The 243,793-nt window shown below is 35.5% G+C and overlaps 1 protein-coding gene across 16 annotated transcripts; it reads left to right on the top strand.

Annotated features, from left to right (window-relative positions):
• Positions 1-26,413: 26,413 nt before the first annotated feature.
• On the top strand, positions 26,414-237,604 carry BLTP1 (bridge-like lipid transfer protein family member 1). 16 transcript variants are annotated; one of them, XM_015450796.3, is made up of 88 exons: positions 26,414-26,615; positions 28,058-28,144; positions 43,418-43,539; positions 46,150-46,266; positions 47,687-47,765; positions 48,945-49,009; positions 59,071-59,257; positions 60,455-60,536; positions 60,940-61,133; positions 63,028-63,107; positions 65,256-65,406; positions 69,583-69,739; positions 70,144-70,222; positions 72,305-72,396; positions 73,968-74,085; positions 82,367-82,522; positions 82,798-82,895; positions 84,409-84,587; positions 85,073-85,179; positions 86,133-86,341; positions 95,447-95,674; positions 96,427-96,564; positions 100,613-100,792; positions 102,804-102,932; positions 105,517-105,636; positions 106,339-106,619; positions 111,332-111,582; positions 114,149-114,407; positions 115,560-116,397; positions 119,352-119,422; positions 120,196-120,369; positions 121,347-121,467; positions 122,476-122,622; positions 123,008-123,135; positions 123,481-123,680; positions 126,134-126,331; positions 127,008-127,219; positions 130,813-130,964; positions 131,421-131,571; positions 131,742-131,894; positions 133,895-134,135; positions 135,349-135,491; positions 139,752-139,971; positions 140,378-140,536; positions 141,179-141,354; positions 143,382-143,557; positions 147,290-147,996; positions 148,432-148,677; positions 150,645-150,738; positions 152,279-152,329; positions 156,079-156,285; positions 157,824-158,062; positions 163,087-163,331; positions 165,561-165,666; positions 177,648-177,745; positions 181,126-181,311; positions 182,195-182,363; positions 184,266-184,477; positions 185,578-185,776; positions 189,915-189,974; positions 191,876-192,102; positions 192,758-192,958; positions 193,142-193,272; positions 194,558-194,681; positions 200,832-200,941; positions 201,633-201,723; positions 202,260-202,322; positions 204,472-204,725; positions 207,674-207,889; positions 208,996-209,176; positions 209,704-209,905; positions 211,447-211,608; positions 212,137-212,276; positions 214,508-214,709; positions 218,674-218,874; positions 219,635-219,814; positions 221,887-222,024; positions 222,777-223,034; positions 223,806-223,956; positions 224,386-224,543; positions 224,720-224,912; positions 225,127-225,344; positions 228,151-228,402; positions 229,039-229,242; positions 230,951-231,145; positions 231,775-231,909; positions 234,541-234,706; positions 236,883-237,604. In XM_015450796.3, the coding sequence occupies exons 3-88, from the start codon at positions 43,443-43,445 to the stop codon at positions 237,097-237,099; spliced, it is 15,282 nt and encodes a 5,093-aa protein (XP_015306282.3). In that variant the 5' UTR covers positions 26,414-26,615; positions 28,058-28,144; positions 43,418-43,442; the 3' UTR covers positions 237,100-237,604. The 16 variants fall into 16 exon arrangements, with proteins under 16 accessions (XP_015306282.3, XP_045248779.2, XP_015306283.3 ...); XM_045392844.2 differs by having other exon boundaries at positions 209,704-209,800; XM_015450797.3 differs by having other exon boundaries at positions 100,616-100,792.
• The last annotated feature ends 6,189 nt before the right edge of the window (positions 237,605-243,793 follow it).

Here is a 243,793-nt window from a genome sequence, read left to right on the forward strand (position 1 = left end):
GTCTCTATCTCTTTCAGTTCTGCTCTGATCTTAGTTATTTCTTCCTTCTGCTAGCTTTTGAATGTGTTTGCCCTTGCTCCTCTAGTTCTTTTAATTGTGATGTTAGAGTGTCAATTTTAGATCTTTCCTGCTTTCTCTTGTGGGCATTTAGTGCTATGAATTTTCCTCTACACACTGCTTTAAATGTGTCCCAGAGATTCTGGTATGTTGTATCTTTGTTCTCATTGGTTTCAAAGAACTTCTTTATTTCTGCCTTCATTTCGTTATGTACCCAGTAGTCATTCAGGAGCAGGTTGTTCAGTTCCATGTAGTTGAGTGGTTTTGATTGAGTTTCTTAGTCCTGAGTTCTAGTGATTGCACTATGGTCTGAGAGACAGTTTGTTATAATTTCTGTTCTTGTACATTTGCTGAGGAGTGCTTTACTTCCAATTATGTGGTCAATTTTGGAATAAGTGTGATGTGGTGCTGAGAAGAATGTGTATTCTGTTGATTTGGGGTGGAGAGTTCTGTAGATGTCTATTAGGTCCACTTGGTGCAGAGTTCAGTTCAATTCCTGGATATCCTTGTTAACTTTCTGTCTCGTTGATCTGTCTAATGTTGACAGTGGGGTGTTGAAGTCTCCCATTATTATTGTATGGGAGTCTAAGTCTCTTTGTAAGTCTCTAAGGACTTGATTTATGAATCTGGGTGCTCCTGTATTGGGTGCATACATATTTAGGACAGTTAGCTCTTCCTGTTGAATTGATCCCTTCACCATTATGTAATGGCCTTCTTTGTCTCTTTTGATCTTTGATGGTTTAAAATCTGTTTTATCAGAGACTAGGATTGCAACCACTGCTTTTTTTTGTTCTCCATTTGCTTGATAGATCTTCCTCCATCCCTTTATTTTGAGCCTATGTGTGTCTCTGTGTGCGAGATGGGTCTCCTGAATACAGCAAACTGATGGGTCTTGACTCTTTATCCAATTTGCCAGTCTGTGTCTTTTAATTGGACCATTTAGTCCATTTACATTTAAGGTTAATGTTGTTATGTGTGAACTTGATCCTGTCATTGTGATATTAGCTGGTTATTTTGCTCGTTAGTTGATGCAGTTTCTTCCTAGCATTGATGGTCTTTACATTTTGACATGTTTTTGCAATGGCTTGTACCTGTTGTTCCTTTCCATGTTTAGTGCTTCCTTCAGGATCTCTTGTAGGGCAGGCCTGGTGGTGACAACATCTCTAAGCATTTGCTTGTCTGTAAAGGATTTTATTTCTCCTTCACTTATGAAACTTAGTTTGGCTGGATATGAAATTCTGGTCTGAAAATTCTTTTCTTTAAGAATGTTGAATATTGGCCCCCCCTCTCTTGTGGCTTGGAGAGTTTTTGCCGAGAGATCTGCTGTTAGTCTGATGGGCTTCCCTTTGTGTGTAACCCGCCCTTTCTCTGTGGATGCCCTTAACATTTTTTCTTTCATTTCAACTTTGGTGAATCTGACAATTATGTGTCTTGGAGATGCTCTTCTCAAGGAGTATCTTTGTAGCGTTCTCTGTATTTCCTGAATGTGAATGTTGGCCTGCCTTACTAGGTTGGGGAAGTTCTCCTGGATGATATCCTGCAGAGTGTTTTCCAACTTGGTTCCATTTTCCCCCTCACATTCTGGCACATCAGTCAGATGTAGATTTGGTCTTTCCACATAATCCCATATTTCTTGGAGGCTTTGTTCATTTCTTTTTCCTTTTTTTCTCTAGACTCTCTTCTCGCTTCATTTCATTCATTTGATCTTCAATCATTGATACTCTTTCTTCCAGTTGATCGAGTCGGTTACTGAAGCTTGTGCATTTGTCACGTATTTCTTGCGTCATGGTTTTTATCTCTGTCAATTCGTTTATGGCCGTCTCTGCATTGATTATTCTAGTTATCCATTCTTCCATTCTTTTTTCAAGATTTTTAGTTTCTTTGCACTGGGTTCGTAGTTCCTCCTTTAGCTCTGAGAAGTTTGATCAACTGAAGCCTTTTCCTCTCAACTGGTCATTCTCCATCCAGCTTTGATCCGTTTCTGGTGATGAGCTGCGTTCCTTTGGAGGGGGAGATACCCTCTGATTTTTTGAATTTCCAGATTTTCTGCCCTGTTTTTTCCCCATCTTTTTGTTTTTATCTGCCTTTGGTATTTGATGCTGGTGACGTACTGATGGGGTTTTGGTGTGGGTGTCCTTTCTGTTTGTTAGTTTTCCTTCTAACAGTCAGGACCCTCAGCTGTAGGTCTGTTGGAGATTGCTTGAGGTCCACTCCAGACCCTGTTTGCCTGGGTATCAGCAGCAGAGGCTGCAGAAGATAGAATATTGCTGAACAGCGAGTGCTGTTGTCTGATTCTTGCTCTGGAAGCTTCGTCTCAGGTTTGTACCCCCCCATGTGAGGTGTGGGATGTCGGTCTGCCCCTTGCGGGGGATGTCTCCCAGTTAGGCTACTCAGGGGTCAGGGACCCACTTGAGCAGGCAGTCTGTCCATTCTCAGATCTCAACCTCTGTGCTGGGAGATCCACTGCTCTCTTCAAAGCTGTCAGACAGCTGTCAGACTCCACCCAGAGGTGGAGTCTACAGAGACAGGCAGGCCTCCTTGAGCTGCGGTGGGCTCCACCCAGTTTGAACTTCCTGGAGGCTTTATTTACCTACTTAAGCCTCAGCAATGGTGGGCACCCCTCCCCCATCCTTGCTGCTGCCTTGCAGTTAGATCTCAGACTGCTGTGCTAGCAATGAGGGAGGCTCCATTGGCGTGAGACCCTCCGGGCCAGGTATGGGATATAATCTCCTGGTGTGCTGTTTGCTAAGACCCTTGGTAAAGCACAATATTAGGGTGGGAGTTACCCGATTTTCCAGGTGTTGTGTGTCTCAGTTTCCCTTGGCTAGGAAAAGGGATTCCCTTCCCCCTTGTGTTTCCCAGGTGAGGTGATGCCTTGTCCTGCTTCAGCTCTTGCTGGTCAGACTGCCCCTGCTGACCAGCACCAATTGTCCAGCACTCCCCAGTGAGACGAACCCGGTACCTCAGTTGAAAATGCAGAAATCACCCGTCTTCTGTGTCGCTCACGCTGGGAGCTGGAGGCTGGAGCTGTTCCTATTCGGCCATCTTGCTCCCCCCCAAAAAAATACTTTCTTTCTTTTTTTGTACATAACTCATAGTTCTATCTGTAGAGCCACCAGAAGATCTAGGATCAACTTTTCTTAAAGTTGTATAGCAAGGTCCTTCTTTTATGAGCCCTGAAAAGAAACTGAAACGTGACGTGAATTGGACATTGGAAATAAATTATTGAAAACCTAGCATTTCCTAAGCAGTTATAGCTATGGGATTAAGTGCTGAAAACACCTAGAACTTTCCCAGACGGGAAAGACAATATGATACGTTCACAATCTAATTCACTTTCCCCCTGTTTCTACATTTCTTCATCATCAATGTTTCTCTCTGAACAAGTCAAGGTGGCATCAACAACACAAATGTCTGTCTTTGGCTGCTTTGGGAGCAGTCATGTACATCACTATTGGGGCTTTCCATCTGAGGAGATTCACTCTTTTTAAGGAAAATGAAAAACTCTTTACAGTCCAGCAACTATCTCATTCGTTTTCTATGCTTTTCCTTGGGTGAAATATTGTTACATATTTTCACATTGACTCTGGTAATTCCAATTATATTCCTTTAATGTTGTTATCCATAATAGTTTTCTCTACCACTGCAGAGAAAAAGAGATTTATCATCAAGTCTTCAAGATATACAGGGCAAATACCAATAGCTCAGCATTCCTTGTCCTTGATGAATTTCATCCCAAGTTTTAGCTGGACCTTGAGATGGTTTCCCTAATATTTCCATTTGTACCTGGGATGAGAATTGATGCTTACTTCCCTTCACTGAAATGAGAGAATATATTGATAGGTCATTTATATTTTCATAGTTACTTTATTATTTTCATTTTTATTTTTAATTGATAACAATTGTACATATATATGGGGTACATGTGACATCTTGATACATAGATATAATATGTAAAGATCAAATAAGCGTATTTAGGATATCCATCACCTCAAACATTAATCATTTTTTTGTGTTGGGAACATTTCAAATATTTTCTTCTAGTTATTTTGAAATATACAATAAATTATTGTTCACTACACTTACTCTACTGTATGTATGTTTGTACCCATTAACCAACTTCTCTTCCTCCCCACCCCCCACCCTCTCCACCTCCCTCCACCCTCCCCACCTCCCTCCACCCTCCCCAGTTTCTAGTAACCATCATTCGACTCTCTATCTCCATGAGATCAATTTTTTCAAGACAGGTTTTTTTATGTGCCGTTTGCAGGTTTGTAACATCACATCCTCTTCCTGTTTTTCTCTTTCCATTTTAACATTCTTTGCACTTCCTCACCTTTAACTTCTCCATCACTTCGTTTTCAGTGAGAGACAAGACAGCTTTGTGAGACACATTTTTCCAAAGCGTTTACTATGGTAGGCTTTGCAATCATTCTAGATGTTTGAAATGCTAGTGAAGGTATCAGTATAAGAGTAATAAAACCCTATGTTGTCTTCAAGGATAAGCCACAATTGGGCAGTAATAGATTTTGAAAACAAGGTTTCCTCCAGTTGTTCTCAGGATCCAAAAAAATATCATGATTGTTGTCTCACATTTATGTATATTAATTAATGTTTTAGCAAAACACTTTGTTGCTGTCTAGAGATGTCTGACTTTTTAAAAATGTATTTTTATTCCATTCAGAAAAAACATACAAAATGCTACTCAGAATGGCACAAAATATAAAAGTTATGAATTGTTTATTTCTGGAATTTTCCATTTAATATTTTCAGACTGGTTGACCACAAGTAACTGAAATTGCAGAAGCCAAAACCGTGCATAAGAAAGGACTACTATTTTCTCTTACCATATCAATTATTATTTTAAAATGTTTTAGTGGTTACCCTAACGTTTCCATTAGAGGTCTTAAAAACATCATGAAAAATGAGTATTTTTAAAAAACCTTGCATGGATTTAAAAAATTGTTTGCATTGAGATAAGCTTGTTAAAACATTTCTAAACAGGATCTATCTTGAGGCACAAAGATGGGTAAAACATCAGTTTGAAAAGAGCCCCCATCAAAACAATACAAATTTGTTAAAATTGAAGCAAAAAAAACCATCAAATTTAAGCTTGGGTGGAAAAATGGTGAAATCATTGATGCTTTACAAAAAGTTTATGGGGATAATGCTCCAAAGCAATCAACAGTTTACAGATGGATAACTCATTTTAAGAAGGGATGAGACAATGTTGAAGAGAAGCCCATAGCAGCAGGGCAACCACATCAATTTGCAAGGGAAAAATTCATCTTGTTTGTGGCCTAATTGAAGAGGACTAATGATTAACACTACCCAATAACAGTGGTTCAGTTTACACAATTCTGACTAAAAAGTTAAAGTTGAGCAAACCGTATACTCAACTGGTGCCAAAACCATTGATCCCAGATGAACTGCAGACAAGAGCAGAGCTTTGGATGGAAATTTTAAACAAGTGCTGTTGAAGCCCTGAAGCATTTCTTCAATGAATCATAACAGAAAATGAGACGTGGCTTACCAGTACAATTTTGAAGACAAAGCAGTGGCTATGTGGAGGAGGAGTGGTCAAAGCAAAGCAAAAGTAGGCCAGTCAAGAGCAAAGATTATGGTAACAGTTTTTTGAGGATGCTCAAGGCATTTTGCTTGTTGACTTTCTGGAAGGCCAAAAAGTAATAATATATGCTTATTATAAGAAAGTTTTGAGAACATTAGCCAAAACTTTAGCAGAAAAATGCCCAGGAAAACTTCACCAGAGAATTCTCTACCACAACAATGCTTCTTATTATTCCCATAGTCAAACAAGGGCAATTTTGTGAGTGTTTTGATGGGAAATCGTTAGGCATTCACTTTGCCATCTTAATTTGGCTCCTTCTGACTTCTTTTTGTTTCCTGATCTCAAAAAAACCTTTAAAGAGCACCCATTTTTCTTTATTATTAAAGTTTTTACATTATTAAATGTAAAAAGACTGCATTGACTTGGTTAAATTCCCAGGACCCTCAGTTCTTTAGGGATGGACTAAATGGCTGGTATATTGCTTACAAAAGTGTCAAACTTGACAGAGCTTACGTTAAGAAATAAAGCTTTTATTTTTATTTTTATCTATTAATTTCATTTTTCCATGAACTTTGTCTCCTCATATAATTTAAACTATTCTAAATCTACCTTTAAATAATGCTATACCACTTCACACATAGTACAGATACCTTATTACAATATTTTTAATTATTCTGTCTCATCCTTTATGACAATGTTAACCTAAAAGGAAAAAACTGAGGTAAAATTAATATAAATAGGGAGTTTATTTGGACCAAATTTTAGGACTGCAACCTGGGAGCATAGATTCAAGTTGCCCTGAATATACGCTCCAGTTAGTGGTAATTACAAGTGGTTTCTAAAGAAAAAGAAGAGGCAATTCTGAGCTACTTACCAAGAATTTTACATTAAAATAACATAAGCGATTGATTGATTGATTGATCGGCTATATGTTGCTCTTTTGTATTACAAATTCCAGAAATTTCCAGAAGCTAATGGGAAAAGCAGCTCATCAAGAACAAAATGACTATAAACAATTGCCTTCAGGCATAGGTGTGTGAGGTTAGGTAACTGAAGTCCCATTAGTCTCTCTGGGCCTGATAAAGTTTGCACACCTAGCATAACTAAGACTGCTCTGAGCTATTTTTCTTTTCTCAACATTACTGACATTCTTTTCGTTTATCTTATGCTGTAATCACCCAGTACAACTATTACCATCGTTGCTTTAAACAAAGTTATTCTTTAGATCAATTAAGAATAAGAAAAACACCATGACAAACACAAGCTTAATTCCCCCAAAAGAAAAATATAATTTATTTTACCTTATTTTTTCTCTAATGCTCTTTGTTTCTTTAGGTAAATCCAAGTTTCTGACTGATACAGTTTTGCTTTTTAAATAATTTCTTTTACTATTTCTTTTAGGGTATGTCTGCTGGTAATGAATTCTCACGTTTTGTTTGAGAAAAAATATATATATTTACTTCTGAACTTTAATTTCTTTTGGATATAGAATTCTACATTTATGAGATTTTTCTTTTAATGATTTAAGTATTTCATTCCACTCTTTTCTTGTTTGCATGATTTCTGATGGGAAGCCTATTGTTATTCTTATCCTGTTACCTCTAAAAGCAACGTGGGTTTTTTCCTCGGGCATTTTTCAAGATTTTCTCCTTGTCTTTGATTTTCTGTAACTTGAGTATCACAAACCTAAATGTAGTTTTTTCGGTATTTTTCCTGCTTGGTGTTCTCTGAACTTACTGGACCTGTGGTTTGGTGTCTGTTATTGATTTTGAAAGATTCTCAGCCATTATAAATGCTGAGAGCTACCAGTCTTCTTTTAACTGTTCTCCACTAAGATAACATCCTTAAGCATGGATGTTAGTCCCTTCAGGCAGACCTGCAAAGTTCTTTGTCTTTATGGTCCGCCTTACCCGCTGGGCAGAACTCCTGCAGCACTGCACTAAAGCTCTAGGCTTCCTCCCCTCTCTACTTCTAGTGACCACCCACTGCAGGGGAGACGGAACAGGTCTGGTGTTCTCAGCTTGTTCTTACTAGTGCAGAATCTTCTGCCTACTAGCCAGTCAGGGTGGAGGTAAATTGGAGCCCTAGTATCTTCAGCCTGCCATACCGGGGGTAGGGTTTTCGTCCTTGAGAGGAGGCTGTTTGGGAAGAGAGACCTTGTCTGTTATTCCTGCCTGAAATAGAGCTTCCATAACACAGGGCTTCGTGGGGGTAGGAGAAACATCAGCTACCTGCCCATCACTGATCACCATAGCCTTAAACTAGGAGCAGGGGAAGTGTGAGGTAGATGGGGTAGTAGGAAAGGGGAGAGGAATCCCATTCTTTTTGGTACAGATACCTGAAGTAGAGCTTCCATCATGTGGAGCTGATGGGGTCCATAATGGAGTAGTCTGTGCTTAAATGTCCCAGCCTTTCACTTTTCTTATCCAATATTTAGTAAATTCTCTTGAATAAAAGTTTTTTCTTTTACTGTATGTCCTTAGCACAATTCCAGAGATGGGAATTATTAATTTTTTATCACTTTCATTAGTTAAATTGTTGTTTTGCTGGGGAGAGGTCCTACTGAGCTCCTTAATTCATCACTCTAAAAGTCCTTCCCCAAACATTTTTAACAGGTGCAGGACTTTGGTATGGTGAATTGAAAAGTGGAAGAAACACAGTAAATAATTAGTCTTCACCATCTGCCAGGAGCCAGAGAAAAATGCTTTCCCATTTCTTCCCCAGATAGGTCTGGAGACACATTTCTTATAATGTGCAGTCAGGGAACCAGTCATACATAGAGGCAGCCAACTTCTGCAAGTGCTCTGCTTCTTTCCTGGCTTTTCTTCTCCTTGATTTCCTGGTCAAGCACTTGCCCTTAAGCATATGCCTTAGGTTCTGTTTTCTGGGGAACTCAAAATAAACCATATGCCGTGCCTTTAATTATACTCCTTGCTTTATAAATAACTTATAATTTTGACTATCATATTGGATTATAAGTAGTGAAAACGAGCATGAAATTTATTATTGGGTTTATAGCTTATTGTGAAAATGAAAAATATTATATTTGATTTTAATATTGATTGTCTTACTGTTAGTATGCTTTCTTACAGTTTGTTTTTCAGTGATATTATTCATCAGAATGCATATTAGCACTTTCATTTGAATCGAAAATTAGCATTAAGCCTTTCTTTTAACAGAAAGTAAATCTGTTTTGGCTAACTGATAACTACAAAGCCTGACTTTGCTAATTAGTTTTAATGTAGACATTTTCCATAAATAAGCTTATTCTGCAGCTCTACAGTTTGTCAAAAACATTTAAAACTTTTCTTGTTGGGGGTGGGGACAGGGTCTCATTAATTAATGTCACCTAGACTGGAGTGCAGTCTGCTGCAACCTCTGTCTCCTGGGCTCGAGCAATCCTCCTGCCTTAGTCTCCCAAGTAGCTGGGACTACAGGTGCACAGCCACTATCCCCGGATAATATTTTGTAGTTTTTTGTAGAGACGGGGTTTCACCATGTTGACCAGGCTAACATTTTAATCAAACATATAATATGAAAAAAAAATGCTGAAATTAGCAATACAGTTGTTTCTTGAACAATACAGGTTTGTGGGCGTTTTCTGTTTGGGCTTTTTTTGTGCTATTAATTTTATTTATTTCTGCAATCATTGTACCCAGTCAACAATGCCAAGCAATTGCATTTTTTTAAAAAACCTCAGAACGGTTTCAACATTCTTGTCTTTCTCATCAGTCTCAATATGCTTCCTATTTTGATACGTATGCAATGAGTGCACATTTCTTTTTAAACAAAATTCCAATGAGTCCAGCAAACAAATACATTACTATTTTAAAAATACATTGGTTAGTCTGGGCACAGTGGCTCATGCCGGTAATCCCAGCAGTTTGGGAGGCCAAGGCGGGCGGCTCACGAGGTCAGGAGATGGAGACCATCCTGGCTAACACGGTGAAACCCCGTCTCTACTAAAAATACAAAAAAAAAAAAACCAACCAAACAAAAAAAACCCCAAAAAACTAGCCGGGCGTGGTGGCGGGCGCCTGTAGTCCCAGCTACTCGGGAGGGTGAGGCAGGAGAATGGCGTGAACCCGGGAGGCGGAGCTTGCAGTGAGCCGAGATCACACCACTGCACTCCAGCCTGGGCAACAAAGCGATACTCCGTCTCAAAAAAAAAAAAAACAAAAAAAACTTTGGTTGGGAAAGTAATAATACAATGATCATGAGTTGCTGGCTTATGAAACGTTTACTTTCTCAGAAATATGGACCACTCACCTGTACTTCCCCCCCACACTTTAACTAGTTCTCAAAGACTGCTTGTTATGAAATTTGATATGAAATAAGCTGAGAGCTTTTAATCCAGTTTTGCAAGTTTAGAAAATCTAGTATAAAGAAGACCTGGTAGCTTGAATGACACAAGTTTGAATGGTGTGGGTTCACTTATGTGAGAATTTTCTTCTGCCTCTTCCATTCTCTTGTCTTCAAGTCCAGTAGGCTGGGGAGGAGGAGGAAGAAGAGCAAGACAAACTCCTCTTCTTCCACCCCTTCCTCACCCTACTGGACTTGAAGACAATGAGGATAAAGACCTTTATAATGATCCACTTCCACTTAATGAATAGTAAATATATTTTTTCTCCCTTATGATTTTCTTAATAACATTTTCTTTCCCCTAGATTACTTTATTGTAAAAATATAGTATATAATACATATAACATAAAAATATATGTTAATTGACTGTTTATGTTATCAGTAAGGCTTCTAGTCAACAGTTAGGCTATTAGTAGGTAAGTTTTGGGGGAGTCAAAAGTTATACATGGATTTTCGACTGTATGCAGTCAGCACCCCTAACCCCTGTGTTGTTCAAGGGCCAGCTGTATTTCAAGTTTCCCAACTCTTTTTAAGTACGATGGGTTAAACAAGGTACTTCTAAGTGAAAAAAATAATAAATATAATTACTAGGCTGGCACGGTGGCTCATACCTGCAATCCTAGCACTTTGGGAGGCTGAGGTGGGTAATTGCTTGATTTTAGGAGTTTGAGACCAGGCTGGGCAACATAGCAAAACCCCATTCTCTACAAAAATACAAAAAATGACTGGGCATGGTCTCATGCACCTGTAGATAGTCCTAGCTACTGAGGAAGCTGAGGCAGGAGAATCATCTGAGCCTGGGGTTTGAAGCTGCAGTGAGCTGTGATCATGTCACTGCACTCCAGTCTGGGTGACAGAGTGAGACCCTGTCTCAAAAAAAGAAAAAACAAAAGACAAACAAAAACAAAAATACCCCACAAACAAACAAAACTCCCCAAAATCAAAAGCTTAATTATTATCATTTGTGAAGTTTTAGTAAATTCATTTTCAATTAAATAACTAATAACTAGGCAATAATCATTTGCAACCAAAAATTCTGATTGATTTCTTTTCTTTCTTTTTTTTTTTGAGACAGTCTCACTTTGTTGCCCAGGCTGGAATGCAGTGGCACAATCTTGGCTCACTTCAGACTCTGTCTCCTGGGTTCAAGCGACTGTCCTGCCTCAGCCTCCTGAATAGCTGGGATTACAGGCATGCGCCACCAAACCTAACTTTTATATATATACATATATATATATACACACACACACACATATATATATATATATTTTTTTTTTTTTAGTAGAGACAGGCTAGAAACATTAGTTTGACCATGTTGGCCGGACTGGTCTTGAACTCCTGACCTCAAGCGATCCATGCACCTTGGCCTCCCAAAGTGCTGGGATTACAGGCATGAGCCATTGCGCCTGGCCTGGTTGTGACTGGTTTCTAATTCTTAGTGTTACAGGGGCCTAATCAAAAAATGTTTGATAATGAGACATAATATTTTTGGCATGTAACTCTGAAAGGGTTTAGAGAATTAAGTAATATAATATTAGGTCCTATGCCAGACCTTGAATCAGAATCTGTATTTTAAAAGGATCTCTAGGTGATCTGTATGCACATCAAAGTGTAAGGAGCACTGGTGTACATGATCTCAAATGAATAATTTAGACAATGCAGTGATAGTCAAGGTGTTTAGTTTTGCTTAGAAAAAGTCGCCATTTGCTAGATTTGAGGCTTAAAATTAAAAAGTGATATGTAGCTAGTACAAAGCCTCAAAAACACCCAAGTTCTTTGCCTACCTTCTCCTCAACCTTATCTACCTGTCCCAGTTCCTTCTGTGCTCTGGCCAAATAGATCTGTCAATTCCTTGTGCATGACAAGTTTTGCTTCCTCGGGGCTTCTACATGTGCTGTTCCTGGAATGCTACTTCCCTCCCTCTTCACACAACCAAATTATTCTAATATTTCTCTCTCTTTTAAAAAATATATATTTCAGCTTTTATTTTAGGTTTGGGGGTGCAAATGCAGGTTTTTTACGTGAGTATATTGCGTGATGCTGAGGTTTGGGGTATGAATGACCCTGTCACCCAGGTCGTAAGCATAATACCTAATAGTAGTTTTTCAGCCTTTGCCCCTTCTCTTTCCCTCTCCAGCCTCTAGTAATGCCCAGTGTCTATTGTAACCATCTTCGTTTCCATTGGTACTCAATGTTTAGCTCCTACCTACAAGTGAGAACATACAGCATTTAGTTTTCTGTTGCTGCATTAATTTGCTTAGGATAATGGCCTCCAGCTGTATCCATGTTGCTTTACAGGATATAATTTCATTCTTTATTGTGGCTGCATAGTATTCCATGGTGTATATGTGCCACATTTTCTTTATGTAATCCACCATTGAAGAGCTCCTGGGTAGATTCCATGTCATTGCTATTGTGAATAGTGCTGTGCTGAATATATGTGTGTGTATCTTCTTGGTGGAATGCTTTCTTTTCCTCTGGTATACATCCAGTAATGAGATTGTTGGGCAAATGGTAATTCTGTTTTAAATTCTTAGAAATCTCCAACTGCTTTCCATAGTGGATGAACTAATTTACATTCCCACCAACAGTGTAGTAGGGTCTCCTTTTCTCCACATCCTTGCCAGTATTCATTATTGCCTGGATTTTTAATAAAAGGCATTTTAACTGGAGTGGATATCTCATTGTAGTTTTGATTTGCATTTCTTTGATGATCAATGATGTTGAGCACCTTTTCATACACCTGCTTGCCATTTGATATGGTTTGGCTGTGTCCACCCCCAAATCTCATCTTCAAATGTAACTCCCCAAATTCCCACAGTTGTGGGAGGAAACTGGTGGGAAGTGATTGAATTATGGGGGCAGGTCTCTCCTGCATGGTTCTTGTGATAGTGAGTCTCACAAGATCTGATGGTTTTAAAAATGGAAGTTTCCCTGCACAGCTCTCTTTTGCCCACTGACATTCATGTAAGATGTGACTTGCTCCTCCTTGTCTTCCATCATGATTGTGAGGTCTTCTCAGCCAGGAGGAACTGTAAATTCATTAAGTCCTTTTTTCTGTATAAATTACCCAGTCTTGGGTATATCTTTATTAGCAGCATGAAAATGAACTAATACACCATTTGTATGTTTTCTTTTGAGAAATGTTTACTCAGATCTTTTCCCCAATTTTTAATTGGATTATTAGATGTTTTTTCCTATAGATTTGTTTGAGCTCCTTATATATTCTGGTTATTAATCCCTTGTCAGATGGGTAGTTTGCAAATATTTTCTCCCATTCTGTGGGTTGTTGCTTCACTTTGTTGATAGTTTCCTTTGCTGTGCAGGAGTTTTTTAATTTGATGTGGTTCCATTTGTCGATTTTTGCTTTGGTTGCCTAGGCTTGTGGGGTATTACTGAAGAAATCTTTGCCCAGACCAGTGTCCTGTAGAGTTTCCCTAATGTTTTCTTTTACTAGTTTCATAGTTTAAAGTTGTAGATTTAAGTCTTTAATCCATTTTGACTTGATTGTATATGGCGAGAGATAAGGGTCCAGTTTCATTGTTCTATATATGAATGTGAATATGAATATTTCCCAGCACCATTTATTGAAAAGACTGTTCTTTCTCCAGTGTATGTTCTTGGCACCTTTGTCAAAAATGAGCTCACTGTAGACTTATGGATTTGTTTCTAGGTTCTCAATTATGTTCCATTGGTCTATGTGTCTGTTTTTATGCCAGTACCATGCTGTTTTTGTTACTATAGCTCTGTAGTATGCTTAAAATCAGGTAGTGTGATTCTATCAGGTTTTTTTTTTTTTTTTTTCTTTCCAGAATGGCTTGGCTATTCTGGGTTTTTTCTGTTTTCATATAAATTTTAGGATTTTTTTTTATTTCTGTGAAGACTGTCATTGGTATTTTGATAGGGATTGCATTGAATCTGTAGATTGCATTGGGCAGTATAGACATTTTAACCGTATTGATTCTTCTCATCCATGAACATGGAGTATCTTTTCATTTTTAAATGTCTTCAATTACATGCAACAATGTTTTATAGTTTTCATTGCAGAGATCCTTCACTTCTTTGATTAAAGTTTATTCCTAGGTATCTTATTTTATTTGTAGCTATTGTAAATGGGACCATTTTCTTGATTGCTTTTTTCAGATTGTTCACTTTTGGCATATAGAAATGCTACTGATTTTTGTATGTTAATTTTGTATCCTATGTCTTTACAGAATTTATGAGTTCTAAAAGTTGTTTTTGTGGAGTCTTCAGTTTTTTCCAAATAAAATATTATATCATTTGCAAACAAGGATAATTTTACTTCTTCCTTTCCAATTTGGATGTACGTTGTTTCTTTCTTTTGTCTGACTGCTCTAGTTAGAATATCAAGTAATGTATGTTGTATAACAGTGGTGTAAGTGTGCATCCTTGTCTTGTTCCAGGTCTTAGATGAAAGGTTTTCAGTTTTTCACCATTCAGTATAATACTAGCTGTGGATTTGTTGTATATGGCTTTTATTATGTTGAGGTATGTTCCTTCTATACCTAGTTTTTGAGGGTTTTTATCATGAAGGGATATTGAACTTTATCAAATGCTTTTTTAGCATCACTTGAAATGATCACATCGTTTTTGTCTTTCACTGTGTTGGTATGATGTATCACATTGATTAGTTTGTGTATGTTGCAACATCCTTGAATTCCTGGGGTAAAAGCCACACGGTCAATGTGTTGCTAAATTTGATTTGCTAGCATTTTCTTGAGGATTTTCTTATGAATATTCATCAGGGCTATGGGCCTTTAGTTTTCTTTATTTGACATATCTTTGTTTGGTTTTGTTATCATGGTAGTAGTAGCCCAGTAGAATGAGTTTGGAAGTACTTTCTCCTCCTCCATTTTTCAGAATAGTTTGAGTAGGATTGGTATTAGTTTTGTTTTTGTTTTTGTTGTTGTTGTTGTTGTTGAGATGGAATCTTGCTTTGTCCTCCAGGCTAAAGTGCAGTGTTTCGATCTTGGCTCACTGCAACCTCCGCCTCCTGGGTTCAAGGAATTCTCTGCCTCAGCCTCCCAAGTAGCTGGGATTATAGGCACCTGCCACTACGCCCTGCTAATTTATTTTGTATTTTTAGTAAAGATGGGGTTTTATTATCTTGGCCAGGCTGGTCTTGAACTCCTGACCTTGTGATTCACCTGTCTTGGCCTCCCAAAGTTTTGAGATTACAGGCTTGAGCCACCACATCTGGCTGGTATTAGTTCTTTTTTTTAGTGTTTGGTAAAACTCAGTAGGGAAGCCATTGGCTCCTGGGCCTTTCTTTACTGGGAGACTATTATGGTTTAAATCTCATTACCTGTTATTGATCTGTTCAGGTTTTGGATTTTGTCATGGTCCAATTTTGGTAGGTTGTATTTGTCTAGGAATTTATCCATTTCTCCTAGTTTTCCAGTTTACTGGCATGTAGTTGTTCATAGTAGTGTCTAATGATCATTTAAATTTCTGTGGTATCATTGTAATATCTCCTTTTTCATCTCTGATTTTATTTATTTAAGTTTTAGCTCTTTTTTTCTTAGTCTGGCTAAAAGTTTGTGAATTTTGTTTATCTTTTCAAAAAAACAGCTTTTAATTTCACTGATTTTTATTTTTATTTTTTTATTTTTCAGACAGTGTCTTGCTCTGTTGCCCAGGCTGGAGTGCAGTGGCGGGATCTCGGCTCACTGCAACCTCCGTCTCCCGGGTTCAAGCTGTTCTCTGCCTCAACCTCCTGAGTAGCTGAGATTACAGGCACCTGCCACCGTGCCCGGCTAAATTATTTTTTTGTATTTTTAGTAGAGATGGGGTTTCACCATCTTGGCCAGGCTGGTCTTGAACCTCGTGATCCACCCACCTTGGCCCCCCCAAAATGCTGGGATTACAGGCGTGAGCCACTGCACCCGGCCTTCACTGATCTTTTTATTTTTTCTCATTTCAATTTTCTTTATCTCTGTTTGGATCTTTGTTATTTCTTTCCTTCTACTAATTTTGGGTTTAGTTTGCTCTTGTTTGTCTAGTTCTTTAAGATGAACTCTCAGGTTATTTATTTCAAGTTTTTCTGTTTTTTTTAATGTAGGCATTTATTACTATAAACTTTCCTCTTAGTATTGCTTTCTTCATATCCCAAAGGTTGTGTTATGTTGTGTTTTCCCTTTCATTTGTTTCAAAACGTTTTGAATTTCCTTCTTTATTTCTTTATTGACCCACTGGTCATTCAGGAGCATAGTGCTTAACTCCTATGTTTTTGTATAGTTTCCAATGTTTCTCTTGTTATTGATTTCTAGTTTTATTCCATTGTGGTCAAAGAAGATACTTGACATGATTTCAATTTTTAAAATGTTTTAAGACTTGTTTAGTGGCCTAACATGTGAGCTATCCTTGAGAAGGATCCATGTGCTGAGAAGAATATGTATTCTGTAGCCATCGGCTGAAATGTTCTATAAATACCTGTTAGATTCATTTAGTTGAGAGCGCACATTATGTCTGATGTTTCTTTGTTGATTTTCTGTCTGGAAGACCTGTCCAGTGCTGAAAATGGGCTGTTGAAGTCTCCAGCTATTATTGCACTGGGGTCTTTCTCTTTAGCTTTGAAAGTATTTGCTTTATATATCTAGGTGCTCCAGTGTTGGGTGCATATGTATTTAGTTGTTATGTTCTCTTGCTGAATTGACTCCTTTGTCATTTATAATGACCTTATCTCTGACACAAAATCTATTTTATCTGACATAAGTATAGATCATTTCAGTTGTTTTTTTGGTTTCCATTTGCATGAAATATCTCTTTGCATCCCTTTATTTTCAGTCTATGTGTGCCTTTATTAATGAAGTGTGTTTCTCGCAGGAAATAGATCATTGGATGTTGTTTTTTAAAAATCCATCCAGCCACCCTATGTCTTTTGGCTGGAGAGTTTAGTTAATTTACATTCAGTATTATTATTGATAAGTCAGGACTCACTCCTGCCATTTTAAACAATTGGTTTCCTGGTGGTTTTGTCGTCTTCCTTCCTGTCTTATTTTTTGTGAAGGTGATTTTTTCTTGTTGTATGTTTTAATTTCTTCCTTTTTATTTTTTACGTATCTATTGTAGGTTTTTTGATTCGAGGTTACAATGAGGCTTGAAAATGACATCTTATAACCCATTATTTGAAACTGATGGCAAGTTAGCCCTGATTGCAAAAACAGACTAACAAAGAAGCAAAGAAAAAACTAATACTAATTCTACAATTTTAGTTCATCCCTCCTGCTTTTTAACTTTTTGTTGTTACTATTTATATCTTATTATACTATCTATGTCTCGAAAAGTGTTTAAAGTTACTATTTTTACTAAGTTCTTTTAGCCTTTCTTTTAGTATACAAGTAGTTTACACATCACTATTACAGTGTAATAATATGTTTATCTGTGTACTTACTATTACCAGTGAGTTTTGTACCTTAAGATGATTTCTTATTGCTTGTTAATGTCCATTTCTTTCAGACTGAAGAACTCTGTTTAGCATTTCTTGTAGGACAGGTCTGGTGTTCATTAATCCCCTCAGTTTTCGCTTGTCTGGGAAAGTCTTTATTTCTCCTTCATGTTTGAAAGATATTTTTGCTGGATACGCTATTCCAGGATAAAATATTTTTTTTCCTTTAGTACTTTAAATACATCATGCCACTCTCTTCTTGCCTGTATGGTTCCACTGAGATGTCTGCTGCCAGATGTATTGGAGCTTCTTTTATGTAATTGTTGCCTTTTCTCCTTCTGCTTTTAGGGTTCTTTCTTTATGCTTGACCTTTAGAAGTTTGATTATTAAATGCCTCGAGATAGTCTTAGTTGGGTTAAGTCTGCTTAGTGTTTTATAACCTTCTTTAATTTGAATATTGGTATCTTTCTCTAGGTTTGGTAAGTTTTCTGTTATAATGCCTTTGAATAAACTTTCTACCTCCTCCTTGAGGCCGATAACTCTTGTATTTGCCCGTTTGAGGCAATTTTCTAATATCTTAAAGTCATGCTTCATTCTTTATTTATTTATTTTTTTGTCTTCTCTGACTGTGTTTTTACAAATAGCCTGTTTCATGCCCACTAATTCTTTCTTCTGCTTGATTAATTTGGCTATTAAGAGATGCTGAGGCATTCTTCACTATGTCAGTTGAATTTTTCAGTTCCAGAATTTCTGCTTGATTCTTTTTCATTATTTCAATCTTTTTGTTAAATTTATCTGATAGGAGTCTGAATTCCTTCTCTGTGTTATCTTGAATTTCTTTGAGTTTCCTCGAAATAGCTATTTTGAATTCTCTGTCTGAAAGTTCACATATCTCTTTTTCTCCTGGATTGGTGCTCTATCTAATTTGGTGAAGTCATGTTTTCCAGGATGGTCTTGAGGCTTGTGCATGTTAATTGCTGTCTGGGCATTGAAGACTTAGGTATTTACTGTAGTTTTTGCAGTCTGGGCTTGTTTGTTTACATCCTTCTTGGGAAGCATTCCAGGTATTTTAAAGGACTTGGGTGTTGTCATCTAAGTTTTTGGTCACTACAGCTGTATGTGTACCAGGGGCCACACCAAGCCCACTATTGCTATGACTCTTGCAGACTCATAGAGGTACCACCTTAGATAAGATCTCAGAAGATTCTCTGGATTACCAGACAGAAACTCTTGTTCTCCTCCGTCACTTCTCCCACTTACCACCAAAAATGGAGTCTCTCTGTGCGTGTTGAGATACTTGGGATTAGGAGACAGGTGATACAGGTACTCCGGTGACCACTATACTAGAACAGTGCAGGGTCAGACCTGAAGCCCACATAGCACTGGGTGTTACTCAAGGCCAACGGCAAACACTGCCTGGCTACTGCCAATGTTCACTCAAGCTTCAAAAGCTCTTCAGTCAGCAGTTAGCCAATGTAGCCATGCTTGTGTTCTTCCCTTCAGGGCAGCAAGCTCCCCTCTGGTCCAGGGAAAGTTCCGAAATGTCATCTTGAGCCAGGCTCTAGAGTCAGGAACCTTAGGAAGCTACTTGGTGCTCTATTCTACTGCAGATGAGCTGGCACTCAAGACACAAGACAAAGCCCTTCCCACTTTTTTCTCCCTTTCCTTATCCAGAAGAAGACTCTTCTCATGGCTACCACTACCCCAGGCCCATGACAAGTACTACCTGGCTACCTCTGATATTGACTAAAGACCCAAGAACTCTTCAGTCAGTTTATGGTGAATGCTGCCATGGGTCTCTCCTTTCAGGGCAGCAGGCTCCCTTCCGGTCCAGGGCAGGTCCAGAAGTGCTGCTCAGGAGCCAAAGCCTGGAACTGGGGACTACAGGAGGCTGCCTGGTGCTCTACCCCACTGTGGCCAACCTGGTACCTGAACTACAAAACAAAGTTCCCTTTATTCTTCCCCCTCCTTTCCTCAAGGAGGTGTCTCTCCCCATGTCCACCACAGCTGGGAATGTACTGGGTCACACTAAAGCCAGCATGTCTCTGAGTCTCACCCAAGACCCTCAGTGAGTACTATCTTATTATTACTGATGTTTATTCAAGACCGAAGAACTCTTTAGCCAGCAGGTGATGAATCCTGCCAGGACTGGGTCCTTCCTTCAAGACAGCAGGTTTCCTTCTGGCTCAGGGTGTATCTATTATGCCACCAGGGGCCTACAGCCTAGAATGGGGACTTCAAGACTGCCTGTGCCATATTCTACTGTGGCTGAACTGGTATCCAAGTTGCAAGACAAAGTCCTCTTTACTTTCTCCTGTCCTCTCCTCAAGTGGAAGGAAAGAAAATCTCCTGGAGCTGCAAGCTGCACTGCCTGGGATTGGGGAAGGTTGACACAAACACTCTCTTGGCCTCCTCAGTTGTTGTCTCAGTAGGATGCATGTCCAAGTCCACTGGCTCAGAGTGTAGCACAGCACCAGGACTTGCCCAGTAATTGCTGTCCCTCTGGCCTAGACTGCCTATTAAGTTTATTTAGGACTCCAGAGCACTTTAGCCAGTGGTGGAGAGGCTTGCTGGAACTCAGATTCTGGCCGCTGGGATGGACAATTCAACTCTGGCTAGGGCTGGTCTAAATGCTCAGCTGGACATCAGCTGATTTCTGCCCTGTGTTGCTTTCCACTGTGATAGGGTAGCACTGAATTCCAAAGTGAAGTCCCACAATCACTGTGCTCTCTTTTCCCAAGTATACAGATCCTCTTTCCAGGAGATGGGGGAGGGGTAGTTTCATCAATTCAAGACTGTCTTTTCTACCGTCTTCAGTGTTCTTTCCTTAATACGATGTTAAAATCAGATACTGTGATCACTCACCTGATGTTTGTTTTTTATGAAGGTGCTTTCTTGTGTGAACAGTTCTGGTGTTCCTGAGTGGGGAACGATCACTGGAGGATTTTATTCAGCCTTCTTACCACACTCCTCTTCCACTCAATGTGTACTAACAGTAGCAGTTGTTATAATGATTATTTCACTCAGCAAATACGAATATGCAGTGTTAGTCAAAAATGTAATGTCCTTTAAATATAACAGATGTTGAATTATTGCACCATATTTTAAGTTGAGAGGTATAGGCAGTAACTGCAAGCACTAGATAATGGCAACTTTACTTTTTTTTTTTTTTTTTTTTTTTGAGACAGAGTCTCACTCTGTTGCCCATGCTGAAGTGCAGTGGTGCGATCTCAGCTTACTACAAGCTCTGCCTCCCAGGTTCACGGCATTCTCCTGCCTCAGCCTCCCGAGTACCTGGGACTACAGATGCCTGCCACCATGCCCGGCTAATTTTTTTTTTGTATTTTTTTTTGGTAGAGATGGGGTTTCACCATGTTGGCCAGGATGGTCTTGATCTCCTGACCTCGTGATCTGCCTGCCTTTTCCTCCCAAAGTGCTGGGATTACAGGTATGAGCCACCACGCCCGACTGATAACTTTACTTTTAAAGTATGGTTCATTTAATGGAAATTCAAATAAAGTATGTGGTAGTTCACATTCAAATGCAAGGTGGGAACTTTATTGGTTTTTAAACATTCTTTAACAAGTTTATTTTAATATAATGTTAAATTATTTGAAGCTAATTGTTTCTTCCTTTCTTTATTTAATAACCATTTATTGAATGTTTACCTTATGCAAGACTCATTGCCAGGCCTAAATACAAAGATCTGTAAGACATAATTCCTTCCTCAGATAATTTACAGTCTAGTATGAAAAAAAGGTATTTTGAAACAGAAAAATTGGAAATCATTGTGATACACACTTTATTGATAACATAATGGTAGTGCATAGTTGGCACTAGCTGTGATTCTGGAGGTAGAGTGCATGACTAAGGCCTACAGTGAGCAATCTTATCTCAGTTCTCACTACCACTGCAATTGGATTGAGAATAAGCATGAGACTCAAAAGCAGTCAATGAATCAGAAGTCAGTGTGACGAGATCCTTGATCTTTCTTGCTGGATCAAAAAAACAGAAAACAAAAAACAAAAAAAACCCCAAAACACCCAGGAAGAGTATAAGACTGGAGTTCTGCCAGCATCTTGCTGCCACCGAAGCATGAGATTGAAGCCAGCATAGCAACCGGCTTTGCTGACAGTCCTTCTTTCAAGAGGAGATTACGACACATAGTGAGATAGGAAGGATGTGACTGCACAGAGAAAGGACGATGTGAAGACACAAGAAGAAGATGGATATCTGCAAACCAAGGAGACAGGCCTCAGGAGAAACTGAACCTCCTGACACCTTGTTCTCGGACTTTCAGCTCCCAGAACTATGAGAAAATAAATTTCTGTTGTTTAAGCCATCTGATCTGTGGTGTTTTGTTATGACAACCCTAGTAAGCTAAAAGAAGTGTCAATTCATATTAGGTGTAGAGAAAGAAAGTATACATTGAAGGGAGAGCCAAAGAAAAAGATAGTTAATGTCATCAAACTATGTCATTTTACTTTAGAATCAGTAATATATGCACACATTACAAAATGTCATATATTTTAATAAATAGCTACTATTTTTATTTACTGCATGTTTGAAACACATTTTCTTTTACTCTAGTATAGAACATTTTCATGGTGAAAATATCAATGTAAATAGAAAGCAGCTGAATCATGGCTAAGTTGGTGGCTACTTTTGTATTTTGAAAGCAATCTATTTTATCTCTAAATAATCCTTTTATTGTGTCTGAAATTATGCAGTTAGAAATTTATTACATTTGATCTCTTTAACTTGAAGATTTTTATCTTCATTGATTCACTTTTAGGGCTTTATATAAAAGTGAAATTTAGGCTGGGCATGGTGGCTAACGCCTGTAATCTCAGCACTTTGGGAGGCTGAGACAGGCGGATCACCTCAGGTCAGGAGTTCAAGACCAGCCTGGCCAACATGGTGAAACCCCATCTCTACTAAAAATACAAAAAAAAATTAGCTGGGTGTGGTGGCAGTCACCTGCAATCCAAGCTACTAGGGGGGCTGAGGCAGGAGAATTGCTTGAACCCGGGAGACGGAAGTTGCAGTGAGCCGAGATCGTGCCATTGCACTCCAGCCTCGGGGACAAGAGCGAGACTTCGTCTTAAAAAAAAAAAAAAAAAAAAGTGAAATTTATAGGGGCAGAAAGAGGTATGTATGGAGGATAACTTCAGGGAGGCCATGAGAGCCTTATTTAATTTGACTCAGAAGCTGACCTTTGTGTGTAAACCTCTGAAAGGAAAATAAGAGGACCAAGGGAGAAAAGAGAGAGCTCAAATAGATAAACTTCACCTTTTCACCTTGGGCCCACCTTAAAAATATAGTGTTCTATGGGGAAAGGATTCCCCATTCAATAAATGGTGCTGGGAGAATTATGCAGAAGATTGAAACTGGTCCCTTTCCTTATGCCATATACAAAAATTAACTCAAGATGGACTAAAGACTTAAATGTAAAACCCGAAACTATACAAATCCTGGAAGACAACCAAAGCAATACCATTCAGGAAACAGGTACAGGCAAAGATTTCATGAAGAAGATGCCAAAAGCAATTGCAATGAAAGCAAAAGTTGACAATTGGGAGCTAATTAAACTAACGAGCTTGTGCAGAGCAAATGAAACTATCAACAGAGTAAATAGACAACCTACAGAATGGGAGAAAATTTTTGTAAACTATGCATCTGACAAATGTCTAATATCCAGCCTTTATAAAGAACTTAAATTTATAAGAAAAGAGCAACCCCATTAGAAAGTGGGCAAAGGACATGAACAGACACTTCTCAAAAGAAGAAATACATGCAACCAACAATGATATGAGAAAGCTCAACGTCACTGATCACTAGAGAAATGCAAATCAAAACCACAAATGCAAATCAAAATCACATCACTCAAAATGGCTATTACTAAAAAGTAAAAAAAAAAAAAATAACAGGTGCTGGTGAGGTTGCAGAGAAAAAGGAACATTTATACATTGTTGGTGGGAGTGTAAATTAGTCCAACTATTGTGGAAGACAGTGTGGCAATTCCTCAAAGACCTAGAGACAGAAATACCATTTGACCGAGCAATCCCATTACTGGGTATATAACCAAAGGAATATAAATCATTCTATTATAAAGACACATGCATATGTATCTTCATTTACAGCATTATTCACAATAGCAAAGACATGGAATCTACCTAAACACCTATTAATGATAGACTGGATAAAGAAAACGTGGTACATATATACGACGTAATACTATACAGCCATAAAAAGAATTAGATCATGTCCTTTGCAGGGACATGGATAGAGCTGGAGGCCATTATCCTTAGCAAACTAACGCAGGAACAGAAAATCAAACACCGCATGTTCTCACTTATAAGTGGGAACTAAATGAAGAGAACACATGGACAAACAGAAGGGAAAAACACACACTGGCGGCTATGGGAGGGTGAAGGTGGATGAGGGAGAGGATCAAGAAAACTAACTAATAGGTACTAGGCTTAATACCTGGGTGATAAAATGATCTATACAACAAACCCCCATGACACCACAAGTTTACCTACGTAACAAGCCTGTACATACACCCTTGAACTTGAATAGAAGTTTAAAAAATAGAGCTTTTCAGTGGCCAAAATTTCCTATGTTGTTTTCCTTTTTAAAAAATCACTAGACCACACAAACAAACCTGTACAAAATTGTTTATAGTAGCTTTATTTGTAATAGCCTCAAACTGAAAACAACAAAATATTCCCCAATGGGTGAATGATTAGACTGTGGAACATCCATATATTGGAATACTACTCAGCAATCAAAAGATCACACTTATTGATATAGATGACAATTTGGATAGAGTTCAAGGGAATTATGTAGAGTGAAAAAACCCTGTCCCTAAAGGTTACACACTGTACCCTTTCATTTATATAACATCCTCAAAATGATAAAATTACAAAGATGGAAGACAGATTAGTGGTTGCCAAGAGTTAGAGTTGTTATATGGGGAGGGAGGCAGGTACATCTATAAAGGGGTAGTAAGAGGGAGATCTTTGTGGTGAGGTCTGTATTGTTTATAGTGATAGTTACATGGAATTACACACGATAAAATGAAACAGAGCTATATACAGACAATGTACCAATGTCAGATTCCTGGTTTTCTTACTGTACTATAATTACCACAAGATGTTACCATGGGGGAAATTGGGTGAAGGGTACATGAGACCACTCTGTATTATCTTTGCAACTTCCTGTGAATCTATAATTATTTCAAATAGAAAGTAAGATATAAAAAATCATTTGAGGGCTTTCATCATTAGAGAAATTCTTACTGGATTCAATGGAGGCAGTTTCTTTGGGATCCTTACTTTAATGACATGCTAGAGAAAAATGAAAAGTAGGTGAGAGACTGGAGAAGGCAGTAAGCCTTGCCGTGCAAATTTAGTGAGCCATATGAAATGTCAGAGAGCATATTGATTTTCACAAGACTAAAGGCCTTTAGAATAGAGGCTTGTAAAATAAATAATTCATTTATACAATGTCACCTAATGCATAGCTGTAGTTACAGGGTGACTCTTGATCATAGGGATGGAAAGGAAGTAGAGGCAGAAACTTTCAGATTCCCACAGTCCCCTCACATGGTTACAGAAAGGCCATAGTGAACTTCCTTCTCTCCTCTCCCCTCAGCTACAGTGCAACTTAGTTTCAGTTTAGTTTTTGATCTGGGGAACTTGAACCATCTCTAGGTAATTTCTAGTCCAGAGAACTTGTACTTGCACAATGTCCTTCTTGGGCAAAGTCCGAAGTTTGGCTGTAGCAAATTTGAATCCTTGTGGGGGTTCCCTTATTAGAGAACAAAGATTAAGAATGACTAGAAATCTTCCAGATGTTGAAAAAGACAATTGAAATTAATTTCTTCGTAGAGGGGCAGAAATAAACTCTAAAGAGTTAATTTACATAAGGCCAGTGTCCAGGTAGCAGGAGGAAGTAACTAACACAGTGCACGCTTTTCTTCTTTTGGTTTTCATCCAGTCCTTCCATAAACCACTTCTGTCTGGGCCTCTATTTCCTTATATGCAATAACAGCTAATTGTGGTATCTCCTGTGTTTTCTGGCATTATCTTAAATTTGGTTTCATATCTGTTCCTTTTGAAGTGAGAGTGGAACTGCCACGTGGAAATACTAAGGTTGTAGTAAGTACCTCAGCAACGGAAGGAAGTCAGAACTAGAGATTTAGACATTTAGAACTTGAGTGGCAGTATACAGTAATACTTTGGAGCCACATTTCTTGGGTCCAAACCCTGGTTCTCTAGCAAGTTATTTAACCTGCGTCTTAGTTTTTCATTTTGTGAAATGGAGATAAATGGGGATGAGAATAGTCTTACAGGATTTTGGGAGGATTAGTCAATAAGCCCTGCTGAACACTGTTTACTATTGCTAGTATACTAGTGTTTTCCACTTTTCTCTCCCTGATAGTTTGTACATAACAGGTGCGCAGATAAATATCGGCGACATGCCTCTAATTCCAAGAAATCGTTTGCCTTGGTTGACCCGCTAAATAATATTAAGAGCCTTTCTCTTTAAGAGAGCAGCAAATTACTTTTCATTAATATCATCAACATAATATTAGTCTTAGTTGAGAGATTCAGCGTGGCAGCATTTCACACAATCGAGCTTCCTTATTGATCATGTCATAAAAGCATTTCTATTTCGTAAGGACTCAGTTCACGTCATACACCCATCTGATGCTCCTTTTTCGTTAGTCTCCTTCTCCTAAGTGGGCTTATCTGTCTCCTGGTATCAGGAAGGCACTAACTTTTCCTTTGGATTGTTAGGGTAGCAAAGTGACTTTCAAATTCAGCGTTCTGGCTCCGTCTGCAGCCTGGGGAGGAGAAAATGGGGCGGGACGCCTTCGGATTCCTGGGCAGGGCTTGAGTGGCGTACCTCGAGGCGCCGGCGACGCTGGCGTGTGACGTTACTGTCTGACGCAGGCGCAGTGCCGCCCGGCCTCGGTTGGGTCCCCTCCCCTCCTCCTCCGCCCCCTTGGGTGTCGGTGGCTGCGGCCAGGGTCTGGACCGGGGCGGCGGGCCCGGGCGGCGGGGCTAGAGGGTGTGGGCACCGGCAGAGCTTCGTAGGCTGCATCCGGCTCGTTGCTGCTGCCGCCGCCGCCCCTGCTGCCGCCCAAGGCCCTCGGCGTTCCGGGCAGAGAGGCCAGAGGGATTTGGGGCTGCAGTGGCACACGCCCAGGTGAGGGGATGGGCCGGGCCAGGCGGGGTTGAGGTCGTCAGCCCGTTTTTCCAGTGTCTCTGGAACTCGATCAACCTGGTTGGAGTCCGAGAGCTTTGGCTTCGTCGTGGCTGCCTGCTGCGGCGGCCACTCTGTCATATTCCTTTGCCATCATTACCTGCAGGGCTGGCACCTATAGACCGGGGGTTGGAGGTCAGTGAGAAAGTCTGGAAGGGCCATGACAGTCGGATGGCTGGGGACTTTGATTCAGGAGCGGTTCCTGCGGGTGATGGTAAGGTGCTCCACTTGCTGGTGTGTGGACTCGGCGGGAAGGACCAGGACCGTGCACCCGCAGGCTCGGACTTCAGCCTTGCCAGCTGCACTGGGTTGTGGTAGACCCCATGCTGCTTAATATAGGGTCGGTTGACCGAGGGTGGGGAAACCTTGGAACAACCCCCGCTTTCTTCTCCAGGATTGATGTGTTTTGTATTCTGAATTGGTGCTTGATGCACTGCACTCTGGAAGAGTACGTTTCAGCAGAATTTCCTATTGGTCAAAGGAAGGTGAAGAGAAGTTGATTTTCCTTCCGGAGAGTATTTGTTGTTGTCATTTTTTTACCTTCCTCTTGGCCTTAGTGTTGACGTTTGTTAAAGGTAAAAGTTCATGTAAATTTCCTCTTTAAGGAAATCATGGACTTTATAACAGTCTAAGCGCCTGTAAGTTTCAACCAGTTTAGTGGTTGCTGCTTTCACCCTGTGCATAGCAATGAACTTGTTTTATTCCAAGTTAAATATACAATGTATAAAAATAGATGAATACCCAGAATACTTTGTTTTGTAACTCTTGAGTGGTACATATAATTATGTGCATATATTATCACATTTAATCATAACAATCCTATAATGTAAAGTCTACTATTCCCATTTTCTAGATGAAAGAACAGAATAGACCTACAAAGTAACATGTTCAAAGTCAGAGCTGTGTCTGAAACCAGGTAATCTGACTCGTTTGCAGTCCCTTAGTCAGTATGCCATACCAACTCCCAAGCACCCTGTGATTTTGCAGGATTTTCATTTGATAAAAAGTATGCCAGGAAGGACATTATGGCACTGTTTCTGCCAGCAAGGACCCAACAGTTTGAGAGAAACTTTTTCAATGTCACATTTTGAGTATGTTTTAAACATAGGATTTGATCTCTAGGACCTTGGATTACCAAACTCATGCTCTTAAGTACAGTGGTTTTGGGACCTTTGGAAGGCTTTAATTTGGAAGTTGTAGTCTTATTTTATACTTAGGCGTATTTCTTGTTTGGAAACTTTAAACAAGGAAACGTAATATTGGACTAAAAGAGTTTCCTCCTGTTTGTGCATGATTAAGTAACCAAATCATATAATCCGAAATAGTTATGCTGCCCATAAAGCCAGAATACCTTGTATAATTGGTTAAAATGCCATTCTTTCCAGGTTTAAGATGAAACGCTGCAGAAAGGCCTTCTGAAGAAAAGGAGAAGGAAAAACAGAACGTTGCAAACTCTGGAAATAAAAACGTGGGTAAGTATTTTTGGCTAAGTTTTAAAAAGGTCAAATTTTCAGTTAAAGCTCAGAGAAAAATCTTCTGACTTTCTTTTTTTTTTTTTCTTTTTGAGACGGAGTCTCGCTCTCTCTTTCGCCCAGGCTGGAGTGCAGTGGCGCCATCTCGGCTCACTGCAAGCTCCGCCTGCCGGGTTCACGCCATTCTTCTGCCTCAGCCTCCCAAGTAGCTAGGTCTTCTGACTTTCTTTTTCAGTTGTGGTTTAATCTGCCTATATTGCTGGGGAATGGGGGTGGGGTGGTGGTGATATGTAATGTAATCTGTTAATCATTTTACTTGACTTTTGAGCTATTGATACCTGATTGACAATTAACTCATGTGCTTAACCTGTGCATTGGCAGGAGAAAGCAAGGAAATCCTTTGCTTAACAGGTGTCAAAATTCTGTTCTCTCTTTTGCCTGCTCTTTAATCTGCCTATGTTTGTAAAGTGTTTTTAATAAGAAATTGAGAAAATGAAGAAAAGTAGTTGACTTTTGGTTTGTTTTTCATAGAATATTGTGTATGGCTGAACTCAAGTTTTTTTTTTATGAGTTCTACAGAGAATAATAGAAGACATGATCAAAGATGATTAAGAAGCATTGTAATTCATTTCATAACTAGCTATTGAGTATCATATGTCAGACATCCAGGCTTCCGGTAATAGAGTAATGGTCTTCATGGCCCTGGAGAGCACTACAGTAGTGCATTTTCTCTTAGAAGGTAACATTTTTGTGAACTGATATATTTTCTTTATTTGATAAGCAAGTATGTTTTTGGTTTATGTAGAAGACTAGGAGGTGAGCATTACTCATATAGTAAGTGTATTTATAATAAAAAATTTCGTATTATTTTAGTTGGTAAAGCAGGATTCTGTATGAGTGCTGCCTTAATGTACAGTGGGAAACTAGGGGTTTTTTTTTGTTTTTTTGTTTTTTGTTTTTTTTTTTGAGACACAATTTCACTCTGCCTCCCAGGCTGGAGTGCAGTGGTGCAATCTCTTCTCACTGCAACCTGTGCCTCCTGGGTTCAAGTAATTCTCATGCCTCAAGCTCCTGAGTAGCTGGGATTACAGGCATATGCCACAACGCCTGGCCAATTTTTGTATTTTTAGTAGAGACCGGGTTACACCATGTTGGCCAGGCTTGTCTCGAATTCTGATCTCAAGTGATCCACCCGCCTCGGCTTCCCTAAGTGGTGGGATTACAGGTGTAAGCCACTGTGCCTGGTGAAACTAGGATTTTTGTAGACTTTATTTTAGCATACTGTATTTCATGTTAAAGATAGTGACAGAATTTTAAATTTTTATGGGAACTTAGCAAAATTAATATTTTAATTTGAGAAAAATTTGAGCAGCTTATATAGAAGATACATGGTCAGATAGGGAACTGTTTAGGTGATGAATTGGAGGGAGGTGAGCTTTGAAAACTGGTGACCAGTTAGAGGCTATTATAATTATCCAGGTGGGAAATGAGAACTACAGTGCAAATTGGAATTAAGAAATGGAGATGGATTTAATAGATGTAAAGGAGGTAGATGGATAGGATTTAGTGGGCTTGAGGGAAAATGAAGTCAGGGTAATTTCTAGCCACCATCATCTTTATGCATATATTAATGTTTAATAAATACTTTTGGGATGCTTAGAATGAATTCTCTGGTTTGGGAAGCTGAGTAGATTCTGGGGCCCTTTACTGAGGTAGGACGTATAGGAAGAGCAGTAGATTGGGGAACATGATTGGAGATGAGTTCAGTTTGATCCATTAAATCTGAGGCATCTGTGACTTCTAAGAAATGTCATTAGGCAGTTGTATATATGGATCTGAGTTAAGCAGAATACCCAGCTTGAGATGTAAATTTTGGAGTCAAAATTTAAAGTTAGTTAAAAGCAATGGCAATGGATGAAATCACTCATGGGAAAATGTAGAGTGAAAATAGAAGAGAAATGAGGATGGAGAACAACAGCATTTAAGGGTGAGGCTGAAGAAAAATACGCCTCAAAGGAGTGGGCAGGGAAGTAAGATTGGGCAAGAGAGTCACAAAAGTCAGTGGAAGAACCAAGTTTAGAGAAAAGGAATGAATATTAGACATCTATAGACATCAAATAAGGTGAGGACAACTAAAGTATCCATTGGACATATCACTTAAGAAATTGTTGATGACCCGAGCAAGAGCAGTTTTACAAGTAAAGCTAATTCACACTGGGTAAGGGATATGGATGTTGAAATAGCTAATGTCATTTACTATTTCAGAAAGTTTAGTTGTAAATGGAGTAGAGGAGATAGCTAAAGCTATGAGTTTGAGAGAAGGTTTGTTTTTTAAGATATAAGGGATATAAGCACATGTTTATTTGCTGAAGATAAAGAGTCATCAGAAAGAAAATTGGAAGATAGAGGAATGAGGCAAAATAATTGGTGAAGCAGAGTCCCTGAACGAACTGGAAAGGATGTAATACAAGGGTTCAGGTCAAGGGTACTTTAGATAGACTTCTTACTGAGACAGGAAGGAAGGGAAGGAAGGAGGTGATGATGATTATGTATACAGATAAATTTGTAGGAGGCAGGGTAAAGGGTTACTCTACAAAGTTTATGCAGGAGACTCTGACTTATGGTAGAAAGAGGAAAGAGTTCACTCTTGTTATTGGTAGCCTTCTTGGTGTGGCATTGCTGACTCCTGATCTTTTAGTAGGGAGGAGGAGGAGGAGAGTGAAGTGGTTTAGCTTAAGATGACATATATGAATCATCAGGTTAGAGATACCTTGAAGATCTCTTGCAAAATTACCCTTCTCATACTTTGTATTAGTATCTATGGCTAAATAACAAATTGTCCCAGAACTTAGGGGTTTAAACTGATAAACATTTATTATCTCAATTTCTGTGGATCAAAAATTTGGGAATTAACTAAACTGGGTGCTTCTGGCTCAGGGTCTTTGAGGAGGATGCAGCAAAGATGTAGGCTGGGACTTTAGTTATCCAGGGTAGTGGTCCTCAACCTTTTTGGCACTAGGGACCAGTTTCATAGAAGACAACTTTTCCATGCACCCGATGGGTGGGGTTGATGGGGGGATGGTTTCAGGATGAAGCTGTTCCACCTCAGATCATCAGGCATTAGATTCTCTTAAGGAGTGCACAACCTAAATCCCTCACAGGTGCAGTTCACAGCTGGGTTTGCGCCCCTATGAGGATAATGCCACCCGCTGATCTGACAGGAGGTAGAGCTCAGGTGGTAATCCTCACTCACCTCCGGCTGTGTGGTCTAGTTGCTACCAGGCCACAGACCAGTAGCAGTCTGTGGCTTGAGGGTTGGAGACCCCTGATCTAGGGGCTCAACTGGGGCTGGAGGGTTTAATTCCATGATGGCTCACTAGTTTAGCTGCTGGATGGAGACCAACAGCTTTTTTTGTCATAGTCACATAAAAGTTCAATTTCAATTATAGTGATTTTCTTCGTTCACAGGAATTGGCTATTATGTGGATCCATTTGGCTCTCTCCCTAGCAACATTCTAATTGAAAAAATATTTTCTTTGAACTTGATATGATGAGAGTGTTGGTAAACACATGTGACCATTTTCCCCGTCCCTGTCTCCCAAGTCCCTGTTTTTTTGGGTGGGTAGTTTGAGTATATATCAGGTGAGGGTTCCTGACCCAAGTGGTTTAAGACTGGAAGATATAAGAAAAGCCTAAATGCTACATAGGAAAAAAGAAATAGTTTTATTTCAAAAAATCCTTTAGAATTTTTCTTTGTTGATGCTAGGATTTTAGTGTTATTTTGTGTTTTAGAATATTTTAAATAAACATGGAAGTGAGAAATTGAATTGTTGATTAAAAGAAACTTACAGAATATGTTTGTCAGCCAATATGAAAAAAGCATAAATGAAGCCCTATAACTAATTAATTTATGGTATGGGGACTACCCCTTTCATTCATGGTAATTTCTATTGATCTCTTTGTATCGCTCACCATATTAAGGAGTATGTTGAAGGTAGTAATTACCACTAAAGTATTACTATTAAAAGTAGATAATATTTAAAAGTCATGATTTCTTCTAGATTTAGAGAGATTGTAGTTAGCTGTCTCTACCCTCTTAGTTGATACGTTTTCTACAGCTTTTTTTTTTTTTTTTTTTTTTTTGAGACGGAGTCTTGCTCTGTAGCCCGGGCTGGAGTGCAGTGGCCAGATCTCAGCTCACTGCAAGCTCCGCCTCCCGGGTTTACGCCATTCTCCTGCCTCAGCCTCCGGAGTAGCTGGGACTACAGGCGCCCGCCACCTCGCCCGGCTAGTTTTTTGTATTTTTAGTAGAGACGGGGTTTCACCGTGTTAGCCAGGATGGTCTCGATCTCCTGACCTCGTGATCCGCCCGTCTCGGCCTCCCAAAGTGCTGGGATTACAGGCTTGAGCCACCGCGCCCGGCCTTTCTACAGCTTTTTAAGTTTTTGAGGCCGGGCACAGTGGCTCACGCCTGTAATCCCAGCACTTTGGGAGGCTGAGGCGGGTGGATTACAGGGTCAAGAGATCGAGACCATCCTGGCTAACACAGTGAAACCCTGTCTCTACTAAAAATATGAAAACAAAATTAGCCAGGTGTGGTGGTGGGCACCTGTAGTCCCAGCTACTCGGGAGGCTGAGGCAGGAGAATGGCGTGAACCCGGGAGGAGGGGCTTGCAGTGAGCCGAGATTGTGCCACTGTACTCCAGACTAGGTGACACAGCGAGACTGTTTCAAAAAAAAAAAGTTTTTGAAAAAAATTTTTTGATAAGTATTTAGGTGAACTAGCATAAATTTCTGACTATGGAGGTGAGGTTTGGTAAAATACAGCATTTTTAGTTGGACGATATGACTTCTTAGATGTTCAGAGTTCTTCCATGTATAAACATGAAGAATCATTTTTGTAGCATAGATTATGATATTAAAAATTATGTTTGTTTCGTTATAGTGTTTGGATCATCAGTTGCCATACCTGAATATTTCTTTTGCCTGGTATTTGAATTTCTTCTAAGAATCATGCTAACTAGTACTTGTGGAACTATGTTATTAATATTGGTACTTTCTTGATTGTTATTTGTGGCAACTAATTTCTTTTGGTTATAAATATAAATCCTGTTATTAAATGTTTTTCGGCTGGGCACAGTGGCTCATGCCTGTAATCCTAGCACTTTGGGAGGCTGAGGCAGGTGGATCACCAGGTCAGGAGATCAAGACCATCCTGGCTAACACAGTGAAACCCTGTCTCTACTAAAAATACAAAAAATTAGCCGGACATGGTGGTGGGTGCCTGTGGTCCCAGCTACTCAGGAGGCTGAGGCGGGAGAATTGCTTGGACCCGGGAGGCGGAGGTTGCAGTGAGCCAGATCGTGCCACTGCACTCCAGCCTAGGTGACAGAGAGAGACTCTGTCTCAAAAAAAAAAAAAAAAATTATTTTTTACTTATTGTAAGGAATGAAATGCATTTTAATCGTTTACTGCCATGCACTTTATTGTTTTTTAGCTTTCACTTTTTTTGTTGAATTAATTTTTTTCTTTAAGAATATTAATAAAAGTAGCTTAGCTACTACTGCTATAATGTTTTTTGTCAAGTGCTGTGCAATGAATTTTATGTTTGCTTTATGTTTTTAATACCTTCAGCATCTCTTCAAGGAAGAGATGACCATCCTACTATTTGGAAACAGGCTCAAAGAGATTCAGTAGCTTGCTCACAGCTAACAAAAGTATAAAAGGGATGAAGCCAGCTTTCCATTTCAAACCTGGTTTTAAAGCCTACTCTATTTCTAAGATACCAGACAATTTCTATCATTTCTGATTGAATGTTATTTTACCACATAATTCTATTGGGCTTCAGAACTAGTTAACAGGTGAAATTGTGTTGTGTATAGAATCCTGGGACTGAAAAGGACCTGGAGTGACCCTTCCTAGGTAGTAAGGATTATACCTAATCTATTTTACCTAAGAGAATAATTGTGTATTTTGTCTGCATTTGAATAAACAGAATAGGACATTATATAATTTTGATTTATGTGCACAAAGATGCTGACCCTGGCCAGAATTGTTAAGGAGGCTAAGTTTGCATTTGTTGCCCATCTCGTTTTGAAGATTTTCCCCATCTTTAGGAATCTTAGGCTTTTTGGGATATTCATACGTCCTGCTTCTGAATGAGAAAAGTACTCTAATGAATCAATTTACACTAATGCCACATGGTAATCATGAATGGTAGATATTATTGAAATCCCATTAAGATATCTTTGCATTCGTAAAAGTATTGGTTAGCATTCTATCTAAATGGATGGTGTAATTTTAGGCCTTGTATCATGATGGGAGCAATTTTTAAGCAGAGAGGGCCCTACAAATCACTGTACATGTAATGGGTAATGCCAACCTTTTTATACATTCCAATACTATCTTAAATGTATAAAGTTTACATAATTATTTTAAGTGAGATATTCAATTGCCGTAGACACATATTTTGTATACTTTATCTGTGTAGCATCATAGAGTTGGAAGGAACTTGACAAAGTCATTAGTTCCAGGCCATCTACCTGAGGCTTGGTTAGTGCTTTGATCATTTTTGTCACTTTAGAAATAGTTTACATGAATTAAACACTCCTTGAAACTTTAGTTTGAATAAAAATGTTGTATGATCTGACTTGTATTTTACTTTTGTTTTGGGATCTCCTTAGGCCATGGGAAAGATAAACAATCTATTCAGGCAGATCTTTTGTTTTGGTATTTACTGAGCTATTTGGATCAATGACTTGGTGTTTTAATTGTTAAGAAGGAGATAAATGTCTTTAAACTTGGTAACCCTACACAAATTATCTGAAGATGATTTGTTACATATGTGCAGAAACCAAACAGTTAAAAGTTTTCAAGTTAAGCGTTTGCTCTGCAACGTTTAATATTGATCAGTAAATGTAGAAAGCAGTATAGAAATGTGATTGTACAGAGTACAGAATTCACAGAATTTCTTGTATACGGTAATGGTGCTGTGTGCTAACAGGTACTTAATCTTGGTGATGAAGAGAGTGTATGTTGGTGGAGTTCAAAGGAGAGCTCTAAAGTTGGTTTATTTTACAACCCTTAAAAAACTATGATTAAATCCAGAAGACTTTAATATAATGGTCTGAAGATTCGTGAATAGCTTAGGTCCAAAGATTGTGATTTCATTGTTGCATGAGGGATTTGGGTATGATTAAAATTTTTCTTTTCATTTTTGTTGTATTTGGAATTGGGTTGTTAAAATATTGAATATTCTGTTTCTTTACTTTTTTTTGGCAGGCCGCTTGTAGGGGGTGGGCAAGAAATACTGTATTGAGATCTCTTCTTAGCTCTAGCAAATGAGAACCAGTTTTTCTTTTTTCTTTTCTTTTTTTTTGAGAAAGGGTCTTGCTGTGTCACCCAGGCTGTCATGCAGTGGCGCAATCATAGCTCACTGTAGCCTTGACCTTCCAGGCTTAAGTGTCCTTCCCATCTCAGCCTCTCCAGTAGGTGGAACTACAGGTGCTTGCCACCACACCCAGCTAGTTTTTATATTTTTTTGTAGAGACAGGGTTTCGCCATGTTACCCAGGCTGGTCTCCTGGGCTCAAGTGATCCACCCATTTCAGCCTCCCAAAGTGCTGGGATTACACGTGTAAGCCACAACACCCAACCAGTGAACCAAATTTTCTTGAGGGTATAAAAGATCATTTAGGAGTGTCTTTGGCCCTGAATACATTGGAAATACTTGCCTGTCTTTGACAATAGCTCATAATGATGTATTTTTTATAACGATGCATTTATTTCATTCATTTATGAAGCAAATATTTATTGAAAGACTGCTCAATGCCAGGAACTTTGTTGAGTATTGGATACCCAAATGAGTAGGGCAAGCTCATCCTTAAGGAGCAGCTATTAGTGGGGGAGATACATTTCTAAACTGATAATTACAATACAGTGTGATAAGTACTAAGAGACAGGTAGTCATTCAGGCAGCATTTATTTAGAATTTTCTATATCGTTAGACATTCTACTAAAGATTATGAATATTCTAAATCTTACACTTAATACTCAGAATTTCTGAGTTGTGTGGTAGACTTTTTAAGCCCAATAAATATTTATTGAATGGATAAGCAAAAACATATAAAAAAAAGGTTATATTACACTTCCTGTGTTGCTCCAAATAATTAAAATCAAATATACTTTGCCATGACAGTGCCAGGATAAGCTGTGGCTCTTCACAGCTAGGTCTTCTCAAGTGGTAAGTAATGTTGTATGGACATATTCAAGCTTAAGCCTGATAAAGGAAACCTTATTTCACACAGTTCTGTTCAACTTATGGGATATTTGTTTTAGAGGAGCCATGAAGCCGTGGAAGGGGATTAACCAGTGCACTGAGCTTTCTTGAGGATCTGTGGGCAGGTTCACAGATGGGAATTGGTCAAATTGTAATCAACCAGTTCTTTCCAACTCTCCTTCTTTGTGTTAATCAACTCTTGCTGAGATGGGGTGGAATTGGGGGATTTGGGTCAAGCTGTGGTGACGAAAGTTCTCGCATCCTTAATTCCTTTCAGCTGTCACCCTACGGTCATCCTTCTGCTAGCTGTTATTCCACAAATTAAATGTTAAGAAAAATAGAAGGGGAAAAGGGACAGTAGAAGGTAATGGGGTTATAACAACAACAACAACAAAAAACTGGGAGTAATAAGAAGAAAAAGGACGAAATAAAAATGTTTTTAAATAAATATGAACTTGACTCATACTTTAAAAATATGTGGAAGCAATCAGAGTCTGTCATTTTTTCTCTACAGAATCTCTTTGCATTTGGGTTCATTCTTTCATCTGTTCTTCCTGTTCTGATAAATGTTCCTCTTTCTGTCAAAAGCTAGTTCCTGCACATATGTATGCTCTGGATTGAGATTTTAAAAATCTTATATATTAACTATTGTGTGCTTTCAATCATTGGGTTTCATGGTTTCTTCTAAAGCACACAGTCATGTTTCTTGTAAAGAAAATTGTCCTTAGATTTGATAGGCCTAGTTATAAATAATAAAAACACAGTGCCTTGTTTTGGGTTTCCCCAGAAACAAACCTGGGATAAAGATTCAAGGGAATATAGTTTATTGGGAAATGATCATAGGAAACACTGGTAGGAGTGGGGAAGGAAGAAAAGAAAGGGATAGAAGTGGATAAAGGGCATTATTCTGGCAGTTACCACTGTGGGCACCTGGAGCTCACGTTGGGGATTCTCAGACATCAAATAAACTACCCTTGGAGTTGTCCCAAACCAAGAGCAAGGACAATTTGAGTGTTACATCCACCAACTTCCTAGCCATAATTGACGTTAACCCTCTGGCATTTCTAGTTTGTCCCTGGAGTGCAAGCTGAATGTGTCCTTGCAGTCAGAAAGCAGCCCTCAGCAGGGTGTCACAGGTGTTCAGAATGAGCAGGTTTCCTGTGTAGAGGTGAGTGCCAGCAGTATATGGGCAAGACACCAATAGCATTGGCCGCCAATAGCAAACATTTGTACAATTCAGTATCTATGATGTACCAGAAATTCTAAATGCTTTACATATATCAACTTACCAATTTTCACACCGTAACTCTATAAGATAGGTACTGTTGGTGTCCTCACTTTACACATGAGGAAACAGAGTACAGAAAGGTTAGGTATTTTGCCCACAATCACACAGCTATAATTTCAGAACTGACATTTGAACCCAAGTGAAGCATGGCATAGAGTCTATGCTTTTAATCCATATAGTGATCTGCTTCTGGAACAATACAGTCTGAAGCAGCATCTTTTGATTCTACTGTTGTTCCATAATAACTGCCTTCTCTTTCTCACTTTCTCTCATCTCTTTTGTTTTATTTAGTGTTCTGTATCCACTTCCTTATTTGTAGCTGTCTCCTCCCCTCCCTGCAATTCTAGAACATTGTAGGCATTCCTCTTTTCATTTTACACTCAAGGCTATCATATCAAATAATTCTTGCTAAGGTATTAACTGATATTTCTGAGTTTACGTGAAGGCCTCTGAGTTTGATATTGCTTAGTGAGTATCTGCATTTTAATTACAGAATACAAATATTTAAGAACCATAGAAAGATGTGATTATAGAGTTACAGATGACTAGATTAGAATTTTGGGATTGGGAGACACCTATACCTTGGCCACGGTTTAAGGAGAGGCCAAGAAATGTATGCTTAGGCAAAAAAAAGCTGTTTTCCCAACTACAGCATCCTGTCCTCCAACCATCACTTTGTCTTTTTCTTTTTAAATTATGGAAATATTACATGCCAGTTGTAAAACAAACAATATGTGAGTGCCCAAAATAAAGTGAAAGTCTGGTTTTGCTGCTGCTTCTCCTTCCCCCAGAATCTCTTTCCACTGATTAGATTAGATTCAAGCTATATGCATCTTTGGCAGGAATATCACAGAAGTGAGACTGTGTTCTTCTATTAAGAGGCTCACAGTTTTGACTTATCCTATTGCTGCTGGTATTTACATTGATCACTTAACTTGCCTTTCTCCAAGTTCCTCTTTTCCCCTTTGTCATTAATAAGTATTTTTTTTGGGGGTGGGGGAAGAGTTATTTTGATGTGACTATATTGTTAGCCATCAACATTTGATTATATTGCTATGGACTCAGATACCTGTTTTTTTTTGTTTGTTTTTGAGACAAAGTCTCGCTTTGTCACCCAGGCTGGAGTGCAGTGGCGCGATCTCGGCTCACTGCAAGCTCTGCTTCCCGGGTTCACGCCATTCTCCTGCCTCAGCCTCCAGAGTAGCTGGGACTACAGGCTCCTGCCACCATGCCTGGCTAATTTTTTGTATTTTTAGTAGAGACAGGGTTTCACCATGTTAGCCAGGATGGTCTCGATCTCCTGACCTCATGATCTGCCAACCTTGGCCTCCCAGAGTGCTGGGATTACAGGCGTGAGCCACCACGCCCTGCCTCAGATACCTGTTTTATTAAATGGGTAGTAATCCATTACTATCATTTATTTTTATGTTAGTCTGTCCCAGGTTTTTCCAGTGGGAGCCTCTTTAAGCTGGCTTCTGTGTCCTTTTGACATGTTCGTATCATTCTTTGGGTACTTCTTTCCTTTCTGGAAAACAAGGCTTATCTTTACTTTCTGTCCCTTAGTTGTGGAGTCAGCCACTTTTGCAAGGGACCCTGTTTCCTCTTAGTAGAAAATGGCTTTTTCGAAACAAAGTTTTCTGCTCCTTTTTATTGAGGTGGTGTTGCTCTCAGGACCTGTTAGTGAACACATGCATGCACATATACAGTACAGTACATAAATACATTTACAGCTATATTTATTTCTGTATCCATTTATGTTGAAAGCCATAGCTCCAGTTCTTATCTACCATTTTAGGTTTTATTCTAATTTTCTTCCTTTATATATCTCCAACAGTGAGACATTGTAATAATGGTTCCCATTATCCTTAATATATTTATTTACTTCATCTCCCAGGTGTGTCCTCCTTATCCTATTTCTGGTCCAACATACTTTTCAGCTTGTTCTCCTGCATGGAAACCCTACTTAGCTATTTTGGATCTGTGACCTTTCTTTTGGGCTCTGACACCCTATGCCCGGCAGCCTTCCTGAGTAGATGCTTTTTTCCCTCTGCTCAGGCTCTCACTCCTCTCAGCCTCTGAAACCTTAAGCTGGGTGCTTCTCCTGTGCCGCCTCCTGCCCCTGCTGGCCATGGATGTTCTTCTCCTTCCACTCAGGCTCCAGCATCCTATGCCTGACTTCTTCCCTACAAGTGTATGCTCCTCATCTCACTCTGTTTTTGACACCCTTAGGTGCTGCCACTACTCCACAAGCCTGTCCATCATGCCATTGGATACTTAATTTATTCATATCAGGCTCTGACATCCTGCTCTAGGCCGCTGAGACTCCTGTCTCTCTCTTCCCCATGTGCAGATGCATGCTTTACTCTGCTTCACCTTGCAACTTTTAGATTGAACTGTCACGAAGGGTAGAGGAAGAGGAAACAACCAATTTGTATTTTGTTCCACCATTTGCTCCATGAAGATTTTGCAATAGATTACCATATCCATCTCCAGTCTCTCACTATTAAGGAATTGGCGATACACTACTTCATGTGGCTGAACATATAACAACATTTTCGTTTGGATTCTGTGTCTAGTGTTGCCTTACTTTCTTTATACCGGAATATCTACTTCTTACTTTAGGGGCCTTATTCAATCTTAGCCTTTATTTCTATACTTGCTCAAAATATGTTCTTTTAAATATTTAGCCTTTATGTGTTGATTTATCTTAAAGGCTTTGCATTAATCTAATATTCAGGAAATATTGATTGAAACTTGTTTGATACTGTGGGGTTTCTGTCTTTACAGCCTAAACAACCTCTTTCCACATTCTTTTTGACTGTGGTTTGTTACAGTGGTGGGTCATGATTATTTTAGATGAGGTCTTTTTGGTGGATAGATCATTTCCCCTTGGATTTGAATAGAAACAGATTTCCTTTTTATATGGAGACCTAAATGCTGGGACATATCTCTCATGGAACTTTCCCTTAGAGTCTTTTCCTCCTTAGTGCTGGCTAGCAATCTGTAGAATGGTAAAAATAAGTATGAAATAGATACATATGTTGTTTTTTGATATGTAAACCATTATGTGATATGTGAATATTGGTTTTAGATTTTTTAAGATAGTTTTTTTTTCAAAGTATTTGCTTCCTTTTAAAAGTTTAAAAAAAAAAATAGAGGGAAGAAAGAGAAAGCTCATGTTGTAAAGTTAGCCCCCAAATTTTAAGGTTCTGATTGACAGGGATTTTTCAAAGCTTTGAAAAATACAAGAACATTTTTTATGCAGTTTCTACATTGTAGGAAAAAAAGGATTATTGTAAACTGAAAACATTTTCTTAATCTTCTCTAGCTCTTTTGCCTTTAGGTTTTCATATCACTATTAATAATAAACCTTCTGTTATTGAGTTCTTTATTATTTTCTTAAGAGATGTTTAATTTGCCTTTGTAAATTATATGATTTAATCAATATAGAAATATGATTCATAATGTGTTGTAGATTGTGTCTGGCAATGTCGTCTCATCCAATTCTTATTTATTTATTTATTTCAGAAGGGGTCTCCCTCTCTCAACTGGGCTGGAGTGCAGTAGCATGATCATAACTCACTATAACCTTGAACTCCTAGGCTCAAGCAATCCTCTTGCCCCAGTGCCCTGAGTAGCTGGGACTACAGGTGCACACCACCATGCATGGCTAGTTTTTTATTTTTATTTTTTTGGCAGAGATGGGGTCTCACTCTGTTACCCAGGCTGGATTCCAACTTCTGGTCTCAAGAGTTCTTCCCACCTTTGCCTCCCAAAGCACTGGGATTATAGGTTCCTGGCCTCATCCAATTTTTTTTTTTTTGAGACAGAGTCTGGCTCTGTCGCCCAGGCTGGAGTGCAGTGGCCGGATCTCAGCTCACTGCAAGCTCCGCCTCCCGGGTTTACGCCATTCTCCTGCCTCAGCCTCCGGAGTAGCTGGGACTACAGGCGCCCGCCACCTCGCCCGGCTAGTTTTTTGTATTTTTTCGTAGAGACGGGGTTTCACCGTGTTAGCCAAGATGGTCTCGATCTCCTGACTTCGTGATCCACCCGTCTCGGCCTCCCAAAGTGCTGGGATTACAGGCTTGAGCCACCGCGCCCGGCCCATAGCTATTTTTTAAAAGCATTAAATGAAATACTACATACAAAGCACTTAGTTCCTGGTACATAGTAAGTGTTTAGTTAAATTTTCTTCCGTTTCCTCAGTTGTAAAATGGGAATACCCATAATATCTATCTCAGGGGTTCTTGTGAGAATTAAATTAGTTACTATATGTAACGTACATATAGTAAGCACTCAGCAAATGTTCATAACATTTACAGGCTTGAGCCCCCGCGCCCGGTCCCTCATCCAATTTTTAAACTTGTTTTGTGATGTCCAAAGATAAGAGTTGTGGTGAATAAACAGAAAACGGTTTAGAAAGTTAAGTCAGATGTACAAAATTTCAATTAGAAAGTTATCCTTCCATATTCTTTACTGCAGAAAAAATTTGCTATTTTTGTAGTTATCTGTAAAAATCTCCTCTGCTGTTTAGTCTTAGAGTAGTATTAACTGTGTAGGTCTCTTTGTGATTAAGTCTAGCTTTTTTGCTCTTTCTGATTTATTATGAGATAATTTTGTTATCAGTAGGTTGGGTTAGTCATATGTTACTACGGTATTATGAAGGAATATTTTCTTGTTTCTTGGATCATAAAATATGAACTTTTTCCTTTTTATTGTTGGTACATCTCAATATTCATATTCATTCTACTACTGTGTGTGCATATATACAATACACCCATATCTATATACATATGTATATGCACACGTATGTTTATGCATACAAATATTTGTCAGAAGTTGGGTCACAGTTCTACAGTGAATTTTTCTTTATCTTAAGCATCTGATAGCAGGAGGTCTTTTTACTGTTCTGACTACCTAGAGTGAATCTGAACTAGGAAGCTTGTTTCCCCATGGAATAATGGGGAATACATAGAGGTGATGGAGGGTAAGAGGGATTTATCTGACTTAATATACAAATATGACAATATTAAGTGGTGGCTTTGGGACAAGTCTGGATGAATTTGTTTAATGTAGATGGCTAGTACTTCTGATTGTTGAGATGCTTTTGATTAAAGAATAATCACGCCGGGTGCGGTGGCTCACGCCTGTAATCCTAGCACTTTGGGAGGCTGAGGTGGGTGGATCACCTAAGGTCAGGAGTTCAAGACCAGCCTGACCAACATGGAGAAACCCCGTCTCTACTAAAAATACAAAATTAGCCGGGCATGGTGACGCATGCCTGTAATCCCCCCAGCTACTCAGGAGGCTGAGGCAGGAGAATTGCTTGAACCTGGGAGGCAGAGGTTGCGGTGAGCCGAGATGGCGCTATTGCGCTCCAGCCTGGGCAACAAGAGCAAAACTCCATCTCAAAAAAAAAGAATAATCACATTCCTCTTATTTTGAGCCAGAGTATAGTAATTGAACCTTAGTCAGTGCTTACATTTAGAATGATGAAATCAGGACATTACAGATATGATCCATTCTCTTACATTTTAGTAGAAATGTTGGCATTTTTGTTGTATTTTTGTATTCTCATCATTGAAAGAAACAGAAAGGTGATTTAATCAACTTTATTAAATTCACCCTTTTTTCCCCTTCATGATTTCTGTTGCAATTTTATAAGCCTCTGATTGTAAATTTAACCTTTGACCTCTTTTGGCCTTTAGATGTTGTTCTGGAAAAACTTTAGTAATGGATCAAAGGAAGAATGAGAGTATTGTCCCTAGTATCACTCAGTTAGAAGATTTTCTTACAGAACACAATTCCAATGTTGTTTGGCTCCTTGTTGGTGAGTGGAATATTTTTCTTCTACTTTATTGTGTTTTAAGTATGGATTAACAGCTGCCAGATTTTAAACAGTGGTTGACTGAAGTTGGAACACTAACACTACCATTTATTTATTTTTAGGAAGGAAGATTGTTATTTATATTTCTTGAACATTTGCTCTGGAAACTGGTCTGAAATGCTCTACTTTTTCTTAGGCTGCCTTCTCATCTGACTTAGGGGAAGTGGAAAAAGAAGAAAAACATTGCACTTAGCTTATCTTTCCGGTTTCAGGTCACCTTCCCTACTTCTCGACTCAACACGCACACAAACACTTTTGTTTTGTTACAGAAATAATAAATCCTCAAATATAATTTTACTGTAAAAATAATTCTATTTTTATAGTAAAAGAATTATATGCTAATCTTTTAATCTCTTTCCTCACTCCTTATGCACTTTTCAGTGAGATCTGCTATTAATTTTTTTTGTATAATCTAGAAGTTTTCTAGGTATATACAAATAACTCTAAATAGCAGAGAGAGAAAGGAAATATGACTGACTGAATGAATGAATATGAATGAATGAGAGGGACAAATACAAAAATAATACCAGGGAAGGGTGAAATTATTGTAGACTGTGTCTGCTCTGGAAGTTTTCATGGGAGAATGGTATTTGACTTTAATTTTGGCATAAGAATTGGAAACAGAGGAAATTAGAAAGGGTAAGAGAGGAAAGGAAGGGTAATGATAATTTGTTGAACATCATCTGTGTGCTAGATACCAGGTTGTACATATGTTGTTTCACTTAATGCTCAGAGTATAAAGGTAGGTTTTTGTTCTTTTCCTTTTAATTCCCTGTTGGGGAATTGAGGCCCTTAAAGATTAAGTAATTTATAAGGGTTACACAGGTGTTTTTTTTATTTTATTTTATTTATTTTTTATTTTTTATTTTTTCCTGAAGGGCTGCTTATGCTTCTTTCATGACACCCAAGGGTGTGGGTAAGAATATGTATGAATAGAGGTGAAGTGTCTGTTCCCTTTCCTGTCACCTCGAATTTTTCAGACTTTTTTCTGTTCTAAACACTTCCTTTCTTTGAGAAAAGAACAACAATAGTAACAAGCAGAAAAACATTGAGCAATTGTTTAATCCCTCTGTTTTACTATGAGGGTAGGGGGGCATGATATAATGAAAAGACTACAATTCATTGGAAACAACTAGTTGAAAAGAACCTCAGTGAATAGATCTGAGTGAAAGAAAAAGGAAGTTTATATAATATCACTTTGTTTCTTACTGCCAGCGAGCAGGGAATAATCGACTTTGCATCAGGAGTTTGCAATAAAAAAATGTTGATCCAAGTGATGCTTGAAGTGGTAGAAAGATTAGGAAGACTGTTTTTTAAATGCAGGCCATCTGCTTTACCTCAATTCTGACTATTGTTCTTATTGCATTTTTTTCATTTAATAAACAGTTATTTATTGGAAAAAAAAAAGAAAAGACTATAATTCCTGGCTTGTTTAATACTAAAAGCATATTTTCTCAGCAAATGCCTGTTGCCATTCTGAAGGGCTCATATAACAACCTACAGTTGACACAATGATTTATAGTAAAAATTTATACAAAATGACTTTAAACTTCAGATATAATGGCATATCATCAAAATAACTTTTCAAAATATTTTTTCTAGAATTTTTTTTTTTTAAATGGTAAATCATAGCACTTACTACATCAAAGCTATTACCATCAGTCTAAGCTGCCCTGGGAATTGTATTTTATGTTGATTCTCAGTGATTGCTTTATCTATAATACATAATTGTTTAAAAGTTAAGGACTTAATATGATGTTAATAAAGGGTTATACAGGTTAAGTTGCTTTATATAACTTTCTCATAATTTAGAAGTAATACTTTTGAAAAGGATAAGTAAGAGCAAATTTATTATCAAAACAATGTTTTCCTGTGTTTTGCCTTTTGTATATTCATGAACTAGATTTTTTGAGAATATGAATTTTACAAGTAACTATATACTTTCATTGAAAAAAATAAATTTAGAATATCATTTACTATAGCATATTCAATGACATTCATCATAACTTACTGTCTTACTCATTACAGCAAAATATCTAGTTACAGGTGGCCTATTTAATATGGCTTTATACTAAATTCCAATGTCTTTTACTTAAAGCATACCTTTAAAAAGCAGAAGGTTTTTTTAAAGCAGAGATTTTAAAAATCATTACTTTTCTTCCTTTACAAGTAGCTATAGCTTGTTTCAGGAAATAACTTGGGAATGAACTTGTGTATGAGATGAGTTTTTGGCCCAATAAAGGTGAATTTGTTTCAGAATATTCAGAAACATGAATTTTCTTCTCCCAGAACATCTTTACATAATGTTTAATAACTAAAACAGTACGAAGAAGTGATAAAGTAAACAGAAAGGAAAGCAGGCATACTTGAAACATTGCTTTAATGGATCCGATTGGAATTTATGCTTTTCTGGATAATGAATGATAAAGAGGAAGAAAGCTGGACAAAGTATAATCAACCTCTGGTTTTAAAATTCCAAGTATTAAATTGTAAGAGGACACATTACCATGTAGAAGTAAATCCGATTATTTCTGATTTTTTTCCTCCCAACAGCTACCATTTTGTCCTGTGGATGGATTATTTACCTCACGTATTATAATTCCCGGAATGTTGGTCTTATTTTAACACTAGTTCTTAACAGATTATACAAGCATGGCTATATCCATATTGGTAAGTTTGAGTTAACACTGACTTTTTTTCTTCCTTATAATCTTGAGATGTTGTCTTACCATTTTCTGTTGCTATAACTGAATACCTGAGACTAGGTCATTTATAAAGAGAAGCAATTTATTTCTTATAGTTCTGGAGGCTGGGAAGTCCAAAGTTGAGGGGCTGTCTCTGATGAGGACCTTCTTGCCAGTGGGGACTCTGCAGAGTCTTGAGGTGGCACAGAGTGTTACATGGTGAGGGGACTGAGCTTGCTTGCTCAGGTCTCTTTTTCCTCTTGTGAAGCCACTGATGCCCCAACATCATGGCCTCCTTTAATCCTGAGTACTTCCCAAAGCTCTCATGTCTCAAATACTGTAGTCAGATTTCCCACCCGTCTAACACGTCATTGAGAATTAAGTTTCAACATGACTTTTAGAGTGAACAAACATTCAAACCATAGCAGATGTGTATTATAAATTTATATTTCATGAACAGATAGTAGCATTAGAAGTTTACCTTTGTTTCATGATTGTTAAAATAATCTAACTGGAATTTCTCTCACACAGCACTCCGTGACTTCATGATAATATCCACTTGGTTGTGTCCTTTACTCCATTATTTATTACTTCTTCAAGTGTTTCTATAGTAACTTTTTGACTTTTTTTTTTAACTTATAAAAGATGCTCATTAAAAGAATTTGAAAAACTTGGATATGTATAAAATATGGAAATAGAAATTTCTTGAGAGTCCACCGTTAAAAGAAAGTTTTTAATGTTCAATGTAGTTTTGGTTGTTTTTAAAGTAACCCATACTTTAAAAATATGTAAGTTAGAATCATCTTGTGTGTTTCATTTTATGGCCTGCTTTATTAATTCAATTTTTGACTACTTAAAAGTAGGAAATTTACAGGTAGATAGGAGGAGGGTGTATTAGGAAGCTACGTGCTTTGAAAGCCCGAAACCAATGGGAGAAAGGGGTGGGGAGAGATGACTGGAGAGAACCATGCTAACCTGCCTTACTGAGTACCTCTTAGCCGACATAAAACTTCTTTCAAACATAAATTGTCTTCCATTAATTTGAGGCAATGGCTGGTTCCTGCAGTCACTCAAGTTACTAAAGAAAAATGGTGCATTAGTCACTACTTTGGGTTTATTTAATGGCTGTGCATAATTAAGGGAATTGTCCATATGAGGCAGTGACTTAAACTAATATCCTCTTCTGATTATTTAGTAGCTTACTTCATAGTGATGATATGTATGGCACTTTTTGTTTTATTGGGGAAAGAATGATGGAAAATCAGTAAGGCTGTAAGGGTATCAGGAAGGAAATGAGAAGAGATGCTTATTGAATAAATTGAGTGCTAATGTTATTTTAAACTTTAAGGCCCCTAATGTCTGTTAAAACAGTTGCATTAACTGCTGTTTTTTCTTTCCTGTGATAGGTTCCTTCTCTTTCTCTGTTCTTTCTGGAAAAGTCATGGTTCGTGAAATCTATTACATTACAGAAGACATGTCTATTAGGTAACAAAATTAAAACATTAAAAAGGACCCATGTTAAACATACTTTAAAAATATTGTTAAAATGTTTTATGATATTTTATTTAATGTGACTTGCTTCTTCAAATAAAACTAAATCAAATTTTTTTCCAGTAAATCATACTTGGTAAATTGATGTTTTAAAATATTTTGTCAGTGGATTAATTTAGCAGAATATAAAAATAGCAGTTTATAGAAATGAATACTTTCATTTCTAGATGAGAAAGTGAACCTTCAAATTGCCTGATCATTTTATATCATAGAGTTCATAGTAGTCATTTGTTATATACAGCAAGGTTTAGAGATGTTGGTAGCTGTCATCCATTAGCTCCTTATTAGAGATAATACGTTTGTAGAATTGTTTCGCATTTGTTAGAAACTAATTTTATTTGAAGAAGGAAACACAAATATGAATATAATAAGGATATGATTGAAATGTTCCTTCTTCTTTAAGTCTTGAAAGAAAAGCCTACTCTGTTTTTGTGATTTTCTTAAAATTTGTGACTTAGGTAGAGTTCAAAAGTTTTGAATTAATTGAGAGGTGCTAGAGTTTGGTGATGCTCACACCTCACTTAGAACTATAGGAGACTTCTATGCTAGTCTACAATTATTTCCAAATCAAAAGTGAAAAATGAAAAGCTAAGAGACTGTAAGTCCATCCCTTTGGGGCATGATAGGTTATTTTTGAGAAATGAAGGAACATCCTTAAAAGTTTCCCTTTTATGTGCTAACATCCCTCTTTCAAGATTTGGCTTATTGTTATATAATTCTTTTCCCTCTCTCTTGTAGACCTAGGTATCTAATTTTTTTATTTAAAAAAATATCATTTGAAAAGGAAAACATTTCTGTTAGCACTTCATTTTCCTGTGACCATTAGAAGAATATTATATTTCAAAACATGTTGTATATGATAAATATATACAATTTTTATTTGTCAAAAATCTTTAGCTATGCAAAGTCTTTTCCTTTTTTAACTAGAAGATCATGAAACATACTTTATAAGTCTTTGTTCACGAAAAGATGTGTGTTTACGTATGCCAATGTTCTTTAGAGGATTTCCTGTATTTCCTTATTCATTATCAATTGCCTGCCTTTTGGAATAACTAAGAAATGAATTAAGTACATTATTACTTAAATTCTAATTTTGTAATTTCCCTTTCTTAGAATTCAAGATGGATTTATCATTTTTCGGTGGTGGAAAATGTATAACCCAAAACAGAAGCAACATGGTGAGTTTTCCTTTTTTTGTGTGTTTAAAATGTTCAATCATATAATCAGGATTTTATGAAAACTAATTAAAATTAGATATGACCAGTTAGAAAAGTTTCATTTTTAGGCTGGGTGTGGTGGCTCATATCTGTAATCCCAGCACTTTGGGAGGCTGAGGCGGGTGGATCACCTGAGGTCAGGAGTTCGAGACCAGCCTGGCCAACATGATGAAACCCCGTCTCTACTAAAAATATAAAAAATTAGCTGGGTGTGGTGGCGTGCACCTGTAATCCCAGCTATTCAGGAGGCTGAGACAGGAGAATTGCTCGAACCCAGGAGGCGGATGTTGCAGTGAGCCAAGATCATGCCACTGCACTCCAACCTGGGCAACAAGAGCGAACCTCGTCTCCAAAAAAAAAAAAAAAAAGAAAAAAGTTTAATTTTTAAAAATGAGTAAATGAGTGAAGAGAATTATTATTAACTTTTAGTAGCATTAGCTGTGATTTAAATGAGAGGTATATACTCTTCAGTAAGGTGTCACATTTTACCAAAATTAATAATTTGAATTATTTGCAAAAATATATATAAAATACAAAATACTCCAAACAAAGGTAAATTTTAAAACAACAAATTAAAAGTACACTACCACTCATATTTTAAAAATAAACCAAGGAGAATGAATCAGCAACATTCACTTTCACTTCAGAGTATCTTTCACATAGTAATACTTTTATGAGTAATTTACTTGTTAAACAATTTTTCAGGTAAATACTTTTACTTCTACTCCAGTGTAGGATTTTTCTCTTATTACTTCTTAGGATAATTGAGAAAAAAATGATAAAGGCCTAATCCTTCAAAAAACAAATATTTAGAAGATGTAATTTTCCTAATATTTTACCATAGTTCTTTGGCCCATGTTCCCTCCTATTTCCTCAGATTTATCACATGACTAACAGCTAAAATAATCCCTAAACTGTTATATCAAGCACTTCATCACCTTTACTTGCTGTAGTTTAAATCCTGAAATAAACGGACTAGGAAACACACTAGTATTTTAATGTGTATGAAGTATTCCGGCACTTGATAGTAACAAACCCAGTTTTAAACACATTAAACTCTGTCATTTGCTAGTGGGAAACCTTTCCTCAGTAATCATCCTTGATCTCTCCTCAGGCCGCTAGGGTCAAATATCTAGCAGCTTACTCAGCATCTCTAATTTTATGTGTGACAGGTTTCTTACTCTTGAAATATCCAACCAAACACCTGATCTTCCCACCCAAACCTACCCCACAGTATTTTCCATCTTATCAACAGCAACTCTATCTTTTCTACTGCTCAGGCCAAAAATTTTGACTGCTGTCTTTTGTGTCCCAGAGGTCATCATCAAATCCTGTCAGCTTTCCTTTCATCCTACATCCAGAATCCAACTACTTCTCCCCACACTGGCCCAAGCCACCATCATCATCTACCTGTTTTATCACATAATCTCCTAACTAGTCTTCCTGCTTCGGTGCACTTGTTCCTCAACCTGCTGTTAAGACACTGGCCAGATCTTTTAAAAATGTAAGATCATTTTATTTCTCTCTCTTCCCAAATTTTCCCGTGGCTTCCCATCTCACTCAGAACAACACCGAGGTCTTGTAAGTGACCAGTAGAATCCTACATACTTCCTCTACATAGCCCATAAAATCCTGTGTTCCTATAAATATTCTATAAAATTCCTTCTACCTCCTGACCATCTTATCTTCCACCCCACTCCAAATAAACTGGCCTGTTGGTGTTGGTGATGAAACTGCAGCAGAGCTACCATGAAATGTTGGCCTCTGGATATTCACAGTATTCATTCCCTTATTTGCTTGGTGGTTCTGTTTATCTATCAATGAAGCTTTTCCTGAGTACTTTTGTAAAGCAGCGCCCTCCCCCACAAACTAGCACTCTCTGTTCCACTAACCTTGCTTTTATTTTCTTCAATGCTGTATTTTCCTCGTGTACTCCTTGATGCTATATATATATATTTATTTGCTTATTAATGGAGTCTACCTGACTTGAATGAAGCAAGCTCTGTAAGGGGTGGGACTTGTTTTATTCTCTATTGTATACTTGGTGTCTAGAAAAATGCTTAGTACGTGGAAGAACTCATTTGTATAAAAGAGTAACAGAGAATCTTTCTACCAGTCATACTTCTAAGTAAAACAAAACATTGAGAAACATACCTTATAGAATGCTTGAAAACCTAACATGTGGAGGCATAATAAATCTAAAATAGCATATGTTTCTAATCCCAGATAGACCCATACAAGTAGAAAGTAATTCTTATGAGATTCTTCAAGGTTATAAACAACCCAATCAGAATTTACCAGGAAACTCTTTTAAATTATTTGTTTTCAAATTTACATAAGCAATAGTTTACTAATATACCTGAATACAAATGTCCTGATTAATAGGCATATGCTTTAAAGGCTAGTTGATGAGCTGCAGAAGCAGCAGTGGGGGAGATTAAGAGCCTGGACCTGCCCCTAATTGGATCAGCAGTGATGAATAAACAAATGGTGACTGTATGAAAATAAAAACAGGATTACTCTCAAATCCATCTCTAACTTGCTGGGCATGTACAACAGATTCTGTCCTTTCAATATAACAGCTATGATATGATATGCCTTCATTAATTGGAGACACCAAGGCATAAAGAGGAAGGTATTAATTTCTGAATGTATGTTGACAACACTGATAAACACTAAATACTGAATACTAAAATATTGTAAGATCCCCCTCAACATTCCTTATCCTATTTTTCAGCTTTTATTCTCCCATTATTATCTCATTATTATTTTATTATTTATTTTCACCTCTGCAAGCAGAATGTATCCTTCGGCATTAGTGAAGAATTTTTCCTATGTTCACTGCCCTATCTCTGGTGCCTAAAACAGTGACTAGTACATAGAAGATGTTGAATAAACAATTGTTAAATTATTAAATAAAAATAATAAATAGGTTTAAAAATTTTAAGTAAGATTGAACAAAATGCCTAAATCACTCTTTTCCTTCCAAAAATCACCTTAGAAAAGTATTGAACAAATAGCAAGTCTGTAATCATTTAAAAAGCACCTTCTGAGGCAAGGCATGTTGGCTCATGCCTGTAATCCCAGTGCTTTGGGAGGCTGAAGTGGGAGGATCGCTTGAGCCAGGAGTTTGATACCAGCTTATACAATATAGCAAGACCATGTCTCTACAAAAATTTTTAAAAATGAGCTGGGTGTGGTGGTATATGCCAGTAGGCTTAGCTACCTGGCCTGAGATGGGAACATGCCTCAGGCTAAGTTACAGTAAGCTATGATCACACCACTGCACTCCAACCTGGGTGGCAGAGGAAGACCTTTTCTCTAAAAAATAAATAAATAAATAAATAAAAGTGCCACTTAGTCTTATATTTTAAAAGAGAAACATTTAGCTCAGTTCACATCCCACCTTTGTTTGTTATCTTGTTTCAATTTAGTTCACCTGCATTAATAATATTCCAGCCAAAGACCTGTATGATTAAACAGTAAATCAGATCTCCAAGCTTGGGTTGATCTCCATGCTTACATGGTCTGTATTTTCTTCATGGCTTCTGTCCAGGATCTTTTTTGTTAATATTCCTAGCCTTCTGCCATCCTTAGGAGTATTTTATGTGGCAACACTCCTTTCATCCTCTGTACCTGCACCGCAGTATTACACACTTAGATACAAAGAGACAGGTTGCCTAAAAGCATACCCATAGAACAGAAACACGGGGAAAAGGACACATATAGAGGCATATATGTGTACACAGAAAAGGCATGCACATATAGGTACACTTATGTACAGATAAACATTTTCAAAGATGAGTACATACATGCATACACACTCACACAGCCATACATGCATGCGCACAAGTGCTAGTACACTGACTGTATTCCCTTCACAGAGATAAATGCGCACACAGTGGCTACATGCAAGGTATCCTCCCTGCCCCCCACATACAGACTGAGTACCATTCCAGATCAACGGAGGCATATCCCCAACAGGGAGCATGTCGCCTCACAAACAAGTATCCCTCCAAAAGACAGGCACTTCTTCCAAAAGCATCCATCTCTCATATACACGTGCACGTAGACACACACACACACACACACACACACACACACACACGCACACACACAGCTTCTTTAAAAAAAAGTAATACATTGAGAATGGCTGCGTTGGATTCTTCAGGAACTGGACAAAGGAGGTAAATAAATAGTAGAAAGGATATAGGATGTGATCTCTGTAACATCATTTACTAATATTGTGACTTAAGGCAAGAATTTTGACCACTCTGAGCCTCATTTTTTTTTAACTGTAAAATGAGGACACCTCTACTTACCTCTAGAATTGCTGTACAAAATACATACTAGTTTTTTTCTCTTTGAAGGTCAAATTCTTCCTAGTCATGTAAATTATATATGTTTTCAAGTTACTCTTTTAAGATAATCTTTCATTTCAGAATGTGATATAATGTTCAGAATAATAATAAAGGCCCAGCTCAGCTCTATTGCACTCTTGCTGTGTTCCAGGTACTGTTCTAGGCACTCTATGCACATAATTTTATTTAATCCTCACAACAACCCTAGCGATTGGAGCCCAGGATTATACAACCAGCAAGAAGTAGATTGGAACCCAGATACTAAACTCTTCACAAAATAAAAGTAAAAGTAAATGCATGTTGTAGAACTGCTTAAGTCTTCTGAACAAACAGCTGATTGAGACTCCTTGTTTTCCAAAGAGAAATTAGAAAGAAGATACGTATTTAATTATGTAATTGGGACACATGCTATTTGTAGTAAAAAAGGCAAGGTGCAGAAGTGCTGCCAAGGCCTTATAATTCTTAGAATCAATACAAAGACAAAACAGTCTACTGACCTTTTAAAAACTGCTCAGGGTTTCCTATTTATGTAATTTATTTAACAAACAAGGTTTAGATGTAACCAGTTTTAAATTACACTAATCGATTATAGTAGGCTAAAACCTCTAAGTAATAAAATAACAGAAAGGGACACGCTTTACCATCATTTTTTCACTTCTTGACATAAGAATTTCTTGTGGTTAAGAAGAAAGCATGACTATTTATTCAGATCCATACTCATTTAAACATTATATCATTGCCTGTTAAGAAGCAACTGGTTTTACAGTTTATTTTCCAAAAGACAGTCTTTATCCAAAAAAAAAAAAAAGAGTTTTGATGGATATAATTGGTCTTTAGCTGACAATCATATATATAGCAGATCACTAATTTTATAACCTAGGGAATATTTACAAACATCCTGTGGTAAACAAATTAGATGTGTTCTTTTTTTTTTTTTTAAAGAGCTGTACTGGACAACTGATAGATCTAAATGTGCTCCTAGCATAGAATTTGGGCACTTGAACACTCCTCCTTTTTCCTAATAGAGAAATTCAAAAACAGTAATAAAAATCTTGGTCCTACCTACAGACAGACTTTGGTCCATATCCTTGGAAGGCTGAATGCACATCTGTCTATTCAGGCATATGCCCCAGTTAGGCTTCTAATTTTTCCACCAAGAAACATCAACTTCCATCTTGGTTAACTGTCAAAGCATATGGATCTGCCCTTAATTGGCAAGAAATACTGACTATAAGGTCTTGTTAGTAGACATAATCTGTTTTAATATTATATATAATGATTGTGTAATCTACTAATCTTGTTAGACTTTATCAAAAGCTTAGTTTGCAGCCTACTCATTCCTCTATCTACTATAGTCTAAATTCTGTCCCTGAGTAATGTTAGACCAATAATGTACTTAAACTAAATTATTTATTCCTGCATTACTATTTGACATTATGTCTTTACTTTTGAAGGGTATGACAGTGAGCATGTTGTTAAGAATGTCATCCTTCATACTAGAGAATTTCCTTTAAAAAAGCACAGGGAAGAAAACTTAATTGACTCTTCACCAATGTTGTGCTCTGCTTGATGAGAATTAAATGCCATACTGTAGGTAAACATTTGAGCAAATTATTAGTAATTGCAAAAGTAATAATTGATAACATCTACCAACCTCTAACATCACTGTAAAATAGAGGTGTGGAATCTTTTTTTCTATTGAAAATCATTGGCACACAAAAAATTTTAAAAAGAACACTCAAGCCAAAAACAATTTAAATATTCTTAAATGTTAAGAAGAATACAGAATATCCAAAAATTATAATATTTCTGCTCTAGATTATGGGCAATTACAGACAGCATACAGAGAGACAGCAATATGCTAATATCTAAAGAGTGACAAAAAGAATTCAAGACTTTGACAGAAATTATGGGGGAAAGTCAGTCAAGGGAAGGCCAGTATTTAAGCTATTTCTATTAACCTGAGGTGTATGAATCTGAAGTAGTGACTACATTTTGCTATGTCCTTTCAAAGAAGCTGAGTTTATGGCACTCCCCTGCCCTCTCCTGAGTTTATTGACTGTGCCTGCCAGGTGTTCAGCGTCCTCCATACGCAGTTTCCAAATCATCCCCTATTACCCCGTTACCTTAAATTTACCACCAAATTGAATTTCTAAACACACCCATTTTCTAACCTCAGTGCCATTAGTCTAATCAGTTATTCCATCTGAGTTCGCGTCCCCTCCACATCTGTCTGACATAATCCTACTCACTCATCATCATGCATGCTCCTTGAGGAATAAGGCATTCACAAGAGCCCTCCATCTACCATTCTGCTTCCTGACAAACGGGCAGAACTCTGTTGTCAAACCATGACCCTGTTGGGCCCATACCAAATGGTCTATATCAAAGTTAGAAGTTCTCAGTATTTTTCCTCCATTCATATTCACTGCTTCCTTTCTCCTTTAATTGTAATTGTTCATATGCATCTGCTCCACCAAATCGATTCAAGTAGCACTCGTTTCCCTCTTTCTTTTTTTAAATCCCCCTCCCATCTTAACACAATAATTAATAAAGTGAATGCCATATAAATACCTGTTAAAGATTTTTATCAAAAACACCTCTTTCATGAAAGACACTTGGGTCAGTTATTCTTGATTTCATACTTGTATTCTGGTGAGGAGCAAGTCATTTTAAGGAGATGTAATATTTCATGATCAAATGAAGTAACTACTTTTCTCAAAAAGAAAAAAAGCTGGGTTGGGTACAGTAGCTCACACTGGTAATCCCAGCACTTTGGAAGGCCTAGGTGAGAGGATTGCTCGAGCCCAGAAGTTTGAGACTAACCTGGGTAGCATAGTGAAACCCTGTTTCTACAAAAAATACAAAAATTAGCCAGACATGGTGACCCGTGCCTGTGGTCCCAGGTACTTGGGAGGCTGAGGTGGGAGGATCGCTTGAGCCATGGAGGTTGAGGCTGCAGTGAGCCATGATTTCATCACTGCACACCATGCTGGGGGACAGAGCGAGACCCTGTCTAGAATCAGAGAACTTCTAAAATCAGAAAATTCTAAAGTGGTCAGTGTCATTAGGCTTAGCTTTAAACTGTCAGTTGCCTCTGGATACTGCAGGTGTCTTCATCCATTCCACAAGCTGCATTCAATATTTATGGTAAGAATTTCCAAGGACTTCTTTGGGCCCCAGTTGACAAGGCTGTTTTATAATACAAGGAGCACTGGACTGGAAGTTAGCAGACCTAGGTTTTTGCTCTGACTCTACAAGTTACAATCACAGGAATTTCTCTTTTTTAATCAGCAAAATGAGAGGTTTTGAAAGTATTAGTTATTTCCAAGTCGATGAGGGGTTTTGAGATCAATTGTTTCCAAGTTTTGTTCTTTGGAACAAAATTCTAGGGTTAATAGCTTGGGATATTAGTTCAAATAGACCGCTTTCTCTACTTTCCAACCTCACTGTCCCCCTACAGCTTTATTTATTCACACAAATATTATAAACACTGAAAATAATTGAGAATAAAATATATAGTGCAAATATACAAAGAGATACATTTTTCTTTCAAAATCATAAACCAGCTATATAAACAAAAAAATTTTTGTTTCAGCTCCACTGTAATCTTGTTAGAAATATGGCTTATGTTAACTAAATATGTTTTTAAAAAAGAAAAATTTAGACAAAAGAGCAAATCATCTAACAAATAGACTGCAAGATTAATAGAAGTGTGACATGCAGGGGAAAATATGCACCTAAAGTAAATCTCTCTAAGGAATAAACTAGACAGACTTTACAAATGAAATCAAAGGCAGAAATATTGGGCCTGCTGAAAGTAAAGTGAATGTGTCAAAGCCAAGACTGAAAAGAACGTGGCTCTTAGGAATAATTTTAGTCATCTCTGTAGTATAAGTAAGATATCTTCACTTAAATGCCACCTAAAATTATTCTTTAGATAGTTGATAGCAGTTGCTAAGAAAAAAAGTTTGTAGGGCCAGGCGCGGTGGCTCACGCCTGTAATCCCAGCACTTTGGGAGGGTGAGGCGGGCAGATCACCTGATGTCAGGAGCTGGAGACCAGCCTGGACAACATGGTGAAACCCTGTCTCTACTGAAAATACAAAAATTAGCCAGGCATGATGGTAGGTGTCTGTAATCCCAGCTCCTTGGGAGGCTGAGGTGGGAGAATTGCTGGAACTTGGGAGGCGGAGGTTGCAGTGAGCGGAGATTGTGCTATTGTACTCCAGCCTGGGCAACAGAGGGAGACTGTGTCTCAAAAAAAAAAAAAAAAAAAAAAAAAATTCGTAGCAGTTGCTAAGAAAAAAGGAAAAATGCTGGTTTAACAACTGGTACTATACAATCACAGTCTAGAGACTCATTAACATACTGCCTTTCTAAACCACACACGAGAAACTGCAAAATGCCCATTTCAAACTCTCTCAGAATACCTTATTGTATGACAAAACTTAGCCTTTGTTCAAACTTATCTAATGAACAACTGCTCTAGCTGTTGGAATACTTTTTCCAGACACGAAATCTTCCCCTAATATTCTGATTTCGTTGTTTCTACAGACTCCAAATACTAGCCCATTTACGCCAGTCTCATCAGGGAGGAGTACATCATATAGTATAGAAGTGGGGAAAGGCTATGTGGGGCAAGGGAATGATAGCAAAATGATAGAAGACTAAATACTAGTGAAGTAATAGTGAAATCTAAAGTAATTTTGGCTGGCTCAAACTTGTAAGTTTAAACCTATTTTCCTGTAGGAATAAAGTTATAAATGACAGTAGATTACTAGGTGAAAAGAAAGGATTTTTCAACCAAGTGATGATAAAATTAGAGTTTTGTAAACTTCATAGTTTTAAAAAACATCTGTTATAAAGTGGAAAACAATTAAATATCCATAAATGTTTGAATTTGTTTAATAGAGATAAAAATGGATAAAGGTTATAAAAAAGAGGTACCAGAAAAAAAAGGTAGTTCTTTCATTTGGTAACAAAAGAAAGCATTGATTGTGGTACCTTTCTTCTGTGGCACTCTTTGGTTGACATGTGATGCATTGTTTTAGATTATTTCCTGAGTAGAAACAAGTGCCTCATCCATCACTTTAAATGGATTCCTTAATTACTATTGCTATTTCTACTTAATGTAATTATGTCTTTTATTTAAGAGAAGATTGAAGTTCACAGTTCATAAAACCTATGTTTTAGTGTTATGTGTGTTTAAAGAAATAAGTATTTATGAAAAATTGTAGTTTCTGTGATGCAAAAGTTCAAATACCAATATGATACTTAAATAAAGCATCATACTTTAAATATTTTACTGCATGTATTTTGGTATAAAATTATGGCTATATTAGGATAAAAGTGTACTTTTACTCTTTAAATGATACTTTACTATTCTTAGCATAAAAATCTTTAATTTTTTTCAGTGTGTAACTGGAATCTAGAAATTAAAGTTGTTTTTAGAATGCTAAATTAAAATATAACAGAAACATCAACTTTTTTCTTTTTTTGTCCAGTGTTTTGTATTTATTTTATTAGTATGCCTCTCTGTATCGTAGAATTCTATTTTAAAATAAATTAAATTACTTTAGCTGTGTAAAAATGTTTGCATAAAAACTTTGAAGTTCTTGAAAAGTTGACTAAAAATTTTTTTTGTAATTGGTGTCTTTAGATCCAAAGGCAGAAACCAGGTTATACATCACAGTCAATGACTTTGAATTTCATGTCTATAATCGTTCGGATCTTTATGGACGCCTTCAAGAGTTGTTTGGTTTGGAGCCAACAATAATTCCACCCAAGAAAGAAGATGATAAAACACGGGAAAATGGAAGGACAAGAACCCAATCGAAAATTGAAAGGTTCAGTGTCATACTTGAATTTTATTAATCTCTAGCATTAAACATTTGTCTTTATTGGAATATCATTGAGGCTGTGCACCTAGACAGAGCCCAATGTTGTTTTGCAAATTAAAACTTTTAGTAACATAAATAATTATATAATTATTTGAGAAATTGTGATAATATAGAATATTTAATCTAAAAAAGTCCTGTTCTATTCCCCTGTGCACGAATCCTACTTTTCTCTATATTAATAACTACCGTTATGAATTTAGTTTTTATCCTTTTGAATGTATGTACATAAATGTATACATACATATTTAAGGTGCATGTACAAATACATGATTTTGTTCTGTGTGTTTCTAAACATATATGTTTAGAATATGTGCCTCATATAGTGTGTATTGTTCTGTAATTTGCTTTTTATGCAGCAGTTTGTCTGTAAGCTTGTTCCACATCTGTATATGTAGGTCTGCTTTTAAAAATACATATCTGTGTATGTAGGTCTACCTACAAAATTATTCTAGAACAGGATCAGCAAACTTAGACCTATAGCACAAGTCTAGCCTACTGCCTGTTTTGTATATAGAGTTTTATTGGGACATAGCCACGCATATTTATTTATATATTATCTATCTATTTAGTGAATTGCTGTGAAATTTTCATTTCTTAAAATTTGTATACTTCGTATAGGGCCAGTTTTCTTACTCTTGGCTTATCATTTTCATTTCATTAAGGGAGAATTAATTTGGCACAAGGCATTTGGGCAAGGGAAGGAAGAGGAGTAACTGGATCGTTTTCAGAAGTGCTTAAAACAGTAGACAAACATCAAAGTAACTTGTACCTTAATCATTTATGTTTTAGTGACAACTTTGGCTGTCTTAAAAAATGTCATTTGGTAACATAATGGGCAAAATGGTAGATGTAATGATAGCATATCATCCCTTATTGTTTTGTCATTAAAGCTTGTTATTCTAAAAACAGTTTTATTATTATAGCTTATCCATCTAAAAGTTGATATGATCGAGTGCTCCAGTAGACAGCTTTAGGACTATTAGTATTCCTTCAGATGATCATTGTTCTGTTTACTGAAGTAGTCATTAGATATATTTGGAAAAGTAAACTGATATTGTGAGGTATGGTATTGTGAGGAAGCGAACTATGTCTTCGGGTATTTAAGTTTTTCTTATTCATGTCAGTTGTATTTTTTCTTGTTAGAGTTAAAGTAAAAACAGAATCCCAAGACCCCACATCTTCATGGAGATCACTTATTCCAGTCATAAAGGTCAATGTGAGCACAGTAAGTAAATTCTGCTACAATTACTGTTTCATGGGGTAATAACGTACAACTTTTAATTTTTGCAAATATGATTTTAATGTAAGAAAATTAAATAATTTTGTGGAGTTTCTTTTAGTTCTCATTTCTGTAAAGTATAAGTGAAATAATTATTTTAACCTTGATACTGTTTTCTGACAAATTTGTGTTTAAATTTCTTTAAGTATTTAAATATTCTTTTAAGTACTGGTTTAAATTGACCAGTGGAATAATTTAAATAGCACATAGTCCTAAAGTGGAATCATTAAGCTGTTGTTTGAAAATGTTTGTTATTAGTTTAGCTAAAGAAAGAAATATGGCCAGAATAGCATGATGTAATATCTCTTATCGGTTTTTTTTTTTGTTTTTTTTGTTTTTTTTTTTTAAGGGACGTTTGGCCTTTGGAAATCACTACCAGCCACAAACTCTGTGCATCAACTTTGATGATGCTTTCTTAACTTATACTACAAAACCACCTTCAAGTCATCTTGACCAATTCATGCATATTGTGAAAGGAAAGCTTGAAAATGTTCGAGTCATGCTTGTTCCTAGTCCAAGATATGTTGGTCTTCAAAATGATGAGTAAGAAAATCTTATAAAAATAATAAAAAACTTCTTATAGCTAATACAGATACAGCTAGAAACTTGAACATCCTTTTAATTTTTTTGCTACAAGTTGTACAAAAATTAGGTACATTTCTCTATTAAAGCAGTTAACAGCGTAGTCCTTCTTTATGGGATAAATGGATATACTATCCAGTGATAAACTCTAATTTTAAATATTTTTCTGCATGATTATAACTATAATTTTTTTATCCGTTTTTCTTTCTAATTGTATTTTGGAAACTTGTTTTGTGCAATTAGCTCCTGTTTGTATGTTAGGAGAGACACATTACAGGTAGGTTTTTGTTTCTAGAAGATATGACTAAAGAGTAAATTGAACAGATTCATTACAGTGGAATACCATTTTGAGTTAGTGAAAGTTGAAAATTGAATTGAAATTACTCTTGGAAAATTTGGTGAAGTTAAGATGGTATAGTTTTGCGACCCACTTGACATTTCTTTAAGTTCCAAACTGTCAGTTTTCCATCTAGCTTTCCAGATTTTTTTTTCCTTCAGTGAAGTAGTTGCTTGTATTTATAAGACTCATTATAGGAATGATGTACACTGGACTCACTCAGTGTGGTGGAATGCTGAGTGAGAGAATGATGGGCTCTTGTGGTTTTTGTGTGTAAAGGATACTCTGTGGTTGAATTTATGTAATTTAAGTGTTCATATGGAGAGTTTTTAGTACAGTGTCTCAGCTTTTATCTTTGTGTGTAGGCACTTTATGAGGTTATATGTGAAACATGATTATTCCTTTTTAGTTCTAACTCTTGACTGGCCTGGTATTCGATTTTCCAGGATTTGGCTAGAATGATAGAAAGAGGGTTTTTCCTTTTTGAGTGTCATAGTGACTGGGTCTACCTGGCCTCCCTCTTCAAGATCATGGACTTGGTTAAGAATCTTCTGGAATGTGGACTGTGCACACAAATGTGTATGAGTGCACAGGATTTTTTTGAAAAATTATAGAGAGTAAGATGAAAAAGTGTCTTGTTATTAATAATTTGTATAAAAAATTTTTAAATTATATTTTTCACTTGTTAAAACTAAGTGTGGAGATTACATGATGATATTAAACATTAACCTTTGTGATTTAATACATATTTAGAAAAAAATTGCTGAGTTTTTGCATTTAATGTTATCTAATGATTGAGAAGTTAATTTTGATATGCAAGAAGATATGTGATGTATGTATGACAAAAAGAAAAGTTGTTTAATCAAAGCAAACAGAGATTAATGGTTTCTGGGAAATTATTGATGGTAGAAAAACATTCATTCCAGAGTTAGAGTTCACAGTGTTCGCTCTAGATTTATTTCAAGTTGATTAAATATTCATGGAAATAGGTAATATGAAGATAAAAATGACAACTTTTGTCTTATTTGATGTTCTTGAATGATTATAGTTTAATGTACAGCTAGATAAAATGGTACTTATTATTTAGCTATTAATATAAAATGGTCAAATTTTAATTTTGTTGTAAATGCAGAATATGATCATTTTATTCCAGTGATCATTCCATTGTATTTAAACTTTGTTTTAAATCGATTTCTCTCATTCAAAACTGAAAATGAAAAATATAAAACCAAAGTTTTTCTTTTTAAAACTAAATTTTTTTTCTTCTTGAACTAATTTACTGATAAATTTTTAGTATCATTTTATTATTGAGTCTAATAAAGAATAGAACTATGGAACAATTTCTTAGGGTGATTGTTCATGGGAAAGATGTTTTTCTTTCTTTTCAGGATGCCACTTGTTATATACTTTTTAGTTTTTTTCTTTTTCTTTTCACCTATTGCCAGCATTAACTAGGATACTGAACATTTTATATTCTGGAGATTTGTTTAGTTTGCTTTCCCCTCCAACTTCTTATAGACCACCGAGATTAATGGGAGAAGGTTTTGTGGTGATGCAGTCAAATGATGTTGACATCTACTACTACATGGATGAGCCAGGTATTGTTGTTGTTGTTGCTGTTTTTTTAAAGTGACCGAGTCTCACTCTGTCACACAGGCTGGAATGCAGTGGCGTAATCATAGTCCATTTTACCCTTGACCTTCCAGGCTCAAGCAATCCTCCTACCTCAGCCTCCTGAGTTGCTAAGATGACAGGAATAATGCCACTGTGTTTGACTAATTTTTAAAGTTTTTATAGAGATGGTATTTTGCTCTACTGCCCAGGCTGATCTCAAATTCCTGACCTCAAGTGATCCTCCTGCCTCATTCTCCCAAAGTGCTGGGATTATAGGCACGAGCCCATGGTGCCTGGCCTGTTTTTTTTTAAAGTATGTTTCATAGCTACAATTATGTTTGTTCTATGAAATGCTGATATCTAGTAATATTTTAAATCTTCTTGCTTAGGCAACAGGAAATGGTAAATGTAGATATGAGTGAAAATATCTGAAAAATATCTGTGTCATTTCTCAAAACTTGAACATTAGTTTAGTATTGTAGATTAAAAGAGAACATTATTTTTTTCAAATTCAGATTTCATAGATAAACCTCAAAAATTGAGAATGCAGATGATCATGAGTGAAAACCTTTAAAGAATGTAGCAATAGTTAAGGTAGTTCATCTTAGCTTAGAAGCTTAGTATATTAGATTCGAGACTTAAAGTTTGAGGATTGAAATCCATCTAGTTAAAATTCTTGACGGGTGGCTTCCATTTTATAAAAGTATCTAAACATTGGATTTTAAGCTCTTTTTTCATACTTCTGCTCTTTTTATACCTTTCAGAGTATAAAAGTATTTAAGGTCAAAGTATTTTGAAAGTAAAACTAAGATGTTATTTGCCCTTTCACCATTTTGACATTTGTGCTAATGGTGCAGAGCAATGGTGGGTAAAATTGTTGTTGCTTTAACACTAAGCAAGGAAGTGGTTCCTAATTATACTAGTAGTCATTGTGTTTTTCAGCTGCCACACATTTGTGGTAAAACGAAATGTCAATATCGCATAAAAATTTCCTTGATAAAGCAGTAGAAATTATTTATTTTGTCAAATGTTGACCTTTGAGTAAAGTGTTTTTAATATTTGGTGTGAGAAAATGGGAAGTACACATAAAGTGCTTGTGCTGCATACCAAAATATTCTGGTGTCTTGAGGAAAAGCACTTGTATGATTAAGTCGCAAGCTGCACTAATTGCGTTTTTTTCATGGAGTGCCAGTTTTATTTGAAAGAGTAGTTAGAGACAAACTGTAATTTGAGCTTTCTTGTGAAAAACTTTGGAAAATTTGAGTCTGCTGTTATGAGCTTGACAGCATCCCAATAGTTAACAGCTTTTATGATGAGACCACCAAGATATAGCAAGGGTGATGTTTTTAAATGTTTAATAATGGAATTGGTCAACATTTGGAAAAAATCTACATTGCTCAGTGAACCTGTATTTCCCAAATGACCAGTGCATGATGTTATAAAAGTCATGCATAGATAAATGTATTCGAAGTGCAAGATAGACCAGTAGATTTTAACATAACAGGGTATGAAAAGTTTAGTGATATGGCTTCAGATTCCACATTGCAATTAACCTTTAAGAAATTTCCATTTGTTGAATTTTGGGGTACCATCAAAGAAGAGTATTAAAAATTGCCTGAAAAAGCTATTAAAATACTCCTCCCTTTTCTATCTACATATCTTTATGAGGCCAGATCTTTTCCAAATCCTTCAGTAACAGATTGAATGCCGAAACAGCTATGATAATCCACCTGTTTCTATTAAGCTAGACATTAGAGACTTGCCAGAAAAAAACCCCTCTAATACTTCTCACTAAATTATTTGGTTTTAGAAAATATAGTTATTCTTCATTAAAAATGAGATTAAAATTTCATTTAATTTTTATATTTATATTACATGTTATATTTAATTACATTAAATATGTCAACATGAGTTTATTTTTAAAATATTTTAAAAAATTGCTGACTTTTAATTTTGAACATAGTAGTTCTTGATAGACATAATACAATATGAGAACAACCTCTTTTAGGTTCTCAATAAATTTTGAGTGTAAAGGTTTCCTGAGACCAAAAATGTTGGAACTGCTGATGTAAGGAAACTTTTTAATGGCCATTTTAAATAACTGCCTTTATATTGTATGTTCTGGAATACAGGACTTGTTCCAGAAGAAACAGAAGAAAATATTGAAGGAGAAATGAGCAGTGAAGATTGCAAACTACAAGACTTGCCTCCATGTTGGGGACTGGATATAGTTTGTGGTAAAGGAACAGATTTTAATTATGGACCATGGGCCGATAGGCAGAGGTACTTGAGTATATTATATTTCTAATAAGTCTTTTAGATATATTGAGATGCATATAATTTGAAATAAAATCTAGCTTAAAATTTTTATAAACTGTTTTATTACAGCAGAAGAAGATATCACTAAACATTTTGATCCAAATAATAACTTGCTTGTGGCTTTTCCACAAGCAAGTTCATTCCAAAAGTGGAGCTGATTGATTGGAAAGATGGTGAATGAAGAGTGTATTTGTTGGTTCATTTGTTTTTTCTTTTGGATTTAATCCACAATGATTTCTTTATTGATCCCCTACTATATGCCACATATTGTTGGGACTATGGGAATTCAGAAATAAAAGACATATGTCTTCCAGTTTTAGTGGGGAAGAAAGAACCAAAAGACTCATATTAGGTGCTATAATAAAGGTAAGTAAAGGGTCTTGATGAAGAACTTAGAAAAGTACTCTACTAGTTCGCTAGGGCTGCCTTAATAAAGCATCACAGATAATGTGGCTTAAGCAACAGAAATGTATTTTCTCACAATTCTAGAGTCTAAGAAGTCCTCCAACAAGATGGTGGCATGGTTGGTTCCTTCTGAGGGCTGTGAGGGAAGGATGTGTTCCAGGCCTGTCTCCTTGGCTTGTAGATTGCTGTTGTTTTCCAGTGTCTTCATGTGGTCTTTCCCTTGTGTACCTCTGTGTCCAGATCATACTGTCCAGTCATATTGGATTAGGACAGCATACCCTAATGACCTCATTTTAACTAAATTACCGTTATGAAGACCCCATCTCCAAATATAGTCACATTCTGAGGTACTGGGGGTTAGGACTTCAGCATATGAATTTTAGGGGTTAGGACTTCAACAAATGAATTTTTAGGTTACTTGGTATTCCTAGTATATAGTATATAATTTATATTAAAGATTAGGGTAGAGAAGAATTGAGGAAGGCTTTTGGTTGAGGTAACATGTAAATTAAGTTTTGAAAGATAATTGAGAGTTAGCCAGGGAAAGAAGAGGAGGGTGAATCATTGAGGCAAAGGAAGCGTTTTATAAATGCATGAGGATAGTGGAGAATTGTCCTGTAGTTATGGTCTATAGTGGTTAAGAAGTATGGATTTTATAATGTCATTTTATTTTAAAGTAGTTTTAATTTTTAATATATTGTGAACATTTTTCTACTTCTTGAAGAATTTTAAACAAAGAAGGGAATATTTACCATTAAGTATGAGGGAGCATCTAAGTTTTTATGTACAAAATTAGACATTCCTTAAAATTAGTTTAGTTTTTCTATTCATGAACTAGTGTTTTTGAATAGAGAAATACAAGCCAAGTCATTCACTTGAGCAGATATTGCAGGACCATTGATAATTAGTGAACGAGTACTGATACTAACTTGATGTATTGACTTTTTAAATGCTTTTTAAAAAAGTGCTATCTAGCTAGCATTATTAGAATTATTATATGTTTTGTCAAGTAGTATATTCTATTAATCTTGGTATCTGTAGTATGTAGGAATATCTGCCTCATTAAGTAGCTAACAATTATATGGTAAATGAATAAGCTCGTTATTTGAAAATTCTTGCATTATGCTAAAACAATACTTCATTAAATTCTGCATTAGGTCATTTGTTAAACTTGAAAGTAAATAGAGCATAAAATTTCAGGTTAGAAAGAAAATGCTTTTCACATTATTGAATTTAAATTTTCCTCTAATGGTAAAATTTTTCCTGTAAGTCATGTTATATTTGACATGCAGGAGTTGAAAATGAGAGATTTTACGTTTCATTAAGTAATAGAGCTACATCTGTTTATATTCAGAGATCTCAAGAAAAGTTTATTTTGTTTGGTTGGCGGAACAGTTATATATTGTTTGAGAAGAAAAAATGAAAATAATGCTTTAACATAGGGCCATGAAGTAGTTTTGCATTTTTTAGCACTTAAATAAAGTGTGATTCTTCTTAAACTGTGTTTAATTTCATTGTGTATTTTTCATAAGTTTTAGGGTATATTTACACAAAAACCCAAACTAAAGTGCAATCGAGAAATTACACTGAAGATAGAAATTTGCTTTAACCACTCCTTTCAGTAGATTTTTCCACTACCGGGAGAGAAGAGCAATGCATTTCTAATCTGGACTTTAAAAAACCACTCAGGTTTATTTAAAAAGAAAAAAAAATGTATTTTTCACATGTATTTAATTCACTAATGTGAGCAATATTTGTCTCCTCAATTACATGTTCAAAAGGTATTATGCAACCGTTTCCTCTTCTCCTTCTCTGTATTTGAGTTTCTGCACAAATATGAACTGTAATCAGCGATGAATAGTAAGGTCAGTTTTCTTAGTAGCCATCTATTAACATAAGACATACAGGAAGAAACCTCAGCTGTTTTGCTATTAGATAATTCTCTCAGCATTGTAAGGAGTTATTGACTTTTAAAATAGCATGGTTTTAGCCTAGAGATTTTATAATCATAAGATGATTTTAGTTTCTAGATTTTGATGTCAGTTCTACTATCTTTACATGATTGTCTGAATATTTAAGATATTACTCAGTTTTTACTTCATGTTTTATTTTTATGAATTTTCTTTTTTTTTTTTTTTTTTTGAGACGGAGTCTCGCTCTGTCACCCAGGCTGGAGTGCAGTGGCCGGATCTCAGCTCACTGCAAGCTCCGCCTCCCGGGTTTACGCCATTCTCCTGCCTCAGCCTCCCAAGTAGCTGGGACTGCAGGCGCCCGCCACCTCGCCCGGCTAGTTTTTTGTATTTTTTAGTAGAGACGGGGTTTCACCGGGTTAGCCAGGATGGTCTCGATCTCCTGATCTTGTGATCCGCCCGTCTTAGCCTCCCAAAGTGCTGGGATTACAGGCTTGAGCCACCGCGCCCGGCTAATGAATTTTCATGACAGTTGAAATACAAACTCTTTTAAAATGAAACTTAATCTTCAGATGATGATTATAATAATACAAACCTTCCTAACATTGTCTGGTCTTTTTTTTTTTTTTTTTTTAATTGCTTTCACTTAAAGTGCTTTCATTAGTATTTTCTGACTTGATCCTTATAACCCAGTGAGATTCATAGGACAGATGTAATGAACTCATTTTACTTGTGTGAAAATGGAGATGCAGAGAAGTTCAGTGATTTGGGTAAGATAGTGAAGCTAAAGCATGAAGTGCTGAGGTTCAAACCAGCCCTTCAGGTCTACTGCCTTTCTCATTATGTCCTGCTATCTACCCACTTTGTAGTCAATGATCCTCTGATGGATTCTCTATCCTTAATATTCTTAACTTTCTATATTTATGTATCTTACTCAAAACATTTGCAGAACTTTATTTTTCTTTCATATATTTTAACGATAGCAAGTTATAGTCTATGAGACTTATTGTACAGATTTTGTCTGGTTCATCTAATATTTCCCAGTCTTATTTATTCTAGGTGGCATTTTCTGTCACTGCTGACTCATCCCTTCCTGTTTTAAAGCCATAGACTGGCACCTTCTTTGAATGTATGAGTAACATTACACAATACTAATGTTAGCTCATGTAGAAGACTCTGAATTGAAAATTTCTTGAGCTCTTTCGTCTTTGTCAAATGATAAGGGGAGGCAAAAACATTAGCACTTTAGCCTCCAAATACCTATTTACCTTTTAGAAATCTGTTGCTCTTTAGCCTTTTAATTATATAATATTGATTTAAAGTGATTATGAAATTAATAGAAATAGCCACGTCTTCCATGTGCCATGCACTGCTAAGTCTTTTCCATGTATCTTACCATTTAAACCTCTGAACCTTTCTATGAGACAAGATATATTACCTCCTATGTTACAGAAGAGGAAGCAGCTCAAATTTTCTGGGGAAGATTGAGTAACTTGTCCAGGTTGGAATAATGATTTTAATTAAGCTATCCTCTGTCAGTTCTTTGTTTGCCATTTGGGCAATTTATATACTTGTAGAGAGTCTTTAATTTGTTACAGTACACTTGAATAGTGCAAATTTTCTCTTATATCTCATTTGATAATCATGTATCTATTGAGTAATCAAAGCTCATTGATCTCTGGAAGTGTTAAATATTGCAGAAGACAGTCTAATTGTTAAATGTGATAGCAATGATAATAAAAAATTAGAATATTGATTTTGGTCCTTTATCAGAGGTAATTTTGTTTGAATAACATGTCATTATTCTTTCTACCTCCTTATGTAGAGATTGTTTATGGAAGTTTTTCTTTCCACCTGATTATCAAGTCCTGAAAGTTTCTGAAATTGCACAGCCTGGGAGACCAAGACAGATCCTTGCTTTTGAATTACGAATGAATATTATTGCAGATGCTACAATTGATTTGCTGTTTACCAAAAATAGGGTAATTATTATAATACTATAGTAGAAAATAGTATTTAAAATTTTAACATTATTTTTCAGAGTTTTTTCCTGGTGACTAGTCCCATACTTGGATTAGCTTATATGAGCTGTTTTCCCTTCAAATAATTGTATGTATTTTACTTTCATCATAATTTTATTAAATGTCAAATAATGGGAAGAAATTAATAGTAATAGACTTTCATGCTATATTCTGGCTCATTTTCTCCTTTGTATCTGGCTAAATTGTTTAGTGTATTTTTGGTAAAAATTTGAACTTTTGTTCTTAGGAACTTTTAATACTTGTTTAACATATCAATAATTTCTTCTGTGGTAATAACTGAAAAGTAAAGATGGGAGAATAATTCTAATTAATGTTTTATATGAATTAATTTTTTCTTTTGGTAGGAAACAAATGCTGTACATGTAAATGTAGGAGCTGGCTCATATTTAGAAATTAATATTCCAATGACAGTTGAAGAAAATGGTAAGCTGCAACTGTTACTTTTCTTTTTTAAATAGAGAAATAATTACAAATAATAAAGTTTGTTAATCATTTTAGACTAACATTAATAAGGTTTTCTCAGTTTTTTATTACATTTTGATGTGCCTATAGTCATTCAAGGGAAATATTATGTAATTGAGCATTTAGAGAGAAGGGAAACATTTTCTAATCAAGTTCAGTCTTATAACGATATGCTTTTATTATAACCTATACATTTCTTTTGTAGGACTGAGCATAATTTACTTAATGCATAGTTTTCCAGTTAGACTGCTGCACTATGAGAGCAGGTGCTGTTTTTTTCCTTTAGTGTATTCTCAGGGCTGAACCCTGTACCTGACATTTGGGCAGTAATTGATTGGATGACTACAAGGCTTGGTTTTAGGTTATATTATTAGTAGATTTTGTCAGGGAGTAAGCTGGGTACTTCGAGTGGCATAACTTTAAAAAATCAGAACATTTCACGTTAAAAATATTAAAAGAGTGCCCTCACAACTTTAGTTTCATCTGAGTTTAGATGATCTAAGTTCATCATGCACTTGAAATATGGGCACTGACACAGTTAATAACATGAATAAGTACTTTTTGTTAAATTTATCAAATTGTTATAACTTCATTTTGCCTCCTTATTTCCATTTTCTTACTACATTTGTAATTGAGAGCAGTTAAGATGAAATTCTGCTTTATTTTCTTTCTTGAGAGTAAAGAGTAGCAACTTACCCACATTTAAAATCAATCATCATTAGTGTTTCTGTTTCTAAGTATAATTCATTTTTGTGTCATTCTTAGCTCTTGTTTCTTGGTTCTGTCACTTATATTCGTGTTGTAAGAGGAAAGCAGGCGGAGGGTTGACTACGTTCATTAGTTTATGTAAAGTGGTAGCATTCAGGCCTGCCTGCTTAGATAATCAATTGAAAAAGTGACTGTGAATGGCACAGTGTATATTTTTCCCATAACTTTGAGGCTATGTTAGTGAATAACTAACCCTTATCTAGTATTAAAAAAGCAATCTTACTAAGGTTTGAAGGAGATGCTTGAGATTCTCTAGGAGTGCTACTTCAGAGTGTGCAGTTGGAAAGAAGCATCTTTTAGAAAAGCCTTACTTACAGGTGTATGATGGGGTGTAAAGGCAGTTGAGAGTTGTACACAATTGATAATGTGCTTCTACCTTTTCACAACTGATGATACACATAGGAAATTGTATTTTTACTGTTTTGTGCAGTATTATACAAAATACTGGTATACTGGAGTAAAGGAATCACCTGAGGACTGAGGAGTCAATATCTTGAGCATATCTATTATAAATCTGTGGCAAGTACCACAGCATACTTGTTGTGGAAGTCGAGTTAAGGGTCTAAGGAAAGCCCAGTCAGGTTTTGGATATAGAGGTTATGTGGCTTTTAAGACGACTGGCAAAGGGAAAATGGACTTAGGTGTGTCAGGCAAGAACAATATATAACAAATAAATTTAAAACTTTTTAGAGATTCAGGTATTAAAAAAAGAAAAAAAGCACAGAGCAGAATGCAGGATGCATGTGGAATTAGCTGTATAATAGTGACCACAGAAGTTGTGTTCATAGGAAGAAATTTCTTTAAGAAAGGAAATATAATACTCTAAACCATTCAGCTTTTGTTGAGAATGGGCTATATTGCTGAGAAACTGTCATTACATGAGGGGAATAGCTGTTATTTAGTAACTGTCATTATATAAGGAGTAGTTGAAAATGATGAAAATATGTACCCTTGAGTCAATGGAAGAAAAAAGGAGTTGTGTTCTGTAACTAAAAACTGCTGTTTAAAGAATAGACTTGTAGTTTTGCAAACTACAAAGGAAAGCAAAATCAGAATAGATATATGAAGTTGGAACTTTGTTCCTTTAGAGTAGCCCATATGAGAAGGATCACCTATTAAGTTAGCAAGCTCCCTGTCACTGAGGTGTGTTTAGTGACTAACTACCATTTTTCAAGGATTCCTTCTTTGGGTGGTGGTAGGAGTTGGTTCCAGTCCAAAGATGTTTCATTTTGTAATTGTTTTCCTGGTTCTTAATCTTTATGTTTTTATTGTTAGGTTACACTCCTGCTATTAAAGGACAACTCTTACATGTGGATGCCACTACCAGCATGCAATATCGGACCCTTTTAGAAGCAGAAATGTTAGCAGTGAGTCTGTAGTACATGATGATATGCATACTTATATGAAAAACAATTGATTTTAATTTTCTTGTATAAAGTTTAATTAACCAGGAAATCATCAGATGGTCCATCTTCTAGTTCAAGAACAGCTAGATGCTCTTGACTCTGTCCTAGGGAAGAGGAGTAGATTAGTGCTATGGACTCCTGTTGACATCTCTTTGTTGCTCTGCTTCTAGTATGAGGGAGGTGAATAAAAGGCAACGATATATATGTTTTTGGCCTGAAAAATATGCGAAGTTGTTAGAATATTGTTTTTAAAGTACATTATGTGGCTGGACTAAATCTATTCTAAGTTCTAAGTAAGATAATTCTTTAATATATGTTTTCTAGCCCCACTGGATTTCTTTTTCAGGGCTTAAATAATGTAATTTATTGTGCCTTTTACTTGATAAAAGGTAAAAGGAAGAAAATCTTGTTGATACCCTGGATTGTTTCATATCAGAAAGAGAAACAATATGTAAATGCCCATGATTAAAATTGCTGATTGGGGACTCATTTATCAAGCAGATTTTTATTATTATTACTATCAGGGACAACAACACTAACAAAAGCCACTATGTAAAATGGTTAATATTCAGAGATTCTTTCATATAAGATGGTGCCATAAGGTTCTTAATTACTTGTCTTAAACATTTTGCATATGACATATGTAAATTATGAGAAAAATTCTGCAATTAACAGGAATATGTAAAATACCATAAATGTATCTTAAACTGGCATATTCAGTATTTTAATGAATTCTTCATCTATTGCTGATAAATAGTGCTGTGTGACAATGCTTTCCTAGGTAGGCAGCTTTTGCCTTTGCAGAAATGCCAAACTGGGCAGGGTACAGTGACTCATACCTGTAATCCCAGCACTTTGGGAGGCTGAGGCAGGTGGATCACTTGAGTACAGGAGTTGGAGACCAGCCTGGCCAATATGGCGAAACCCTGCCTCTACTAAAAATACAAAAATTAGCCAGGTGTGATGGCATGCATGCCTGTAATTCCAGCTACTTGGGAGGCTGAGGCACAAGAATTGCTTGAACCCAGGAGGTGGAGGTTGCAGTGAGGCGAGATTGTGCCACTGCACTCCAGCTTGGGCAATAGAGTGAGACTCTGTCTCAAAAAAAAAAAAAAAAAAAAAAAAAAAGAAATGCCAAGCTGCAGAAATACTGATATTGCTTCCTCTGACAGTAAGCATCGCACTCTATTTTCCTTCACACTGAACCTGTCACTTAACAGATGAGGCTTAAGAAGACATTAAGAATGTCGGTTGTTACCCTATTGGTTTATCTGGAGTGCAGTATCAACACTGTGGCCTGATTTGTTGTTTTGAAAGTTTTTTGACCACATCTTGGCTTAATATTTCAAGGAGCTAGATGTAGCCATGGATATTGGCCACAGCAATATTAAAGTCTCAAAGGGACCTTCTGTTCAGCTCAGTAGGAAAATAAGTTTTAGTTACTCACTAGTGTGTGTGACTTCATTTCTAATGCTGTTTACACAGTGTCACATTTTAAGCTCTAATACTTTTACCTAACATTTGTTTTGCAGTTCCACATCAATGCCAGCTACCCCCGAATATGGAACATGCCGCAGACATGGCAGTGTGAATTGGAGGTTTATAAAGCCACCTACCACTTCATCTTTGCACAGAAAAACTTCTTTACAGGTAATTTTCTAATAGATATAAATACAGTGAGATTTATCACAGTGAACTTGCTTACATTTGATAAGTTTTACTTTTAAATTACATAGGGAATGATGACATGATTCATATTTTCTTACTTTAACGTTTCCTTTTGGGCTGAAAATACCAAAGAGAGAATTTAAATACAGACATTTTGCATTCTTTTCTAACCTAAACAAGGAAAATATAAACCCCAAATTGAGCTTAGAAGGAAATGAAAGAACTTAATTTAGGCTGGGGCTTTGTATCAGTCTAGTTAGGGGGTAGGATGGGGATGATGAATCAATTTCTCTGTCTTCCCAAATTAGGCATCAGCATGGCTTCATTATTTTGTTTTAATAATTATAATACACAACAGTATATGCAAATAGCTAAATGTTATTTTTATACTTGGAGCCCTTATTTAATCTTTTCTGTTGGCATGGATAATTGAGTTGGTGCTATCACTAGTTGGAAGAAACATTCCTTCATTTCTTGCAGAATATTTTGATAGCTGTGCATATTTTGTGACTATAAGAACACATAGTGTTGGTCTATGAATAGCATAAATATTACTGCATTAAAATAAGGGGCATTTACTGAGTCTTCTTCTAAAAAGTTTAGCCCCATAGAGTTAGTCTGATTTGCCAGGGTCAGTGGCTATTCCACAGAAACCTAATCTTTGCTTGACTGCTTGCTACATTTATCCATCCATCCATCCATCCATCCATCCATCCATCCATCCATCCATCCATTTGTGCAACAGTCGTTTTATACAAGCATCTAGTCGATGCTGGGTACTATTAGATATTTGGAGGTGTACTGGTGTTTAAGGTATACATAGGTAGTCCTCTCCTGACAATACTACTGTATAATGTTGTGTAAATGACTTCACTGTTTAAGCTTCAGATTCCTTGTTTGTGAAATAAGGATAACAATTTCTACCCTAATTTTGCTATTACTAAAGTTTTGACCTTTTAAAATGCCTCTTTCTGCAATATGTTCAATCATAAGTCTTTTATATTTCTTTTCTGGTTTGACTGGGAGCCTTGGGGACTAGATAGACTGCTTCTGCTTTCCTGGAGTTACATACTTCTCCAAGGCTTGAACCAGTGTCCCATTAGTAGGAATTTTGACAGAGTCCCTGGCAAGTTAAGCTTTTGCTAGTGAAGCAGAGCATTGGATGAGCACTTCTCAGTTCAAATTTATGAAAAAAATTGCAGCTAAAACCTATGGTGTGTATTATGTGTCTGACTTTGTCCTAAGCAGTTTGCACATATTAAATTATTGAATCCTCACAATAACTTTCAGGGATCAATATTATTATTATTTTCCATACTTTATAGATGAGGAAAATGAGTTATAGAGAGGTAAAACATTATGTCCAGGGTCACACTTGGTTGAGCTCAAATTCTAACTCAATTAGTCTGGCTCAAGAATCTGTTATATTACTTATCTCTTTGACTAGCTTTTTCCTTCTCACTTAAGATTTGTATTTTTTAACTTTACTAATCTTTTAAAATAGATACCTATCATCAAGTATTTACTCCTTCACCTTACTTTTCTTCCAGACATTTCCCATCTTTAGACTCTTGCAGTGCTAAGAATAGCTGCAGTAGAAGTATAAATTCTTCATGATTTAAAAATATTATTTTGTAGTAGCACTTTCATTTACACTATTGTATTAGTTACACTGAAACAGCTAAGTACATATTTCCTAAATTGGAACTGATTTTCCTTAAATTATTTTCTTTCTCTAACTCTAATTTTTATGCTTTCTCTATTGAAATTCACTCTTTTGGTTATTTATTTTTTTATAAAGTTTATTTGGAGAAATTTTTAAAAACATAGATACAAAAGTAAACATAATCACCATTTTACAGATTTAACAACTGTTAACAGTTGATCATATTACTTCTATTGTTTTTAAAAGATATACCATAACAAATAACTGTAGAGTCCTTTTTAAACTTATTCTCTAAAAAGGATGACTACCAGAGAATAATATTAGTTTAGTATTAGAGTGAACCTACTTGGTCATAGTGTTTGGATTGCTTTCCCTATTGTTGGAATTCTATAGAAAAGAAATTATCTGTCTGATGTGAGGGAATGCCTAATATTCCTCAACAGCCACTTATTAGTACCACTTATTCTCATACCACTTATTAGTAAGATAAAATTGTTCTTAAGAGATTTCAATGTGAGACAAAGATAGCTTTATGATAAATATAATATAGAGCCTCAGAAATGAAAGCTATAAAACAAAAGCAGAAACTGAAGCCTCTTCTGGGAATAATGAAAATAACTTAGATTTACTCTGATAAGGAGGAGAAGAAAATAATATATTGGCATTGCAAAGCTCTAATACCAGTTGATTGATGTTTTATAGGGTGTTTGCCTGACAACTTGATGATAAAATGAGTTGTTGGTGGGTTTTTTTCAGAGTAACGTTTAGCTTGCCGTAACTTTTTAATTCATTGCACAAATGAGTAAGGCAGTCATCAGGAAAGTGCTTCCTTTATCTAATCAGATTATTTGATAAGACCATCTGGTAATGAGAAACAGATTTTGATTTAATAACAATGCATATTATAAAGTTGTTGAGGCTCCTAATAAAAATAGTTTGTCACCATAATTTTTAATATTTATCAGTAAAGATGTTACAGAAACTGGTAGGTAAACTATATTAAAAAATGATATGCTGAAATTTTAAATTAGTTATTAAAGAAAAAAACTAACAAGATTTGTTAGACTAATAGCTGTAACGTTTCACATGAGTTATTAAAGAAGAAAATAAGATTTGTTAAAATAGAATTTGGCTAATAACTTTATAAAATTATACTAGTTTCTTGAAATAAGTAGTAAACTGAATTTGTTTAGTTCAATTTTTGTTTATTTCACTAGCAATCGTATCTCAATCTTTCGACTAATAGAAGTATAAAGTAGATAAAATGCAACCAATATACATTGTAAGTCTCATACATGAATAATGATTCAAAACAAACATTAAACATCATCTCTGCCCTCACTTATGGGCATTTCTTGTTTTGTATTATTTGTCTCAAGTACATTGGTATGTGTACTAGACATAGACAAATGAAACAATACCAGACATTATGTATATTGAGTGCAAGTGTGAAATGCAAGTGTGAAATGTGAAGCTGACAAATGCATGTAAGACCTGAATACAGAGGAAACCACTGTCATCTGAAGGTAATCGGAGAAAGTAAGGAAAGACATTAAGGTCTGAAATGGTGTTTTTAAATGAATTCAGTAGTATTAACTAAGATCTGATAGTATTTTGCCATTTACAAAGCATGTTCACTTGTATTATCTTCACATAGCTCTAAAATAGGATAGCTGTTATCCCTGAGTTAACAATGAAGAACTTGAGGCATAGAAATGTTGAATGACTTGGTCAAACTTACGAGGCTAGGAAGTAGAAGACATTTAAGAACAATTTTCAGACTGAAGACCCTTTGCCTTCTCTATAGTATTATGCTGGCAATAAAGATGGTTAGTTTTTCCTTAGCAGAGAGGATATGAAAGATAGTATTTAGTTTGACCAAAAACGCTGAACTGTGAATGTTATGAGTGAGAAAGGTGAGAAAATCAGCTTGATGAATGATGAATATATATTGTAGAGTTGGTTATATCCAGAGATGATTTTTGGGCAACTCCCAAGTGTTAGATGCTGTGCTAAAGACTAAAGTTAGAAAGTAGGAATAGAGTCAGCCTAGTTTGGTAGGGTGGCACTTAGAAGTAAAAGATTTGAGGTAAGCATAAAGTATGTAAACTGTGATGAATCACTGTGATTGTTAAATAAAAATATATTTAAAGTAAATTTGATAAGTTGAATTTTCTGTTCTCTATTAATGGAACAGGTTAATAGCCATATGCCTTTTATTGTTGGTATAGTAAAACTCTGTATCTCATTAATATTAATTTGTAATTGTCATTTGACATTAAGTGTATTATTCTGCCATTTTAGTAAGACAAGAGTTTCTAATACATTTGTGCTACCTTCTGTATGTGGTAGCTAAAATTTAAATGGGTTCATATCATATTATATAAGATAAATTTACTCTGAGTTCATTATTGAATCTTTTTTCTGTTTAAATATCACCTTTAAAATACAAAGAAAACTACTTTAAATATTTCACAGTTTTACCTATAATTTTCCTTAGGATATCTTTAATAATAAATGCTACCATTTGTGGAGTGCTTACCCTGTGCCAGTTACTTTGTTAAAACTTCACATAAATCATCTGAATTCTCATCATAAGTCTGTGAGGTTGTTCTGATTTTATAGAGGAGAAAACTGACAATATTTAAGTCACTTTTTTCAAGATTACATAGCTGGTAAAATGATAAAGCCAGCATTTAAACCCAAGACTATCTAGTGTCAAAGTCTGTGCTATAATAATACTATTTCCAATTGTTTCCCTCTCTCTCTCTCTCTCTCTCTCTCTCTGTGTGTCACACACACACACACACACGTTCTAATTTTATATACATGGCACTGTGTTGTGTATTGTGAGTACACAAAGATGAGTTTGACACCTCTAGGAGGAGCCTTTTATTGAAAGACATTGCTGGGAGTGTACAATGCATGTAAAACATTCTGGAGGCCAGAAGATAAAGTTGTGCAAACTGGTATGGTAGATGGTAGATCAGTGCTAATGTCTTTAAAGAGCCTTTATTTATTGGGATTAAAAAAAATTACAGTACCAAAGGGTAAACAGACTAAGTATATGAACACAATTTTAATGAGGCCAGCATCATCTTGATACCAAAGCCTGGCAAAGATACAACAAAAAAAGAGAATTTTAGACCATTATCCCTGATGAACATCGATGCAAAAATCCTCAATAAAATACTGGCAAACTGAATCCACAGCACATCAAAAAGCTTATCCACCACGAGCAAGTCGGCTTCATCCCTGGGATGCAAGACTGGTTCAACATATGCAAATCAATAAATGTAATCCAGCATATAAACAGAACCAAAGACAAAAAACACATGATTATCTCAATATTTGCAGAAAAGGCCTTTGACAAAATTCAACAGCGCTTCATGCTAAAAACTGTCAATAAATTAGGTATTGATAGGACACATCTCAAAATAGTAAGAGCTATTTATGACAAACCCACAGCCAATATCATACTGAATGGGCAAAAACTGGAAGCATTCCCTTTGAAAATTGGCACAAGACAGGGATGCCCTCTCTCACCACTCCTGTTTAACATAGTGTTGGAAGTTCTGGCCAGGGCATTCAGGCAGGAGAAAGAAATAAAGGGTATTTAATTAGGAAAAGAGGAAGTCAAACTGTCCGTGTTTGCAGATGACATGATTGTATATTTAGAAAACCGCATCATCTCAACCCAAAGTCTCCTTAAGCTGATAAGCAACTTCCGCAGTCTCAGGATACAAAAATCAATGTGCAAAAATCACAAGCATTCCTATACACCAGTAACAGGCAAACAGAGAGCCAAATCATGAGTGAACTCCCATTCACAATTGCTTCAAAGAGAATAAAATACCTAGGAATCCAACTTACAAGGGATGTGAAGGAGCTCTTCAAGGAGAGAACTACAAACCACTACTCAACGAAATAAAAGAGGACACAAACAAATGGAAGAACATTCCATGTTCATGGATAGGAAGAATCAATATAGTGAAAATGGCCATACTGCCCAAGGTAATTTATAGATTCAGTGCCATCTCCATCAAGCTACCAATGACTTTCTTCACAGAATTGGAAGAAAACTACTTGAAAGTTCATATGGAACCAAAAAAGAGCCTGCATTGCCAAGGCAATCCTAAGCCAAAAGAACAAAGCTGGAGGCATCACACTACCTGACTTCAAACTGTACTACAAGGCTACAGTAACCAAAACAGCATGGTACTGGTACCAAAACAGAGATATAGACCACTGGAACAGAACAGAGCCCTCAGAAATAATACCACACATCTGCAACCATCTGATCTTTGACAAACCTGACAAAAACAAGAAATGGGGAAACGATTCCCTGTTTAGTAAATGGTGCTGGGAAAACTAGCTAGCCATATGTAGAAAGCTGAAACTGGATCCCTTCCTTACATCTTTTACAAAAATTAATTCAAGATGGATTAAAGACTTAAATATTAGACCTAAAACCATAAAAACCCTAGAAGAAAACCTAGGCAATAGCATTCGGGACATAGGCATGGGCAAGGACTTCATGTCTAAAACACCAAAAGCAATGGCAACAAAAACCAAAATTGACAAATGGGATCTAATTAAACTAAAGAGCTTCTGCACATCAAAAGAAACTACTATCAGAGTGAACAGGCAACCTGCAGAATGGGAGAAAAATTTTGTAATCTACCCATCTGACAAAGGGCTGATATCCAGAATCTACAAAGAACTTAAACACATTTACAAGAAAGAAACAACCCCATCAAAAAGTGGGCGAAGGATATTAACAAACAGTTCTCTAAAGAAGACATTTATGCACCCAACAGACACAAGAAAAAATGCTCATCATCCCTGACCATCAGAGAAATGCAAATCAAAACCACAATGAGATACCATCTCACACCAGTTAGAATGGCAATCACTAAAAGTTAGGAAACAACAGGTGCTGGAGAGGATGTGGAGAAACAGGAACACTTTTACACTGTTAGTGGAACTGTAAACTAGTTCAACCATTGTGGAAGACAGTGTGGTGATTCCTCAAGGATCTAGAACTAGAAATACCATTTGACCTAGCCATTCCATTACTGGGTATATACCCAAAGGATTGTAAGTCATGCTGCTATAAAGACACATGCACATGTGTGTTTATTGTGGCACTTTTCACGATAGCAAAGACTTGGAACCAACCCAAATGCCCATCAATGATAGACTGGATAAAGAAAATGTGGCACATATACACCATGGAATACTGTGCAGCCATAAAAAAGGATGAGTTCATGTCCTTTGTAGGGACATTGGTGAAGTTGGAAACCATCATTCTCAGCAAACTATCACAAGGACAGAAAACCAAACCCTGCATGTTCTCGCTCATAGGTGGGAACTGAACAATGAGAACACTTGGCCACAGGAAGGGGAACATCACACACTGGGGCCTGTGGTGGGGTGGGGCCAAGGGGGAGGGATAGCATTAGGAGATGTATCTAATGTAAATGACGAGTTAATGGGTGCAGCACACCAACGTGGCATGTGTATACATATGTAACAAGCCTCCACGTTGTGCACATGTACCCTAGAACTTAAAGTATAATAATAATAATAAAAGCAGTTTAAACATACAGTGAAATGGCAATGAACAAATATGAATGTAATTCTAAGAAAGTCAAGTCTATGTTTCCTTCACCCATTGTAGTCCTAAAGTCTAGAACAGAGCCTGACACACAGGAGACACTCAGTAGATATTTGTTTAATGAATAAAACAACATGAAAAAATGTTCAGCCATGCTTGTAGTTAAGAAGCTCAGTGAAAGCAAGATACCATTTTTCAGTTATTAAATGTCAAGTAAAACAAAACAAAAAACAGATAGATGATAGAAAGAGATAGAATGCAGGAGAAAGTTCAGTGAAATAGGTAGTCAAGCATACATTTCCGGTAGGAGTGTAAATGGACTCACTTCTCTTCTAATGCAATATATAGTAGTCTCGAAAAATATTCTTAAATTTTGACCCAGCAATTCCACTTCTAGAATCTTTACTGACAAGCAATCCTGAATATGTAAAATATTTTTTACAAAAATATATAGTACATGGTAATATATATAACACAAAAATTTGGAAAGAGTACAAATATCCAACTATAAAAAATGGTTAAGTAGGTCCTGACAAATCTTATTAATGAGCTATTATGCAAAATTTATGTAAACCTGTGAAATAACACAGAATAATATTTGAGTTCAGTGAAAGAAGCAACACATAAAAAATGTTCTTATAGGATAGTGTCAGTCTGTGTAGAAAAATAACTGGAAGAAAATGTATCCGCAATGTTGGCTATTTGGGTAGTGGAATATCAGGTGATTTTTTTTTTTTTAATTTTCTGAAATTCCTTAAAAATAGATATATTAATATATAAAATTTCTCTTATTTGGAACTATGACTGGTAAGTAAACATCTGTTCACTGTCAAATTATTTAAATACATCCTAATCACCTTTTAAATATTTCAATCAAAAGAAAAATTCATTTTTGACTGGTGTTAGAAAATCTGTGTTTTTCTTTTCTGAGTTTCAACTAAATTTACAATTTCTATTCACTACCCCAATAATTTTAGATTTAATTCAAGACTGGTCTAGTGATAGTCCTCCAGACATTTTTTCATTTGTTCCATATACGTGGAATTTTAAGATCATGTTTCATCAGTTTGAAATGATTTGGGCCGCTAATCAACACAATTGGATCGACTGTTCCACTAAACAACAGGAAAATGGTAAGACATTTAAAAAATTAGGTTAAGTATTTCTCTCATTAAGGAAAATACCAACTAAGAAAATTAGTATTGATTTGATAGTTTTAACAGATACTAGAAGTTGTTTCTCCCCATTATCTTTGTGAGACTCTCAGAGGACTGTTTCAGAGTTTGTATTGAAATAAAACTTAATTTTGTTTAGTTGTGCATTTTAGACAGTTTTATAATTGAAATTTTATGGACATTAACAGTAAATTTACTTTTTATTCTTATTTTTCTTTCTTTTTTTTTTGTAGTGTATCTGGCAGCCTGTGGAGAAACATTAAACATTGATTTTTCTTTGCCTTTTACGGACTTTGTTCCAGCTACGTGTAATACCAAGTTCTCTTTAAGAGTATGTATAGTTGAATGCATTATTATTCCACAAGGTGTATTAGTTAGTTTGATTTCCCAAAGCTTATCTTTACTCCCTCTACCCAGTCCATTGCCGCTTCAAGGTATTTTAGCTTTCCTCCAATGTCTACTACCTTTAGTGTCAGAGTTCCTGCTGTTTTCTTTTTGTAGTTAACTGCACCTAAGAAATTGGGCAATTAAAAATATCTTAAGTTGACTATTTTCTTAGAGTTCATTTCTGATATCTGTGGCTAATCTATATGTTAGCCTTTCTAGCTCTAATGTTTACTAATTCATATGAACTAATTTTATATTTCCCTTTATTTGATTCTTAATTGTAAACACGAATTCAAGCAGTAACCACAGTACCTTTCTTCCTTTTATCTGGATGCCTGTACTTCTAAGCTCAAAATTTTATGGAACATATAATTTTTTGGTATGGGCAACCAGTAGTACTTGTAGTATTAATAGTGGTTATACTGGTAAAATTAGCAACATAATAGAAACAGCTAACATCTGTTAAACATTTTCTGTGTACTACATAGACACTATTCCATGTGCTTTATGTAGTAACTCATTTAATTCTCAGAACAACCCCCTTGAGATTATTATTACCTGCATTTATACATTAGGAAAGTGAAGAACAGAGCTTTTGTAACTCATCATATACCTAGTGAGGTATTGGGCAATATAGCTTAGGGCTCCATTCTTTTAACCACTCTACCTTGCTGCCTGTTAAGAAACTAGTCATCAAGATGAACAAAGAATAGAAGACCTATAAGGAAAAAAGTAAAGCCAAGTGAAGATCCATTGATTTGCCAGTTCTGAATTATTGAAAGCCAGTTGAGGAAACAAGACTTACTAGAATCAAATGAGATAATACTATTTTAAAAATTAATAAAAATATAGAACATAGTACACCTGAGCTTATAAAAGTTTTTTTTAAAAGCTAAACTTCATAAAAAAAAAATCTGTGATTACCCATGGAAGACATTCTTTTCACTGTTTGGAAACTATACTGTTTCTTTCCCTGATTATTTTATTGTTTTTCAATACAAATTTAGTTTTAGTCAATGTAAAATCTTATTCCTTATTTACCTGACTGTTGAATGTAAAATCTGCCATTTCAAATTTGTTTATCTCACTTGTGTAATCCCAGCACTTTGGGAGCCTGAGGCAAGATGGTTGCTTGAGGCCAGGAGTTTGAGACTAGCCTTGGCAACACAGCAAGACCCTGTCTCTACAAAAAATAAAAAAATAAAAAAATAGCACATTCCTCTCATCTTAGCTACTTGGGAGGATCACTTGAGTGCAGGAGTTCAAGGCTTCACTCCAGCCTCAGTGACAGAGTGAGACCATTAAAACAAAAAATAATAATACAATAAAATAAAAATAAATAAAATTTATTTTCTTTCAAACTTATTTTGAAAATTGTTGTAGACAGTTTTGCCTATATTAACCAACATATTTATGCACTAATGTTATTACTTTGGCTTATTATAATTATTTTTTAGGGAGAAGATGTTGATCTTCATTTGTTTCTACCAGATTGCCACCCTAGTAAATATTCTTTATTTATGCTGGTAAGAAATTGCCACCCAAATAAGATGATTCATGATACTGGTATTCCTGCTGAGTGTCAAAGTGGTCAGAAAACAGTTAAACCAAAATGGCGCAACGTTACTCAGGAAAAGTGAGTACATAAAATTAGTGACACAGGCCAGGCACAGTGGCTCACGCCTGTAATCCCAGCACTTTGGGAGGCCGAGGTGGGTGGATCACCTGAGGTCAAGAGTTCAAGACCAACCTGGCCAACATGGTGAAACCTTGTCTCTACTAAATATACAAAAATTAGCTTGGCATCATGGTGTGTGCCTGTAGTTCTAGCTACCTGGGAGGCTGAGGTAGGGGAATCGCTTGAACCCGGGAGGCGGAGGTTGCAGTGAGCTAAGATTGTACCACTGCCCTCCAGCTTGGGCAACAGAAAGAGACCCCATCTCAAAAAATAAATTAATTAGTAAAACAAAATAAAATTAGTGACAAGTATTTTCTGCTTATATGTGGAGAAATTCTTCTTCTTTCAAAAAATAATAATAAAATTTGATTATCTGCAACTGATATCTGTACAATTAAAGGAATAAGTATCTGACTAGAAACTGTCTGTTTTACTCTTCAAAGGGCTGGTTGGGTTGAATGCTGGACTGTCCCAAGTGTCATGCTTACAATTGATTATACATGGCATCCAATTTATCCACAAAAAGCAGATGAACAGCTAAAACAATCATGTAAGTGTTTTTATATAATTTGTGCTTTTATACAGCTGCTATTATGATTGGTAGTCATGAAAAATAAAAAGCAAATAAATTGAAACACATCTATTCTTGTGACATAGTATAAATATAATCTTTTAAATATTTTAGATTAATTATATCTACTTTTTGAGCATTTACTATGTATCAAATAGTGAGCCAAGCAATTTTCTGGCTTCTATTATCTCATTTAATCCTTGTAACAACTCTGTGAGACAGATATTACCATTATTTTTATCTTAAAGGTGAGGAAATATGCTCAGAGAAGGTAAGTAATATTCTCAAAGTCTGCCAAGCTAGAAGCAGTAGAGCCTGAATGTGAAACAAGGTTTGTGTGAATCTGCATATTTAAGTGCATGATTTTGTGTAACGTTAGTTTCTTTAATGCATTTTGACAGTTCTCATATAGTTTATAGTTTCCTGAAGGTAATTTGCCTTATTACCTGGGTCCAAAAAATAATTAGAGCCAAATGATGATGTTTTCTTTGTATTTTTCCAGTGAGTTAAGTTTCAAAGGATAGTTTTCATAATTGTTTCATAGTGTCTTGATAATTTCACACTGTATTTAAATAGCTATTTATATGAAAAAATTTTGTAGTTTAGTGCCCAAGAATAGTTAAGGTCTCGATGTGACCCAAATTTATATTGCAGGGACTCAATAAGAATGTTGTTTATGTTAACAGCAAGTTTTCATTGATTTTCTGCAGGCTGATTTATGTATTTCTCTCATATTTCAATATTTATTCTTTACTTTCTTAATTATTGCTCTTTTAGGTCTGTTTTCATTATATGTACATAATGTAAGGATTAGTTGATGTCATGTTTGCAAAGTAAAAGTTTTTAGTGAATATTTCCTTGAAGATCTTCCAAGAGGTCTTTTTTCCCCCACTCCCCAAACATTAATCTTTTTTTCCCTTAATTTACTACAGTATCAGAAATGGAAGAGACAATGCTATCCGTATTAAGACCATCCCAGAAGGCATCAGACAGAGTTGTTTCTTCTCCCTCTACTTCTTCACGCCCACCTATTGATCCCTCAGAACTTCCACCTGATAAACTTCATGTAGAAATGGAACTTTCTCCAGATTCTCAAATAACTCTCTATGGACCTCTACTAAATGCCTTTTTGTGTATAAAGGTACGATTCTTAAAAACAACTTACATACTTTTAAATATAGACAAAGCAGTTAAAATTTAATTGAAAATTGAGACCATTTGAAATAGCCAGTTGGATTATTTAAAGTGTTGAGGATATACCAGATATGTTGACTGGACTTAGGGTGCTAGATTCAATTACAAAATTATTTATTAAAAATAGTACTCCTCAGTTCAGCATTCTTTTGTGCATTTTCTATGTTCTAGGAATGGTGCTAGTTGCTATGGATAAAGATGACATAGCATCTGTTCTCAGGGGTGTAAGCTAGAGGGATAGCTAGGATAGACAGATATATGGACAAATTTTAACACATTGTAAGTCATGTAGCAATAAAAGTACTACATATATCTGAGAATAATTGGTAATGGAAAACACTACTTCAAGTGAGTCCATTAAAAATAAGTGACAACGTTTTATGATAAATAATGAATAAATATTTGTTTGGTGCTTTATTTGAAAAACTGAAGCAAATATATGAAAATGCTTGTTTCAGAGTATATCAAACTTAGGTTCTAAATAAATGTGCACTAATTTTTAGAACAAAGAACAAATTGTGTTGACTCATTTTGGTATATTTTTTTCCACTGAAATTGTGTGATTGCACAGTATGACAGCACTTTAAAGTTGATCTCTGTAGAATGATTATGAAGAGAGGCTATTTTTGGATAAATATTTGAGGAGTTCATCAGTTTTCTGGAGATCACTCTTATTTTGATATTCAAATCATATGTTTTAAATGCCCCCAACAAATTATCAACAATTCTTGTTGATTTAATCTTTATGGTAACTACTATAATCCTTCCTGATCCTCACTTACCACCTTTGCCTGTGATTAGAGGAGTTATCCACATCACTTTCAACAACTTAAGAAATTTTGCTTTTTTTTTTTTTTTTTTTTTTAAGGCGGAGTCTCTCTCTGTCGCCCAGGCTGGAGGGCAGTGATACAATCTCGGCTCACCAAAAGCTCTGCTTCCCGGGTTCACACCATTCTCCTGCCTCAGCCTCCTGAGTAGCTGGGACTACAGGCGCCCGCCACTGTGCCCGGCTAATTTTTTGTATTTTTAGTAGAGACGGAGTTTCACCATGGTCTCGATCTCCTGACCTTATGATCCGCCCGCCTCGGCCTCCCAAAGTGCTGTGATTACCACCGCGCCCAGCTGAAATTTTGCATTTTTAAAGGATCTGGCAGATTCACTTTGAATATTCAATACCTAGCTGACAAGGAATCCTGTAATGTACAGCGATAAGAGTAATTAATTCTGGAGAGAGGGACTAGGATGTTCAGGGTTGGTCAGGAAAGTACGATGAAGGTTTGTTAGTAAAGGCTGTCTGCAGGAAGTGCTGGCTGAACTGGGTTTTGAAGGCATATAGCATCTCAATATTTAAGTTATTATATTGTCTTTACTAAAAACTACCATAAATCATCAGATGATGTAACTTAATATAAAAGATGCAAGGGAAAATGTGGTTAATATTTGTAGATACCTAAAGTTTCTGCTGATTACATACACACCTTTCTTCCTTCTTGTGACCATCATTTGACCTAAAATGTATGTCAGATATTTCTCCCAATATCTTACTTTCTTAGGATTGCATGTGAATAACTATAAAGGATTTGAAAGATAATTTTCAAGCTATAGTCTTCCTGAAGAGGCTGCATTATATTTTACTTAAATATAAGTAATGATTTAATTAGTAGGTGAAGGTAGTCATAGTGATACAATATCAGTTTTTGAATACTACTAGAGTGGTATTAACTTTCGTTTTTGCATTACTATGTACACATGGAACCTCAATTTGTTTTTATTAAAAAAACTGATAGTAATAAAAAAATAAGAGGACTCTTAACAAAACAGAATAGTGAAATAAATATATGCTTTCATTTTAGCTTGTTTATAGGTTCTACTCCACAGATGTAGCCATTGCTGATAGATATTGTTTTCATACAGAATTTGTGCATTAAAGGCTTTATAACAACTTTTTAGTAATTTCTAAAGTTTGTCTTGCCCTAAATATTGTGTTAGTATTTACATTTATCTAATTAGCTTAGAACTTGTATAAAATGTCTATTAAAGCAAATTGTAAAATTTTAAATTTTGACATGTTTACTAAATATATATCAAAGATGGCCGGGCGCGGTGGCTCAAGCCTGTAATCCCAGCACTTTGGGAGGCCGAGGCAGGCGGATCACGAGGTCAGGAGATCGAGACCATCCTGGCTAACACGGTGAAACCCCGTCTCTACTAAAAAATACAAAAAAACTAGCCAGGCGAGGTGGCAGGCGCCTGTAGTCCCAGCTATTCGGGAGGCTGAGGCAGGAGAATGGCGTAAACCCGGGAGGTGGAGCTTGCAGTGAGCTGAGATCCGGCCACTGCACTCCAGCCTGGGGGACAGAGCGAGACTCCGTCTCAAAAAAAACATAAAAATAAAAAAATAAAAAAATATCAAAGATATGACAGGCAAAAAATTTGTTTAGCCCAATTAACTCTGTGCTTCCTTTTATAAGGAATTTATGCAATTCTTTAAGTTTCTGGTTTTGTTTTGGTTTTTTAAGAGACAGGGTCTTGCTTTGTCACTCAGGCTGGAGTGCAGTGGCACAATCATAGCTGTTTGTAATCTGGAACCCCAGGGCTCAAGTGATCCTCCCGCCTCAGCCTCTTGTAGCTAGGTCTACAGGCAAGCACTACCACACCCATCTAACTTTTAAAAAATTATTTTTTGGAGAGACTGGGTCCTGCCATGTTGCCCAGGCTTGTCTCAAACTCTTTCCTGGCCTCAAGCAATCCTCCAGCCTTGGCCTCCCAAAGTGCTGGGATTATAGGTGTGAACCACCATGCCTGGTCTGTTTGTTTAACTATATAACGTGTATTTTACTTGGTATCGGTATTAGTACTTTGAAACTTTTTGGAAGTTGAAAAATATATATATTATTTTTATAACATATTCAAATTGATATATGAAATGTTCTTGTTCATGTATTTTCATGTATACATGAAAAAGAAAATGGAAATTTAAGGGAATGTAAAAATTCATGTAACCGAGATTGTCTTTTTTTAGTTATCAAAATTAAACATCAAGAAATTATAAAGAATAAACTAGGAAAAAAAAATCACTATGTTTGTTTGACTGTATATGAAAGACTGCTTTCCAAAATCCACGGAAGAAACTAGGCCTGGCATTATCATTATAAATAATTCTAAGAAGACTATGTCTACTGAATATGCATTAAAATTTATGAGGACATGTATGGAAATGGGAGGTCTTCTGCAGATGTAGACAATATAGTAATTGTGAGTGTCAGCCCAAAATCACTTCAGTCATATTAAAACGTTGTCATTTCTTCTGTTGTGGATATAAAGTTGGATAACCATACTACTTATATTACTTTCCTGATTTGACTTCTCTTAGTCTTATTTCATTTTTTTGTTAATGAAGGAAAATAAATCTTTTTATAATGATAACATGTCAGTGGTAGCAAATAACTGCATGAAAGGGTATATATGGCATATATGTTTTTCTGATTAAAAATAATTTTAGGCCAGGCACGGTGGCTCACGCCTGTAATCCCAGCACCTTGGGAGTCTGAGGTGGGCGGATCACGAGGTCAGGAGATTGAGACCATCCTGGCTAACAAGGTGAAACCTGTCTCTACTAAAAATACAAAAAATTAGCTGGGCGTGGTGGCGGACGCCTGTAGGCCCCAGCTACTTGGGAGGCTGAGGCAGGAGAATGGTGTGAAGCCGGGAGGTGGAGCTTACAGTGAGCTGAGATCGCGCCACTGCACTCCAGCCTGGGGATAGAGCAAGACTCCGTCTCAAAAAAAAAAAAAATAATAATAATAATTTTAATAATCTTGAACAGAAACCTATTAATTTTTCTTTTTTTAAAAAAGGGTAATTTTGGAAACAGTACTTGTGGACTTTTCCTACTGTTTCTCCGATTTTATTAGCTGCCATCTTTTCACCTATTGTTGTTATTTTTTTCTGTTTTGAGAAATGAGCATCGTTGGATAAGTATACATTTTTAACTAGGAAAAACATTGCAGTCTCTTACTTGAAGTAGGTGATAAGATACTCATATATCAAAACACCATTATGAAAAGAAAATTTTGGAGAATTCTTAAGTAAATTGAAATGTAGTTTATCATTCTTAAATTCAAACATGATGCAAATTTGACAAAAGAACACATTTTCTTGGTTCTATAAGCCAGTGGATTTTTTCTAGGGTTGTTTGGAATTTACTTTAAAGATAGTTTAATTTTGCATGCCATCTATTATAAAATGAAATTGAAAGTTTTATTTGTATTTGTAAATATTTGTGTACATTTATTAATCTTAAAGTACCATAAAAGTTTGCCATAATGTATCACCACCTACCTTACACTTTGATCAACCTTTTTGGTAACTTTTTTTTTCAGTAAATTCATTTTTTTTTTTTTGAGACAGGGTCTGACTTTGTCACCCAGGTAGTGGCATGGTCACGGTTCACGGCAGCCTCGACTTCCTGGGCTCAGGTGATTCTCTCAGCCTTCCAAGTAGCTGGGACCACATGCATGCGCCACCATACCTGGATAATTTTTGTATTTTTTGTGGAGACAGGGTTTCACCATGTTGCCCAGGCTGGTCTCGAACTCCTGGGTTCAAGTGATCTGCCCATCTGCACCTCCTAAAGTGCTGGGATTACAGGTGTGAGCCACTGCGCCTGGCCTTTCAGTTAATTCTTAAGAAATCAACTAATAGATTTGGAATTCATAAATTAAGAAAAACCCTTAAGTCACACACCCAGCATTAGACATTTAACATTAGACAAAGTTCTTAAGGGAGTTATAATTTTAAAAGTACATTTTGTTGATGATATTCAGTAACTACAAATGTATTAACTCCTGAAAGAATCCTAGTATTTTATAACTCCTTTAGAGCAAAGTCATTGACACATTTAACAAAAATTAGCAAATGTTCTCTGCTATGTTGGGCATTCAGTGTTCCCTAAGGAATTTGATATGAACTATTTCCATTTCAAAAGCAATGGAGATTGCTTTAGTAGCAAATTGAACATTAGACCCAAGGGAATCTTTTTTCTTTTTACTGTAATAATCTACAGAAATCTAAATTTTTTTCAAGATTTACAATTGTGAGAGATTACAAGGGAATTTTTTAAAAATAAGAGATCTGTTGGCTAGAATCATTAAAAATGAGTTAAAATGAGTGCTGGTACCTATTTTGTTTTGTTGGTACATGTTAGTATTCTGAAACCTAATAGTAGTTGAGTCCTTAGATCAGCTGTTTAGGGAGAAGGTGGGGCAGAGGTGTTTTTCTGGGGGCCATTTACACGTGAAAGTATCAAAGGAGTTTTTCCACTTTACACTTGACTCTGGACTCTGCCTACTGCAAACTTTCTGAACAGTCATCAGGACTGGGGTGGAATGTATATTTCATAAAGGCTTCTGGAGGGGAGAACTACTGCTCTGAACATCTTTAAGTTTTGTTTGTTTACTTTATTTCAATTGTTTTGGGGAACAGGTAGTTTTTGGTTACATGGATAAATTCTTTAGTGGTGATTTCTGAGATTTTGGTGCATCCATCACCTGAGCAGTGTACACTATACTCAATGTGTAGTCTTTTATCCCTCACCCCACCACCCGCCACATCCTTCCTCTCGAGTCTCCAAAATCTGTTACATCATTCTTATGCCTTTGCATCCTCACAGCTTAGCCCCCACTTATGAGTGCAAACATATGATATTTGGTTTTCTATTCATGAGTTACTTCATTTAGAATAATGGTCTCCAATTCCATCCAGGTTGCTGTGAATGCCATTCTTTCATTCCTTTTTATGACTGAGGAGTATTCCATGGTATATATGTGTGTATGTATGTGTGTGTATATATATACACATACCACATTTTCTTTATCCACTCGTTGGTTGCTGGGCATTAAGGTTGGTTCCATGTTTTTGAATTGTGAATTGTGCTTCTATGAACATGAGTGTGCAAGTGTCTTTTTCATATAATGACTTCTTTTCTTTTTGGTAAATAGCCAGTAGTGGGATTGCTGGATCGAATGGTAGTTCTACATTTAGTGCGAATCTCCATACTGTTTTCCATAGTGGTTGTACTATGTCACATTCCCACCAGCAGTGTAAAAGTGTTCCCTTTTCACCACATCCACACCAACATCTATTATTTTTGATTTTTAAATTATGGCCAGTCCTGCAGGATAAGGTGGTATCACGTTGTGGTTTTGATTGCATTTCCCTGATCATTAGTGATGTTGAACATTTTTCATGTGTTTATTGGCCATTTGTGTATCTTCTTTTGAGAAATATCTGTTCATGTCCTTTGCCCACTTTTAGATGGGATTATTTTTTTCCTTGCTGGTTTGAGTTCCCTGTAGATTCTGTATATTAGTCCTTGGTCAGATGCATAGTTTGTGAAGATTTTCTCCCACTCTGTGGGTTGTCTGTTTATTCTGCTGATTATTTCTTTTGCTGTGCAGAACCTTTTTAGTTTAATTAGGTCCCATTTGTTTATTTTTGTTTTCGTTGCATTTGCTTTTGGGTTCTTGGTGAAGAATTCTTTGCCTAAGCCAATGTCTAGAAGAGCCTTTCTGATGTTATCGTAGAATTTTTATGGTTTCAGGTCTTAGATTTAAGTCTTTGATCTATCTTGAGTTGATATTTCTATAAGGTGAGAGATGAGGATACAGTTTCATTCTTCCATGTGTGGCTTGCCAATTATCCCAGCACAATTTGTTGAATAGGTTTTTGTTTCTTATTTTGTTTATGTGATGTATCACATTTATTGATTTGTGTATAAACCATCCCTGCATCCCTGCTATGAAACCCACTTTTCTCACTTTCTGTTTTTGTATGCTTTGTTGATGATCAGTTGGCTGCAAGTATTTGGCTCTATTTTGGCTTTATTTTGGCTTCTCTATTCTGTTCCATTGGTCTGCGTGCCTGTTTTTATAATAGTACCTTGCTGTTTTGGTAACTGTAGCCTTCTAGTATATAGTTTAAAGTCAGGTAATGTGATGCCTCCAGATTTGTTCTTTTTGCTTAGTCTTGCTTTGGCTATGCAGGCTCTTTTTTGATTCCATATGAATTTTAGGATTGTTTTTTCTAGTGGTGTGAAGAATTACAGTAGTATTTTAATAGAAATTGCCATGAATTCATAGATTGCTTTTGGCAGTGTGGTCATTTTCACAATATTGATTCTACACAATTTGTTGAATAGGTTTTTGTTGTTAATTTTGTTTATGTGATATATCACGTTTGTTGACTCATGCCTACATCCATGGTGTGAAACCCACTTGATCATGGTGAATTATCTTTTTGATATGCTCTTAGATTCAGTTAGCTAGTATTTTGTTGAGGATTTTTGCATCTTTGTTCATCAGTGATATTGATCTTTAGTTTCCTTTTTTTAATGTCTTTTTCTGGTTTTGGTATTAGGGTGATACTGTCTTCATAGAACGATTTAGGGAGGATTCCCTCTTTATCTTTTGGAATAGTTTTGGTAGGATTGGTACCAATTCTTTTTTAAATGTCTGATAGAATTCAGCTGTGAGTCCATCTGGTGGTTCTGGCCTTTTTTTTGTTGTTGGCAATTTTTAAAAATCCCTTTTTCTCTCTCACTGTTTGTTATTGGTCTGTTCAGAGTTTCTGTTTCTTCCTGGTTTAATCTAGGAGGGTTTTATATTTCCAGGAATTTATCCATCTCCTCTAGATTTTCCAGTTTGTTCACGTAAAGGTATTCTTAGTAGCCTTGAATGACCTTTCGTGCTTCTGTGGTATCAGTTGTAATATCTCCATTTTTGTTTCTAATTGAGCTTATTTGGATCTTCTCTCTTCTCTTCTTGGTTAATCTCACGAATAGTTTATCAATTTTTTTTTATCTTGTGAAAGAACCAGCTTTTTGTTTTATCTCTTCAAGTTTTTAATGTTGATCGAACTTAATTAGACATTTATGTTATTTTTAAAAATTTAATGTTGGAATTTAAAGTATAACCCAGTGTTTTCTGTTATATTTGTGCATAAATTTGTCCGTGCTTCAGAATTGTATTATAAAGACAATTATTAAGATTTCAGGCAGGTTTCAAGTGGCATCTGTATTTAGGAGGTGGACGGCAATAGGGAATAGAGGAAAAAGCACTGGTTTTGTGAGCTGGTAGGTTTGGGATTTCGATATTAATCCCCCTACCAATTAACTGTATGACTTTAAGCCCTTTGACATTATTTCCTATGAAATGATATTATGTACTGATGTCCATAACTCTAGTCAGAAAATAACTTTGTCAATAATCAAAGTGCAGAATTTACCAAATTCCTGTCTTGGTTCTAATATTTAACAGATATGCTAACAATGTTAACAGGAATATTTAACAACTTTTGTTTACTACTGACAGATCGAAAGGCCAAAATTTAAATTTAGAATCAATGGGAAAAATAATTTAAATTCCAGCTAAATTTATATTTTCATGCAAAAGAAAACAATAGTTGAAACACTTCTGCATAAAAAACCAGGATGAACTATGTGAAAGGAATTTTTGATAATGTTGGTAACACATGCCTTTATCTCATCAATAACCAAGATTGGATATTTTTATTAAAGCTGTTGAAACATGCCCGATAAATAATTCCAACAGGAATATGTGAATTGTACTAGTTACCCAATCGAATTTAGCCAGACTGATTTTTAGTGAATTGCTTCCCCCAAAGGATGTCCTCGGGTATTGCCTGAGAACTCTGAGGAGCAGTGATTGAAAACTGTTTAACCATGCAAACCTTCAAAGGTCTCTGAGGACCTAAATTACAAGGTTTTGCTGTAATTGGGGCAATGTCATGAAGCTTTACTATAAAATAGGCTTCTGTAACTTTTTGTATTTTTTGCTACTGAATATTTATTTGCCAAGTGGCTATGTGTAAGCCTTAACATGTTTTCTTTTGTATTTTAAGACAATAGGGCTGATGCCTTTTTATTAAATATAATAGGTCAAGGAAATACATAATTTACAAATTTAGGCTCATAGGTGAAAATATATTTACATACTTCTTCTGACAGCAATTTGCATTTTCTTAATATTTATAGGAAAACTACTTTGGGGAAGATGACATGTATATGGATTTTGAAGAGGTTATCTCAAGTCCTGTTTTGTCACTGTCAACATCATCCAGCTCTGGGTGGACTGCTGTTGGAATGGAAAATGACAAAAAGGAAAATGAAGGTTCAGCCAAGTCAATTCATCCACTTGCCTTGCGTCCTTGGGATATTACTGTACTTGTTAATTTGTACAAAGTTCATGGGCGTCTTCCTGTTGTAAGTGTTTACACATCAAAGTAGTCTGGAATATATTATGACATCCACCTGTGTATAGATGTAAAGCATGCAACACACACTTAGAAAATCAGATTCAGAAACTTCTAAATTTATTATTTTACTGTTATAAAACTCATGTATTTTCTTCATAATATGATTACTTGATCATTGGTAATTTTATTTTCTATTTTTCTTCTAATTTAACTTTAGCTCCTTCTTTGCTGTTCTGTGTAACGTCAGGACATTGTGTCATACGTTGAGTTGTTGGGTTTATAATTAACCTGATGGGTATTCAAGGACTTTACGTTTTCTTAGCTTTTATCTCTAGACCCCAGACCAGTTTGGGGCCTTATGGTAGATCTGTTACAAAATGAAGTTTCTGGCTTGACCCTGGGGTTGAATTATGTAGTTTGGATCTAGCACACTGGGTCGCTCTAAGGACAACCCGTGGACCTATTCTTACTGACATGGAATGATATTAAATTGCCCCAAGAACCCTGGGACTTTGGAGCAGGGCCAGATGAGGTGTGTGTCTGTGTTGCAGTGGGGTTGGGGGGCGGGTGGCCCTCTGTTGCTTAGTGCAGCTAATGATCCTACTGAGGTACAGAATAGTTATTTTTGTCAGTAATCATAGTTTCTCTGTTTTGAAAAGCAAATTCTCTTAATCATGAGAGATGTAATTTTTATTTTTCTGTACTTCCTTACTTTTTGCCTTTTCTGCATTTCGACTATGCCATTTCATTTGACTGTAGCATGGAACTACTGATGGTCCTGAATGCCCTACAGCTTTCTTGGAAAGACTATGTTTTGAAATGAAAAAAGGATTTAGGGAGACCATGCTGCAACTTATCCTGTCACCCCTGAATGTGTTTGTCAGTGATAACTATCAGGTAAGGTGAAAATGAAATATGATAGAAACACAGAGATTTACTATTAATATTTATTGGGTTAAAACAATGTATTAGCTTCTGTGCATGGACTTTGTAGCTCTTTAAGTGAGAGACTTTTAAGTTAACTGTATTAAGAAGTTTTGTAAGTATGTTTTTGTGTATGAGAGTTGTTTCAAGAACCTCAATTTTCTTTTGCTGGTCCCTATTTCTGTGATTCCAATTATATTTTATACCTTTTGCTATTATAATAGAAATGGAAATAAATACTTTCTCAAATATTTATGGAAGGGAAAGATTAACTATATAAAATGTTGGTAGGTTCTGTTGAGTATCACAGCACAAATGTTAATATTTATTTTATATTTTAAATAATATTTTAAGTATTTAATATTTTAAAACGTGTGTATCTACACGGTCAATGACTTATTCATCTAACATAAGATACTTCGTTAATTCCTTCAAGATACCTCTGGGCTCTTTTAAAAGAGAACCAGTGAAATTCATCAAGTGAGAATTTGAGAATTTATTACATTTCTGGGTAGATTATAATTTTATTATTATTTTTTAAAAAGCCAAATGGCTTTCCGTGGGGCCTACCGCCGCTTTATATGCCCCGTCTTACTTTTAATCAAGTTGTGTGATTTAGAAATGTAAATGGAACGTAATATAAGAGAAAGTAAAATTATAAATGGGAAGATGAATCTGATACCCAGAAATCATCAGTGAATGATCATTTATTATGATTATATGTAGTAACTGATCATTTTATTTAAAATAGCATATCTCCTTTTCATTCTTTTGCCATCACTGACTATATTTTTCTTCATGGAATTTTAATTTAATTTTTCATACATATATTTGACATATATGAGATCATATTAGCTAAAACTTAATATGTGCTAGACATTGTTTTTGTTTTGCCACAGAATGAGTGTTTCCAGTTTTAAACTTTTATTTTGAAGTAATTATAGATTCACAGGAAGTTGCAAAGATCAGAGAGATCCTGTGTGTACTCTTTACCCAGTTTTTTTCCATGATAAAATTATTTTACATAATTATAGTATCAAAACAAGGAAACTGACGTTGATACACTGTGTGTGCATAGTTCTAGGTTATCTTATCATGTGTAGATTCATGTAACCACCACCAAAATGAAGATACAGAACTATTCTATCATCACAAAGATCTCACATAACACTATTTTAACTTGCCATATTAACCTTAAAAAAAAACTCTTGTCCTCCTCTCTATAATTAGTGGGTCACTAGAATCGGTTGTTTTTTATTCTGGGAGGCAGGTGTGTGGAGAGGAAGCCCATCTCCCTTTTTCAGTCTATTAAGGAAATTAATAAAGGGAAAAGGGAAAGTCTTCTATGGATGAGTTCTGAGAATCGTAGATGACTATCCCTGGTTTTTTATAAGTACCTGGTAACACTTCAACTTTTAATCACTGTACTTTTAAAAGACTTTTCCAGACGTAGAAAACATTTTATTGAGCTGATTATGAATGTTCACATTAATTCTTATTATAGAGGTATGGCAAACTTGTAGAGAGACTGAATTATAAAGTATGACTTATTTGGGGATTAGAGAAGGAGTTCATGGAGTAGAGATATCAAGGTGGAAGTAGAAGCACTAGTGATAATTCATTTCCTAGATGGTTGACAACTTACCCCAAAGACAAAGATACCATATATATCCTCTTAGAATTTGCTTGTCTACTTACCTTGTTTACGTTCTATAGTGTTGACACAACTATTCCTAAGAATTTTTTTCTTCATCTGTCATTACACTATCTAATGTTCTTTCACAGTGAGAGGGTTCACACTTTGTCTACTTCCAAGGCTCAAATCTGGGTTGCCCACTTGTAGTTTATCCTGGGTAGCAACAGTCTTAAGGCTTCAAGATGAAGGATCTAAGGTGACTGGTGGACTACTGTGTCCCATTATGAAACTATGCACTTTTAACTTTGTGGTCATCTTATGTATTAGTTTCATAGGGCTGCCATAACAAAGTATCCTACACTAGGTGACATAAAAGAACAGAAATGTATTCTCTCACAGTTCTGGAGGTTCAAAGTCCTCTTGGCAGGGTCACATTCTGTCTGAGCTGTAGGGAAAGACCCTTCCTTGCCTCTTCTTAGGCTTTGGTGAGTTGCCAGTAATCCCTGGTATTCCTCGGCTTGTAGATGAATCACTCAAATTTCTGCCTCCATCTCGACTGGCTGCCACTCTCTCTCTGTGCCTGTGTGTCTCACTTTTTCTCCTCTTACAGGGATACCAGTATATTGGATTAGGGCCCACCCTCAGTGTAAACTTAGCATAACCTAATTATATCTGCAAAAATCCTGTTTTCAAAAAAGATCATATTCATAGGTTTCAGGGCTTCAGACTTGAACATATATTTTTGAGGGACGCCATTCAACCCACACATGATGCAAACTGCAATAAAATTTAGAATATAATGTTTATTGGTGTATCATGTAGGCTGTACCTTAGGAAAGCCCAAGATCCACATGTAATTTTGAGATTAAAAAATTTCATACAAGTTTTATACTGAGAATTATTGAGTCTCAGTGTCAGAAGATAACTTTCTTGACCACCTTCCCCAGTTCTCTCAGTAAAAAAGGTAAGGAAATTAATGCCTGGAAAAGTCAGGTGATTTTATATAAAGTCACATAGCTTGGATGAAAATTAAATGAAAAATTGGATCAGAAGAGCTTCTAGAGTGATTATTGTAGTCACAATTTGAATTTTTTTTAAAAAAGCTTCTTATGAATTAGAGTTAGCCCCTATCCTTAAAAAAATTTTTTTTAAGACTGTTTCCCAACATATATTGAAAGCAAGGAACACTAACCCTGTGAGGTAGCCTAGACATACATGAAGAGGACTACCATAATAAAACTAGGTTGGGAAATAATCTGTGAACTGCCTCAGTGTATCTTGCTATATTGAAGACTCTGTGAACACTTCCTGTGAAGAAATCTGTCTAGTCAGCAGCATCTACTTTTTGTGGTCACTGTTAGGTGCAGTGATACTTGGTGCATAAGACAGAAATGGTCATTAATGAACCTGGGGGAGAACGTAAATATTGTGAACATTAAAATTAAGATAAATAATTTCAAGAGTAAAAAGTGCCACAAGGTGAGGTAGGCAGTGCTCTGGTAGCATTTAATGGTCTGGAGGCAAGAACAGGATCAGATTCATATGTTTAGAAGATCTCTGTGACTACTGATAGAGTATGGAGCAGAGAGATGTAAAAAGTTAATACCTTGAAAAGGTCCTGGCAAGAGGTGATGCTGTGTGGACCAGGATGAGAGCACTGAAGATGAAAAAAAGTCAATGCATTTGTGAGAGACTGGGAGGTAGATTTAAGAAATTGGTGACTGATCAGTAGGGCGTTTCCAGACTTATTTGATTCTTTATTCTTAATGTGTGGAACTAGTGTTCCATGAAATAATCTGTTTTATGACATATCCTTTATTTCTCTGAATATGTTAGAAATTTTCTCTTTGAAATACATGCGGCTTTTTAGTAGTGAGTATGAAATTATTCTCTGTAAGATAAAACTATCCTTGTATTTACATAGTCCTCAGAATCTGTATGGAAGTTTTCTTTTCACCACCATTCTTCATTGTTTGGTCTTAACAGTCCATGTTCTTCAATGTTATCTTCCTTTTAAAAAATATTTTAATCTAACGATTCTTGGATTTCCTACAAAAGATTGGTCTCTTGTATTCCCTGTCAGAGTACTACTGTAGTTTCTTGTTATTCATAAAGGCAGTTGCCAATCAGAGATCTGTCTACTTTTTAGGACTCAGCTATCTTGCTTTTTATAATAGTTGGGCTCTCATAGATATTGTTCATTAAAGATGCTTAACTCAGACTACCTCTGTGGGTACAAGGTTGTGTTAGGAGCTTGTGGATTCTGAAGCCTTATAGATGGCATGATTTTATTGTTCATCTCTGCAGGGGGTGTCGGGGGAAACAACTGGAATTTATAATATGATTTTCTTATACGTTTTACAGTCTCATCATTATTGTTTTCAGCAGCGACCCCCTGTGGATGAAGTACTCAGGGAAGGTCACATCAATTTGTCAGGTCTCCAGCTGAGAGCACACGCTATGTTCTCAGCAGAAGGTCTTCCTTTGGGAAGTGATTCCTTAGAATACGCGTGGTTAATTGATGTGCAGGCTGGAAGTCTTACAGCTAAGGTCACAGCACCACAGGTATGGTTTTCAGAGTACTACCTCCTGACTTATTTTCTTTTTCCTTTCTTTATCCACCTTCTCAAGAATAACTTGTATGCCTGTTTGAATGTTCATTGCATTTCCACTGATGGCATTCTGATGGGAGTCATTCTTGCCATTCAGAATTTTAGTTATAGGTGAGTCAGAGACAAGTTTCACTTTTCTGAGCCACATATAATTTGTTGGGTGTAATGTATGTAGTTCTATGTAATGTTTCCAAGAATTTGAGACTTTCTTTGGGAAAAACTCAGGATGAGTACTGTTCTAGAAGTCAATTTAATATATTATTAAAATTATGTTACTTGGCCCTCCATTGTTGGAAAAAATCTTATTTTTCTACTATATGGAGTAATTTTTTAAGAACTTTGTTTTCTTACATATTTCTTAAGTAGGATTTGAAAGTAGCTCTTATGATGCTAAGGATTAGGTAATAAGGTTCTTTGCTCGTCATGTCCCAAAGCAAGGTTACATCATTTGTAGCTGCTGTTAGTGATGTTTATAATAGTTTCAAAAAATAAAAGTGAATTTACTGGTAAGTAAATCTGGTCTAGAATTCTAGATGTGATCCTTTTGGATAAATTCTCTCCCACCACCCCTTTCACTTAATCCTTAGAAGGCACAAAAGCCTTAATAATTATTTGTTTCTAATTGGCCACTGAAGTTTAGTTGAATTGCCATATTATTTTAACATTTCACCTGAGTCATATATTTATTATAATATGAATGTTCATCTTGATATTTCAAAAGACGAATTTGATAGGAATGTTACATACTCAATTTTGATAAAAAGTTATAGAATGGGTATAAAACATATAATTTAGAGGTATGTAGTAGCAACAAGAAAGTGATGAAGAACCTAGATGCCCTGTATACCTGGAAGAAATCGTCAGAGGGTAGCAAAAATTAATATTCTAGAAATGGTGGGAAAATGAATGGAATTGAAAAGGGATATTTTGGAGTTGTACGTCATCTCAATATAATATTAGAATGTATAATGATATTTATAAAAATATGTGAAAAGAAATGCATAATGGAATGTATAAAAATGGATGAAAAGCAATCGTCATTGCTCACTGGCCTTGTAACTGTCCTCTCCTTATTATCTCCCATTTCGCATCCCTAAATATACAAGTGAAAACTGAAGCATATTCCAAAGCAGCTTGTTCCCTAAGAAGGGAATAAAGCCGTGCTGGTACAATTCCTTTGTTCTAAGGACTGCTAGAATCTTACATGTTTATAAATTGCGTTTATAAGGTGAAACATTTCTCTTTCTTTTGCATAAAATCTCAGCATCACTGTTTGCTGCACAGTTCATGAATCTGTAGGCACTTTTATGTTTATTCTATTCTCTGTATGTTTTAAAAGTAAAATTTATATTTTCCAAGTGTTTAAATTATGTACTTATTTGGGGGAATAATGCCATGTATATCTATCTCTCAATGTTAACAGCTCTAATCAATTATAAAATAAAGTTTTTTTTTTTTAAAAACTGAAGATTTGAAGAATTATATGCTTCCTTAAGCTTCTATTTACATAAACAAAAGTGCTTTAATCTTCAAAATACCTGGTTTTTAAAAATTGTAGCTCAATGTGATATTTAGATACTTTCTCACATAAAAGTTTGGTTTATGATTAGAGAATTTTAGGTGCTTTTCTATGTAGGCATTTCAGTTAGCTATGTAACAGGAAAGATATATAACCTTGAATAAAAGGATTTGCTTTAAAAGTTGCTGAAGTGAAATTTTTCAGTTGAAATGAGTTTTCATTTTGGCAATGCATTTTGTCATTCATAAAGGAAAAGTAATATAAGCATATAAATGATATTAAAGGTAGCAAAAATCATTGGCTAACAAGTTGCTTATTTAGCAGAAGTTTTAAGATAGTGTTTGGGTTCTTCCAAGCCGTGTTAACAATCTTCAGAAGCTTTTAAACTCTGAACACTTATTTAGAATGCTAACAGTGTTGTCAACTTGTCACTGATTATCTGTAGCTGGCATGCCTCTTGGAGTGGGGACAGACATTTGTTTTTCATGTGGTATGTCGGGAGTATGAACTGGAAAGACCAAAATCAGTAATAATATGTCAGCATGGAATTGATCGTCGGTTCTGTGAGTCCAAGGTATGTTAACAAATATGTTAGCAATATTATAAACGTTTATGAATTTTTAAAAATGGAATATTGAGATATCAGCTTCAAGTCAAATACATGTAGCCTTGAAGCAAACTGCAGTTTTTTCAGTTAATAAAATTATTTTTAAAATTCTTGGCCATTTTAACTATCTAAAATATGAGATGATTATTAAAACATACAAATTAAAAAATAAACTGAATTATAAAAATTATATTTTGCTTACATTTTTGCTGTTAACATTCATGTCATATTGCATTATTGGGATGTGGCTATATATTTATGTAGAATATTTAGAAATTGAAACAAGGAGAAGGTTGAATTCTTCACATGACATGGTTTGCAGACCACTCTGGACATGCCACTTCTCCCATAATGTAATAGCAAGGTTGGTCATTTGCCAAGTTTCCTGACACCACATGTTATGCTCTTTTCACAACATTGTGCCACCTTCATTAAGGGTCATTACAATATCTTCACAAGGATTGCAAAAAGTAGATAGTAATCCCTAAAACCGCGTGCAGTGGCAATGAAATGCATAGTATTATTGTGCAATAAATACTCTCTCTTATGAATTTGGGGAGGGAGGCATTTTCTCCCCCTGATTTTGGAAGCGTGGTTATTTCAGAAAATCTGGAAAGCATGGCTGTTTCAAAAAAGAAAAATAACTTACCTTGGTTCCACAACACAGTGGTTAACAGCTTAGTTTTTCTTTCTAGTTCTTTCCCATATGTGTCTTTCTTTTTTTGTTCTTCTGCTATACAAATTATATTTGTTTGGTGTTATATTACTGTGAATTGAAAGTAGTTCATCCTACTTTTCTGTCCAAAAAAATCTGTAATGCATGCTTATATATTGACATTGAAGGAAACAGCTATATTTGGTGATTAAATTTATTTTTTTTCTTACTATAAACACATTGCCAGGCTCCACAGAATTGGTTCCTTAGTCATAGGTCAGGCAGGCAGCTTTTTATGGATAATACAAATATACCTTTAGGTGCCTCCCCCTCCTTTTTCTTTTCTTTCTTTTTTTTTTTTTTTTTTAACTTAAAGTGTTTACGTTGCATTAAATTTTTTTTTTTTTTTTGAGACAGAGTCTTGCTCTGCCGCCCAGGCTGGAGTGCAGTGGTGCCATCTCGGCTCACTGCAAGCTCCGCCTCCTGGGTTCACGCCATTCTCCTGCCTCAGCCTCCCAAGTAGCCGGGACTACAGGCACCTACCACCACACTTGGCTAATTTTGTATATTTTTAGTAGAGATGGGGTTTCACCCTGTTAGCCAGGATAGTCTCGATCTCCTGACCTCGTGATCTGCCCCTCTCGACCTCCCACAGTGCTGGGATTACAGGCGTGAGCCACCGCGCCCGGCCCTAAAATGTTTAAAAATAAGTTTAATTGAGGCATAATTTACATACAGTAAATTCATCCTTTTAAAGTTGTACAGTTTGTCCCAGCACTTTGGGAGGCCGAGACGGGCGGATCACGAGGTCAGGAGATCGAGACCATCCTGGCTAACACGGTGAACCCCGTCTCTACTAAAAAATACAAAAAACTAGCCGGGCGACGTGGCGGGCGCCTGTAGTCCCAGCTGCTCGGGAGGCTGAGGCAGGAGAATGGCGGGAACCCGGGAGGCGGAGCTTGCAGTGAGCTGAGATCCGGCCACTGCACTCCAGCCTGGGCGGCAGAGCGAGACTCCGTCTCAAAAAAAAAAAAATAAATAAAGTGTACAGTTTGAGCTTTGACAAATGCTGTATATACCTGTGTAACTATTATCACCAGTGAAGATATAGAACATTTCTATCACCTTAGAAAATTCCTTTGTGTGTCTTTGCAGTCAGCCCCTACCTCAGGCAACTACTGATCTTGATTCTGCCACTTTAGTTTGTTTAGGTCTATTTTTGTCCAGAGGAAATATATCCTTATAGAGTATTGACTACACTGTCAGACACCTGTTTCTAGTTCTGGCTCTGCCACTAATGAGCATTTTCATGCTGTTGGGCCAATAATTTACTCAGGGCTGCCATCTCCTCAAGAAGTTTATTGATATAGGTGATACATACATTTTCTTCTAACCTAAACATCATAAAAATCTGTGTTTTAGGTGTAAAATAAAATTAATGTGGATTATCTTAGATACCATAATATTTACAGCGAATATATTTGTGTATGTGTGTGTGTGAAAATACATCTGTGTGTATGGAGTACCTGTAAGAAAACCTTACAACTCTAAACTCATACAATTCTTGTAAACCTGTGACACTGTTTACTTATCACTTTACTCTGCTTATCCTCTCTGAGTTTCAGTAAGAAGTTGTATATGTATTGTCCGTTAGACTTGCTACTTGCCTCTTCTGAATGAAAATGGTGCATGCTTACTTATTGTTTTCTAATGTATAGTTTTCTAATTTATAACACTTTAACTGCTGATTTCATTTATTGTAAAAGAATGAAATTAGATTTTTTAAAAATACATCAATAACTAGATTTTTTTGTGTTTACTTAAAGAAGACGACTTAACTGTCAAAATTATAAGTTGATGGTGATGATTAAGATGTACAATCCTTTTTTATTTTAGTTGAGTTGTATTCCTGGGCCTTGTCCAACTTCAGATGATTTGAAATATACTATGACTCGTTTAGCAGTAGATGGAGCCGATATTTATATTGTTGAGCATGGTTGTGCTACAAATATAAAGGTAAGTGTTTTGCTCAGCCAGTGTAGTGCTTTTTCCTTTTTACTAAACCAAACCTCTATTTCTTGAACTAAAACACACACTTATAGTTTGTCATCTCACAGACTGCCACATAATTTTAGGAGAAAGCGTTCTAATTTTTACTCCTCCATGTTCTCTTCCAGTATTTTTTTTTTTTTAAGGCATACTTTCACCAGTTATTTACTCTTAACTGAGTTATTATAACATTGTTTTATGGCAGGGATATAAAATAGTAGGTTGCTTTTATATCGGGGATGTAAACTGGTAGTGCTTTTAAATGATGTGATTTTTGAATGTCTTTAGGATTCATACATTTATATTTTCTGCCTGGCTCCTGAAAACATTTGTTTCCCACTCTTTTATGGATTGTAGTTTAAAATCAAGCCTTGTTAAGTTTCTATGATTTCATCATTTACTTCTTTTGTTCGCCTGTGGACTTCTGCTTTTTTCCTTTTATCCTCTTTTTAAAAAATTGCCTATTTTTGTTTTTATTTTGTTTAACTTTTTCTGTTCCCTTCTTGTCCCTTTCCCATTTTTTTCCTTTTTTATTTCTTTTTCCTGTATTTTCTCCTTCCATTTATGTTTTACTCTATTTGAAATGATCACCTATTCAGTAGTTTTGGCTAAGCTACTTAAAAATACAGAAATTACACTTTTGTTTCGTTTTCTTCATTCAATTTTTAGATGGGTGCAATTCGAGTTGCAAACTGTAATCTCCACAATCAATCAGTTGGGGAAGGAATCAGTGCTGCAATTCAGGATTTTCAAGTGAGACAGTACATTGAGCAATTAAATAATTGTAGAATTGGACTTCAGCCTGCAGTGCTACGGAGGGCCTATTGGCTTGAAGCTGGGTCAGCCAATTTAGGACTTATTACTGTTGATATTGCTTTGGCTGCTGACCATCATTCTAAACATGAGGCACAAAGACATTTCTTAGAAACTCATGATGCCAGAACTAAGAGGTAAGTGAAAATTTTAAGAATGGCAGTAGTCTCCTGTTCAGATGAAAATAACTAGATAATTATAGAGGAAATTCTACTGAGAGAATAGACTAAGAATATTTTAAATAAAGACCTAATATAATTGTGCTGCTGCACCTCAATGAATATATAAGGACCTAATATCTAAGTAAATATATATCTTGTCTCTGGTGATGGTATAGTTGTTGGAAGTAACATTATTTTCTGATGTGTTTCTAAGTCTATACCATGTATGCCAACAGTGAAACAAGTTTAAGTTACGGTCCCCAAATAACATTTTGTAAAGCACTACATTTTCTCTCTTACCACAGCTCTCCACTTTCAAGTCATCATTAATTCCTAGAAATCACAGTACTACTACCGTCTACTGTATAAAACTCCTTTTATGGGCCTTCAGAACTGCAAGGAAGATTAAGAGTACTCAGGCCTATTTCCTTGGTCCTTAGGAAATTATTATATATGATTTTAAAAGTTGCCAGCGCCTCTTACTGAATCACTTCCATTTAAAATGACAGTATGACTTTTTCCATCCCCATCTTCCCCATTGTATATTTAATATATGCTAATTCTAAAAATATAGGAAACTATTAAGAAACAAAAGAAAATAATGATCATAACCCTACCACATGAAATTTTATCTCCAGGATTTTGCTGTATTTTTTTAATGCTTGAAATCATCCTGTATATACAGTTTAAAATTCTGCATGTTTGTATTAAACTTATATCCCAAGCATCTGGCCACATGATTAAACATTTTATAAAGATCCTTTTTAAAAAATGATAATACATTACCAAAAAGACACAACATGTTTTATTTAGCCATTGCCCTTATATTAAATATTTAGATTGTTTCTAAATTTTCCATTACAAATGATAGAGGAACATTTTTGCACATAAAATATTTTCCCATGCTTTCTGGCTGTTTCCTTTAGATAATTTCCTGGAAGGGAGGATGAATGAGTTGAAAACTAAGACTTTTCATATGCATTCCCAAATTACTTGCCAGAAATTATTTCAGTTTATATCCCCAATGGCTTTTTAGCTAGTCCCTGTCACCCTGCACCATTACTACCTTTTGAGCATTTTCTGATAAGTGAAAGATGGCATCTCTTTATTTTGCATTTATACATTTCTGAAATTAATACTTTAAAAACCACATTTGTTAGCTGTTTCGATTTCTTCACTTGTGAATTGAATGTTTATATTCTGTGTACACTTATTTACTGGGGTCTTGGTGGTTTTCAATTTTTAAGAGCTCTTTATAGATGATCACCCTTTTTGTGATCTCTGTTGCTAGCATTTTACAGTTTTATCTTTTAATTTTGTTTTTATTTTCATATATGACTTTAATTTTATACATTCAGATATATCAGTTACTAATTTGAGAAAGCCATTCTTTTCCTAGTAATCAATAGCATCTGTTATTATTTTTTTCTTTTCCTTTTTCTGGTTAACATATAAAACTCGAATCCCTCTGGATTTTATATGGGGTACATGTGTATATTATTTTAGGTAAGGAGATAAATCACTTTTTCTGCAAATACCTATTCAAATACAGAGGGAAAAATTTACACCTAATACATATTCATTTCTCTGTTTCACAAAATGTTTATTGTCATCTGTTAACTTTCCCAGAAGAACTTGAGAACCATTTTTCTGGTTAAAAAAAATCTGTTGAGATTTTTATTGATATTACATTAATTTTTTAAATTAATTGAGGAAGATTTGACATATATCTGAGTATGAAAGCTCATATATGAAGAATATTGTGTAAAATAAATTGGATTTCTTTGTTATTTATTGCTCAGGAAGCCACTTAGTGTGAAACAAATGCCTGTTTTTGATTAGGTTAGGTGGTAGAGCAAGGTGGTAATGGAACTGAGGAGGTTGCTTCAGGTGACTCAAGTTGCTCCAAGTAGCTCATTTAGGTTGGTTACAGTGCTGTAGTTTGTCAAAAATTGTGAAGAGTCTGGGGTTTTTATCTTTCTTACAAGGTAACAAGTTAGCTGTTACAATTTCATGGATGCTGGCAAAATACACAAAACTTCTGATCAGAGACTATATTACAGCAAAAGTGGTAGCCAGTCACGTGTTGGCGGGTTGGTTCCCTGTACCCACCAAGTAGAGTTGTCAGATAAAATACAGGATGCCCAGTTAAATTTCACTTTAAGGTAAACAACAAAACACATTTTAGTGTAAGTTTGCCCCACATATTGCATAGAACAAACTTATTTTTGTTTGTATTTTATTCGCTAAATCTAGCAACTCTGTCCCTGAGTCCTAGAGGGGATAACGTAGTCCCAGCTACTCGGGAGGCTGAGGCGGGAGAATCTCTGGAACCCAGGAGACAGAGGTTGCAGTGAGCCAAGATTGCACCACTGTGCTCCAGCTTGGGAGACAGAGCAAGATTCAGTCTCGGGAGGAAAAAAAAAAAAAGGCCCATCATGATGAATATGTGCATAAAGTAGATTACGTTGAAGAAGAGGAACAGTGAACTTGGGGAGTCTTACTATTTTTATAGTAAGTGGAAGCAAGCCTACTCTTTCCAGAGAGAAGGATTACCTCAACCCTCAAGGCTGCTTGCTCCAAACACAACCCTGTGAAATACGCTGGACAGAGTTTGCATTCATGGCATCCCCAGCAGGAACATACAGGGATTCCTAGGATTCATGACGATTTGCTCTCCCCACATGGTAACTCATTGACTTGCAGCTTTGGCTGCCTTTGTGCATGTTGGATTCCCAGGAGTTTTAGAGAAAAGTATATTCATTTCTGATATTACTGGAAAAGCTACTGGATACATAGACAATTAGTTCCGTTAGATTAATGTTTTTTAAAAATATGGCTCCCAAACCACTAGCATCAACATCTCCTTGGAACTTATTACAAATATACATAATCAGGCCTTCCCAGACCTCAATCAGAAACTCTGGAGGTGAAGCCCAGCCACTCTATAGTTCAACAAGCCATTCAGTTGATTCTAATACAAGCTAACGTTTGACAACTAGTGCATTGGATTATGCAAAGATAGGAAAGGAGAGCTAATGTTTATTGTGTAACTTCTGTAGTCCAGATTTTGCATCAGGTGCTTTACATGTGTTACGCTATTTTATCCTCACAATGATCTTATTAGATGTATCATACCATCATTTTGCAGATGAGGAAACAGGCTTAGAGATGTTGACTTGTCTGAAGTTCTAGGGTTAGTAAGTGGCACAGCTAGAATTTCAAGTCAGGTTTAGAGGACCCAAAGTCATGCATTCTACCAAGCTTTTGCTGTGGAAATGAAGTAAAAAACTGTCTATTATGTGTATAAGTTCTTTTATTTTGATGGTGTTTTAAGATATCTTTGCTGCTTGACTTAATACTTTAAAATACAGAAGTGATTTGAAATGAGTAACATCTGACCAAAGTAACCTTAAGCTGTCCCTCATCTTAAGGCCTACTCATACATTTTTCCTTCTGTCTTCTCTAGATAGATGTTCCACTTCTGAGTTGTTTCATCTCATCTTTAATGTCTCAAATGTTACTTTTTAAAAGATTCTCCCTATTTTCTTTGTTACAACATCGTGTATACCTCATAGCACTTGATACAATTTATTATTTGCTGTTATTTCCTTGTTGTTTATCTTTGCTTCTGTATTGTAAACTTCATATGGATAAGACCATCTCAGTGTTGCTTAGCATGACACTAGGCACTTAATAGATATGTTCAAGAAATATAAGTTAATGAATGTAAAATGAAGGTGATGATACCTATTCTGTCTCCCTGTGCGGGTCTTGAGAATCCAAGGAGACAATACATGTAAAAATGCTTAGAAAAATAGACTGTAAACGTGAGAGGATTTTATTAAAGTAAAAAAAAGGAATAAAGATATATCTCACAGATTTCTATTACATAATTTTTTTTTTTTTTTTTTTTGAGACGAGTCTTGCTCTGTCACCCAGGCTGGAGTGCAGTGGCGCGATCTCGGCTCACTGCAAGCTCCGCTTCCCGGGTTCTCGCCATTCTCCTGCCTCAGCCCTATTTTTTAAGAAAGGAGGGGAGTTAATAAATACTGACAGATCTGTGAGTCACTTATACAGAACCCGAAGTTTACATACATTTTTAATACTTTATTTGGAGTCCTTATTAGAAAGGAGTAGACCTGGATATTATTTTTCTCTAAAATATGGAGTAGTTCATTATTTTAATTTTATTGAGAAATAATGTCTTCGTTGCTCCATATTTATAATTTTTTAGTGTTTTAAATTTGCATTGTGAAATAGGCTCTGAGATGCTAAAGGTAATGAGCTATCAAGCATAATCTATACTAATGGTTTTTTTGGATTAATGTCTTAAAATTTTAGTTTTTTTGAGAATGTTTACTACATTGTAAAACTGGACTTAAATGTCTGATTTTTATATTTGCTGTTTTTTAATGCTTTGGGCTTTTTAATGTATGCCATATCTCTATTATTATTGATTCTGGTAATTTCCATCTCACTTGCTCTGGTAAGACTATATGTTTTTAGAAAGGCAAATGATTAAAAAACACACACACACACACACAGAGTAGTAATAAACCTTTGTGTTTACTTTGTCATTTAAAAATATTTACAATTAACTTTAATTATCTATCAAAAAGTTTTTCATTTCTTAATGATTTGTTTTTTATGTTGTTGTTTTTTCTTTTCTTTTGGGTTCTGTTTAGGTTGTGGTTTTTGTGGCCAGATGATATCCTGAAGAATAAGAAGTGTAGAAACAAATGTGGTTGTCTTGGTGGCTGCAGATTCTTTGGTGGCACGGTAACTGGCCTAGATTTCTTCAAACTTGAAGAGTTGACACCTTCCAGTAGCTCTGCATTTTCAAGCACAAGTGCAGAGTCTGATATGTATTATGGACAGTCTCTGCTACAGCCTGGAGAATGGATAATTACTAAAGAAATTCCCAAAATTATAGATGGTAATAAAATGTTTCGTCACTTGTGCTAGTTGTTTATTTTCTTCATCACTATGCCATTCTGAGAGAAATTCAGTGTTAACTCTGTTCAACTCAATTTATTTTGTGTAATGTTATGAGTAGGGTTTAGTATAATCCACCTTTGTTTTGCACATGACTTAACTAAAGCCAGATAAAAGTAGTGATTGTTTCAGAGTTACACAGGGCAGAAGTAGGTCTGCTATTCAGATCTTCTGTTGTTGACGTGGGTGACTTTCCTCATGGAGTTTATTCTAAATATTTCCTTACATATTGTTATTTTCCTGTAACACAGCATCCAGATAAATACTTAGGAATAGCTGTGCTTCAAGGTAACAGTTGTTTTACCAGCTTGCTTTTATACGAAAACTTTTGAATAGTAATATTTATACTATTGGCCCCCATGTTACCAATTATTTTTGCAAAATAGTTTCCTTATCAGTAAAATTAAACATGTCAAGAAAAGAACTCTGGTCTTAGAATCTTTAGCATAACTCTGCAAATACATCAGTTTGGTATGAGCAGTGAAGAGTGACTTTAAGTGTATTATATTTAGATTTACCTAGAGTCTTTTCTCCAGAGACTTCAGAAACAGATTTTCCTCTGGATTTTTTTAGTTGTGTATTCCTGTGATTCAGTGCAATATTTACTGCTTAAGTTGCCATGCTGTGAAGATGTTAAAAGCAGAAAAGTCTTGATACTTCATGAATATTTAGCCATTTCCCCTTAATTAATTTAAAAATATTAATTTACCTCTGCCTTTTATCAGTAGACAAAAAAAGATAGGAAAGAGTTTACCTTTAAGAGTTTATCAGATTGCTTTCCCATGTATAGAAGCTCTTAGAGGAAACAAACAGGTGGACTACATATGCTAAATTCCTGTTTAAATGATTTTTTACTGAGTAGTATATGTGTGAACAAGTTATTTTAAGGTACTTTGGTAGGTTTGCTAGCATGAGAGCAGATTATCTTATAAAATCAGCAAATACCAAAACTTCCTGGCATTTAAGTGATAAGATAGATTGTAATAATTTAGCTGTCTTATATAACTTTTTTATGTTTGAATAATGTTCATTTTTAAAGGTTTACACTGGCATTTTCTCATTTAATCCCTAAGCTACCATGTAAAGTGGATATTATCCTTGTTTCATAGTAAGGAAACTGAGGCCTATCACTGAGACTGAGTTGCATGAAGTGATACAGCCAGGTATGGCCGAGAGAAAACTAGAATCAGGGCCTTTGAAGCCACCTTGTTGTTCTCTCTACTGTGCTATAACTGGCGTTAATTATAAAGATTGCTTGATTTTCAAAGATTAACCATCACAAACTCAAGAAAGAATATTTGCAGGGAATTTATACATGATGTGAAAGGAGGAAAATAGTAAATTCTCTTCCTAACATTGAAAAAAGTAAAATTCTAATAATGTATAATAGGAAGCGTCTGTATCTCTTGGTGATTCTCAGTGAACACTGTGTTCCTGTATCACTTAGAAGTGAATCAAGACCATTTTTTCTTTTGACTTTCATTGCTCTGTTTTACATTTGTGGTACTAGAAGTAAATATAATATTTTAGGTTTACAACTCTTACCCCTTGAATGCCGCTAGAACCGCATCCTCTTCACAGAGGTGTTTTCTCCATTAGTGGGTTTACTTTTTTTGGCTAAAACTGGGATGGTAGGAGGAGAGGGGAGGTTGAGCAAGATTTATTTTTTTGGATCTAGGCAGCTATAGAATTCTCTTTTTATTTCCCCCAGCCCCTCAATTTATGTAACACATCACAGAGCTCTTTATGAAACTCTGAAACAGTGGTGCTTCACTCTGATCCTAAAGTCGTTATTTATTCACAAAATCATGTATTGAGTGCCTTCTGTGTATGAGGCATTGTTCTAGGCACTGGAGGTACATCAGTGAATGAAAAATGATACAGTCCCTGTCAACATTGAACTTTTAGAGCAAAAGGGGGGAAATGCTTAAAATAAGTAAATCCAAGTAGAAGATATGTGGTGTTCTTTGTACTGTTCTTGAAAGTTTTGTGTAAGTTTGAAATTTTTCCAATAAAAGATTTAAAAAGAAAAATTCACTGTTTATGGGCCTGGGAGCTATACTTATGTAGATATATTTCTAAAATGTTTAACAAATTGCTATATGAAATTAGTCACTCGTTATTTTTACATGCCTGTAATCCCAGCACTTTGGGAGCCTGAGGAGGGCAGATCACGAGGTCAAGAGATCAAGACCATCCTGGCCAACATGGTGAAACCCTTTCTCTACTAAAAATTCAAAAATTAGCTGGGTGTGGTGGTACACACCTGTAGTCCCAGCTACTCAGGAGGCTGAGGCAGGAGAATCTCTTGAACTCGGGAGGCAGAGGTTGCAGTGAGCCAAGATTGTGCCACTGCACTCCATGCTGGTGACAGAGTGAGACTCCATCTCAAAAAAAGAAAAAAAAAAAGAAAAGATTGTACTTAAAAATGGAATAGATTGCCATGGTTTTTTATAAACTGCTTTTGAGTTTTGTGTGTTCACTTAACCCACCTTTTGTTTGTTTAGGTAATGTGAATGCCATGAAGAGGAAAGAATGGGAAAATAAATCAGTGGGAATAGAAGTAGAGAGAAAAACTCAGCACCTTAGTCTTCAAGTACCATTACGATCTCATAGTTCATCCTCTTCCTCAGAAGAGAACAGTAGTTCTAGTGCTGCACAGCCTTTGTTGGCTGGTGAAAAGGAAAGTCCCTCATCTGTTGCTGATGACCATTTGGTTCAAAAAGAGTTCATGCATGGGACAAAAAGGGATGATGGCCAAGCAAGGTCAGTATTCACTTAGATTTAGAAGCCTGATCATAAATAGGATTATAATTGTTTAAAATTCTGGCAAGAAAAACTTCTTCCCTCCCCATTCCCCCACTTTAGAAAATTGTTTCTTGTATATCTGAACATATTTTGAAATGTCAATTTGCTGTTGTCTGATTATAAAAGTCATTCATTCCAGATATGAGGAAAGTACAAGAAAGTATAATGAAAGTGGAAGTTTCTTGTCATCCCACCACTCAGAGTGAATCACTGTTAACATTCAGATATTATCCTTCTAGTCTAATGGATACTTTTTGTTCCTCCTCTTGGCACCTTAATAGTTGGCCCCTCCCTTCTTGAATCACAGTTTCTTCTTGGTTTGATAGCACATTTCAGAATTTCCTCCCACTTCCTTGGCTATTCCTTCTCAGTCTCCATTGTCCTGTCCTCCATTTCTTCCTCCTTTATTTTTTCTCTTTCTTTTATAGCCTGCCCTTTGTTGAACATTCTCTCCTTTTTCTCCACTTATTCTATATTATTTCCCTAGGGAGTCTCAATAACTGTTTGGTTTCAGTTATGTTCTCTAACATCTTTTAAATGTAAAACTCCAGCCAAAACCTTTGTTCCTAAGGCCTAGCTACCTTCTTGATATATCTACTTGGATATGTCATGGAGACTTCAAACTCAACATATTAAAAATGGCCTTATTCCTATCATTCTTAACTTGTTCTGCTTTAGAAAATGGCACTACTACATCAGTTACTAAAGTCAGAAATACTGGGGTTATGTATAACTTCTTCCTCCAGTTTCCTTTAATCAAAGGCCCCTGGTATATTTTGTTGGACAAGTTTTTAAAGGATGTGAAAGAAAAAAAAACTTTATAAATGCATTAGTGTCCATGGATTATGGTTTAGATTACATTCTGGGGTTTCTTTCAGTTTTTATTGTGTTTTAAGCTACCTCAAAAATTTTTGGAACTAATGAGGGGTATGAACACATACTGTACTGTTTTGCTACTTTGGGTATTTTATTATAAAATTGTAGATTTTCTTTTATTTGTAAAGTACATGATTAAAATTACCAAAAGGATTTTTATTGATATTTCTTTTTATGCTTAGAGTAAATTTTATGATGTATAGAAAATGGTAATAGCTTTTCTTTCTATTTTAGTATCCCTACAGAAATTTCAGGAAACAGCCCTGTGTCTCCTAATACTCAGGATAAGTCAGTAGGTCAGTCTCCTCTTAGATCTCCCTTGAAACGACAAGCCTCTGTCTGTTCCACCCGTCTTGGAAGTACTAAGAGTCTTACTGCTGCTTTCTATGGGGACAAGCAGCCTGTAACAGTTGGAGTCCAGTTTAGTAGTGATGTCTCTCGAAGTGATGAGAATGTACTAGACTCACCAAAGCAGAGGAGAAGTTTTGGTTCATTCCCATATACACCATCTGCAGACTCTAATTCATTTCATCAGTATCGATCAATGGATTCCAGCATGTCAATGGCTGATAGTGAAGCCTACTTTTCTGCTGCTGAGGAATTTGAGCCCATTAGCAGTGATGAAGGCCCTGGAACTTACCCAGGTAGAAAAAAGAAGAAAAAGCAAACCCAGCAGATTGACTACAGTAGGGGTTCCATATATCACAGTGTAGAAGGACCACTGACTGGACACGGAGAAAGCCTTCAGGATTCCCGAACTCTACCATTCAAAACTCATCCTTCTCAGGCTTCATTTGTTTCTGCGTTAGGTGGAGAAGATGATGTTATAGAGCATCTATATATTGTAGAAGGTGAGAAAACAGTGGAGAGTGAACAGATTACTCCACAACAACCTGTGATGAATTGTTATCAGACTTACCTTACTCAGTTCCAGGTAATTAATTGGTCAGTTAAGCACCCATCCAACAAAAGAACCTCTAAATCCTCATTGCATCGTCCACTTGATCTGGATACACCAACCAGTGAAGAAAGTTCATCATCATTTGAACAGCTTTCTGTTCCAACTTTTAAGGTATAAACCAAATCATTAGTTTCCATCGATATATTTATTTAGAAAAATAGATTTTTAAGAAATTATTTCATAATTACTCTCATTTTTTTAGCTACCTTTCTGAGAGATAGACTTTCTGAAGCCATGGCTTTATGTATGATAGGTCACAGAGTTATTGATGAATATTAGAAATTTAAGTAAATTAAATTGAGAAATGGTTTATAGTTGATTGTCACTGCATTAATCTAATCAACACATATTCTTGTCTGCGTTATACTCTAAGATTAGGATAGGCTGGATGTGGTGGCTCATGCCTGTAATCCCAGTACTTTGGGAGGCTGAGGCAGGCAGATCATGAGGTCAGGAGATCGAGACCATCCTGGCTAACATGGTTAAACCCCATCTCTACTGAAAATACAAAATATTAGCCGGGCATGGTGGCGGGCACCTGTAGTTCCAGCTACTCGGGAGGCTGAGGCAGGAGAATGGCCTGAACCTGGGAGGCGGAGCTTGCAGTGAGCCGAGATCGTGCTACTGCATTCCAGCCTGGGTGGCAGAGCGACACTCCATCTCGGGGGGAAAAAAAAAAAAAGATTTGGATCAGCTCTTTCTGAATTCATATTTTCTGTGTCTTAAAAATAAAATTTTGAAGTTTTTAATGATGTTCTTTTTATTAATTCATCAACTCCTTCCATGCAAAGCCTTCAATGTCCACTTACTTGACATTTGAGTTCTTATAATTCAGTATGAATATGGTTGTTGGGCATTTGTGTAATGTATTCTGAAAATGCATTACAGAATTTTTTAGGTAAGCTAAAAATACCTCAAAATAAATTTAGTGGTTATAGCCAATATGAATACTATACTTATTTGAAGTGTCTAAATACTTATTTAATTATTCATAATTCAGATATTTATTATACAGTATTCTGAACAAGGCATTTGATGTAGAGTGGTGAGGGAAATGGATATGGAGCTTATGGTTTAGAGGTGGAAGACTGACAATTAATAGATAGATAGATCAGTATATAATTACAAATTGAGAAGAGTCTATGATGATAACCAAAGGATACCGGGATAGAGAATAACAAGGGGTGGGGACACCTAGATTGTATTGAGATGAAAGGTCCATCTGAGGAGATAATATTTAGACTGAAATTTGAAGGATGATGAGGAATTGAAGATAGGAGGACCTAGGGGCACTGTATTCCAGGCAGAGGCAACCACCTTCCTAAAGCCCTGAAGAGGGAAAAGAGGTCAGCATGCCTGAGAGATAGTGAGTGGGGAGACTTGCTCATAATGAGGTTAGAGACCTAAACAAAGGTCAGATCATTCAGAGCTTATAGACCATGGCATCAGGAGTTTGAATTTTATTTTAGTTTCATTTATTAACTCTAAAGAGTTTTAAGGAAATATGATATGATCTCATGTACTTTGAACACTAAGTAGAATTGAATTGTCATTAAGCAAGAGAGGAATTGGGGTGATCACTTAGGAGATGTCACAGTAGTCTGTGCAAGAAATGACCAGGGCTTGGATGTAAACTGTATTAGTAAAGATGGGACATGAAACATGGAGTTGAATATTCTCATAGATTATGTAGGCATTTAAATAATACTTATTGAAGGAAGAAGAAACATTAGTGACAGTTGCAAAATTTTGTTTTTAAGGTTGTACTATTTTCTTATCTTGCCCAAAACCAGTTGCCCATGCTAAGATTTCAAAATGTCCTTTTTACTCCATGTGGAAATATGTTGATATATGAATTTTCCAGTGTAAAACTGAATGGCCTTTGTGCAGAATAGTACTTGGGAGGATAGAATTATTTCAGTATTTTAAATAAATCTTTCTAGTTTGATTAGGCAGTCAAATCTCTAGAGAAGACAGGTCAAGGAATTAATATTTTTAGAAAGCTTCAAAAAAAGAACATCAGCCGTTATCAGAAAGACAAAAAAATGACATGTATTGGCGAGGATGCAGAGAAAAGGGAACAATTGTGCACTGTTGGTGGAAATGTAAATTAGTGCAGTCATTATGAAAAACAGTATGGAGATTCCTCAAACAGTTAAAAATAGAATTCCATATGATCCAGCAATCCCACTACTGGATAATATCCATAGGCAATTAATTCAGTTTATTAAAGAGATGTCTGTACTCCCATGTTAATTACAGGACTATTCATAATAGCTAATATATGGAATCAACCTAAATGTTCATCAATGAATGGACAGATAAAGAAAATGTAGTATATACACACAATGAAATACTATTCTGCCATGAAGAAGGAAATCCTGTCATTTGTGACAATAGGATGAATCTGGAGGGCATTATGTTAAGTGAATTAAGTAAGGCACTAAAAGACAAATACCTCATGATTTCACTCATGTGGAATCTAAGCAAGCTCTTACAGATGTAGAGAGTAGAATGGTGGTTACCAGAGGCTTGGGTAGTTAGGGGGGAAAAAAAAGTGACCTGGGAGGTAAGAAAGTTATTTTTTGCCATTAAGTCTAAATAATTGACTAGCATTTATAAAGGTTCAATTTGGTTAGTCAGGTTCATTTATTTATTTTCCATGTTATCATTTATGGATATAAAATATAAGAATAGTTTTTCCTATAGTTTAATGTTTCTGTGACTCTCTTTCCCACTTAAAAGTTGGTTGTGCTAGGAGAAGACTAAAATTAACTTGAGAAAAAACTCAATTTGAAAAGAAACTCTGGAGGAAAGACATTTGAAACACTTGCTTTTAAGTTTCAGTTATAGTCTTTTACCCTCACAACCCTGTTCTGCCATTTATTTGAATCAACAAAGTGAAACTGCCAATTGAATATATTCTTTGATTTGCTCAGTTTGTCAAACGTTTATATCAAATATCTCAAAATCATATTATGTAATTCAGATATTTACATATATCAGTTGATATAAAATTAGAGAAATGTATTAAAAAATCTAGACTATAGTATTTTATATTCTAGGTTATCAAGCAGGGGCTCACAGCTAATTCTTTGCTAGACAGAGGCATGCAACTTTCAGGATCAACTTCAAAGTAAGTAAAAATAACATGCTTTTAAAGTGTATTCCTTGATTATGAGATGGGTAGAGTTTATTCTGAATAATAATCATTCTTTATTTGAGTATGAACTTTATATTAAGAATAAATTACCAAAATAATTCAGCTCTTTTGCCTGTTATGGCTTTGGCTACATTTATAAGTAGTCAGTAGCATTTCTATTAAACATGCTATAACTTGGCATATCAAAATTGGTGACTAATAAGAATTCAGTATCATATTTTTCATAATTTGCAAAAGGTACATCAGGTAAATATATTAAATTTTTTTTCTCATTCGATGTATTAGCCATCTTTGATCAATTAGCATTTTAGTACTTCTTTTGGCCTTTGAAAAGTTTTTGGGACATAAAATGTCAAGTCCAGGCCAGGCACGGTGGCTCACACCTGTAATCCCAGCACTTTGACAGGCCATGGCTGGCAGATCACTTGAGGCCAGGAATTCGAGACCAGCCTGGCCAACATGGTGAAACCCCATCTCTACTAAAAATACAAAAAAAAATTAGGCATGGTGGCTCATGCCTGTGATCCCAGCTACTTGGGAGGAGGAGGTTGCAGTGAGCCGAGATCACACCAATGCACTCCAGCCTAGGTGACAGAGTGAGACTCTGTCTCAAAAACAAAAACAAAAACAAGTCCAATTCCATAAAATTTATGGTTGTAATGAATGCATGTGTTCACACATTAAGGAAGCTCTAACTTCTAATTCATGGTCTTTTTAATGTATGATTTGCTTGTTAAATTGTGTAGTACGCCATATACTCCTTTGGAAAAAAAACTCGCTGATAACACAGATGATGAAACATTAACAGAAGAGTGGACCCTGGATCAACCAGTGTCCCAGACCAGGACAACAGCCATAGTTGAAGTAAAAGGAACTGTTGATATTGTTTTGACTCCCCTGGTGGCTGAAGCTTTAGACAGGTATTGATTTTGTGTAGAAATACAACTATTGCTTTATACAATGATTACTCTGTGATATAAGTATATGTGATACGATATGTTCATATAGAAGATTGTTGATAGTTATAAGTATATGTGATATATGTTCATATAGAAGATTATTGATAGCTATTTTGATTGAATAAAAATGAAAATATGCTTAAAGAGGTCTGTGTTTCAGTTATCATTTGCTACTTTCTCAGCCTAAATAATTACAGTTGTCCCTCCGTATCTGTCGGGTATTGGTTCCAGAACTGCTGTGGATACCAAAATCCACAGATGCTCAAGTCTTGCCATTTGGTGTTGTGGAACCTGCGGATTAAAAAAGCCAACCTTCTGTATTGGTGGGTTCTGCATCCCATGAATACTGTATTTTGAATACTGTATTTTCAGTCTGAGCTTGGTTAAATGTGTGGATTTGGAACCCACAGATGTGAAGAGCTGACTATATATTCAAATTTATTATTATATTGCCATAATATAACAATATTACATATTATATAAAACTGACATGAATAAAAATGAGAATAGAACATAATGGAAGTGGTGTAGAAGCAGTTGGAAAGAGAAAAGGGGTTCAGTGGAGATGAGCTTTCATGAAAATCTTCCTTTTCCTGCAAAAGCCCATAATTTTTCTTTGATAACTTATACTATTAAGATTCTTATGATATGTCATATAAATGAAGAACACAGGAAATATTCTTCAGAAGTTTGTTAAAGAAAAGATCATTGCCCAATGTGGACCACTTCTTCTTGGGGTGAGGGTGGTGATGGTGGGGATAACCTCAGAAATGTTTCCCTTGTATAATTTCTAAATATGTGGCTTAGACATTCTCATTTCAATGTTGAGCGATTGTTGTACATATTCAGATGGTGCTATGTTTCATGATATGTTTACATAAACTAAGTTGTAGGATTAGTGACATTTAAATATTTCATTTACTGTTTTTTCCCCTCAGATATATTGAAGCAATGGTTCATTGTGCTAGTACCCGACATCCAGCTGCAATTGTAGATGATCTTCATGCTAAAGTCCTCAGGGAAGCTGTCCAAAATAGCAAGACTACCTTCTCAGAAAATGTAAGAACTTGTAAATTCAGTGGGCATAGCAAACTGAATATTTATCATGGTTACAGAATATTCAAACTGGAAAAATTTTCTTCACAAGTTAAATCAGAATATTTGGACATGTTCTAAAAGCGTTTATATGTCATTGGCTCCATAAAAGATAGGACATATAACTGTACTGTAGATTGACTAGTAGTAAAAATATTTATTTAAAAAATATATTAAATAGCTTTATTTGTTTTATTTCAGAAGCAGCTTAGTTCCAAGCCTTTTCTAAAGAGCTTTGGCCCTAAGTGAATGAATATTCTTTAGGACTGACACCTTGCTTTTCTAAGACAGCTGGTTATGTTTTGATTTTCCTCTATGATTAGATGACTTGTATCTTAGTATTACTTTTGAGATTTTCCTCATTCACTTCAGTGAATCAAGTCACTACTCTCATTGTGTGATATTCTACTTACATTGTGGTTCTAGCCACGAAACCAGTTGCTTAGCAGTCATATCCCAGTGCTCTTCCAGAGCTTCTCCATTTGATTTTCAAATTTATCTGGATTATACTTGGAGTAGGGACCAGAAGAGAGATGAAAGTGAGACTGATTATTTTAGTTAACTATTTATTTAATATATATTGGCATTTCATGTGATAGAGTAGATGAGTGAAAAAAAGAAATTTGAAAATATTCCTAGCCAAAAAGGGGCCAATTATCAGAAACCAAGTTTGTTTTCAAGCCAGTAGAGTTTAGGGATCTTAAAAAATGCCTATAATTACTGTATAATTTTTTCTGTCTGCTTCTCTATAGGCTGACTTCAATTTAATATGTATTACTTTTCTCAACCCTGATGCTACCAGTCTATTTCCTAGCTTATCGAAGGTTTGGATTTTAAGGTGGGATGTAAAACTAGAATGCAGCTGGCACATAGATGGGCATAGAGGGGCAGCGTGAATAAGTGAGTTGCTGTTGTGGATGACGTGGAAGTTATGAAAAGCTTGTGAAATAATTTCACTTATGATCTTTTTAGTTATCTTCCAAACAAGACGTTAGAGGAACAAAAACTGAGCACCCTACAATAGGAACGACTAACCAAGGACAAGCACAGACAAATGTTATAACGAAGCAAGATAATGTAACAATTAAAGGGCTTCAGACTAATGTTAGCATACCAAAGGTAACAATTTAATATTTAAAAATTTTTTCCTGAAAGAGGAGAGCATTTTGATGGTATTTGTTCTTTTCAGTTACCAACGTGAATCATGGTAGAACAGTGTGTAATATTAAAAGATATATGTTTTATTCCTGTGATCTACTGTAGATTTAATGTAATATAAATAGTTTACTTAAGCAGAATATTAGGTAATAGTAGAATGTTTCACATTCATGCAGTGAAAATGTAATTATGATTATTTTATGAGAATCTGTATTCATAAGCTTCGTCTTCACTGTCAGATACATAGATATGCCATTCTTAACAGTAGTTTTTCATTTTTGTGCATATTTTATGTTTAAGTGATAACTTTTCACTTGTCAGCTCTGAAATTTTGTGTGTGTGTTAGGTAAACTTATGTTTGTTACAAGCCTCAGTGGAAGAATCTCCAACTACAGCTCCTAGTAGGAGTGTGACTCATGTTTCCCTAGTGGCATTGTGTTTTGACAGAATTGCTACACAAGTTCGTATGAATAGGTAAGAAAGACTTTATTAATCTGAGCCATGATTATCTTGCTGGATGTCAAAGCAAGCCTTGATCGTCTTTTATTTTTAATACATTTCTAAGAAGGTAATGTTAAAACTCAAAACTGGTTTTGGAATTTCAAATCTTAATTTATAAATTAGTAACATATTTCTTTAAAAGTTTTTTACTGTTTCTATTCATAGTATCTTTCAGTAAACATTGAAGAATTTTTTACTACTATTGGTGTATAATAGTAGAGTATTTTTTTTTTTTTTAAGTAAACCTTGTAGGTAAAATGTTTTCTCTGAACTGTGTTATTTAAATGTTGAACATTTTACTCTCTTTTTTTCATAAAGAGGTGTGGTTGAAGAGACTTCAAACAATGCAGAACCTGGTAGAACATCAAATTTTGATAGGTATGTTCAGGCCACAAAGATGCAGCCTCAGTCATCTGGATCTCTCAGATCAAATGCTGGAGCAGAAAAAGGCAAAGAAATTGCAGCCAAGTTAAACATTCATCGAGTTCATGGGCAACTTAGGGGTCTTGATACAACAGGTAGGATTCTACAACCAATATGTTTTTTCTTGGCATATATAAATCTAAGATGATTTTTGCAAAGGGGAAGATGGTTTTTTTCCTTTGACTATTGATACAATTTGAATATTCTATAAGAAAGAGAAAGGTATTTCTCCCTGTACTGAACATGTGGTATTTAGCTACTTGTCACTCACATTCTGTACAGAATAGAAAGTAAACTTTGGTAAGAAAGTTAAGTGTTATGGTCCCAAATTAGGAGCTGCTTCTATTTCCCATGTGTTTTTTCCATGCTATTTACTTGCTCATTATAGAACAGAAAGGACAGGCCAGGCGCGGTGCTCATGCCTGTAATCCCAGCACTTTGGGAGGCCGAGATGGGCGGATCACGAGGTCAGGAGATCGAGACCATCCTGGATAACACGGTGAAACCCCGTCTCTGCTAAAAATACAAAAAAAAAAATTAGCCGGGTGCAGTGGCGGACGCCTGTAGTCCCAGCTACACGGGAAGCTGAGGCAGGAGAATGGCGTGAACCTGGGAGGCAGAGCTTGCAATGAGCCGAGATTCACCACTGCACTCCAGCCTGGGCGACTGAGCGAGACTCCGTCTCAAAAAAAAAAAAAAAAAAAAAGAAAAGAACAGAAAGGACGTGATCTTTATAGTCTGTCTTGTTTTTTAAATCATTCTGTTTGTAAAACAGTGTTAAAAAATTAATTATAATATTAATCAAAACCAGAGAGCCTGTAAAATGTAGCAGCAATAAGGTGACACACATTTCTCTTAAAGTCCCTAGTGAGGTAAAAAGAAAGTAGAGCTGTTATACGTCATTTTAATATTTTTGATTCTTATTTAGCACATTTTCTTATTTAGAAACTTAAATGATTTCAGAATGTCAGATTCAATTCAGAAAAAGTTAGATTTATTAATCATATTTGAGATGATTGCTCTGCTGAAATCTTTATGTGGGACTGGTGACCAATCCTGAATAATGAATAAACAAATGAATTCCTTGAATTTGCTTACTGTATTTTATAGGTTCTGAAGTTTCCACGATCCTGTCTGCATTCTGGGTCTGTGTACATGTTTTGATTTTCTCAAGGCTTATTTTTTTCATCCCAGGTATGAGGCTCAAAGCCTTTGACCTGAGGTTTTCAAGGGACTTTTCATGACTGCCTAAGATCTGTCGTCCTAAAACTGGTGAAAAATGTGGTGGCTTGAGTGAAGACACTTTTATCAGCTCTGTAGTTTGCACGGGTAACCAGTTTGCATTGGGTATTACACAGACCATAAGCAGAACCTTATATAATTTTGAAAGGCATTATCATGCAGAAAAAACTCTCATTGAAGACAAAACTCCCAACGAAATTCCAAGTTGGACATTTCTGTAAAAATGTGGCAAAAATGTAGATGTCTTTGTTTATATGTACATTAGTTATTTGCCAAAGGATACTTAATAACCTCATGATATTTGTTACCCTTATAGGGAGGGGAACTTAGAGTGTGGTTGTGGTGTTAGAGGCTTTTCATTGTGTACTTTTTCATAATTTTTTGAACTTTGATACATCTGGATATGTATGGGATTAAAGACAAATACAAAAAAAATTAAATAATGAGAAAACTATAAGAAAATGTAGGTGAATATTCTCTGAATAACACCTTTTAATTATAAATGCAAAGAATGTCATTTCCATATGATGGAATATTATATAGCTATTAAAATTATGTATTTGAAAAAATTTTAATGACCTGAGGAAATTATTTACTGTTGCATGAAAAATAGGAACCAAAGCTGGGTTTGCAAAGTGATCTCTAAAGGGCTAGAAGGCAGTGTACTTCAAATATAAACAAGTTATCCTTGAATGGTAAATTTACATGTGTTTTAAATATTTTTTTTAATTCATTAGCGATAATCAGAGAGAGAAATGAAAAAAGTAAGATAAAGTAAAACTTCTCCCAGGCACTTGGGATGTTAATTTCCACGGTGTATCTGTAAGCCATGGAACCATGACAAGGTCTATGATAAATTGTAGTTATATAAAATATGTTAGTATAAAACAGTCTTTTAGTAAAAGCTATAATTTGCCTAGAAAATAATGTTTTTCCTAACGCTTGGTAATTAATTGAAATTTTTTTTATTTTGTGAGATGATGAAAGTATTTAAAACTACTGTGAATATGAATTATTTAGGATATTTTTAACTTTATATTTTTTAGAGTATCCTGTAATCATTCAGAAACAGATTCATACTATCTTTGAGCAACTTGTTAATCATAAATTCTTCTTTTCTTCCTCTTAGGCAGCATTATTCTAAAAGTTAGCTCATTTGTTTATTTTTTCTATCTTTTCGGCAGAGCACTGAGACATCTTTTAAAGACAACCTGTGTGCCAGATGTCCAATTTTTTTTTTTTTTTTTTTTTTTTAGTGTAAGCTTACATCTTTAAAAATGGTCATTTTGCTCTCTTTTGATAATAGACATTGGGACCTGTGCAATCACTGCTATTCCTTTTGAGAAGTCCAAAGTTTTATTTACTCTTGAAGAGTTGGATGAATTTACTTTTGTGGATGAAACTGATCAGCAAGCTGTTCCAGATATAACTCGAATAGGTCCCAGCCAAGAAAAATGGGGATGGATAATGTTTGAATGTGGACTTGAAAATTTAACCATAAAAGGCAAGTATTTTTTGTTGAATTCTGCTTAAGTTGGGGACAAATTTGCCCTATATTGCAGAAATGTTTTGAACAATCATGGCTTTCAGTAACCTGAATCAACATAATAAAGCAGAAAGTGTGGTATCTGGGATTATTTACCAGGGGTGAGTGCCTCATACCAATTGCTGAAGTGGAGCTTTTCCTCCATTATGTGATTTTAAAACTAGGTAGAGCTTGAAAAAAAAATATGTTTTTCAGAACGAATTCCCAAATAAAATGTAAAGCCACCCAATTTTTTGAAGCTTTGCATCTTGGAAAACTGGATCTTTGATCAGTAGAATTATGCCATATAGGATATAAAAACTGTAAATTCTTTATTCAGTGAAAAATATCTACTTAGATTTATATATGCTTTCTTATATATTATTGAGTAATATCTCAAAAAGGAAGGTTGATATGTGTATAACACTTTTTTTAGGTTTAGTAATATATAAAATAGTAACTACTGTAATAATAGTAGTTGTATATGCCTACAATTACTTACCTGATAATTCAATGATACATTACTTTTATAGATAAGGGCAAAGACTTGGTGAGAAAAAAATAGTCTTTATGAAATTGTATACAGATATTGTAGAGTACAGCATTAAGATACTTTTCCACCATTTATAATAAATACTTTTTTTTATTTTTATAGGAGGAAGACAGTCTGGTGCTGTTTTATATAACAGTTTTGGAATTATGGGTAAAGCTAGTGACACAGAAAGGGGTGGAGTGCTGACATCCAATAATTCTTCTGATTCTCCAACCGGAAGTGGTTATAATACTGATGTCTCTGATGATAATCTTCCATGTGACCGGACAAGCCCTTCCTCAGACTTAAATGGAAATTCTGTTTCAGATGAACAGGTCAGTGACTTTCTAATAACAATAATAATGGTGCTTTAGAAAAATAACAAAGAAAACTATATATGCAATTCAAAATTAGTTTCTGGAGTGTATTTGCCTGTGTTTCCCTATTTTGGATTTATGATATCTACTTAAATGTTAGTCAAAGTATGTTGCTGAATATACTACTGGAATATAATTTCTGAAGTATATCATAGATATATTTATATCCATCATAGTCCTAGCATTATGCTTTGCTCATATTAGATACTTAATAAATATTTGTTGAATTAATAGATTAATAAAATTCAAGAGAAGCCCACCTATAGGTTTTAGAGGATTTTAACAGAAGTCATTTTGTTATTGGTAGTATTTTATGTGAGTTCTAAATATTTTTGTCGGTGTCTGCTTATTTCAGTTAAGAGTTCTGATCAGTATCTTATATTCAACTCACTTTTTATTTTTATTATGGTAGAATTACATGGGTGGTGATGAGTACAGTAACAGCAACAACAAAAATATTCCAAATTTTGTGTTGAAGAAATGTTGTGCCACTAACTGGTGACCTGGGGCAAGTTCCTTACCTTTTCCTAAGTTTCTTTACCTGTAATAGGAGTATGGTCATGATACTGACCTTGCAGTGTTGTGAAGATTGAAGCAGACAATACATATGAAGGGCTTAGCTCAGTATCTAGTACATAATAACGTAGTAACTGTTATTCTAAAACATATGTACATATATTTCTGGTCACTTTGAAAATTAGGCCAATTGGAGAGGAAAAAGTTCCAAAGAAACCACCTTTTAATTAAGTCTAGTATGGGTATCTAGTAATCATGGGTATACTCACCTTTACCCCCCAGATTCCCAGGGATTTATTTTTAAAACATTTGTTTTTATTTAATGTGTAGTTTAATGAGTTTAATCACTGTTTTATTTTGGGGTCTTTGGAAATGTTTGAGGGATGTATTATCACTTTAATTAAGGAAATTTAAAAATACAATAGCTACTCATTGGACAGAAGAGCTGTGACGAGCCTAGCTGTTCTTTTCTTCTCCTTCACCTACTAAAATACTTGACAGAAATTCAAGCATCTTTCTTGATCTCTCAGATCCTACTCTCCTTGCTGAAAGTCCTTGAATTTGCTAACATTATTTTCTTTGGGTTCTCTGACTTTATTGGTCCATTTCCTTATGGAATTTTTTCTTCTTAAATGTAGTGGTCTCCTCAGGTTCTGTTGTTGGCTCTTCCTTTCTTCTTGCTATTTGTCTGCTCCCTGACGAATTTCATTTTCTAGGTCAGTTCCGTAATTTAATGACACTTCTCTTTCCCAATGGCCACACCTTTAGCACCAGCTCTTTACTTGAGCTCCAGAATTGTGTTTAGTGGCCTTTTAGATGTCATCATTTAGTGTTTAGCAGAGTCATGATGCCTCCATTCCAGACCCTAGTTCCTGGACAACATTTCTAGACACACTCTAGGCCAGAAGGGAACCCACTGCATTGAAGGAAAGGACCCAGTCCTGGCAGGATCAATCACCTGCTGACTGAAGAGCCTTTGAGCCCTGAATAGCCAGCAGTAGTACCCAGGTAGTACATCATGGGCCTTGGGTGACACTCTGCGATGTGCTGGTTTAGGTGTGACCTAGCACATTCCTAGCTGTGGTGGCTATAGTGAGAGGTTCTTTCTGCTTGAGAAAAGTGGAGGGAAAAGTAAAGGGAACTTTGTCTTGCGCCTTTGATGCCAGCGTGGCCGCAATATGCAGAGTACTAAGCAGGCTCTTGGGGTCCCTGATTTCAGGACATGGCTCCTGGATGGCATTTCTGGACCTGTCCTGGGTCAGCAGGGAGCCCACTGTCCTGAAGGGTGAGTTTCAGGCCTGACAGCATTCACCACATGCTGACTGAACAGCCCTTGGGCCTTAAGTGAACATCAGTGGTAGTTTAACAGTACTACCCCTGGGCCTGTGATGGTGGTGGCCATGGGGTAAGGATTCTCTGCCTGTGGAAAGGGGAGAGAAGAGTGGGAAGGTCTGTGTCTCATGATATAAGTGCCAGCTTAGGCATGGTAGAATAGAACACCAAGTAGATTTATAAGGTTTTTGTCTCCAGTTGTTGGCTCCTGGATAGTATCTCTAGACCTGCCCAGAGCCTGGGGAACTCACCACCCTGAATGGAAATATACAAGCCTGGTTGGCTTCACCACCTACTGATTGTAGAGCTCTAGGTCTGTGAGCAAATATAGGCAGAAGTCAGGTAGTGGTTACAGCAGGCCCTGGGTGAGACAAAGTGCTATGCTGGTTCAGGTCTAACCCCACACAGTTCCAGTGGTGGTAGCCACAGGGGTGCTTGTGTCACTGCTTTCCCAGCCCCAGGAAGCTCAGCACACAGAGAGAGAGACTCTCTTTGGGAGAAAGTAAGGGAAAATAATAAAAGCCTCTGTCTGGTAATCCAGAGGATCTTCTGGATCTTATCCAACACCACCAAGGTAGTATCTCTATAAGTTGCAAGAACAGTGATACAGGGCTTGGGGTACCCCCTAATGCAGATATAACTCTGCTGGCCAAAAACTTGTAACACCCACGTCCCTTTGAATACCTGAAAAGCCTTCCCAAGAAGGAAGGATGGGTACAAACAAGCCCAGACTGTGAAGACTACAATAAACACCTAACTCTTCAATGCCCAGACATTGATGAATATCCACAAGCATCAAAAACAGCCAGCAAACTACGACCTCACCAAATGAATTAAATAAGGTACCAGGGACTAATCCCGGAGAAATTTCAAGACAGAGAATTCAAAATAACTGTATTGAGGAAACTCAGAGAAATTCAAGGTAACACAGAGAAGGGATTCAGAATCCTATTAGATAAATTTGACAAATAATTAAAAATAATCCAGCAGAAATTCTGGAGCTGAAAAATCCAAGTGACATAGTGAAGAATGCATCAGAGTCTCTTACTAGCAAAATTGTTCAAGCAGAAGAAAGAATTAATGAGCTTAAAGACAGACTGTTTGAAAACACACAGAGGAGACAAAAGAAAAAGGAATGGAAAGGAACAAAGCATGCCTACAAGATATAGAAAATAGCCTCAAAAGGGCAAATCTAAGAGTTACTGGCCTTAAAGAGAAGGTAGAGAAAGAGATGTAGAAAGTTTATTTAAAGGGATAACAACAGAGAACTTCCCAAACCTTGAGAAAGATATCAATATTCAAGTACAAGAAGGTAGAGAATACCAAGCAAATTTAAACCAATTAAGACTACCTCAGGATATTTAATCATTAAACTCCCAAAGGTCAAGCATAAAGAAAGGATCCTAAAAGCAGCAAGAGAAAAGAAACAAATAACGATGGAGCTCTGATATAACTGGAAGCAGATTTTTCAGTGGAATCTTTACAGGTCTGGAGAGAGTTGCAAGACATATTTAAGTGCTGAAGGAAAAACACTTTTCAAAGGATAGTATATCTGGCAAAAATATCCTTCAAACGTAAAGGAGAAGTAAACACTTTCCCAGACTTGATTTGATGAAAAGGTTTTGCACTGAAAACATTAGCCTGTGTGTTAGTGGTTTTAAGGGCTGTATGTTAATAAGTTTTTTGCATTCTGTTTTATATAGGATGAAGGAGTCGAATCTGATGATTTGAAAAAAGATCTACCTCTGATGCCTCCTCCTCCAGATTCATGTAGCATGAAGTTGACCATTAAAGAAATTTGGTTTAGTTTTGCAGCTCCCACCAATGTGAGATCTCACACACATGCATTTTCTAGGTAAAGAGTTTTTAAAATATAGTATTATCCCTTGATGTTTCTTTATTTTAAATAGTATACAATTCTGTTTCATATTTTTTAAAATTACTTTTCTGGTATATATAGTATTAAGGTTGCAACTTTTTTTATCATTCTTACTTCATATGTTTTGTAGACATTAGTCTCACCTTGTTTGACCCAATTTCTTTCATAGTACTTTAGTTTTATTTTTATATGTTCCTCTCCCTTAGACTTTTGTTTACTCTTTTTATCTCTGACAGGCTTTTTTTTTCTTTCTTTTCTAATGTCCAACTTTTTTACATTTCTTAGTTTTGCTTTCATAATTTATCAGTGCTCAAAAAGAAAATAAAGTAATTTTGCCTGAGTAAAACAACCACTAAGTACAGTAGGTATGGGGGATTGTTTGAAATACATATTTTGACACTTGTTTTTATAATTTTTTATTTATGTTAAAAGGCAGCTGAACCTTTTAAGCACTGCAACGCCAGCTGTTGGTGCATGGCTTGTTCCCATTGACCAACTCAAGTCATCCTTAAACAAATTGGAAACTGAGGGAACCTTGAGAATTTGTGCTGTTATGGGATGCATAATGACAGAAGCATTAGAGGTATGTCTTTAAATAAGGTATTATACAAACTTTAGTATTGAAAATGACCCCTTATTGTTAATCATTGTTGGAAAATATCAGACTTACAAGTTCTTAATTACTGAATATCTTTTATTTGTAGGCTCTTTCATACCTATCACTCTAAATCTATTGTTTTTTCTTGATTTTAGAATAAAAGTGTACATTTTCCCCTAAGAAGTAAATACAACAGACTTACAAAAGTTGCTCGCTTTCTCCAAGAAAATCCTTCATGTTTACTATGTAATATACTACACCACTACCTGCACCAGGCAAATTACTCCATCATTGATGATGCTACAATGGTAAGTTACTGAAACTACATTAGTTTTAAGGAATTCTCTATTGTGTTGGTGGACCACTGATACACAGGGTTTGAGATGCATGTGAGAATGGTTAGAAATACAGGTCTATTGGCTAGGCACGGTGGCTCACACCTATAATCCCAGCACTTTGGGAGGCTGGGGCGGGTGCATCATCTGAGACCAAGAGTTCGCGATTGAGCTGGCCAACATGGCAAAACTCTGTCTCTACTAAAAATACAAAAAATTAGCTGGGTATGGTGGCTGGCACCTGTAATCCCAGCTACTCGGGAGACTGAGGCAGGAGAACTGGTTGAACCTGGTAGGCAGAGGCTGCAGCGAACCAAGATCACTCCTTTTCACTCCAGCGTGAGCAACAAGAGCAAAACTCTGTCTCAAAAAAAAAAGAAAAAAAAAAGAAATACGGGTTTATAGACAAAGAGTGTGCTCAGATTCATGATTTGGGAGTTGCTAGCATAAAGGTGTTAGTAGAAGCTGTAGACATGGATGAGATTTCCAGGAATGCTATGTTGAATAAGAAACTGCTCAAGGATGGAATCCTGAAGAATGCCAAAATTAAAGGGGGTGTAGGTCGTTGGATAGGGATACATGGAGTGATGGGAAGGGAAAGAAAGAGGTAGGAGAACCAGGAAAGATTGATGTCTTGGAAGCTAAAGGTATAAAGAGTTTTTAAGCAAGAGAATAATCACCAGAGCCAAATTTCACATACAGTTTGATGAAACAGAGACTAATTGATGATTGAGGGGAGAATATATAATTGCACAAAATAAATACAATCCATCTCTGCCTTTAGAAAAGCAGATAACACATGATGATTAGAGTTTTACAACTTCTAGGATCTCTCTTCTCTTCTTCAAGCTGCTGGCTAATAGGGGACACACAAGAATCTTTAGTCAAATTAGGGACCAATGTATCAGTATTATTAATGGCCAGTCAAGCCATTCATCAGACAAGTCAAGAATCTCTAGTAAGTGTTGGATTTGAAAAAGACACTTAGACCTAAGGCTGGTGTAGTGCTTTTTACTCCCTTCCTGTGAATTGAAGACTGGGAAATCTACAGTGTAAGCCTAACTTGCCTGTGTAGTTATAGGTAGGGAAGCTTGAACAGGGCAGGCGTTTCCCATGGATGGATGCTCTGCCAGATGTGTTTTCCATGTAAGAGGAAGAGGCACAACATGGCCCTCATGTGAGGCTAGGAATGAAAGGACAGGCTAGTGGACTTGGTATTCCTCAGAAAGTAAGCGGGGTGATTCCTGCCCTCTAGTAAATGGTGCTCTTCAATCAAATTAACCATTTCTCCTAAAATGAGGAATGGTAGGAAGCAGGATGAAGAAGAGTTAGGTATTTTTCTCTTTAGGCTAAGGCAAGGTAATTAGACTAAGGTAACAGGAAAAGAGCCAAAAGTTTCTTTCTTATAATCATCACCATGTGGAATAAAATGTATTTTAAAGTATATAATTATTACTGATGATACAGTTAACTTTCAAGGCAGTTACAAATTCATCTATGTCTAGCATACTACATAAGTTACAGTAATTTATTTTTTTAAATGTTAAAACAATGGTAGTTACCTAATCTTTGAAGGAAATAATTTTACTTCCTCTTTGCTTACTGAATGTTCCAGGTAGCTCAAAGTACATTTTGATTTTTCACTTGGGCAAAATAAGTAAAGTAGATTGAATGCTTCTTGAAGAAAATTCCAATTTTGCATCCCACATCTAGTATCATATTGACCTGTGCTGTTGTGTTGTTTTATGACACAAAGATGAAATGTTGTGTCTAGAGATTAGATTCTGTAGTCTACATATAATTGAAATCCTGACTCTCTTGGGTAACTTTGAACAAATTACTTAACATCTAAGTTTTAGTTTCTTTATCTGTAAATGGGGATTATGATATTTGAATAAATACATGCAAAACACTTAAATGGTAACTGATATTATTACATTAGATTACTTCTAACCACATCATTATTGTTACAGAGTGATGGACTTCCTGCTTTGGTAACTTTGAAGAAAGGTTTAGTTGCACTGGCAAGGCAGTGGATGAAGTTTATTGTGGTGACACCAGCCTTTAAAGGAGTTAGCTTACATAGACCAGCTCAGCCTCTGAAACCTCAAGTAGCTATGGACCATGAACATGAAGATGGACTTGGATTGGACAATGGGGGTGGTCTTCAAAGTGATACCAGTGCTGATGGAGCAGAATTTGAGTTTGATGCAGGTAGTTTTGTAAGCCTCTATTGAGTACTTTCTTACACTTCACAATTAGGGTGTTTTCTTACTCAACACAATTGCTGTATGTTTTTTGCTTAGATATTATGCATCTTTTATTAATAAGTTAATATACCTCTTTAAAAATATCAAGACTCTTTGTTTTTCCTCACAGTTATTAATAAATTACTAATATAAGCAATTTTAGATATTACATACTTGTTAACATGGTACTTGTGATAATTTTAATAATTCATGTCCCAAATTGGAAAATGGTCGTGGTTTAGGTATACAAGTATGATTTTTATTAGCCAAATACGTGATAATGATTAGGAATTTTCATACTGACCTGATTTTATAAGCTCAGTTTTGTGAAATACAGTAGACTTCTCCTGATCTATCCAGGACAAAGATATCTTAATGTAAGTAGAACGTTTTGAATGAAACACATAAACCTCTATTTAAAATTTGTATTTGTCTATCATCTTCCCTATGCCACAGTATTTTAAAGGGGCCTTTGTCTTTTTACCTGATGCCTGCTTGATCCTGAATTTATGTAACCTTGGGGGCCTGCACTCAACTTACAATTTTGTCAACAAAATGGCTGTGTCAGAACAAAAGTGGATATGCATTTATGAAATGTACTTGCATACCTTAATGCTTTGTGAAAGGTTAATTTTTATTATCATGACCTATCATATTTAGTGGAAATGCATGTTGTGATGTTTTGGAAAAAATATTGAAAGAGTAGTCTTAAAATTAGAGATTTTAGAACATTGATATATAAAACTTTACCAAGCTTAGTTTTAAAAATAACTTGATATTTAACAAATAAATGAGTTATGAGGAATAGGGTAGATTTTGTTTATTACTTATTTAAAAAAATTTCAAATCTACACAAAAGTTTGAAAACCAGTACACTGAATATCCCTTCCAATTATCTGCAAATCCCTCTTTTAATCTATGAGCAGTCTGTGCTTTCTTGAGCTTAGTTGAATTGGCTTTTGGTCTGAGTATCGTTTGCATGGAATATGTGAAAGTCTGAATGAAAGCCATTTGTTCTTTCTTGAAACTGAGTGAGAGGATTGGGGTAGGGGAGAAAATAAATAGTTGTCAAGGAATATGAAAGTTGAGTGTCATTATATAACTAGAAATATTGGGGTTGGTGTTTCAAGAAAATGTGTGATAATCTATTGCTCACTTATTCTTTTGAACTGTTTCAGCCACAGTCAGTGAACACACAATGCTATTAGAAGGAACAGCTAACCGACCTCCACCTGGTAGCTCCGGACCCGTAACTGGAGCTGAGATAATGAGGAAACTTTCTAAAACTCATACCCATAGTGACTCTGCATTAAAAATAAAGGTATATTATTGCTCTTTTTGGTTAGAGTTATTTAGACTTACAGAGAAAACCTAAAATTTTATCTCAAATTTAAATGTTAGGTGTCCAACCTAACATTCAGATAGCATTTTTGTGTTGAAATTAACTTGATTTGTTATTTCAGTTTAAATATTTCTTTGAAAATTATATCATCAGTAACTGCTGTTGATTAAGGATCACTATAACTACTAAGCCTTAGAGCTGTCTTCAGTTTATTGAATACTGTATTCAATAAAATCCCAAATAGAAAATGTTGATAATCTTATAATTACCTGTTTTAATGAGAAGCCTTTTCGGCAGTGTGTGATCAGTAGGTGATTTGGGTTAGACTATTTTATGATTTTATTTTTTTTGGTTTTATGAACACTTAATGGATGCTTGATAAGAGACATATATAGCAAACTGGTTACAGTACCACCTTGGAAGCCAGACTGCCTTGGTTTGAAACCTGCCTCTGCCACTTAGTTGCTCTGTGACTGAACGGGTTTTAACTGTATGTTTTAACTGTATTGCAGTTTCCTTGGTGTAAGATGGAGATTATAATAGTAACCTTCTGAAGAGGGTTGTTCTGAGAAATAACTGAGTTAATTCATGAAAAATGCCTAGAGCAATATCTGACCCTTAATAAATTATTTGTTGTTAGTGGTTCTTTATTTTTTGCTAGTTATTTGTTGTTGATGGTTCTTTATTTTTTTGCTAGTTCACTGTTGTGAGCACTGAAAAAGTTAAAATTTTAACTTTCTGGCCAGGTGCGGTGGTTCACGCCTGTAATTCTAGCACTTTGGGGGGCCAAGGCGGGTGGATCACAAGGTCAGGAGTTCAAGACCAGTCTGGCCAAGATGGTGAAACCCCATTTCTACTAAAAATACAAAAATTAGCTGGGTGTGGTGGCAGGCGCCTGTAATCCCATCTACTTGGGAGGCTGAGGCAGAGAATTGCTTTAACCCAGGAGTCGGAGGTTGCAGTGAGGGGACATCCTGCCAGTGTACTCCAGCCTGGGCAACAGAACGAGACTCCATCTCAAAAAAAAAATTTTTTTTCTAACTTTCTTTGAAAGTCTGTGTATAGACTCACATTGATGCCCAGAATCCATAAAAATGATAATTTTGACAATATTAAATAAAAATTTCTACAGAGAAAAAAGTAATATACTGTCATGTATCACTTAATGACAGGGATGCATTCTGAGAAATGGGTCATTAGGCAATTTGTCATTGTGCAAATATCATAGACTATACTTATACAAACCTAGATGATGGTACACACCTAGACTATATGGGATAGCCTTTGCTCCTAGGCTACAAACCTGTACAGCATATTACTATCCTGAAGCCAGTGGGCAATTGTAATACAATGGTGTTTGTTTATTTCAACACAGAAAAGATACAGTGAAAATATAATATAATCTTATGGGTTCACTGTTGTATACGTTGCCTATAGTTCACTTAACTGTAATTATGTGGCACATGACTGTATTGTAAACAGAACAGTAAAACACATGACAAAAGGCTAATTTTCTAAAATATAAAGATCTCATTCTTATCACTAAGAAAAAAGCCAATACCAAATAGAAAAAATGGTTAAATGATATAAACAGGTTGTTCACAGAAAAATACATACACACGTACAAAAATGTTTTCTTATAATTAAAGAAATGTAAATTAAAATGAGATTTCCATTCTCACTAGATTGAAAGACTAAAACTTTTGAATAGTGTACATTGTTGGTGAAGATGTGAGAAAACAGATACTCTAATATGGCATTGATGGGAGTCAAATTGGTGCAACCTCTTTGAATAACAATGTGGCAATATGTGTCAAAATTTAGAAGGTGATGCTCTTTTATCTAGTAGTTCCATATTTAGGAATTCATTCTAGAGAAAGTCATAGATGCTCAAAGACATGATGAGTCTGAGAACATTCTTTGCAGCACTATTTATAAAAGGAAAATCGTGGAAACAACACAAATTACTAATCATTAGAGGACTAATAAACTAGTGTACAATGATACAGATGCATACTAGGAAATCTTTTAGATGAAGTATATCTGTAAGTGGATATGGAATGATCACCGAAGTACACTGATAAAGTATAGGATGATATCTATTTGTGTGTTTAAAAAAGGATAAATATGTACGTACTTATAGAGGCCTAAATGATTTATGTAAAGATAGATAAGAAACAAGAGAGCCTCTGGGAAAGGGATCCAGTATACTGGAACACAGGACTTACTTTGTATTGAATAGTCTCTTGGGCTTTCAAAGTTTTTATTCTGTGTAAGTATGGCTCTTTTGGTTAAAACATTCAATGATAGTTTGATATACTTTAAAAAGAAGACTTAACTATTGAGCTTATTGTTTCCACAGTATAGTTAGAAGCTTGGGACACTTTAATCTGTCTTAGCTTTTTTTCCTGATGGACACTTTAATCTGTCTTAGCTTTTTTCCTGAATCATATTTAGGTGTTTTCCTGTTAAAGGTGTTCATTTTCAGAATTTTTTGAACATTCTTTTGCTATGGATTATTAAAGTCCTCTAAAAATGTGAAATTCCAAATGCTTAGTTTCAGATCTTTGCTTTTCAAGATCTTTTTGCCTTTGTAGTCTTTTTTTGTACTGTATTTTAAATTGATCTGCCATTCTAATCATAGATGTGACAGAAGATAGAAATTGAAAAATTCCGTAATTTTTATTTTTTCCATTAATTGTGGAAAGTCTTTTTGGCGTTTAGAGCTCTCCAGAGAATTAAATCTTAACAAACATTGATTATTAGAGTACTTGGAAGGATAATTTAGTGTTAAGAATTTGAAGGTAGAAGTTAGGTAGATGGGTTAAAAATCTGGCTTTTTCCTTAGTAAGTATGTAAGTGACTTTTCTTCATCCTTTAGGACAGAAATAATATCTTACCTTAGAGAACTTAAGGATTAAATAAGATAATACATGAAACATGCTTATCAAGTGTTTCATATGTTTTAAGTGTTCTTTTATTTCCTGTGTCAACACCCTTTCTCCACCTTTCCTCATCTAAGTGAGGATGACTGGGAAGGCATAGAAAAGGGAATAAACTTTTCTGCTTTCCAGAGGAGGTTAAGACTTTTTAAGGGCTTCACAGCACTGGTGTCCACTGCGTCAACATTTCTTGCTGTTAGCAAAAAGCCTCTAGTTTCCTTCCAGGTAGATGTCTATCCTGACTCCTGTAAAAAACTGCAGGGCACCAGGCGCGGTGGCTCAAGCCTGTAATCCCAGCATTTTGGGAGGCCGAGACGGGCGGATCACGAAGTCAGGAGATCGAGACCATCCTGGCTAACACGGTGAAACGCTGTCTCTACTAAAAAAAATACAAAAAAAACTAGCCGGGCGAGGTGGCGGGCGCCTGTAGTCCCAGCTACTTGGGAGGCTGAGGCAGGAGAATGGCGTAAACCTGGGAGGTGGAGCTTGCAGTGAGCTGAGATCCGGCCACTGCACTCCAGCCCAGGCGACAGAGCGAGACTCCGTCTCAAAAAAAAAAAAAAAAAAAAAAAACTGCAGGGAAGGTTGCTGAAGGTAGACAACTTTTCTGTCTTTAGTTTCTTTGAGTACCTAGACTTTACTTTTGATGGTATCAGTCACATAAAGATCCTGTTACAGATCCTTTGTGTGTGTGTGTGTGTGTGTGTGTGTGTATGTGTGTGTGTAGTAGGTTTTTCTAGTGAATATTTTGTGTAAGGGATATTGTGTCTAGGTATCAGTTTGCTGGTTCAGTAAATAAGCAGTGATATAAATATTTCAGGCTACTGTTTTTCTTTGCTACCCATGTGAATGTTCCTTGGCACTTCCACAAACACCCTATGTATAACTTTCTGAAGTTTCAATATACTGTTTCCTGCTCCTTAGGTATGAATAGTGCTTCATTTCCACCATCTGTTTGATATACTGTGCTATGTGGTTTTATGTCTTGTCACCAGACTCCCTCATCAGATTAAGAAGGGAATTAATGATCCATAGTTAAAATAAGTGGACGTGCTTCGTTATAATATTGATAATAAAAGTAGCCTTTTGTCTTGTACTATATAGTTACAGAACATTTTTACCTACATTTAAGGACATATGTAAAAAGCATTCACCACAATCCTAGTAGACATGACCAGTTTTGGTATTAATGTGCAAAATAGCTAGCAGTTATAGCAACAGTAATAGTAATAGTGGTTGTAGTTATCAGCAGTCATTTTTATATACGTAAGAAATAACCCTGTTACACTTTCTGTAGGGCATTCACCCATATCATTCTCTGAGCTATACCAGTGGAGACACTGCCACTGATTCTCCAGTGCATGTTGGACGTGCTGGGATGCCAGTAAAGGAGAGTCCAAGGAAGGAGAGCCTACTCAGCTACCTGACTGGAAGCTTCCCAAGCCTGCACAACCTCCTGGAAGGGACTCCTCAGAGAAGCAGTGCTGCTGTGAAAAGCAGCTCCCTAACAAGAACAGGTACATGCTCTAGATTTGATAATTACACTTTTATATTTATGGGGGAATTGAAATGAAACAGGACTTTAGTTAGATATATACTTTGGTAGTACAACTAATCTCTCATATCTTATCTTTGAGAAAAAATTTTAGGAATCCATTGTTCTGTAACTTTTCGGAGTCTTCATGCCCTTAGTTTGCATTTTTAAATTGCAGCACTGACTAATGTCAATGTAGGCGTTTGGTGTGGGGTGCTGTCTCGACCAGCAACACAGAATTTCCCCCATTATGATATAAATAAGCTATTTATTAATGCATTAATATCCAAATACCAACATTATGCAGTGAGAATTTAAAACCATCTGCAAGCATACATTTTAACTTGGTTCTTCAAACATAGTTCCATAAATTACAATTTTTTTTTCAGGAAATACAGTGGCCACTGATATGTTATCTGAACATCCCTTGCTATCTGAGCCATCATCTGTGAGTTTCTATAATTGGATGTCAAATGCTGTGGGTAATCGTGGAAGTGTAGTACAAGAATCTCCTGTTACAAAATCAGGACACAATAGTCTTCCCACAGGTATTGCGTTATCACATTATTTTGCTTAACTGTCTAAGGGGAATGTATACCAAAATCTTATTTTTCAGAAGATGGGTTAAAAGTCTCAAACAAGTACTGTTTGGTTGAAATTGGTCCATTTATATTTATAAATAACTTTGATAACATTGTAATTGAGAGAGTAGTAAGCAGTCACTCAGTGTTCTTGTTGAAAGGCAAGTATGTCAAATATGAGATTGTATATAAAGAGTTTAAAGCTTCCTTTTAATATGACTGATTTAAGTGTAAATGAGAAAATGCAAAGTGTAATTACATTACATACTTGACATTACAGAAGATAGCTTTAGTTTATCTAGATCCCTTTGAGACATTACAACTATCATTCTAAACTTTTAGTTACTTAACAAATATTTAATTAAATCTAAAAGAGTATGTATATGTAAGGATAGATAAGGATGATGTGTTCTGAAGAGTTAATTTCATTTTTCACTAATAAATCATGTCTGTAAAATAACCTAAAGGTATGCATTTTTTTTTCTTTTCAATTTAAACAGTCTTGAAATGGTACTGCTCTACAGGCTTCAAAAGTTTACCCTGCTGTATACTTTTATGTTTCTATTTTCCAATAATTTACATTTTATTCTTAAAAATTTATTCCATTAGGTGTTGCACCCAATCTTCCTACAATACCCTCAGCCTCAGATTTCAACACTGTCTTGTCTAGTGACCAAAATACTTTGGATGGGACACATTCTCAGCATAGCACCAGTCAGGATGATGTGGCAGGTGTAGAAGAAGCAAACCAAGGGTTTCCTGCTGTTCAGCTTGCGGATGCACAGGTGAGCCAGCCTGTTTTTTCCTAATTATAATAATATCTCCTTAGGCATCACTTAGCAACTGGAACCATCCAGTAGTATGCACCTTGGAATTCTAGTGAGGATATTCTGTACCTATCTTCCTACAGCCTTCATGCAAAACGGGAGGAGCCTTTAAAAAGTACATGGCTTAATTATAAATGCAAATTAAGTATATGTAATCATTAAATAGAAGAGTCTCATATAGTAACCTTTTTGTTATTTGTAACAAATTGGCTAGGCAACATGAATAGATAATCATACCCTTTGGTTTTTAGTGCTATCTTAAGACTTTATTGAGCGAGCAGTGGGGAAGCATTGATGATTTTAGAGCAGAGGAATAAAGTAACTAAAACTATAGATATAGAAATATTATGTGAGTAGCAAATGTATTAAATTGATTGAAATAGAGAAACTAGTGTTGAAAAGATGAATTATTGAAATAGTTCACCCAGTGGTAATGAGACTCTAGGCTTAGATGTTTATGGCTTTGAAAAGGTAAATGAGGATATGGTGAAGGTCTTATTTAATTGATTAAATATGGAGAATAAAGAGTGAAATCCTTTAAAACATACTCTTTGGTTTCAGCGGCCAGCAGGCAAGTGTGAGAGTGGGACGTGGGTCAGAGGAGGCATCATTTTTTCAGGATAAAGGTGTCTTGAGCATATTTACATACAGCTGTCCCTCAGTATCCAAGGGATTGGTTTCTAGACCAACCCCCTACCCACCCTCTGATCCACCACCCAGGATACCAAAATCTGTGGTATGCCCAAGTCCCTTATACAGAATGGCAGATATTTGCATACAACATACATACATCCTTCCATATGCTTTAAGTCTTCTCTAGATTACTTATAATACCTAATGCAATGTAAATACTACGTCAATAATTGTTATACTGTATTGGGTTTTTATTTGTATTTTTTAATTGTTACATTGTTATATTTTATTGGTTTTTACTTCCTAATATTTTCAATCTGTGGTTGGTTGAATTCTTGGATGGAGAACCCTTGGATATGGAGGGCCAACTGTACTTGAGAAATTAGGAAGCTCATGATAAAAAACAAAGGAAAGAAGGGTTAGCAGATGGAGCAAAATTAGTAGAAAAATGAGAAGTATTGGAATTTAGAGTCAATTAAAGAGAGAGCTATCTTCCCAAGCACACACAACAAAATGAGGTGACCTAGGACAATCGGAAATATAGGCTTGGCTCTCATTGTGTAAATGGCACTTGTCCATTTAGATAGGGTTTTTTTTAAGCTTCAGGAAAAGATCACTAAGGTAGAATGTGTAGTGAAAGAGGAGGCTGAGAAAAGCACTGGATAGCACCTTTATTTTAGGATGTAGGAGGGGGAAAAGGAACCATGTGGCAGAGGATGAGTAGTCAGAGTGATTTTAGTGCTGTAGCATTGAACACATGTAGTTCTTTCCGTTCAGGTTAGTGCTTAGTGTCTGAAATCCAGTTAACTAGAGATTTAACCAGAATAATGTATTTCCATAAGCATATGTGATACTTAAAATGTAAAGGAAGTTCTCTGAAGATAAATGTTAAATGACTATTAAAACCAGGTGCTTCCATTTAAAAATAGGTCAGATATTCATAACATTTATAATGTTTTTATATTAACACAGGAAGTTGAAAACTTTGTGAACCTTATGTTTTTTTTTTTTTTTTTTTGTAAATGGAAACACAATAGAAATTCATACCTGTTTTAAAAGCAAGAGGTAGAATGATTTACCTAATTCATAATTTTATTTTCCTTGTACTTTCAGACACTCAGGTAGGATCAAGGAATCTGTGTCCTTATTTATTATTAATTTGAAGATGTACTAAAAATATTAAATTTTAAGTAAAGTTAGAGTCAATTATACGAGACCATTTTTTGCTTCACACTATGATACTAATATGTACTGAGGTAGGGTAAGAAAAAAAGCTGCATTTTTCTATATGTAATTTCTATAGTAAATGATAAGCTATAATTTGAGCTAATATGAATGTTAATGTCTTTTAGGTTGTTTTCAAGCCTCTTCTGAGTCATACAGGGATCCAGTCACAGGATACAATGCCACTCTGCTACCGAATGTACTTTGGAGAACACCTTTCATTTTCAGGGACTTTGGATTGCCTCAGAGCAGATATTGTGGATTCTGACACAGCCAAAGAGAGAAAAGGCAAAAGAGCAAGAAGGTGTCTTTTGCATTTTTGTGTATAATTTTGTGCAAGAATTATAATACGTTTGTTTTTTAACATTACTTTCTTGTAATCCAAATGAGAAAGTAATTTTAATGTGTTTATGAGAAGATAATTACCTTTTAGTAAAAGTAGTGGCCACATTTTCTTATTAATAACTAGTTGTATTTATCAACAGATTATGAGGCCTATTTTTAGGCATATTTTTGAACCATGTTAGCACGTAGATGAGGGTCATATATATTGATATATGCACTTACCCTTTATTTACTTGGCTCTTGTAATAGTGGAATTTTTATGATCTTGAGGGTTCTGAGTTGACTCATGTCAGGTAGTATTTTTGTATTAGAAACAGGGCGGAAGTCACATTGAGAGTCTAGTCATCAGAAACAAATAGAAATGTAGCATAGTGAAAGTTAAGAACCATCTTTTGCTGTTATTTTATATTATCATGGATGGTTCTTCAGTTTCTTTAGTGTTTACATAGGAAATAATATACCACTCACAGGATTTGAGTAATATTTTGGGTACTTGGAATTTTACTTTGAGGTGGGCCTTAAAACGAATAGAAATAGTAGAATATGGAGATAAATGGCATTCATGACAAGAGGTTTCTGTAGTATTGTTTCTTTCATCCTTCTTGTGTTTTTGCAAGGTGGTAAATTAAAGTACTTATGTCTGATATATAGCTAAGTAAAATATATTTTTCATTTGAAATATTTCTATTTGAATTTTAAATAATTTAACAAAAGTTCTTGCTTTTCACAATAGTCTTGTACCATAACAATGACTGTACAAGCTGAAACTGCAAAGCAATTTTAATAATCAGTGGAAAAAATTACTTTTGTGGCCTTGACAGTATTTGTCAGAACATTAAAAATGTTCTTACTGTTTATTATAAATGTATAGGAAAATGAAAAATAAAAGTAAAACTAATATTTAGTACATTGGAATTTAAAATGTTAGAAACACTGACAAGCTATTTTATTTATTTGTAAAAACTTATCAAAGGGTAGTTTGAACGGTCCTGTCCTTCTTATGATATAACATATAATACAGAACAAGCAGCTTTCGTGTGCCTTGGCAAAATGTCGAACTCCTTTGTATGTATGGATCAGTTTTCAACATTTTATGCTTTACACTTTCAATGTCATGAAATAATCTTTGATTCTCTTTACTATGAAGTTTTTTGTCAGCATCACTTCCTCTGGGATATCTTCATCCTTTCTGTCATGGCCACTTTCCTCTTTATGTCAATAATTTTGCCTCCACTGAGTTTTTCTGGGTATCAATACTTCCATGGTCAGCTGTTTCTTCCATAACACCATTCAATTGATTTTCCCTACCAGTATCTTCATTTTTAGTTTCTTTGCTGCATCTTCATTTTTGTTGTCCAGTTCCCTCATTTGATTATTTATTTTTGTAAAATGTTATGGGGATTTATACAGAGAGAGAGACAAGGAGGCAACACAAGTAACTACATGCTATGCTTTGTGTGCATGAACTGAACAACAGGTATGCTTCAACTAATCACTATCACTGACACATTTTGAAGTGATGTGATTAGTTTAGTCAGTGATCACAATGCACATCTGTTGTTTTGTACTGACTTGTGGGCTGAAGAGCTAGCCATAAGTTTGTACTTTATGCAGTTTTCACAGTAAGTGTTAGTTACAAATTTGTATCACATTATTGGGAGACTTGTTATTTAAGTAAAGCACAGTAACTGAAATTTTAAAATATTGGAACCATCAAATCCAGACCCCAAACATTAACACCTACACATACTATCTATTTAGGGTTAAAATATCTGAGCTAAACTTGTATTTCTATTTGCAAGAGCCAGCTTTCATACAAGTATGTCCATTTATATATAAATATGTTTATATATAGATATACATACAGTATATAAGTTTCATATATATAACTAGGTTATATATAATTCGATTATATATAGTTTATATGTAATAGGTTGTATATAGAGACATAGATTATATAAATAAAATTATAGCTATAGCCTATGTATTGGCCTAGTAAATCCCATATAATACTGCCACAGACTAGATCTTCATTTGAGCACACAAGTCTTTTGAGTCAGAGCTTCTTTGAGTGACTCTGTGAACTTCATTGCCTTTGGTCTAGCTGAACTTGACATTCCTTTTAATTTTTCTGCTACCATGCCAGCTCCAGATGCTCCACATTCTTACAATTAACTTATGATTAATTTTTATTTCTCAGATCTCCTGTAATTCCATCTTAAGCTCTTATTTATTTGGAGACCTTCACCACAATATACTTTTCCCAGCCATTAATTTCAGTATTGTCTGGGTTTTTTGTTTGTTTTCGTAGCAGATTGTTAATTCTGCTAACTGTTGCATATTAGTTTGGGGTTACAGTTTCTTGTATGAATATGTATAACTCTTCTACTACTTTGTAAAGCCAGGGCAGTTATTAAATATTTAGCATAGAATCTGGCATGTAGTAAGTCCTCATTAAGTAGTAGTTTCTTTGTCTCTTTGCTGTCTCTAGTAAAAGTAGCTGCACGTATCGGGGACTTATGTTTTACAATTTTAATTGTAACTTTGGCTCTGCAGTGCCCATGTCAGGCTTTTACTTGTCAGGCAAATTATTATTATAGCCATTTTCTTTTTCTCTTTTATTTGAATCTCCCCTCTTTAAGATTTTCTTACTACTCTTAAATGTTTTAGATTCTTGTTTTTGCAATTGTGGATTATTTTCATCTCTTTTTAGTCTTCTCTCTTCTATCTGTTCTAATTCTCAAAATCAAGTTTTTCCTTCTCTGACCATATGCTTAGTTGGCATTGATTGTACACCTCCTGTAAGTTTGTGCATTTATATGAATTATACTACAATGAGGCATTTTTCTTATTAATTAATACTAATATTCATTAAGGAATTACTGCTCTGTAGTTATAATCTTTAAGTTAAATGCAGAATATCAAAGCAGCATCTGATTTTTTTCTTTTTGTTACAGAAAAAACTCCCATGTCTGCACATTCATAGTGTGCATGGAAGAAGAGGGAAAAAATACCTTTTTACAGTTTTGTTTCCGGATTTATTGTTATTATTGGTAGTTGGTTTATAGAAATTTGAGACATTTTTGACTTTCTATATTAAAATTTACTATAATAGTCTTACATGAAAATCTTTAGATGAGCAGGAGGATTTGCCAATATAATTTTTATATCAGATTTTAAGGTTTTGTGTGTGTGTATTTCTAATTTTTGTTTCAATTGCTTTTCCTCTCTGCTTTCAACTTAGCATGAGGGTTTCCTATCTAATATCAAATAAAATTATGTTACATATGAATAATTTAGATACATGATTATAGAAGGTGAGGGGATGGTTAAGTGAGGTATCCTAATTGATCTATAATTAATTCTAAATTCCAATACTCTATGGCAGTACCATCAAATGACAACAAAAGTTGTTTTATAACTTCAGGGAAATCATTTCTTGACATAAGAAGACTGATTTTGACTTGTTAGTTTTAGAATAAGATTAAGTAGTAGAAAGACTTAAGGCCTACCTTTGAACTCATAAAAAGCCTGGCCTAGTGAAAAAGCATATTTTACTGGTTTGCTTGCTTAAAATTATTTAAGACTCATATTTTACCTTGGATATGATTTTGCTTATAAATTAATAAAGATGTATGTTTCTGGAAAAATGGAAGAAACACCTTGTCCTTTTTTTATTTCACATTTTTAGGCAAGGCCATGTGAATCTTCCTCCACTTGAGTTCAAACCGGCATTAATGTTGGGAACCTTTAGCATCAGTGCTGTTGTAATGGAAAAGTCTGTGTGCACCCCTCAGAACTCTACCAGTGCCCTTTCTTTTCATGATCTCAGCAAGCGGTATTATAACACCTTTCACTGCAACTTTACTATTTCCTGTCAGTCAATAAGCCAGCATGTAGATATGGCTTTGGTTCGTCTTATTCATCAGTTTAGCACAATGATAGATGACATCAAAGCAACACAGACTGATATTAAACTTAGCAGATATACAGCCGGATCTGCTTCCCCAACACCTACCTTCAAAACCAGAAAACATCGGGACTTTCGTTCATCTGACTTTAGCCGCAGTTCTAGAGGAAGTCTTAATGGTGGCAATAGAGTAAATAATGCAAAGAACAAACGGACCAACAATGAGAATAACAAAAAGGAATCTCGAAACAAGAATTCATTAGGAAGATCTGAAAGAAGAACATCAAAAGTGTCTAGGAAAGGTTCAAAAGATGTGGTGGATCACATGACTATTCATATGGATGACTCTGATTCAATTACAGTGTCAGAACAAAGTGAGCCTTCAGCTGAGTGCTGGCAGAATATGTATAAATTGCTTAACTTCTATTCACTTATCTCTGATCCAACAGGAATATTGGAAAAGTCTTCAGAAACATTTGGACCAGCAGGTAACAGACATTTTTATGTTTTAAAAATTTCTGTTTAGAATAACAATAATACCAAAGAAGCAGAAGACTTTTCATCATGTTTTCTTAATGTTGTAAGTGGATAATTGAAATGGAGAGAAATTGTCTGTCAACAGGCAATAAAATAGTAATGGAATTCAGATATCCTGCCACCATATTTCCCATCCTTTTAAACTCTTACATGGTATGTTCTTAAAGGGATTTAGACAGACCTGATTTAAAATATCTGGCTCTATTACTCACTTTCAGTAGGAACTTGGAAAAATGTTCAAGAAATTTTTAATCATTTTGTTGGGGAATAAGAGAAAGAGGACTGGTTGGGAGTGTGAAGGAAAGAAAGGAAAGACAATGTTTGGAATGTTCTTCCATTTTTCAGTCTTCCTATCTAAAATTGTGTATTTTAATTTACTTATAAAGGAGTTCGGAGCCCTACAGAGCCAACATGTAAAGTTGTGTTTGAGAATGAACAAGACAACAGCAGTTTGACTAAGACGCAGAGGAAACGTAGCTTGGTAACTTCTGAACCTCAGCATGTTACTCTAATAGTGTTTGGGATTGGCATGGTGAACCGCACACACCTAGAGGCAGATATTGGTGGACTAACAATGGAATCAGAACTGAAGAGGATCCATGGCAGTTTTACTCTTAAGGAAAAAATGAAAGGTATGAATGATTTTTCTAATAAAGTACTATGTATACATAATAATTAGTGCTACTTTTCTGAAGGAAACCACTGCCATGTCTCCAAAATTCCTACTTGGCAATTTTTTTTTTTTCCCAGAAAAATTGGACTTCCCAAATTCTGAGATACCAAGAACTTTGTTGTAATTGAGTATCAGTGAATTGAGGCAGCTTTGATGTCTAAATATTTTAGCACATAAATATTGAGCCAATATACCTATACTCAGTGACATTTATTCTTTATCTTTTAATATCAACTACTAAGATGTCTCTAAAGGCAGAAAATTTTACCAAAATAATGAAATTTATGAAAAATTTGCTTTTGTTACTACCATAGAAATCTTATAATCGAATACTAAGTACCTCTATAAAAAGAAATCCCTTTAGTTGATACAACATTTCATAGATTAGTGAAAACATACCATTTATCTTGAGAATGATTACACAAGGTGTGATATTTTATCAAATCTAGGAGCCCATCAGTTTTAAGATGCACTATTATTTTATGTATCACAAAGAAAATACCATTACCAGATATGGTCAGATGCCATTGATTATAAACTGCATCCCACTTTCAGAGATGCTAAAATAAAAAAGCAAATGTTTCTTAGACTTGGTGGATACAGCAATACAGTTGCAGGGATTCTTTTGGCAGCAATGGTTATATAAAACCAGTGTGGTTTTTCTGGTTGTGAAAATAACCTGACAGATTATATTACATGAGAAAAGGAAGTTATCAATCACCATGTGTTTTTATTGTTAACTTTATGATTGAGAAACTTGTAAGGTCGAATCAAAACTTACTTTGAACCTACTTTTTGTTACCTATCCTTTTTTCACCTGTTTTGTTTTGTACCTTGAACATTTATTATTTACTCAAAAACTAATTTTAAATTTGAGGATTATGTACTTGGGGTTGACATGGTGAACCATACACACCGTTCTCTGAAAAAATTAGATGGACTGACTGTAAAGAAAATTCTCTGCAGAAATTAGATGGACTGACTGCAAATTGCTGAGAGAAATACAAACACACCAGCCTTCCTTGGAAATATCACAAAGGATATAAACAATACACAAACATTCAGATGTCTAAGTTGATTAAAAAAAAAAAAATTGTCGGTTTTTTCATCTGTTTAGCCAAAGTTAAGAATGGCCATACTCATTTTTGGTGAGAATTAGAGAAACGGACATTTTTATTCACTTTTAAATTGATATAAATAGGTTTAACCTTCCTGAAGTTTAATTGAATAGCTTTTATCAGTAACCAATTTATCTTTTGACTCAGCAATTAGAGGTCTGCAAACCTAGGTAGAAGAAATGATCACAATTGTGTGAAAAGTTATCTGTACAAAGAAGCAGCCAAGTGTCTGGCATTAAAGAATTGGTTATTTTTATAAACAAACATATGCCAGTTTACAATTTACCCATTACAATTATACTGCAGAATTTATTAATACGAACAATAATGCTAAGTGAAAAAAGTAGGCAAAATTGTTTATGTGATTTCATTTTTTAAGTAATTAATATATTTAAACCCTCCATTAAAATCACAGGAATTATATGGACCAAGAGTGCTGGTTTATGTGGTTTCTTTCTCCTATTTTTAAAAATTTTCCAACTTTTCTGCAGTAAGTATTATTTCTGAGATTTAAAATGCCATTAGGCTATGTCATGTCAGTAGACTAAAGCAGGAATAGCATATCAAAGTGTATACTGTGCATTATTGCAATTTTGACATTTAATATGTATGTATGTATTAAATGTAGACAAATAAAAAACTAAGGAAATTTTTTAAAAAGTAGCTCTGAAATGGTTGAACCAAATTTACCATAACTTTAAAATTATCTTTTGCTACTGAATATATTATGAATAAAATGTAATTTTAATATGAAATTCAGGTATCTTATATCTAGAATTCAAATAAATATTTTTTTCTCATATTTAAGATGTTTTACATCAAAAGATGACTGAGACTTGTGCTACTGCTCATATTGGTGGGGTTAATATTGTGCTGCTTGAAGGGATTACACCAAATATACAGTAAGTATGTCAGTTTTTATTTTCTTACACTTATAGTTTTAGACAAAACTTGAAATTCTTTGGATAAACATGCTGAATTTTGAGGTTTGTATATACAGTCTGAGTTCCCAGATACTAAGAATTCTGACTGTCATTGAGAATATCACCAAATAAAATATTTTAGAGAAATACTTTTTGTCTTCCTAAAATTGGTAGTATATACCTTCATTCCTAACTTCCATTCAGCAGAGCAGTTTCATGTTAACTATAAAACAGCCTTTGAAAATTTAGGTCAGATTTTCAGAATTTGCTGTTTCTTAACATTATGGCTAGCTAATGTTGTGCTACTGTTATCCTGTAACATATCCAACATGCCTAATAGAGGATTTGGTTCAGCGTTTTAAAAATTAAGTATTAGTCCTAGATTGACTAAGTAGTATGATATGTTACAGCTCTAATAATATTTTAAAAATCTGAATAATGTGCTAGCTACCTTGGGGAATATATCCTGAAATGGATGTTTATTAATAGGCCATAGCTTTCTCCAGTGAGTTTTGGCCAAACTCAGCAACCTCAGACAGGGCCCATTCTCAAGACTTCCTGGAGACTGTCTCAGGTTTGGTTTGGATCTATAAGTGTAGAACCAAAGACTATATATTTCATAATAGCTGCCTACTTATCCAGATCACAGTTCCTTAGAAGTCTTTTCAAGAAAGGCAGGAAATTCTGGTGGTTGTGAGAGATGAGATCTTTTTTTGTTCATTCAATATAGGAGAAGGGCTTATTATTATGTATTAATTACAATATTATTAAGTGCCTACCGTGGGCCAGGAGCCTCACCTATATTATTTTATTTAATCCTCACTGCAATTTTGGGAACTGGGGTGGTTTTATCCACCTTTACAGAACAATAGATTGAGGTTCAGAAAGATCAACATAGTGCCTAAAATACTTAATATAGTCAGTAAGAAGAGATGCCTGAATCTATACTCTTTCCACCTTATGATCCTTCTACTGAAAGTCATAGACCATGGATTCCATGATTCTTTCATTTACTCTAAATTTGAATTACCATGGGTACGTTACCTTCAGAAAGTAAACTAAATTTCTTTAGGTGTCCCATGAGTTTTATTTACTCTATCCTCCTGGATCTTTTCTCTTCATTATTTATTATCTCTAAAGAGAAGGACTTCCAATAGTCTTTAACCTTGTAAAACATAATGTTTATAAAACAGATTTTTGATAAAATATTATATTGCTGATATTTCTTGCTCTTTTTTTCCCCAAGTGAAGATCCCTTAACTGTTTTATTTGAAAAATAAAAGTTATTTATTAGTTACTGCCAAGCTTGTAGTGTATTCTTTGGTATTTCATTTTCAGTTGCAATGAAAAGGACATGGAATAGAAAAAAATAGTTCAAATGGTACTTTAATGGAACATTTTTAGAGTGGGAAATTAGAAAAGCTTTCCAGATGATTGGTCATATTGTAACTAATTTGTGCATGAATGTTTATTTGCCTCCTTTTTGTTTTCCTGCTTTCTCTTGACTCTTCATCTGTAGACTGGAGGATTTTCCTACATCTCCTACAAGTACAGCCAAACAAGAGTTTCTGTATGTCATATTATTCTTTTTCATGGCTTTGTGATTACTGTAGTATTGAATAGTTTTTAAAATATTTAAATTATTTTCATGGCTGTGAATTATTTAGTTATTGTTTTGTAGCTATAATATAGACCCTTTTATATAATAGATTAAAGCTTACTGGTAATCAAAGAAAACACAGGTAAGGGCTGCTTTTTTGGTAATTCATACCTTGTCTGTTGTTGACAAGTTGTAACACTGTAGTTGTGTGTTGCTTGTGCCTTTTCAGATATGTTACTATTAAAATTTCTATGATCAAAGTACTTAATTTCTGATATGATAATGGAAGCTTAAAAAATTCACTTTGCAAGAAAGAGTTTTCACTAATTGTAGAAATAATTATTAAAACACTAATAATAAAACATCTGTACATCTCAACCTTATAATTCTGTATTTAAGATGGAGAGAGTTGACTGCTCTGTTAATAGATTTTAATGGCCTTTACTATATGTAAATGTGTGTTTAATTTCATTCAATAGATGAATGCTATTCGCATCTAGAGAGCCATTTGCATGTCAGCACCATCTGGGTGTGTTCTGGCTTATGTTGAAACTGAACTTGAAATACTGGTGTTAAACAATGGTTTTAATTATTATACTGTTAGAAATGATTCAAAATTCAGTAAGTAGTCAGCATTCCAGAGCCTACCTTCATGCTGACAAGGCCAATTTCATAAACTACCGCCTCCACCCTCTGATCGTCTCCAAGAAATAGTGTGTTGTGGAAGAAAAAAGTATACTTCTCTAGTAATTGGTTTTGAATTTTATATAATACCTAGATTTTACTGTTTATAAATAATCAAGACCTCTGATAAAGCTACTGTTAGGCTTTTCAAGGTTTATCCTAATAAAAGTTAAATGTGATGAACTGGTTCTTCATATCCTTGAGACTATAAATAATTGGCAAATTTTCTACAGCCCAGCAGAGATTAATGTATGTAAACTGGCCTGTAATTAATATGAAATAATGTACTTTGTGTATTTTGCCAAATTTACTGATTGTCAAGAATCATTTGCCCATTTGAAGGATCACATTTATATTAGAAGTTATTGGAGCCGAGCTGGGAGGATTGCTTGAGGCCAGGAGTTTGAGACCAGCCTGAGCAACATAATGAGACCCTGTCTCTACAAAAAATTTAAAAACAAATTAGCTGGGCATGGTGGCACGTCTCTGTAGTCCCAGCCACTTGGGAGACTGAGGCGGGAGGATCACTCGAGCCCAAGAGGTCCAGGCTGTGGTGAGCTATGATGGTGTCACTGCATTCCAGCCTGGGCAACAATGAGACCCCATCTTTAAAAAACAAATATGTATGTGAGGGTGTGTGTATGTGTCAAAGACGACTTCATTATGGCTTCTACATAAATGTCCTATCATATCCTATCTGTGGAATTCCACCGTTGTAGTGGTAGAAGTCATTATTTTGCTTTACTTCTTTCTGCTCTTTCATTTCACAAATATTTGGCAAGTGTCTGTTATCTTCTAGGAACTGTTCTAGGCATTGGAAAGAACAAAAGAAATCAAGAAAGATAATATCTTAGCTTTATGTCTGTACTAGTAATTAAAGGATACCAATTCTTAACGAAAAGTAATAGCCTTGCTCATTATGAATCAAACTTTTATCGTTTGTTTACCACTCATTGAAAATGAAAAGCAGAAAATACAAGTTACACTTCCTCCTTCCTATCAATTTCTTGTAACATAGTGGATGACTGTTATTCTAATTTCTTTGACTCCCTAATTAGATTTTAAGAAGTATAGTGAATATTGTTTTTCTTTTCATATTCAGTGTCTGTATAATGGTTGTACAGATCTCTAAAATAAGGTGGAGAACAAAAGAGTTCTGAATGGGGGTAAAATAAAAAGTGGAATGTTGTGTGTCTGTGTATGTAATATATCTTGTTCATGTTTTTACTTACATGTGAGCATATACTTATTTTCTTCTATAGATTCTTCCTATTAAAGAAATTAAACACTATTCAGTGCAAATAGTATAAAATATATTAATATTTTTAGATAACATTGTGTCGTCAATGTATAATTTAAATACATGAAAATTTTTAAGTCGTTTTAGTTCATTCAGTTATGAGGGGGCTTCACAAACTGTGGAAAATGGAATTAAAACATATAAACTTTATTTCCCAACATAAGCTCCATTAAGTTCAAGACACTTTTCTAATAAATGATACCAGCCATTTATTCCATCGCTAATGAACAGAGGGTCCCATGACAGTGCAGTCTTTTTTACGTTAACTGAAGAGAAATGGGTACTCTTTAAATTTTTTTTTTTTTGAAATTAGGAAACAAAAAGTCAGAAGGAGCCAAATTAAGATGTAAAATGGATGCCTACTGACTTCCCATCAAAACTCTTAACAGAATTGCTCTTGTTTGACAAGAGGAATGAGCGAGAGCATTGTTGTGGTGGAGGACTGGTAAAGCTTTCCCGAGCATTTTTCTAGTAAAGCTATGGCTACCTTTCTCAAAACACTCTTATAATAAGCAGATGTTATCATTCTTTGGCCCTCCAGAAAGTCAACAAGCAAAATGCTTTGAGCATCCCAAAAAACTGTTGCCATGACCTTTGCTTTTGACTGGTCCACTTTTATCTGCCACCCATGCTGGAGTGCAGTGGTGCAATCTCAGCTCACTGCAATCTCGGTCTCCTGGGTTCAAGCAGTCCTCCCACCTCAGCCTCCCAAGTAGCAGGGACTAAAGATACGTGCAACTACATCCAGCTAATTTTTGTATTTTTTCTAGAGATGGGGTTTTGGCATGTTGCCCAGGCTGATCTCAAACTCCTGAGCTCAAGGGATCTGCTCACCTCACTTTCTCAAAGTGTTGGGATTACAGGTGTGAGCCACCATGCCCAGCCATGACTGGTCCACTTTTGATTTGACTGGACCATTTCCACTTCTTTGTAGCCATTGCTTTGATTGTACTTTATTTTTAGTATTGTACTGGTAAAGCCATGTTTAATCTCCCATTACAGTTCTTTGAAGAAATGCTTCAGGATCTGGATCTCACTTGTTTAAAATTTCCATTGAAAGCTCTGCCTTTGTTGGGAGTTGATTTGGGAGCAATGGTTTTGGCACCCATTGAGTGGAAAAGTTTGCTCAACTTTGAGTTGTTAGTCAGAATTGTGTAAGCTGAATCAGTTGAAGTTGTCTATGGTGTTGGCTGTTGTTTGTGCTGTTAATTGTTGGTCCTCTTCAATTAGGCACAAAGAAGATAAAATTTTTCCTAGCAAATTGATACTTGGTTTGCCACTGTGGGCTTCATCAACATTGTCTTGTCCCTTCTTGAGTTATCCATTTGTAAACTGCTAATTGCTTTGGGAGATTATCCCCAAAGGCTTTTTGTAAAGCATCAATGATTTCGCTATAATTCCGCCCAAACTTCACCATAAACTTGATGCTTGTTCTTGCTTCAATTTTAGCAGAATTCATACTGTTTTGATAGGGGCTCTGTCAAACTGATGTCTTATCCTTCTTGGTACATTAAAGAAGATCCTGTTCACATGTTTTAACAAGTGAATATGAGTTTATTTTGGTGCAAAATGATTCTGAAATCTACATGTAGTTTTTTTATAATACACATTTTCCATGAACTTTTTGAAGACCTCTCAAATTTATAGGTATTTTTCTTGCTCTCAATATTTTTTCAAAATTTCTCTTTACTTGGCTGTTGGCTGTATTTTAATGGTCCTCTTTCTCTGTTGATAGAACTGTAGTGAAATGTAGTATTGCCAAGTCCCAAGCCCTCTACAGTGCCCAGAGAGGGCTGAAGACAAACAATGCTGCTGTGTTCAAAGTAGGAGCTATCAGCATCAACATTCCTCAGCACCCTGCCACCTTACATAGCATGATGGTTCGAAGTTCTCACCAACTATCTAAACAAATCTCAGACCTAATCAGACAACCTTCTACAGCGTAAGTTATTTTATTTGTTCACATTCTGTGATTCCATATACTACCTCAGGATATTCTTTGCTTCATTAACAAAAGTTTGGAGGGAGATGATGAGTTACTTCTAAGTATCAACCATCATGGACAGTGGAGCAAGAGGAGAGTAGCCAATCGTGATCATGTGAAAATGACATTTGATAGCATTAAAGTACAGTGTCATCACTGCAATTGTCAGTGTTCCATATTGCATAAACAAAGCTTAAGAGATCCTAGAGATTTGTGAGTATTATAAGAGGTACTAATAAAAAGCAACTTGATGAATTCCAGGACCATATCAATTCTTGTTTACTTTGAATTCACTGGAAATTTATGACTGCACAGGTTTAAGAACGTATAGTAGTGATCATTTATGTCCCAAGGCAGCATCTGACCATGCCACATAAATATTTTAAAGGGCAGTAAATTTGAGCATTAACCTTTATTTCCTATGTCTATATCCTTTGTTCATGCATCTTCACTGCTGAGCTTTATTCATGGTCTCCATAAACTGTAACTAATAAAAATACGTGGTGGCAGGCATCTGTAATCCCAACTACTTGGGAGGCTGAGGCAGAATAATCGCTTGAACCCGGGAGGCGGAGGTTGCAGTGAGCCAAGATTGCACCATTGCATTCCAGCCTGGGCAACGAGCGAAATTCCATCTTTAAAAAAAAAAAAAATACATGTAAAAGGTTACAAAGTTGTCTTACGTTTTATTTCCCACATCCTATAAAGTGGGAAAACATTAGTGTGTCTTTTGAAGGTGTCTCAAAGTTGATTTTTCCAGTTGTTCTATCTAAATCTTTAATTCTGCTATAATGTTTAATCATGGCTGAAGTTGACTAAGTAGTAAAAATTTAAATGTTTTTCCTCTGAACAGAAATATGGAATCCAGAATGTATAAATTTTAGTTTTAAAATGCTCCAAGAAACTTTTCCTTATTATATTATCCGTAGAGTATAGTAGTTGAAAAATCAGACCCTGGAGTCAGACTGATTGGGTTTAAATCCTAGTTTCAGCACTCTAGCTATGCTTCCTCATTTGCAACTTGTAGACAGTGGTACCTACTTAAAGTGAGATAAATGAGACAAAGCACACAGTGCACTAAGAAGAGTACCTGGCACTCAAATTGTTATTATTATTGTTATTGTTGGAGTTCGTGTTGTCATTCTTAACAATGGTAGTAGTAGTGGCAATAATATCAATAGTAGTGTGTAATGGTTAAGTCATAGAATTTGGAATCAGACAAATCTGAGTTTAAATCCCAGTTTTGCAATACCGTTAAGAATCACCTTGGCAGTATAACATTCTAGGAGTTTTACATTGTTATTACTTCTTGTCTACTTTTCCATATCATCATTGTTCAACATCTGTTCTAGAAAGTCTGAATATGATCTGATATTGGAAAGAAAACATCTATTCACAGTATATATTTGCTATTTTTCACTGAGAAATCCCATGATTTTCCGCAATAAAATGGTAGCTCCTGTGTTTATTTTTTAATTATTTTTTTTGCTTTCTAGCCCACAGCCTGTAAAAGAAGATATTGCAACCCCACTACCTTCTGAAAAAACCCCAACAAGCGTTAATCAAACTCCTGTTGAAACAAATGAATTTCCTCAGCTACCAGAAGGCTTAGAAAAGAAGCCTATTGTTCTTAAATTCAGTGCCATGTTAGACGGTATTGCCATTGGAGCAGCACTTTTACCGTCTCTGAAAGCAGAATACAAGATGGGAAGAATGAGAAGTCATGGAATGACAGGTAATATTGAATTCTGAATTCACGCTCTTAAAATTTATGATTTCTTTGAGAAATTAGTAATATTTTGATAAAAAGGTAAATTTGGTTTTATAGATATTATAAGTAATTTTGATTATAACATTTAAAGTTCATTAATGATGTTCTCTAGTCAAGTAAAAATACCAATCCCCCACTCCAATACCTTGAATGGCCAGAGTGAACTCTTTTGAACTCCATAAAATTATTCAACTATGGAGGCCATTTCTCCAATTTAAACTTAAGTTGAATAAATCAACCCATTTCTACATCTATTAAGTTTTCAATAGACTGAATAACTTGTTTTATTTTCACATTGGGTTCGTTTAGCTCAAATCAGAAGTCATTTATTTCTTCAAAACAGCTAATTCTATATGGTTTTGTGACCCTTATATTAATATATCCTATCTCAAAATTCCTTGCTTTTAACATTTATGAAATTTATCATATATACAAAAGCATGTAAATTATACATATACACATTTTAAAGAATAAGTACTGTGAACTCACCAACCCACAATACAACCTAGGAATTGGCACATTACCAATACTTTGAAGCCTTCTTTGGCTGGGCGTGGTGGCTCACACCTGTAATCACAGCACTTTGGGAGGCTGAGGCGGGTGGATCACCTGAGGTCAAGACTTCAAGACCAGCTTGGAAAACATAGCAAAACCCCATCTCTGTTAAAAATACAAAAATTAGCTGGGCATGGTGGCAGGAACCTGTAATCCCAGCTACTCAGGAAGCTGTGGCAGGAGAGTCGCTTGAATCTGCGAGGCGGAGGTTGCAGTGAGCTGACAGTGTGCCACTACACTCCAGCCTCAGCGACAGAGTGAGACTTCATCTCAAAAAAAAAAGGCAGTCTTCATTTCTCATGGAATTACTACTAGCATGAATTTTGTCTTACCCATTCTTTTGCTTGCCCATATAGTTTTACCATGTATGTATATACTCATAAATGATTTAAAGTTTGCTTTTAGCTGTTTTGAACTTTGTTTATATGGAATCTCACATTTTTTAACTAGGAATTTTTTTATTTGACTAAGCGCTCCTTACATGTTTATATATATAAAATGCCAGTTGATGGTTCTTTTTTTTTGCTTACTTTACCATTGAGTCATTTGTATTTTTCTTGATTCACAATAATTCTTCATAAATTCTATATATTAACTCTTTGATATTATATGTTTATATGTTGTCACCTAGTTGGAGGCTTATCATTTAACTTTTTCTTTTAATCAGCAGACATTCTTCATTTTAATGTAATTGAATTTACCATTATTTTTCCTATATGTTGTGTATTTTTATGTCCTGAAGAAATGTTTCTCTTCCTAGGATAATAAAGATATTCTGATACATTTTTTTCTTGAATGTTCTGAGTTTTGCTATTCATATTTGAGTTTTTAATCTATCTTAATCAATTATTATTGTTCTTACATTTGGCATGGGGTAGTATATAACCAGTATCATTGTATATAACCAATGATCTCAGCATCACTTATTAATTTATTCTTTTTTTTAGTGATATATAATCCAAAAATTAGTCACATATTAAGTGTTATTTTTAACGTGGGAGTCTGAGTTTTCTATTCTGCTTCATTGATCTCTTTGCACCAGTATCATATTGCTGCCTGACTTTTTCAGGAATTGTCGTGGCTATTTTTGGTCCTTTGCTCTTTCATATACGTTTTTTATTTTTATTTTTGTTTTTTTGAGACAGGGTCTCACTTTGTTGCCCAGGCTGGAGGGCAGTGGCATGATCACAGCTCTCTGCAGCCTTGACCTCCTCAAGTGATCCTCCAGTCTCAGCCCTGTGAGTAGCCAGGACTATAGGCATGCACCACCACATCTGACTAATTTTAAAACTTTTTGTGGAGATGGTGGGATTTCACTGTGTTGCCTAGGCTGGTGTCAAACTCCTGGCCTCAAGCGATCCGCCTGCCTTGGTCTTCCAAAGTGCTAGTATTACAGGCATCAGTCACCATGCCTGGCCTCATAAACATTTTAGAATCAGTTTGTTAAGTTCCCTGAAAAAGCCTGTTTAGATTTCTGTAAGAACTTAATTGAATCTATAGATTTATTTGGGGAGAAATGACAACTAAACAATATTTAACCTCCCTTTTCCTAAGTCTTACTTCTCTGTTGTTTAAGTCTTCTTTAATGTTTTTGTGTAAAGTTTAAAATTTTTCTACTTAAAGAGTTTTGTGCATCTTTTACAAGATGTATTTATTTATTTAGATATCTAGGTATCTTGTGGTGTTGTAGCTATTACGAATGTTATCTTTTGTAAAGTGGCATTTTTCTAAACTGTTGGTAGTCTGTACAAGTGTGCTTGATACTTTTATGTTAATCTGATACTCAGTAACCACATTAAACCATTATTATCAATAAGTTTTAGATTCTTAGGAGTTTTATCTATAGACAGTCATACTGTTTAAACAGCAAATAATGATACTTTTGTTTCTTTCCAACTTTTAGTTCTTTTTCTTGCCTTATTGTGCTTGCCTTGTTCCATTTTCTTTTTTTTTTTTTTTTTTTTGAGACGGAGTCTCGCTCTGCCGCCCAGGCTGGAGTGCAATGGCCGGATCTCAGCTCACTGCAAGCTCCGCCTCCCGGGTTCACGCCATTCTCCTGCCTCAGCCTCCCGAGTAGTTGGGACTACAGGCGCCCGCCACCTCGCCCGGCTAATTTTTTTGTATTTTTAGTAGAGACGGGGTTTCACCGTGTTAGCCAGGATGGTCTCGATCTCCTGACCTCGTGATCCGCCCGTCTTGGCCTCCCAAAGTGCTGGGATTACAGGCTTGAGCCACCGCGCCCGGCCTCCATTTTCTTAAAGGAATCAACATTACATGAATAAGTCTGATGTCTGCTGTAGGTTTCTGCTGTCAGGTTAAGAAAATGTACTTATTTTCCCACTGTGCTAATAATTTCTATGAAGAATTATTGGTAAATGTAATCAGATACTTTGTTCTGTTATCTAATGAAATGAAAACATATTTTCTCCTTTATTCTGTTAACATAATTTAAAAGTATATACATATATATGAATATACGCAGATATGTACATATTTATATAAGTATGTGTATACAGTAGTCCCTGCTTATTCATGTGTTTTGTCTCTTCACGTTTCAGTTACCTATGGTCAACTGTAGTCCGAAAATATTACATACAATAAGCTATTTTGAGAGACCCCCATATTTACAAAGATATTTACAGAACTGTTGTTACAGTACAGTTGTTCTATTTTGTTGTTGTTGTTAATCTCTTGTTGTGCCTGATTTATAAATTAAACTTTATCATAGGAATGTATGTATAGGAAAAGACATATATATAGGGTTTGATACTATCTATGGTTTCAGGCATCCACTGGGGATCTTAGAACACATCTATCCCAAATAAAGGGAGATTACTGTATATGTACGCCCATCTCTAGCATTTTGGCTTTCTTTATTAAGAGTAATTTTGCTGAACATTTAGACCTTTCTGTTACCAGCAAGAGAAGCATTTTAAAGTAAATTTCCATATTTGGTAGAGTCAGAAGTCTTAGGCCTTCAGATATTAGAGTCCAGGGCTGACAATAAGTTACACACATTTGGTCATTTATTCAGGGCACCCATGACATACAAGGGTCCACAGAAGGAGCAAGTCAAAAGTCAGATAGGCAGTTTAGGGTCCTAGAGTAAACACATTGTTAAATATCCAGAGAGGTAAGAACCCAAAATTCTTATTGAAATTAAAGGAAAGAGATAAAAACAGTAAAAGAATGACTATACTAGTAATAAGGGATGACTCAGTAACTGAGGCCTAGGATTATTTCAATCTTGGTGTTTTTATTTGGCGGTGTGCTAGCAATGGTAGTGGTGGTAGCAACAGTTGTAGACAGTCCCCACCCCTTGCAGCTTGTAAATGATAGTCAAGGAGTCTCCTGGTTGGAGTAGTAAGAGGAGATCAGGGCAATCATGACTCATCTGGTCATTCACAGATGCCCCAATTGGTGAGTGAGCATGTTTCTGTTTTTGGCTAACTCATTCCAGGTGCAAGCACTATAGTTAATGAATGTAGTGAATGTGACATATAGGAGATGACCCTTGATTAGTATTTTGAAAAAAAGAGAATTATTTCTGGCTCAGTTGAGGAGCAGTAGGGATATGTAATAAATTATATACGTAGGCTAAATAGGCAATTTGATGATGTTTGAGTGGAGAGAATTGGTAATGTACAGAAGAATATCAGTAGATTCTGTTGGTTTGAAAGGAGCATGTGTATGTACATTACATGTGTAAAGGGCAACAGATCTTGATTTTAATAAGGCTTCTCCTCATGCCCTCATAAACAGTTGGAGAAATATGGACTGAATAATAGTAAAGCTGGTATATTTATATTTGTTTGAACAATTATGTGCCAGATTATTTATTTAAGTGTTTAAGGTCAACAGTAAACTAAAATTCATAATATACCCTTATTTGATATATGGTCCCATGAATAATTATTAAGGTCAAAGAGACATATGTTTGTATAACTTTATACTTTATGAATGTTTCAGTGAGTACAGTTTAATTGATTTGGCAATTTTAGCCATTTCCACACTGAATCAGGATCAGTAGACACATTGTTAACTACCTACTATTCTCTGTGAATAAAGCACTGTGTGGACTGGGGAATTTTTTTTTAACTTGATTAATTTTCTTGTTACAATTCTTTAATAATAAGGGCATTTTATTTCTGTTCTACCTTCTATGAAATAAAGAACGTGGGTGTTTTCCTAGTGCCTAACACACTGCCAGTCTTAATAAATAATACTTACTGGCTTAATAATACTTGCTGATAGACTTGCATATTTAAAGATAGGGAACATTTTATAAGCAACTTTAAAATATGCTTTCATATATTTCAAGATAGGTTTGGGAATATCCATGCATTTTTCTTAGATACCCTTTTTGGAAAAAATGAGGAATGAATGAGTGAATGAACACTAACACGAACAATAACTTTTCTCATTTCTTACAGGTGCACAGACAAGATTTACATTTGAGCTGCCAAATCACAGATTGCGTTTTACTTCAAAAGTTTCTGCCACAGATATGTCAACCATTCCTCCTTCTGCCAGTCTTAACCTTCCTCCTGTTACCATGTCAGGGAAATATATAATGGAAGAACATGATAGTTATTCGGATCAGGTGTGGAGTATAGATGAACTGCCTTCTAAACAAGGTTACTATTTACAGGGAAATTATCTACGTTGTGTGGCAGAAGTAAGTTTACTTTAAAATTTTCTTACTCTTTGTAATTTAGGAGGCTTCAAGATTTATATGTACCAAAATATGTAGTAATCCAAGCTTTTAAGGTAAAGTCTTAAAATCATTTGTTTTCACAGAAGAATTCTATACTGAATCAAGTGTGTGTGTGGGTGTATGTGTGTTTTGTGTCTGTTAGTCTGACTACCCTGTAGTTTTATTTAAACATGCTTTTAAAAATATGTATTAGTTATATATTCCATCTCTGCAATATTTTCGTAGTTCAAATGATTATTAAAAGCAAATCGCAGCTAACTTTCATTATGTGCTTTACACGCATTGACTTCTGCAGTGCTTAAGTAAATCCTATGAGGTAGAAATATTTGTTCTCATTTTGTAGGTGAGCAAACTAAACCTTAGCAAGTTAACATAATTCATACAGGTATACATAATTATTAAGATAATCTAAAGGTCATATTGAAAGATAAATTAGACTTACAGATTAATTTCTTTACTAAGGTTAAGTTGAAAGTAGCATATCTAATTCTATCATAATTTTTTCACTTTATATTTGTATAGCTGTCAAAAGTTTAAAAAGCATTTGGACACATTTTTCATTTGATTTGTGGTAAGCAGGTCGTCTGTTATTTTCCTAATTTGATATAAACTTGAAGCGGAGAAGTAAACACCTTTCCTTAAGTCTCCTAGCTATCAATTGAGAGAGACAGGAGCTACACCTCAGTGGTCTGCCTCCAGGCACCCTGTGATATGTCTCAGCTCACTTTGTCAGTTTGTCAAAAACAGTTGAAACTTTATGAAAAAGCAATGTGCTATTTGTTTTATAAATTTTGTTCTCCAGAACCTGCAGCATCTATAAGAATGCTCTTTGGGTTCTCTGATAGAAATATTATAACTACGGGGGACATATTTAAGTCTGATTTACCTTCTTAGGCCCTGCTTGCCCTGGAACCTCTGTAAGAGTTGGGATTTCTGTATGTGAAAAACAAGTGTACAAAAAAATAGTGTTTGGATTCTAACAGAGATTTACTTAAAATATTTTAAGGTGTATCTCACTTGTGCTTTCTACTCTGAAAACGAAAAGCCCCAAGCTCCAGTTTAGACATCCTGCTATCAATGTTCCATTTAAAAGAACATACACGAATACAGTGTGCTGTATAATTCCTTGCTAATACTAGATATTAGAAAGGTATAAGTTTGTAACGAGGCAGAACACAGTCCCGAATTTAGTAAACAATGTATTTAATTTCAACCATTTCAAAGAATCTAAAATTGCATCCCTCTTAGAGTTGCCTATTTTACTATGGCCTGAAATAAACACACCTGAAAATAGTTTCTGGCAAATTGGTTTATTAACTAATTAGTTTATTAACTAATTTGCCAGAAATTTAATACTTTGTACTAATTATAGGACACAATTATATTAAACCTTAATTGGGTATCTCTGATGATTTGCTAATTCACTCAGATGTAAGCCTGAGACCCAGAATTTTGTTGGTTTTTATTCATAGCCGTATCCTTAGCACCTAACATGGTACATAGAGTAGACAGTCATTAAATATATATTTGATTAAATAAATTGTTTTTGGCTGGATGTAGTGGCTCACACTTGTAATCTCAGCACTTTGGGATAAAGCGGGCGGATAGCTTGAGGCCAGATGTTGAGAACAACCTGGCCAACATGGTGAAATCCTGTTATGGTGGTGGGTGCCCGTAGTCCCAGCTACTCAGGAGGCTGAGGCAGGAGAATCACTTGAACCCAGGAGGTAGAGGTTACAGTGAGCCGAGATTGTGCCACTGCGCTCCAGCCTGGGTGACAGAGCAAGACTTTGTCTCTAAATAAATAAATAAATCTATTTTTACTTAACTCGTCTGTGATTCTAAGACACAAAAGTGGCCATTAAAATTATCATTAAAAGTAAATTTTACTCTAGGAGAAAATTTAATTTCAAAATTAGCAAGTTAAATATATAACTTTGATTTGCCCCCCAGACTTCTCATACCTTATTAACTACTATTATTAAAAAACAAAAACCATTTTGGGAATGGACTATAGTAGTGTTTGGCCAGTAACATATTAGGAACTCTAAATATTTTTAACTTTTCTTCAATATATTGATTTCAAATCATAGATAATTATCTCTTTTTCCTCAGTTTAGGGTGATTTATGTAAGAAAAAAGTAAAGCTAATGTAATCAGCATTAATCTAATATGATTTTTTTCTGACAGGTTGGTTCCTTTGAACATAATCTTACAACTGATCTTCTAAACCACTTGGTATTTGTACAGAAAGTGTTCATGAAGGAAGTTAATGAAGTAATACAAAAAGTGTCTGGTAAGATGATCTAGTACCTTACAGTATAGGTGAAGGTTTTTATTCTTTTTGACTGTGTGATGTCCCATATGTCTGTGGTATAAATATTGATCCAGCATTTGGATATAATTGTCAAATAACTCCTAAGAACTGTCCATTCCTCTTATGGCTTTTCCACCTACAATGTTTGCTTATCATTTTTGTCATGTATAATACACATTTAGGATTCATAAACTTCAGAAAGCTCATTTATGTTTCACCCTCAAGAAAGAAAAGCTTACAGTATGTCTATTAACCAAATTAATCATACTCATTTGGAAACAACATTTAGATAACTGCTAAGATTTCCACCTTTTATCTATACCAGATGATGGCTATATGCTGGCAGCATGGTAAATTGTCTGTAGAAACCCTCATTACATTTTTGCTGTTCCTCAAGAATAGTTTACAGTTCAGCTTAGTCAGTGCTCTACATTTTTCACAAGCTAAAGTATTAGGGAATTAGGGTGAAAAGTTGACTCTGTATAACAATTCTTAATGCTGAGTATTTTCAGTGTGAATGTTATCATGTTAAAAGAATATTTAAGCCACATCCATAAATTGGCATCAAAAGGAGTTTCCTTTATGCTTATGGATTAATTCATTCATTTAACAAATTTATGAAGTATCCAGGTATTCAATTACAATTTTGATGAGTTCTGTGAATGACAAGAACAGGGTGCTATGAGTCTGTGTCATAGGAGAAACTAATCTAGTCTAAAGGATCAGAAAAGGCTTCTCAGAAGAATTCATATCCCAAAACTTAAGAATGAAGCCTAGTTTGGCAAGAAAGAAGAGGTAGAGAGGATGCAGGCAGAGCATACGTACCAGTATTTGATAAGGGTCTGAAGGAGGACAGTGCTCCTTGGATGAAGGAACTAAATTATGTAGCAGCTGTGTGAACAACCGGTTTCCTTGGTTCTCCTGGGTTGGTTCTAGTTGCATCTGAGGTCAGGAAGCTATTTAATGATCATATTGTAGAAACCCTGCAGAGCTGTGGAATTTTACAAGTTAGGTCTTAAAAGATCAGATCATTGGTACCATGGAGTTTTTCTGAAAATGGTTGACTAGAAATCATTAAGGAAGAAATAAGTATATAGTAAAATTCCTTTCTGCCACTGAAGAAGCCTTAACTTGGGAAACATACACAAGTTTTGTTTGGTATGTCCCATTTACCTGGTTAAAATCACATTATGACATTTTTTATGATAGGAAAGTTGTTAAGAATATATCAAGCTGGCAAACTTATGAGTTCTAAAGAATATTTTCAAGATGATTTTATTACTGAAAAAATATAGGCCAGGCGCAGTGGCTCATGCCTGTAATCCCAGCACTTTGAGAGGCCGAGGTGGGTGGATCATTAGGTCAGGAGATCAAGACCATCCTGGCTAACACGGTGAAACCCTGTCTCTATTAAAAATACAAAAAAATTAGCCAGGCGTGGTGGTAGGCACCTGTAGTCCCAGCTGCTCAGGAGGCTGAGGCAGGAGAATGGCATGAACCTGGGAGGCAGAGCTTGCGGTGAGCTGAGATGGTGCCACTGCACTCCAGCCTGGGCAACAGAGCAAGACTCCGTCTCACAAAAAAAAGAAAAAAAAAAAAATATATATATATATATAGAGAGAGAGAGAGAGAGACAGTATCGGACTGTCAGGGTAAGCCTCTCTTAAGGTAGTTTTGATTAAAGAGAAAGGCTTTTCTTAACCTTTAGATTATAGTCAGGAGATTAAAGTATATCCCAAGGTCTGTGAAGAATAAGATGGACAAAGAGGACTGGAAATTAATATTCCTAACCATGAAGACTTGCTGTTTACTATGAGAGAATCAGATGATAGTGCCAAGATCAGATGATAATGCCAAAAGAGTGGCTAGATCTGCTCCTTGAACCATTTCTTTCTGACTTTAGCGACAGCCATGAACCTTGAGAAAATAGCTAAAGTGTAAATTATGTATGATTTAGCTGGCCACAGGGCCTGATGGAGCGTAGGCATTCAGTTATTCTGTCAAGGCCAAAGAACATAACAGGATATTGAGAGCGAATACTTTGAACCTTTGTAGCTCGAATTTCTCAGTACTCTGTATTGCTGCTTCCCTCTCCCATAATCTTCAGTTATTTTCCTTATTTTTTTCTTATATTCTTCTTCATGATTTTCCATCATGTTACATTTAGTGTTAGGACATCTTCTATTATGTAGGAAGACTAATGTTCGTAACAATCATCAAGTTTGTTAGGGAAATACTTTTTAAAAAAATTGATTACCTTATTTGTCCACGAAGGACTTTCAGGAATGCTTGGGTTTCAGAAAGATGTAAATAAGCATTGATCAGGTAAACAGAAGAGACTATTTTTGAGTATGTATGGCCGTCTTAGAAGCATATAAGGAGGTTACCATCTTAGAATTGGGCCAGGTATATATTTATTGATAAAGACATAAAGTACTATGGAATTAATGCAAATAATATAATAGCATCTCTTATGGTTCCATAAACTAAAATTATTGTGCAGTATGTTTTGTGAATGGTGGAGCTTTTGCTTTAAAATTTTAAAGTTTTCTTTCTGAAACTAGATAAAAGGTATTCAAGGTAGTGATAGACAAACACAAAACAAATAGGCCTTTAAGATGTGCTCATGCATCAAACAGTTTTTTTTTTTTTTGAAATGGAGTCTCGCTTTGTCGCCAGGCTGGAGTGCAATGGCGCGATCTCAGCTCCCTGCAACCTCTGCCTCCCGGGTTCAAGCGATTTTCCTGCCTCAGCCTCCCAAGTAGCTGGGACTATAGGCACACACCACCACACCCAGCTAATTTTTGTATTTTTAGTAGAGACGAGGTTTCACCATGTTGGCCAGGATGGTCTCGATCTCTTGACCTCATGATCTGCCTGCCTTGGCCTTCCAAAGTGCTGGGATTACAGGTGTGAGCCACTGAGCCCAGCCCATCAAACAGTTTTATCTTCAGAGATGGATTATCAAATGAACAGACACTAAGCTGTTTTTTTTTTGTTGTTGTTGTTGTTGTTTTTTGTAAAACAACTTGACTATAAGAAAAATTAGACAGATGTGAATCTTTACAAAACTCTAGACATTTAGAGTATTAGTATTACAATATTCAAAGTGAAAGTGTGCTAAGCAATGTAAAAATCTAAGATTATTTCAGATATGTTAAAGCATGTATTTGTTTAGCAAAATGATTTAAGAGAATATGAAAAAGTGAGAAGCTTACATTTAGACTGTCAGAAAAAAATAGTGTGTTAAGGAAGTATACTGTTAGGTAATGTAACATGAAGATTTCACTCTACTTAGGTAAGTGAAAATTGAAAAAGAGTCTGCTTTTAACCAAGTGAAAAGGATAATTAAAAAGCATGAATATTAAGAAAATGGAAATTGATGAGATATTTGTCTGTTTATGAGAATAAATAGAGAAACAATAAGCCTATCCAACCAACTTGTATATAAATCTACAGGTCCAAATGAGACACACTGTAGTTATGTAAAAGAACTAATGGAGGACCTCTTGGTACCTCTGAGAAGGTACTTCAGTAAATCATGGGTATCAGGAGAGGTGCCCAAACACAGGAAAATTGTGTTACCTAACTTGAAGAAGGGTAGGAAAGAAGCCTCAAGGAACCAATACCCCAAAGGCTAATCCAAAAAAAAACAAACAACAAAAAAAAAACCTGATTTTTTTACTTAGTGTAGTCTCCCTTAGGAAATAAACTCCTTAATAACACTTCTTAAACATAGTTTTTGTTAAGTCATGCTAATACTTTTCAGAAAAATATGAGGCTAGCTATAATTTCAAAATAGCTTAAGCAAGTTAATAGCTTACTCAAGTATACTGGATATGATGCACTTAAACTTATATATTTATGCCATACTATGAAATAAAACTTGATTGACACAAAAGTAGGAGGGTGGGCCAAGATGGCCGATTAGAAGCAGCTGTGGTCCAGGACTCTCACACAGAGGAATGAAAATGGTGAGTGAATTCAGCACTTTTAACTGACGTATTCAGTTTCTTGCATTGGGAGGGACTAGGCAGACAGCTCCACCATGGAGGGTGAGGTAAAGCAGGGTGAGGTGATGGCTCACCCAGGAGCAGCAAAAAGCCAGGGAGCCCTCACCCCCAGGCAAAGGAGGCTATATGTGATTGTGTGACCTCGCCCGGGGAAACCAGGCTTCTCCCACAGATCTTTGCAACCAGTGGATTAGGAGATTCCCCTCGTGAGTCCTGCCACCAGGGCCTTGGGTCTGAAGCACAGAGCTATGTGGAGTCTTGGTGAAGCAGCACTAGGGCACACACAGAGACACAGGAGTTTTGCATACTCCCAGCAAGGCAGGAAATCCATCCATGCATTCCCCTAGGAAGGAGGCTGAATCCAGGGAGCCAAGCAGTGCCATTTTACAGACCCCACTCCCAAGGCAACTCACAAATTAAGAACTACTGGCTTGGAATTCCACCCGGCCAGCAGCAGACGGCTGGAGACTGCCTGAGACAGACTGAGTTCCCAGGCGGAGGGAGAGCCGCCATCTCTGCAGTTCAAGTCAGCAGTTCTAGCCTGCCTGCTCCAGGGAGTCTGGGCAGTCTAGACTGGGAGGAGTTCCCCACAAGACAGCACAGCTGCTATGCCAGATTGTGGCCAGACTATTTCTTAGAGTGGGACTCCACTATGCCAGATTGTAGGGTCAGACTGTTTCTTTAAGTGGGACTCCAGTCCATCCCTCCTCACTGGGCAGGGCCTCCCTGCCAGAATTTCAGCAACTCCAACCAGGGTTATACATACAGAACTCACAGAACTCTGATCTCTCCCTGGGGGGCGGGGCAGCTGCTGTCTCTGCAGTTCAGCTGACTTAGCCTTTTCAGCCTGCTGGCTCTGGAGAGTCCTGGTGGTCTGGATGAGGGGGGTTTCCCCTACGGCAGCACACCTGCTCTGCCAAGGGGCAGCCCGACTGCTTCTTTAAGCGTGTCCTTGATCCCGTTCTGCCCAGCTGGATGAGACCTCCCAACAGGGGTCTCCAGACACCTCCTGTAGGAGTGTTCAGTCCAGCATTAGGTCAGTACCTGGGGCAGAGGCCCCAGAGGAAGGAGCAGGCTGTCATCTTTGCTGTTTCACAGGCTTCGCTGATACCTGGTGCAGGAGGAACCTGGTGCAGGAGGAACTCAGAACACTAGAGTCTGGAGGGGACCCCCGGCAAACTCTAGCAGCCCTACAGAAGAGTGGCCCCACTGTTAAAAGAAAAATAAACAGAAAACAACAACATAAACCAAAAAGCCCCACAACAACCCCATTCAGAGGTCAGCAACCTCAAAGATTGAAGGTAGATATGCCCACAAAGATGAGAAAAAAAATCAATCCAAAAATGCTGAAAACTCAAAAAGCCAAAGTGCCTGTTTTCTCCCAGATGACTGCAACACCTCTCCAGCAAGGGCACAGGACTGTGCTAAGGCTGAGATGGCTGAAATGACAGAAGTAGGCTTCAGAAAGTGGGTAATAATAAACTTAGCTGAGCTAAAGGAACATGTTCTAACCCAGTGGAAAGAAGCTAAGAATTGTGACAAAACATACAGGAGCTGATAACCAAAATAGTCAGTTTAAAGAGGAAGATAACTGAAAGACACAACAGGAGAACTTCACAATGCAGTCACAAGTATCAACAGCACAACAGACCAAGTGGAGGAAAGAATCTCAGAGCTTGAAGACTGTCTTTCTGAAATAAGACAGGCAGACAAGAATAGAGAAAAAAGAAAAGGAACAAACAAAATTCTGAGAACTATGGGATTATATAAGAAGACCAAACCTATGACTGATTGGGGTACCTGAAAGAGATGGGGAGAATGGAACCAAGTTGGAAAACATACTGCAGTATATTACCCAGGGGGACTTCCCCAAATGAGCAAGACAGGCCAACATTTGAATTCAGGAAATGCAGAGAACCCCAGTAAGACACTCCATGAGAAGATCAACCCAAGACACATAATCATCAGATTATCGAAGGCTGAAATGAAAGAAAAAAACTTAAGGGCAGCCAGCGAGAAAGGCCAGGTCACTTACAATGGAAAACTCATCAGCCTAATAGCAGACCTCTCAGCGGAAACCCTACAAGCCAGAAAACATTTGGGGCCAATATTCAACATCCTTAAAGAAAAACATTTCCAACCTAGAATTTCATGTCCAGCCAGAGGTACAAAGAAGAGTTTGTACCATTTCTATTGAAACTGTTCCAAAAAAATGAAAAGGAGGGACTCCTCCCAAACTCATTTTATAAGGCCACTATCGTCCTCATACCTAAAACTGACATAGATACAACAAAAAAAGAAAACTTCAGGCCAATATCCCTGTTGAACTTTGATGCAAAAATCGTCAACAAAATACTGGCAAACCAAATCCAGAAGCATACAAAAAGCTTATCCACCACAGTCAAGTGGGCTTCATCGCCAGGATGCAAGGTTGGTTCAAATCAATAAATGTGATTCATCACAGAAACGGAACTAAAGACAAAAACCACATGATTATCTCAACAGATGCAGAAAAGGCCTTTGATAAAACTCAACATCCCTTCATGTTAAAAATTCTCAATAAACTAGGTATTGAAGATACATACCTCAAAATAATAAGATATATATGACAAATGCACAGCTAATATCATACTGAATGGGCAAAAGCTGGAAGCATCCCCCTTGAAAACCAGCACAAGACAAGGATGCCCTCTCTCTTACCACTCCTATTCAACATAATATTGGAAGTTCTGGCCAGGGCAGTCTGGCAAGATAAAGTATATACAAATAGGAAGAGAAGAAGTCAAATTATCTTTGTTTGCAGATGATATGATCCTATATTTGGAAAACTCCATCGTCTCAGCCCAAAAGCTTCTTAAGCTTATAAGCAACTTCAGCAAAGTTGTGCAATGTGCAAAAATTGCTAGCATTCCTATACACCAACAACAGGCAAGAAGAGAGCCAAATCATGAATAAACTCCCATTCACAGTCACTTCAAAGAGAATAAAATACCTAGGAATACAGCTAACAGTGGAAGTGATGGACTTCTTTAAGGAGAACTAAAAAGCACTGCTCAAGGAAATCAGAGGACACAAACAAATGGAAAAACATTTCATGCATATGGATAGGAAGAGTCAATATTGTGAAAATGGTCATGCTGACCAAAGTAATTTATAGATTCAATGTTATTCCCATAAAACTACCACTGACATTCTTTACAACATTAGAAAAATCGATTTTCAAATTCACGTGGAACCAAAAAGAGCCCAAATAGACAAGACAGTCCTAAGCAAAAAGAAAAAAGCTGGAGGCATTACACTGCCTGACTTCAAACTATACTACAAGGCTACAGTAACTAACACAGCATTGTACTGTTATAGAAACAGACACATAGACCAATGAAACAGAATAGAGAACTCAGAAATAAGACCACACACCTACAACCATCTGATCTTTGACAAACCTGACAAAAAACAATGGGGAAAGGATTCCCTATTTAATAAATGGTGCTGAGAAAATTGGTTTGCCATATGCAGAAAATTTAAACTGGACCCCTTCTTTACACCTTTTAAAATTAACACTTTTGAGTTAATTTTATAAAAATTAACTCAAGATGGATTAAAGACTTAAATGTAAAACCCAAAACTATAAAAACCCTAGAAGAAAATCTAGACAATACCATTCAGGACATAGGCACCAGCAAAGATTTCATGATGAAAACTCCAAAAGCAATTGCAACAAAAGCAAAAATGGATAAATATGATCTAATTAAACTAAAGAGCTTCTTCTGCACAGCAAAAGAAACTACCATCAGAGTAAACAGACAGAATGGGGAAAAGTTTTTGAAATCTATCCATCTGGCAGAGATGTAATATCCAGAGTCTACAAGGAACTTAAATTTACAAGAAAAAAAAAAAACTCATTAAAAAGTGGGCAAAGGACATGGACACTTCTCAAAAGAAGACATTTATGTGGCCAACAAACATGAAAAAAGCTCAGCATCACTGATCATCAGAGAAACGCAAATCAAAACCACAATTAGATACTATCTCACAACAGTCAGGATGGCTATTATTAAAAAGTCAAGAAACGAGAGATACTGGCGAAGTTGCAGAGAAAAAGGAATGCTTTCATATTGTTGGTAGGAGCATAAATGAGTTCATCCATTGTAGAAGACAGTGTTGTGGCAATTCCTCAAAAATCTAGAAGCAAAAATACCGTTTGACCCAGCAATCCCATTACTGGGTATATACCCAAAGGAACATAAATCATTCTATTGTAAAGATACATGCATGCGTATGTTCATTGCAGCACTATTCACAATAGCAAAGACATGGAATCAACCAAGTGCCCATCAATGATAGACTGGATAAAGAAAGTGTGATACATATACACCATGGAATGCTGTGCTGCCACAAAAAGGAATGAGATCATGCCCTTTGCAGGGACATGGATGGAGCTGGAAGCTGTTATCCCCAGCATACTAATGCAGGAACAAAAAAGCAAACACTGCATTTTCTCACTTATCTGTGGGAGCTGAATAGTGAGAACACATGAACACAGGGAGGGAAACAACACACACTGGGACCTATCGGCGGGGACAGCAGGAGGGAGGGCATCGGGAAGAATAGCTAATGGATGCTGGGCTTAATACCTAGGTGATGGGTTGACATGTGCAGCAAACCACCATGGCAGACATTTACCTATGTAACAAACATGCACATCCTACAGAACTTAAAAGGTTGAAGACAAAAGACAAGAGTAACCAGTATTAGATACATAGATAGATCATAATAGTAGTTTGATATTTTCTTCAGATTTGTTTTGATTCTTATTACTTAGAGAAAATATTTTTTATTATTTAATTGAACAAATAGATAAGACAGCTAACTTTCAAAATTAGAAGCACGTAGTTTTTATTTGCTCACCTATTGTGTTGTGTTTGTTGTATCTCATGAGGATTCCTAAATAACCTGAACCATGGTCTTGCCTATAGAGCCAAGAGAAACTAAGAACTCTCCTAGCTTAATCTCACCCATTCTGTTAGAAAGTGTCAGGATATACATAGAGTCATAAACAATTTTTAGTGGCAGTATTCTAACAAATCCTCAAAATGTGGACATTATTTCATGTAATATTTTCCTCTGTATAACATAACTCATTCTGTATTTCAGAGTAGAAATTGCAACTGTATCTTGGAAAACATAAAAGAAGATCCTATAATCCATTCCATAGTTACTTATTCAGAACTTTAAAATCATATGACCCCAAACTAGGTGATGAGCAAATTACAAGGATATGTGGGTAAAAATTATCAGACTTACTGAATTTATACTTCTGTTTAGAACATTAGGTATTTGAATATATAATAATAAAAACATTTCAATGAACTTTTGATGAATGAAGAAGTTAAGTAGTACAAATAGAGGATGTATTGAGGCATAGAAATGATTTGACCTGATGCTTGATTAAGTTCTACTTTTTGATGATTGAGTGCCTTCCAAAAGAGAGGGACAGCTTGATGAAAGAAAATAGCAAGAAACTGGGACTGAAAGACACATTTATTTACTGAGAATGAGACAAGAATTGTGGGAATATGAGGAAAATTATGAAGACTCGCAGTAATTGTTGTGAGGAGTATGTTGGAGAAATGACAGAAGATGAAGAGTTGGATCACCAAGCAACATAGGTGCTTAATCATTGCATTCAGGAAAACACTGAGGGTTAGCTAAGGTACTGCTTGCTAGGATCCGCATATATATGGCCCTTCGCCTTAAGAATTCTTTAATTAGGGAAATTGCTGTCTAGATAAATTAATATAACAGAAACGTGTATTTTTTGGCAAACATCATGGAGGAAGGAAGGACCAAATGCTGATAAGCGTGTATCAGAAAGAGTTTGAATAAACAAAATGTGATAAAGAACTTAGAATAGCACTTGGCACTTAGTAAGCACTCAAATATTAGGTATTAGAATTGATACATATATGCACTCAGTAAGCAAATACTAGGTATTAGAATTTACACATATCTACCTAGGAGTAAAAAATGAATAAAAACAGAATGTAAGTGAGGGGATAAAGTCATTTAAGGAAAGTGAGCTCAAGGAACAGGGATGTGTAAGAGGGCTGTGGTTTAGAATTCAAATGATAAAAGCAGAGAGAGTAGTAGTTTAATGTTTTGGAAATAGCATTGAAAAGTAAGCTAAACACCATCTACTACTGGATCAAAGGAATGAATGAATTTGAGATTTCAAAATAATAATGGCAACAAAAAGCCATATGCAAATGAAGTTAGAGAATCAGGGAAATGAAAAGCATAATGTAAGACAGCAGAAGCTTTCCTGGTAGTAGATGGAAGATAGAGACAACAGGGATGGGAAGAGGCACTTGATAGCTGGGTTGGGAGGTGGGTAATATTATATACACACAATACACGCATACATATATGTAGGGTCATCAGTGATGAGGCTTAGGTAAGGGATGATTGTAGATTTGAGTTAGGAGGCAGAGAGAAGTACTTAATTATAAGTTGGAGAAAAGAAAATGTAATCTGTGTGCTATATATTTTAGAGAAGGATAGCTCAGGGAGGAAAGGTACAAGCCTACAGGTAGGCACTAAGTGTACAAAGACACATATAGTTTATTCTTCCAAAATACAAATACATGGTTTTTTGTTTTGTTTTGTTTTTGAGCCAGTCTCTGTCGTCCAGGCTGGAATGTAGTGGCGCCATCTCAGCTCACTGCAACCTCCGCCTCCTGGGTTCAAGTGATTCTCCTGCCACAGCCTCTTGAGTAGCTGGGATTACAGGTGCCCACCACCACACCCAGCTAATTTTTTGTATTTTTAGTAGAGATGGGGTTTCTCCATGTTGGCCAGGTTAGTCCTGAACTCCTGACCTCAGGTCATTCACCCATCTTAGCCTCCCAAAGTGCTGGGATTAAGGCATGAGCCATTGTGCCTGGCCCAAATATATGTTAATTAATATGTTCTGGTATAACTGATCCACAAATCCTTAATACTTTACTTCCCATCTCTTCATTCATATCATTCTTTCATTCTCTTTCTGGTGTATTTATTCATCTTTATGTACAAAGGTCTTTTTTGAGGGGCCAAATTATGTCCTTGTCTACCTTTTCTCGGTCTTGTCTTGGATGTACCTTCTGTTGACTGCTGCCTCTATTTTCTTCCTATTTTCTGTTCTAGTAGAAAACTAAAAAATATTTTTATCATAGTATTAATTGAATAGATTTTGACCTCTAAATTTCAAAAGCCCAAAAAAGATTAATTTCTCTTTCAAAAGAAACAAAATCTGCTTTTTATCTATTTGGTTCTTAGTTATTTTGATAATATTTGTGGTCCCTAATAGGGGAAAAAAAAATTCCATCCCACCTATACAGACTCCCTGGGATGATGATAAACTCAACATGTGTACAAAAAGATTAATCATTTTAAGACAGAATATTTGAAAGATAGGCAGGCAGAATGTTTTCAAATCAGTGGAAAGAGAAGTGGAAACAGAAGTAAGATATTAAGATATTAGAACATTATTTTGTGTATGCCATATTGCCCAGGCAAAAAAAATAAAAATAAAATTAAAATGCTCTCTTAATAGTAACTTTATCACCAGGGCCCCTGCAACAGAATTCACATTATTAGTTGAAGAAATTAGTCCAGTTTACTTTTTTCCCTCAAATGTGTTTTCTGAGATGTATAAACATATGTTTTGGTTCAATAATACATACAATGTTTTAATTGAATATAAAATGTTATTAATAAATGTCTACATATGCAGAATTATCCCTATCTTTCATATATCTGCCTCAGTTAAATGTAACTTAGGTAAAGATTTCTCTATCAGTGGTCAGGAAAAAGAAAATATTTTGTGACGATTTTTTTTTAAATGCACAAAATAGTTATTTTTTTCCTTAAAAAAAAAAAATTGTCCCAAACCCTTCTTTTCTTTAGGTGGGGAGCAGCCTATTCCTCTCTGGAATGAACATGATGGAACAGCAGATGGAGATAAGCCTAAAATCCTCCTCTATTCCCTAAACTTGCAGTTCAAGGTAACATAAATAATAATGATACTTTTATAAAAACTTTTCTAATCCATTAATATATGCTTGTTATAGAAAATTTCTATCTTACATAAATTACCAAACAGAAAATAAAAATGATCTATAACCCCATCCACTCAGAGAAAAAGCTTTAACAGTATTATTTTAATATTCTTTAGGCCTTTTTTCCTGTTAGTATTTTTATATATGAGTATATTTATACATTGGATACCTTTCCATATTAGTATATTTAGATTAGTTGTATCTTCTTGAACATCTGTATTATATATTGTACAGTTGTAACAATTTATTCAACCACTCCCTTCTGATGAACATTTTGTTTTTCTTCAAGTACTGCTGTTATAATTTACTCTGCAAGAAATATTTTATTCACTTTTCCACTTAACTATATTACTTTTAGAAGGCTGAGGCAGGAGGATTGCTTGAGCCCAGGAGTTCGAGACCAGCCCTGGCAACATAGAGACTTTGTCTCTACAAAAAATTTGAAAAAAACAAAAAAATTAGCCAGGTGGGTGGCATACACCTGTAGTCTCAGTTACTTTGGAGGCTAAGGCAGGAGGATTGCTTCAGTCTGGAAGTTCAAGGCTACAGTGAGCTCTGGTTGTGCCACTGCACTCCAGCCTGGGCAACACAGTGAGACCTGTCTTAAAAAACAAAACAAAACAAAACAAAGACTATATTATTTTAATAGAAAACTTAATATTTCCAATGTTTAAGATACTGGTGTTCATAAAAGTTATTTAATTGCATTTAATGTATTCAATCCATTGTACACTAAATTTTAAATACAAAATATCAAAATGAAACATAATGGGTTAAAAATTGCGACTAACATGAGAAATTAATGTTGCCAGTTTTATCAGTTCATTAGACATATCCTATACAGGCATACCTTGTTTTATTGCACTTCACTTTATTGTATTTCACAGGTTGAGGTTTTTTTAACGAATTGAAGGTGCCATTTTTCCAATAGCATATATTCGCTTTCTGTGTGTCATATTTTTCTAATTCTCGCAATATTTCAAACTTTTTCATTAGTATTATATGTCTGTTATAATGATCTGTGATCAGAAATCTGTGATGTTGCTATGGTAATTGTTTAGGGGGCGCCAGGAACTGCACCAATGTAGGATAGCATACTGAATCGTTAAATGTCGTTGCACATCTCTCACTTTCAATCAAAAGCTAGAAATGATTAAGCTTGGTGAGGAAGGTATGTCAAAAGCCAAGACAGGTTGAAAGCTAGGTCTCTTGCAACAGTTAGCCAAGTTGTGAAGGCAAAGGTGAAGTTCTTAAACAAAATTAAAAGTGCTACTCCAATGAACACAAGAATGAAAAGAAAGCCAAACAGCCTCATTGCAGATACGGAGGAAGTTTGAATGGTGTGGATAGACCAGCCACAATGTTCCCCTAAGTTAAAGCCTAATCCAGAGCAACACCCTAATTTTCTTCAATTCTGTGAAGGCTGGGAGAGGTGAGGAAGCTGCAAAGGAAAACTTGGAAGCTAGCAGAGATTGGTTCATAATGTTTAAGGAAAGAAGCTGTCTTCGTAACATAAAAGTGCAAACTGAGGATCAAGCTAGAATAATTGATGAAGGTGGTTACACAAAACGACGGATTTTTCCATGTAGCCTTCTATGGGAAACAGATGCTAGCTAGGACTTTCATAGCTAGAGAGAAATCAATGCCTGGATTCAAAGGATAGGCTGACTCTTGTTAGGGTCAAGTGCAGCTGGTGACTTCAAGTGGAAGCCAGTGCTCATTTACCATTCTGATAATCCTAGGGCCCTTAAGAATTATGCTAAATCTCTGCCTATGCTCTATCAGTGGGACAACAAAGTCTTAATGACAGCACATCTTTTTACAACATGGTTCACTGAATATTTTAAGTCCACTATGGGTCTACTGCTCAGAACAAAGAGTCCTTTTAAAATATTACTGCCCACTGACAATGCACCTGGTCACCTAAGAGCTCTGGTGAAAATTTACAAGGAAATTAACATTTTTATGCCTAACACATTTCTTCTGCAGCTCATGAATTGAGTAATTTCAACTTTCAAGTGTATGATTTAAGAAATACATTTTGTAAGGCTACAGCTGTCATAGATAGTAATTCCTCAGATGGATCTGGGCAAAGTAAATTGAAAACCTTCTGGAAGGGAGAACATTTTGATTCATGAGAGGAGGTCAAAATATCAACATTACTAGGACTTTGGAACAAGTTGGTTCCAACTCTCATGGATGACTTTGAGGGACTCAAGACTTCAGTGGAGGAAGTAAACGCAGCTAGGGTGGAAATAGCAAGAAAACTAGAATTAAACATGGAGCCTGAAGATGGGACTGAATTACTGCAATCTCATGATAAAACTTGAGTGGGTTAAGAGTTACTTCTTATGGATGAGCAAAGAAATTATATCTTCAGATAGAATCTACTCCTGGTGAAGATGCTGTAAACACTGTTGAAATGACAGAGGATTTAGAATGTTCCATAAACTTAGTTGATGAAGCAGGGGCAGGGTTTGGAAAGGACTGACTGTAACTTTGAAAGAGGTTCTGCTGCGGGGAAAATGCTATCAAACAGCATCACGTGCTACAGAGAAGTCTTTCATGAAAGGAAGAGTCAATCAATGACACAAACCTCATTGTTATTTTATTTTAAGAAACTGCCACAGTCACCCCAGCCTTCAACAACCATTACCATAATCAGTCAGCCATCAACATCAAGGCAAGACCCTCCACTAGCAAAAAGATTACAACCCACTAAAAGCTCAGATGATTGTTGGCATTTTTTAGCAATAAAGTTTTGTTTTGTTTTTGAGACGGAGTCTCACTCTGTCTCCAGGCTGGAGTGCAGTTGCGTGATCTCGGCTCACTGCAACCTCCTACTCCCTGGTTCAAGCTATTCCCCTGCCTCTGCCAACTGAGTAGCTGGGATTACAGGCATGTACCACCATGCCCAACTAATTTTGTATTTTTAGTAGAGACAGCGTTTCACCACGTTGGCCAAGCTGGTCTCAAACTCCTGACCTCAAGTGATCCACCTGCCTCAGCCTCCCAAAGTGGTGGGATTACAGGCGTAAGCCACCATGCCCAGCCAAAGTATTTTTTAAATTAAGGTATATACAATGTTTTTTAGACATAATGGTATTACACATTTAATGGACTATAGTATAACTTTTTATATGCACTGGGAAACAAAAAAATTTGTGTGACCCACTTCATTGCAATGGTCTAGAACCAAACCCACATTATCTCCATGGTTTAAAACATGACTATTTTATTTATCATATACTGAAAGACTACATTTGAGTAGGTATATGTTGTTGATTTAAGATTCATTTTTTCCCTCCTAACATATAATCTGCTAGGGTATTCAAGTAACGGCCACTACTCCATCGATGAGAGCTGTAAGATTTGAAACTGGATTGATTGAACTGGAACTTTCTAACCGACTTCAAACCAAAGCTTCACCAGGAAGTAGCAGCTATCTGAAACTATTTGGCAAATGCCAGGTGGATTTAAATCTGGCATTAGGACAAATTGTCAAACATCAGGTGAGTACAGAATATGTTGATGTTAGAACTATGGCTTTTAAATTTTGCACATCAATTTTAACTACTTTAACTGATGTATTATTATATTTACAAAAATATTTAGTTTAAGTTCCTAAAGTTTCTGATTATAAATTCAATGAAACTCATTTACCTTGGCCTTTTGTTGAATATTGTAAGTGCATGTTGTGATGATTTAGTGCAGATACGCTCACATAAAAATCCAGTATCTTCATAAGCATTTGCTTGTATCTTTTTTTATTTTAGTCAGTTCTTAAAATGTTAAGCATACACCTTTCCTGTAGAATATTAGCAAGTTCTGCATATAGTAATGTTAAATAAAGTTAAAAAACGCAGTTAGATTCTCTGTAGTATAAAAATGAATGTTCACAGCTTATTGGAGATTTTTTTTGTTTTTATTTTGCCAAAAATTATTATGTAGATTTTAGTCTTTTTTCCTCTTTGAAGAACCAAATAGAAAAATGCCAGTCACAGTTTCAAAACTGAATTGCTGCATTAAAGATGTGAGGGAAAAATGAACAAAAACTTCTTGTCATCTCTACTAAAAGTAATTTTTTCAAATGGAAACATTTTTAGAGGTTCTAATTATTTAAAAATTTTTAATACATTGCCATTTAGAATATGGACCTCATCCTAACTTTTATATAAAGTTTATCTATGACTTCATATTTACCTCTTGCATGGCTATTTTGTATATTAATTTCAAGTGTTTATGGTACTGAGTATAAGGAATATACATTAACAGCTGAAATTGAGAAAAATGTAATACAGTTTTTTTTGGTGAATAATTCCATTAACAGTGTTTAGTTTTATATTAAAACTTTTCCCATTATTTTATTTTATTGAGCTTTAAATTTTATTTTAGGTTTATGAGGAAGCTGGTTCTGATTTTCATCAGGTTGCCTATTTTAAAACCAGAATTGGATTAAGAAATGCCCTCCGAGAAGAAATCAGTGGTTCTTCAGATAGGGAAGCTGTGCTTATTACTTTGAATAGACCAATTGTTTATGCACAGCCTGTGGCCTTTGATAGAGGTAAGATAAAGTCAATGACTACTATCCTCCAGGATCTAGGAATGTTTTGTTAATGCTAGATAAAAATCTTGTAGTTTACTAGTGTAAATGCTTGACAGCGAAATGGTTCCTAAACCTGAAATGTGCGTATCCAAAAAAACAAAACAAAACAAAACAAAATTCTTGCTTTTTCCCTTCAGTTTTAAAAGTTCTTTTACATTTTAAAGTTATTTTGCCCTCTGCATGGAGACATAGGAGTGTCTGATTCAGATTATATAATTGTAATGCTGAATTTTTTTGTTTTGATAATTAACGCACCCATTTGTGTTTTGGCACTGTGTTTATTTTTATATTCTATAAACATTTATCATATACTGTCTAGAAGCGGATTACAAAAATAACAGCATCCCTGCCCTCAAGGACCTGTCAGTCCAGTGGAAAAGAAAACAAAGCAGACTACACAGTGGAGTCAGAGATGTGTTCTTGGTTCTGAGGAATTCTCTACCTTTGCCTACACTTCTTAGAGGAGAAACTGATTCTTGATTTGGCTTTTAATTAGGTGTTCACCAGGGAGATAAGGAAATGAAATTTACTTTTATATCCCAGGGCCTAGAATAGTCCCTGGCATACAATCAGAACCAAATAAACATTGAATGAGAGAGAATATGAATGAATGTGTTTAAACACATAAGTCTAAGAAAATATAGCAGGTTCATAGAAGAAAATAATGGGAAAGAAGGCTGAACAGGTAGAAAAGGTCTAATTAATGTGAATTGGGCAAATATATTTGAACTGTATTTTAGAAGTAATGAGGAGCCGTTTAAGAAGCCATTTAAGATCTCCATCAGTGATGGACATAGGCTAGTAACAGAATCTCGTTAGAAAATTGCCGTTTTGGAGATTAGAGATAACATTTTATTTTGCTGAATCCCATATATATGTTTTTCAGTTCTCATTTTACTGACCTCTCATCAGCTTTTATCAGCTCCTTAAAGTATTTTGTACTTTCGGTGTCCTTGACACAAAACAGGTTGAGTACTGGTTCTCCAAAATAATTGGGACAGGAAGTGTTTCAGATTTTGGATTTTTTTCAGATTTGGTATATTTATGTATACATAATATCTTGGGGCTGGGACCCAAGTTTAAACATGAAATCCATTTACGTTTCATATACACCTTAAACACATAGCCTGAATATAATTTTATAAAGTATTTTAAATAATTTTGTGCATGAAACAAAGTTTTGACGGCATTTTGGCTGCAGTCTCACATGAGTTCAGATGTGGAATTTTCCACTTGTGGCATCATATCAACATTGAGAAAGTTTTGGGATTTTGGATTTCAGATTAGGGATGCTCAACCTGCATTTGCTTTTCCTTCTATTTCTCTGGCTTCTCCATCTTTATGTCCTTTTTAGAGGCTCCTCCATCTATACACTGCCGTGAAATGAAGGTTTGCCTTAAGGTTTGTTTCTGTTTAACAAACTCAAACATCTTTGACTTTTCTCTAAATCAGATCCTTTTAATGGTATGTTCCTAGCATTATGTACTTTAAAGAATTTTAAAAGAAGTAACAGCTCTACAGATGAAGTTAAGTACCATATCTGTTTTCATTTGTTATTCCATCCCAGTACCTAACATATAATAGGCATTTTACAAATAAGTTAGAGTGAATGAACAGACCTGGATTTTCTTCTTCCTTGTGCCATTATGTGGTTGCCTGCTTTCTGTTTTATTTTTTCATTTGTTATTTAAACAATGATGACTATATGTCCTCTTAGATCTTTCCTAATTCTAATGCTACAGTTTTCTGGGTGTAATTTTTATTAAGCAACAGGATTTTGCAGCTTTTGAGCTTTACTTAACATATAGATTTACAGTGTTGATTTTAATTTTCTTTCTGCCGTGCCTTAATTATCAAAAGCTGTGCTGTTTTGGCTGAATTATAAGGCTGCCTATGACAACTGGAATGAACAACGAATGGCTTTACATAAGGATATTCATATGGCTACAAAGGAAGTAGTAGATATGCTACCTGGTATCCAGCAAACATCAGCCCAGGCCTTTGGGACTCTTTTCCTCCAGCTCACTGTCAATGATCTGGGAATTTGCCTACCTATCACAAATACTGCGCAGGTACAAAAAGTCAAGTCATATTCCAGGATTAAGAGCCAGGCATTTCTACATAACCATTTGTAACTATTTAGAGTATAACAATACATTTTTCAGTATAACGGTTTATAACTGTTTAGTAGGTAGCAAGTAAGATTGAATTCCTTCAACCATTATTCATCTCAATGTATTAAATCTGAATCTCATGGGACTTTTCTCTGCAGCACTCTTATATGCTTCAGAATAGTGATAAGATTGATACTCACCAGATAACTCTTAATTTTTACCTTCATAAATAGAAGCTTAGTTTCACAGTCATTTTATTGTTTTCTTTTTTAGCAAGGAAGTCATTGGTATGGACTGGTTTATAAGACGGAAATTAAAGGACATTTAAGAATACTGTTTAATAAACTTACCTGCAATAGAGTAGGGAATTCCAAAATGCTTTTATACTATAATATTTAATGGTAATGAAACTTCAAAGCAGTGTGTACGTAAAGCAGGAATTTTCTCTTTGCAACTTAGGACCAATTCTCAGGAATATGTAACTGCATGCACATGTGTGTATGAGAGAGAGAAAGGGCTATGAACATCTGTCAGGCCAAGAAGTAACAGTTATTAGCAGTAGAATACAGAGATCTGTATTTTACTGTTATAATTTACCTTAATAACTTGTAACCAGTTGTTGAATTAATTTATCTTTTAGGATTTTGTTTGGTAAGAGAGTTTTAAGAAAAACTTTGGGTTGCGGATGGGCGGCATTGGTATGTTTGTGTTTCAGGAACTGAAATGTAGTTTTTTAATAGCATGATGGGCTGGGCCTGGGAAGGCCATAAACACCACAGGTGGGTGGCATAGTGAGAGCCTCTCCCCACAACTAAAAGAGAGGCTTGAGATAGAAATATAGATAGCCCTTTGTATGTTAAGTAAGAAAAAAAATGCACATGGCAAGTACATTTCACTTGAGCAATTTAATTTTTAAAAGGCATCTTTCTAAGCTGCTCTTTAATGAACATATCTAGTCTTGACCCTTTCTAGATTTCTATTCCTATGACTCCTGTGAGGATTTCTAAGTTTAAAAAATTGTCACCTTTTTCTTATTTCTTCTTTAATGTATTTTGCAGTCTAATCATACTGGAGACCTTGACACTGGTTCTGCTTTGGTATTAACCATTGAAAGTACTCTCATCACTGCGTGCTCTTCAGAGTCTCTGGTTAGCAAAGGGCATTTCAAAAACTTTTGTATCCGTTTTGCTGATGGATTTGAGACATCATGGGATGACTGGAAACCAGAAATTCGTGGGGATTTAGTGATGAATGCCTGTGAGTGTCTTTTATTTTTACATACAGTTTAGAACTTAAAAAATAAACCATTAAGTCTCCATTTGTAAAATTAAAAGATGTTTAGATATAGCAATGTTTTTAGACTTCGAGAAGGAAAGCTATTTCTAGTTATAGGTAACAAACCGTATTCGTGAAAAACTACATCATTGAGTAGTTTTGGGAAGTAAACCAACCAGGCATTCTTTTTGGTAGTATAACATTTGAATGTTTACACAGCCCCTGACTTTTCCTGTAATTGATCCATGTTTGACCAGATAAAGCATTTTTGTCCTATCAGAATCTTGAAAGAAAATGATAAATGTTATCAATATTCAACTCAACATAAAACACAGAACAGGTTGTAAATAGCCAGGACCAGGAACTCCAGCCTTAATTAATATTGACGTGAATAAATCCACATGTTCAAATTCGTAGGCGTGCAGAGTGTAATGTGAATTCCTGCAATTCCGTAATATTCAAGGTTGGGTATAACTAACACTGTGTTTATAGGCCATATTGAAGATATGGTATTTATTTGTATGTATTTTTATATTTATTACAGTAGAGCTGGTAAAGCATCATTAATGTTAATAATAAAGAAAAATTATAAATAAGGAGTTAAAACGTTGTGAAATAAAATTCCTCAATCTTGTAAACTAAATTACTTTCCTTTCAGAAAGCGGTAGCCCATTGTTTATGTAATTTTTTCCTCTCTCCACTAGAGGGAAATCTTTCTAGTTCCCATTTTCTTTGAGGAATGGGAAAACCTTCTATTATTTTTACAAAAATTGAAGTTTTAGCATTCAAAATGAATGAAAAATTCTTGGTTTTGATGTGTAGGGAAGGAAAAATATCTTTTCCTATTACCCTTTTAGGCTTTTTGCTGGGGCTTGTGTAGTAAAAGACCAATTAATGAGAGAAAAGCATATAGGTTTATTTAGTATGAGGTTTTTTTGTGACATGGAGCCTTCATAAGGAAACGAAGATCCAAATAAATGGTTAGACCTGAGTATTTTTATGCTACGTTTGATGAAGAGTAGAGAGTTGTAGAGCAATGTGAGAAAATAAAAAGGGGTATGAGTTAAGGGTAGTAAACTGGGGGAAACTAAGCAAGGCCTATTTGTTAGGATTGCTCTCAGTGTCCCTCCGCTTTGGAGATGAGGATGCTCCTTTCCTCTGGGCACAGGAAGGGCATCTCTCACATGTAGGTCATACGACCTGCTTCAGAGGAAAGTCAAAGTCCTTCCTGCATCTGCTGCTTCTCAAATTGCTTCAGTTTAAAATACCTTCCTTAGGAAAAGGTACCAATTTGGAAGGCAGTGTGTACTGAACCCCATCAAATGCTTTGCGTTTGGATAATTATAGGTAAAATACCAGGACTTATTTGAAATACTTCAGGTTACTGAGAAACTTGATATGGAAATACTCATGCCTATTATCCAAAAGACCAATATTAGCCTACAACAGAAATCTTTATAGATTTATTATTTTACACAATAGTTATACATTTTTTAATCACTAAAACATATCTTTTGTTTTTTTAATAAAAGACAAAAATAAATTTAAACAGTGATTTTTATTACAGTGACAGCTTTACCATCATTGTATTTATTAAAATATGTAGAATATATTTGGAAAAAAAGGAAGTAAACCATTTCCTTAACAGTTTATCTTAAAGGGCAAATGCATAAGAAATATAAAATGAAAAGTATGCTCAGACTCAGAATCAGAAATATACATTAAAAAATGAACAAATAATTTAGCACCTCAGTATATATTCTGTTAATACAGAACACTAACATGCTGGTAATCATGATAATCAGAATTATTTTTGGGTTTTAGAGGGGACTAAATGACATGCTTCTGTAACATGCTTATTGTTTGGGTTTCTTGGGAAGGGGTTAGAAGGAGGTAAGCAGAGTAGTTATGTAATTGACATATTGATAAAAATTCCAAATGATAAAATGGACAAATGAGTTTACTAGTTTATAGTTTTTATTGGTAATTAGTGTACCTCAATATTTTTGGACAAAGGTGATGTGTATAGGGCAGAGAAATAAGGAATGGTAGGATTATGCCTTTGAGTTTTTTTAACAGATCATTTTTAAAACATACTCTAGAAAAAAAGGTGACCCAGTAAAATTTCTTCTCTAGGTGATAATGTTTGTTGAGAAATGCATTAAAAATTATCAAGGACAATCTATAGGAAGAGTTCAAAGAATGATTTAAGTAGATAGTAAATATTAGGTGAATATCATCAATGTGTATTTAGACAAAATAAACCATCAGAAGTTTAGATGTCTGCAAGCTGTCTGTTAAAACCTGGGTAGCATTTGGTCATCAGGGCAGAAAAATTACCATCCTGTATTCATCCTAATGGTTGCTCCAAATCATCATTCTGTCTGTGATACAGAAAGCACAGGTATTATGGGGAAGAGACTAGTTGATTTCTTAGTCCTCATTTTCAGGATTCAGATCTACTTCTAAAAATCATAATATTCCTTATTCATTCATCATGGCTCTATATTCTATGAGTTTATATATTCATTTTTTAAGCTTAATTTTTTTGTTGCTTTTTAGAGACAGAATCTTGCTGTGTTACCTAGGCTGGAGTGCAGTGGTGCCATCATAGCTCACTGCAGCCTTGAACTACTGAGCTCAGGCAATCCTCCCGCCTCAGCCCCCCAAGTAGCTGGGACCACAGGCACATGCCACCATACCTGGCCAATTTTTAAATTTCCTGTATAGATGGAGTCTCACTATGTTGCCCAGGCTGGTCTTGAACTCCTAGCCTCAAGTGATCTTGTGGTCTTGACCTCCCAAAGCACTGGGATTACAGGCGTGAGCCACCACACCTAGCCCTTAAGCTTAATTTTTAAAAATTCTCTACTACTTCCTGGGATAGGAAATCCTAAAAGTTTTCTTCTCCCTTTTTATTTACTAATTCTTCCTTTCACTTGGCCTCAGTTATATTGTTCAGATTTCAAAGGGTTTTCTTTTCATTCTAGCATTCTTGGATTTGAAAGGGTAATGTAGGTCTTGTTCAGATTTGTAACCATGACTACAAAGGTGAATTGGGTGATACTCCAAAACCAAATCTAGTTATTTCTTAATTAGAATTTGTATGTGAGACACAGGTACTATACAGTTCAAAGGTATAATTTAGATGTTAAAGTTATTGGCAGTCTTTAAATAAACATAACTTAATAACAGGTAGATCCTCTCTCACAAACTAAGTTGTAATATTTCTAAGTTGGAAGGATTTTTCCCTTTTGAATTTTTTCAAAGACAGAAATGTAATGCCAAATTACCTAGAAAATGAATAGTAAGCTCAAATTTAAGTAACATTTGAATACCAATTTAGGATTCAGAGTGAGTTACAAAAGGACATTAAAGATATATGTACTCTCAAGTTTAAATTGATATTTAGGTTCTTCTAAGGATAACTGAGGAAGGTCTTAATTCTATGTTTATAGTTTACTTTGTTTAAAAGTTGTTTCCACTTTTACTGTGTAAAATTGTTGAATTTAATTAACATCTTTTTTGAAGCTGAAGTTACCAGATTAAAGCTAGGTGGTAGTAAATGTTTCAGAGTTAAAGTAGATACATTCTGGAGATAGGTGCATGATCTTGAGATTGACATCATGACCTTCAGCCATTTTTTTCCTTATAAAATGTTCCATGTCAAAAGAGAAGGTAAGACTGATGAATCATGTGTCTGACTTAATATGGTAGCTCTTAGTTACCAAAATTCTATTTTAAGTCATTTGCATTCTCAAAGTGCCATTCATTTATGACAACAAATTGTCATAGCATCCTGGATATTACTGGATAAGCCATCTAGAGTGTCAGAGTTGGCCAGGTGTTGTCACTCAAATAAGGAAATCACATGCAGAAAGTAAAGCTAAAACTGCAGTTAAATTATTTAAATCACAGAATAAAATATTGTGAAATATGGAATCAATCTTATGAGTCATTAAGATAGCCCTTTCATTCCAAAGATTAAGAACTAAAATCTAGGAAGGATAGTAATCCTCTTTGTATTTAGATAATAATCTTGTGTGAAAAATTAAGAGTACAATATATAATCACAAATGTATTTTCATTGAAAACTATTTTTGGGGTGATTTTTCTACAGGTGTAGTTCCAGATGGCACCTATGAAGTATGTTCAAGAACTACAGGACAAGCAGCAGCTGGTAGGTTCACATTCAGCATTATTTTGTGTTAGACAGAATTCTGCCTTTATTTTAATGGCAAGAGAATTATGTGTTAGATAGAATTCTGCCTTTATTTTAATGGCAAGAGAATCTTTTGGCCAAGCTAATTCTGGTGTTCACTAATTTAAAAAAAAACTGTTTTGTATTAGAACATTTGTATTTAACAATTATTAATCAGACACTGTGTTTTTATATATATAAAATATATATTATATATGATTTTTAATATATTTTATATATTGTATATTTTTTATATAAATATAAAATAATACATAACATATATATTTATATATTTTATACATATATACAGTAGACATATATATATATACTACAAGATGTTTTGGAAAAGATTAAAATGAATAAGATATACTTTCTATCCTCCATACTTTTAAATTCTTACAATATAGTTAAGGCACATGCAGCAAAATTACATTGAAATATGTGATATGTACAATAAAACATAAAATTCCCATTGCTATTGAAATGTATAAAAGGAAGAGATATTTTCAAATATGGGAGAGTACTGGGATCAGAGAAAACTTGATGGAGAGACAAACATTTAAACAAGCACTCAAAGGACGGGATAAATCTTTCTTAAACAAAAACTGGGAGATGTGGGCCAGAGAAAATTCAGGCAGAGAGAATAATATAACATGAATCATGATGTTAAAGCACAGTATTCAGATTTGCCCAATTTAGCTAGAATAGAGTTATATTAAAGAAAAGATGGAAAAATGTTAAATGCCAAGGAGTTTGATTTAGTGGGCTAGCCATTGAATGTTTCTGAACAAGAAGGCAAATGGTGACACTATCAAAGGAACACTTTCAAAGATTAGAGGGCAAAAAAACCTAGAAAACCAGTTAGGAGGTAACTATGAAAGTGGTAATGTGTCTTGACTAAGATGATAGCACAATGTAAATTTTTATTATTTTGCTTGTTATAAAATTGGACAGGGTGAGCTACAGAGATACTTATTTAAGGGCTCTTAAAATGTTGAGAGAGGTAGAAATTGATTAAGGTTAGTAGATTGCCAGTCTCTCCTTACTGTTCTGTTTTCCTTCCCAAGCCTAGCCTTAGCGCTCATCTTAAGTTACCTTAGAAAGCACCAAGGCCTAGAGTCTGACAGAGAACTGGAAAAGTTAGAGAATTTTCAACTGAGGTCACAAATAAATATTTGTCAGGACTTTTGTTGTAAGTGACAACAACCCACTTAGACTAGATTAACCAAAAGGGGATACTTATTAAAAGGTTATTTTCAGACTACAGTTCAACTTAGGCATGGTTATTTCAGGGAAGAGAAGGAACCAGGTCAATTCAGGAGCCCTTAGGGCTAGAACCAAGATCCAAACTGTCACCAAGACTCTTTGTAGCTCTTGTCTTTGCTTCTTTGTTCCACTCTTGGCTACTTTTTTTCTTCTTCTTCTTCTAACTTATAACCTCTTTCTTATACATGGCAAGAAACATTGTGGAGTCTTGTTTCTCCACCCTCAGTCATTAGGGAAGGACCAACCTTTCCTCAAGTCCAGGCAAAATATCTTATTTTTCCAACTTTGACCTTCACCTGGACAATTACATAATTAATTCTATCTAATGAGCTAAGGTCATGGCAGTTCCTACTATAGCTATAGGATGGTGGATCAGCTTGGGGTCAGGGAGTGACCCTGTAGTTCATAGGGAAAAAAAATAGGTGCTATACAGAGAAAACAGTAGATGCACCCTGTACACATAGAGAAATCAATCCTGTAGTCTGATGTTTCTGACAAGTTTAGCAGTGAAAGACATTAGTTATTGTATGTGGCCATCATCCATTTGCTTTGTAAAGTTACTTCAATTTCTATACTCAGGACTTACCAAAAATGCAACTTCTTTATTTAAACAGAAAGCAGTAGTGCTGGAACCTGGACACTCAATGTATTGTGGAAAATGTGTGGGATCGATGTTCACATGGATCCTAACATTGGCAAAAGGCTTAATGCTCTGGGCAATACTCTTACAACACTCACAGGAGAGGAAGACATAGATGACATTGCTGACTTAAATTCAGTGAACATAGCTGACCTGTCAGATGAAGACGAAGTTGATACTATGTCTCCCACTATCCATACTGTAAGTAAACTCACTGTTAGAATTTTTCAGGATTGGCTTTTACCCTGAGACAGGGATATTTTTTGTTGAGTGTTATTTAGTATATTATAGTTGCTATTTGTGGAGGAAGAGAAGGGAGTGGTGGTTCACTGTGTCTACATTTCATAATATTGTCTTTTAATCGAGTTCTGTACTACATGTTGACTGTCATCCAACTTGTACTTTAACCTATAGGTAACATAATATTAAAAGTGAAGTGAGTAGGGAGTGGGGCAGGGTGGGGAATGGGAATAAATTGCTAACAGGTATGAGGTTTCTGACTGATGAAAATATTCCCAACTAAGATTTTAATGATGGTTGTACAACTTTGTGAATATACTAAATGGGTGAATTTTATGGTACGTGAGTTATATCTCAATAAAGATGTTCAAGATGAATTTCAAAGCAAAGTGCATACACAAAATGAAATGATACATTTTAAAAATAGTATTTTCATCTATACTATACATTCTATAGTTTCAAGTTATTTCGTGGCAAAAAGCAACTTATTCTTTGATTTCATTCTGGTATTGATTTTTCAAAATTATTTTCAATATCTTTTAACTTTTGTACCATGAAATAGTTTTGTTCTTGGGAAGAAATTTTTTTAAATTTAATATTACTGTTTATTACTTAGAGTTCAGATGGAAGTTCAGTAAATGGAGATGGCCACAAACTCACCTTTGGGCAGCGACTTGTAAATCACCTACTAGGCCTGACACCCCCAAATCAGCGCCATTCTGTTCCTGCAGAGTATCTGTGTGACCCAGAGATGTGGGGCTCCCCTCAGTCTAGCCAGTCCCATTTGAAAGCATGCAGAGCACACTCATGGGGAAACGTAGGTGGCAACTAAATAGATTCCTTATGAAATTGAAGGGATTTAAATCAATGGAGAATTCCAATCTTAATATAGATGGCTTTGATTCTTGCATGCTTTGATTTAAGGTGTTAATTTTGTGATAGTATAGATTTGCTTTGTAACTTGAGGGTGGTATTGACAGATACACTTTTGACTTTTCAGGAAGCCATAGATTATCGAAGACAGGCAGCATCTGCTAGCCAGCCAGGAGAACTTAGAGGAAGAAAAATTATGAAGCGTATAGTGGATATCAGAGAACTGAATGAACAGGCCAAAGTAATAGATGATCTGAAGTATGTATAATGATTTTTAATTTGACATAATGTTCCCTAATTTTAGAATCATAAGATGTTAAAAGTGGAAGAAATTGTATTTGGTCTAATACAAACTATTTAGTTTATCTGTGATATCACCAGGGTCCAGAGTTGTTTAATAATTTGGCCAAGATCATACACTCATTAGTAATAAAGTTAGGCATGAGGCTGGGTGTGGTGGCTGATGCCTGTAATCCCAGCACTTTGGGAGGCCGAGGCAGGTGGGTCACCTGAGGTGAGGAGTTCAAGACCAGCCTGGGTGACATGGTGAAACCCGTCTCTACTGAAAATACAAAAATTAGCTGGCTGTGGTGGTGCATGCCTGTAATCCCAGCTACTTGGGAGGCTGAGGCAGGAGAATCACTTGAGCCCGGGAGGAAGAGGTTGCAGTGAGCTGAGATTGCACCATTGCACTCCAGCCTGGGTGACAGAGCGAGACTCCATCTCCAAAAAAAAAAAAAAGGCATGAAATCCTAGTGTTCTAGTGTTTTTCACAACTTATTTCTGAGTGCTTTATGACTGACTTTATATCACACATATGTATCTTTACATGTGTATTTACTCTTATATGTATCTTCACAGGCATATATAAATAAATGCATTAATCTTTATCTGTTGCCTGCTGGATATTACTATGTAACACTTCTTCTATTGCAGTAAATATTCTTCTTGCTAAACTTTGCAGTTTTATTTTCCCAAAAGGTAATGGTCATGCCTCATCTTTTCTAATCTGCATACACTTGTACTGGTGCTTTTTTTTTTTAAACCATCAAGGACCTTACACAAATATATGCATTTTGTACAGCAAAAGGTATTGTCCGAAACTTGTCTGTAAGTTATCATGCAGTGATTCACATTTTCCTGTTGACTTACATTACAATGTGAGTTTTGTTCTCAGGGGAAAAAATGACTTGAAGCAAAATATACCCTTCCTCCAAAATCTTACCCGAGGCTTATATTATATGTAGAATTTTACATTCAGACATTTTTTTGCAGAGCGAGTCTATGGTTTTCATGAGATTGCCAGAGAGACTCTTGATGCAGCAATGGATAAGACACATTTCCTCAAACATTGCAGAGAGGTGTTTTTTGTTTTCTTAACAGTTCGCCAAATATGAGTGTTAAACTTATTGAGGGTTTTGGCTTGTCTGTACATAATCATCTTTGGTATTCTGACAAGTGAAAGAATTAAAAAGGAGCAAGTAAAAATCAATCTTACTTTGTTATTTCTTTACAATAATTGCCATATTTGTTTTGCATCCAGAAAATTAGGTGCAAGTGAAGGAACCATAAACCAGGAAATTCAACGTTACCAACAGTTAGAATCTGTGGCTGTGAATGACATTAGAAGAGATGTTCGTAAAAAATTACGGAGGTCCAGTATGCGGGTGAGTTCTCTTTTTTCTTTCAATGCTGATGACAAAACCACTTGATTTTTTTCCTATCATATCTACTGTGTACCAGGTACCATCTAAAGCACTTTACATTTAATAACCCATTAAATCCTAACAACAACCTTAGGAGGTAGCTTGTGTTATTTTCCTGTTTTAAAGATGAAACTGAGACACAGGTCAAGTAATTTGACCAAAGTTACACAGCCAGTAATCCTGGGGAAGACAAGAGTCAAACCTAGGTTGTAGGACTCTATAGTCTGTGCCCTTAGACACTGTGTTTTGTCTGTCTTTCATTAAATCACTCTTCTTTTTAGTCTCTAATGTGAACTCTGCAAAAAATGTGAAAACTTTTACGATGTCTGTTCTTCACCTATCCCATTCTTCCAGGTCAGAGTTTACCTGTCAGCTACTGGCATTGTAATGCACTTTATAATCTTTATTTTTTGCAGGTTTAGTTGGTCCCATTAAAGTTGAATCTAGTAGTAGAAAGCTTTTTTTTAAAAAAAACCATTTTGCCCTTTTGTTGCTTCATTTTTAAAATTAAAGATAACTTGTTAAGAGTTATCGATTCACAAGTGTACCCACCTGGGCCTGGTGCTTTTTGTTGTGTAAAGTTATTAATCCAGTCCTTTAATAAATACAGGCCTATTTGGATTGTCTCTTTCCTCTCTCCATTTTAGAAAATTGTATGTTTCAAGGAATCGGTCTATTTCATCTAGGTGATCAAATCTGTGGGCATAGATTTGTTCTCTGTATTCCTGTATTCTTTAAATAACCATAGGGTCTGTGTTGTATAGCCTCCTTTATTGCTGATGTTAGTAATTTGTGTCTTTCTTTTTTTCTTAATTGTCCTGCTAGAGGCTTATCAATTTTATTGATCTTTTCAAAGAACCAGCTTTGGTTTTGTTGATTTTTCTCTATTGATTTCCGTTTTATTTCTGCTCTAATTTTTATTATCACTTTTCTTCTGCTTAATTCAGATTTAATTTGCCCTTTTTTTCTAGTTTTCTAAGGTAGAAGCTTAGATAATTAATTTTTGATCTTTTCTGATATATGCATTCTGTTCTATAAATTGTCCTCTAAGCACTGCTTTTGCTGCATCCCACTAATTTTGATGTGTGTTTTTGTTTTCTTTTATGTTTTAAAATTTCTCTTCAGATTTTTTCTTCAACTCATATTCAGGTATCTTTCTGTCGTTGATTTCTGGTTAAATTCCACTGTGGTCTAAGAGCAGACATTTTATGATTTATAATTTTGTTTTGTTTTGTTTTGTTTTTTTGAGACAGAGTCTTGCTCTGTTGCCCAGACTGGAGTGCAGTGGTGCAGTATCAGTGTACTGCACCCTCTGCCTCCTGGGTTCAAGCAGTTCTTTCCCTCAGCCTCCCAAGTAGCTGGGATCACAGGCCCCTGCCACCATGCCTGGTTAATTTTTGTATTTTTAGTAGAGACGAGGTTTCATCATCTTGGCCAGACTGGTCTTGAACGCCTTACCTCGTGATCCACCCGCCTTGGCCTTCCAAAATGCTGGGATTACAGGCATGAGCCACTGTGCCCGGCCATGATTTATAATTTTAAAAAGTGTGTAAAGGTATGCTTTTTGGTCCAGAATGTGGTCTCTCTCGGTGAAAGTCCCATGTGAGCTTGAGAAGAATGTGTATTCTGATGTTGTCAGATGAAGTTGTCTGTAGGTATTGATTATATCTAATTGACTGATGATGTTGTTGAGTTCAACTATGTCCTTATTAATTTTTTTGTGTGCTGGATATGTCCATTTCTGATAAAGGGTTATTGAAGTCTCAAACTGTAATAGTGGATTCATCTGTTTCTCCTTGCATTTCTCTTAGTTTGGGCCTCACATAGTTTGACACTCAGTTGTTTTGTTTTTAAGAAATAGGGTTTCACTCTGTTGCACAGGCTGGAGTGCAGTGGTGCAATCATAGCTCACTACAACCTCAAATTCCTGGGCTCAAGCAATCCTCCTGCCTCAGCCTTTCAAGTAGCTGGGACCACAGCACATGACATCATGCCTGGCAGGATTTTAAAACATTTTTTGTAGAGACAGGGTCTTGCTATGTTGCCCAGGCTGGTCTCAAACTCCTGGCCTCAGGCAATCCTCCTGCTTTCGACTCTCAAAGTGCTAGGATTACAGGTGTGAGCCACCATGCTCAGCCCACTCTGTTGTTAGGCATGTACACGTTAGGGATTGTTATTTGTTCTTGAAGACTAAACCCCTTTATCATTTCATAATGCTTTTCTTTTTCTTTATACCTGATAATTTTTTTTGCTTTGAAATCTGCTCTGTCTGAAATTAATATAGCTATCCCTGCTTTCTTTTAATTAGTGAAAGCATGGTATATTTTTCTCAGTCCATATACTTTTAATCTATGTGTCTTTAAATACATATGCTTAAATATGTATATACAAGTGGGTTTCTTGTAGCAACACATTGTCAGATCTTATTTTTTAATCCACTCTGACAGTCTCTGTCTTTTAAGATCATTTTACACCACTGACATTTAAAGTGATTAATGATAGCTTTGAATTAATATCTACTGTATTTGTTACTATTTTCTGCTTTTTGCCTTTTCTTTTTGTTCCTGTCTTTGTCTTCTGGTTGTTCTGCCTTTTGTGATTTTAATTGAGGCATTTATATAATCCCATTTTCTCTTTTTTCTTAGCGTATCAGTTACACTTCTTCTTCTTTTTTTTTTTTTTTTTTTTTTTTTTTTTTAGTGGTTGCCCTAGAGACTGCAGTCTACAGATGCTTCTTAGCTTATAATTGGGTTACATCCCATCATAAGTTGAAAAGTCAAAATGATTTATGGTATCTTCAACTTATGACAGGTTTATCCAGCTTTAACTCCATCATAAGTTGAGGACTGTACTGAATGTTACCTCTTTTTGCCATCATAAAGTCAAAAATTCGTAAGTCAAACCATTATGAGTTAAAGACCATCTGTACACGTATAATTAATCCAAGTCTACTTTCAATTAACACTATAGCACTTTATGGGCAGTGTGAGTACCTTAAAACAAAATAATCATAATCCCTCCATCCTGTCTCTTGTATCATTACCGTCATTCATTTCTCTTACATTTAATATATATAAGCATATACATAAATGTGTGTACACATATATACACACACATATATACACATGCACACACATTTGTATACACACGTGCACATATACATGCGATATATATAGTCAAATACACTATTGGTATTAAATGTGTGCACGTGTATGTGTGTGTGTGTGTGTATATATATACACACACGTGTGATATATATAGTCAAATACATTATTGGTATTATTTTGAACAAACTGATCTGTTAGGTCAATTATGAATAAGATACAGGTTTTACCTTCATTTCTCCTTTAATGCTTTTACTTTTATTAAGAGATCTGTATCATTTTCCTTCTCTTTATAAAACTTCTTTTAACGTTTGCAAGGCAGGTCTGCTGGCAACAAATTCCCTCAATTTTTTGTGTCTGAGAAAGTCTTCACTTTTGAAGAATAATTTTGCAAGGTATATGATTCTAGGTTGTTGGGTTTTTTTTTTTTTTCCTCTCAAGACTTTAAATATTTTACTCTGCGGCCTTCTACGTGGCATAGTTTCTGAGGAAAAACTCAGGCTTTTTTCATTATCTTTTTTTTTTTTTTTTTGTAGTTTGATAATGATATAACTACATGTAATTTTTTTTTTTTTTTTTTTTTTTTTCCGGCATTTATCCTGCTTGGTGTTCTTTGAGCTTCCTATATCTGTGGTTTGGCATCTGACATTAATTTGAGAAAACTCTCAGTCATTATTGGTTCAGATATTTCTTCTGTTCCTTTCTCTTTTTCTTTTTCTGGTATTCCATTACACATACTTTATACATTTTGTAGTTGTCCCACAGTCCTTGGATATACTGTTATTTTTTTTTTTTTTCAGTCTCTGTTCTGCTTTTCACTTTTTGCAGTTCCTATTGATATAACCTCAAGTTCAAATATTCTTTCCTCAGCCGTGTCCAGTCTACTAATAAGTTCATCAAAATAATTCATTTCTATCACAGTGTTTTTGATTGCTAGCATTTCTTTCTGGTTCTTAGAATTATCATCTTTCAACTTACAGTGAAAAATGGTCTTGCATGCTGTTCACTTTATCTGTTAGAGCCCTTAGCATAGTAATCATAGTTGGTTTAAATTTCTACTCTGATAATTCCAACATCCCTTCTATGAGGTTCTGATGCTTGTTCTGTCTCTTTAGATTGTGTTTTTTGCTGTTTGATATCCCTTGTAATTTTTTCTTGATAGCCAGACATGATTTACCAAGGAAAAAGAGCTGCTCTAAAGAATCTTTAGTGAGGTAATGTTAAGGTGTCAGGGTAAGAGAAGCATTTTATCATCTTTTAATGAGCCTATGCCTCTGGATTGTGAACTTCACATTTGTCAGTTTTTTCCTCCCAACTTAGGTGGACCAGTATGGATAGAACTGACTGTATTGGTATTGTATTTCCCTTCCCCAGGTCAGTTATGCTCTGATAATATTCCCACTGGTTAGGCTCTGGTTAGCTAATTTCTCCTAAGGGCACTTTTTCTTATTCAGAAAAAGAAAGTACTCTTGGTGTTTTTTCAAAATGGTTCCTTTTCCTTTCCCCCAGTTGGAAGCCTTAAGGGACTTTTCTCCTGAGGGGATTTTTTTCCTCTGACATTTACTGTGGGAACCTGGTGGAACTACTGAAAGGTGATCTCACAATATTCGGGGGCACCGGTGACTGGCGGCACCGGTGACTGGGTCTCCCTAGAGTTTTTAACTCTCAGACTTGTCTGCACTGAACCTTCCAGCAATTCTTTAATTACAGTTCAGGTTTTCCTACCCCAGTGTTTGTTCCTGCAGCAGTTTTTACTTGTGCATCTCTGTACTAGTAAGCTGTTAACTCACTGTATTTACTGGTCTCTTTCTCCATTGTGAGGGGCAGAAGTTGTTCTTCCTCGTCCCCTTTCTCACAGCTCCAAGAACAGCTGTTGATTCTTAAGTTTGTTCAGCTTTTTACTTGTTCTTAGGATGGAATGGTGACTTCCAAACTCCTTACATGTGAAACTGAAAACAAAGTCTAAAAACCACTTAAAAAGAAAAAAAGATTAATGGGTTTTAAAAATTTTAAAACTAACAGAGAACTCTTATTTTTTTAACCAGGATGAGATTTTTGGGTGGTACCCCAACACATGAAAAACGTATTAAATCAGAGCTGCGGTTGTCAGAGGAAAGGGGAAAGTTTGTTTCAGGGTTCCAGGAGCTATTGGCTTGACCTGCCGTTCCTTGATCACTTCTAAACTCCCAGAGAATATAGTTTGAATACTGCTCTCCAATTTATTTGTCACTAGTCTCTGATAGTAATAATGGATAGTGAGATCTGTAACATATAATTTTATATTTAAAATTTTTGCTGTCTACACAACAGTCATACAATATAATTAAAATATTGCTTGTGTCCTGTTACAGGTCATATTTGGTAATTGTTAAAAATAAAACTAGATAGAATTACGGAAGTTGTTAAAACATCTGCATTCTTAACACATCTCATTCCACATATTCCCCTCAATTCCCATTACCCATCGTAGACTCCAAACTTCCACTGTATTAGAATCTTTTAACTATCTAGCATCATCACTAGTTTCTAGAAGAGGGACTTAGAGACAGGGAAAGTGTTAAGTCATTAACACTCTTACTTTCCTTTGTTGTAATGAAGAGTCCTACAAAAGGGATGCTCTTGGAGAAAAGTGATCTTTTTTCCCCACTGCCCCGAACCTAGCTTTCTCCCCAAACCTTTCTCAGTTTCTTTCTCCATTCTTACTTTTAAAATCATTTCCTTTCTTCTCACCATGTTTCTGTACCCTCGTCCCTGCCCCCAAACTTTGTCTTTTCTTCTTTTCTCTCAGGTCAGCTGGTGGCTCATGTTTTCAGTGCGCCTCCTAATTGGTGGTAGAACCAAAGAATAGCTGATTCCTCCTCTGTTTTGACTTACATTAAGTGACATTAAAGTCCCCTGGGGAAAACAAGCTAACTTATTTAATAGTAGAATATTTTCTTTTATTTGAAGTCAAATATTACAACAATAAATAATCACCTATAGTCACTTTTCTCTCCCATTTCGTTAGGCTGCTTCCCTAAAGGATAAGTGGGGTTTGAGTTACAAACCAAGTTATAGCCGATCAAAAACCATTTCTGCTTCTGGAAGACCACCTCTTAAGCGAATGGAAAGGGCAAGGTAATATATATTTCAGCCATTGAAACAAGCAATAAAATTGTTGACTCTTTTACCAAGGTCAGCTACTTTTTTATGTTCTTATAAAATTAAGATAATAAAAATTAATTTTATTAGTAAAATGCAATAATAGTGGATACTATCAAACTCAGAATTTTATTTAAGGAATCTCTCATCACATTTATAACCACAATGTGGGGTGTGCTTTTTAGTAATGAAATATGCTATTAAGACAAGTTTCTTTTTTATTTACATAAAACTGTAGTTTAGAAGGATAGACAAGTTTTCTGTGTAAACTTATAGATTATCCAAAGAAATTAAAAGGTGCATACTAGTAGCTACTGCTCTAAATTTGTCAGTTTAGAAAAAGTATAGTCACGCAGACATTTAGCATATGAAAAAATGGAAATTTTACATTTTATTGAAGTGAAATACAGTTTTAATAGTAAATCAGCACTATAAAAAGTAAGAAGTATAAATTCTTTTTATATGATTTAGTTTTAGAAAAATCTTGAATTAACCAAAACATTGAGTCTTTTTTATGGGATGCTAAAGGTTAAGAGAAAGTCCAATCCTTTGATTAGGTAAATACTTACAAATAAAATGTTATTGCCATTAATCAGACCTTTATAAAGTCCAGGAATATTTTTTTAATGAGAATATTAGTGTTTTATAACTTTGTATTTACTTGCAGTTCTCGAGTAGGAGAAACTGAAGAGCTCCCAGAAATCCGTGTGGATGCAGCATCTCCTGGACCTAGAGTAACTTTTAATATCCAGGATACAGTAAGAGATATATAATTTGTTAGAAATGCACATTGCTAAGTAGTTTTTACAAATTATAAAATTATGGTATTACACTATTTCAAAATACTGATTTCTGACTACAATCAAAGTATGGATTGTGATGATTGAACTGTCTGCGTATTACCAAGTAGTGGGCACTGCCCTCATAACATTATCTGAGAGCCATGAAGCAGGTGTTAGTAGTTTACGTTTTACAATAAAGGCTCCACAACTGCTTTCTCTTAAGTAGAAAGGTTTTTGTTGAATAAATTTTCTTTCCAGTGAGAATCCATATTAAACTACATCTTACACAAATGTAAATGTGGAATATTGATACTCATTTATGTATTTTATTTATAGATAGATAGCAGAAATTAGAGGGAAGATCAGCTTCAAAGTTGTATTCTAATTTCATAGCATATTAAACATTATATTAAAATGTTTATTTTGTTTTTTGTATATTTACTTTTAAGTCATTATTTTTCATGAGTTTTTTTGTTTTTGTTTTTTTTACTTTTCTTATTATTTTAATTAAGTCGAAAAACACAGTATGGGGAAGTACACCACAATCCAGCTGTCCTGGGGAAGGGTATTTTCAGGTACTTACTAAGAACAATATAAATTTTGCTTTAAAACTAATCAACCACACTGAAAATCTGCTTTCAAAATATCTTCCTCTCATTTCAAACTAAACTTAGACCTCAGAAATATTTTACCTAATGGTTTAAGACTGTTTGAATTTTTTTTCATCATGTACATCTCATAACCTCTTGCATGCATTTGTCTTAGTTTTTACTTCTGTGTAGTTTAATACTATTAAAAACTAAAAGACTAAATCAGCTAATCAAATCAACCGAATCATAAATAAAAAACTACAATCTGTTATTTCCTAATCCCTAAGTGAAGCAGTTTTTCCTCATATTCAACTACAAAATGAATTTTTTCATAAACAAAGATCAGTTAATTAGTTCAAACAAGAATTAAATTTAATTCATAACAAACATTAATAATTGAGCATTCTTTTGAGTCACTGGTGTAAAAGAACATTTATAAAACTATCCATTTTTTAAATTATTCTTTTGCTCAAAACAATGTAGAAGAATGAATATCTAGATCTTTTTTGTCAAGGTACATTTAAAAATTAGCACTTACCCAAATATATTTTGTTTCCCTTTTGTCACTCTCTTCAAGCTTGAGTCTCAACATGTATCTCATAGTTATACTGAATTTAGTCAAACTGGATTTTTTTAAGAACTGTTTAATTGTAATAGAGTGAGCTTGACAAATATGTTCTTTTTTTAAGAAGAAAACTTGGAAAGAAATAATTTACATGAATAGAATGGATTCTGCTAACCAGGTGATTCTCAAAGGGATTAATATTTGAAATGATTCAATTCAAGTCCCATTTTTAATTAGCCATGTACTGCTTGTAAAAAAAAGTATATAAAAATCATAAATTAATAGCTATGAGATTAAATATTAGATTTTTCTAATCATAAATTAGAAAATAGATAATTAAGGAATGGTTAACTATAAAATAAATATGAAACAAAGAAATATTTATTTACTGTCTCTTACCAAAGTTTTAAAAATTGGCTATTCTAACAATCTGATTTGTTAACTCAATAACATGTATACTATATAAAATGAAGAACACGTGGATTTGAAATTGTCAATGTAGGACTTAACTGTGTATCAAATAGCAGCATCCAGTAGTTTTAATAATAAATTGCACATAAATTAGTTTGCACATTAAACTTTATAAAGGCTTATTATTGCTCAAGTAACTCTGTGACTCTGTGAAGTTGGGCATCAAAATTAGGTCATGGGGGTGTTTTGTTTTTGTTTTTTTTGACCTATTTAAATGGTCTCCTGGTGAAATCCTGAGTTAGTGACATGGTGTTTATACAAACTATAGTCATCTCTCAATATCTGTGGGGGATTGGTTCTAGGACCCCCATGCATACCAATATCCACAAATACTCGAGTCCCTTTTATAAAATGGTGCAGTATTTGCACATAACCTACGTACATCCTCCCATAAACATTAAATCATCTCTAGATTACTTATAATGCGTAGTACACATTAAATGCTATTATAAATAGTTGTTAAATATTTTGTGTATTATTTTATATTGTACTATTATTTTTATTTTTCCTCCAATATTTTCCATCTATACTGGATTGAATCTATAGGTGTTTACAGAGAACCAACTGTATTTACCTTAAAATACAGCATTCTTCAGTTTGACTGATAGATGTTTTATTACTCGGCTATTTGCACATTTTTCTTTAACTCATGTGGGGCTCATTTTTAAAACATGTATCCACAAAAAGCATCTACTAGCATGATGAGAAAATAATAAACTTTGTACTGACACTGCATGCTCTTCTATCACTAATTGCTCTTGCCATTCTGATTTACAGTTAATCATGTTTCTTTTGCTTCCACGTTTAACTTCTGCTGTAAAGAATTACAATGTTTACTTATTGATACAGTAATATATGTTTATATAAAGTAAAATCTCATTCTGATTTTTAGTATGTTAGTAGTGTAACTTTCTGTGGTTGGCCCTTTTGCTTCCTTCCTTGGTGTACTATTTCATATGTTCATGAATCTGACCTTTCTTTCATTTCAGAGTGAAGAAATTCAACTCTGAGATGATTTTTAAATGTTTAAATTTATATATTTTTTCTTTTTTTAATTGAAGTATGAATCTGATTCATGTTTTTTGTTTTTACAATCAGTTTCCAGAGGAGACAGAACTGGACCTTTTGTCAGTAACCATTGAAGGTCCATCCCATTACTCATCAAATAGTGAAGGATCATGTTCCGTGTTCAGTTCTCCCAAAACTCCAGGAGGCTTTTCACCAGGCATTCCTTTCCAAACTGAAGAGGGCCGACGGGATGACAGTTTGTCTTCTACCAGTGAAGATTCCGAGAAGGATGAAAAAGATGAAGACCATGAGAGGGAAAGGTTTTATATTTACAGGAAACCCTCGTGAGTAACCTTGTTTTCAGATCCTAATGTAGTATTTCAGAATCTAGAAATGACCACAAAATGTTACATATAACTCAACTTTTACAAAAAATAATTTTTAATGTGCCACACTTGAGTGAGAGAGACTTATTAAAAAAAATTTATTTTAATAAAATTTATCACATGGTTTATTGTGATGTAGCTCCATATAGCATTATTTTTTAAATTTACGTGTTTTTCAAGTCATCTAAGTTTAATCATCTAAAATAAAATGGAAATAAAGATGTGGTTATGAGTAAATTAAAGGAGAGGGCTGTATTCCTGTGGCATTAAAGTAACAGATTGCAGCAAGGACATACGTAATAGTGAAGGCTAGTTAAGAAAAGTAGTAAAGGGAAGTGGTTAGCAATAGATGAAAGACTTAAGCAAATTCTTAGAAGAAAGAAATAAGATGAAATGGTGTTAATGACATAAATGACATATGTGAAGCTTTGTTCTGAATATGCCCTCAAGAGGAGCTGCAAGGATCTTTGGAACTGATCTATTTAAACCACCCTCAAGTGAGGTTGTGACAGTAATAGTAAGAGTTTCTAATAATGGTAATAAATAATGAGAAATTGCCTTAGCACAAGAGTATAACCGAAAGTTGATCTATAAGAAACTGTCTCTATCTTCAGTCTTCTGTATTTTGAGCTTTAGGGATTCTTTCCTCCCTTTCCTAGACTGAAGCCACTGACTCTTAAATCCCATACATCAGCATATTTGGTTTTATTCCTTCATTTTTCTGGAGTACATTCTCAAATAACTTTCTATGAAAAGTTATTATTGCAGATCTTCATTTTCTTCATGTCTAAAATAGCTTTACTGCTTTTGTGTTTATCATTGCTTTGGGAAAAGAATTCTAGTCTAATATTTATTTCTTCTCCTAAGAAAGAAAAACTGCTGTTATCTTCCAGCATCCATATTCAGCATATGCTGGTTATCTTTTTCAATTCTGTCAATGTGACCTAAGATTTTTTTGATATTTTAGATCTGTTTTCTTCCAGGAAATTTTTAGAATCTTGTCATTATATTTAATTTCATGGTGGTCCAGGTTTGAGTCTTTTCTAACAATTTTTCTAGGTATTTTGGTATTTCTTAAAACATAATATAAATTTTGTCATAGGAAATATTACTTTATAGTTGTGTGGATAAATTCTTCCCTTTTTTTTGTTTTAACAGTAATCGGACATTTGCCTTCCTGAACAGATGATCTATATCTCCTTACTTTTTATGTTTTACATTGCCTTTTTGAAAACTATTTTGTCAGTTTTATTGAGATATAATTTATATTAGTGTAACCATATTTTCCAGATATACAATTGGATAAGTTCTTTAAATATTTTATTTTATTTTGGTAAGATCACTTAGCATGAGATCTACCCTCTTAACACCTTTTTAAGTGTGCAATACAATATCGTTATCTTTAGGCACAATCTCTAGAACTTATTAATCTTGCATAACTGAAACTTTATACATGATTGATTAGCAACTGCCAACCTCCCCGCGACCCCCAACCCCTGACAACCACCATTCTATTCTCTACTTCTATGAGTTGGGCAATTTTAGATACCTCATATAAGTGGACTCCTGCAGTATTTGTCCTTCTGTATCTGGCTTATTTCATGTAGCATAATGTCCTCAAGTTCATACCTGTTGTCACATAGTGCAGCATTTCCTTCTTTTTTTTTAAGGCTGATAATATTCCATTGTATGTATGCATCACATTTTTAAATTCATTTGTCTGTCAATGGACATTTTAGGTTGTTTCTACATCTTGGCTATTGTGAAAAATGCTGCAGTGAACATGGGAGTGCTAGTATCTCTTTGAGATCCCGATTTCAATTATTTTGGATAAATACCCAGAAGTGGGATCTCTGGATCATGTTGTAGTTCTACTGTAATCTGTTGAGGAATCTCCATACTATTTTCCCTAGCAGCTGCACTATTTTGCATTCCTACCAAAATGTCCAAGGATTGTTTTCTCCATGTCCTTGCCAACACTTTTTTGTTTTTATTTAAATAATAGTCATCTTAACAGGTATGAAGTCATAATCTCATTGTGGTTTTGATTTGCATTTCCTTGATGACAGTAATATTAAGCATCTTTTCATATACCCGTTGGCTGATTCTTTGCAGAAATGTCTACTTAAGTTCTTAGCCAGCTTTTAAAATTGGATTTTTTTGCTTTCTGAATGCTAGGATTTTCTTACATACTTTGGGAATTACCCCCTTATCAGATATATGGTTACAAATATTTTCCCCCATTCCATGCTTTTCACCTACTGATTGTTTCCATTGCTTTTCAGAAGCTCTTTTAGTTTGATGTTGTCCCATTTGTCTGTTTTTACTTTTGTTGTCTGTGCTTTTGGTGTCAGGAAATCATTGTCAAGACCAATGTTATGAAGCCTTTTCCCTATATTTTCTTCTAAGAGTTTAACAGTTTCAGGTGTTATGTTAAGTCTTTAATCCATTTTGAGTTGATATTTTTGTATGGTATAACGTAAGGGTTCAATTTCATTTTTTTGATGTAGATATCCAGTTTTTCCAGCACCATTTGTTAAAGAGCATATGGCATTACTTTTCTTTCCTTGTTCTGTCTTTAATAAAATCTGGAAAGTAACATTTAAATGTTATAATTTGAGAAAATGAAATATTTTCCAACATACACAGTATAGTTTATATACTGATATTCAGACTCCTTAAAAGTGGTGATTATGTCTGTGTCCTCATCACCTAGCACATAGCCTGGCATATAATAGTTATTCAGTACATAACAGCTGAGTAAAATGGCTCCATTAAACTCACTCAAGTTAATTTATAAAATAGTAAAATTTATTTACAGACTATTGCTCACATAACATGTTTAATAGTTCGTTAAAAAGACTCTTATTTTACTACAATGTAATGATCAGTTGTTCTTTCTGTAGACACACATCTCGTAAAAAAGCAACAGGCTTTGCTGCTGTTCATCAGCTATTTACAGAACGCTGGCCAACAACACCAGTCAATAGAAGTCTTAGTGGCACAGCTACAGAGAGAAATATTGACTTTGAACTTGATATACGGGTTGAAATTGATAGTGGGAAATGTGTACTCCACCCAACCACCCTTCTACAAGAACATGATGATATAAGTTTGAGAAGGTAAGAAATTGATTAAAAAAGATACATGTAACTTTATTAGAAATACTATTCATATATCACTGAATTATAACAAACTTCTCCATCCCAAAGTGCAGATTTGAAGTGTAAATGTAATTATAGTTATAATGGTCAAGTAAACAAGTGCATAATATTTTCTGGCAACTAGAAATGGATGTCTGATTTAGAGTCTGGCAAATTTTTTCATTAAAATAGTTATATCTTTGGAATTCTTTTAACATACATGAATTTCTCAGTGTCTGTCCCTGTATTATACATATTTCAGTTTTAAAGAACAACACAGTGCTCAGAAGTATCTTGGTTATTGAGAGTTTTGATGAGTTCATAAAGAAATAAGAAAGACTGGGAGACAGTTACACAGACCTCAGTAGACTGAAATTGTGTTCAGGATATAACTGCAGCTTTATTATTTGTTTACATCACTAACTAAATGATGATATAAACAGGATTAACATATTTTTTCTTTTCTAATCTAAAAATTAACTGTAAAAAAAAAATAGTTATAATTGAGTGGATGGGTGGACATGTAGATAAAAAGAATGCTGACCATTATTGAAACTGGGTAGTGGGAACATGCAGGATCATTAATGATACTATTCTGATTACTTTTTATATGTTCAAAAATTTCCATAATAAAATATTTAATTGAGGCTTTTATAAAATAAGAGAAAATAAAAAGGTACTATAAACAGTTAAAATCTCTTACAAATGTAGTAGTGATGATAAAAAGAATGACTATTAGTTTATTTTTTATTGAACCATAACCCATAATAAATTGCTAATATTTAGCTGTATTTTTACCTTTATAAAGGGCAGTTTCATTTGGTTCAACCTAGTATGTTCAAATGAAAGTCACGACCTTAGGAAAGAATAAAGGTAACTGCCCTGTATAGTTATGGAATATACAACATTTACATCATTCATGCAAGGCATTAACCAGTCTCACTAGAGATACTGATGAACTTTAGTTTTTTTCAGCTTCCTAAATAAAGGATTATATTCTATTTACTGTAAAAATAAAAGTTAGCTTTTAAACAAAAAAAGAGATAAATGTGTCATTTTTTAGAATAACATTTTTCTGTTCACAGGAGTTATGATCGAAGTTCCAGGAGCTTAGATCAAGATTCACCTTCAAAAAAGAAGAAGTTTCAAACTAATTATGCTTCTACCACCCATTTAATGACGGGCAAGAAAGTGCCATCATCTCTACAGACAAAGCCTAGTGACTTAGAAACAACAGTATTTTACATTCCTGGAGTTGATGTAAAGGTAAAAACCTAATTGCCTAGGGTAAGGGATTAGACTATTGGTAGCAATGTTTATTTTCTATCATATATGTTCATCTTTTTCTCATTATATTAAAATGAGACTTAGTAACTTTTTTGTCTAATATGGCCATATTCTGGACAGAAGAACATCAAAACTGCAGGTTCCCACTAATTTATATAGCATTTTCCATGGACGTTTGATGGAAAGAAGTTCAGTTTTTTAATAAATTGATATTCATAACAAACTTGCTAAACCTCACCTAGTACAACTTCATTAAATAATTTTTTATATTCTAGAATTACAGAATCATAGACTATTCAATTTGAAAGGACATTAAAGATTATTTGAAATGACCTTTTTATTTTAAAAAATGAATAAAAGCAAAGAAACTTGCCAGGATCACAAAGCTAACTTTTAAAAGTTAAAAGTCTTCTGACTTCCAGTGTTCTTTTCTACATTTTTCTATATTTCTTGATTTTCCTCATCTTCATAATTTTAATTTTAAAAGTTTATTTATTTCAATACAGTTGCATTACAATTCCAAGACGCTAAAGACTGAATCACCTAATGCCTCCAGGGGATCTTCCTTGCCAAGAACACTCTCCAAAGAGTCCAAGCTGTATGGTATGAAAGATAGTGCAACATCTCCTCCTTCTCCTCCTTTACCTTGCACTGTCCAGAGCAAGACTAACACCTTACTTCCTCCCCAGCCCCCACCTATTCCCGCAGGTATTTAAGGAGTATATAGTCTATTTTTTGTCATTTTTAAAATTTTTAGTTATTACCTACTTGCTCTTTTGAGACTTTCCAATGCACATGTTTAAGAAAAAAGGACATACACTTGTCAATAATGACTATACAGACTTCATATATGGAAGTGTGGGCCAACCATTTTCACCTGTTTTTGAAATTGACATTACTTTAGAATATCTGTTATAAAATAAACAATATACCAAATAGTTTACTTACTTAAATTTTTAGGTCTGTACATATAAAAATAGTAGTTTTATATAGCTCAAATTTGGGAGCTTATGATCAGATGGAAATATCAAACGTGACAGTACATTGGGCTTAAACATTTATTACTTCTCTGTTGTATAACACATTACCCAGAATTTATGACTTATAACCTCAACCACAGGTTCTGTTGATCAGAAATGTAGGCACAGTTTGGCTCAGTGGATCTAACTCATGGTCTTTTACAAGATTGTAGTCATGACATTGGCTAGGGCTAGAGTCATCTGAATACCTGATTGGGGCTGAAAAATCTGCCTCCATCATGTCTCAATCATGTGACTGGCTAATTGGTACTTCAGTTCCTCTCATGTGGGCTTCTCTAATGGGCTTCTTGAGTGTTCTCCAAAAGAGACCTGTGTGATGAGTAAAACCTTGTGATAGAAGATCAGTATGGAAGTAAACTACACAAGGGTATGAATACCAGGAGGCAAGGATCATTGAACGTCATCTTGGAATCTGGCTACCATAGCACATGAATGATACCGTACATACATGGCAGGATTTCCAAAAAATATCAGACTAGACAAGAATTATTTGAAAAAGTTTCATTTGGGAGACAAAACCTGATATATAAACCTTTTAAAATGGTAACTATGCTGAGAATGCCTAATACCACTTTTCAGTTAACAAGGCACATCTGCGTTCATTAAGTGCATGGCAGATATTAACGCCTTTTATAAATGAGGAAAGTTAAGGCTCATAAAAGTTGGATGTCTTTCCTAGATTTGAACAACTAATAAATGTTAAGAGTTGGAAACCTTAGCCAAAGCTAGCCAAGTCTTAGATGTTTTACTCATTCCCCTGAAGCAGATATATTTAGTTAGGTAAAAGGAAAGAGAAATGGCATCCCATATAGGGAAGCATTATAAATATGTACAAGCTAAGCCTAGGAAAGCCTGAGAACAGTGACATTTTTCTTCACTTGCCACTAAATATTGTTAAAGTTCTCTATATCTTCTTAAATGGACAAAATGACTAATGCTAATGAGAGACTAAGCAAAATATAAAGCTGAAAAACTGGACCAAAACTTGTGATGTAGAGCAAGTAGGGATAACCACCTTATTATATGTCATTAATTGCCTCTGTATTCTAACATTAACATATCATTCCTATCAACCTGCTACTTTTATTATTTTCTTGTAAGGCCTTAAATGTGAGGTACTTCACCTGATTAAACTTTAATATAATTCAAATTTCTGTTTAATTGGAACTTTTTATAAAATCCATTAAATGGAATTTCTAAATGTTCTAGCCAAAGGAAAAGGAAGTGGAGGAGTAAAAACAGCCAAGTTATATGCCTGGGTAGCACTTCAGTCATTGCCAGAAGAAATGGTTATCAGTCCCTGCCTATTAGACTTTCTGGAAAAAGCTCTGGAAACTATCCCAATTACACCAATTGAAAGGAATTATACAGGTAAGCATCCTTCTTATATACCTCCCCATCACATATATTTTGGGATCTTATTATATAGAAGGTTTTCTTAATGCTATTATACATTATTACATAATATATGCAATTATAAATATTAAAGAATTATAAACTGTAAAAGAACTTGAGAGATCATCTAATTGTCATTTACAAATGAAGAAACTAAGTCCTGGTAAGGTTACAGAACTTTCCCATGGCCCCAGCTAGTTAATGACAAAATTTAACATTTAGGTTCTACATCCTTAGTGTGTCCCTTGGACTGGAATCTCTTTGAGGGCAAGGATATAATCACTAGTTTCTTTGTACAGTGTTTGGTATAGCAGCAGGAAAATTTGAGTTTGGGGGAATGAGCAAGAGGTGTGAAAAGGGAAAAATGTATAGAATGAAGGGCTACAGAAGCAAATGTTTCTGGGTGTTCATACCTCTCATCTCACTTGTATAAACAATAAGGATCTTTTAATAAATAGTTTGCCTTTGATCTAATAATAAAACTTAACCAGATATTTTAAACAGCTGTCAGCTCACAAGATGAAGATATGGGACATTTTGAAATACCAGATCCTATGGAAGAATCAACAACATCACTAGTGTCATCTTCAACATCTGCTTACTCTTCCTTCCCTGTAGATGTTGTGGTTTATGTACGAGTTCAGGTGACATACTTCATTTCTTTCTTTTTGTTTTAAAGAGGAATGTTTTTCTTAAGTTTATTTGAACACTTCAACATTGTTACTGTTTAAAAGTTTTCTTAACCTCAGGTTCATGAACGTTTAGTATGTTTATGATGGCTTGGAGGTTGCTTGAGTATCTGTGAAGTATGTGTGAAATGTTATGTATATACGGATGCTCAAGTTATGATGCTGTTAAGTTCTGATTAACCCATCACAAACTGAATAGCATAAGTCAGTAATACATTTAATACACTTACCTTACTGAACATCATAGCTTAAACTAGCTTACCTTAAATGTGCTCAGAACACATTACTCTTCAGGTGGGTAAAGTCGTCTAACACAAAGCCTTTTTTATAATACAGTCTTGAATATCTCATGTAATTTATTGAATGTTTACTGAAAGTGAAATGCAGAATGGTTGTGTGGGTCCTCAAAATACAGGTTCTACTGAATGTGTATCACTTTTGCCCATCATAAAGTAGAAAAATCCTGAATTGGAGATCATCTATATTCACTTTTCTACCAAGAAGTTTCATAGATCTTTGGGTTTTCAAAAATTAAAACTCATACTTCTGTGGCAAAAATAAAAATATTTAAGTTAAAACCCTTTTTTAAGCATTTTATGCCTTTATTTTGGCACCTTAATTTCTTGCCATTATAGTTCTTTTTGGGCAGATACAAAGTGTAATTGAGATGTAAAGTCACAATAGTACTTTTGTTAAAAATTTTGCTAAGCGTTACCTAGTTTTTATTTAGTATTTTATTCTAAAATGCTGTCCTACCAATAGGCCTTTGAGAGTATATATTAGCATATATACTATACCAAATATATTAGTATATATTATATATATTAGCATATATACTATACCAAATATAGTATATATTTAATTAAATCTGTTTATCAAGGAGGATTTAAAACTACTTGTATCAAAACTTCAGGGTTTAGTTGATCCTCAATTAAAATCTAATAATCAGTCTTAAGAGTAAAGGAAACACTAATGGTCATCTGTTCCAACTATCTTCTATAACGTTAATGTGGCCAAAGAGCTTCAGTCTTACATTGTAGAATTTTTAGCTAGCTTTTTTAAAGGCCTGATGAAAACAGAATGAATGGGGGCTTGAGGGTTATAAAACCTTTGGGCTGGGTGCAGTGGCTCACACCTGTAATCACAGCACTTTGGGAGGCTGAGGTGGGTAGATCACTTGAGCCCAGGAGTTGGAGACCAGCCTGGGCAACATATGGAGACCCCATCTCTACCAGGGAAAAAAAAAAAAAAAAATTAGCCAGGTGTGATGGTGTGCATCTGTGGTCCTAGCTACTTGGGAGGCTGAGATGGGAAAATTGATTGAGACTGGTAGGTTCAAAGGCTGCCATGAGCCATAATTGTACCACTGCAGTCCAGCCTGGGCAACAGAGTGAGACCCTGTCTCTAAAAAAACAAAAACCAACCTTTGTTATTATGAACAAGTTTAATATGAGCATAAATATTTTTAAGGTTCTGAACTATAACCAACCTTTGTTATTATGAACAAGTTTAATATGAGCATAAATATTTTTAAGGTTCTGAACTATCTAAATATCTAAATACAGTCCCTCCATATACTTAGGAGATTGGCTCTAACACTACCCCTGCCCCCCACTATGTATACCAAAATCCACACATACTCAAGTCCCGCAGTCAGCCCTGAGGAATTACTAAAAAAGAAAAGAGACAGCCCTCTGTATATGCGGGTTTTTCATCCCAAATACTGTATTTTCAATCCATGTTTGGCTGAAAAAAATCCATATGTTAATTGGACCAGTACAGTTCAAACCTGTGGTGTTCAAGGGTCAACCGTCTTATTGTTCTGAGATGGCTCCTCAAATATTTAGGTGTTTTAAAATGATAGCATTTTGTTTATACATTTTGATTTTTATATCATGCTTCTGTTTAAAAAAGCTAGGACAATAAACACAAAATCTTAAGTATCAAATGAGTAAACATGATCAATATATGTAGACAGAAATGGAAATTAAATGTAACTTTTGAAATCCAAGGTGAAATTTCTTAACTTCCCTGTAGATGTTGTGGTTTATGTATGAGTTCAGGTGATATCATTTCTTTCTGTTAAAAAAAAAGTTTCTTAAGTATTGAACATTTCAATATTATTTCCATTTAAAACTTTTCATTTATCGAGTTCCTAGAAAGCTTTTTCTTTCTGTTATTTTTAGCCCTCACAGATAAAATTTAGCTGTTTACCAGTATCAAGAGTAGAATGCATGTTAAAGCTGCCATCCCTGGATTTGGTGTTTTCTTCAAACCGAGGAGAACTGGAGACTTTAGGGACTACATATCCTGCAGAGACTTTATCCCCTGGAGGTAATGCTACTCAGAGTGGAACAAAGACTTCTGCTAGCAAAACTGGAATACCAGGTATAGATAATGTTCTTTTATTCCTCTAGTATAAAACCAAATACTATTTTTAAATGAATATTTTAATAGTAATTAATACATATTTTTAAATATACTTGGAAAAGGGGAAATCTGAGGATTATTTATAGAAAGAAATCTATAGTAGACCAATGTTTTGAGTATATTTCATGTGTTACTTGAACTTGAGTACCCTTTGGTTTCTATTTTTAGCTGAATGGCAATCAGATAGTATTTTGAATTTGGTTTGAATGTACATACTACAAGTGCTATGACATAACTACTATATAATAATTCACACGTTCAAGTACTTTTGAATATCTTTTATCTTAAGGTATACTTGACATTCAGGAGTAATCAGTATTATAAATGGAAAATAAGAAACATAGTGTTACCTTACAGGGATTTTTTTTATCACACTGAGTGAAAACTGTATCAAGTAGCAGTAGCATATGTATTTTTAAAGGGCAAATTTGGTTATCTAACTCAAATATGTGTTTCATAAAGGTTTTGTTTTTAAAATATAATTGATTTCCTGAGATGATAGGCATTCCTCACTATGTTAAACTGGGTGCCATTTCTGCCTTAAAAATGAAACAGAGATCACACATGCAAATGGTAAAGATTTTATTGAATACCTCTGAAAAAAAGAGACTAGACTGAATGAAAACTGATAAGACTGGAATACAGTTAAAATAGTGGTTCTTAACCAGGAGCTATCTTGTTGGCAATATTAGGAGACAATTTTGATAGTCATAACTGAGGGTTTACAGCTGGCAGCTAGAAGGGAAGCCAGAGATGTTACTAAACATTCTATAGTACATATGACAACCCCCTCCACTCCCAAAGAATTATCTGGTTGAAAATATCAATAATGGCAAGGCTGAGAAGGCTTGCATTAAGAGTGAAAAAAATAAAATCCCAAATTCCATTTTTGAGAGGCATGAAGACTGTGGAGGGCGAATTACCTTTCTGATTTGTAAGGAAATACAGCTTAGGTTTTGAGTCCTACTTGAGAGTCATCTTAGATTCAAATCTTTATTCTAATAATCTCATCGAGCATCAGTTGGAAAAATTATTACAAACTGGCTTGTGAGAAAGCATCCCAAAATTCCTCTTTGAAAAATTGAAATTATATCTTGAACACAGTATTTACTTGTACTAGTGGGGAAATTGTTATAGGAAATCATTTCTTTTGCTGTGTGAATCTTTGAAAGTTATCACAAAATTGGAAAACAAAAAGGTTGATATCTTAGAAATAAAGATTTTGCTAATGTGGTCACCCATTATCTAGTACTTAGCTCCAAAATATTGCTGTTGGAGTTGTGTTGTCAACAAAATATTGTAAGTGGTAGTGTTGGTCTTTGAAAAACATTTTCTGATTATAAAATTTACACTCACTATTCATTATAGAAAATGAAAAGTACTAAAGATGAAATGAAAATGAGAATATCCCTTTATCCTAGATAACCAGTGTTATCTCTGATAACACTACAACATTTCTATAGTGATACAATCTTTTTCCAAGGCAACAATTGAAATATGGCCTCTTCTATGTAACTTTTTAAAATTTAAAATATCATAGGTATTTTCCTAAATTATTAAATATTCATCTCTAAAAGTAATGGCTATAAGATATTCCATCAGTTTGATCATATACTTGAGATTCCATGGACTATTTTGCTTTCAAAATAATACTAAAGTCAACATCTTTATATGTAAATATTTTTAAACAAAGATATATTCTTAGGAGAAATTCTTAAAAGTGGAATTTCTAGGTTAGGAAGTATGAACATTTTGAAAGTGTTTGATACATTTGCTTTCTGGTAAGACTGTAACATTTCTACACTCTCACCACAGTGTGTATGGACACCAGTTCATTGTATTCTTTCCAACACTGCTTTAAATTTAATTTTAATCATTGTCAATGTGATGGATTAAAATTGGATTTTATTAATCTGTACTCTATTACTTCATTAGCTATTTCTTGGGAGTGGTAAATATATGCCCATGCCCATTTCTCTTTTGGAATGTCAATCTTTTTCTTAATGACAAACTGTCCTAATGTCATAAATTATTAGCACTTAAATTATTATAGCAGTATATATGCACCATGCTAGGAATAGGTAGTGAAAGGAATATGAAATGAGAAACTTTTTATGCCCAAATTTTATGATTCCTTAGAAAACAACAGAAATGAATAGCACCCCTCATTTTATCATTATAAAATATTCAAGGAATGATGATGAGAATATATAGGTTGTGACAATATCCATTCTTTCAAAGGATCTTTGTGGTCTGGGTCAGTGCTAGGGCGTAGTAATAGTGAACTTAGCTAATAGACGTGGTTCATACTTACTAATGTGGAACCTAAACTGAATTTGGAGAAACAAATAATAGCCCAGCAGACAAGCTTATTTTAAATGGAAACGTGAGGTGAGTATGAGTTAGCCAAGCAGAGAATTGGGGGAACGGACACTCCTGGGAGAGAATACAAAATCCACAAAGAAGAAACAGTTTGGCAACTCTGAATAACAAAAAGGAAAAAAAAAAAGCCATTGTTAAATGTGGAGACTGGCATAAGAAGGGTTTAGAGAGATAGGAAAGACTCAACTCATGTGGGAAAGCCACTGAAAGGTTAAGCAAGGGAGTGGATATGATTCACATACATACTTTTAGAATACCAGTCCAGCTGCAGTGCGGCAGTTGATTGGAGTAGGACGAGGCAAGGAGAACTGTTTCTGTAGTCCAGGCAGAGTTAATAATTGCTTAAGCTACAATGGCAGTAGTGAGATGGAAGGAAATGGACAGACTTTATATGCCTGAGATATAGAAATGATGATAAACTGCATGACAGACAGTCAGCAGTAGGAAAGATGACAGATAACTCCCAGGTTTTGGTTGAGCTATTTTCTTTTTATTTATTTATTTATTTTTTTTGAGATGGAGTCTTGCTCTGTTGCCCAGGCTTGAGTGTAGTGGTGCCATCTCGACTCACTGAAGCCTCCACCTCCTGGGTTCAAAGAATTCTCCTGCCTCAGCCTCCTGAGTAGCTGGGATTACAGGCACATGCCACCACGCCCGGCTAGTTTTTGTATTTTTAGTAGAGATGGAGTTTCACCATATTGGTCAGGCTAGTCTCAAGCTCCTGATCTCATAATCTGCCTGCTTCAGCCTCCCAAAGTGCTGGGATTACAGGCATTAGCCACTGCGCCCAGCCTGGTTGAGCTATTTTCATGAAGTATTCATTTACTGGAGATGGGGCCCACTGGAAGAAAAGCAAATTCAAGGAAAAAGATCAAGAGTACAGTGCGGTTTAAATGCCTGTGAGCCATTCTAATAGGAGGTTAAGTAGGCAGTTGTAATATATAAATCCAAAGGAGGTCTGGTCTGGACATACATTTTGGAATCACCAGCAAAATCATTTAATAATCTATTCAAATGGTCTTTTTTTAATGTTTTTGGAATTTACCTGTCCATCCCTAGTAAATGTTACCAACAAGGACACTTGGCTCTCCACACGAGATCTTTTTACTTTCTGCATTTGCATACCTTGCCCTGTTTCCACTGCATCTACTGAAATGTGGACTCCAAGTATATGATACAGATTTTTTACAGTATGTTCTCCTCCCCTTTTGCTTAAGCCCCAGCTATTTTGGGCCTCTTCCATTGCCTGCTTCTAGGAGTCAAGGAGGAAATAGGAAACCATGCAGTAGGCCAAACATATATATAAAAATAATTGTTTTAAGGATGAACAGAGTATTCAACCCTGGTGTAAATTAATTGGAAAATACATCTAAGTCTTTATTTCAGTTTTAAGGATTTAAATCTATTGATCTGTTAAATCTATTGATATGTTTGAGTGTCTCCATTTTACTCTGAAGTCATGTTTGGTTCTTAAGAACATATTATTGACTGGCGTTTTTTTCTTGTGGCTTATATTTTCAATTTCCTGTGCTCACTGTAGGTTCATCAGGACTAGGCAGCCCTCTTGGCCGAAGTCGACATAGTAGTAGTCAGTCAGACCTGACCAGTTCCAGCAGTAGTTCATCTGGCTTGAGCTTCACTGCATGCATGTCTGACTTTTCCCTTTATGTATTTCATCCATATGGAGCAGGGAAACAAAAAACTGCTGTTTCTGGCCTTACACCTGGATCAGGAGGATTAGGTATACTTTGCATGTTCATGTCTTTTTCAGATTTACAGCATGTTTTCAAACTTCTAAGCTTTATTTTCATAAATCATAAGGTACATACCCAAGATCATTTTTATATTTTTCCTCTTTGATAATACCTATCTCATATTTACATAATAAGTATACATATACAATAAGTAATTCAGGTGAATAAATTATACAAGAATTTTAAAATTCAGAATATTTTCTAAGTGATATACACAGCCCAGTAATCTCTGGATATCAGAGATTACTTATGTCACTGAAATGTTTAAATGTCTTAGCAAATCACTGTCCATTTACATAACAAATTGTATAGAAAGTAAAATTTTAAAGTGCATGAGTCACATTTGTTAATTTAAAAAGAGACTATAATTTAAGTCAGCCATTTAGTGAAATCAAATTTCATTGTCACTTTGAAGTGCAGATGAACCACTGCAAATGCATAAAAGCTTATTAGTAACTAACTCTTGACTTGTATTTAAATAAATGATGAAAACATATATTCCATGTCAATTCTAGTTGCTATTATTGGAGAAGGGCTGTAAAAATCACCAATTATGTTTATGGGTTTGAACCTCTTAAATTGTTGTTAGGAAAGCTAATGCTCATTAGATCACTCTGCTTAAATTTTTACTTCAAGTGATTTTAATTCATGGCATATTACAGTGTATTAGATAATTTTCACTTAACTAGACAACTGTGTGTACATATGTATACATAGATGTGGGGGTTGTGTTTGTTTGTTTTAAAGGGAATGTGGATGAGGAGCCCACTTCAGTCACTGGTCGAAAAGATTCACTCAGTATAAACCTTGAGTTTGTAAAAGTGAGTTTGTCACGGATCAGGCGTTCAGGAGGTGCCTCATTTTTTGAAAGTCAGTCTGTAAACAAGTCTACAAGCAAAATGGACACTACATTAATAAATATATCTGGTACTCAATTTTATAGTTTTTAAATTAAAATATTGTTTTCCAAAATTAAATAATGGCCTCTGTTTTAGTAGTGTTTAAATATTAAGTCACTTAATGTTAAGCTTTCAGTGATAAGTTGATATAAAGGAGAGGAATGCCCAGCCTATGGTACTGTCTCAATCCAAGTAATCAGTGTTAGGAATATAATTTCTAGATAAATAGACATATCACCCAAGGGCCAAATATGCCCAATTACATCAGTAAAAGTTGCTTCTTTTCTTCAGTTTTTATCCACCATGAATTGGTACAGTTTCTTTTTGTTTTTCTAATTATAAATGCTTAAAACACTAAAATGGGATGAGTGATGTTTAAAAATGTTTACTTGACGTCAGAAGACCTTGAATTGTGTGCATATATATTGCTGGTTTTATAAACAGCTATATAACTATGGGCAAATCATTCATTTCCTTTACATTGTGATTTGAGTATTTAAAAATTAAATGCAAACAGACATTCTGAAGAATCCAGAATACTGAGTAAAAGCTCTCATAATTATGAATCAAATAAATACAGTATGTTCACTTAACCCAATATTCTGCAAATATATATTAAGCCTGTGTTTTAGGGTAAACTTTCACCTGAGATTGCTAGGTGATTGAGGGGAACAGGCATGAATAAGACAAGGTCTTATGTGTAGACAAATGAATGAGTCCAGGATAATGAATGCTATAATGGAGCTTTATATAAAGAGGAGGAAACAATAAATTCTGTCTTGTATGAGAAATCAGAAAAGGCTTCACATAGGAAATGTTATTTGGCTCACATTTTGAAAAATGAGTAGAAATATTCTTGGAGGTAGCAACATGGTATTCAATGGCACAGAAGCATCAAAATGTATGCTTCTGGATCATATACTTTGATTTGCTGTGGCTAAAGCATAGGGTATTAGTGAACATTTAATTGGTTGTACAAAGTAGATGGAGCCAGAAAGAGAGAGGCTAGAGGCAAAGCTGATAAAATAGGACCTGATTGTGTAAGGACTCATATCATATGCCAAGCTAAAGAATTGGGTTCTGATTATTTCGGCATAAGCAGAATTGTTGTGTTAAAAGCCATTAGAGAAGCCATTACAGGTTAAGAAATGGGGTGATGCTTCAGAATGGTGTTTTAGAAAGAGAGGTGATGGTAGCCTGAAAGATAGGAAAGAAAAGATGCTTGAGGAGGCTGCTGAAATAGACCATGCAATAGCAGATGAGAGCATGAACTGTGGCAGTAAAAAAAAGGAGAAAAGGGAATGAGGAGTGGGTTGAAGAGAGAGAGCAGAGAATCCATAAGCTTGAGTACAAATTGTATTAGGGGCAATAAAGGAGACAAGAATGCCTCAAACTTTTAGCTTAGATGACTGAAGGAGCAGTGAAGCCATTAATTTAGAAAATAAAGAAGGAAATGTCTATAGGACATTTAGGTGGAAGGTTCTGGTAGACAATTGACTTAGGGGCTATGGCTATGTAGGTATGGGCTCAGACAAAAACAGAAGTTTTAGCTGTGGGAGTCATTGGCATGTAAACCCTATAGAAACTACGGTAGAAGAATAGAAGAGCACATACAGCAGGAGTAGAAGAATGCTCCAGAGCAGAACTCTGGAAGAAGGCCATCAAAATGTTTTTTGTCTAAAGTCACTGCTATTAGTCTGATAAGAAAATAGTAGTCCCTGCCACACAGCTATTTGGTTTACAATTCCTTTTGAGAAAATTTGTATATCAGCTCATCCTGATTATTCATTTTCCATAATAGAAAAGACTGTTGTATTAAAATTGAAAGCTGGCTATCAGACTGATCTTTAGAACTTCTCTGAGGAGTTCATGATAAAGTGATAATAGAATTCCAATTTGCCATCACCTCAAAAAAGGGAAATGGTACTAACAATGTGAGAATGTGCTGTTTTTGTAAGTTGTGGAAGAACACGTCACTTACTAATCATAATATGTAACTTAAGTATAATTCAGGTTTATAATAACCCTGTCTTATACCTAGCATGTGAAAACATTAAAGGTTTTAGAAATCTGTACTAACAAATGTTATTTATGTATCAGCTGTTTGTGATATAGGGTCTGCCTCGTTTAAATATGATATGCGCCGACTCAGTGAAATTCTGGCATTTCCAAGAGCATGGTATAGAAGAAGTATTGCAAGACGTCTATTCCTTGGAGACCAAACTATAAATTTGCCAAGTAAGCTTGTTATGTAATTTTAATTTTGGTTACAGTAGCAGCAAGACCTACAATTGATAACACAAACGTGATCTTACTTGGTAGGGTGTATCATGTGACGCATTCAGTCATTCAAGAAATGTCCATTGGGCCCCTCTAGTAGGCCAACCACAAGTGATATATTAGCCCTGAGGATATATCAGAGGACCAAACAGACAAAAAGTCTTGTCTTCTTTGAGATTACGTTCTAGCTGACTTTTTATTCTATAACTCTCCTAACAAATTAGTAAATTTGTAAATTAGTAAATTTGTTAGTACATTTATTCTATAATGATTACTTTGTAATCCTTTTAAATATCCAAGTTAATCATGGTTAATTAAGCATGGGAAACAGAAGATGCTGGGGACATGTTACTATCTTGCCTGCATTTGTCTGCTGGATTTAGATATTGTTGTAGGTAATGAAATCAAGAGATTCTTGGAAATGAAAAGTAGAGTCAGTTACATACTGAGGTAAATATGAGAAACCCTAAGTCTGAGTGTATTCCCTCACCTGTAAACTGGGACCAGAGCTCCTGTTTTGCTCTTTTCATGGAGTTTAAACAAAATACTGGAATGTTCTTTGCAACATGTAAATTGCTGCACAGCTGCTAAATAGAGAACTAGAAGGAATATGTAATGTGATTAGAAATGATGGATGGGTGAAATTATTTTATAACATAGGGATTTTACCCTGTTACTTTGGATTTTTTGTTTTGTTTGTTTTCTACTAGCATCTGGCCCAGGGACACCAGATTCCATTGAAGGTGTAAGCCAGCACCTTTCCCCTGAATCATCAAGAAAAGCTTACTGCAAGACCTGGGAGCAGCCAAGTCAGTCAGCCTCCTTCACCCACATGCCTCAGTCACCTAATGTGTTCAATGAGCATATGACAAACAGTACCATGTCACCAGGGACAGTAGGACAGAGCCTAAAATCCCCAGCTTCCATAAGATCAAGAAGTGTATCTGATTCTTCAGTTCCTCGAAGAGGTAACACTGCTCTTTTTGTTATCAGTAGCCCTACAGTGTTCTCAGGATAAATTCTTACTCTCAGATTTCAGCCCTAACTATAGGAAAATATACTCTTGAGGTTTTTATGACATGTCAAAAAAAAATCCCCAAACACAGTAAAAACAACAAAACAAACATTTCAAAGTATTGCCATCAAGACAGCTAGATGGCCAGTAGGTTTGCAAATGGATAAGGGGAGAGTAATTAGCATATTGTTTCTGTGCTCCATATGGGTTTGGCCTTGGGCTTGTGCTTGTGCCTGACTGTATAAAAATGAATGATGTAGTTCTTGTCAAAAGATTAAAATATAATGAGCAAATGCAGGATTCAAGATACATACTAAGTCCATAAGAACACAAAACAGGCACCCCAACCGGCGTCTGCATTTCAGAGTGGTTTCTGCCTTTGAGTCCTGTATTTGGCACCTTATGATTTTCTTCTTTGTTAAACAAAATCCTAGGGTGATGCATGATCTGTGCTGCTATATCCCATGCACACCAAAATTTCCTCATATAAAATGGGGGCCATACATAATTTTATGAGCTTTCAAGAGGTAAAGCTGCCAGCACTTATAAACATTTAGTAAATGGTAACTATTATTTTAGAGGCAATATAACTATTAAACATTAGATTCTAATATAAGAATATTATATTTTTACTTTATGGATTATAGTGATAAAAATAGTTTTTGCTTTGTGACTAGCTTGGCATTTATGTGAATGAACATGTATTTGATTTTTCTATTTTTAGATTCACTTTCAAAAACATCAACTCCTTTTAACAAATCAAACAAAGCAGCAAGCCAACAAGGGACCCCATGGGAAACACTTGTCGTGTTTGCTATCAACTTGAAGCAATTAAACGTTCAAATGAATATGAGTAATGTAATGGGAAATACAACGTAAGCTATTCAGATACAAAGGAAATGTATTTAATCATTTTTGTAATTTTTCTTCTATTGTAGTAAAGATATTCAGAACCTTTTTTGAATGCTAAATATTTGAAAAAGATAGTAAACGATATAAAATGTTTTATCCTGAAAACGGCTTAATTCTAAGGATACTGCAATATAAAACAGCATGAAATATATGTTCTATAAAAAGGGAATCAATTATAAAGAGAACAGGGTAATTTTCTAGCGAGGAGTAAAGCTTCATTATCAATGTTAATATTCAGATATTTACCACATAGTTTTTATAAAAAGTATGTTGTTTCATTGTCAAACTTGACCTATTGAATAAACTGATTTAACTGCTTTTTAATTTAAATCCTGTTTTAATTCATGACACTGGAAACTATATATCTAATAACCTTTTTTTTCATTTTTTAGTTGGACAACTAGTGGTTTGAAGAGCCAGGGCCGTCTGTCAGTAGGAAGTAATCGTGATCGAGAGATTAGCATGTCTGTTGGTCTGGGAAGATCACAATTAGATTCTAAAGGAGGAGTAGTTGGAGGGACCATAGATGTCAATGCTTTGGAGATGGTTGGTATGTTGGAATTTTACAACTGATCTAACATAGCCTTAAGTTAGATAGATAGATAGATAGATAGATAGATAGATAGATAGATAGATAGATAGATCGATCGATCAAAACGCTTTTGGAAATTGACTCTTGAGTTTTTCCTGTGGACATGTCTGTGAAAATTATTGTTTCTATTTTAGCTCATATTTCTGAACATCCAAATCAGCAACCCAGTCACAAAATTCAGATTACTATGGGTTCTACTGAAGCTCGTGTTGATTACATGGGCTCAAGTATCCTCATGGGCATCTTCAGTAATGCTGATCTTAAGCTTCAGGATGAATGGAAAGTAAACTTGTATAATACATTGGATTCAAGCATAACTGATAAAAGGTATTTATTAAGGATTGCTTTTTGGACAATTTACATGACTGTTCTCAACATATTGTCTATCATCTGGTGAGAAAACAGCAATTTTTCTTATAAAACTCTTATTCATTATGCAATTAATACAAATTAAAAAGCTGGGTGGGGCAAGAAAATGTTTCCTGTACTTTTTGAGCATCTTCTGTAAGACATATGACAAAGATTCTGTTTTATGCTCTAGTGAGATTTTCGTCCATGGAGATTTGAAGTGGGATATTTTCCAAGTAATGATATCAAGATCAACCACACCAGATCTGATAAAAATAGGAATGAAACTCCAGGAATTTTTCACACAACAATTTGATACCAGCAAACGAGCTCTGTCTACCTGGGGACCAGTTCCTTATCTTCCGCCAAAGACAATGACTAGCAACCTAGAAAAGAGTTCACAAGAACAATGTAAGAATTAGAATTAAGCTTTTATATATGCTTTATCTTTCACTAACTATGGTACATTCTTAATTTAAAATAATAATCTATATGCCCTACTTAGAAAATAGCCCACAGGCTCTTTATCCCACTCAGTTAGCAAAGGGCCAGATTTTCTACCTGCCAATGGAATTAGAGGCCATTATTTAGGAAGACATCATTTGTTATCTCTTCCCTTTGCTGCAGTGCATCTGCATCCATACTCACTCCACACTCTTGAATACTGTTTATGACAATATCATGTTTTAGTTTAGAATGTCAATGGAGTCAGAATATCTCAATTTGGATTTACTAGGTGAGTGGTATTAAGCAGATCATTATTTTCACTTAGTAATTCAATTGGCAAATATTTATTAAGCTACAACCATGTGCTTAGGCACTATTCTAGGCACAGGAGATCTAGTGATGGACAGCATAGATTCTAATGGGAGAGAAAGACCCTAACAAATTTACTAACTAAATATGTAAGATAATTTCAGTTAGAGAGAAGTGCTAATAAGCAAAAGAACAAAACAGGGGAAGAATATAGAGAATGATTAAATGTGAGGACAGCTATTTTAGAAAGTGTGATCATTTAGGCCTTTTCTGAAGTGACATTTTAGTGGAAATGTGAATGAAAGAACAAGGCTGAGATGTGGGGGAAGAGAGTTTCAGGCATAGGGGGATACTGAGTCCAAAGTTCCCCTAGTAGGAACAAACTTGGCTTGAGGATCATTAAGGTTGCCACTGTGGCTGGAACAGAAATGAGCAAGTACGAAAATGCTGGATATGAATTCACAGAGGTATACCCCAGATAAGATTTTTAATATGATGGTTAGCTATCAGAGAGTTTTAAACAGATCTGATATCTGATTTACCTTTTTAAAAAATACTCCCTTTTAAAGCTCACTCTGGCTACTGTGTGAAGAACAGACTATAGGCAGTTAAGAATGGAAGGAAACCACTGCAATAGTTACCATTACCATTGTTACATACATATTTACATCATTATTGTAAGGAAGCCATTGCAAGAGTCCAGGCAAGAAATGATGGCTTTCACTAGGATGACAGAGGTGTAAGTGGTGAGAAGCAGTCAGAATGAGGATAGCTTTTTAATAACTTTATTATCACAGAAGTAATATGTGTACATTGAAAAGAAACTAGAATACACAAGAGAAGCAAAAACTAAAACAATCATGTTCCACTCTGACATCACTGTGAACACCTTAGAGGTATTTTTTTATGTATCTCTATATATGTGTACATTTTAAGAAAATATCAAAATTCATACCATTTTGTATGTCAACAATCTCCAACTTTCCATTTTGCTAATTATCTCCTTTAGCTTTCAAAACACATTGATTTCCATGATTGATCTAAAAATGTCCTCTATAATGGTTTTGTCCAAACCAGTTTATTCAATCCAAGATCACAGGTTAAATGTGGTTATGTTCCTTTGCCTTCTTTTAATTTAGCACAGTTCATTTTTTATATGAATTGACTTGTTGAGGAGATGTAGCCAACTGTCCTAAAGAATGCCCTACCTTCTAAATCTTTTTCAGTTACTTCCTGTGTTGTCATTTATGTTTTTCCTCTAGTCCATGTATTTCCTTTACACTAGAATTTATATTAGGCATATAAAAATTGAGGGATGTTCTGCAAAATGCCTGGATTCTTCAAAAAAACTCCTCGTCACAAAAAAACAAACATAAAGGCTTAGGAATTGTTCAAAGGAAAACATAATAGCTGAATGCAATTCATGATCTTTAGTTGGATTATGGGTGAGAGGTATGGAAAACAGCCAAAAGGAATGTTATTGGAAAAAATGGAAAATATACCTTGTATGTTTGATTAGTGCTTCTCAAACTTTAACATGCATCTGAAACCCCTGGAGATGTTACTGAAATATAGATTTTGATATAGTAGGCACAGGTGGACTTAAGAGTTGGCATTTCTCACAAACTCCCAGGTGATGCTGATTCTGCTGGCCCTCTGACCTTGCTTTGAGTAGCAAAGGAATATAAGAGTTTAAAAGCAGTACTTAAAATAAGGGGGTATGCATTTGATTTCTAGGTCTTCCAGTTACTGGTTCACTTAACTTCTTTGTTCTTCTGCTTCTTCACTTGAAATCAGTCAAGATGAAATATCTAGTTTACAGAGTTATAATAAGAAATTACATAAAATTTCATGCAAGTACTTTGTGACACATTAATCATTACAGACATATTAGGTTTTGTGGGTTTTTTTCTTTCCTGTTTTTTTTTTTTTTTTGAGACAGGTTCTCACTCTGTCACCCAGGCTGGAGTGCAGTGGCATGATCTCAGCACACTGCAACCTCGATCTCCTGGGTTCAAGCAATTCTCCTGCCTCAGCCTCCCAAGTAGCTGGGACTACAGGCGTGCACCACTGCACCCAGCTAATTTTGGTATTTTTAGTAGAGACAGGGTTTCACCATGTTGGTCAGGCTGGTCTCGAACTCCTGAGCTCAAGTGAACCACCCGCTACGGTTTCCAAAAGTGCTGGGATTACAGGCGTGAGCCACTGCACCCAGCCTCAGATATATTAGTTTAAATTATTTTTAGCAAGTTACTGCTTTCCTTAGCTATATCCATCCTCATGCAGCGTCTTTTCCTAGAATGTCTCTTTATTAGCTATTTGCTTAATGTTAAACAGGCACTGGACACTGTTTTCATCCCTTACCTGAGACTGTAGAAAGTAGCCACTTGCGCCTCACTCTACCCTATTCAAGGGTACTCATTAGGCACTTCAGGTTATGTGTTTTGTGGTTTTCTTGCAGTGCTTGATGCAGCACATCATCGACACTGGCCTGGAGTATTGAAGGTGGTATCAGGATGCCACATATCCTTATTTCAGATTCCATTACCAGAAGATGGAATGCAATTTGGAGGATCAATGAGCTTACATGGAAATCATATGACACTGGCATGTTTTCATGGTCCAAATTTCCGTTCAAAATCTTGGGCCCTTTTTCATTTAGAAGAACCAAATATTGCTTTTTGGACTGAAGCTCAGAAAATCTGGGAAGATGGTAAACTGACGCATTTCTAGCTTTTACTTTCTCCTATCTTGTTATGACTATAAATGACAATTATATTTCTGAAGTCCATCTCTGATTGTTCTCATGTATCTGACATGTTAAGGAGTTCACTGCCAGTGAGTCAATATTTATAATGTCTGGAACATGTTAATTTCTGAACTTGCCATCTTACTCCATGTTTCTTAGGCAATTAAAGTTCCTGCTGCTGTGGCTAAACATAGTCATGGTAATAGTTACTGTAATCTTATAAAAACATGAAGTGAAGGCAACATCGTGGTAGTGTGGAAATTATTTGCCAGTCAAGACTGTCTTATAAAATATATAGGCAAGGCTGTGCTTTTATCTCTACAGTGATAAACCCATTTCCTTTGAGCTTTACTTTTCCACTTGGTGGTTTCTACATTATGAGGGAAAAAAATGTTTGATGCTCTTCATCTAACTAGGGACAAATCCAGTTACCACTAATAGAAGAATTATTTGTGAATTATTTGGTTTTAATCCTCATTTACTCTTCATTTTTATAGCATTCCTATATATGAAACTGAATTTATAGCTCTGAGGCCACAGTTATCATCTTGAATCTAAATATGGTTTATTACTTTAAAAAGTATTTTTATTTTGTTCTAGGCTCCAGTGATCATTCTACATATATTGTACAAACACTAGATTTTCATCTGGGTCATAATACTATGGTTACCAAACCATGTGGTGCTTTGGAAAGTCCTATGGCAACAATAACCAAGATAACAAGGCGTCGCCATGAAAATCCACCCCATGGAGTAGCAAGTGTGAAAGAATGGTTCAATTATGTTACAGCCACAAGGAATGAAGGTTAAAATTTTGAGTCTTTAGAGAGATTTATTTTGTTTTTTCCATTTTGGCTTCTGTTGACTGTGTTTAGAATTTAAATGGAGACAGTGTTTTCATTTCCTTAAACAATTTTCATTTTAATCTTGCTGGCTGACACAAGTAATAATTATTTAATACCACCCTGGTAATGCGGCATCTCATGGACTCAAATTATTTTAGATGTAATTGAAAACATTCTAAATAAAATTGGCTTTGAAATTAAGTTTATTACATTGAGAAATATTTTAGAAAATATTTAGGAAATGATTCTGGAAAAATATTTTCCTAGTAATGCTAAAAAATGGAGGTTTGGGGAGGTTGTTAAACAACTAAATAGTGGAATACCACAAACTTAAAGTTCAGATAGCTAGAACAGAATGAAACCAAATATTATGATTCTATCAAGTTGTAAGTTTAAAAGAAAGTGCTTTTGATAGTTGTTGTTGGTTTTTTTTTTTTTTTTTTTTCATTTGATTAGATACAACAGTCTTGTGATAGTGTGGTCATGATAACTTATTTTGTGGTGCTTTTGGGATTTGGGTTTATAGTATTGCTTTTACCAATTATCTCTGTGTATTGGAAGGCTGACTAGAGTGAGAGGTGATGAGACTTTTCAGTGTGTTACATAAAAATGACCTTTTTTCTTTTTATTTGAGACGGAGTCTTGCTCTGTTGCCCAGGCTGGATCTTGGCTCACTGCAACCTCCATCTCCCAGGTTCAAGCGATTCTCCTGCCTCAGCCTCCTGAGTAGCTGGGATTACAGGTGTGTCCCACCCCACCTGGCTAATTTTTGTAGTTTTAGTAGAGACAGGGTTTCACCATGTTGGTCAGGCTGGTCTCAAACTCCTGACCTCGTGATACACCTGCCTCGGCCTCCCAAAGTGCTGGGATTACAGGCATGAGCCACCATGCCCAGCTAAAAATGACCTTTTTTCAAAACGGAAAAGATGATGATTAGGCCCCATGAGAACAGTTACCATGGAATAGGCCATCTCACAGATTGAATAGAGACTGTTAAAAATGTTCCTAGAACAAAGGAGAATAAGAAAGTGAATCAGAAGATTATGCCTGTATTGACTATTTTACCTTCCAAACAGGGATTTGGGGGAAGGGGGATCTTTATGGCTGGAGTGTTCTAAAGCATCTATTAGCATAATGAACTGCTGTCTGAAGAAAAATAATTATAATTCTAAGATCTATAAAAGATCTTTATAAAACTAAGATCTATAGTTTAATCATAGCACATATGTTGGGGAAAATCAGTACTTCTACCTGATTTCAAGACCAGGATCCTATTTAATCTCAAATTCTGTAAGAGTGAAGTGTTCAATCTATGGAGCCTTTTGGGATTAGTGAAATTCCAACTTCAGACATGAATTCAGTTAAGAATAATACTCATTTTAAAATCTCAGAAACCAAAGCTAGAATGTATTCGGTTTATACAAATCCCATTATAAAGCTTTGGTCTTGACAACCGTGAGATACTGATATTGATATACTACCTATATCTATATACATATATATGTGTGTATATATACATATATATCTATGTATATATCTGTATACGTATATATGTAGTGTATCTATATCTCTATATATAATGTGATTCTTTCCAACTTTTGAAATAATAGTTCTGTATATTATAGTGGCCTATGATTTTAATTTGACTCTCTATCATTATGCATGTAGAGCTAAATCTACTTCGTAATGTTGATGCTAACAACACTGAGAATAGCACTACTGTGAAGAATTCTAGTTTGTTGAGTGGATTCAGAGGAGGTTCTAGCTACAACCATGAAACAGAGACTATCTTTGCATTACCAAGGATGCAGCTTGACTTTAAATCCATTCATGTTCAAGAACCACAGGAGCCTTCATTACAGGGTATGTAGAAAAACAATTGAAAGTTAGTAAGAAAATTGCAAAGGCACTTCAAACTACTGCTTTCTTCCCATGGATTTTTAAAAATATTAATATCTAATGAAATTGATTTTCTAGGCAAAGCTGATTTATTTTCTTATCAGCTATATGACCTCTGGAAAATTACTTAATGAACTTATACCTCTCTCAGTAAAATGAAGAATAATTGGACTTCATTTATAGGACTATTATGAGGAATAAATGGCATATATAGGTTGAGCACCCCAATCCAAAAATCTGAAATGCCCTAAAATCCAAAATATTTTGAACACTGACATGACACTCACAGGAAATGCTCATTGGAGGATTTCAGATTTTTGGATTGGAATTCTAAAACCAGTAAGTATAATGCAAATATTCCAGAATCCAAAATTTGAAAGGCATCTGATCCCAAGCATAATTGGATAAGGGATACTCAATCTGTACTAGGAAAGTACTTAACAAACTATCATCATCCTATGAATCACATACAGATATTACTCATTTCTTTACAGTTGCATTTCATGTGGATGCATTTATGCAGACCTATGTAAATCCTTATTAATGGGAAGAAGATGACTCATTTTATTAAATCTCTTACCATATTATTGCAGATGCCAACCTGAAGCCAAAAGTAGAATGTAGTGTGGTGACAGAGTTCACTGACCACATTTGTGTGACTATGGATGCTGAGCTCATCATGTTTCTTCATGATTTAGTGTCAGCTTATCTTAAAGAAAAAGAAAAAGGTGGGTGGAATACTCTTTCTTTCAGGCTGCAGGAATGGCAGCTGTCAGTGCCATTTACATGAATTGTTATGGTCTAATGAGAAAATGAGTGGAATATATCTCCTTCTGTGAGTTGAAGATATCAGTAAATAGCGTTAGTAACGCTATCACAGACTTTCTGAGTACTTGCTATATATACAGCGCCAATGGTGTTTTATACTTTACAAAGTGTTTCTGTATACATTATCTTATGTACATTTTCAGTTAGACCTTATAGGAGATTCTTGAAAAATAGGAAAATGTGAGGAAATACTGCAAATCAAAGTGAAATGACTAAAGAAACAACTACATAATAAAGAAGTATGAGTTATTTACCTAATTGTGAAAACTAAATTAAGCTGATAAATGTTTGGAATGCAGAAAACCTTTTCTTTTTAATACATAAATTATTTAAATCTCAGTGGTGGTATTTGGGTTCATGAGCTTGCTAATACTGGTTTACACACTGGTAACTTAATGTTTACCCATGAAGAAATGTATGGTGACTGGGGGCAGTGGCTCATGTCTGTAATACCAGCACTTTGAGATGCCGAGGAGGATGGATTGCTTGAGCCCAGGGCTTTGAGACCAGCCTAGGCAACAAAGTGAGACCCCATTTCTACAAAAAACACAAAAATTAGCCAGGTGTGGTGGCATACACCTGTAGTCCCCAGCTACTTGGGAGGCTGTGAGGTGGGAGGACCAATTGATCCTGGGAGTTCAAGGCTACAGTGAGCTGTGAGCCATAATCGTACCACCACACTCCAGCCTGAGTGACAGAGTAAGATCCTGTCTCAAAAAAAAAAAAAGTATGGCAACCGTAATATATGGAATTAGCTAATATATTATAGTACTCTGTAACTGTTGAAAAGAATGAGGTAGTTTGAAATGTAATGATTTGGAATGCTTACAAAATATATAGTCATTTATTCATTCAATAAATATTTATTGCACCGTTATAAATATACAATGGTAAAATCACAGATGTGCTTCCTGATAAATAGCTTGGAATAAATGTAATTTGTTCAAGTCACACTATAATACTGTTTCATTTTCTTCATGAGGAAAAAATATAGAATTTGTCCTGAAGATATTTTAAAAATAAAAATTATCAAACGACCATGTTGAAAGAGTACAAAGGTAGCATAGCATACATTGAAATGCTGTTGTATTAATATTCAATCGAGATGTGCCCAAAATTCAGTGAGAGAGTAAAATCAATAATGATGGCTGGTAGAAATCCATATGACCTCAGTAGAAACTTCAAGTAAAATGACAGAAACTGTATAATAGGCAATCTTATATATAAGTAGATAAAATCTTCACATACAGCCCCAACAGATACCAGTCACTGGTAATCCTTTCGTTTTTGTGCCTTAATATTTAAACTTAATGTAGAAAAAAATAGATTCAAGATAAACCTGTGAAGTTCAGAATTATTTTCTAGTCTACCTATATTTGAAAACCTGACAAATTTGTTTCTCTTGGGTATGATGTGAAACATTTGTCATTTTATGAAATAGTGTGTTGATCTTGGTCTGCCACAAACGATGTGTATTTCTAAAAAACAACAACAAAAAGACTTTTAATATAAACTGTTATAAAACATTTCAATGGGAAAAGGGGGTGGATTTTACAATAACAAAATATATCTGTGAGGATTTCAATTATAAATAAAGTTATTACAAACAACAAGCAATTCGTTTTGGCCAAATACTCAAAACATACCTGAGAAAATTCTTAACAGCATGTCAGACTATACCAGAATCAACATATTTAGAGAACATCAAAATAAACTGCAGCACTGTAACCAGCACCAGTAATAAAGACCCAGCAACTGAGCAGGCCTCAACTGAACAGGGCATCTGTGTTCTTATGTAGTGGGTTACTACAGCTTCATTTTGAGGCTTATTCCCAATCAAGTTATAACCAGAGCTACATAACATGTATTACCTAATCAATCAATTATTTTACATCCAGTTTGTGTACTGAAACTAATGCCCTAAGAGGAAAGCTGTATTCATTAAATAAGATCATATGAAAGTATTAATGGCAAAAACTGCAATTACTTTTGCACCACTCTAATACCTATGTCTCAGATTCCACTTTATATTTAATTATTATAGCCAATTAAAAGACTTGTCTTAAGGTGAAAAGCTTGCTTACATAAAAACCTCTTTAGTACCACTGTTCAAATATATATACATCTAGCCATTAACATGCAAAAACCATTAATTACACAGCTTAAATTAATGCATGGTATGGTGTATGAATTCTATCTCAAAGCTGTTAAAAAAAAAAAAAAAACAAAAAACAAAACTGCCTACAGCCATTCTTTAGGAAACCTGCAGCTATCAATTTCAGTGCCATAGGCTTGCTATCAAGTCAATGATCTCAGCATTTTTTATCATTAATGTTGACACTGTTTATCTCCAAGAAATATCAATAATCGGTACTTATGGCTTATTTTAAACTATTTTTTTTTAAGAAATGCAATTAAATGAGGCTTTGGCCAGGTCACAGATAAAATGAGAAATGAAACCAATTCTGATGTTCTAATTCTTATGGTGATTTAAGATAAATGTATAATACTAATCTAAATTTTCCTTATAGCCATCTTTCCACCTCGGATTTTATCTACTCGACCAGGACAGAAAAGTCCAATTATTATACATGATGACAATTCCTCTGATAAAGATAGAGAAGATAGCATCACTTACACTACTGTGGACTGGAGAGATTTTATGTGCAATACATGGCATCTAGAACCTACTCTTAGGTAAGTAATGAGTATGTACATTTTACCCATATGCTAAGGGATTACTACGAGAAAAGTTATGAATAATGTAAGTTACATATGATTATCGAAAAATGTATTCAGAAGTTAGTCTCCTGTAATGTCTATAGCTTCTGTGTGCTGTCTTTGCTGCTGCTTTCAGCTTTTGTGTTTCTAGGTAAGGTGAATGAAGTACAAACGCTGAGAATAGCTCAGCACTGATGAGTTGTCCAGTGGGTGACATTCTGTCAGTCACTAAAATATGAGAATAATTATCCTTCCACTCTTGCCATTAGTTTTTCACCTTCTCACCCAGATGTTATTTTCAGGGTTTGAGGTAGCTACTGTAAACTGTTTTGTTACTTAGTACGACAAGATGCAGTAGAAGTCATATTTAATTGTTAAGGAACTATTTTAATTTCTCGCTGGATATATGTTATAACACTGTAATAAAACCTGTAGGGTCACAGTGCCCCTCTGTTTGCATACTAAGCATTATAAAACCATGCCTAAAATCTCAAATTTAACACTATCAGATTAAGGTTCCCTTACTGAGTCATGGTCACCTTCCTGTTTTTTTTTCCTTTCATCTCATCTGCTTTGCTGTAACTGTCTGAATCCTGAAATAACAGTATTTTAAAAAATCCATTACATCCCAGCACAACATTCCGCAAAATGATATAGATTTTATTTAGATAAGGTTTTTATTCAGACATATTTATGTCACAAAATAATTCCAAAATAAAATCTCCATTATGCAGTGAGGACTCTTGTATAGGCAGAAAGTAGTGACTTTGTGTGTTAATAAATAATTGGTATACAGTAAAATTGGTTGTAACTAAATAAGCAAAACACTTTGGTACTAATAGTGCATATACCCATGAGAAATATTAACTGTTAAAATACTGCAGAGGTCCTAATGCAGAAAACTGTTTGTAAAATCTGTTTTGTATTTGCAAATCTAAATAATAATATATTTAAATTGAATACAAAATGAATTGTTTCAAGTGAGCATAAAAATAGTTACTATATTCCTTTTTTTAGCAAACTATCAAGAGTAACTAGTTAAGTAATGTGGTGTAGTGGTAGCATGGTTTAAGAGCTCTGGCTGTAGGCCCAGCTCTTTTGCATAGTAGCTGACTGAGCTAGGCCAAAAGACCTGACCCCTCTGTTCTCTCTGCCTCAGTTGACTCACGAAAAATTTGGAAAATAATATTACCCACCTTGTAGGATCATTACACTGGTTAAATGAGTTAATTAACGCAAAATGCTTATAACTATTTGAGTTTGAGGAGATAAATGCCTGATCATCCCCAACCCCCACCCTGAGTTCAGAACCAGTTGAAATAGTGGGAGAGATTAATATGGATAAAGCTGATAACAAAAAATGTGGTTTAGATATATGGCAACAATAGCTTTCTACAAAGTTCGAGTTTGGTCCTACCTGCAGGGCATCGATGCAGAACTTCAGGGAAGGGCGGGATAGGGAGTTGCAGGAGTTGTACAATCAGCAGTTCCATGTATGTACTCAGCCACAGACAACAGAGAATATACTCTAGGGCTAATCTGTTTAGCGGCTTGCTCCTGAAAAATCTGTGGCATGAAGGAACAGACTAAAATGAAGGGCTCCCAACAGGGAGGAGGGTACTGAACTGTTACTTCCTCTGTTAACTCTGCCTATTGGATAAATCATCCATACAGGGGCAGAAGGTGGCCAGGAGTGTTTCAGTAATAGCTGTTCTCCACGTGTAAGGAAATAGCAAGAATAGGGAAAAAATGGTTCTCCCTTCAAATATGTTTAGCACATAGCATTCAGTAAATTTTAGCCTTTTTTTCCCATTATGCCACATGCTTATGAAATCTACTAAAATTAACCAGATGTCTTTTTATATGTTTAAGATAACTGTATAACAGGCCTAAAGTAAATTATTCAGGATGAAATATAGTAAACACTACTGCTGTGTTTCAGTTGTCAAAGATAATCATAGATATATTATTTTTTGAATACTATTATTATGGTGAATCCAGGAATTATGGGCTCAATTATACAAATGTACCTACTGAAAATATTTTGTCTTGAGTATATTACAGAGGCTTAGTGATGTTCTTTTCCTACCATTAGAACCGTGCTCTAGGGCATTATTATACTCCTTAATAATAACTGTAATTTTTATTTTAGGTTAATTTCTTGGACTGGAAGAAAGATTGATCCAGTAGGTGTTGATTATATTCTTCAAAAATTGGGCTTTCATCATGCTAGGACTACTATTCCTAAATGGCTTCAAAGAGGAGTCATGGATCCACTGGACAAGGTTCTGTCAGTTCTTATCAAAAAGCTCGGTACTGCACTACAGGATGAAAAGGAAAAGAAAGGCAAAGACAAAGAAGAACACTAACAAGTAATTTGATCTTTGAACAAATGATTGTGTCTGTTAAGTTTTATTACACTGGAGTGTTTTTTTAGTATAATGATTTTAAATATAACTTTAAAATAATTCTAAATTTGTGGCTATTATAATTAAAAGTTTGTAAGTTAACCAGTTTATTCTAGTCTCATCATTCTGTGTACAGTAAAGTATTGCATGATAATGTAAATTTTGTGAAAAACTAGTATTAAAATATATAAATCTTGTTATGGTTTATAATTATATAATGTGCAATACAAGTCCTGCATCTTTAAAATGTTTGCAGAATAACTGTGAATTTTTTTGTAACTGGCCATAACTTTTAGAAAAAAATCTTGTTGCTAATGTGATTTTGGGGAGGTCATTAATTGCTTTTTCTTTTTTTAATGTAGACTTGTATAAATACCTGTCTGTATATAGCTTGAGTAATTGTGATATGATTGTATACCACTAAAATATTGTTAACTATTGTAATAAAGTCACAATAATGGTTTAAGTCTGTAGTCGTTTTTGAATCTTTTTCTCCTTTTTATAATTAATAGATGCCCATCCTGTGTCACAGCTGATCAGATGCTTTCATAGAAGATAATTTATACCTATATTAGAATCGGGCCATAGGTTCTACCTCTGTGGATTCAATCAACTGTAGATCGAAAATATTCAGGAAAAAAAAAATTCCACCCAAATTCCAAAAAGCAAAACTTGTATTTACGAAGTACTACATTAAGTCCACATGAATGATGTGTAGGCATTGTATTAGGTATTGCAAATAATCTACAGATGATTTAAAGAGTATCCAGGAGAATGTACGTAGGTTATATTCAAATACTACACAATTTTATATGAGGAACTTCAGCATCTACAGATGTTCTGGAACCAATCCCCCATGAACACGGAAAGATGACTATGTTTATAAAAAATTAGCTCAGGAAGGATGCAATTAGGGACAGGCACACAAGAGGTATATTAATAATACCTAAGAGAAATATTAGGTATTGTTCTTCCTTAAGCTAATGGTAAATTCACAGCAAGTAATTTTTGTTATACTATATTCCTTACACGTTTGTATTTTTTGTGTGTATGAAGTTATATATAATGTATGTTATATATTACATATATATGTATTATGTACACACGTTAAGTATAAAAAAAATTAAAATAGCAAGATCTAAAATAATATTCAAAGGTAGCTATAATTACCTCAGGCTCGAAATCTAGCGAAGTCAGTATGGCCAGTTTAAAGATTGGGTAAACAGTAGAATTGAAGAGCTAAAGTTACAAAACACCTAAAGCAAGAGCTTTCATTTAGGTAGGTAACACAGTTTTATCTCTAACAGATTAAACAACCAAAGGCTCCAGAAGAGCTGAGGTACTTAGCCAAGGGTACAGATCTAGTAAATGTTAGTAGGGGAATTAAGACTTGCTGTCTAATGTCACACAGCAACTTAGTCACACAACCAAAACCCTAGTGTTAACAGTCCTAATTTTGTATTCTTTCTGCTAGGCCATTGTAGCTGTCATCTGTCTGATCTCTGAATCCCACCCCCATATCTCTTAATTGGTGCCTATAAAATAACAAGTATAAACTTACCCTATTTCTGGCACTAACTGTGATAATGTTATAAAAAGCAAAAGGACAAATTAAATCTGTAACTACTTAAAATCTCTATGACTCTGTTGGACAAAGCTATGAGAAAACTAGCACATCTGTGCACTACTGATGAGAAACTAAATTGGTACAACTCCCATGAAGGACAATTAAGTAACAGCTATCAAAATAACAGGCATATAATTTTTACTGGACATACATACAGTACTTCTGTGTGTGAAATAATTATACAAGCATATATATTTGCAGTATTCTGCAATAGTGCAGTATTGTGGGAGTATGTTGCAGTAATGTTGCAGTATTCTTTGTAATAAATGGTTGGAAACAATTCAAATGTTCATCAGTGTAAGACAGGTTAATTAAAAGTGACATCCATTCAGTAGCATAGTATGCAACCATGAAAAAGGGAAAAAAGATGATCTTTAAGATTTATTCCCAAATAAAAAAGCGTGGTCAGCTACTTAGATTACAATGTTTCCAAGTGATCTATTATACTTATTTTTTGAGTATCACGTACCTTGTTCTATTCCAGTACATCACATGGTGCATCCAGATAACTTGTAAAATTTCAATAACATGTAAAAAAAATGTATATAAAGGATTTTGCTTTCCTATCTGTAAACGTACTTTTAGGCTTACCAGAGATCTGTTATTGGCAAACTGTCTATAGTGAAGAACCCTTTTTTAAAAAAAGTTGAACATGATATAAATCAATAATCTTGTAAAATATAGTGACAATTATTCAAAATGAAAAAAATTAAAATACACAAAATAAAGCTCAAATTTTTAATTATTAGGTTTGATTTATTAGATTCAAATATTCCATCAATTGCTGTAAGAATTTCTAGGGGATTTCTGGCAACGTGGCCCAATAGAAACAGCTCCAGTCTACAGCTCCCAGCGAGACTGATGCAGAAGAGGGTGATTTCTGCATTTCCAACTGAGGTACCTGGTTCATCTCATTGGGACTGGTTGGACAGTAGGTGCAGCCCACACAGGGCAAGCTGAAGCAGGGCGGAGCGTTGCCTCATCCAGGAAGCACAAGGGGTGAGGGGATTTCCCATTCCTAGCCGAGGGAAGCCGTGAGTGACCATACTTGGAGGTAAGCTACACTCCTGCCCAAATACTGCACTTTGCCCACAGTCTTTGCAACTGGCAGACCAGGAAATTCCCTCTGGTGCCTGGCTCAGTGAGTCCCATGCCCACTGAGGCCAACAAGCTAAGATCCATTGGCTTGAAATTCTCGCTGCTAGCATAGTAGTCTGAGATCGACCTGAGATGCTAGAGCTTGGTTGGGGGAGGGGCATCCACTATTGCTGAGGCTTGAGTAGGCAGTTTTATGCTCACAGTGTAAACAAAGCCTCCAGGAAGTTTGAACTGGGTGGAGCTAACCACAGCTCAGCAAGGCCCACTGCCTCTCTAGATTCCACCTCTGTGGGCAGGGCATCTCTGAACAAAAGGCAGCAGCCCCAGTCAGGGACTTATAGATAAATCACCCATCTTCCTGGGACAGAGCACTCAGGGGAAGTGTACGTTATCATCAGTTGTGGGCACAGCTTCAACAGATTTAAACGACCCTGCCTGACAGCTCTGAAGAGAGTAGTGGTTCTCCCAGCACAGTGTTTGAGCTCTGATAACGGACAGACTGCCTCCTCGAGTGGGTCCCTGACCCCCATGTAGCCTGACTGGGAGACACCTCCCAGTCGGGGCTGACAGACACCTCATACAGGAGAGTTCCGGCTGGCATCTGGCGAGTGCCCCTCTGGGACGAACGTTCCAGAGGAAGGAACAGGCAGCAATATTTGCTGTTCTGCAGCCTCTGCTGGTGATACACAAGCAAACAGGATCTGGGTGGACCTCCAACAGACCTGCAGCTGAGAGGCCTGTTAGAAGGAAAACAAACAAAAATGACATCCACACCAAAACCCCATCCACAGGTCAACAACATCAAAGCCAAAAGGTAGATAAAATCACAAAGATGGGGAGAAACCAGCACAGAAAGGCTGAAAATTCCAAAAACCAGAATGCCTCTTCTCCTCCAAAGGATCACAACTCCTTGCCAGCAAGGGAACAAAACCGGAGAGGGAATGAGTTTGACAAGTTGACAGAAGTAGGCTTCAGAAGGTGGGTTAATAACAAACTCCTCCGAGCTAAAGGAGTGTGTTCTAACCCAATGCAAGGAAGCTAAGAACCTTGAAAAAAGTTAGATGAATTGCTAACTAGAATAACCAGTGTAGAGAAAACATAAACGACCTGATGGAGCTGAAAAACACAGCATGAGAACTTCGTGAAGCATACAGAAGCTTCAATAGCTGAATGGGTCAAGCGGAAGAAAGAGTATCAATGACTGAAGATCAAATTAATGAAATAAACGGAGAAGACAAAATTAGAGAAAAAAGAATGAAAAGAAATGAACAAAGCCTGCAAGAACTATGGGACTATGTGAAAAGACCAAATCTACGTTTGACTGGTATACCTGAAAGTGATGGGGAGAATGGAACCAAGTTGGAAAACACTCTGCAGGATATTATCCAGGAGAACTTCCCCAACCTAACAGGGCAGGCCAACATTCAGTTTCAGGAAATACAGAGAACACCACAAAGATACTCCTCAAGAAGAGCAACCCCAAGACACATAATCATCAGATTCATCAAGGTTGAAATGAAGGAAAAAATGTTAAGGGCAGCCAGAGAGAAAGATCGGGTTACCCACAAAGGGAAGCCCATCAGACTAACAGTGGATTTCTCAGCAGAAACCCTACAAGCCAGAAGAGAGTGGGGGCCAATATTCAACAAAGAAAAGAATTTACAACCCAGAATTTCATATCCAGCCAAACTAAGCTTTATAAGTGAGGGAGAAATAAAATCCTTTACAGACAAGCAAATGCTGAGAAATTTTGTCACCAACAGGCTTGCCTTACAAGCGTTCCTGAAGGAAGCACTAAACATGGAAAGGAACAACCAGTACCAGCCACTGCAAAAACATACCAAATTGTAAAGGCCATCAACACTATAAAGAAACTGCATCAACTAACGGGCAAACTAACCAGCTAGCATCATAATGACAGGATCAAATTCACACATAACAATATTAACTTTAAATGTAAATGGGCTAAAGGTACCAATTAAAAGACACAGACTGGCAAATTGGATAAAGAGTCAAGACCCACTGATGTGCTGTATTCAGGAGACCCATCTCATGTGCAAAGACACACATAGGCTCAAAATAAAGGGATGGAGAAACACCTACCAAGCAAATGGAAAACAAAAAAAAAAAGCAGGGGTTGCAATCCTAGTCTCTGATAAAACAGACTTTAAACCAACAAAGATCAAAAAAGACAAAGAAAGGCACTACATAATGGTAAAGGGATCAATGCAACAAGAAGAGCTAACTATCCAAAATATATATGCACCCAATACAGGAGGAGCACCCAGATTCATAAAGCAAGTTCTTAGAGACCTCCAAAGAGACTTAGATTCCCACACAATAATGGTGGGAGACTTTAACACACCACTGTCAATATTAGACATCAATGAGACAGAAGATTAACAAGGATATCCAGAACTTGAATTCAGCTCTGGACCAAGCCGACCTAATAGACATCTATAGAACTCTCTACCCCAAATCAACAGAATATACATTCTTCTCAGCACCACATCATAATTATTCTAAAACTGACCACATAATTGGAAGTAAAACATTCCTCAGCAGATGTAAAAAAGCAGAAATCACAATAAACTGTCTCTCAGACCACAGTGCAATCAAATTAGAACTCAGGGTTAAGAAGCCCACTCAGAGGGGGCAGAGCAAGATGGCCGAATAGGAACAGCTCCAGTCTCCAACTCCCAGCGTGAGCGACACAGAAGACCGGTGATTTCTGCATTTACAACTGAGGTACTGGGTTCATCTCACTAGGGAGTGCCGGACAATCGGTGCTGGTCAGCTGCTGCAGCCCGACCAGCGAGAGCTGAAGCAGGGCGAGGCATTGCCTCACCTGGGAAGTACAAGGGGAAAGGGAATCCCTTTTCCTAGCCAGGGGAACTGAGACACACAACACCTGGAAAATCGGGTAACTCCCACCCCAATACTGCGCTTTAAGCAAACAGGCACACCAGGAGATTATATCCCACACCTGGCCGGGAGGGTCCCACGCCCACGGAGCCTCCCTCATTGCTAGCACAGCAGTCTGTGATCTACCAGCAAGGCAGCAGCGAGGCTGGGGGAGGGGCACCCGCCATTGCTGAGGCTTAAGTAGGTAAACAAGGCCGCTGGGAAGCTCGAACTGGGTGGAGCTCACAGCAGCTCAAGGAAACCTGCCTGTCTCTGTAGACTCCACCTCTGGGGACAGGGCACAGTAAACAACAAAAGCAGCAGAAACCTCTGCAGACGCAAACGACTCTGTCTGACAGCTTTGAAGAGTGCAGTGGATCTCCCAACACGGAGGTTGAGATCTGAGAAGGGACAGACTGCCTGCTCAAGTGGGTCCCTGACCCCTGAGTAGCCTAACTGGGAGACATCCCCCACTAGGGGCAGTCTGACACCCCACACCTCACAGGGTGGAGTACACCCCTGAGAGGAAGCCTCCAAAGCAAGAATCAGACAGGTACACTCGCTGTTCAGCAATATTCTATCTTCTGCAGCCTCTGCTGCTGACACCCAGGCAAACAGGGTCTGGAGTGGACCTCAAGCAATCTCCAACAGAACTACAGCTGACGGTCCTGACTGTTAGAAGGAAAACTATCAAACAGGAAGGACACCTATACCAAAACCCCATCAGTACGTCACCATCATCATCAAAGACCAGCGGCAGATAAAACCACAAAGATGGGGAAAAAGCAGGGCAGAAAAGCTGGAAATTCAAAAAATAAGAGCGCATCTCCCCCGGCAAAGGAGCGCAGCTCATCGCCAGCAACGGATCAAAGCTGGACAGAGAATGACTTTGACGAGATGAGAGAAGAAGGCTTCAGTCCATCAAACTTCTCAGAGCTAAAGGAGGAATTACATACCCAGCGCAAAGAAACTAAAAATCTTGAAAAAAAAGTGGAAGAATTGATGGCTAGAGTAATTAATGCAGAG

The sequence above is a fragment of the Macaca fascicularis genome, chromosome 5 (assembly GCF_037993035.2).
Source record: "Macaca fascicularis isolate 582-1 chromosome 5, T2T-MFA8v1.1".
Lineage (NCBI taxonomy): Eukaryota > Metazoa > Chordata > Mammalia > Primates > Cercopithecidae > Macaca > Macaca fascicularis.

Excerpts from the sequence above, each read along its gene's own strand:
- BLTP1 (XM_015450796.3), top strand. The coding sequence starts at position 43,443 with ATGGATCAAAGGAAGAATGAGAGTATTGTCCCTAGTATCACTCAGTTA. Across the intron at positions 111,583-114,148 it reads AATTCCCAAAATTATAGATG|GTAATGTGAATGCCATGAAG; the intron begins GTAATAAAATGT and ends TTGTTTGTTTAG. Across the intron at positions 231,910-234,540 it reads TCTTAAAGAAAAAGAAAAAG|CCATCTTTCCACCTCGGATT; the intron begins GTGGGTGGAATA and ends TTTTCCTTATAG.